We start from the raw sequence: 285,351 nt of genomic DNA, 5'->3' as shown, positions 1-285,351 counted from the left end.
AATGCTCTCTGCTCTGAAAGGACTTATATTTTCCTGGAAGTAAATAGGCAAGTGAGGCAGCTAGGAGGCACAGTGGATAGAGTGCTACAATACTCAGCATAGTATTTTGTATATAGTATTTAATAAATGCTTTATTCATTCACTAATTCCAGAAGTGTATGATGGCACTAGTTTTCAAGTGAGGAAGAATATCAATATCAAACACTGAGTAAGCCCCTACTATGTGCCAGACCCTGCACTAAGCTCTGAGGATACAAAAAGAGGTGAAAGACAGTCTCTGTCTTCAAGAAGCTTAGAATCTAATTGGGGAAGACAACATGCAAATAAATATATTCAAAGCAAGCTACATACAGGATAAATAGGAAATAATTTACAAAGTGAAGGCATTAGAATTAAGAGGGGCCGGGAAAGTCTTCTTGTAAAAAAAGGGATTTTAGTTGGGACATAAAGGAATTCAGGGAAGTCAACAAGCAGAACTGAAAAGGAAGAACATAACATGGGGGACAGAGAAAATGCCTGGAGGGGAGAGACTGAGGGGTCTTGTTCATGGAACAGCCAAGAAGAAGAACTGCCATAAGCCTCTGCATGAAGAAAGAGGTAATAGCATCTGAGGCTGCCTTACCTTCCCACTAGACTGCCACATGGCCATGAACCCATAGCTACCTCTGTTTCTTCTGTCTCTGTTGTGTTTACTCCTTCCTGATCTTAGATGAGGATGCTTATCTGAGGAAGATCAGACCAGGCCATTCCCTAGTAAACAATAAGAGGTCAGAACAATCATCAGACATATAGCAACTGGAGCCTATAGTAGAATTTGCTGGTAGCTCCAGCAGCCAATCCATCCCTGAGGAGTAACCTGCTTGACCTAGCCCAGCAGGGAAGCAACCTGGCAGCAGAGATGCTGTGCCCTGGAACTGAGGGAGCTACTCTTCCATTTGGCTAAGCCATACCTAGACGTGAACATTTAGGATCAGTCACTATAAGTCTGACCCCAGTCTCTCCAGAATCTCTTTTCCAATGGAAGACAGTGGGTTCCTGGCTTGGGAGGTATTTGTATTTCAGATCTTACTATATATCCTCAGTAAATATCATTTTGTAGAAGAAGAAGAAGAAGAAGAAGAAGAAGAAGAAGATGATGATGATGAAGAAGAAGATGAAGATGAAGAAGAAGAAGAAGAGAAAAAAACTAGTTGACATTAATTGATTTCCAATTATATCAAAGCAATATCAACTAGTTACAATGATATTGGGGCAATAATCACTGGTGATCGAAACTGGGGCAAAAGCCTGGATGGGGCTCACGAGAAACAGAATTGGAAAGGAACCATGCAACTCCTCAAGGTCACCCCTGTACCTCTGAAGAGGGGAGACAACAGTCTTGCTCTGGAGACACAGTCTGCTAGTTGGAATATGGGTTGGGAGAGAAGCCTCAGAAACAATATGTGACATAAATACAGGCTGAAGGATTCTTATTGCCTGGAGTCAATGAGGAGCCCTAAATTTACCTGAGCAAGTTAGAAACATAGTCTTCCCTATTGGACTGCAAGCCATGAATAATAAGTCAGGCACTATGTTTTAGCCAATCTACCTAAAGACAATTTATTAACTGTTTATTAAAACAAGAGGTGCTTCACGAGCATTGCGAATATTGAATATTCAATTACATTCCTAAAATCTCCAATTTATCTAGAGATCATCATATCTACCCACCACCTTTTTTTTTTAACAAAGGAGTAAGCCAAGGCCCAGAGAGTTCATGTGACTTGCCAGGGGTCACATCACAAAGGTGGCAAATATCAGAGCCATGACTCAAACACAGATTTTTCTGACTCTTTATCAAGGCTTTTTCCATTACATTGATTTTGGAGTCAAAGGACCTGGGATCAAATCCTACCTTTGATGAAGTGACTTCCTAAGTGACTTTATGCTAGACTTTAATTTCCGTAGGTCTGGGTATCTTCATCTGTAAAATGAGATTGTTGTTGTCCATCCTTCCTTCTCCAAGAGGACCAGTGACATCAGGAGGGTGATGTCTTGACTTGCAAGTGAGTTGAATTTAAGTGAGGTAGAGCTGTGCAAAGTCACCGGCCTCACTCTGTCCTCCAGGATTATGGGAGTCCAGTGGCAAGACATAGGTCAGTTTGACTGGTAGCGGCCCCAAATGTAGACGGAGAACTTGGCCTTTTTAAGCTAAGATCCTTCCCAGGTCTCAGTTTGACTGAGGCAACATGCATTCAAACTATTAAAGGCTAGGTGAGAATCGAAGCAAAAGATGGCCCAGTTTGCCTTCACAAAAGAATCAGTCTAGGAGGGAAAGATCCTCAAGGTTTCTAGCCAGAAGCGAAATAATTGCTATTTACACTTAGTCTGAGCCCTCAGAACCCAAACAATGAACAAGTGAAGCTTGGGCTGAGACCCATATAGGCCAATCAGTGAAAGTCAGAGTGATTTGGCTTTAAAGCATAGTCAAGTACCTTCATTTGAATCCCAATGGGCTTTATCAAACCCTGAATTTCCCAAGCTATATTTCAAGAAATCATAAATGAAAACTATATGAGGCAAAAGAGTTAATTGTCCCAGTTTTGTGAAAAAACAATGATAGAATAAATAAGAAGAGAAGAAAAACAATCTAGCCCTCAAACTCCAAGATATCTTGTGAAGTATAAAGCCATCAAAATTTATATTCCTTTGGACAGAGCACCCACATGTGGGTGTAAAATGAGAGGGTTGGACTTGATGGTTTCTGAGGTCCTTGCTTGATCCAGGATCCTATAGTACACGCGCGCGCGCGCACACGCACACACACACACACACACACACACACACATACACACACGTCCTTCTTTTAAAAATCCCAATATCTTTCACAACTGTCTTGTTGGCGTTCATTTAATAGTCATTACATCCACCAACACAGCCCTTACTGGTTTTTCACAATTAGTTCTTTGGAAAAAGTGAACAAACTAGTGCCTGAGAGCCCATGAGCCCCTCCCCACTCCCTTCTGCAGCCTGTGTGAAGCCCTTTGTCGCTCCTCGGGGCTCAGGGCCTCTGGAACGCTGCCGACTTAGGTCTTTCAGCAGCCTGCTCGCCCCGCTTTCAGGGGTCAGGGAGTGCGCTCCAGCTGCCATCCGTGCCAAGTGACAGATCTTTTCCCCAGAAAGGCACGGGTCATAAACAGGCTAAGTCACAGGTCTCTGGTTTTCAACCCCCTTTCTCCTCTCGCCATTAGTGACCGTGAGACATTCCATACTGCCAGCCTCTAGAAAATCCAAACAGAATTTTACTTAGGTAAGTGACATTCAAAGGGACCACACAGGGAAGAAGATTCCTCTAGAGTAGCCGTCTCAGAATCAGGATTTTAAATGTTTTGGTGAGTTTTTTTTTAAAGAATTAATGCCTTTTCCATGCTATGGGGACAGATACGTATACATAGAGATAATGATGATGATCATTCCTGTACCAATAATAATAACTAATAAATGTGTGTAGCATTTAAAGGTTTGCAAAGCACTTTACATTTTTTTTCAGCCTCACAACAATCTAATGAGGTAAATGCTGGTATTATCTCCTTTTCACATATGATTAAACTGAACTGGGGGAGATTGCCCAGGGTCACGCAGCTAGTAAATGTCTATAGAAAGATTCTAAGATGTCTTTGCTCCTCTTCTACATGGTCATCATACCAGATTGGGGGACCCAGGAGGCATCAGAGGAGGCATGAAGGGAAGGAACAGAAAATTCCAGAAATTATAGCCTGTTTGAACAGTTGAAGTCTTACCCATCAACATGGATTTATTAGGCACTTACTATGTGCTAGGCACTTTGTTGAGTACTGGGGATATCCAAAAAAAAAAGAAAGCAAAAAAAACCAACAGTCTCTGGCCCTCAAGGAACTTACAACCTAGTGGAGGAGTCCACACAGAAATAATTTGACTTTTATAAACTGAAAACAGAGTAGATGGAATGTAACCCTAGAAGGAGAGGCTCTGACAATTGGAAGGACCAGGGAAAGGTCTTTTGCCAAAGGTGGTGTTGGAGCTGAGTCTTGAAGGAAGCCAGGGAGGCAAAGTCACAGAGATGGAGAGTCATGTTAGAGAAACAGCCAGTAAGCCAGTGCCCCTGGATAGTGGCATTTCTGCATAAAAAGAATGGAAAGGTAGGAAGGGGCCTGGTGGCAAAGGGCTTTGGATGCCCAAAGAGCATTTTATATATATGGTCCTGGAGGTGATAGGGAACCACTGGAGTTTTTATTGAGTCATGACATTGAGTCTGACTTAATCTTACATGGAATTTTCTATTTTCTCTTTTCCCATGTCATGGTTTCATGTGTTGAGTAACCAGGAGAGAGGAGAAAGACAGCAAAGGTGAAGGAGGAAGACAGGAAGGTCATCCTAGCTGGTATTTGTTTCCCTAGTCTCAAGATCATTCAGATATAAACACTACACATCCATCAGATTTAGGTTGGTTTTAAGGAACATAGGTGGACAGTATAAGTCCACTCTCAAAAACATCTGTTAAAATAGTGTAATTGGGGCAGAGTGCCTCCAATACTTGTCTCAGAGCCAGAAGCTTCTGACACATATTGGCTGGGTGACCCTGGCAGGTAATTTAACCTCCCAGGGTTTAGGCAACTCCCAGGGACTAGAATTGACAGAGAAGGTGCCAACCTGAATTGATAGGGGGAATTTCTCTACCTGGGAATTTCTAACACCAATTAAATCCATCCCTTATTCTATCTAGTTCTTATCCCTAACAGACTACAATGCGACGGACGTATGTTCTGCCTGCTTCCTAAAGGCCTTACATGCCAGAAGCCACTCATGACAAGTTCCAGAGCCCCTGTACCAGGACGAAGGGATACGACTGAGGATGTGTCCATATTCATGAATCCTAAACACATGCCACCTGAACTTACAAATCACAACCTAGTTTTAGATCTTCACTGAGGATTTTTGTTTTGTTTTATTAGATTTGCAATTTCATCACTATAAGGAAGCCCTGCTGAGTCAGGACTTTAAGTCAGATATTTCTGATTGCAAGACCAGTTCACTACCCTGTGTACCACATTACCTTTCTCCACCGTGGATTTCACAGAACTATTCTGACCAGTCCAAAAAGTTCAGGGGAAATTTTTTAAATGCCCCCACAATGAAGATAGACATTGCAATATTCCCCAAGACAGGGGCTACCACTATGGAAAGCAGAATCTTTTTCCATCCTCTCTCATCCTTCCCTAAATCAATGGTTATGCGAGTGTCTGTCTAGGCCAGGTTTTGCCAGAGGACAGTAGTGCCTTCCTCTGCACTTCCAAAATCCAGACTTTCTCACAATCACTTCAAGCCAGTCCTCCCACATAGACAAGATTCTTTTTTAAAATACTCCATTCTTTTATTTGGCTCCATGCCTACCTTTTAAAAAATCTGTTTTATCAAACATTAAAAATAAATAATTCCACTGTTTATTTATCCAACTCTGGTTGCATATGGTGATTAGAGAATCAGGAGATGAGGAGAAAGAAGGGATAGTTTCAGCTAGCCCTTCCAAACCAGGTTTGAGATCATAGCATACTCTATGCCTCTTTTGGAAGACAAAGTGCTCTGCAAATTCTACCCCTCCCAGAGAGGGTCATAAATGCATTCTGGGGATGGCAGGCTGTGAGAACAAGAGTCCATCTGTTTCTCCAAACTCCTGCCAAGCAGAGACATGATGCGAGCATGTTGGAGGTTTTGCCAACCAGAGTGCTGGAGGATGGATCTTAAGTTTCAAGAATGTTGCAAAAGACTTTAGACATTAATTGAATTGCATTTGGCCTTTATCCAGGCAAACACTACTTAGTGCTTCAAGTCATTTCAAAACAATATATAAATTTTGACATAATCTAATGTTAATGCAGAGTTCAAAATAGAAAGGTACAATAATTATGCTTTTCCTGGACCTATCCTAGATTTTTGCTTCCAGGAAAAAAAAAAAAAGAAAATGTATATATCAAGCAACAGAATCTCAGAATTGGAAGGATCATTAAAGTCTAGTTTATCTCTTATCTGAAGAAGAATCCATGCTAAAGTATCTCCAACAAGTGATCATCTAACTTTTTCTTGAAGCCTTCCAGTGATGGGGAACTCATTACCTCCAGACTCTGCCCATTCCTCTTTCAGACAGCGGTCATGCTTATAGGAACTTTTTCAGGGCACAAAACCCAAACCTGCCTCTCTTCAACTTCCCTCAAAGAGGCAGGTTTTTTTTATTAAAAGTTAATCAGAAACAAATTTGTGTTGTTTTTTTTTTTTCAGTAAGAAAGGAGAGAAATGTATCTTTACTATTATGAAAACGTGAATAAAAGTAAGGCAGCCTTATACTAACAAGCGGTCTACATTCTTGGCCAAAAACAGGCCTCAAATCCATATGGCAAACCTCAGAATAGGGTAGAACTGCCAGCAGTCTTGAAGAGGAGTCTGAATGGTACTATGTGGGACATTTCCCACCCCCACCCCACTCAATTCAAAGAGAAAATGAGGAAATTGGTTAAGGCGTGTTACTGAAAAGAAAAATCACTGTGGGTCTTCATATTTAAATAACTAAACCACGGTTCAGGAACAAAAAAGGGGGGAGAGGGGTCGTCGGGAGCCTACTGGGCTCAGGTTCATTTGGTTTAAACGTCGGAATCTTTCTTTCAATCTGAAGGAATTTTCCATGACATAGAGAATGAAACAAACACCCAAGAGAGGGAAAGGGTGAAGAAGCTGGTGATCAGAGGCTGACAATTCGCATTCAAAACCTGTGAGACTTTTTAGAAGCCCTCATTGACTCTCTGTCTCAGGCATAGGAACAGGAAGAGAAAACCCTCCATGTAAGGAAGCTGAATTCACCTGCAACAGGTAAATCAAGTGATGGCAGAATGGGGCCATGTGAGGACCTCCAAAATTGTGAGGTTGGCCTGCTCAGCTACAGGGGCTGTTATCCAAGTGTTATCCTGAAGTCTCCAGTTAAAACACCGGGAACCGAGGATGTCAATCCTTAGTATCTTCCTCAAGGAAGATGAAGACAAAAAAGAGATTCTCGGTAGAGAGGTGCAGAACTATGGGAGTGGAATGTCACATGCACTGTCAAAGGAGGTCAATATGTCTGGGGTCCAGACTTGTTTTTCTTTATTGCAATAAAGCCAAGGTTCTTAACTTTTTTGTCTCATAGACCCATTTAAAAGTCTGGCAAAATATATAACCTGTATCAAATTGTTTACCATCTTAGGGAGGATATAGAGAGAAAGAAAATTTAGAACTCAAATTTTCTTTTAAATGAATGTTAAAAATTGTTTTTACATGTAATTGGGAAAAAATAAAATAGTATTTAAAAAAGAAATTTAAAATAAATAAATAAATAAAGCCTGGTGGAGCCTATAGGCCCCTTCTCAGGTCTATGTTTTTAAATGCATAAAATATACAACATTACATAGAAAACCAATTCCATTGAAACACAGGGCATCAAAATATTTTTTTAAGTTTATAGACCCCAGGTTAAGAAGCCCCTAACTCATGTTAGCAAATGGGTTGTACAGGGTGGTGATAAAGAAGAGTTATGTAGGGAGCTAGTAGGAGTATAAAACCAATAGGCATTAATAAAATGTTTTTATGGAAAATGAAACCCAGGTAGCAATCAGTGCTAGAAAACAAACACAAAACCTCTGAAGACTCAAAGTTTAATGGGTATTTCTATATACAATCATTCTGATTGCTCTTTTCTGATGCTTTTTCTCACCATCATGTGGAAATATGCCAAGGATAAGTCCAGTTCTACCAAGCTCTGCCCAGGTCAAACGACTTCAAGGCCAGGCTGAGCAAGCTTGAGGTCTCCCATCCAAAGATGGGTCTAATTCAATGTAACCACAGAATCTCTTTCAAATATGAAATTCTGTGATCCTCTGAAGAATATGGTTAAACAAAAACTACCTTAAAATACAGAGAAAGGCCAAATGGGAAAAAAAATGGAAAAGTGAATGCCCCCCAAATTCCTATTAAATATTTCTAATTTAGTTCATATGATGACATTAAAAACTTTTCTTATAATAATAAGGCCATTTAAGACATAAGTACTTTGTAGTTATAAAATATTTTATTTCCCCCCTCTATCACTCATGCAGTGACCACAGGCAATAATACATTTCAAGTATATAAAATAATTGAATTAAAAGTACTCATCTGGCAAGCACACACAGGAGAATGCTGTTTTATCCATGAAAAGCAAAGCAATAAATGGGACATTCAAAAAGGACGTCTTCCAAATACTTTGGATCCATCGAGAAGATGTTTGCTTCGTGTTGCTATGGCATTTGGACCAACAACACTGAATAAACCTGATTCTTTAAAATAATACTTTACCTTATCCTCTCCAACATCCGTTTTTTAAATTATGAAAGCTCCATATTCTGTCATTTTATTTCATAATTACATAATTTATTAATGAGGTGGGTATTTTCATTACAAAACTTACCTTGTTTTTTCTTGCAAGAGCCAAGGTTAACTGGAACTGACAGAGTTTTCCATACCCTTGTGTAGGAAAGGCTTCTTAAAGGCCAACAAACAAAAAATGTATTTTTATTTAAAATGATTAATGTTTAGTGAAAAGTTCAGAGACTGGGAAAAGAGAACACTAAAAACCAGTTACAAAAGCAATAGCTCAGCTCACTTTATTACTGGAAAAGTAATTTTAATAGTTAACCATCAGGGCTCCCTGGAAGCTGGAAAAGTGACTTGTTTTATTATATATTTAGTAAATGTCATGTACTTGTCTAGAAAAAGGGAGAATATTTTACACTTGGAGACTTCTGTGCAACAAATGTCTTCCCCCACCCCAGTTTGTAAAATATGTCTTGTGGAGCATGGGTCTCCCATGGGGAATGTGGTCCTGCCAAATCTCAAGTTTGACAAAAGGTCTAAAAAAGAGACAGAGGGATAAATGGATATAGACAGATTGATAGATAGATAGATAGATAAATGGATGGACAAACACATATATACACATATATAAACTGTGTGTGTGTGTGCATGATGGTATCTATTAATAAGCTCTCATATGTGGGGAACTTGTATTTGCCTAAGGCAAGAATTCTTAACCCAGAGACTATGAACTTTTTAAAAACAGATTTTGATAACTTTATTTCAGTGTAACTGGTTTCCTTTGTAATCCTATATATTTTTATGCACTTAAAAACATAAGTCTACGACGTAAAAAAAGATTAAGAACCTCTGGCTTCCTTGCAGTACCAGATCTCAAACTATACTACAAAACAGTCATCATTAAAATGATTTGGTACTAGTTAAAAAAGAATCAATCAATGGAATAAATTAGGAGTGCAGCACAACAGAAGCAAAAGAACATAGCAGCCTAGTGTTTGATAAACCCGATGACCCCAGCTACTGGGGTAAAATCCTACTATTTGACAAAAATTGCTGAGAAAACAAAGCAATTTGAAAGAAATTAGCTAGAGACCAATATCTCACACTGTAAGCCAAGACAAGTTTCAAAAGGACACATGACTTCTGCATAAAAGGTGACATCATAAGCACATTAGAGACACAAGGAAGAACCTTTCCATTCTATGAATAAGGAAAGAATTTGTGGCCAAATGGGCAGTGACATGGTGTATTGGATAAATTGCTGGCCCTGAACTCAGGAAGATCTGTCTTCCTGAGTTCAAATCTGGCCTCGGACACTTACTAAAGAGTTACTCACCTATTGGAGAATTGCTAAACAAACTATGGCATATGAATGTAATGGGATATTATTGTTCCATGAGAAATGATGACATGGAAAGTTTTAGAAGAAACTTGGAAGACCTTGAGTTGATACAAAGTAAAATGAGCAGAATGAGGAGAATGATTTATATGACAACAATATTATAAGGAAAAACAATTTTGAAACAGACTTTAAAAGTCTGACCAGCACAATGATAAACCATAATTCTAGAAGACGGAAGATGAGGAACCTTCTACCAGAGAAATACTGGACTTAAAATACAGAATGAGGCATCCATTTTGAAGGTAGCTAATGTGTATCTTTGTTTTGCTGGGCTATGAATATTTGTTATGAGAGCTTGGTTTTTTTTTCCTTTTTTTTATTCTTCCATTGTGGGAGCACTGGGAGAAATAATAAATGCTTGTAAAAATTATAAGTAAATGAATTATCAACGCTTTAAAAAAGGACAAATAGAAAAAAATAAAGAGATCGATGGCCTTTGTCTCCTTAAAAAAGAACAAAAAAAGAAAAGAAAAGAAGAAGAATGCCCAGTCTAAAGGAATGATTTGTGATGCATCTTTCTTGCTTGTAAGAAATCCAAATGGCACTGGATTATCAACCCCTCCCCTCACCCATCAACTCACATAGAAGTAAGCTTCTCCCATCTCTCTAAAGGGTCAAAGCCTCTTCCCAAATGTCTACCCATCCGGATCATTAATCCCACTGGACAAAGATTTTGTGGCTGCTTGATTCTTTCATTTATAGTCAGAACATCCATGATAACAGGAGAAAAAAGGAAAACCAATAAGAAGATAAACATTATAAATGAGCAGTGGCTGCTTTGAAGCCACCACCAGAGGTCAGACCTCTGTCTCTCTCTTTTTCCTCTAACTGATCATGAAGCAAGATGGCACCATGAGTGTGTGTCCTATCAGTTCCACCTCCCGATGTTCTTAGCCTCAGCTCACCAGGGTTCCAGAGGAGGACACAGAGAATTAGATGTCTAGAAGTCAGACACTCTGCAAGACCTTCCCCACTACATATCATTATAATTAACATGTATATAGCACCTACTCACAACAACCCTGAGAGATAGGTGCCTGTTCTACCATGAGTCTTGAGTAAGATGAAAAATCTTCTGGAGCATTCTGCCCAGACACCTCCAAAACCAAGTTTTAAAAGATGTCACCACATTGGTAAACTCTGAAGCAGAGTCTGTTCTCAATTTCCGGAATCTAACATCTCTGGGACAATTTTTCCTGGGCAGGAGTTTGAAGGCCAAAGATTATATCTGAAGCTATTTGGCTTTGTGAGAGAAGACCAAAAAAATGCTGATAGTGCTTACAAATAAGCTGATTCAATCTGAAAAGCATTATTAAGCCCCTACTGTGTGGCAGGCACTGTGATAAATGCTGGGAATATAAAAAAACATGGTCCTTAATCTCCAAGCACCTATATTCTTTGGCTCTTTGAAGTGTTAATGGAACCCCACTTCCAATAGTTTTCTCTCTGAGCCTGCTCTGACACTCAGTTCTTCATCCTCCACCCACTGCCCTAGCTGCTGTCTCACTCTGAAAGATGCCCCAAAAGCTCCTCATTCTGGAAGATCCCTCTGCCCCAGGGGCCACTTCCTTTGATTAGTCAGCTCTCCCTTGAACCTCCATTTTCAGGAAGGGTCCAGCTCCCAAGTTCACTCCTTCACTTCTCTCTGGCCTTATCACTCCTGCTGCTACCCTTCCCCCAACTTCTCAGCTTCCTTTTCTGTGTTGTCCTCCTTTATTAGAACATAAACTCAATGAGGGCAGAGACTGTCTCTTGTTTTGTTTCTATTTGTATTCCCAGTACTTATCACAGTACCCGGCATATAGTAGGGTATTAATACACATCTAATGACATGACCTATTACTGAACCTACAACAAACAAATCTGTCAGGGGTCAGTATTCTTGAGATCTTCTCAGTAGTGGAGCTAGAGTGAGACCTAGAAAATTGAACCCTTCAAAATAAGAGTTCAGGCAAATTTTATATAAATATATAATTTTGCTCAAGAAAAAGATTTTATGGGAATTATCATTACCTATACTATTAGGACACTAGCTCAATAGAAACATACAAATCTTATAAGGGAACTATTCAGTCATTTACATAGAAATCTATCAAAAAGGACTCCTATATCATAAAATGATTTTAAAAGGCATAATTATTCATAAAAATAGGATCTAAAATTTAAACAGGCTTATTCATCCAAGGTCCAACCAGATCTAATTATCTATACATGAAGCCACATGGGCTTCCCAATTCCTAACAGAGAAAGAAAAGACCACAAGAATGAAGCCAACCCTCATCTGCTCCATCCTACGGAAAGAAGAAGGAGAAAAGAGGAAGAATTTTTAAAAACCAGACCAAAGAGCCAGTTCAGAGCAGAGCCTCAAAGAGCTACTGCTACCTCATAGCCAACCAGAAGAGGAAAATGGAAAAGTCAGAGTAGCAGTAAAAGCCTTCTGCTCTCACTGCCAGCCAAAAAGAAAAAAAAGAGGAAAAGATAGACTTGCTCCACTTTTTCCATTGTTTTCATTTTCTTGGAAAAAAAAGAAAGAAAAATAAATTCAAGAGAAAGAATTCAGAAGGGCAGCCTGACATCTGACAAATTAGATAATATGTTCCCAACTCCATCCAGGCTGCTGTTCAGTATTCTCTACCAAAAAGAAGGCAATGTCCCAGACCACTCCACCTGACCCAAAGGCACCCTCCCCTGGGGAAGAATCAATGTGGACAAAGACCTTAACTGACCCATTCCTCAAGGATCTCTCTTTTCCAGCCCCATGGCTCACCAATCATCTCACAGGGAGTATTTGCAGGGGCCTCCCAGCCACCCCCCCACCCCAAGTATCCTTTGTTATCAGACCAATGGTTATGAAAGCCTTATCACAAATGCCCTTCTATAGTAGTGTGGTGATAATGTGATTAAAGATCTCCCTCCTCCCCTCCATTCAATAGGCATCGGGTGGGGCCAGTTAAGAGACTCCTGATTAGAGGCAGGCCTACACCTCTGTGATGCCAATCAGTGATTAAAGATTTTTCCCACACCCTTTTGCTAAGTAGATGCGAAGCCTCAGGCCCGAACTCTTTTGTTGATTAGTCATGAAGCCCTCAGTCCCTAAAAAGAGTATATACACCGAGGAGGTAGCCACTGAGAACTAAGAATTCAGAATCCAGCCCAATTTGGAGAAGTAAGAACTTCTAGACAACAGAGCTGCAGAAAAAGTGTGGAGCGGAGAGTGGAAACCAGGGAGCTGCAGAGAACTGAGTGGGGAGGAAACATAAGCAAGCAGGCAGTTAGGATTTGTGAGTGTTTATGGGGAGGCCCCAGCAGGGGGGAAGGTTTCAGGATGACTTGGTTCCTTGCTATAATGCTGTGTTATAATTTCCTTGTTGCTACATTGAGGTGGGCTTACTGGTTTTGGAATATAATTACTGCTATATCGAATTGGAGTTATTGGTCTTGGGGTTTGATCCTCTGGTGTCTAAATAAATATTATACTTCCTCTGCCTTCTACCTAGAGAGTTTTTTCATACTTTGCGATTCCGAACCATATAGGCATGTTCATGGTCATTCTCAAAGTCATGAATCTTGCCTTATTAATACAAGCAGATGGAGCCACCAGCAAACCAGACAAAAAGGTGTTCCTCAGGAGCTAGATCTAATGTGTATCCTGACTCTTACCCCTACTGACCACACTGCCTCTCCACAGGCCCCTTTCCACTACACAACGGATGCTCTCTAAATTTGTAGGAGGGGAAATCAATGGCTTAGAATTTTGGATTAGTTATTGTTGTTGGTATATTCATTATTCTATACACCAGTGATCCAATATTCCCTCCAATGATGCAGATCACAACCTAGCTTTACCTGCCTTTCCCTATTCAACTCAACCTTGATTTTTTAATTATAATTAATAATATATTTCTATTTTGTATATAATTATATTGTTTTAAATCATACTCACTATATGTAATACATATATAACAAACATTTATATAGTGATTAATATTGTCAAAGCAAAGGAAGTAAAAACATGAATACTTTCAGACTCTCTTAAAACTCTCCTCTCCACATATGTGTACGTGTATATACCAAAAAAAAAATTATGTGGACCCCTCCTTTCCACATTGTTTCATTGCTTCTCTTTTTCGATAGACACAGCACAAAGCCAAAAAAACTCTTTCTGTAGTATCCAGTTGTCAAAATTTGTTAATGGAACCACATAGGACATTTCCTTCTCTATCTTTGTTTTAGCCACTTTTTTCTTTTGCTTTATTAGTTGTCCAGCTCTTACACCCCTCTCCTACTATGTTTTCCCTACCCTTCCCCATTTCCTTACTCCTCCCCATTCTTCTCCTCCTCCCTTTCTTGGCTACCTTCATCAAGCTGGTTTCATCAGCCTTTCAAATCTCTCCTCTCCCATTTTCCTCCTCTAAGGTCCCACGTCTACAGAAAATGTAGACCCCCTAGCCCTATGTCACAAAATGGTATGAGTTAGGAAACACCAAGAGAAGGAGCAAAACTTAGGAAAAGTTTAGTTCCTAATGACTCAGAGTTCTTTTCTCACAAAGCTACAATCCAGACTTCTCCATCGTGCCCCAGGAAACGCTACATCCTGAAAGATCATTTCAGACAAGGAATTCACACCTCAAAAGCCCCCATGGCTCCTCCCTCTGATTGGAGAACTCCCCTGACAACTTTCATTTGAGGTGTACCCAGCCCAGCCACCCCTTAATTTCTCACTAGGCTACAATCTGGATTCCTCCACCATGTGGGAAGGGAGTCAAGGCTTGGACATATACTAAGGAATAGCAATCAGGAGTGCAGCTTGAAGATATTGTTTAAGAGAGTGGATAGATATAAATCTAGCCCTGTACCCTTTCTCTCTGAGGAGAGCAGAGTGCTCAAGCTGAACCCAACCTCCTGTTTTTTCTCTTGTGAAGAATCAAAGTCTCTTTTGGAGAAGGGTGGGGAAGGATACTGTAGAAATACTTATTCTTACCTCCCCATAAGCCACATCTAGGCAGACCTGTGTGGACACACATAACCTATATGGGCAATGTAACACACAGCACACCACACATAAAGACAAAGAATTTTCTCTGTATGTAACCTTCCTCCTAGTTTCCTTAGGACATAGAAAGACTTAAACCAGTAATGCATTGGATTAATTATTATTATCTGGTTTAATCTCAATACAACTTTTAGAGACTGGGTGGACGGAAGTACAAAACAGACTTAAAAGAAACAGATACATTTTGAAACTGATAGAAACTCTCCCATGAGGGACAGGGGTGAGAGAACATGTAGAATGTCACCATCATTGATCCTGCTAGGCTCTGAGAGGTCTACATCATTAGCAGGCTATAGTCCTTTCTGCAAGTCAGGGCATCAGGAGGATCAGTCAGAGCCGACAGCAGTGAGCACTGAACCCCCATCCCATAAGCTTCTCTCCCATCCACAGTCTCATTCTTTTCGCCTTAGTAGTCCAATGGTTGAAGTGGCTTGACTTGGGACCTTTGTCATCATGATTGAAATTGCTTGGGCAAGGAGGTAGGGGCACTGTGGCAGCCCCTTGATGTCCACACACCACCATGACTCCAATCTCTCATTCATTGAAGCAGCAGTCACTCTGGATCCTTCTTCGCCCATTCCTCAGCACACCTGTACACTTATCTTTTGTGAGATTCCACAATTTTGTGAGATTTCTCTTACCACTTCTTTTTTGGTTTTTTTTTGTTGTTTTTTTTTTAATTTGTTGTTATTGGGTCGTTTTCAGTCATGTCTGACTCTTCATAACCCCATTTGGGGTTTTCCTGGCAAAGATACTGAAATTATTTGCCATTTCCTTCTCCAGCTAATTTTATAGATGAGGAAACTGAGGCAAACATGGTTAAGTGACTTGCCCAGGGTCACGCAGCTAGTAAGTTTCTGAGGTCAGATTTGAACTCATGAAGATGAGTCTTTCTGACACCAGACCTGGCACTTTTTCTGCTGTGCCACCTAGCTTGCCCTTTCAGGATGAAGTTAAAGGGGATATTGTCTTTTCCCTGGTTGGTCACAGCCCTCCACGATCCAGAGATCAGGATACACTGATGATTTCTGCCCTCTCCTACAGGCATCCATCTCAACCGTACTCTTAAATCCTTAAATCTTTAAGTAAAAGGGGTTAACCATACATTATTTCACTAGAAGCTCACAACAACCCAGTGAGGCAGGGACTATTATTCCTCCTCTTTTTTACAACAAAACTCAGAAATTAAGGGGCTCGAACATAGTGCCATAGGAAGTGTCAGAGGCAGGATATGAGGCTAGGTCTTAATCACTCAAAGTTCAGCATGAAATCCACTGTACCATGGGGCCTTTTAAAGCTTTACCAGAGTTTCATCTCTAAGAGAATCAAAAACTAATGTACTACCAGGACCAAACTTTCATTTTCTGCTACACTGAATGCCTGTACTTGACTTAACATGATTTGCCCCTGAGGAGACCAACCCCACTTTGAGATTTTTGAGCTACTCAGTTGTTCAAATATTTGATTTTGGGTGGATGAGGGGCAAGAAGATCCAAAAAGCATTTCATTCAACTACTTTCCCCCCAATGTCTAAACATTTTAAAGGAAATTTAATCCAAGCTATTCCTTGTTCATTTCCACTTAAATCATTAAAATGTTATTTTCAAAAACTTGTTTGCTATCCAAGAGACTCTTTAGATTAGTTTCTTTGCTTAAAAATTCAAATTGGCCATAGACATGTGAGGTCTGGTGCCAAAAAGGTTCGAATTTGGCAGAGACATATGAGCCACCAAGTTGGATATCAGTTCAAAACATGAATGTCTATTCCATCTACCACTAAAGGGGTGGGTGTATACTCCCCCATCTCACTTAACCTTTAATGGTGGTGAAAGTTACCACTAAGGTTACCAGCAGGTTTTCAAAACAAACCCAGTATTCCGCAGTCACTCCGAGCTTCTGAAACAGACTTTAAAGCTGAAATCCTCTTAGATTTCACCTAATTTCATTATGACTCTTTCCCCATGCTATTGGCGGGGGTGGGGGGGTGGGGGGAGTGCATTTCACTGCTTTTCATTTCTAAAACTGTGGCATTTGTTGGTTTGATTTTTCCCCCATACCTCATATTTTTACAACCCTATCCCTCGGACCTCACACAGTACTTTGTAGGCACTTCTCACATACCCTTAATATTCAATATTTTGCATTGTGATATCTTGTATGAATCTCAGCCCCCTATTAGACTGGGAACTCCTTGAAGGCAGGAATCATATCTTATCTAAACTTTATAACTCCCTCAGTGCTCAGCACATAGTAGGTTCTTTAATAATTATCTCATAGGATTGTAGATTTAATGATAGAAGGTAAGAAAAACCAGCTGGTACAACAACCTCATTTTACAGATGAGGAAGCTGAGACCCAAGAAGGTGAAGAGATCCTTGTCCAAGATCATGTGGATAGCGTCAGAGATAGGATTGGAACCCAGATCCTCTAACTCTAGAGTCTATATTTTTTTACTGATGAATTATTAATTGATCAGTTTCCCAATCCTAAGCCAACCCCTTATATCTTTGTAGGGATATGGATCCCACTTGGGTGATCTTTTTATTGGGATGTAATTCCACCTTCTACTATTTCCTGAAAACCTGTCTACTCTCAACCAATAACTCCTGAGAGTTGGGTGATAGATTTCTGTGTACTTCTGGTACCATGGTACAATCCAGGTAAAAAATATATTTTCAAATGCCCCTGCTGTACCCCCAAAAAGCACAAGAACCACCATATAACATTGCTAAACAAAGACTATCTAAAGCACTCAGGACCATCTGTAGTCATCCTTGCCACTGGACCAAGATGGCTCCAGAGGAGGAAGTGAGGCTGGTGACTTTGCGCCCCCCCCCTCACTTAAATCCAATTCACTTACACGTAATGGCATCACCTCCCTGATATCATGGTCCTCTTCAAGAATGAAGAACAAATAACAGCAAAACAAAGCATTTCATGTTTTTCCTTAATGAGGAAGATATATGCGTGTGTGTTTATATATAATATACACATATACATATATATATTTCAATCTGTCAATGGTTCTATGAACTAATAGATGTGAGTATTTCTTGTATCATTAGAGAATCTGCCTCTCATCCATGCCTTCTTACCTTCTGCAATTTTCACCTGTGTCCTCCATAGATGTTCTAAGCAACTTACTGGATGCCTTCCTCTCTAGATCAGAGGTTCTTAACCTCGGATTCATAAAAGTAGGGTTTTTATATTTTTATTACTATTTCAATATAATTGGTTTTCTTTGTCGTTCTATGCATTTTATTTGATACATTTAAAAAACACATGATTCTGAAAAAGGGTCCCTAGACTTCACCAGAGTGATTGCCCAAGGGTTCCATAACAGACAAAAAGGTTAAAGACACCTGCTCCTGGGTCCGAGTGCATCACTCAACTGTCCTCCAATGCTTGCTGCCTGGCCAGCCCGCTTCGTTTTCTGATCCTATATTATCTCATTAATATTGTTTACTCCATTTTTTTGCATGGATCATCATTGGAAGTCTACTGTCAACCTCTTACTATTACTTATTTCATTGATTACAATTTTATTCTTTGAAGATTTTGGTATTTCAAATCACATGATCATGTAGCACCACTGGGAGAACATTTCTGTTGAAAAGATGAGGGTTTTCTCTTGTTTGTTTTAGCCAGGAAGCAGGTTGGTGTCATTGAAACACAGAGCAGTTCCCCAAATCCTATTAATCCAGCCCATTTCCCTTTATTCAATTCCGGACCTGACTCATAGTATTTCCGCTTTGAGTGCCATCCTGGAAACTCAATGGACTCAGCAGACCACACTGAGTGCTCTTGTCTGGACAATGGGCATTTTTCATCAATTTAGTTTTTGCTCTATGAATTGTTGGCTGATCAGCTAGGAACATAGTGGACACAGCACTAGACTTTTGAGATAGGAAAGCCTAAGTTCAAATCTTGCTTTGGATATGACTAGCCGTGCAACCCTGGGCATGTCACTTCACCTCTGTCAGCCTAGGTTTCTTCATCTGTAAAGTGGAAATAATAGTAGCACCTACCTCACCGCATTTTTGGAAGGATCACATCACGTAGTGATGCACTTTTCAAACCTTAAATATGATAAATAAATATATCACATAAATGCTATCTATTCTTATTATCATCCTCATCATTATTTCTTTTCAATTCTCATGGATCTCACCAAGTTCCTTTAATGTTCTGGAATTCAGCTTGATTAGTACAATGTTAGCTCCAAACAGGAAAATCTGGACAATCTCCCACCCATAGGGAATCCCTCTTCCATTGGGACCTTCAAGCACAGTTGACTAGAAAACGTGTTGGAATTGGAATCAGAGAAGTGAAGGTCAAATCCCCTACTGCCTACCTGCATGAAGTTGCACAAAGAGCCACTTTTTTGAGCTTCAGTTTCCTCATTGAAAAGGAGTGAGTTGGACCAGCTAGTGAGTATGTCAAGTGTCTGAGGTTGGATTTGAACTCAGGTCCTCCTGACTCCAGAGCCAGTGCTCTACTCACTGTGCCACCTAGCTGCCCCAAGAAGCTTACCTTCTAATAGGGGAAGAAAACACATTAAAAGGAACTAGAGTTGGGGAGGGAGGACAGAATGCACATGGTTGGCATGGTTTAGAAATGGCCAGAAAGTGGCATGGTGGCCTGGTTCCCAGGGTTCTGAAGCAGGACCTGAGTTTCAGTGGAAGGAGGATGAAGAGAATGGACAGAGTGCGGGTGACATGTTTCAGAAATAGCTGGGAAGTACAGTGATGACCTGATTCTGGTGAAATGAGATGAGGTGAAAGCTCACCTATCAGGGCAAAAGTTTTATAAAGATAAGAAAGCAAGCATACAAGGTAGATGGTAAAGTGATTCTCTTGGTCACTTCTGGGGGCAATAATATGAACTGTGATTCACCCTGTTCTTTTCTTCCCCAAAACAGGTAGCTAAGCGGTGCAGTGGATTGAGTGCTTGACTTAGAGTCAGAAAGACATGGGTTCTAATGCTGCCTCAGAGACTTACTAGCTGTAGAGCCCTGGGCAAGTTACTTCACTGCTATCTGACTCAGTTTCCTCCTCTGTAAAGAGGAGGTAATAATAGCAACTGCTTCACAGGATGGTTGTAAGGACTAAATGAAATAACATATAATGACCTTTGCAAATCTTAAAGCATTATATAAATGCTAGCTATTCTTATTTAAATAGTTCTTAAATACTTTCAAAATTGTGCCATAACCAGTATGGATTTACCCAGTGTAAATTTTAATCTAGTCCAACCATTTATCCCAATTTCAGTATCTTATCATTTTTTTTTTTTACTTTCCCATAAAAGTGGCTTAATGGATTGAGTGCCAGACTCGGAGTCAGGGAGACATGAGTTCTAGTCTTGTTTCAAACACTTTCTAGCCGTGTGACTGACAGATCTTGGACAAGATACTTAACCTCTCTTGACCTCAGTCTCCTTATCTGTCACACTACTGATAATAATAGCCCCTACCTTCCAGGGCATTGTGAAGATCAAATGGGATATTATGTGTAAAGTAAACAAAAATCCTTTACTTGAAGAAGTATGTAAATGTTAGGTATCATTATTAACACACTGGAGACTAAAGGATTGGGGTGTAAATTTGGCAGTTCCACTGCCACTGTTTTGCTCCATTTTCTGTCTATTTGTTGTCCCACCCACTTCATTTCTGAATGGTCTTGGGATAAAAGAGATCAGTTGAATCTTAGAGCCAAGTTGTCAGCAAACTCATTTTCACTTTCAGTGATTTTCACTCTTTCCTGAGGGTCTACTACTTATAACCAACACTCTCAACAGTGTTTTACAAATGAGGTTTTATCCTTATTGGTATTGTTCTTGGCTCACCATCTCTCCACTTGGCAAAGAGATCAAATGCTGGCCAAGGTGGTTTCTGGATTATTTGGGACTTTTTATGGTATTGCTCTCTGCGAATTAGGTTATTGTAAGAAATACAGAAATGAATTTTTACCTTTTTCCATTTCTCTCAAGAAGATCAGTATTGAAGTAGTTCAGTTCTTCAAATGGTACATCGATTCATTTGTCTTTGGACAATGATCTCTCTTACTGATAATCTAAAAATTATATGATTTTTAGCTTCTCCCTTTACAGCCATATACCAATCAATCAACAAAGACTTATTAACCACTTGTTAAGTGCAAGGCATTGTGCTATATACTAGGGATTTTTAAAAAGCAAAAACTATCCCTGCCCTCAAGAAGCTCACATTATAATGGAGAAACTACATATATATATGCACATATATATATACACATATATATATTCACATATAGTTATACTGTTTTATATATAGTCATATATGGTTATATATATATATATATATATATATATATAAAATAAAATTCCTCCACTGTAACGTGAGATAGATATATGTACTTGCATATACATAGTCGTATATGTGTATAAAAACACATATATATTAAAGTGTATGTATGTATATATGTACTTGCATATACATAGTCATATATAAGTGTGTGTGTGTATGTGTGTGTGTGTGTGTGTGTGTGTGTGTGTGCCTGTATATCTGCAGGTTTTATACAGACTAAGTGAAAAATTATCTCAGAGAGAGTCACTAAGTGTCATAGTCACTACAAGAGGCCATATAGGACTGTGAGTCTTTTTATTTTCTTTGTTTCAAGGGTTGTCATAGTTGTCTATGGTCAACCCACTGGTGATAACCCTTTCCATACCAACAAAGGTTGTTGGGTTTTCTGAATTTTTTTTCTATTAACAAGCATTTGCTTTTTCTCTCTCCTACATCTCCTTCTCCTCATTAAAAAAAAAAGAAGAAAAACAAAATCTTTTTTAAAAAAATAAATATGAATAGTCAAGCAATACTAATTCCCACACTAGCCAGGTCCAAAAATGTATGATTTATTCTACATCTTGAATCCATTCCCTCTCTGTCAGAAGGCGTCTTTGTTAGGTCCTCTGGCCATTGTGTTGATCAGAGTTCTTAAGCCTTTCCAAGTTGTCTGTATTTATAATATTGCAGTTATTACATGAATTGTTATCCTGGTTCTGCTCAATTCATTCTGCATTAGCTCATACAAGTCTTCCCAGATTTCTCTGAAATTATTCAAAATAAAAACAAAATTGATCCCCCCTTCCCACTCTTCAGCTACCTTTTGTACATTATCTTCCCCACCCATTCCCATTAGAATGTAACCTACTTGAAGGCAAGGACTGTCTTTCTTTTTTGATTCTATATGTATTTCCATTGTTTAGCACAATGCCTGGCATAAAATAATGCTCAATAAATACTTGCTTCCTCCTCCTTCCTGCCTTTGTTCCATCTGGGGAAACAGAAAAAGTCAAGAATCTCAAGGAAAATAGTGAGAAAAAGTAGGAAAGAAGAGGGCCTAATAGTATCAGATTTCAAATTTCACTACAAAGCAGTAATCATAAAATGATTTGGTACCAGTTTAAAAAAAGAGCTGACCAGTGAAACAAAGTAGTATGACACACAGAAGCAACCTTACTTAATAGCCTGATGTTTCATTAAAACTACAAGGTTGGTTTTGGAAAAGCACACTCAGAGTTCACCACGGCCGGACGTAAGACTTTCCCACACTGTAGAACCCACCAGTGCTCATGTTACCCTGGTGTACCATGATCAAACAACAGAGAAGGGCTTTTATAGAGGACTAAAAGAAAACACATTTAAAAATCCCTCTTAAGCCTGTGGATCAGGTTTATGTTTCTCCATGTCCCTCATAAGGATACTATAATTCACTAATCCACCAAGTAACTTTTTTTTGAACTATAGAAAGCTGTGACCTGTTTAACCAACCTCTCCCCTTCAATCCCCAATCCAAAAAGCTGCTTCTGAGACCAGTCAAGAGGAGAGAAATTAAAGAAACTATTTTCTTTTCAAAGAGAGTAGGAAAGATGTCATTGTTTTAAGATAAACAAGCAGATAATTGGGAAGGGCAGTTCAGATAAAGAGCAGATGGGAGAGTTCTCAGCACCAGGATGGGATTGGCACATGCCTGAACTTTCCTGTTGCTACTCTTAGAATTCAAGTTCTCAATGAGGAACCATTAAGAAAGAAAGAAACTATGTTGATTGGCTTTTAACGAATCCATATTTGGATCTTTAGAAAAATGGTGCCACATTCTGTCAGACACTGGATGGGATCAAAGAGATTTGTGATTCCACCGGTATAAGGAGATACTGCTGAGGAATTTAGTTTCACAGCCAATATGTGACCACTCTCTCTCCTGTGAGTTTTCTGTAATCCTGCTTTCTTTCTTCTGCTTAGATTTGCCTCCTATCTGTCGGAACACTCCTTCTCAGTCACCTTTGCTGGCTCTGCCTCCTGATTATGCCCATTGGTTAGCATCCTCCATTACTCTGTCCTGGGCCCCTTTCTCTTTTCCTTCTACATCACTTGGCTATCCCATGGATTCAATGACCAGTTTTACATAGGTCATTCTCAGATGTCTTTATTCAGCCCTGAGGTCTCCTGACCTTCATTCTTGCAGTCTTTTTGAATGCAAACTGGAAGACCAATGGACATCTCAAGTTTATCATGTCCAAAACAGAATTCATTGTCTTTCCCCAAAAATCCTCCCCCTTCCCCCTACTTCCCTATTACCACCATTCTTCTGGTCACTCAGGCCCCCCAGCATCACTCATACCCACTCCATATATCCAGTCTGCAGTCAAGTCTTGTCATCTCTACCTTCTCAATATTTTTGTGTCCCCTTCTCGCTTGCTCGTCTCTCCTATTAGAAGGTAAGCTTTTTGAGGCATGTAAGTTACAAAATGGTGGACTAGATATTTTCTCCAGTCCCCACTAACTTTGCAAAAAAAACTCAAAAGAAGAATTGTAAGCGAGAAAAAGATCAATTACAGCTGACTCCATAGAACAAGAAAGAGAGAACCCCAAGACGGTAACAACTTTGTGAATTAATACTGGAGAGTGCTAACCCTTAGCACATTCACTCAGCCCTATTTCCCCACCATCTTCCATACTTTGTGAGGAAGCACAAACCAGTCTGGAGGGTTTTATCTGGGACTCACACGGGGATTCTGGCCCTGCTACAGATAATCTGATGGCCCACCCCACATCATTGCCATCACCAGCAAACATTGCCTCTGTTCCAATAAATGAAAAGGAAGAAGGAATTGGAGAGGATTGTAGGATCAGGATTCTTTCTGTCTGGGGCATCTCCTAAATTAGAGAGCCTCAAGCCTTCAGAGATTTTGCCCAGAACACTCAGGCTGCCCTCTCTTAAATCTGTAAAAAGCAGCAAAAGCTGATTCATCCCAGCCACAGTAGGAAAGAATCTAACAGTCAGAGACAGAACTGAGACAAGAAAACATTATGAACAGTTGCACTGGACCTGAAGAAAAGGAGACTGAAATCTGGATGGGGTTGGTCCAATCTCTCTAGAAACTAATTAGGGCCAGAATCAAAACCAGTGAAAAGTCAATTTCCCAACATGGGAGGAGGTTGAAGCAGCTTTTCAGTCCATCTCAAGAGGCAACCCACTATCAAAGACCAAGAAGTAAAAAAGTGAATATAAGAGAAGATAAGGAGGAAAGGCCAAAATCACCAAAGATTTCAAGAGGCATAAAATCTGATTTAAAACCTAGGACAAAAGGAACTAAGAGGCACAGTGGATAGAGTGCTGGACCTGGAGTCAGGAAGACCTAAGTTCCAATTCAGCCTCAAATACTTACTAGTTATGTGACCCATGACAAGTCACTTGACACTGTTTGCCTCAGTTTCCTCGTCTGTAAATTGAGCTGGAGAAATGGCAAACCACTCCAGTATCTTTGCCAAGAAAACCCCAAATGGGGTCACAAAGAGTTGGACACTATTGAACAACAACAGCACAGAAGCAGAAAAATCAGCAGATATAGTACTATGATTGGAAGGAAGTATAAGTGCTAAATACTAAAAAAATTACAAAATCCTCTAAATATTACGTGAAGAAGGAAATTTAATCAATGCCTGATGAAACATAGGACTGTATGGAATCCCCAATAGGATAGAAAACAATAAAAAGATGTTGTAGCATGGTTAGAAAGAGAAACTTAAAAATAAATAAAAGAATTATGTGAAAAGACAACAAATGTCAAAACTTATAGCCTTCCTAGCAGAAGTAAGCAGCAGAACAGAAACATTTGAATCCACAATAATGAGTCTCTCCAAAGAAGTGAAAGAACAAGAGATTTGGACAACTAATATAGGAAGCAAAGTACAAACAGGGAGAAGGGGATAATATTCAAAAGAACATGGGATCTCTAGACAAGCAAAAGCCATTGACCTCAGAGAGAGACAGAGACAATTTAAGACTCATTGGTCTCCCAGAAGAAAAGGACAAATTTAAAAACTTAAATGTCGTAATAGATGAAATAATACAAGAAAACTGTCCAGGATTTCTATATGCATAAAACAAAGCACCAATTGAAAGAATCCAGAGATTGCTTTCAGAAAAAAAAAGCCCCACATTTAAATCTCCAAGACCATGGTGGTTAAATTTAACAAATATACTGACAAACAGTGAATTCTATAAAAAGCCAAGAAAAGAGCTTTCATTTGATAAGTCTTTATAAAGGAAAGGAAATTTAAAATGACTATTCTGCAACCACTAGAAACCATAAAAAGAAGGGAATATTATATTCCTAAAGCCAAAGTGGCATACCCTGAAAATATGAAACTAATCATCAGTGAAAATATGAATATTCAATGAAAGAGGCATTCCTGGGGGGTAGGGGGAAAACAGATCTGAGAAGAAAACAGATCTGAGAAGAATGTTTGACTTGCAAACATTCCCAAAAAATGGAAAGACAAGACAGGCAAATAAACAAATATGTACGTAGGTAGGTAAATAAATGAATGGCTGGATAGATAGATAATAGAGGAAGGAAGGGAGGGAGGAAGGAAGGAAGGAAAGATGGAAGGAGGGGAAGAAGGAAAGAAAGAAGGAAAAAGAAAAAAGAAAAACTTTAGTTGTGAGTTAAAAAAGGATCATCAAGAGATGTTTTAAGTACACAAGGAGATAAAGATATAAGAAAAATCTACAGAAATAGAAGTAACAGTGGAAGAAGATGCCTGAATTGTCATAGACTAAACCCAATAACCCCCTTCATACATGAGCAGTGTATTTTATAAGTCAAAATTGATCTATAAATGGGAAAAGGGAAAGAGGAGGATAAAGAAGAATTATGATGTGCCCTAATTGGGCCCATGCATAAGAAAATTAAGGGGGGAAATGTCTCTCAGGAAGAAAAGAGCCTATAGGAATTTGGGAGAAGTGGTAGAAAGTAGGAATTAAAATGAGACAGGGAGAGGGGGAAGGGAGAAGTGTCAAGTCAACTAGAGAAGCCTACTGATGAGCACTCCAGGAAGGAAGATGTGTATGTCAGCGATGGGACATAAGAACCTTGTGTGGTTTTAATCCGGAGGGAATTTGGTGCACAGGAAAACTACTTGCTCTGAGCGTTGTGCTTCCACAGATGACATCCTGCCTCAGTAAGAGGAAAGTTGTATCTCCTGGGGGCCAACCAACAACTGGGATGGTGGGAGTACATGGACCCATATATAAGATCCCACGGCAAATAGAAAGTAGACTGACTGTGAGCACGACAGTGGACAGAATTGGACCAGACTATGTGGGACACAGGCTAATTTCCATCTTGGGGCCGCACTCGTATCCTCATTACTTCACTCTTGAATCGATGCTCTTAAGAATAAGACACCAAAAAAGAGGGGTAGGGGCAATGGTGCAAGATCTTTGAAGGCAATAAGTAGATATTAGTTAGAAGAGGGAGGTCAGACACGCTGCTTCGGGTGATTTAATTCAAAGAGGAAAACAAAGGGCTTCAAGAAGGAATAAATAAGTACCTAGATTGTGAATCAAGGAATAAATATTCCAAATAAACAGAAAGAGACTTGATAAAGGGAACAAGGTAAAGAAACTCTTCTTAAAAAAAGTCATAGAAAAATTTTTTAAAACTAACAAACAAAAGAATTTGGAAGGGAGGAGGAGATTTTGAACTAATCACTTAAATGAGAGGTGAAAAATCAGGAGGAAAGAATGGAAGAATAAGAAATTAATCAATTAATTAAAGCTCCAAACTTAGGAAAAGGTTTGACAAATGGAAGATAGGGTTGAGGGGGGAAAAGAGACCATGTAGAAATAGGGTTGTAATAAAATAGATTAAACAAAACCAATCACAATCATGAGTGATATTGTAAAGCACTCCATAAACCTTCTAGGCTGTGTAAATGCCAGGTAATACTAGCACATATATGCTCAGACCTCTTAAAGTATATGATGCAAATTTCACTACCCTTTATATGCCCAGCCCAGTTCTTAATTCAACTCTCAAACATTGCTTTATACTCTATGTTAGGACCAGGGTTCTTCTGTTTCTCTGAATAGGGAATAACTTTCCCCACTTTCCATAACAGGGTTAGTTTTCTTTAAAAGGCAACAAAGCATCCCAGGATATGACTGGCCCCTCTTTTCTTGATACAACTTTCTGGTCACCTAAAGGTATAAAAAGTCCCACCCATGTGGAGCTAGGGTCCCTCCAATTTGGTGAATTTCTGAAGACTATATGAGTCACCACGTTCCTCACCCCATTCTTCCCTGCTGACCTGTCATATTTCCATGTGGAGAAGAGAGGGGCCTTGTTTTTAGAAGCCAAATGCCACTGTATAATTGGTGAATATCCTTGCTACGTTAGAGCATATTAACCTCCTTTGGTTAACTGCTCGATCACCCATGAGTGCCTCATTTGATCCCAACATCAATCCTGAAGGAGGATTGGCCCACCCCCAACACTCCCAGATACAAACTCAAAGTGGGGTGCCCTCAGTGTCTTCCCTGTCCTTTTGCTCAGACAGGGCTCCCTCCACTAAATGTTGGGCTTTCACTTTCTCAAAATTGCTATAAAACTATCTTCGGGTTTTTAAGCCAAACCTGGTCATTTAGCACTAAAAAAAAAAAATGATTTCCAGAATGTAATCTGCCACTCAAGGTCTCAGCCCAAAAATAACTTTACATTTATATACTCTGTGTATGCATAATGGAATTCACAGGAGCTTGGTACATCTCCCAAGGGACAGGGAATAAAATGAGACTAAGCTTAAAGCAAAGTGTTTGCGAAATAAACCTCCCCTTACCTTCACTCCTGATTCTGGACCTCCAACCTCTCAGGCCAAGGTTTTAAAACACCAGGTCAGTTTTCCATTACACACTTGAGCAAACACTTGACTGAAATCTACATCCATCCTGTCTCCAGCCATCAGAAGATCTGGCCTGAAGATTGGCTCTTCCACTTACACTCTCAGACAAAGTAACATCTGTGGGACCCTGGACAAGTTATAGGGTTGTGGAGCTAAAGCTGGAGGAGCCCTCAGAGCACAACCCCCTGTTTCATAGATGATATCACGGAGTGAGATAGTCATTAGCCCAAGGTAACACATTTATTTCATCTAAGCCCACAACCTGTTGTTTTGGCCAGAAACCCTGAGGGTCTTCCACTCCCAGACTGTTTTTTTTTTCATTCTTTGCTTTATTTCTTACCTAGCCTTAATCACTGAATGAGCGTTGCTTCAGTCAAACTGCTAAAGACCTTAGCTTAAAAAGGCCAAGGCCTCCCACTGCATCTGGGGCCATCACCAATCGTCTTGATCTATTTCTTGCCACTGGACCCAAATGGCTCCTGAGGAGAGAGTGAGCCCTCCCTCACTTAAATCCAATTGACTTCCAAGTCATGGCATCACCTCCCTGATGTCATGGTCCTCTTTGAGAACAAAGCACAGGCCCAAAGGGAGTCCTAGGGTGGCTCTCTTTGTACCAGGGAGGTGGGCGGATCCATAGACATGGATCAAGATTCATAGTGGCACGGTGGAAACTAAGGAAATCCTGTGAATTATTTTGTTGTTGCATAATCATAACTCTGTCCCTGCTTCTAACAGAGGGAGGCCACCCTGGGGGGCAGAGTGGTTAGCTGGAACCACTCTCTAGGGGTTTCCTCTACCTTTGTCTTAACACAGACACAAAAAGGAATGCTTCCCAAGAGATCATCATCTGGTGTTGGGAAAACCCCTGAATCTCTGTTTAAATGTGTGGCAACAGTAGCAGCCTTGTTTTATATCCACAGGTACCAAGTAAAACTTAAACATTCCAGAGATAGCATGATTGCCTGATCCCATTTTAACTATTTTTCTCTCTCTCTTAAAATAGGAGAGATTTGTCATGTTCATATTTTAAGGCCTCTAAATGCTGCTGTCCTGCAGCAATGCTGTCAAAGAGACTGATGCAGCAGATGGATAATCAAGCCTGGAGTCAGGAAGACCTGAGTTCAAATGCGGCCTCAAACATTTACTAGCTGTGTGACCCTGGGCAAGTCACTTAACTTCTGCCTGCTCAGTTTCCTCAATTATAAAATGGGGATAATAATAGCACCCACCTCGAAGGGTTGTTGTGAAGATCAGACGAGCTAATATTTGTAAAGCACAGCACCCAGTATCAGGTAGGCGCTTAATAAATGCTTATTCCTTCTTCAAAGTGCAAGTGTAACCATGCCACCTCCCTTTCCCCCACTCAGTGAGTTCCTGTGGCTCCCTATCACCTGCAGGATCAAATATAACATCCTCTGTGTGGCATTTGAAGTCCTTTGTAATCTAGTCCTGCCCCCCATACCTTTCTGGTCTTCTTATACCTTACTCCTCCATCTACACACTCTGTGATCAACGGCACTGGCCGCCTTGCTGATCCTAAAAAAGGACGCTCCCTCTCTCCACTCCAATGCCTTTCCCCGGCTATCTCCCATGCCTGGAATGTTCTCTTTCCTTATTCCCATCCATCCAAGCCCATTCCCACCCCTACTGAAAGGGCTTCCTTAAGGTACCGTTAAAAGCCCACCTCCTACAGGAAGCCTTTGCCAATCTCCCTTGTTTATACTTAGTTATTCACATGGTGTCTCCGCCATTAGATTGTTAGCTCAAGACCAAAGAATGTCTTATACAAGGATTTAACATAGTGCTTGGAATATCTTAGGCATTTAATAAGTGTTGACTGATTGATTAACTGGCAGATAACCTCTTGGGCTCCTGATAAGATACCAATGTTAGACAGTAAGCTCCTTGAGAGCAGGGAATGTCTTTCCCCTCTTTTGGTGTACGCTGCATTTAGCACAGTGCCTGGCACATAGCAGGCACTTAATAAATGTTGATTTGAGTGATTGATTGATAAATGGTCTTTTATCAGTCCACATACACGTATCAAACTATTCTGTTTGCACAATTCAAAACATTTCACTTTATGTCAATTTTTTCCTCAAAAGTGAAAACAAAATCAAACTGATGATTTCTTTTTGTGCATTGTGGATAGAGAGCCAGCCTCCAAGTCAGAAATACCTGGGTTCAAGCCCTGTCTCTGACATATACGATGTGACCCTGGGCAAGTCACTTATCTTGCCAGAGCCCCACACAATTCTGTAAGACTGTAAGTACTAATGAGTATTAATAAGTAGAGGGTACTTCCTTACCCTGAGTTCAGTAAATCAATGAAATCCTAAATCAGCAGGGAAAACAATAAAGAAAAAACCTTGAAAACTGAAAGGGTTGGAGTACCCTCTAGTGACAGACTCCATATGACAACCCTTTGTCTAGTTCAAGCTCAAGAGTCACGTTTGCTTCTAAAACAACTGAATCTCTGTTCTCTTTCAGTGTCTTTGTTACCTATGAAACCTCCCCAGACAAAGCTCCCAGCCCTCCAGACCCCATCCAATCACTAGAGGCCTCCTTGCTTCTTCTAGCCCAAAGCTGAAAGGAACATGCCTACTTTACAAAGAGTTTGTAGACTGAATCTGAAAGAAACCTTAACTATCATGCAAGGAAACTGAGACTCAGGGCATAGAAGAGACTTGTCTACAGTTGCAGTGCTAGTATTTGAACCCAGGTCCTCAGATTCCAAATGATCTTTGCAAACCAAGCTAAACATTGCACGCATTAAAACATCAAATAAATGTAAGTTCTTACTCTAGAAATACTAAGGAAGGCAGTTTTCATGGTGTGAAACCATCCCCTGATCCGTCACTTCATCCTAACAGAGCAGCCTCCCTGGAACCCACTCTGACTTGTTGTTTGGGCATTTTTTCAGTTATGTCTGACTCCCCGTGACTCCATTTGGGGTTTTCTTGGCCAAGACACTGGAGCGTCATTTCCTTCTACAATTCATTTTACAGATGAGGAAACTGAGGCATACAGAGTTAAGTGACTTACCCAGGGTCTCACAGCTAGTGTCTGAGTCCAGATTTGAACTCGGGAGTTTTCCTGACTCCAGGCCTGGCACTCTATCCACCGAGATACCTAGCTGCCCACTCTAACTTATCCATACATAAATAGATCTGTGATCTCATCTATTCAGATATTCCATCCAATGCAACAGCTCAAAATCCATCCATGCCTGCCCATCCCATGTAATTCTTGTCCTTTGTCCTCTGGTAATGCGTGATCAGTCGGGAGCTGGAGTGTCTCATGTGAAGAACAGCAAGAAGGCCAGTGCCATCAGATGACAGAAGATACAGAGGGGAGGGAGTTGTAAAAGGATTGCAAAAGTAAAAAGAGGTCAGGTTGTGAAAGGTATTAAATGCCTACAGAAGATTTTTGCATTTGATCCTGGAGGTAAAAGGGAGCCTGGGGCTTAACGACTAGGGAGGTTACACGGTTAGGTCTGTGCTTTAAGAAGATCACTGATCATTATTGAATAGCATTTGTAAAACCTGCTTGTTCCCTAATTGTACTCTCATCGAGGGTGCCTTTGATTCATGTACAGATGACGCTCACATAGATTTTTGTCTAGGTGGAAGCGTGGGCATATGGGTAAGTAGCTGTTGATTTTTCAGTTGCCTTTTTGCATTAAAGATTTTTTTCCCCATAACTTTGCTATCTTCCTCTCCTTCTGATAACTTGCATATCGATTCTTTAGTGCTCTAACGGTCGTTTCTCCTCTATCAAGAATCTCCTCTATACATGCTTAATACAGTCCAGTGGTTTTTCCCATCTTTACTCTCCATAGTGACAGTTCTACCTCCCCTATAAGCATAAGCATTGAGGGTCCTAGTATAGTAATTCCCCTGTCCTTGATAGATAAAACTATCTGTTACAGTCATCTTTACAGATCTTTTCCATTTTTTTTCAATCTGTCATAATCCTTAAATGTCCTTGGGATAATTTTGCTTAGTTGGGTATCTTGCCAAGTTTTCTCTAAAGTAGTTTTACCATCTACTGCTTCTCTCTGCTTTATGGGTTGATACTGCCCATAACTGTAGATCTTGTCATAATTTACAAATGAGTTTATACTCTAAATAACTTGTGTTTAGCTGGTATCTTTCTCTGCTTGGCAAGCATGTCAAATGTTCACTGATGCAGATGCCTTCTGGGATTCTGTGGTCTTCTCTTTGTGGCAATAAATATATACTGGTTAAATTTCTATGTAAAATTATTGAAGTTGTTGCTGGCATCATTTCTTTTGTCCCTTTCCCATTTCTCATTGTTGTTTAAGTAATTCAGGATTGAGTTGTTCCATTTGTACAGGATGTGTTTTTCTCATTTATTATTCTTTCTTTTTACTAACTCTGATCTCTGCCCTAATTTGGCAATCTAATTGTAAACAGATAGCAAGGACAATGTGGAAGAATTAGCAGTGTGTTTGATTAAAAGTATGAAAACTAAGTGAAATGAACAAGCATTCATTCATTTATTGAGATGGGGTGAAAAATTCATCTCAGCGACTAAGTACTTTGCAACAAGAGAAAATTAATCAAAATCTCTGAGGAAGGTCTTCATATCTGAATTAATTTTTCAAGGCACTCTGAAATTACAATGAAGGAATTCTAAGAACTTCCAGAAGAGCTCAGAAAAACAAATCAAACAATTAAGTGAATGAATGAAATAAGAACAGAAATTAGAGCTTTTAAGAATCATATAAATAAGTCAAACCAAGGACTAGAGAATTTAGAACAAAAGGCAGAGATACTCTCCATAAACAACAGATTCTCTGAAGAAGAAGAAGACGAAGAAGAAGAAGAAGAAGAAGAAGAAGAAGAAGAAGAAGAATAAGAAGAAGAAGAAGAATAAGAAGAAGAAGAAGGTGAAAGGAGCAAGACAGAAATTATATACAAAAGAAAAAATAATGGAATAAAATATTTAAAAACAAAACTGGAAGAATGTCTGAGAACTCTAAAAACCAGAGTGAGGAATTTAAAGACAGGTGTAAAAGGATACTATAAGACTTAAAGGCATTCCCAAAAATGTGAAAAAAAATATAATACAATAATATAACAACAATAAAAGTAAACCCAAGGAGCTCAGAATAGAACAGGGTTATGAGAGAGAGACCAGAAGCCGGGGGGAGCAACCTGGCTTCACCTTAGTAGAAGTGCCATGGAGGATGTATGGGAACGAGCTTCTCAAGGCCAACTTAGAAAATGTGGTACTGGAGCTTCCCCAGAACCTTCCAAAGATTCCAAAGATGCAACTCAACATGGAAGTACCTGTAGCCATAATGGCTTTTGTTTTCTTTGAATGGCTCAGCTTGCCTCATTGAGCCTCTGGACACTGTGGCTTGCTCTTCCGGGGCAGGAGGCCCGGGGAGCATGCCGGGAGGCAGACGGCTTCCTGTGTGGGGAGTCATGGGGCTGGCTGAGGGGAGGTGTTAGCTCCAGAACCTGGTCTACCCTAGGGGGAGGAGCCACTCAGGAACCAATCGGCCCTGGTCATTTGGGCGGAGCTTGATGATGTCAGAAACCCTATAAGAGGGGAGAGGACAGCTTGAAGATTCTTCCTCTCTTTCCTTTTCCGGTTGGAGCCAGAGGCAGTTACAACGACCGTTACAGAGGCAGTTACGACCGTTACATCGTCAGTTTCAGTTGCAGCTTCAGTTTCAGAAACAGACACAGCTGAGGCAGGAGCTGCCAGCAGCAGAGCTGATCTACGGGAGGAAGCTGAACAAAGACTTCAGTCCAGTGGGTAATCTTATTACCATCAAGGGGGAAACATGATTTTGCTTTACGCAATCATGTTTCTCTGTAGCCTCCTGGTTACTCTTTCAAGGCGTACCTATTGGGCCTGGAAGATTATGACCAACATATCAAAATGGGGCTTCTGGTTCATGGGTTGGTTACTGTGGAGCCTAAATAAATGTTTTGATTCTTCTGCCTTCTACTTTGAGAGTTTCTTCTATCCGGCGATTCCGAACCTTTCAGACATGTTTATGATCTTCTTTGAGATTATAAACTCGGCCCTCCTGATACATTTGGCGTCACGAACAGGATCGCTAGGTATAAGATCTCTATTTAGAAGCAGAACAATTCCAGAGGAAGAGATAAATATCCCAGGATGGGAGGATCCATTTTATTCCTCCCTAGCAAAAGAATTGGCTAAAAAAGCTGGACCCTGTGAAAACTGGGAACCAAGGCTACGGAGAGGAGATCCTAGGGATTTAGAAAAGTGTTTACGAGAAGTTGGGATTCAGTCAGGGGCATCACTATCTAGGCAAAGCTGGATAGTGTTATCAGCCTACCGGCTAGTATACGAAAGATTGAGATTAAGTGAAAGACATGGGGGCACTCCTACCCCACAGGAAGAAGGGAAATCTCAGATAGCAGAAGACCAAACTGACTCAAATGAGAACTTTTCTATTAATGTGGCTAAGAGCAACAGGAGACCAAAAAAGCCCAGAGTGCATTTCAACCCAGCCCAGAAAGAGCCGGCTGAGGCACAAAACACTACTGGGGTTCAGGATGTGCCTCACACAGAGAATAGGAGATGGTTAAATGATCAGACAAGGGCTCGACCCATACAAAGGAGGAAGACAGAAACCCGAGGTGAAGATTCAGTTACAAGGGAAATTCAGGAAGATTTCTCACCGCAAGAGGTCACAGATATTTTGAGTAGATTCAGCCAAAGAATAGGAGAACCATTGATATCTTGGATGGTAAGACTCAGTGATCAAGGGGCCGGTGGAATATCAGTAGATGGGACAGACTGCATGAGATTCATAGGTATCAGCCATGATCCTCTAGTTCAACAAGCTTTTAGGGAACATCATCAGCAAGGAGATGGTGATAGCAGGACTACTCTGTTGGCATTAGCCGCTGTGGGATGCAATAAGAGATATGATACTGATTCTATGTGGCCCACTGAGCACAGACCCTGGTATTCACTTAGAGATTGTATCATGAGACTAAAGGAGGAGGTAATGAAGACTGCCATTATGATAGGAACTGCAGACAAATATTACAATGATCCAATGGGACTGTCTCATAGGAATTTAATAATTAGGACAGCTCCCCCTGCTTATAAACAACTAATTTTGAATTTATTACTTGGAGAAGTAGGGAGCCGTCTTACAACAGTGATAAATAAGATTTTACAGTTATATGACTTAGGTGACTGGGGAAGGGATAGATCTCCTCGAGAGAGAAGGGTGAATAACCAGCAAACTTGGCGCCAAAGGAGAGTAACAAGGAAAGAAATGTTTACTACTTTATTGAGAGCAGGGGTAGGTTTTGAAATGATAGATGGAATTCCAACTAATGAATTATACAGAATGTATAGAGGACTTGATAACACGAGAAATAGGGAAATAAGAACTGCTCCTGCAAGCCTACAAGCCACTCAGACTGAAGGTGACCTTGTGTGATCAACGGATGAAAACTTGTACATTTGGGGAAAGGCTGGGAGGACAATCTTAGTCTATATCTAGGGTGGGATCCTCTTGGCTTCCTGATTATGTTCCTTTTGAAAAGAAACATTTCCCACCTGAGTTTGGCTCTGATGTTGGATCTTTGCATAACTAAAATCTCAACCAAACTTGAGATGATTTTATTTGAAGAATTATAGTCCATACTTGTCTATTCTTTTTGTCCTTTGTTTTGGCTAACCTTGTTGCTAGTTTTGTTTCCTTCAGGCTTAAGCACCCTGCACTTTCCGGTGACTGCCTAAGCATGTAGCATTCTTGGAATTCCTGCCAGCTCGTTAAAGAAATGACCTCTGGAATGGGACTTTTTGGGGGCAGGGCCATCTCTACATCCAATTTCAGCATGAAGAAGCTATGGAAAATGAGACCTTCACCCCTCACCCCAAGATTTTGAGCCCCAATCGTTCAAGGGGGGTGGAAATGATGATAGTGTTCTGTTTACTTATTTTGTGTTATCCTTGCTGTGTTGTTTTATTGTTATGATATTATTGATCCTATGTAATGGATACAAGGATTTAGGGGTGGACATTTGAATTATTAATAATTATTTTGGGGATGATTGATTGAAGAGATTATCTTGCTGGGACCTAGGGGTGGATCGCATTTGAATCGTTAAACCAATGTTTAGGAATGTCACCAAATGATATGTTTTGCTTTATAATGAATGATATGTTTTAGTTTCCTTTGTAATTGAATCACAATGTATGTTCTAGGATACATGGCTGATTAGATTATGTATCCTATAACAAGGGGTGGAATGTAGCCATAATGGCTTTTGTTTTCTTTGAATGGCTCAGCTTGCCTCATTGAGCCTCTGGACACTGTGGCTTGCTCTTCCGGGGCAGGAGGCCCGGGGAGCATGCCGGGAGGCAGACGGCTTCCTGTGTGGGGAGTCATGGGGCTGGCTGAGGGGAGGTGTTAGCTCCAGAACCTGGTCTACCCTAGGGGGAGGAGCCAACTCAGGAACCAATCGGCCCTGGTCATTTGGGCGGAGCTTGATGATGTCAGAAACCCTATAAGAGGGGAGAGGACAGCTTGAAGATTCTTCCTCTCTTTCCTTTTCCGGTTGGAGCCAGAGGCAGTTACAACGACCGTTACAGAGGCAGTTACGACCGTTACATCGTCAGTTTCAGTTGCAGCTTCAGTTTCAGAAACAGACACAGCTGAGGCAGGAGCTGCCAGCAGCAGAGCTGATCTACGGGAGGAAGCTGAACAAAGACTTCAGTCCAGTGGGTAATCTTATTACCATCAAGGGGGAAACATGATTTTGCTTTACGCAATCATGTTTCTCTGTAGCCTCCTGGTTACTCTTTCAAGGCGTACCTATTGGGCCTGGAAGATTATGACCAACATATCAAAATGGGGCTTCTGGTTCATGGGTTGGTTACTGTGGAGCCTAAATAAATGTTTTGATTCTTCTGCCTTCTACTTTGAGAGTTTCTTCTATCCGGCGATTCCGAACCTTTCAGACATGTTTATGATCTTCTTTGAGATTATAAACTCGGCCCTCCTGATACAGTACCTTAAGCTTCAAGATGATGAAATTATCCTTTTATTGACTGCTGACTTGGTAAAATTTTCAAAGTAAATGGCCTGTCCTCTGTGTTCTCTTTTCTTTCCATCTGTTGAGCATAGCAAGAGTTTTCAAGCTTCCCTATGGAGGGATGGAGGCAGGGCTGGTATCCTTCCTCCCAAAAAAACACATGGGAGCCAGATCATATGTGTGGGCTTGGGTGAGTCTAAGCCTGGGGGCTTTGGCTCCCATTCCTGCCTTATTTCTTTGCCTGATAATAAATAACTAAAAATCATCAATCAAATGACTAAGACAGAGACTGAGAGAGAAAAGGAAAGAGAAATACAGAAAGAGAGGAAGAGAGTGAGAGAAATTTCTGGTCTTAGAAGTCAACTTGTGAATTAGAATGGTCCTTCTTCAGTCAATAGAAGGGGGGCTCTCCTCTATATATCCCCTATAGAACTTCTTGGGGAAAAAGAAGAACACCAAGCAAGGAATGACCCCAAGCTTTGGTCTGCTTCAACAGAAGAACCTGGAACGAATTATTTGGACAGTGTAAAAGGTGTATTCATTGGTCCCACAAACTGAATGTATCCTGATGTTTCAAGTGTCAACATCCCAGAAGAATTTGAGAATGGTTATAAGTGCTACTTGTTTTAAGGGGTTTTTTCTGCCAATGAATGCTTGGAGGTCTTGCATGCACTAATGATTTCTTTTGTGCAATGAAATTAAATAGGTGTCTCATTTCTGATTCATATTGTCCATTGAGTACCTTTCAGCTCCTCCCATTGGAGAGATCTTAGGCATGAGCCAAACCTAAGCCTTAACTAATTCTCCCAGGTCTCCCAGGGGGTGAGGCAGTGCTCTAAAGAGCTAAAGAAACAATGGGACAAGAGACCTATTTTTTTAGATGGTCAGGCTCCCCAGGGACTGAACCCAGTCCAAACTGCATGGATCCAGAAAGGGTCCCTTTTGTGAAGAAAGAAAGGGTGCACAGCACTCCAGCTCCCTTGGCCCAGTGTGGTTCTGGTTACATCAGCAAAACAAACAGCAGGGACCAAGTGCTGACATAAAAGAGGAGCTAGAGTTTTATGTGCATATAACCCTTCGCCAGATGGCCTGCCAATCAGTGAGGATTGACAGAGAGACTGAGGATGTCAGAAGTACCTGTGGCAACTGAACAGACTGGACTATTGATATGGACTTCCTGCCACAAGTCTTTCCCCACTCCCATCCATCCTCCATTCAGCCATCAAACTGAGCTGCCCAAAGTGCAAATCTGACCGGATCACCCCTAATCAGTAAACTCCACTGGCTCCCTGTCACCTCCAGGATCAAATATAAAATCCTCTGTTTGAAGTTCAAAGCTCTTAATTACCCTCCCCACCCCTACCTTCCCAGTCTTCTTATTCCTTACATCTCCCCTATGCAGCCCCAGGAACTCTGCCTTCTAGTGACGCTGGCCTCCATCTCCCAAGTCCAGCATTTTCTCTGACTGTCCTCCTTGCCCAAAATGCCCTCCCTTTCCACTTTCTGGGTTCCCTGGATTCTTTTAATTCCCAACTAAAATCTCATCTTCAGGAAGCTTTTCCCAATCCCTCTTCAATCTATTGAATTCCCTCTACTGGTCATTTCCACTTCATCCTGAATAGAGCTTGTTTGGACACAGTTGTTTGCATGTTGTCTCCCTCCTTAGACTGTGAGCTTCTTGAGAACAGAGACTTTTATTGAGAACAGAGACTTCTACTTTTCTTTGTAACCCCAGTACTTAGCACACAGTTTAGCACATAGTAGGTTTTCTTCAAGTTGCTAAGTCTCTTTGGGCTCTGCAGTCTCTTCAGGAGCTTTCAGCTTCTAGTTTCAAGAGAGATAGATGATGTCAAACCCCACTTCAGGTTGCTGAAGGAAAAGCTACTAGAAAGAAGCTGAAATAAATAGAGCTGGCAGTCTCCACCATGTCCCAATTCCCAGTTTGCCACAATTCAGACTTCAAGGAACTTACCCTTGGGTGAGATCTGGGTCTCTCTCTGTCTCTGTCTCTGTCTCTCTTACTCTGCGTGTGTGTCTGTCTTCTTCTTTCTGTCTGTGTATGTCTATCTCTCTGTGTCTCTCTCTGTGTCTCTGTTTCTGTCTCTGTCTCTCTGTCTGTCTGTCTCTGTCTGTCTGCCTCCCTCTCTCTCTCTCTCTCCTCTCTCTCTCTCTCTCTCTCTCTCTGGCTCTTACCTAGCTTCCAATGGAAGAGCACTCTCACTCTGTATTGTCTGGTGTATATTCTGCTATATATACTTTCTCTGACTTCTATTTTGCTCCCAATTTGAATAGATGGATTTATTGGCAAAAAAAAGAAAAAAGAAATGTGTATTGCCTGACTAAAAGAAACAGTAACATGTGAACACTGAATTGATAACAGAGAAAGAGGAAGAGATTATCCACCTTGCTGAGCTACCCAAAGGAATAGAACTGGGGGGATGGAGTATGGGGATGCACCTTCCCCCAAAAAACTCCACAACTGAGTTGACAAGTTGTCAACATGACATGAACACTGGAGAGTGAAAACTAAGGAGATAACACATGTAAAGTGCTCACAAGACTGAAAGCATTGTATAAATGATAGCCATCATTATAACTGAGTACAACTGATATGCTTGTGAAATTTGAAGGATTAGAATCACTTCAATGCTTTGATTCTACCCTCTATCCAGGAAAGGGCTTAAAGTCCTGTTTCTCTGTTTCCCAGATAGGCCATGGAATGATCACTTCCACGCTCACCCTTTTAGCCCAGAGGGGACAGGGAGAGATAAATGGAGAGGAACAGATCCGCCCTCCCAGGCTATCAGCCCCAAAGCCCCCAGAACTTAGGCTTTGGTTTCCTTGACTGTCCCCTTTTCAATTCTGGTGCTATTCCAATTACAATATAAGAAGTTTTTAAAAAAATCAAAAGTTGATGGCTGCCAAAATCTTGGATTGTGTAGTTAATGATAGCAACAGAGAGAGCTTGAGAAAGGTTCTTTTGCCCTTGTGGAGAAGAGACATTTTATTTCCTCAGAGTGAGGGAAAGAGAAAGAGGGATAGACAGAGATGGAGACAAAGAGAGAGAGACAAAGAGAGAGAGACAGAGAGAGTATAAAAGTTTTGCCCTTCCTTTAAAGAGACAGGAGATCATATTCTTGATCAGTATGAGCTGAGATGGGGCAGCAAAGAAGACCCCTCAATCTTCACATGAGAAAAACAAATAAACATACATACATGCACACATATGTAAATAGAGCTGAAAACAAAGAAATAAAAATTTACACCATCCATTGGACCAGTAAGAGAGACCATTAAGGCCATATTTGTATTGTTGTTGTCATTTCATCCAGAACCAAGATTATTCAAGAGCCCCATCTCAAGTGGGAGGTGGCTACATTCTGTATTTGTATTTGTACATTCTATAGAAATTTCTACATATCATATGTTGTCAACCTTCAAAGTTCAGTCTAAGAAAGACAAACAGAATTAGGTTGTACACATCTTTGTTTTCTCTCAAAGCAGCGTGCATGCATATATGTGGAGCTGCAGTCAGAACTGAGCTTAGGGTTAGGCTGCACAGATTATAAACACAAAGAGAAACCGCAAAGTTGTGTGGGAATGTCTGTGTCATGGCCCAAACAGGTACCACCACTACGGGTTTGAATTTTCCCACCGTGTCATGGCCCAGTCAAGTGCTGCCACAGTCCCTTGGGTTCAGTTTCTATTTCCCAGGGAGAGGCCATTTCACAGAGATCATGAGATGCCTACACAGAACATGGAATAGGGAGAGGTTGAAAAGTCCCCAAGGTCTCAGAACTGTTGATAGGTACAGCTATCAATCACACTGATCGATTTTAAGACACATGTTAAAAAAACCCTGACTTATCGTACGCTCAGAGCATAGTTCCACAGGATACAAAAATCAGTGGGTCCCAAGCAGTCTTAAGCTAGGTTTTATTTAACTAAACAAGAGGCATCCGGTGGAATTTTACACATGGCAGAAGAGAAGGTAAAAATTTACACATTAAATAAAAAACAGCAGAAAGGAAAGATCTGCATCAGGTAAAATAATAAACTGATCAGTAAACACTGGAGAAATAGCTGAAATTTGTTGTTGTTCAGTCATTTCAGTCACGTCCAACTCTTTGTGCCTCCATTTAGGGTTTTCTTGGCAAAGATACTGGAGGGGTGTGCCATTTCCTTCTCCAGCTCATTTTACAGATCACGAAACTGAGGCAAACAAGGTTAAGTGAGCTGCCCAGGGTCACCCAGCTAGTAAGTGTTTGAGGCCAGAGGTAAACTCAGGAAGATGAGTCTTCCTGACTCTAGGCCAAGCACTCCATGTACTCTGCCGCCTAGCTCCCCTAGCAGGAATCTTAGACAAAACATTAAAACTGGAGCTAAGCTAGTTACCTGACATGCTCACGTTAACTAAATAGAGGTAATAAAGCTGAGCCAGATGTGCTCTTATCACTAACTAGTTAAAAGTCTGAGCTTAAGTTTGATGTCTCAGCTAAATTTTGCAGGCTTTAGCTGGTTATATGACCTGCCAGAAATTCTCTCATCACAATGCCTTTACAAAAACTGATGATGTGCTGGGGATAAAGGAATCGTAAACAAAAGTTAAAAAGCAGATATAATAAACACCTCATTTACAGACCGTAACTGAATAAAGTAAAGGAAATTTGAGCAGAAGATACATACCAAAATGAAACATAAGTAATAGAGTAATGACTAGCTATTGGGTCAAAGAATAAGTCATAGGAACAATAAATAATTATGTTAAACGTAAAGATAACAATGAAGCAACATACCAAAACTTTTGAAATACAAATGTAGCAGTCCTCTGATGAAATTCAATATCTTTGAAAACATGTTAGCAAAGTGGAAAGAGAGAGGATCAATGAACTACAAAGATTGGAACAAAAGCATGGAAAAAAAACAAATTAGCAACTTTCAAATGAGTATAAAAGAAGAAATCTTGGGAAATCAAAGGAAAAACACAAAAGTGAAAAGACTACAGAATTAATCAACAAAACTAAAAGCAATTTTCAAAAGGCTAGGAAAATCCGCAAAAATCTATTGTAACCAGATCCAAAAATAGAAGAGAATTAAATAAAAAATGAAATGGGTGAATTCTCAACAAATAGGAAATAAAATAACTATCAACTACTATAAAATGCTATGACAGCAAAACCGAGAATTCAAAGGAAATCAGAGAGTAGATACCAAAATCTAAAATATTCAGCTAACAGAATAAGAACTAGAAAGTTTAAGCAACCCAATCCCAGAAAAGGAAACCGAAAAAGCTATCATTGCCAAAAGGAGGTGAGAAGACCTGGACAAAATGAATTTACGAGGGAGTTCTATCAAACATTTAAAAACCAATTAAAACTTCTGCTACAAAAATTCTCAAAGACAGACAGAAATCACACTCTACCAAACTTCTTTTATGAGACAAATCTGGAACACACACACACACACACACACACACACATACACCAAGAAAGAGAACTTTAAACCAGTATGACTAATGAGTACCAAAAAAAGTTAAGGAAAATCTTACAAGGAGATTAAAGAAACATTGAGAAAATAATTCATTATGATCAAACTAGATTCATACCAGGAATGCAAGGATTGTTCCACATTAAGAAAACAATTACCATAATTAATCATATAAACAATAAAATTACAAGAACAACACATTTTAGAAAAAAATTCAACAAAATACAGCACTTGTATTAAAATTCCTAAAAACAAACAAAAAACAAAGACATGGAAAAATTCCCTCTTTTCAATAATCAAAAACACATTATTTAAAACCAAGAGCTACCATTGTTTACAGTGGAGAAACACTAGAAAATTTTCCAACTACAAGCAGAGGTAAAGCATAACTAGTTAACGTAATTTTAGAAATTTTAGCTGTGATAACAAGAAACAAAAATCAAATGAATAAACGTAGCAAAGAGATAAAATGATCCCGATTTGAAGACAATATAATGAGGACAATATACTTAGAAAACCCCAGTTAATCAATGAAGGAACTAATTGCTCTCAAAGCTATACCAGCCAGTCTAAGACTAAGCTCTGCTAAGTTCTACTCTGCTGTAAAAGCCCCTGTTTTACAAGGATCACACTAGCCAAGTATGGACTACCTAGTAATGAATTTTTTAGCCATGGCAAACCACAAAAATTTTACATAGTCTTCAGTCCTGTGTGGTCTCCATCTACTTCTGGGATGATATTGATAGAATGATTTCCAAAGGACTGATTATGGAAAATGCCATCCACATCCAGAGAAAGAACTATGGAGTCAGAATACAGGAGGAAGCAGACTATTTTCTTTTTTGTTTTGGTTTGGTTTGGTTTTTTTCTTGCTCATGGTTTCTCCCATTCATTATAATTCTTCAATGCAACATGACTAATGTGAAAATATGTTTAATGGGAATATATGTGTAGATCCTATATCAGATTGCATGCCATCTTGGGAAGGGAGGGCAGAAGTAGGGGAAGAAAATTTAAAACTTATGGAAGTGAAGGTTGGAAACTAAAAATAAATACATTTTTAAAAAAGAAACTATGAATGTGATAAATACAGAGAAGTATGGGAAATTCCACAAATGCAGAAAACATATACACAATGGTAAGAACACATAAAAAATCAAAAATGAAAGTAACAAAATTATAAAGATAAAGCATGACTGAAATGAAGAGATATGAGCGAATACTCCCAACCTACCACTTCATGGAGGGGGGAGGTCTACAGGTGTTACATATTGTATATATTTTCAAACTTTGTCGATGTATTGATCAGTTGGACTGATTCTCTCCCCCCTTTTTGGTGTGTCTTTGAAAAATACTATTGTTATTTGGGATGGCTCTATGGAATGGGAAAAGGAAGGGATTCTGGGCATAACTGTGATGATATAAAAATGACATCAATGAGGTAATACTTTAAAAAACAAGAAAAGAGTTGACAGTGACTTTTATCACACATCTAAAGGCAACAACAAAAATGAGACATTTGGTTATGGTGCATTGCAGTGCAAATTATGTGTTTACACAAAAGATAACCAATATCGGTTCTAAGGATGAAATTGTAGAGTCTGTGAAGAACCCTCCAAATTAAAACAACGCCCCTTCTAATACTTAGTGGCTGTACTAAAAAGGTAGGAAAAGGGGAGAATGGGGGAAAATATGTAGAAAAGCATGGTTCAGAAAGAATGAATGAGAGAGGCCAAAGACTTGCATATTACATATAGATCTCTCAGCTCCATCTCATAAACACTTTATTCAAGAAAGCAATTGATAAGCGCTAGACACAGTGACGCCATAAAGAATCAAGTAAGTTATAGTTAAATGGACTTATTAATAATGCAGGAGTCAATTGTCTTTGAATATTCAGACAAAGAACGTTTGCTAAGATCAGAATTAATTCTTCAAAAGAAAGAATAATAAAAAGATATCATATATAACTGAGCCAACTTAATTTTGAACTGTTTAAATAACTGACCATCAAAAAACAAGAAATTAACAACAAAAATGACATAGACTTTAAGTATAACAACTTTATCCAGAAGTTTAAGAGGGGCTAGATGGCAGAGTGAATAGAGCACTGGCCCTGAAGTCAGGAGGCCCTCAGTTCAAACCTGGTCTTAGATACTTACTAGCTGTGTGACCCTGAGAAAATCACTTAACCCTGTTTGCCTCAGTTTCCTCATCTGTAAAATGAGTTAGAGTAGGGAATGACAAACCACTCTAGTAACTTTGCCAAGAAAACCCCAAATGGGGTCACAAAAAGTCAGATATGACTAAAAAATGACTGAACAACAAGGAGTGCAGATATATCGTAAGTGGCCAGAGAGAATTCCATTGAGGGAGGTAATAAGTAAACTGTTCAGGGCCCTCCCTTGATGGTCAGCTTGTGACAGGTGGTAACATCAAGTCCTGTGAGGCTCACAAAGCCTGACCCACAGCAAGCAGGTGCAGGTGAAGATCAGGCATCGGGATAGGAGGCAGGAGCTGGCAGTCTGAGGTGGGTCTGATCTAGGAACAGCATCCCAAACACTAAAGAAGTTCCTGGAACAAAAACAGAGGACCAAGGCCTCAGGCCTGTATCCCAGGATGACACAAGACTCCCTGGGAACTCTCAGGGGCACAGATAGAGGCGGTAGGTTGGGGGCTGGATCCAGGGCTTGTTAAGGGTTCCCCTGGGAAGTCCCAAGGTTAAAGGCAGCAGCCACAGACGAGTGGATTAGATCAAGGTGCTGATGAAGCATTTCCTGAGTAAAAGAAATCCAACCAATTAATGCAATTCCTTCTGTCATATTTTTAAAATTCATTTAAGCATAGTGTTATTTGCACAAATTAGCAACTTGGAAATGGGTTGGAGAAATGTGCCATTGCAGTACTTTTAAGTATAAGGAGAGCAAAACATGGAGGGAGGCAATCCAAAAGCCACCAGCTCCACCTTGTGTACCCAGAGTTGATAAGTGAAGCTCCAGCATAATTTTATATGGTTTTACTGTTAATTGATAGGGACATGATGAGAGTTCAATGGAATTTTCTCCCCCAACCCAAACATCACGGCAACATGTCACAAACAGAGAACTAGTCACAGAGCCAAAAAGGCCTGGGTTCAAGTCTTGCCCCTGATACATATTGTTCATAAGATCCCTAGGCAAGTTACTTACCTCTCAGTGACCTACTTAAGACTTAAATTGAATATCAGATGCTGATCTGCAATAGTAGAGTAAGTTTCCTTAACTGGAAGCTCCCTGTACCAATAAAGTCACATCTAGACCCAAAAAAAAGGCAAATAATAGGCAGATCTGGGTAAAACTGAAACTGAAAGGGAAGCAAAATCACTCAAAGGGCTGATTTGACCATAAATAAGTCTCAGCATGCTGTCTAGGTGCAGCTGTGGGTCTCACTCGCAAAAGAGCAGAAATAGCCCTAAAGCTTTGGGAAATGCACAAATTGTCAACAATCCCTTGCAGCAAAGAGTCACCAGCATTCAGTAAAGAAACAGCAGTAGTAGCTCAGCAGACAGAAGTAGCTCAGTAGAAAAACCTATTTAAAAAAACAGACCTGCAGATTATATCAACTCTTTAGGGAAATAGTAAGTAAAGAGATGTTCCAGCTGGGACACAACCCTAGAAGCATGAGTTGTTTTCATGTTTTCCTCCTCCCATCACTGGTGTGACAATCTGGAAGTTTGTGACAATGTTATTTCTCTTGAAATTCTGTTTAATAAAATATTTATTATTTTAATTAATGCGTCCTTCTGATTTGATCTGGAAGAAAGAAGTTATGAGATGAGATCTTGTGAGCTATAGTTTTGGATAGAGGCTGACCCAAAGCATACCTGCTACTGAGATGTAGTTTTGGGGGGGCCAAAATTTGAGGGAGCTCTGGGCTAAACATACAAAAATGATTCAGTATGCCAATATTTTCTCAATGCTTTTCTTTCCACTTCTCAAGAGATGGTAAAATTCTGAAGTGGTATCAATCTCATCTCAATTCCCTGAGCATAGAAATATCTAAAGGTAGAGAGAATCTGATATCTCATTCACCTTCCATCTGCAAAATAATCATTCTGCCGCTTAACCTCCAAATGAAGATTTACATATTCAAACACATTCAACTCCAGTGACATTACACTCATGAAGAAACAGCTGCCCTCTCACTTGCTGGAACATTGACTTATAAAAGGACTAGAATAACAAATCATTAAGACATGTTTGAGAAAGAACGCTTGAATAACTACACTGACTGGGTTTCATGTGTCAGACTACTATCTCAACATTTATAAAGCCCCAAGGAGAAAATGACTGATGTTGCTTCTTGTTGAAAACCAGCTGGTGAATTTATGGACTTTCTGGTTTGAAAAAAAAAATGATGCTCTCTGAACAGGGAGGATAACAGTCTTTTTAGCAAGTAGATAATTAATAGAATTAATAGAAAATATGACTTTCCATTAATTTTATACTGGCCCAATGTCAAAATCACAGTCACACAAAAACTTCATTTTCCCCCTGTGTCTTCTTAAATCACAGAAAAAGTAATTAGATTGGAAAATTATGCAGACCTTATACTGTGTGTCGCTCAAGCATAGGAACCAATCTTCATAGACTCACAGAATTTTAGAATTGAAAGGGATATCAGCAACTATGTAGTCCAACCCAAAAGAAAACCCTGCTACAACAAATGGGACAAGAGGTCGTGCCGCCTGTTTGAAGGTCATTAGTAAGGAGTAATCCACCGCCTCCAAAAGCAACTCAACTTATGGAAAGCTCCAATTGTTAGGAAGTTTTCCGTGGCTGATGCCAAGCCCATTTGCATTTCTACCCATCATTGCCCATTCTTTTCTTTGAGGTAAAACAGAGCATAATAATCCCTCTTCCATATAACGAACGGCCCTTCTAATACTTTCCTCAAGTAATCAACTTTTCCCTGAATCTTCTCTTCTACAGGATTCTTCCCTAGTTCCTTCAGACTCATGTTTACATGATATGGACACGAAGCCTTCCACCATCCTGGTTGCCCTTCTTTAGAAGCTCCTCTTCTTATAAATATCCTTTAGAAGGACTTAGCTGTTCTCAGCAATACAACAATCCACGAAACTCTGAAGGACTTATGATGAAAAATGTATCCATTCCCAAAGAAAGAACTGATGGAGTCTGAATAGATTGAAACATATTTTTTTACTTTATTTTTCTTGAGCTTTTTTCCTATGTTTTCTTTCACAACATGACTATTATGGATATGTTTCGCATGACTACACGTGTGTAACCTATATTGAATTGCTTGCCTTCTAAATGGGGGTGGGGAGTGAGGAGAGGAAAGGAAAGAATTTGAAACTCAAAGTTTTAAAAATGAATGTTAAAAATTGTTTTTACATGTAACTAGGGGAAAATAAGATACTAAATAAAAGCTTAAAAAAATAAATAAATGTCTTTCATAAACTGAAATACCCAGTACTGAACATGATTCTGCAGCTGCAGGATGATGGAGAAACTAGACCTTCCTTATTCCTGGAAGCAGTGACCCTCTTAATGCACGCCAAGATCACACTTGCTTTTGGGTCTGCCACATCATCCTGACGACTTGTATTGATTTTGTAGTATACCAAATCTCCCAGGTGTTTTTCAGATAGCTATCTAACTATACCTCCACCATCCAACACTTGGGAAGCTAATTTTTTTAACTCAAGTGGAAGACTTTGCATCTATTCCAATTTAATTCCATCTCATTAGACATAGCCCAATGTCCCAGCCCAGTATCGTGTAGGTATCCTGGGAGATATATACAAGATGATACATGAGAGTTCAGGAAAAAAAAAAATTTAGAACCACTTCTATTCATTTTTGTCCCCCAAACAAGAAACTGCTTTTTCTTGTATTTAATACATGGATTGATACCATTGTACTTGCTGGGTCCATATTCCAGATGATTGTGTATTACATAGAGCATATATGGCATCCAGAGGGAAGAGGAAGTCCCATACTGTGGAGCTTTGGACAAGAACAACATTATTCATTCATTCCCTTTCAGAATATCATGATATATTGCAATTTGCACCTGCCCAATGAAATGGTCTTACAAATTTGTCTGGTTTTTCCTAAATTTACCATTTCAAAATGGAAATGTGGTTTTAAAAGATTTCTGCAAAGAAACTGCAGATTGAAAATAATACTGATAAGCCAAAGCAAACAACAGAAGAACTGCAAAGGTGATGTTGCAACAAGATAATTACAGAGATTACCACTACTGGTAGGAGCTTTCCAACAATTGCATTCCATAGCTTAAAAACAATATTGATGTAATCGAATCTGACAAGAAACTGCCTCTCTCCAAAAAAAGCACTTTTTTTCAAAATTATTTGAAACTTGAATTTGTAACCACTATCATTAATGACTCTTCCCCTACCTGTATATTGTGACTAAAATACCTAATAATGGTATGAAACTTTCTTGATTTGCAAGACATTAAGAGACAAAGTTTTTGTTATAGGAGATGATACATCAATAAAATACTGCAGGATTTGAACCCAGATAGGTCTTCTTGATTCCCAAAGCAGCACCTATATGAGCCATCCCACTTTCTGTCCAAAGGTCATTAGTAAGGAGTAATTCAGCCCCTCCAAAAGAGACTTGGCTTTTGGAAAGCCTCTCTTGCCCTAGGGTTGAGGGCAGGTGAGCATAAGGGGAGAATTCATGGAGGAAGCAGCATTTGCATTGGGGCTGGAAGGAAGAAAGGGACTTCAACAGAGAGAGTGCGGCCGTGAGGGTTGGGGAGAATAATATAGGTATAATAATATGAGTTTCCTCAGCTATGAAATGAGAAACCACTCCAGCACCTCTGCCAAGAAAACTCCAGATGGGTCACGGAGAGTCTGATAATAATGTAATAGCTACCTAACCAAGCGCAAGGATGTGGAAGAGGTCAAGAGGCCAAGGCTGGGGAATAGAGAAAGTAATCCACTTTGACTGCAGCAAAGAGTCAGTGAAGAGGATGTGCTATTGGAAAGGTACTGGAAAATCTGGAGGCAGGTGAGAGGGGCCAAGGAAGATTTTTGAGTAAAGTGGTGTCATGATCAGAGTCATGCATAGGTATGATTACTCAGGTAACAGTACCCTGGTTAATCTACTTTCATACATATGGCTACTATTTTTTATTTGCATATGAGTCAGCTAGGTGGCTCAGTGGATAGACAGCTCAGGAAGACCTGAGTTCAAATCTAGCCTCAGACACTTACTAGCTGTGTGACCCTGGACAAGTCACTAAGCTCTGCTTGCCTCAGTTTCCTCAATTATAAAATAGGGATAATAACAGCACCTACCTCCCAGAGTTGTTGTGAAGGTTAGATGAGATAATAATTGTAAAGTGCTTAACAGAGTGCCTGGCTCCATTCCTTTCCCTCTATATTTGCTTTCGTTAGGGTCTCTGTCTAGTAGTGGTATTTCTGGGACTATGTATATATGTGTGTGTATATATGTATATGTGTATGTATATGTATATGTGTGTATATGTGTGTATATGTGTATGTATATGTATATGTGTGTATCTATGTATGTGTATACATGTGTATATACGTGTGTATGTGTGTACATGTATGTATATGTATGTAAATGTATGTGTATATGTATGCATATGTGTGTATATGTGTGTGTACACTTATGTATGTATATATACATGTGTATTATACAATGTACTAACTGGAACATCCTAGGAACACCCTCATACAACTGATGACAGTGTCTGCAGCAGGAGCCAAGGAAAAACTGGACAAGAAATGAAGGCTCTAGAAAAAACTCAACGAGAAAAACCACACTATGCCTAAGGGAACTTTCTGAGTTTGCCATGAAGGGAAGAAAAGAACTTCCAGTTAACAGAAATTGTGAGTTATATCCTTCCCATATGTGCACAGAGCTAGATATCAGATGTCTAAGTAGTGACAGAGCCATCTTATCTGATGGCAACCCTCCTAGACCGTTGGTCCTGCTTCCAACCCTTCCTTCACAGCCATCATCCAAGAAACAACTCCTGTGGAGAAAGGCCCAGCCATCACCACCGACTGTCAACCATCTGCTTGCTATTCAAAGGGCAGGCAGGCCAGCCTAGCTGCAGCATCATGGTACCCTGAGGCTGGAGGCAGAATGTACCAGGAAATTCAACCCACCAAGACCACCACCTTGACCACCATGTCCCTTCAGACTCTGATGGAGAGAGCCCTGAACCTAAGGGCCCTATCAGCAGTTATGCTACCAGCCCGGTGCTTCTAGGCATCGTCCTGGGAAGCAGCCCCTAGTGAAATGCAACCCAGCCACTGCCCCGAGGGACTGCAGCCGCAGCTACTGAAGACCCAAAAAGGAAAAGACCTTGACACAATCATATGGTTCAACATCAGAAAGTGATGGAATTTCCTCAGTGTAAATGACATTAGAGAAGATCATCTGCTTTGCCGCTGTCCCCTCACTTAGAGATAAGAGCTCCCATATGTGTTGTGTCTCTCTTTAGAATGTAAGTCCTTTGAGAGCAGGAATTATATTACTTTTCTATTTGTTTCCAACACTTTGCATGTAGTGAATGCTTAATATAAATGCTTTATTCATCCATTCATCCATCTACCACAATTTTGGGAGGTGAGAGAAACTAGCTCCCATGTTGCAGATCCATCATTGCTCCTTCAAGTAAACACCAATAAAAGCAAATTCATTAGTAATACTTTTCGTGCTTGTTGAAGGCATAGGCCATAGCCTGACACCCACAGCACCCATCTTATTGTTGGGTGCCACTAGAACTGGTAGAATCAGTTTCACCTTAAGAGTAGCTGTTATATTCTGCCTACAGAAGGGTGAATTGCTTGTGATGAATTTGGCAAGTGAAAGAGAGTATCAGCTGTGTCTTTATCCTGTTGGGTCCTAGCCACCCCTCCATCTACTCTTAGGGTCTTTGTGGTCATTTCATTTTTTTTTCTTGAGGCTCTAGCTATAGGTATAATAGAATTACTTTCTTTTGGGTTTACTGTTTGTGCATTTCTTCATTGTATAAGGAATCTCCTTCATTTGTCTATATTTCTAGCCTCAGTTCCCAAGTTGGGACTTTCTGCAAGGGCAAGGCTCCACCCCCTCCTTCACTCTTAGATGGGGTAGACAAGGCCAATTTGGTCCTTGCCCCTCTACAGACTAGATATTGTTGCTGCTGCTGCTGCCAACATTCTGGATGGGGTGGGAAGGACCTGGCCCCACCTCTGTTTCTCTCCCATATTCTGTCTACATCATCTCCTGGTGTTGCAATGTGGATTCCGGGCTTCTCTCCCCTGTATCTCTCTCCTTCTCTTTGTGCAATAGTCAATAGGGTCTGGAGGCAGACCACCCCTGAGCCCCAAGGTGTGTACTCACTACCTGGGGCAGACTTCTCTTGGTCCTTTTGCACAGAAACTTATCAGGAGCTAGCTTTGTCCTTCAGCTGAGGATCCAACTAGCCAGGCCCTAAAGATCAGATGGGCTTCAGGTGCCCCGGCACATCCAGGCTCAGAGGACCTGCAAATTTTGTGCCATTTTCTGTGTGTTTGGACTGGATAGATGAGCTTTTCCTTTGGTTTTATTGATCATTGCTTCATCTGGTGTTCTTTTAGAATTTTGTTGGGATTTTTATTCAGGAAAGTTGGCTTGGCTTGGATTAGAGATCTTCTGTGTCATCATCTTAAATGGAATTTCTCAGACAACAGTGTTAAGAATGGATTCAAGAGAGAAAATACTAGAAACTCCAGGAAATACAGCTAGAAGGAAGGAAGGAAACAAACATTGAAGAAGCTTATGTGCCAGGCATTGTGCTAAGCACTTCACAAATATTACCTCATTGGATCCTCACAACAACCCTGAAAGTAGGTGTTATTATTATCCCCATTTTACAGCTGAGGAAACTGAGGCAGACAGAAATGAATCAACTTGCCCAGGGTTACAACTAGAAAGTATCTGAGGTTAGATTTGAAATCAGGTCTTCCTGACTCCTTGCCTAGAGTTCTATCCACTTCACCACCTAGCTGTATCTTGGCAGCCAATTGGAATTTTTAAATTAGAGGCTGAACAACTACTTGCCAGGGATCCTGTTGACAGAATTCATTCACTGGATGGAAAGATAGACTAGATGACCCTGACCCTTGTTCCAGCTCCAAGATTCTACAAAGAACATTTTCCTCTGATATAAGGGCTATTTGTTTTTTTATGCTTTCAAGGTAATTTAATGGCAGTTATGAAATAGCACGGAAACGCTTTTTTTTAATGACTCTTTTCCTCTTAGAGCCTTTTCCCGCCTTGGCTTTTAGATTTTCCATATGGAAAGCTTAGCTTTTACTCTACTTTCTTATTTGCAACCAATTATTAACACCAGCAGGAAATGATGCCCCTCAGTGTTTTCCATTTATTTAAAGAAGATTATATTATATAGTGGTACCTGTTTAAAACAGAGAACTCTGTTGAGTGAGGTATCATCAGTACCAATTATGCTAAATATCAATCTCCTCTTTGTAATGTTTCCAAATTTCAATAAATTCAATAAAGCCGAAAGCAATGATGGCATCCTCACTAGGGTGGTAAAATTACTAGTGCTGCCCATCACGTTTTTACTCTCTCTTGTTTTATAAATGCCAGGAAGAGTTTCTACTTCATTCTCCCCACTGTTTGTCTTCTGGAGTTTTTTGTTGTTGTGATATGGGCAGCTAGGTGGCGCAGTGGATAGAGTGCCCCAATTGGAGTCAGGAAGATATATATTCAAATCCTGCTTCAGACACTTATTAGCTGTGTGACCCTGGGCAAGTTATTCTTTGTTTCAGTTTCCTCTTCTATAAAATGAGCTGGAGAAGGAAATGAAAAACCACTTCAGTATTTTTGCCAAGAAAATCCCAAATAGGGTCATGAAGAGTCAGACAAGACTGAACCAAACAACAAAAACTGTCTTATCTCCCCTCCCTGCTCACTCTCTGATACAAGTACTAAGGAAAAGGAGAAGGAATAGGACCCTCCCAGACTTGAAAAGGAGAACCCAATACTCCTGTAGCTGCATGCATAGCCAGCATATATAGCTGCAGCCTGTACTGCTGCATAGATAGCCAGAGCAGAGCCTGCAGATTCTCTGGCACCCTTGGGTTCAAATTCCAGATCTTGGGAAACCACAGGCTGGGAGGAGAGAGAGTCTCTTTGCAGAAGTACAGAATCATAGACTTCAGAGTTAGCAAATTACTGTGAGGTACAGTAGAGCCAACGACAGATTGGAGCCAGAGGACCTGTCATTTCCTAGCTGTGGGACTTGGTGCACGTCACTTATGTGGCACTCTGTGGCTTAGTTTCCCCATCCATAAAATGAGAAGGTTGAACTAGATGACCCTAAAGCAAAGGGGCCTCTGGAGGAGAAAGCGAGGCTGGTGACCTTGCACAGCCTCCTTCACTCAAATCAAAGTCAACTGCCAGTCATGTCATCATTTCCCTGATGTCATAGTCCTCTTCGAAAACAAAGGACAAACACAACAACAAACTTAACAACTTTAATCAGCATTATTTACATTTTCTCCATCACTTTCTGCAGTCTAGGCAATCATCAAAGCAACAAATCAAGCCCTGATTTTTTGTAGCATTTGCCGATTTCTGATGTGCAAATGCTCACACTAAGAATTTAACAATCTGCTCTCTGGAGCTAGTTAGAGCTGGCTCCTGCACTGGTCTTTCCATTTATGAATCTGGTATCTGGAGGCCTAAGAATTCATCCAAAACTAGTCTAATCCCTTTTCACAACATCATACTTGAGACACTTATCTCTCCCTCCTCAAATTATCTTTTATTTACTTCTCTGTGTAAATAGTTTATCCTCTCAGTAGAAAGTAAACTCCTTGAAGGCAAGAACTGTTTTCCTTAAGCTGTAGAGATGAATGAAATCAAAGGTCCCATCCCTATCTTTGTCCTTGGTGCCTAACCTCATGCCTGGTCTAACTAACAATGTTGCCTTAGACAATCCCATTCAATCCAACAGTAATCATTTAGTGTATGTTCTGGTTGCTGCTGTTCAGCTGTGTTCAGTTTGGTGACCCCATAGAGCATAGCACACCAATGCTGTCCATTGGGTTTTCTTGGCAAAGATATTGGAGTAATTTGCCATTTCCTTCTCTAGTGAATTGATGCAAACAGAGGTGAAGTGATTTGCCCAGAGTGACGTAGCTAGTAAGTGTCTGAGGCTAGATTTGATCTTAGGTCTTCCTGACTCCAGGTCTGGCACTCAATCCATTGATCCCCCTTGCTGCCTTATTTAGGGCATACTATATACCAAAAACTGCATCCCTATAGCCAGAAGAGGACTTTGTGGACAGCGAAGCTGGGTGGGCGGTGTTGGGTCTTTTCTACCCACTCCTCACTTTTGGAAAATGGCTAAATCCTCCCATGCCAGAGACCATGCATTGTCTCTACTTCCCTCCTCACTAATCCCCAAGGACTGGGTTTGGTCAGAGCCCTCCCTTTGGACACAGCCTTTTCCTTTCTTTTATCTCCTCTCCCTTCTCTCCAGTCTGGAGGTGATAAAGTATGGAAAGTAATTGCCTAGCCCCAGGAACTTGCATTAGCTGTAGAATAACAAATGATTCAATTAGCCCAAGAAAAGAAAGGAAATGTTTAGCTTTAAATTCTCTTTGAGAGATTTCCCGAACTACTAAAAAAATAACAACATAGATCCTGAGTCCGCAGTTATGGATTCTCTAACTATCGGCCACAGACTGAAATCTCTGCCTATCTTAATTTCTGTGCAAATTTCACCTAATGAGTGTATCCTCCCCCCCCCCCCACTCCTACTGTATTCCATCTCCATACAAATATGTAATTCTCAGCTTTCATGGTCACCAATAGATTTCATATAAGGAAAAAGATTAAATTAGGAGAAAATGCAACTGAATTGGAGGGAAACAAATGATAATGAAAATCTGATAATGAATAAGTATGGATGGGGAGGAAGAAAGGAAAATCTTTCGGAAGTCTCCTCCCAGTCTTAAGAGAAGACAATTAATCACTGGCAAAAAGTAGTCTCCATTCCTTTTTTTCCCTGCAACGTAGAATCTGATTGTTAAAGCCAGCTGTGGTGGGAACAATACCTTAACCCCCCTAGCCCCACCACCACCACCATGGGGGCTAGCCTAATTTTTCCTTAAAAGGGACCGAAACCATCCTTAAAATTTAATTGGCTCAGGAGACTAATGGTTCAGGATGTTAACATCAGTTCCTGGATTTTCAAATACAAAAGAACACTGAAGAACCTAAGCTACTCTCTGATGCTTTGGCCGATGGACCACAATGGGCGTCTCAGAGGCAGGGGAGCTTCACTGAATTAATAGGCAAATGTCCTCAACTGCGTATCCTTATCAAATCACCTTCCCTTGCTACAGCTAAGTAAATCTATTTTTGTGAACTGCTGAATGACCTATGATTAATCTCATTTAGTTCTGATATTGAATATAAACTACCAGGGGACAGGCCCTGATTCAAGCTAAGCACAGTCTTCTACACTCACTGCATAGTCCTAGTCACCAAATCAATGTTCTTTGTCTTTCTCCAGCCACCCATATTACTCCTTCAACCAGTGCAAAATCTTTTTCTTGAGCTCATAGATTCCTACCCAGTCCAAGTCAAGTGTGATGCCCAGGATGAGAACAGATCTTGGTAAGACATTTTACTACAAGCCCCAAAATCCCTAGCCAGCTGCTGGATACCTTTTCCTTTGACTGTCAAAGAATTGCCCCCTTTGAAGCTGGGTTTATAAACAGATGCACAGTGTTTTCAGGGGTACCAAGCAAATCGATTAATTAGGCAAATCAATCGATCTCTTTGGTTGTTTCCTTATGAAGAGGCTGGGCTAGGTGAAGTGTTAAAAGGTTAAAAAATGACAAATCCAAGGCGAAAATTCAGGCCCCATTGTTCTTATTGTTGTGGGAATTTTTAATTTCCTTTTATTATTTGGGACTTAGTGCCATTCCTCCTCCAAATGTTGGTTAGTATTGACCTCACCTGAGTAAAACCTGCCCCATGGGATATGAAAATTCTCTTAAAGCCTTAAATATTCTTTAGATAAGAAGCCAGAGGGAGAACCTCAATTGTCCCTGCCTCCTTGATGACATATCAGTCTTCTGCCTCAATCAGCCTATTTGTGAATTCTCTAAATGTGGTTTAAGCTATAACTGTACTTAGTTTACCTGTAGAGTTTATTTGATGAAGTGTTTCCTTGAAGAATTTATTAGATTATAACCCCATTAACTAAGTTTGTTCAACTTTTCTGACGTTGAAGGAAGTGTGGGACTACAAGATCTGTCCTCTCTTTAATTTTTATGGCCTAAGAGGAACAAATAAGATTGTAATGTGTAAATGAATTATTTCTCTGTCATTCTGACATCATTTTGCCTATAAGAAGCCTTATCAAAATCCTCCTAATTGTTCAAGTTTAGTCCTGAACCTACGCTTGAATAGAATAATAAAACCTCCATAATTTCTGCATTGTGGTCAAAATATATTGAGCAGCAGCTACCCACAACATAAGGGCAGCTATGTGGCACAACGGATAGAGTCCAGGGCCTGAAGTCAGGAAGACCCATATTCCTGAGTTCAGCTCTGGCCCCAGACAATTACTAGCTATGTGACCCTGGGCAAGTCACTTAACCATGCTTGCCTTAGTATCCTCCTCTATAAAAGAAGGTGGAGAAGGAAATAGCAAACTATTCTAGCAACTTTGCCAAGAAAACCCCAAATGGGATCACGAAGAGTTGGACGTGACTAAAAAAATGACTGAACAACGACAAAAACCTACCAGATAAACTTAGAGAAGAGGTATTTCTCTCACAACACTGTGTAATCCATAATTTTTCTATTTGTTGTCCTGGCCTGCTTTTTAAAGAAGCCTGTTATAGGTATAAATGTACCAATAATAAATATACCAAATAATAAATATTTATTTGCTAGGTATAAGGTACTGCTCTAGGTACTAGAAATACAATGACAAGATGAGAAAGAGGCCTTGATCTTAAGGACTCATATTCCACTGGGAAGGCCCAGATGCAACATGTAAATAGACAAGGAAGTCTTAGATAACTTGAGAAGGGAGAAAGTATTGACAACTAGCACAATCACAAAAGGCTTCCAGAAAGAAGCAGCCCTCTTCACATTGGACGTGCCCAAGTCAGCTAATACGGCACCATCCTACTTCTGGGTGAAGACATCCTGTGTTCCCTGACCATGTAGATGGCCACAGTCACTTTTCATTGGCTTCACTGTCAGGATAAGCTGTGTGTTCAAAACTGTAAGACTGCTCCAGTCACACTCTTTTCATCCACTGTCCAGAAGGGTCTTGCTCACCAAGCATGGGCATCACGAGTCGACTTGGTAAAGGAGGCTCTACCTTTCCCTCCTCCCCACTTTTGTCCCGTGCTTAGGGGCTTAGGGTTCTGTTTTGGTCTGTTTCATTTATCCCATGTAGAGATGGTAGAATCCCCACTGGATCTGATTAAGAACGATGGTGGGGTTGGAGGCAGGATTCCAGATTGGATGTGTAGCCATCTCCCTCAGGGAGCCCTGAAGAGCCAGGGTGCAAAGATGCAGGGGGGCAGGGTGCTACCTCAGACTTGGAAGTTGGTGAAACTGTGCTATATAGGAACTGAGCTAAGCTGTGAATGGAATCCCCTTCCCTTCTTTAGAGACTGAAGTAGCATGGGGGACACTATGCCCTGCCAGGGTTTTTTGTGGGGGGGGGTGAGGTCTTTGTAAGCTTATCCTTGCTATAACTTTGGAGCAAATATTCCTTTGTAAAAGCTAATTAGACAGTTAAGTGGAATTGGGGTGCAGAGGACCCCTAAGATTGAGGGAATATTGTGGTGGCGGAGGGGGCTGGAACCAATGACAGAGAAAGAAAACACCCACTAAACCTCCTTAAGAGGACAGAACCATGGGGAGGAGTCAAATGCGACACACTTGGGCATCAGTAGTGGTGGGACCAAGGTAACCACTATTACAGTTACAATCCAGGCAGAAATCCGATACTAGGAGAATCCTGCTCAAAAATAGGACAGCTAGGTCATGCAGTGAGTAAGTACTGGCCCTGAAGTCAGGAGTACCTGAGTTCAAATCCAGCCTCAGACACATGACACACTTACTACCTGTGTGACCTTGGGCAGGTCACTTAACCCCAATTGCCCTGCCTTCCCCCCTCCAAAAAAAATTTAATTAAAAAATATCAATGCCTATTAGGGCAGTGGTGGCCTTTTTTTAAATCATGTACCCCATAGGGAAAACAATTTTGAGAACATACCCCTGATATGTGTATGTTTACTTATGTTTTAATTATAGAGTGTTCCAAAAATCTTAGCATAGTTTAAGCTTTAATAAGGAAGTAGTTAAATTATAACTATCTTGAGGAGCCAAGGTCAAGCTCAGAAAGGTGGGAAGTAGAGGGTAGCCAGTGGGAGGGGGAGAGGTTGGTAGCTTTCACAGCAGAGGGAGGGCACAGAGCAGCATAATGTCTGGGGGACAAAAGTAGCATGACTTTGGACTGGGAGGCAGGTGACCAAGAGAGGAAGGGAAGCATACAGATCTGTGTAGCAGGACAGAGGCCGCTAAATGGAGTTCAGCACACGTGGACTGCCCCTGGGGTGGCACTGTTATCCTCAGGCTATCCAGCTGGCGGGAAGGATGGCAAAGAGCCCACTGGAGCCTGGGTGGCAGTGGACTCGGCTCCCTTGGCTAGAGAGCCCAAGCCGCTAAAGGAGAAAAAAAGGGAGGAGTCATCTTCTCTTGATTCATTTCTCCCTTACCTCCTTCTAGATAGGATTCAAAGGAAACCCATTTCCTGATTTCTACCCCCTGCCCTTGCTGATGATCATTTGTAAGCCTGGGGTTTTTTTTTTTTTTTTGGTATAAATGAACTTGTTCCAATTATGTGACGACTTGTAGTTTCTCGTGGGGGATAGGAGGGGAGAAGGGACAAGGGTCCTGAGGAGTCTTTACGTTGCACAGAGTATATCAGCCAATATCCTCAAGGTCTGTCTTGGAAATCAAAGGATCCCAGAGAAAGCAGAACTTTAAAAGGAGTTCAAGGCCACTAACTTCCCCGTGACTGTTGTTCTCTGGTTTTTCAGTCATATTTGACTTTTCGTGACTCCATTGGGATTTTCTTGGCAGAGATACCAGAGTAGTTTGCCATTTCCTTCTCCAACTCATTTTACAGATGAGGAAACTGAGGCAAGCAGAGTTAAGTGGCTTATCAAGGGTCACACAACTAGTTAGTTTCCATGGCCCGATTTGAACTAAGGAAGGGGAGTCTTCCTGCACCACCTAACTGCCCTCCCCTGTAACTAAAAGATGGCTAAATGTCCATTATCAGTTACCTTGGGCAAAAAACTCGTGCCAGAGGCTACAGCTTAGGGAATAAGGGAAAAGGCGGCAGGGACCAGGAGGGAAGGTCCACCCTGGCTGACCACAGTAGGTAGAGGTAGGAACAATCTGTGAGGATCTTGGCCCCACCTCTTTTCTGGCAGACAAGAAGTGGCTGAGACCCCTAGCACTCCGTGGTGATTCTGGGTGTTGCATTGTTATGCAGGGGATAGAATTCTTGTGGGAGAAGGGAGAGCAGAATGGGGAGAACCTATACAATTCATACACTCGAGTTTCCTGGGTAGAGTCTCTGAGCCAAAAACATGAGAAAAATTGCACATTCTGCTGGAGTCTTTTGTGCCATGAAAGTCTACACAAGACCAACATCTTATTCTGCACTCATGAGTTTCCCCCTAGGTAACGCTTCCATGTTAATTCCTGGGATAGCAAACACATCATTTTCAAAGAATTAAAAATTAAAGGAGCTGTCATGTGCTGGGAATTTTCAGACTTCCTTTCAAACACTCTTAAAAATGGCTATAACTTGGTTTGTGGTAAATAAGGAAACCTTTTTTGGTGATGGCATTTATAACTGGCAGACTAGCTACAGACTGTTAAAAATAATTCCATTCTTCCTTCATTTCAAAATAAATCTCTGCCTGCCTTTCCAAGACTGACCTAACCCAGGATAAACAAAGGTTTCCTTCCTCTAACCTTAGCACAGTGTCTCAAGCATTTTTTTTAAAAAAATTATTTATTTTATTTTTAATTTATGGAATAAAACAAGCATTTCCATGATATAGCATAATTTTTAAAAGCTGGTTGTACATGAAACTGCAAAACTATTATGTACAACTTGCTATTCCTTTTAAATGTATAATAAAGTTATCATATAAATTTCTTTTTTCTTCCCCCCCAGAGATGACTACCATTAGACATAAATATGTATATATGTAAAATTATCCTGTACATACTTCTATTTATCAATTCTTTCTCACATTTTGTTTAGTCATTTTTCAATTGTGTCTGACTTTCTGTGATTGCATTTGGGGTTTTCTTGGCAGAGATACTGGAGTGGTTGGCCATTTTCTTCTCCAAATCATTTTACACATGAGGAAACTGAGACAAACAGGATTAAGTGACTTGCCCTGGGTCACACAGCTAGTAAATGTCTGAGGCTAGATTTGAACTCAGGAAGATGAGCCTTCCTGACTCCAGGCCCAACACTCTATCCACTGTGCCATCTAGCTGCCCCATCTCACATTTAGTGAGAAGATCATAATAATGCTTGTTGATTGATTGAATGAATAACCTTTTATTTGTTCACATGAGCTTTGTTATTTGGGGGTCCATGTTGATTTAAAGAACGTTTTTTAAAGTAACTACTACGGTCCAAGCACTGTGCTAGGCACCGGAAGTAAGAGAGGAGTGAAACGGAAGATAATCGCTTTCAGTCCTAGGTGCCTAATGCTGGAACGGAAAATTCTTTGTTCCGATGTGAAATGTAGAGAGGCAGAGAAACAGCTAATATAGGAGGGGCCAAATGACAGATCTGGAGAATAGTAATAAGGTCTCACTTCTATTATATAGAGCAAGCCTATGAGGTAAGTAATGCAAGTGTTTGTCATTTACGTCTTACAGATGAAGAAATTGAGACTCAGAGACATTGACTGACTTACCCAAAGCCAGCTAGGTGGCACAGTGAAGTCAGGAAGGCTTGAGTTCAAATGTGGTCTCAGACACTTCCTAGCTGTGTGACCCTGAGCAAGTCACTTCATCCTGTTTGCCTCAGTTTCCTCATTTGGAAAATGAGCTGGAGAAAGCAATGGCGAACCACTGCAGTACCTCTGCCAAGAAGACCCCAAACGCGGCAACGAAAGTTGGACCCAACTGAAAAATGACTGAACAACAACAAAACACGTATCAGAGTCAAAATCTGAATCCAGAGCTTTCTCTCCAAGTCCAACATCATTTGTACTTAGCTGACAGTGAGGTACGCTTCTCTCCCATCCACACGATCTCCTCCTACAAATTATTTTTCAAAAAGGGAGCCCAGTAACTACGCACTCTGATCCAACCTGTCCTTGTGAGATTCACAGAAAAAGGGAACCAACACTTTTACCGGAGCAGATATTAACCGATGTCTAGTACCCAGCCGGCTTCCCCATACCCTGAGTGACTCCATCACTGAACAGACAGATAGCCGGGCTTAGCTTGGAACCTCAGCTAGTTCTATAGCCACCTAGCTTTCCGATCTTCTCACACCTGACGTCCCACCACGTATTCTTCCAGTGACGCCAGCGTCTTGGCTGTTCCACACACAAGACCCTTCATCTCCTGACTCTGGGCTTTTTTTCCTAGCTATCCCCCAGTCCTGGAACGTTCTCCTTCCTCCGCTCTGACTACCAACCTCCCTGGCTTCCTTTAAGTCTCAACTAAAATCCCGCTTTCTACATCCTTCTTCCTTCCCTTTTCCGACCCTACTTAATTCTAGTGCCTTCCTTCTCTTAATTATTTCCTATTTATCTCGTATGTGGCTTGTTTTTTATACGTTCATTTACACGTTGTCTCCCCCTCCCCATTAGACTGTAAGCTCCTTGAAGGCAAAAACTGTCTTTTGCCTCCTTTTGTATCCCCAGCGCAGTACCTTTATTAGTGCCTAATAAATGTTGCTTGACTGACTCACTGACTGACTTGATCCAGGTGATAGCAACAGCTGCCTTTGGTAAGATGAGTGGGATTCCAGCCTGTGGCGCATTTCCTTCCCTCTTTCTTTAGGGTCCATTGTTGAGGAAACCAATGTGGATTTTGAGAAGTCTTCTCCCTCTCTTTGTTTTCTCTAACCCCTCAGACAAGCAGGGAGGAGGGAGGGAAAGGGGGATGTTGTAGCCTACTGTTCCAAATATTCGCTTGCACTTCCGTGTTATCTTGTATTACCATTAGCCCTAAACTGTTTGAGTGGCTGTCACTGAAGGGGTGAGTCCAGCCCGTGGGAAAGTCTGGGCTTGAACCGTGACTGGTCAAAGTTGTGTCTAAGGGCAATCAGTCAGTTATCAAGCCTTTATTAAGTGTTTACTATGAACCAGGCACTGTGCGAAGCGGTGGAGACACGAAAGAAGAGCAAAAACTGCCCCTGCACTCAGAGGTATGTGTTAATAACAATTGATGTGCAAGATATGTGTGAGGGGTGGGGAAGAAGGAGAAGAGAAAGAGGGAAGGAGGGAGAGAGACGGACAGAGACAGACAGAGAGACACAGACAGAGAGACACAGATACAGAGAGAGACAGAGACAGAGAGAGAGAAAAGAAAGAGAAGCGAGAGAGACCGAGAGACAGAGAGATAAAGACAGACAGAGACAAAGAGAGAGAGAGACAGAGAGAGACAGAGAGGGAGAAAGACAAAAAGACAGAGAGGGAGGAAGGGAGAGACAGTGACAGGAACAGAGAGAAGAAGGGAGGGAGCAAGAGATAGAGAAAGACAGAGACTAAGGCAGACAGAGACAAAGGCAGAGGGAGAGAGGAGAGAAGACAGGAGAGGGAGAAGGAGAAGGGGAGGGAAAGGGAGAGGGAGAGAGAGATATGGAGGAACCTGGCTCCAAAAAAGACTATTAGATGTTAAAGACAGAACTTTAAGCTTCCTTGGATTTAAGATAAGCTCTATATCCACTACTCCTCTATGATAAATTACATACTGTTAAACTGCATAATTAGCGATGCTAAGTATTTAAATTAGAAAAATTGTTATCTTTATCCCAACTTTTTTCTGTTATGTATCCTAACTTTTCTTACCCAACAAGCTACCTTCCACATCATATTCCGGCAGTCTTTGCCTCCTGGATGTTCCTCCACTCCTGCAGCCTCTCCCCAGTATTTAGTATAATACCCGGCACATAGTAAATGCTTGGTGACTCATCCATAGAAAAGAGCACAGAAGAAAGAACCAGTTGTTGAGACGGTCAAGACCACCATGGACCAGTTGATAGTGAACGTTTACCTTCCCCCTACCCCAAACTTTCAGACCAAGGACTGAAAGGCAGGGGCTCATAAAATAATGATTATTATAGAATCCCCTTTCCTGGGGTATGGGGAAGGGATAAGCTCAGAAGTAATATAAGACCCCATGAGGCTGTGGAAAGACTCAAACAGGGTGATATCAACATCCCAGAACCACATTGAACCAGTCACATGGAAAATGATGTTTTGAAGTTTGACATCTGAGTGTCTTTGTGACTCTGGAGACTCTGGAGCAAGCAAAAAGTTTTCCCTTTTTGTCTGTACCCCAATACTTAAAACAATATGTGGCACGTGGTAATTGCTTAATAAATGCTTCTTGGTTGACTGAATAGTGGAGAAATTACTATCAGGGAAGGGGTACCCAAGGTTCATTAGAATCCCCTTCCATGTAACCCCAATTTAATAGCCCACATAAATTTCATCGCAGTGTAAGGTCCTTGATCAATGTACCACTGGGAGCCAAATGAATGAAAGAAAACATTTTTCTTTCCTTGAAAAAAATTAACAAGGACCCTATTGGGCCATGGGGTCCTGCCTTCGCTAACCCTGGATTAGCACATTGCTAGAATAGTCTGCCACTGCCATGGAAACAGAGGGATACACATCCAAGAAACTACACCTCTCATGAGCTAAGTCAACCACCTCTCAGAAATGACTTCTTTTTCCAAAAGGATTATCTTCGAAGGGGCGTCTCTGGAGAGATGGTGAGTTGTGGCACATTTACTGTTTTCAGGTTTTGGTTATGTGTAGCCACAGGTAACGTTTCCCAGTCACCGTCATGCTTTCTCTTCCTTCCAATCCAACTTTTGAGATGCTAACGGAATGCATTGGGCACACAGCGATAAGCAAAAGACATTGAAAGATCAATACTCATGAGTCCCTTAAGAAAAATGAAGACTCTCGTCATCCCCTTCCCCAGCCCATTCTAAACACATGGAAAATCAAGTGCAGAATGGACTCTTCAGACACAAAGTTGGAAAAGAATAATGACTTAATGAAGGTCATGGAGATAGAAGGCTCAGAGCAAGTGATATTAACCAGCACTCAAGCTGAATGTGATTTTTAAATAAGGAAATTTGAAACTGTTGAGAGCCACATCAGATATAAAAATATCAACAGCTTAAGAGTGCCAGCCAGCATATAAAAATATGAGTACTTGCCTTCTTGGAAGAGTTTTATACGGTTTTCAATCTCCGCGCCCATAAGGACCCAGTTTATTTTATAAAGTCCATGAAGATATCTCAGAAGATGCTTACAATCCAAACCCATCTGATGATCATCTATGCTGCTCTTAGAGACTGAAAAAATGTTTACAAATGGTCATAAAACACATTTTCTTTGATTTTTCCAGACCGAAGAAGCCCAGAAATAAAAGCCAAGAGATGAAGTTTGCACAACTCTGAAAAAAAAATCTTTCCAAGTGAGAGTCTTGCTCTTATTCTGGGCCAAAATCAACCTGGTCTTTGAGGAATAAAAATGTAATGTATGCTCAGCCCTAAGGTTAAACACCTCTGGCAGGGTATAATGGAGGAGAAAGTGCAGACAGAGCAGATGTGGTTGTCAAGTTGGGTGGATAGAACTTATCTCTGGGTTCTGGGATTTGGTGTACTTAATACTGCATGTATTTAAGAGAAGCATCATATCTTTAAAAGTGGACCGTTTCCACTCACAGCATTTTTGGAAAAGGACTAAAGAAATTTATGGACAGCTATTGAGTTGACTTCATTCTCCTACATAAGCAAATTACAGACAAATAACATTGGCTTGAGATTAAAATTATTACTTGGACAATTTTAAACCTCCTTTAGAAAGCTAAACATTGGAACAGGCAAATTCATAAGATCATAGATTTATGGCTGGAAGAGATCTCAGAGCTTATCTGGTCCAACTCCTCCATTTTCCAGATAAAGAAACTGAGGCACTAGAGTTAAAGTAATTTGCCTGCAGTCAGAGGTCGTAAGTGGTTGGAGGCAGGATTCGAATTCAATTCTTGGACATCCAGCACCATACCCCAAATACTCTCCAGAACAATGTCAAGGAGTGTAGTCACTTCATGGCTGTGAAATTTTGTCATGTCTCTACTCAGACCTCATTTTGTAAGGGAATTGCGTCTTTCAAATGCTATCAGCATTGGAATAGCTTTATAAGCCTGTAGAATTAGATGTTTACCCTCTTATCGTATAAATCTAAAACCAAAGGAAAGACATTAATGGAAAGAGATCCCCTTACTGACCCACACCACAACTGTATTTAAATGAAGGAATTGGAAAGGTGAAGGCACATTTTAGTAATAATTCAGCCCAAAAGATCCAACTATATCACAGAGAGCTAAAGGCAGGGGTTTGTCGGAGAATGTTTAACAATCAGCTCTCCAGAAAAATAATGCATGCTAGACACTTTTAACTTTAACCTGTATTTATTAACATTTTCTCCACTACTTTTTTATAAATAGATAGCCAACAAAACAAAAAACCAAGCCCAAATTTGTAGCATTTGCAGATTTCCACACATTAAAATGCTCACATTGAAAATTTAACCATAGACTCTCCTGTATGAAATGGCTTCAGCACACACACCACAGAAAGATAAATAACCAGCAGGTGTTTCTGTGAAGAAACATGGGCTGAAATGATCTTTTTTTTTGTTTTTTTGTTTATTTCTCTCCCATCTGGACTCACTCTCCACACTTCTTTTCTGCCTCGTTACCAGCAAGCCCAGCTATCTTTTCCTCCTCTGACCTTCCCATTCTCCCTTTCCAGCTCCTCTTGCCCCATTAGAATGGCAGCTCTTTGAGGCTAGACACAGTCTTGTTTGGTTAGAACTGTATCCCCATGGGACGAGTTCAGTCACTGGTGCATTACAAGCACATAATAAAGGCTTCACTTATCTATGTCTGCCTATCTCTTTGTAACTCCAACTTCAGTCCTAGAGAATTACCTGGGCGCTAAGGGGTTAAGTGAATTGCTCATGGTCACACCTGTAGAATGTGTCCAACCCAGATCTTCCAGAACTGAAGCTCCGCCCTCTATCTGTTATGCTGAGCTCCCTCTACAAAGCATTATATAACTGTCTATAGTTATTACTATTACTATTATTAATTACCCTATTATTAACAGCTAAATATTTCAGTGCTAGAAGCCATGGCAATGAGCCATTCAAATCACGAGAGTACCGTTACTTAAGAGACGTAGGATCATCCAAGAGTCTTAGGTTTCATGAAAACACCCCAACTCTGTCCACACTGGGATTTTACAAAAATGTTCTCCTCTTATCTTTTCCCTTATTATTTTATTTAAAATATACATCCATAATAGGAATGCCTTACTATGTGCATGTAAGCTGTTCCCATTTGGAAGCACGTCTTGTGCTAGGATTACAAGGAGGGATGGTGGAGGGGAGGTGGAGATCCATTTAAAGAAGCATTAACTGCGAATGCTTTTTCTAGGGCCAAAGAGAACTTGAGGCTCCCGGTTCATGTCCAACTTGGCTTGCATGTAGGTACACTGTGCTAGCCTGGAAAGTAACCCTTGTCAATAAGAATGACACAGGAGGAAAGAGAAGGAGGAATAGGCATTTATCATGCATCTCCTATGTGCCAGGTACTATGCTAAGTGTTTTACAAAATTATCTCATTTTATCTTCACAACAACCCTGAAACGTGGGTGTTATTATGATTCCTCCATTTTAGAGAAGCAAAGTAATTTGTTCAAGATCACATAAGTGGTCGGTATCTGAGGCAGGTGGTGCACTGTATATAGCACCAGGCCTGGAGTCAGGAAAACTCGAATTCAAATCTGGTCTTAGACATTTACTAGCTGTGTGACCCTGGGCAAGTCACTTAACCTTGCTTGCCACAGTTTCCTCATCTGTAAAATGAGCTGGAGAAGGAAATGACAAACCTCTGGAGTATCTTTGCCAAGAGAACCCCAATGGGGCCACAAAGAGTCAGATGCAACTGAAATGACTTAACAACAACTTCCTGATTCTAGACTCAGCTCCCTATAGCACAGAAAGAACACTAGATTCAGAATCAAAGGGTTTTGGTCTGAATCCTGGCTCTGCCCCAGACAAATCATTTAACTTCTCTGGAACTTAGAAACATTGATGTTCTTTATCCATTTGACATTCTGGTTGTTTGTAAGGGCAACTTGGGTCACTTAGTGTCATAGACCAGAAAGACTTGAAGAGAGACCCAGAAGCAATCTAATCCAATTTTCTCCTTGTGCAGATAAGGACAGTAAGACCATTGAGGTCCCTCCCAACTCTCAGATCCTGTGATTTCCCTGGAGTGGTCTTAGAGTTCAGAAGACCTAAGTTCACATTCTACCTCTGACACTTACTGATTACATGATCATGGCTTACTGAATAACTCTGGACCTGTTTCCTCATCTGCAAAATGCAGGTAATAATACCTGTAGAAACTATTTCAAAGGTTTGTTGAGAAATTCAACTGAGATTATGGAAGTAAAGTACTTTGTAAACCTTAAACCAGTCCACATCTGGATGAAGTTACTATCTCTCTCTCATTTATTGAAACACAATCTCCTCTCTCACTTGATGAGACAACCTTTTTGGAGTCAGCCTGGAAAATGTTCATGATCACTTCATGAAACGATACTGATTAACTCTGTTGTTTCGGGTGCTGTGAAGGGATGCAAAAAAGAAGGGTAAGACAAGATCAGTGTTCTCAGGAATAAGTTAGAGGGACAAGACTAACACACATGGAACCATTTGGGAATGATACGAAACAATTAATTCCCAAGCACTGAACCATTTGTCATGGACACCATACAATAAGAATTCAGAAAAGGAAGACAGAAGTACCAGATCAGAGAAGTAGGGGAAATAACTTTGTAGAGAAATGAAACTTGAGCCGCATCCTAGACATCTAGAAAAGAGATGAGAAAGCCATTCTAATTGAGGGAACAACATGAGCAAAGAATTGGAGGCACGAAAAAGTTAGGCATGTAAGAAGGATGGTAACTAAACTACTTGGATGGGAATATAGAGTGAGTGGTATAAAATAAGGTTGAGAAGGCAGGATAGTGTCCAGTTGTGGAAAGCCTTGAATGCCAACGAAAGTAATTTGAACTCTTCTCAGTAGGCAAAAGGAACAACTAATGGAATTGGGGAAGAGTCACTTGATGAAATCTATCCTTAAAGGAAATACAACTTCCCTCTAGTCAAGTCAAGTTAGCAAGCATTTATTATGCACTTATTATGTGCTAAGTCCTGGGAATACAAATATAAGCAAAGAGAAAGTCCCTTACCTCAAGGAACTGACATTCTAATGAGAGAAGACAACACATAAAAGTAAACTAAAAAAGGAGAGGGGGAGAAAGAGGGAACGAAAGCCCTGGGGCATATAGAGAAAGTCTGGGAGGAGAGTTGGAATACTGCCAGAAGAGGAATGAAAACATGAGTGACCTCAGAGTTTCCTCAAAATGGAGGCTCTGAAAGGCACCAACCAATCAGGAAAAGCCCCATCAGGGCTAGAGGGTACTTCCAATGAATGAAGTCAAGGGCTGGAATGACCTTCCAAGATAAAGAGACTTCTGGGTCATTGTAGTCCCAGTAAGAGAGTCAGGAGCAGAGCCTGGAGAGGAAAGGATGGAGGAAGAAAGCCTCTAGGATGAAGGACAAATTGGAGGGGATTGAGGGGAAAAGTCAAAGGAGTAAGACCTGTTGGGGGGAGACAATCAGAATAGTCTAGGTAGATGGTAATAAAGGTCTTTATTAGAGTGGAGTCAGTGGGAACAGGAGGGGAAAGACACCAGAGATTCTACAAACACAGAACAGATAGAATTGACTGAATGTGAGAAGTAGGGGAAGATGCAAAGATTAGCCCAGCATTTGGAACATACGAGACTGGGTCAATAGTGGTGTCATTAACAAAAAGAGTAAAAGTCAGAGAAGGAGAATCAGGTCTTAGAGGAAAGAGAATAAACTGAGTTTGTATTGGAGGTATCAGTAGGACACCGAACAAAGCTGGCTATTCTGTAACCAACTGGAGGTGCAAGACTGAGTCCAAGCAAAGGGGTCAGAACAAAAAGAAGCAAACACCACAGAATCTGAGAGTAGGAGAGAATCTCAGTGGCCATTGAGTCTAAGCCATACAGAACAGAAATGGTCACTCTAACATATCCAACAAATGGTCATCTGGACTCTGTGAGGGGGAGCCTACCTCCTCTCAAAGCTGCTCATGCCACTTTGAAAAGCTATTTTTTAGGATAAGAAGTCAAGGACTCCTTTGTTACAAGGGACAATTCTCTGAGTGGTAAGGAAACTGGTACTGAAAAGTAAGGAAAAAATCATTTTTAAAAAAGAAAATATACCAATATAAGGTCAAGATGGGTACCTGATTTAGACATATATGGTGATACCATAAGCAAATTAGGGGAACATGGAATAGTCTATTTCTCAGATCTATGGATAAGGGAAGAGTTTACAACCAAACAAGAGATAGAGAGCATTATGGGATGTAAAATGGATAATTTTCATTACATTAATTTTAAAAATCTTGCACAAACAAAATCAATGCAACCAAGAATAGAAGGAAAGCAGAAAACTGGGGGAGATTTTATAGCAACTTTCTCTAATAAAGACCTCATGCTCCAAATATATAAAGAATTGAGTTAAAATTTATAAGAATATGAGTTATTCCCCAATTGATCAATGGCCAAAGAAAATGAACAGGCAGTGTACAGATGAAACAAAATTATCTATAGTCATATAAAAATTATCTAAATCACTATTGATTAAAAAATACAAATTAAAACAACTCTGAGGTACCACCTCGCACCTATCAGATTGGGACATTAATGCACTGGTGTACATTGTGAACTGATCCAACCATTCTGGAGAGCAATTTGGAACTACGTCCAAAGGATTATAAAACTGTGCATACCCGTTCACCCAACAATACCACTAGTAGGTCAGTAGCCCAAAGAGATTTTTTAAAAAAAGGAAAAGGACCTATATGTACAAAAATATTTATAGTGGCTCTTTTTTATGATGGCAAAGAATTGGAAATTGAAGGGCTACCCATCAATAGGGAAATGGCTGAACAAGTTGAGGTATATGATTGTGATGGAATACTATTGTGTTATAAGAAATTACAAGCAGGATTATTTCAGAAAAGCCTGAAAAGATTTATATGAACTGATGCAAAGTGAAGTGAGCAGAACCAGGAGACCATTGTACATAATAACAGCAATATTGTATGATGATTAACTGTGAGTGCCTTAGCTATTCTCAGCAATACAATAATCTAAGACAATTCCAAAGGACTAATGATGAAAAATGCTATCCACCTTCAAAGAAAGAATTGATGGCATCTGAATACAGATTGAAGCATACGATTTTTCACTTTATTTTTTTCATGTGGGTTTTTTTTGGTCTGTGTTTTCTTTCACAACATTACTAATACAGAAATAAGTTTTGCATAATTGCACACATATAACCTATATCAAATTGCTTACCACCTCAGGAAGGGCAAAAATAAAGGAGGAAAGGAGGGAATTTGAAACTGAAAATTTTAGAAAATGAATGTTAAAAATTGTTTTTACATGTAATTGGAAAAAATAAAATATTATTCAAAATAAAAAATAAAATGCTAACTAAAAAATATAAGGCAAAAAATTGCTTTTACATGTAATTGAAAAAAATTAAATTTTTTTTAGAAAGAAGGAGAAAGAAGTCAGTTGGATATCTTGATCAAAATGTCCTAGCATAGAAGTGATTATATACCTGGTTGTTTAAATAGAAACCAGAACTGATCCTCTATCTTCTTCTCCCCATCACACCTCCAATTCAATTCTTAATGGTTCTTGCCCCACTCAGTACTATCCCCCTTCATGGAGCCAAGGTTGGCTATCTTTCACTGCCTCACTGGCTGTGGGGGTCTTGGTCACATTGCTGATCATTCATCGTTTGTACCCTTAATAGAGGTAACAGTTGAAGCTGTAGTCGTGAATGATATTACTAAGGGAGAGACAATAGAGAAAGAAGGCTGAGGAAAATCACCTGAAAGAATTAGGATGAGGTAGAGAAACCATCAAAGGAGGAACTGGAGTGATTAGAGAAGTAGGAAGAAAATTAGGGGAGGCATCTTGGCAGCCAGATGGAAAAAGTGTTTTTAAAGATGGAATAGTCATTGGAAACGTGCATCTGAGAGGCCAAAGACAATGAGAACTGAACAAGAGCATCTGATTGAGTGATGAGGATGTCATCTTTGAGAAACCACATTTAATTGTACGATAGAGATAGGGACCAGACTGCAAGAAACTGAGGAAAGAATAAGTGGCCACAACATGTGAAGGAGAGGGGGGCAGTCTGATAAAGGCAAAACAATAAACAAGAAAAGGCTTATTATAACCTATGAAATGGTTCAGAAACATGAATGGGCTTGGATTTACCTAGTGCACCAATGTAAAACTTAAGAAGGACATCGTAGGTCCCCTCCTGCTCTATGAACCTCTAAATGAACACCCTCTTCTAAGGCCTGGAGACATGATCATGTCTACTCATCTCCTTTCCAGCTAGTTTTCTGAACACTGCAATCACTTAATGAGTCAAATAACAATATATAGTCTTACAGTCATTCCAGGTTTTCCCAATTATAGAGATCTATGCACTCCAGTTTTACAAACTATAGGAACATACAAAGAATATGAAATTATCCCAGATCTTCCACGGTGATGGAAGCAGAATGGTGAGAAAGAAGCAGAATGTGCCAAGACTCACAGTTTTTAGACTGTCTGTAAATGTGAAATATTTGTCTAACAACTGATGACTTGATATACTATTAGAGGAATGGAACCACATCAATGCTGAAATTCTCCCTATAAATGAAACCAGAAGTCATGAGGAAGTTTTAGCTAAATGGGAGGATGACTCACAAGTTCTCCTTGGAGAGGCAAATAAAGAAATTAAGTGGAATCGGTTTCATCAAGTGCCCAAAGGCAATAAGAAACATTATTTCAAAGGACATTTAGTCTTCTTGCCTTGCCATACTCCCGAGGAGCATAAGCGAAATAATAATACATTTCTCCAATCTTGCTTCCATTGTGTTACTATTTGGAGGGGGACTTTAGAATCATGTAGCCCAGCCATTTCGTTTTGCAGGGGCCCAACAAGGCCCCCAATAAGGGGCCCAATAAGCATGTGATTTATCCAAAATCCTATAGCTAGTAAGCATGTGATTAAGGATTTCAACCTAGTCTGGCTAACTCCAGTTAGCTATCCCTCTCTCCATTTATACTAAGTTCAGCCCTTGTTGCCCCATCCAGCACCTGGCACATGATTAAGCTCTTAATAAATTCTTGTTGACTGAGTATCTGAGAGCAAGTCTGAACTTCTTCTGCTGGATTTTCAATACTCTCCAAGACCTGGACCCACCTTCCTTAGCCAACTTCACTTTCACTAGTCCCAAATCATCCTTACCCTGAAGATACCGTGCTTGTGTCTTCATTCCCACTTCCATGTTACCTGGAAATACTCCCTTCTTCCAAATCCTCTAAAGTCAATCTGAATTTTTACTTCCTCTTTGAAACATTCTCTGAGGAAATCCAGGCAAAGTCATAGTGAGTCATTCATCCAGTCCATTTAGCCATAAGAAGACAGACAGGGAGGTTGGCAGATGTAGGGGACAGGACTGGGCCAAGAGCATGCTGCCCATGGAGCACTCCAGACCCTAGGGAAAGGTTTGCACCAGGGCAAAAGGATATCCCAGACCGATTCCAGGGTACTGCAAAGGGGACACAAGCAGACTGACAGCTTTCTTTCCCACTACCCAGGTCTGGGTCAGAGACCTAAAGAAGACTTAGAAGAGGACCTGAGCAGGGTACTGGCATTTCTAGAGATAGGGAGGCTCTGGAACATGTACTGAGAAAGGAGGAAGTTCAAAAGCAGCAGCAGCAGCATCCGCCACATCAATGTTGTGGCTCAGACCCAGGGATTAGATCAGGTTCTCACTTCTAGACAAGCCTGTAGAGGGATGATCAATGTGGGAATCCCACACCAAAGGGAAGTCTATAATACTATCACTGAGAAAACAGATCCTCCCAGCTGACTGATAAGGAATGAGTCTAGCAGCAGTCAACTTTTGCTCAGATACAAACCCAAGAAATTGCAGAGTTCTGACCAAGGGGGCAAAAAACCATATTTTGCTCTAGATCTGGGAAGATGGAAAGCTTGAAGATCCTCAGCCTATTCCTGAGATCTTGGAAGAACACAATACTCAAACACCCCAAGAAAGCCCCAGTAGGACGAATCTAGACCTTCCCTTTAGAAATGTGGCAGAGCCCAGCCCTAATATCAAGTTGAAAGTCAGGAAGTAGGCTAGAAGAATGGACAAACTAAAAGAGAACCCTCCATAAGGTGCATTACAGTGGAAAAGAAGCTCAAGACACAAACCCAGGAAAAGAGAATGATCCCAAAACATCTACAAGCAAAGCCTCAGGGAAATTGGGCACAAACAATTAAAATTCCTAAAAGAAATAAAGCAAGAGTTTTTAAAAGTTTAAAAAATGTTTTTATAAATTGAGTGACAGAACTTGAGGGAAAAATTGGAAAAGAAATGAGAGCTATGGAAGTAAAAATTAGAAAGGGAATCAACAGCTTAGCAGAAGAGACATAAAACTTTGCCCAAACAACAAACTTCTTGAAAATTAGAATGGACCAAATAGAAACCAAGACTTCATGAGGCAACAAGAAATATTAAAACAAAGTGGAAAAATAGGGGGAAAAAAGATAAAGTATCTCATAGCAAAAACAAATGACCTGAAAAACATATTAAGGAGAAAAAAATTTAAGAACCATTAGGCAATCTGAATGCCATGGGGGAAAAAATAAGCCTAGAGATCATATTTTAAAAAATCTTACAATAAATTGCCCAGAGTTCTTAGAACCAGAGGTCAAAGTGGAAATAGAAAGAATCCACTAGTCACCTCCTGAAAAAATTCTAAAGCGAAAACACCCAAGAATACTATAACCAAAATCCAGAATTTCCAGGTCAAAGAAAAAATACTACAAGCAACCAAAATAATAATAATGATAACACATGAACTGAGGAGTCACAGTCAGGATTACACACAGTTTAGCAGCCACCAATATAAAGGAGCAGAGAACTTGGAACACAATATTCCAGAAACCAAAGGATATGGACTTACAACCAAGAATGACTTACCCAGCAAAACTGAGTATAATGTTACAGGGGGAAAAAATGGATCTTTAATAAAATAGAGGGCTTCCAAGCATTCCTAATAAAAAGATCAGAGTTACTGAAAAACTTTGAAATACAAACACAGGAATGAAGAGAAACATCAAAAGGTACATACGAATGAGCAATAATAAAGGACTAATCAAGAATAAGCTGCTTACATTCAAATATGGGGAGAGGACATATGTGTCCCCTCTGCTCTCTATCATCATCAGAAGTCATAGAGGAAGTCCAGTTAAACTAGGCCTGGTAGTGATTCTGTTACATCTTGATTATCTTAAGAAAAGAACAGAAAGAGAAGGGACGAGGAAGGGAAAGGAAGGTTAAGTGAAATTATCTCACATGATCAGAGGGCATAAGTAGACATATATACAAAAAAGGGAAGGGGATGGGGGAGTGGCTGACACTTAGACCTTACTCTCATCTGAACTGGTCAAAAGAAGGAAGAATACATACACATACACTTGGGCGTTCATTTGTTTTCAGCTGTGTTCAATTCTCTGTGACCCACCCCATTTAGGGTTTTTTTGGCTAAGATACTGGAGTGGTTTGCCATTTACTTCCCTAGTTCATTTTACAGATGAGGAACTGAGGCAAACAGTGTTAAGTGACCCACCCAGGGTCACACAACTAGTAAGTATCTGAGGCCATATTTGAACTCTGAAAGATGAATCTCCCTGACTCTAGGCCCAACCTTCTATCCACTGTGCCACTTAGCTGCCCCTTCACATTTGGGTACAGAAATACATTTCACTCCACATGGGAAATGAAAAGCTAGAAGGGTAGAGGGGGAGTTAGATTAAGTGAAGGATTAATCCCAAGCAAAACAAATTCTAAGGATGTGTAAAAATATTTATAGCCCTTTTCAAGGTGTCAAAGAATGGGAATCTAAGAAATTGCATCTAGTAGTGCCTGGCACATAGTAAGTATTTAAAAATTTTTTGTTTAACTGGGAAGTCTCATATGAACTGAGGCAAAGCGAAGTGAGCAGAACCAGGAAAATAATTTACACAGTAATAGCAACATTGTAAAGATAATCAACTGTAAAAGTCTTAGTATCTCTGGTCACCACAATGACCCACCACAATTCCAAAAAACTCACAATGAAACATGCTATCTACCTCTGGAGGGAGAACTATGGACTCAGTGTAGATTGAAGCATATTTTTTTCCTCTTCCTCCTTCTCATTCTTTTTTTTCTGGAATATGTCTAATGCAGAAATTTGTTTCGTACAACTTCAAATTTGCGGTGGGTTTTATCTGTCTTGTCTTCTCAATGGGGAAGGAACAAAGGGAAGAAGAGAATTTAGAAATGAAAATAAAATTGAAAAATAAAAAATAAAGGTTTATTGATCAATTAATGATCAACTCCTTGATATCACTCGTGCCTTACTCTGAATCTCCATGCCAGGAAACAGTAATACATCATTTAACTGGCTCTCATTCTACTACGTAGGTCAGCTTTACCTTTGGGAGTCAACCAATTAATCAAGCATTCGTTGAGCAATTACTACGTGTCAAGCATTCTGCTAGGGGCCAGGGATACAAAGACAGGAAAAAAAAATCTCTGCTTTCAGAGAGCTTACAGTCTATCAGAGGAGACAACACTTACAGATGTAGAGAGATCGAAATACAGAATAAATACAAGATCCTTGCAGAATGAAAGCACTAGCAGTTGCAGAATTCAGGAAAAGGCTTCAAGTAGATGGTGCTTAAACCGCATCCTGAAAGAATCTAGAGATTCTAGGAGGCAGAGCTGAGGAAGAAATGCATTTTAGGCATGTAGGGATTCTGAGGCCAACTCAGAGAGATGGGAGGCAGAGAGCATTGTGTGAGGGACAAAAGAAAAACCAATTTGGCTAGATGTGAAAGTTTATGAAGGAGATTAATATGCAATAATGTTGAAAAGGAAAAAGAAGGGAAAGGAATAAGTAAGTGCCTCCTATGTGCCAGGCACTGTGCAAAGCACTTATTTTTTTCTCTTTTCTTAAATTTAATTTTTTTTAGTTTCAAATTCTCTTCCCCTCCCCTCTCACATTGAGATGGCAAGAAAAATAGAACCTATTATAAATATGTATAGTCATACAAAACAAAATTTTTCATTTTGTTGGGGTTTCCAATATGGCATTGAATGGCAGTAGGCAAATTATAAGGCAGACTCGGTAGATGAAACATCCAGAAGCTCTCTAGCTCAAATCCATTTTAATAAACCTACACAATGTTGTTTTATATGTATGTATGTGTACATACATACAAAAGAAAATCATTGTAATTTGAAAAAAAGGCTAATAAATGATCCTTTTTAAAATAAAAAATCAAGAGAGAATAGTGTCACAAAAACTCAGGGAGAATATTCAGGAGGAGAGCATAGTCATCAAAGTTAAATAGAACAGAGTGCTTGAGAAAGATGGAGATTGAGGAAAAAAAAAGACATCAGATTTTCCAGTTAAGAGATCATTGGTAACTTTGGAGAGAGCTGTTTCACTTGAATAATATGGTTGAAATACAGATTGCAAAGGACTGAGAAGTGAGTGAGAGGAGAGAAAATGAAGGTAATAAGATTTTAAAAGAAGTTTGGCTATGAATGGGAGAAGAGATACTGGACAATAACTTGAGATAATGAGAGGCTCTGATGAAGGTTGTTTAAGAATAGGGAAACTTGAGTTTCTTTTAAGACATCATGGAAGGAACCAGTAGGTAGAAAGAGATTAGAAAGAGAAAAAGGGTGAGATCAAGGACTCTTTACAAGAAGGGAGCGTCTCATTATAAGAGACTGGAGGAAAGGAGAAGAAAATGGTGGGCGATGTCAAGTGGCATGAAGAGAAAGGAAAATAGAGTGCTCACAGAGAATGGCCTCAATTCTTTCTGCAAAGGAAGAGGAGACGTCTTTAGCTGGAAAGGCAGGGGGAGGGGGAGTTGTGGGAGACATTAAGAAAGAAGAGACGATTTGGGGAAGGAGATCCTCTTTGGGGAAGGAGTTAGGCAATCAATTAGGAAGCAGTGATAGGATTGTTTACTTCAAGGAGGACCCAAGTGAGGTTAGAGGGGGAAAAATTGTAGTGAACCCAATCAGTTAAGTTCAATGGCTTATTCCAGCTCCATTCAGCAGCATATGAGTAGGAGAGGAAAAGGCAGATGGCGGAAGTAATAAAGGGTTGGATTTGGTAAGGGATGAGTGGTTATAGGACAAGAGGGAAAGGAATTCAAACACAGAGGAGCAAGGACAAGAATGAAGGAAAATAAAGTCAGAGCAGGTGTAATGGCCCAAGAAATTACTAAGAGGTAGAGTAACTGAAGGGTGAAGAAGGGGTTTAGGAGAGGCACAGCACAGGAGCAGATGGAACAATAGGAGGTTATGAACAAACAGAGGAACGTCAGAGGTTTTGATCATGGAAGTGGAACCCTTGAGAGTGAGAGCCAGAACTTTATGTGTGAAAAGCAGATCATGGAATCTGGGGAAACCAAGAGACTGGGAATTCAGGATGTTTGAAGGAGCACCAACATGAATCTCAAAGTCCCCTATTAGAAGGTCCAAGTGGGAGAGAAGGAAAAGACAGTGAGACAGGTACTGATCCCCTTGAGAAAGGAAAAGGAATGAGTAGGTGTCATTAGGCATTAGCCACCTTGATATGACTAAATGATAAACTTCAACAGAGGGAGCTTGGCAATGGCAAAAGGAGACTTTGTAAGTGGAAGTGGAGACCAAAGAATAACCTGACTCCTCCTGTCAGGTCAGTGCATGTGGGACACAGGAAGTCCAGCCATGGTGACCAAGGAGGCTAGATCTTCTGGAGAAGCTGAGTATCAATGATTGCAAGTCATTGGAAGAAATATGAATGGAAGCAGGCCAAAAGGAAAGAAATAGTTGGCAGACGGTATAGTTGTTGAATGAGAATTCCAAAGGGCACAATGGAAGGAATAGTTGGAATAAAATATAGGAGGAGAAGTGTTCATGAAGCTGAGGATTAGGGAATGGAAGGTTAGGGACAGGCTGCCAGTAATTAGGAAGGGAGGATAATAGGTGGTGAGACTTTGCTAGCATGGGTGGAAGATGAATTAGAATGCTTGAGGTCTTGGTAATTCTACCTTAGTGGGTCTCCAAGGGGCCAGAGGATTCTACTACTCCAGGGGAAAGGTAGGCTAAGAGGGTGAAATTATTTAAAAACAGGTAAGAGATTTCTCAGTGTAGCTGGATACTTGTGAGAGTTGGTTGTATAAGGTGAAAAGGAAAATCGACTATTTCTTCTTGGTTGGCCCCTGTCCTTGGAATGTGGGAATTGATGTTAGTATCTAGCTGTTCCCTTTCTCCTTCCACCAGCCATGACTCTCAGCTCTACCCCTTGCAGGAGAATCTTATGAGCATACATGAAAAGGAACTATGTGGACAGGTGACGTAAACAGTATGGTCACCATTCCCACCAGACAGCCATACTGCTATTTTAAGCACATTTTAGCCTACTAGAGAAAAGAAAAGATCCACATGATTTGGTCTTTCGCTGCTTTAGGGAAGTTTATAAAATATAACAACAAGATCTCATAGCTCCTGAGGCACAAATCAAGATAGAAACCCAACAATTTAAACAGGGAATCTGAAACTCTAACCCTTTCAATTCCTTTCTACTAACCCTGCCTCTTTTAGGCAGTCTTCTATTCACAAATAATGAAATACACAGAACAGAATGGTTATGGTCAATCAGATTTTATCTAGACAACATTAAAGCTAATTCAACAGAAATTATAGATGTAACTCTAAAGAATAGATAAGCTTTAAAATAGGAACTCACTCTCCCTGGGAGGGTGAAAAAGTGATGATGAGAAAAGCAGAAGTATCAGCACCATCTTTCTCAATAACTTCAACAGCCATCGTCTTTCTTTTCTCAGTACCAGGTGGCATCCACACGGTTTAACCCCTACCCCAGTCATGGGTGCAGCAGTGAGCAACCCTTCTCTTTCTCTCATCTCTGATTCGAATTGACCACCAGCATTTTCCTCCACTTTGTTTCCCCAGGTAAATTTTTATCTCTCATGAGAGCCTCTCAGTCCCTTTCAGGATGGGAAAAAACACCATCACTGTTCTTCTAAGTCACAACCTGCCTTGAGTCTATGGGTCCTGACACTCCAAAGAAATCCTTTCCAGCTAGCCAGAAGCACTTTATTCCACAGTGAGCATTATGCCCCATCAGAAAAAGGCATCAACATTTACATCAGCAAAATACTCTAGGGGAACAGGAGAAGAAAGGAGCTGTAGGCTGGAAGTTTCGTTCTTACCGATGGCAACTGCTAGCTTCACCCCAGTGTAGTCTACATTCCCTCCTTCCTGTGGTGATCTGGTCAAAACCAGGCTTTAGCTCCTACTTCCATACATCATTCTCATCTTTCCACTTCCACGGAAAGCTCCACAAAAGAATATTAGTTTCCATCTTGTGCCCCATTTGTCACAAGTGGCTAGAACATCACTCTGATACTCCACGACCTATGACACAGCAGGAAAACACCCCTGAAAGTTAAAAAGCAGTTTCTTCTTCCTCCTTTTTCCCTTGCTGCCTGCAAAAAAAAAAAAGTAAGAGTGGAAGCCTTTCCAATCAAAGAAAATGAAAACCCAATTATTTTTAAAACTGTATGCCTACATAAAACTGCCAGCTCACTCAAGTTTCTATGGTCTCTTGATGTTCCTCCTAGGGGTATCTTGGACCCAGGATACACCAACATACTTGTGAAATATGCCTCTCTGTATCCATTCTTCCTAGTTCTGTGCTGGAAGGACATGTTTGTAGAACAAATGTAGTCCCTTTTCTAAATGATAGCCCTTCAAATATTGGAAGACTAATGAGCACAGAGAAAGCAGTAATTTTGTCACTGGCAAGAATGTGGAATAAAAAGTCACCAGGTCTCCTTATTTTTCCAGTCTCTCAAAGTACAGCACCTGAGGAAAGTTTCTTAGATGAAGTAGAGACAAGGGGTATGACAAGAGTTGAAAGGAGTTTTGAGAAGAATTTTCTTATGATAACCCAAAGAATAGATTGAGTTTAAGGAGCCTGACCCAGAAATAGATTTCATAAGACATATTTAATCTAGGCCACAGGGCTTGTGTTGGCTTTTGCTAGCCAGATGAGTACAGTCATGGGTTTGAGTCACAAAAAAGAGCTAAAATACCTCCTGGGGTCAGTCAGTCAACATTCAGCAACACCCATTTATTAAGTACCTACTATGTGAGGGAATGGAGGGAACTGATGGGATTAGAATACTAAGTGGTAGTAGGAATTGAGTGAACCACACTGACTCCATCTTGTGACTCCATTCTGAAGTTAGCAAGTCTTAGTTCTGTCTTGTGAGAAACTTTATTCAATTGTAGAAATTGGGAGAAAACCTTATCGCATTGTTTGAACCCATCTCTGCATGACTGGGAAGCCTCTCCCTCTCCCTCACCTCTCCCTGCTGCTTAGAGACCCTTAACTAAGGACCTAGGTTATGCTGACCAGAAACCCAGCCAGATCCAAAGAGCAATGCAAGGAGTTTTCTCGAGCAACCCACATGTCTTATCTGAAAACTGGCCCTGTCCCAGTCAACCAGTTTTTATTGTTTCCTTGTTTCTCTGATCGTATACAGGCATTTGAGGGGACGGGGACACCTCTTTTTCTGATTTCAGGGAATTGTACCTGTCCACTCGCCCCTCCCAACTTGGTAAATCCCTAATCCTTCCTCCAATTAGAAATCAGATTACCTAATTTTGTATCCTGCTTAATTGTTTTTCTTTACTTAATTGGTCTTATTTGATTGTTTTTAATGTATAAAAAACTGTCTCCCCCCAGTATTAGGGTTCCAGTGCCAAAGCTGAGGAAGGCTCCTGTTCCCAATTTGTTATGCACTTGACATGCATTGCTTAATAAATTGATATACTCAGAAGAGCCAACCTTTGTTTTCTCAGTTGTTTCATCTTTTACCACCTACATATGTGCCAGACATTGTGCCAAGCACTGGGGTTAAGACAATACTCTGGGGGCAAAGATAATGCCCACCAACAAGGTCAGAATCTAATGGGGAGACAATATGCAAATAATTCTGTACGAATAGGATATAAACGGGATAAGGAAAAGATAATCCACAGAGGAAAAGGCACCAGAATTAAGGGAGATTAGGGAAGACTTCTTGTAGAAGAGGAGATTTTAGCTGGGACTTGAAGGAAGCCAGGCAATCCAAGAAGCAGAGACGAGAAGGTATAGGGGAAAGCTAGACAATTCCTAGAGTCCAGAGACAGAGGGTCTTATATAAGGAACGGCAAGGAAGCCAGTGTCACCGGATCTCAGCGCACATGGGGGTGAATAAGGTATAAGAAGACTGGAAAGATTATGAAGGGCTTTAAAAGTCAAAGAGAGAATTTTATGTTTGATCCTAGATGTAATGGGGACCTTCCACAGTTTATTGAACAGGCGGGTGATGTGGTCAGACTTGCATTTTGGGAAAATCAGTTCGACAGCTGAGTAGACAATGAACTTGAAGCAGAAAGACCAAGTAGAATAGTCTTAGTCAGAAGAGAGAACAGAGTATATACAAGAGCGGGTACCAAAGGTAAAATTGACAAGACTCGGCAATAGATTAGATATGAGGGTTCAGAAAGAGAAGTCAAGGATGGCACCTAGGTTGTAAGCCTGGGTTACTTGGAGGGTGGTAACACCTTCAACAGTAACACAGAAGTTTGGAAGAGGGGAGAGTTTGGGGGGAAAGATAATGAGCTCTGTCTTAGACAAGTTTAAAATATTTGAGATGCCTCCTTGTAGAGGAAGGACATCATGGCAACTTAAATTCAGCAAAATACCAGGAGGGAAGAGTAAAAGATCTGAGAGAGAAGCTCAGTGGTGATGCCAGCGGAGGACAATGCCATGGAGAACCACTGTGTGGCAGTACAGCAGAAGGAATAGCCTAGGAGTGGACAGAATCAGCTCTCAGCTCATCAACTTGCATCTGGATGAAATCACCAGAACATCAGATAACAGCAGCAGCAGGGGACGGAGGAGGGAGGCAAAGAAGCCCAAGTGGAAAAAATCAAAGGTGGAAAGAGATTTCAGCTGGGACCGAGCCCCAAAGTGCGAATTTTCCTGGCTACATGGGTTCCCCATACATCTGCCATCTCTCATACACGCATCCTGGCCACACGAGTCCTCTCCCATCATCAGAGGTCTGAGAAGCTATGGGAGAAAGTGACCCTGTACATAAAAGGGTGGATTTTCCTTGTCATTTACCATACTGTTTAATTACTTTCTGCTTTGAACTATGATGTTCTCTAGTTTTTATTGTGAAGGAAATATCAGTGATATCCAATGGTGATGCTATATATGAACGTTGCTGTCACTCTTGTAAAGGAATCTAGAAAAGCTTTCTTTTCCCTTTTATTCTTAGCCTTTCTATTAACAGCATATGGCATTTCAATGAAATTTAACAAGCATCGATTAACTGTCTATTATGCAGAAGTCACTGTACTAGACACTGGAGAAATGTGAAGATTAAAAGAGAATAGTTCCTGCCTCAAGGAGCTTACGTTTTATTGCAGGGTTACAACACATTGGCAGATAAACAAATATGAAATATATACAAAGTCACTACAAGAATGAGAAGGTGATAACAACTAGGGGGATCTGGTAGGAGTTGCCATTTGTGCTGAGCTTTGAAACAATGATGTAACATAGACTAAGGACAGGGACCAGACTTGGAAATTCAACAGGTTATGGAACTACTGGGTGAGGACACGCCCTCTTGCAATGCCAGTCAGTACCTTTTCTGCAATTTACAGTTTCAGAGAGCTGTGTAAAGCCCTTAAACAACTTGGCTAGGGTTGCACAACTAGTGTGTATCAGAGGTAGCACTTGAATCCAGGCCTCTCTGGCTTTAAGGCCAGTTCCCTGTTCCTCTTGAAAGAAATTTTCTTACCACCATCCAAAAACCAGACGGTTTAGAGAGCAAGAGTTAGAGACAAAAAATAGATTTCACAAGATAAATGTAATCTAAACTGCAGTGATTCAGCTGGCTTTTTCTGGCTGGATTACTGTGGTCATGGGGCTAACTCACAAAAAGAGCTAGATTAGCCTCCAACACACCTCCAACCTCCAAGGTTATGTAACATATACTTCCAACCAACCCCAGATACTTAAAGGACTCACAAATTAACCTATTGAAGTAGAGCACAATTAACATTTTCACCTGTTAATGGTCTATCTGTAATAACTCAGTTAGTGCTGCTGTTGATTGGCCTTTAGATTGGCCTTCTCAAAGGTAAAAATGGCCCTGATGGAATGATAAATGGCCTCCGGTGATCTCTAAGATTAATGCAATAGGGAAGAAGAAGCAGTTCAGACACAACAGAAGCATAGTTTAGTGAAGATATCACTGAACTGAGCATCAAAAGACTTTCTTCTCATTTGGCTGTGTAACCTCAGATATATAACATCTCCAAACTTCAGTCTCTTCATCTACAGAACTCTACAACTGGTCCCCACAGTCCCTCAGGTCCTTTCCAATATCGTAAGCAAATGCTAAAGCTTAAGAAGTCAGAATCCGAAGACCTGATGCCCATACCTCATTTGCAAATTGGGACCTAATTCCACCAACATTTATTAAGTGCCTTTTATATGCAGAGCAATGCACTAAATCCAAATTGCTTCCTGATTCTGGCAACTCAAGAGAGCAGAAAACCCCGGAGATTGTAGGATTCGCTCTCTCTGCAAAATAGCTGGGTTGTTTTGTTGAAGACTTCTCTCAGCAAAAATGCTTTCAAAGGGAGAGTGAAACTTGGTAGTGAAAGAAATGAAATTTTTAGCTGCTGCTCAAGCCTCATACTACTACACAGATGCTGTACTATAAAAAAAAGTCGAGGGCCTTTAATGTTTCCAATTAGTAAACTACTCCTTTTCATTGCTGTGGTTGCAGTGGATCTAGACACCAATAACTTTATAAATTTGGAGATAAGGAGATTTTAGGCACGCTCAGATGTTACCCACGTGCCTTCATAAATGTGAGAGACCAAAATTTTTTTAAAAAGACTATTCTTTGGAGACTCCAGCTTTCTTAAAGTGAAAAGCTCTAGATGAATCTGTCACCAGAAAAACATTATACCCTCGTACCAAACCCATGCCAAGGCAAGTAAGGTTCACTGCACTCAGATTCCATTGCATAGCTAGTCATTAGTGGCCCTAAAATGGAAAGCCAAATATTGGTGTTGAAAAAGAATTTAAAGTCCCAGGCGGCTGAGCTCAGATGGTAGAAACTAAAGGTCAAACCATACTTATTTTCTCTGTTTTCTTTCCACATTCAAAGGAAACACAGTTGTTCCAGGAGGAAAAGATAATCTGATTTCCCTTTCTGATGAAAACACCATTTTGTCTTTCCCTACTGTGCCTGCCCAGAAGAGGTCAAAAGTTGTCAGTTCGTCTGCCTAGAGAAATGTCTAATGAAGGGCAAAGCTAAGCCAACTGAGGGGCCCAGAGGATTCCTCTGAAACTAATGTGTAGTGCATCAAGCTAAGAAATTCTTATGTAAATATGCTTAGAAAAGTGGATAAATTGTTTATTATTTCACTACAAAGTTCATCTTCTAAAAAGCCTCAATTTAGGCAAATATTTCACCAGTCGGAGCATCCGTTGATTGTCTTAAAGCTAAGCCAGCACAATCTGCCTACTTCCAAATTCATTCTCTTCTCCCACAGTCATGCCCTATGACCTGAGAAAGATCACGTAACCTCCCTGGACCTCTGTCGTCTCATCCGAAAAACAGAGGGGGCAACAGCCCACCTCACCGGATTGTCATGAAGATCAAGGGAGATCACGTATGTAAAATGTCTGGTCAACTGGAAATAAAGAGGTAGCATTTATATAGAGGCTTGAAGCTTTTAAGTACTTTACAAATATAACTAATTTGCTCCTAACGACCCTGGGGGGGGGGGGTGCTACTCTTACCCCATTTTACACATGAGGAAACTGGAGTTAAGTGACTTGCCCAGGGTCACATGGCAAGTAAATATCTGAGGCCAGATTTGAACTTGGGTCTTCCAGACTCTACTCTCATTATTCTAACTACTGTACCAGCTAGCTGCCTACTACTACCTACTGCTGCTGCTGCTCCTCTTACTACTACTACTACCACCACTACTAAAACTATTCCCTCCTGCTGCTGTCAATGTTACTACTACTCCCACCTGCTACTCTTCCTACTTCTGCTGCTACTGCTGCATATATACATATATATATATATATATATATTGTATATATATATATTTGTGTAAAGAAAAAACATTGATGTATATATGTAAATTTATACATGTATAAATGTTTTCTCTTTACACAAAAATGCTTTTTCTACCCCTTTTGTCACTAAACCAAGACATTTATTTTAGAAAGAGCATACCTGGTGGCTGTGTATCATGGGTTTGCAAAGTTAACCAGCATAGATGGCACAGTGGATAGAGTGCTGGACCTGGAGTCAGGAAGACCAGAGTTAGATATGGCCTTAGACAGTTACGGGCTGTGTGTGACCCTGGGCAAGTCACTTAGCCCTGTTTGTCTCAGTTTCTTCATCTGTAAAATATGCTGCAGAAGGAAATGGCAGGCCACTGCAGTATCTTTGCCAAGACCCCCACACACACACACACAAAGGGGTCCTGAAGAGTTGGACATGACAAAAATGACTAAATAGCAACATGACTTACGGCTGCATATCATGAAGATGTCTTCTGAGTGGCTCAGTGGAAAGAACACTGGATTTTGGATCAGAAGGCCTGGATTGAAATCCTGTCTCTGTCACTTTGGGCAAATTGAATTACTTCTCTTGTCCTCAGTTTTATCATCTGTTTTAAACAAAAGGCGGGGTGGGGTGGCGATTGTGTTAGATGACCTCTAAATTCTTTCCCATATCTAAATTTATGATCCTATAAATTATAGATTCACAGTTTCCAATGAGAACGGTCACATAGAAAAGAAAAGAAAAACAAATAGTTGACCCAGAGAGAATGACCTGGTACAGAATATTATAGAGAATGAGGAGAAACAATGGAGTTCTTTCATTTCAATCCAGTGTAATGGACTCCAAAAGCATAAAAATCCCTCTCACTCTCATTTCTCTAGACACCGATTGCCAATATTTCTCAGGATACTTGAATTTAATTGTTTGGCATTTTTGAAGGTTCCAATTAGTTCCTTTTACATAAGATACTGTATGGTTTATACTCCAGTTCTCAATTGAACTTTCTCCACAACTTTCTTATCATTCTCTAAATGATTTATAATGCTTCTTTTTTTATTAATATATGTAACACTCGAGAGCCTTAAACAAAAGCTTCCCAGAAAGCATAGCCAAGCATGCCAATCCATCATTTTTTTCTTTTCTTTAAACTTTCTTTTTATTATCAATTTAACAAACAACAATAATATCTCAACATACAAAGAACAGAAAAGTATTACGTATGAAACTGTTAAATTCTGTTACAGATTTTATATGTATATCAAAATTCACATGATACTAACAAAACTGTTCTGCTTCTCAATGTCCCTTTCTGAAGTTCCTTCTGCTTTATTCTATGCATTTTTTTAATGTTTTAATGTCGTGAACCATTTAAACTCTGAAGATCTTTATCACAACTCTCACTTCCATTTATGAGTCAGATCTCCAGAGGTTGGCAACTTCTTTCCCAAAGGGAAACTACTAAGCGATCAGGGATAATTATCTAATGCTATTGGTTCAAGCCCCCAGCAAGGTGCTTCACTCCAAGATTATCAATTGAGTTAGTCAGTCAGCCTTAATCAGTTTTTAGAAAACAGTATTTACTAAGGGGGTACAGTGATAACGATTGGTACAAGACACCCCCTGCTCATACCTCCCCAAAAACCTGTAAATAACTCTCCTACAAATACACACTAAGTCCAGAGGAAAGTGTGCTTAACTTAAAAGTTATCACATATGGCAGAGTGATAATTTACACCTCCCAGTCCTGGAAGTCCTTTCCTTCCATTCATGAGAGTCTTGAGAAGTTCCCCTTAGTCATGATGTAGTTTCTTTACTGAGCTCCATGTAGAGCCATGAATCCTGTGTGTCCTTAGCTCCAGATGCAGACCCTGGTATCAGTTGATCCAAGGATCTATCTAGAATGCCAATGGGAGGATGCGAGCTGCAGCTGCTGAAGAGGATGATGCCAGAACAGTGATAAGAAGATTCTCTTGACCCTTTAAGATCCTCCTTTGGTCAAAGAGAAGATGGGAGGGGTGCAGTAAGAAGCCTTCTTCTCCCCCAGATAGCTCCTCCCCAGGAATGTACTGGAAAACCACATTTGCTTCAATGTCTCAAATGAATCCCTTCTTTTTTTTCATTTTGTCAATTGTATTTTTAAAGAAATGGTTCCATTTTTCTTCCACTTCCCTTATTTGATTTTAAAATCCTTCCTGAGATCTTCCAAGAAGGCTTTTGGGTCTTGATTACAATTCATATTCCCTTTTGAGGTTTCGGATGTGGGTGTACTGGCCACGTTGTCCTCTCCTGAATTTGTGTTTTCATCTTCCCTGTCACCAAGATATTTCTCTACAGTCACTGCTCTTCTTTGATTCTTCTTGCTCATGTTTGCCTTTTTTCTGGCTTTAAAATTTGATCTCTCCTTCTGGGAGCCCAGAGGTCACTGTCCCAGACTTCTTGTGCTGGGGGCTGGGGGCCTGGTTACTGGTTTTCTGCGCTGGGGCCTCATATGCTAGCAGCTGGAGGTTGTAGGGAGTCTGATTGTTTACCTGGTGCTGACCTGGAGCTAGTGGTGGTGGCTGGTGTGTGCCTGGTGTTGGAGCTTGCTGACTTCTCCACCCTGGGGCTCAGGATCTCCAGCTGGTCCGATGAAGTGGGGCTTGCCGCTGGCTTGCTGGGACACCTCCCCTCTTGTACTGGTCCCCTTCAGCCACAGCAAGAGGGACCTTTCCCATTAATCCCCATAGCCTCCTGAGCTAAAAGACTGCCTTATCCTGTTTTTCTGCTGACACCACTATTCCAGGATTTTTCTTGGGGCACTATTCTCTGGGTTTTGCAAAGTCTATAAGGGAGGGTGAGAGTCACTTACTGCTTACTCCACCATCTTTGCTCCCAGAAGTTTAAATAGGTGACTTTCAAACACTCAGTCTGTGGGCTCAGGAGTAGTTGCTACTGCTGCTGCTGCCACTGGTACAGGCCCTGCGAAGGACTCCATCTCTCTCACACCCAGCTCTGACAGACCCCCCCCTTCTGTGCTGAGAGGTCTGGGAATCACCACCCCTGCCAGTGATTCAGCCCACTGGGATCCGCTCCAGCCTTGCTATGGCTAAGTCTGCCCTGGTTCAGCCCAGGCGCTCTGTGCTCCTCTACTAGCCCAGTACAACAGATCCTTCCTGTCGACCTTCCAGGCTGTCTTGGGCTGGAAATCTGCCACACTCTGTCTCCTCATGGATTCCACCACTCTAGAATTTGTTCAGTCACTTTTAGAGGTGTTTGAAGGAGTTTGGGGGAGGCGGGTTCTTACTTTCACTCTAACCTTGGCTCTGTCCATGAATCCCTTGGTAATTAATAATTTAGGGCATAGCCAAGTATCTTCAGTCTATCCAAACTCAATTCTTTTTTTTTAATTTTTTCCCACTTAATAGTATTTTATTTTTTTCCAATTACATGTAAAGATAGTTTTCAACATTCACTTTTATAAGATTTTGCAAACTCAATTCTTATGCCAGGTAATTTTAGCACAGTGCCTGGCATATGATAAGCACTTAATAAATCTTGTTTTTCCTTCCTAGATCAGAGGCCTTTTAATATTTAATCGAGGGTCTGTTAGTAACTGTCGAATTGAGATACATTCTCACCCAATTAAGGTGTTAGGGCTAAAACGAGGTGAGATGATTTCAATCCCACAATTACACTGTTTTCTTTCTTTTCTTTTTTTTCTGAATTACCATCACTATGGATAGAGTGCCAGACCTGGAGTCACAAAGACTCATTTTCTTCAGTTCAAATCTAGCCTCAGACACTTAGTAGCTGTGTGACCCTGGGCAAGTGTGTTGGCAATTTCATCTTGCCCACCTGGCACACGATATTGCCTCAAAGTAATTATTTTAGAAGGTTCGGGCAAAGTGATTGGATCCATCTTGATTTTCCCCACTAAGACTGCATTAATGCCCATTTTCCTCACAGCAAATTGGTATTTCCCTTCGGGTAAATTTAAGGTCTGTATTAGGAGGGCAGAGTTTATAATCTCAAAGAGGATCATAAACATGTCTGAAACGTTCGGAACCGCCGGATATAAGAAACTCTCAAAGTAGAAGGCAGAAGAATCAAAACATTTATTTAGGCTCCACAGTAACCAACCCATGAACCAGCAACCCCATTTTGATATATTGATCAAAAGCTTCCAGGCCCAATAAGTACGCCTTGAAAGAGTAACCAGGAGGCTACAGAGAAGCATGATTGCGTAAAGCAAAATCATGTTTCCCCCTCTATGGTAATAAGATTACCCACTGGCCTGAAGTCTTTGTTCAGCTTTCTCCCGTAGGTCAGCTCTGCTACTGGCAGCTCCTGCTTCTGCTGTGTCTGTGGCTGTGGCTGTGACTGCAACTGTAACTGTCGCTGTAACTGTCGCTGTAACTGTCGCTGTAACTGTCGCTGTAACTGTCTCTGGCTCCAACCGGAAAAGGAAAAGAGGATCTTCAAGCTGTCCTCTCCCCTCTTATAGAGTTTTTGACATCATCAAGCACCGCCTGAACGACCAGGGCCGATTGGTTCTTGACTTGGCCCCTCCCCCTAGCGTAGCCGTTAACACCTCCCCTCAGTCAGCCCAATGACTCATCACACAGGAAGTTGTCTGCTTCCTGGAATGCTCCTTGGGCCTCCTGCCCCGGAAGAGCAAGCCACAGTGTCCAGAGGCTCAATGAGGTAAGCTGAGTCATTCAAAGAAAACAAAGGCCATTCTGGCTACACTCCACCCCTTGTTATAGGATACATAATCTAATCAGCCATGTATCCTAGAACATACATTGTGATCCAATTACAAAGGAAACTAAAACATATCATTCATTATAAAGCAAAACATATCATTTGGTGACATTCCTAAATATTGGTTTACGATTCAAATGTGATCCACCCCTAGGTCCCAGCAAGATAATCTCTTCAATCAATCATCCCCAAAATAATTATTAATAATTCAAATGTCCACCCCTAAATCCTTGTATCCATTACATAGGATCAATAATATCATAACAATAAAACAACACAGCAAGGATAACACAAAATAAGTAAACAGAACACTATCATCATTTCCACCCCCCTTGAACGATTGGGGCTCAAAATCTTGGGGTGAGGGGTGAAGGTCTCATTTTCCATAGCTTCTTCATGCTGAAATTGGATGTAGAGATGGCCCTGCCCCCAAAAAGTCCCATTCCAGAGGTCATTTCTTTAACAAGCTGGCAGGAATTCCAAGAATGCTACATGCTTTGGCAGTCACCGGAAAGTGCAGGGTGCTTAAGCCTGAAGGAAACAAAACTAGCAACAAGGTTAGCCAAAACAAAGGACAAAAAGAATAGACAAGTATGGACTATAATTCTTCAAATAAAATCATCTCAAGTTTGGTTGAGATTTCAGTTATGCAAAGATCCAACATCAGAGCCAAACTCAGGTGGGAAATGTTTCTTTTCAAAAGGAACATAATGAGGAAGCCAAGAGGATCCCACCCTAGATAGAGACTAAGATTGTCCTCCCATCCTTTCCCCAAATGTACAAGTTTTCATCCGTTAATCACACAAAGTTACCTTTCCTCTGAGTGGCTTATGGCATTTACCAGCATCAGCCATACCTGTGGAGTCTATGAATCTATTATTATAACCTATTCACGGTAAAATATATGGTTCAGGGGTACGATTTGGTAATTATTTTCCCCTGAATAGACAACTGTTACAGTGTTGTCCTTCCCATGGGCTATAACTTCTGCAGCCTTTGGAATATCATCTGGCTTCCGTTTTACCCATACCTTAGCTCCTGACTTTATTCTATCAATGGAGCAAGACCCTTTTGCCCCTCTAGTAGTTATTTTGGGAGGAGGGTCAGTTTTCACAAAGGGTATTTTTTCACAGGGGATAATAATGACTTGAACCATCCTATCATTTCTACAAAATTGTACAGGGTTTTTACCCATATTCTGGAGTGTCACAACAATTTCTTTTTGATAATTAGAATCTATCACTCCAGCCAATACATGTATTCCTTGAGCCGCTAATCCTGGTTTAGGTAATATCCGTCCAAGATGATTCTTGGGGATTCTCATACATACTCCAGTAGGGGTTTTTCTTATCTCTTTCCTATTTAACCTAAAATTCTCTATACAATGTAAATCATATCCTGCTGAACCAGGTGTTCCTGGACTTGGTAGTGGGACATCTTCCCTCACAGTCCAAAATTCAATGTTTTGGATCTCACATGTTTGCTGTTCTCTGATCTGCAGATTTGGGGTCATCATTCTGGCTAGAGGTGTACTCCCCCCTAAGGGCCTATTATTCAAATTACGTAAGGCAATAGACAAATTATCCTTCCAATGTCGATATGAATTATTTGAGCTTAATTTTCTCAGCTGTTCTTTCAACAATCCATTCATTCTTTCAATTAGCCCAGATGCTTGTGGGTAATATGGAATATGATATATCCATTCTATATTATTCAACACACAATATCTTTTCACTTCTTTGCCCTTGAAATGTGACCCATTGTCACTTTGAATCTGCATTGGGGTTCCATAATATAAACTTACAATATCTAGAGTTTTACAGGTGTTTCTCTGAGTTGCGTCTTTATAAGGACAAGCCACTAGTACACCTGAATAGGTGTCAACACACGTACATACATATTTACATCCTTTATCCTGGGGTAGTGGGCCAATATAATCTATCTGCCAAATTTGGGCTGGAACTTTTCCCCTTGCTATTTCTCCAGTAACTATCCTAGGAAGAGTTCGTTCTTTTTCTAATTGGCATATACAACACTCCTCTGTTATTTGTTTTAACAACGCATGAGAAATACTGATACCTCGATCCTGTGCCCATCGATGGGTGGCCTGGACCCCTAAATGGCCAGCAGTCTGGTGGACCCATCTTGCTAAGGCTGGGTCATCAGTTGGAGTCGGAGTAGGGACAATACATTCAGTAGCAATCTTTGCTAGTCGATCCGCATGTGCATTGTACTCACGTTCTGGTGTGGTCAGGGTTGCATGAGCATCAACATGAAAAACTGACAGATCTGTAACCAAAGACATGTCCCATATATTTTCCCATAACTCTTTACCCCAAACTTGTTTGCCATGAATCTCCCAATTCTGATTCCTCCATATAGGCATCCACGTAGCTAATCCATTAGCTACCGCCCACGAGTCAGTAAATATATGACACTGTCCTCCTTTCTCTGCTCTGATGGCCTGATGCACTGCCATCAGTTCAGCATATTGGCTACTTCCACCTATCCCAGAACTTTCCAGAGTTCTCCTTGTACAGGGGTTATAGGCTACTGCTTTCCAATGTCTCTTCTGTCCTAAATATTTTGCTGTCCCATCAGTAAACCAAGCATGTTTCTTCTGTTCTTCATTTAGTCCGTCATATCCATTATTCCATTTCACTAAGGATGGTACCATCTGTTGCTTAGATTCAAGGGGCTTTTCATTGCTCTCAGTATCAATGTTCGCCACAGATTCATGTAGAGCAGAAACTCCATTTTTGCCTGCTCTGGACCTATTCTGAATATACCACTTCCATTTGATTATGCTTGCCTCTTGTGCATGTCCAATTCTGTGAGAAGCTGGGGTACTCATTACCCAAGTCATAATTGGAATTCCAGGCCTTAATACCACTTCATGACTCAGAGTTAGTTGCTCAGTTTCTACTAAAGCCCAATATGCAGCTAACAGCTGCTTCTCAAAAGGTGTATATTGCACTCCAGATGAGGGCAGTTTCCTTGACCAAAAGCCTAAAGGTACACTTCGGCTTTGTTGTTTTTGCCACAGACTCCAATTTGCATAGTCATCTTGTACAGTCACTTGTAACTCCACTGGCCCATTTTGCATAGGCCATAAGTCTAGAGCTAATTGAATAGCAGCCTTTGCTTCCTCAAAAGCTCTACTTTGTTCAAGTCCCCAGTCAAATTCATATTTCTTTCTGGTGACTTTATACAAGGGTTTTAAAATCTGTCCCAAATGTGGGATGTGGTGTCTCCAATAACCAAACAGCCCTATGAACTTTTGGGCCTCTTTCTTATTGGTAGGGGTGGGAAAATCCTGGATTTTTTGTCGAGCTTGTGGGAGAATTTCTCGCAGTCCTCTATTCCACTGTATCCCCAAGAATTTTACAGTTTGAGCTGGCCCTTGAACCTTTGCGGGGTTGATTTCCCATCCTTTGCTTTTCATATGGTCAATTAATAATACTAAACTCTCCTCCACCTCCTTTATATTCTTTCCCTGTATCATGATGTCATCTATGTAATGTGTAAGCTGTACACCAGGTAACTTTAATTCATCCAAATGTTCAGCTACAATCCTGTGGCAAATAGTTGGGCTATGAATATATCCTTGCGGCAGGCGTGTAAATGTATACTGTCGGCCTTGCCAAGTAAAAGCAAACTGATTCCATTGCTTGGGGTCTATTGGGATTGTAAAGAAGGCATTGGCCAAATCAATAACTGCATACCAAGTCCCTTCACGTTTTTGTATTCTCTCTATTAAAGTAACCGTGTCTGGGACAGCAGCATACAAGGGAGGAGTCACTTTGTTCAGCTGTCTATAATCTACTGTCATCCTCCATGTTCCATCTGACTTTCGGACTGGCCAGACAGGGTTGTTCCATTGAGTAGTTGTAGGGACTAACACTCCTGCCTCAACACATTCTCTTATAGTGTTGGCAATTTCATCTTGCCCACCTGGCACACGATATTGCCTCAAAGTAATTATTTTAGAAGGTTCGGGCAAAGTGATTGGATCCATCTTGATTTTCCCCACTAAGACTGCATTAATGCCCATTTTCCTCACAGCAAATTGGTATTTCCCTTCGGGTAAATTTAAGGTCATACCCTTCAATATGTCTATTCCAATGATGTATTCGGGAATAGGCACAATAACCACACTATATTCTTTCTTGGGCAACTGTCCAATTTTCATCATTAATTTAACTTGCCTGGCTGATATTTCAGTCCCTCCTAGTCCTGTAATGGTAATAGGAGTTCCATGGCTGAACTTGTCTGGATTTCCATAAATAAGGGTGGCCTCGGCCCCAGTATCTATTAATGCCTCAGTTACCGTACTTGACCCATTTTTCCAATATATGGTCAAGTTAATGTGAGGTCTACAATCCAGCCTGTGTATTTCCTTAATTTGAACTGGGGCTCGGCCTGTTCCCTAGTATTCCCTTTCATATGATTCACTTGGGTTTGAAGGTTCAACATCTGTAGTATTTGCAGGAGCAGTTCTTATTTCCCTATCTCTCCTGTTATCAAGGCCTTTATCTCTGTACATTCTATATAATTCATTGGTTGGAATTCCATCTATCATTTCAAAACCTACCCCTGCTCTCAATAAAGCAGTAAACATTTCTTTCCTTGTTACTCTCCTTTGGCGCCAAGTTTGCTGGTTATTCACCCTTCTCTCTCGAGGAGATCTATCCCTTCCCCAGTCACCTAAGTCATGTAACTGTAAAATCTTATTTATCACTGTTGTAAGACGGCTCCCTACTTCTCCAAGTAATAAATTCAAAATTAGTTGTTTATAAGCAGGGGGAGCTGTCCTAATTATTAAATTCCTATGAGGCAGTCCCATTGGATCATTGTAATATTTGTCTGTAGTTCCTATCATAATGGCAGTCTTCATTACCTCCTCCTTTAGTCTCATGATACAATCTCTAAGTGAATACCAGGGTCTGTGCTCAGTGGGCCACATAGAATCAGTAGCATATCTCTTATTGCATCCCACAGCGGCTAATGCCAACAGAGTAGTCCTGCTATCACCATCTCCTTGCTGATGATGTTCCTTAAAAGCTTGTTGAACTAGAGGATCATGGCTGATACCTATGAATCTCATACAGTCTGTCCTATCTACTGATATTCCACTGGCCCCTTGATCACTGAGTCTTACCATCCAAGATATCAATGGTTCTCCTATTCTTTGGCTGAATCTACTCAAAATATCTGTGACCTCTTGTGGTGAGAAATCTTCCTGAATTTCCCTTGTAACTGAATCTTCACCTCGGGTTTCTGTCTTCCTCCTTTGTATGGGTCGAGCCCTTATCTGATCATTTAACCATCTCCTGTTCTCTGTGTGAGGGACATCCTGAACCCCAGTAGTGTTTTGTGCCTCAGCCCCTAACGTTGTCTCATTTTCCCCCCACTCACTTCCTCTGCCACCATGGCTAGGATGAAGCAGGCAGTCAGGCTGTTTCTGCGCTGGGTTGGAATGCACTCTTGGCTTATTTGGTCTCCTGTTGCTCCTAGCCACATTAATAGAAAAGTTCTCATTTGAGTCAGTTTGGTCTCCTGCTATCTGAGATTCCCCTTCTTGCTGTGGGGTAGGAGTGCCCCCATGTCTTTCACTTAATCTCAATCTTTCGTATACTAGCCGGTAGGCTGATAACACTATCCAGCTTTGCCTAGATAGTGATGCCCCTGACTGAATCCCAACTTCTTGTAAACACTTTTCCAAATCCCTAGGATCTCCTCTCCGTAGCCTTGGTTCCCAGTTTTCACAGGGTCCAGCTTTTTTAGCCAATTCTTTTGCTAGGGAGGAATAAAATGGATCCTCCCATCCTGGGATATTCATCTCTTCCTCTGAAATTGTTCTGCTTCTAAATAGAGATCTTATACCTAGCGATCCCATCCTCGTCGCCAAATGTATTAGGAGGGCAGAGTTTATAATCTCAAAGAGGATCATAAACATGTCTGAAAGGTTCGGAACCGCCGGATATAAGAAACTCTCAAAGTAGAAGACAGAAGAATCAAAACATATATTTAGGCTCCACAGTAACCAACCCATGAACCAGCAACCCCATTTTGATATATTGATCAAAAGCTTCCAGGCCCAATAAGTACGCCTTGAAAGAGTAACCAGGAGGCTACAGAGAAGCATGATTGCGTAAAGCAAAATCATGCTTCCCCCTCTATGATAAAAAGATTACCCACTGGCCTGAAGTCCTTGTTCAGCTTCCTCCCGTAGGTCAGCTCTGCCACTGGCAGCTCCTGCTTCAGCTGTAGCTGTAGCTGTAGCTGTAGCTGTAGTTGTGGCTGTGGCTGTAGCTGTAGTTGTGGCTGTGGCTGTAGCTGTAGTTGTGGCTGTGACTGTAGCTGTAGTTGTGGCTGTGGCTGTAGCTATAGCTGTAGCAGCCTCTGGCTCCAACGGAAGCTGTTTTTAACCATCCAGCTTCTGCGGGGGGGGGGGGGGGGGGGGGTGTAAGGTACGCCAAGGAAAGCACAGGTTCTTTCAATCTGCTTAAGCAAGGTGAAGGGGTTGACCGGGAAAGCACAGGTTCTTTCCATCAGCTTAAGCAAGGGAAGCAAGGTGAAGGGGCCGACAAGCTTACTCCAGTCCAACATACAAACAGCATTCAGTTCAGGGGAAAAAGCCAAACTAGTCAAGGGCACTTGTTGACTAAGTGCTAAGGAGCCCATTTTTGGTTGCCAACACAGCAAGTCACTTAACTCTCTTTGCCTCAGTTCTTCATCTTTAAAATGAACTGGAGAAGAAAATGTTAAACCTTTCAAGTATCTTTGCCAAGAAAACCCCAAATGGGGTCACGAAGAGGAGGACATGACTGAAAAGTCTCACCAATAACACTGTCTAATAAATCCCCATGTACACACATTTACAAACACACACCCTGACACAAAAGCCATCTCTTGTAACAAATAAGTCTGGTAAAGCAAAACAAATGAACACATTGGCCACATCTGTACATGTATGTCTTTTCATTACTTCTCTGCCAAGAGGGGAAAGCATGTTTGAAAAAAAGTGGGAATGAAGGGGGCCTATAAGTACCAGATCTCAAACTCTACCTGACAGCAGTGACCCAAACTATTTAGTAATATTTTAAAAATAGAAAAGCCAATCAATGGCAATTGATTGCCAATATTATGCAAACAAGACGGAGATTCTATTAAATTTAGTAACAGTGTCCAACAAGCCTGAAGACATCGGTTACTAGTGTTAGGATTGACTGCATATCTAACAAAAACTGCTAGGAAAACTAAAAAACAGTCCTGGAAATTAGGTCAAAATCAGTGTCTTGTAGCATACTCTACAAAAAGGTCCAAATAGATATATGACCTAAATATAAACAGTCAAATCATAAACAAATTAGAGGAAAAGAAGTGAATTCACTGAGAGTAAAGAGGCTTTTTTCACTCTCTCTCTTAAGATCCTTGACTTTTTGTTCCCCTAGATGAATTTTGTGATTATTTTGTGTAGTTCTATAAAAGAATATCTTGATAGTTTGATTAATCTGTAGTTTTGATAAATCTGTACAGATAATATTGTTGCTTTTATGACATTGGCATAGCCCAACCAAGAACAACTAAAGCCTCTCCATTTTTTAAGTATTCATGCACTTCTGTAAATAGTGTTTTCTAATTGTTTTCATATAATTTCTGTGTATGTGTGTGGCTTTGTAGATGGAAGCACAGATATTTCATACATTCTGTAGTTATTTTGAAAATAATTTCTCTTCCTGCTGGATTTTGTGGTAATATACAGGGTTTATTTTATATCCTGGATTTTACTGAAGACACCAATTTCTTCAATTCATTTTAGTTGAATCTCTGAGCTGCTCCAAGTAAACTATGATATCACTCCCAAACGTGATCTTTTTATTTCTTCTTTGCCTATGCCTATTTCTCAAGTTATTTTCTTGTTATTTCTAGATCTAGCTTTTCTAGAATTATGTCTAAGAATAATGATGACAGTGAACATTCTCCATTAGCTTTGACCATATTGGGAAAGGTTCTATCGTAGACAATATTACAGGTAATTTGAACAATGATGTTGGCTAAAATACTATTTTATGGAGAACTTTCAAAAGGCAAGCTCTCACATGGTGGTCAGAAAGCAATACAAAGACACTCTCAAGGTCTCTCTGAAAAACTTTGAGATCCATTGTGAGACATGGAAGACACTGGTACAGGACCCCCCAGCATGGTGTGCCCGCATCAAAGAAGAAGCTACGTTCTAAGAACAAAGCAAAATTCCAGTAGCTCAAAAGGAATGGGACATGCACAAATTTAGAGCCATCTCCACTCCAAATGTTCATAGGGACTGTTTGTGCCTGATCTATGGTGGAGCCTTCCAAGCTCATATTTGTCTGATCAGCCACAGTCAGACACACCGTACCTTTACCCTAACATGGTGATGTCATTTTGGTCCTCTTCAAGAATGAAGGACAACAATGAACAACCATTATAGGTAATTCAAGCTCTCGGTTTTAGAGAAATGCTGTTGTTCATCACGTTAAGCAAAGAACAAGTTGTTCCTGTTTTAATGTTAATTTATGTTAATGTTTTTAACCTAAATAGATGTATTTTATCAAAAGCTTTTTGGGCATCTATTAATATTTTTTGTTTGGTTATTAATTTGGACTATTATGTGTATGATTTTCCTGATAGCGAATGAACACTGCATTCCTGAAATAAATCTAGCCTGTTTGTAGTATAGAATCTTTTTAATATGTACCTATATTTCATTCAAAATTTTTGCATCAATATTCATTAGAAATATTGCCCTTTAGTTTTCTTTCCTTTTCTCTCTCTCTCTCTCTCTCTCTCTCTCTCTCTCTCTCTCTCTCTCTCTCTCTGGTTTAGGTACCAGAACCATGTATGTCTGATAGAAATTTGGAAGAATCTCTTCTTTCCATGTCTTTGCAAACAATGTTTGTAATATTAGAGTGAATTGTTCTTGAACTGTTAACTAGTATCCAATTGTAAATCCACTTGGTCTTAGTACTTTTTTCTTTGGGACTTCATTTATGGCTCATTTAATTTCTTTTTTTAGGTCAAGTTACTTAAAATCTCTACTGCTAGCTCTTAATCTGAGTTATTGGTATTTTGGGATGTGTTAATTTATTTTATTTATCTGTTTTTGGCACAAAATAGGGCAAAATAGTTTCTAATGATGTATATTTCCTTGTCAGCCATTATGAATTCTTCTTTTTCATTTTTTATTTTGACTATTTGATTTTAACCTTTTTTATCAAATTATAGTATATGTTTATCTTACTAAGCTTTTTAAAAAACTTTCCATTTTATTTGTGAATTCAGTGGTTTTAAAAATTGGATAACTTCTTTTTTGTTTTCAGAATTTCTATTGTTCTGTGATTGGAACTTTTGATTTGTAGCTTTTCTAATTTTTTAGTTGCATGCCGTTCATTGATCTGTCTTCTTGTCTTTTATTAAAGTGTTTAGATACATAATTTCCCTTAATAACTGTTTTGCATGCAGCCCAAAAGTTTTGGTATATTTCTCACTAATCTCATCAAGTCCCATGAGTGTAACTATCATTTTCATACAGTTGACTCCCAGATCAACATATCTAGTCCATCTTTCTCCTTTCTCTCTTATTTCAATCCTTCCATCCATTCTTGGGGTCCTTATGGTCAAGCTATCCTTTTTTCCTGAGGCTCTACTTGTACTTACAGTGGGGTTACTCTCATCCTCTAGGTTCACCACTTCAGCTTTTCTTCACCCAAGCGTTTGTCCAAGTTTGCTGTTTTCTTCTGTTTGCTCGTGTCTGCAGCCTCAATTCCTTCACCTCATCCCCACCTACTTGGACAGACAACTACTGTCTCTTTCGGTATCTCTGAAATTCCCATAGGCTTTTGGCCCTTATTTCACGCCTCCCAACCAGAACACCAGAGGCTTCTAGGCATCCTCTTGTTCAGTCGCGCACTGAATGGAGGAGCTTGCTGATGTTTCTCTTTTGTCTTAATTAATCTTTGCTTCATGCACTACCCATTTACTGGACTGCTTCTCAGGGGAGCTGGGCTTGGCTGAAATCTTTCACGTAGCCATATTTACCAGAAGTCCCTCCAGTCTTTTATTCTGATGAACCCTTAGTCTAGGGGATTAAGAAAAGAAACTTTATGAACCCAAGTCACCTCCTGGTATCCTAGTCCCCTTTGTAAAGCTAATCCTCCATCCCAGAATGCACTTCATCCCACTTCTGCCTCTTCGAATCTTCCTTCAAAAGCTTCCTTCAAAGCACAACTAAGGTATTATGTTCTGCACCAGACCTTCCCTAATACCCCCAGTTATTAGGACAGATTCCCTCTCATTGGATGTCTTTTATTTACTTCTCTGTATTTATATGGCATCTTCCCCAGCCCACAAGCAGAAAGTGAACTCCTTAGGGCAGAGAATCCTCAGTTCTTGCCTTTTATCCCCAGTGCCTCACACACAATGTAGTATACGCTTAATAAATGTTTGTTGAAATGGATCTTAAATTATTGAACCTATTAGTAAACAGTAAGGCCATAATTACAGTAGCATTTCCTGACTGAAACCACAAAAGTCTGACTCATATGTAGAATAAAAGAATTTAATTAAAACTTTACAGCACACTTTCATTTAGAAATGATGTTGTTTCTCATTGTGGGAACCACGGGTTTTGTGAAATGCTTGAGAATTACTTGAAACCCTAAACAAAACAGGCTTTTGCAGCACTTTTATTCTAGCAGCTTGTTCCCTAAGGCCATCTGGTCTAGATCAACTCATGATATAGCCTCATCTCTTAAGAATTTTCTATATTATTTATGCCTATTATAACATGACTTGTAATATGTTCTGAAAAAAATGTGACCACATCTGGGGGTCGTTTAACAAATATCAATAAACCATTTATGAATGGAACCTTTATTTGAGGTGTTTTCTGATTGGTTTGCTAAACCATGCCAGTTTCAGTTCTATAGCTACATACAACACCAGTAAAGTTTTCCATCCAAATTTTCCCCTTTTTTCCACAATCTTTATTTCTTTGGCAACAAGACCTTTTCATCATGAACACAGAGTATGCCTACCCTGGCAAAATAAATAAATAAAGTCAAGAGTTATCTCCACTTCTTTGGCTGATGTATTGCCATTGCCAGAAAAATAAATCACCGAACAACCTACTCTGTATTTAGAAAGTCTTCCTTCCTTGGAAAGCAGACATCATCTGTTGACAAGACCACACTGGAGGCTTTTCCAGCTTGTTGTACCTGGCAGAATTTGAACTCTATTAGGATAGAAAGAACCCAATGTCTCCTCTAGTCATCTGGGTAGGACTTTGTGAAGAATAATCCTTTTATTAAGGGGATTTGTTCTATGAAGTTTGGAGTCGGTCAAAGGGCCACACTTGAGGACCTAGATGGCCACATGTGGTCTCAAGGCCACAGGTTCCCCACCCCTGAAAAGTATGAACCACTCCAGCTAGGTGGGCAAGTAGGTGGCTCAATGGATAAAGCACTGGGCTTGGAGTCAGAAAGACTCATCTTCCTGAGCTCAAATCTGGACTCAGACATTTAACCATATTTGCCTCAGTTTCCTCATCTGTAAAATTCGATAGAGAAGGAAATGGCAAACCACTTCAGAGTCTCTGCCAAGAAACCCTAAAGGAAGTCAGGAAGAGTCAACTAAATAAACAAATGAACCCCTCCCCCAAAATAGGGCAACTATTTAGATAAAAAGAACTTTGGGCCAGGTTATTTAATTTGCCACAAAATTCTACTTCCTTTACCTATACAGGCATTGTTTCAGAGATTAGCACATGAAGATGTGTCCCTTAACCCATCCATAGGCATTTACATTCGGACGCTCTCATACTTTCTCCTGCTTAGCTCTGTAGAAACCGAATAAGGGTCTCAAATTTATAGGTAAGTTAAAATTTAAGAAAGACCCAATGCTGAGTTGAATTTAACAAGCCTCTAACGCTATTCTGCTGGTTGTTGCTCAAAGCTAACAGCTTGCATGGTAAAAACAGCAGGCACTACACGATATAAGAAGCTACTAGTGATTTCTGTTAGGCAGCCAGATCTGTTCAGACTTGCTCTCGTAACTTACTTTTATTGAAATCTTTGCAATGTGCTATATTCTTATCTCATCCTGCAGTCCTGGAAGTTGCATGTGACTCCCATGATCTAACATCACGATTCTATCCTGGACTTGTTACCCCTTTTTCTCAGCTACACACTCTGTTTCTGATTTCCAACTTAAATGAAAGTTTGTGGTCTAAGGTAATGACACAGAATTCTTTGGAGGTCCTTGGAAATGTATCTAAGCCCCAGATTTCTTGTGACATACTGGGATTCTTGGTTGATAGAAAAGATTTGTGTGTCCAGCAACCACCCTCCACCCAGATAATTGATGTAACTAATAAATATTGTTGCTCTCAGATCTGATCACTAAACAACACTGGAGTCATTCAGTTTATTTGCTTTGACAGTCCCTATTGAGCTCACTAAGATTTATCTCTCATTGGGATGTAGCCAGTTTTTCCAATCTGCTTTGTTGAGAAAAGAAAACATCCTAAGAATCACTAAAATACTGTATTTAAATTAAATAGATGGAGAGGCCACTAAGCCGAATAGACCTCAGTAGGAAATACCGAGAAGGCAGCGAGGTGGCTCAGTGGATGGAGAGCTGAGCCTGGAGTCTGGAAGACCTGAGTTCAAATGCATCCTCAGTTACTAGCTTTGTGACCCTAAGCAAGTCACTTATCCCTGTTTGCTTCAGTTTCCTCGTCTATAAAATGAGCTGGAGAAGGAAATGGCAAACCACTCCAGTATGTTTGCTGAGAAAACCCCAAATGGGGTCACAAAGAGGCAAATATGACTGAAATAACTTGACAACAAGAATACCAAAGACTGGCCTACTAATATGCTATGGAGACAGCTAGGATAGTTGTCCCAGGGGATAGAGCACTGAACCTGGAATCAGGAAGACCTGGGTTCAAATCTGGCCTCAGACACTGAGTGACCCTGTGCAAGTAAGTCGCTTAACCTCTGTCTGCCTCAGTTTCCTTGTCTATAAAATGGGGATCATAACATCACCCATCCCCCAGGGTTGTTATAAGAAGAAAATGAGATCATATTTGTAAAGTGCTTTGTAAACCTTAAATACATTCTGTCATTGTTATTGACAGAGCTATGAATTGGTCTGACCGTTCTAGAAAATAATTTGGAATTGTGGGGTTTTTTTAAAAATGACTAAAATGTATGTATCTTTTGACCTAGAAATCTTATTCCTACTCCAAGAAGGTTAAATATAGCAATTCTTCATTTACAGCAAAATTATTATACCAGCACTTTTTCTACTAACAAAGAACTAGAAAATGGGAGAAACTCACCAATCAGGGAATGGCAAAACAAACTGTGATCCATAAATGTAATGGAAGATTATTGTGTTACAAGACATGGTGACCATGAAGAATATTTATTATTATTAATATTTAATATTTCCCTCTCCAAGAAGTTGGAGCCATCCAGGTTAGAGTTTGCCTGGGATGTCATATCGAAAATAGGGACTACATTTGCATATCATAGCAATTATTTCAACAATCTTTAGAAATCTTACTTATTAAACATCCTAAGAATTCCCTGCCCCTGAAACCACCATCGAGAAAAGCAACACTTATAGAAAAGGTCCAGCTGTCCTAACCAGCTGTCACCCATGTAGCAGGTAAACCGGTCTTGCTAAAACAGCATGGCACCCTGAAGCAGAGAGAGGAAGTGGAATAGGCCAGAAGACTCAGACCACCACCAACACCACCTTGGCCACCATCTCCCCTCAGATTCTGATGGGAACAGCTTGGGATCCTGAACCCAAGAGCCCAGGGAATAACAGGGCTTAGGAATGGCAGTGCTCACCCAGGTCACTGGGCTTGCTTCTGGCCCATCTTTGAGGAAAGGGACCTTTCGTGGAAATATGACCTGGTAACTGCCTCTGCCTCTTTAGCAGTCACAGCTGCTGAAAACTTAGAAAAGAAAGTCTGCCTCACAGTCCTTAGAATTGTCCAATGATTCAGTGTCAGAAACGGTTAGGGTTAGAGTCAGAAAGTTGACGGTTTTGTCAATGGAAGTACCACTGGAAAAGACAGGTTCCCTTCTGCTTTGCTGCTGCATTTCAAGGGCCATGGGGCCTTTGTCTCTGATCTGCTACTGATATATTGTCTCCTTCTCTGTTAGAATGTGAGATCCTTGAAAGGAGAGATTGTGTTGCTTTTGTATGCGTATCTCCAGCCCTTAGCACAATGCTTTGTACTTAATAAGCATGGAATAAGTGCTTTTTATTCATTCAAGAAGAGAAGCATAAGCCTTTTTGTGGTGGCAAAAAATTGGAAATTAAGGGGAATGGCCATCAAGCAGGGAATGACTGAACAAGTTGTAGTATATGAATGTAACGGAATATTATTGAGCTATAAGAAATGATGAGCAGGCGGACTTCAGAAAAACCTGGAAGGACTTGTATGAACTGATGCTGAGCGAGGGGAGCAGAGGCAGGAGAACATTGTACGTAGTAAGAGCCACATTGGGCGATGATTAACTTTAATGGACTTAGCTCTTCTCAGCAATGCAAGGATCTAAGACAACTCCAAAAGACTCATAATGGAAAATGGACTGTGGAGTCTGAACGCAGAGCAAGGCACAGTATTTACTCTCTCTCTTTTTTTGTTTGTTTGTTTCTTCTTTCTCATGGTTTCACCCATTGGATCTCATTCTTCTTCACAACATGAGTAATGTGACAATAGGTTTAATATGAATGCAGAAGTAGAGCCCATATCAAATTACATGTCATCTTGGGGTGGGGGAGGGGAAAGATGGGGAGAAAATTTGGAACTCAAAATCTCATGGAAGTAAATGTTGAAAACTATCTTCGCATGTAATTGGAAAAAATAAAATACTAGTAAGTAGAGAAGAAGAAGAAGAAGAAGAAGAAGAAGAAGAAGAAGAAGAAGAAGAAGAAGAAGAAGAAGAAGAAGAAGAAGAAGAAGAAGAAGAAGAGGAGGAGGAGGAGGAGGAGGAGGAAGAGGAAGAGGAAGGAGGAAGGAGGGAGGAGGAGGAGGAGAAGGAGGAGGGAGGAGGAGAAGGGAGGAGAAGGAGGAGAGGGAGAAGGCAGAGGGAGAAGGAGGAGGAGGAGAAGGAGAAGAAGAAGAAGAAGAAGAAGAAGAAGAAGAAGAAGAAGAAGAAGAAGAAGAAGAAGAAGAAGAAGAAGAAGAAGAAGAAGAAGAAGAAGAGCAGAGGCAGAACAAGGACACAATGCAGCAATGGAAATGAAAAGAATGACCAAAAAACCCAAAATCCTGAATTATGATCACAAAGCTCAGTCCTAGTAAAAAGATTGTAAAATGTGCCTTCCTCTTTTTGTGGGATATTGCAATGTCACACTCAAATAATGTCTCATTGAATCTTGCTAAGTTTTTTTCCTCCTTTTTAAAAATTCATCGCTATAAGGAAGCCTTCTGGGGAGGGGAAAGATGTATTTGGAAACCCAGGTGGTATGAAAACAGAAACTAACAAAAAGTTATAAAGGAAAAATAGGAAATCCCCACAAAAGACATGACACTAGCAAACTAGATTAAAAGATACCATGAAATGTTTGAAAAGTGGTAGTTAAGGAGTGAGAAAAACCAGAGTTTGAATTACGTTTCTAGTACTAGTTTTGTGGTTATATTAAAGCACTTAGTGCAAGGCCTTGCATACAGTAGGCACTAAAAAAGTGCACATTCCTTTCCCCTTCCTCCACTATTGACAAGTCTCTGAGAGCATAACTCCTTATCTTTTAGATGAAGATAACTATACCTGAAGCATCAACACCATTGGGAGGGAGGGGAGTTGGTAACAATCAGATAAGGTCAAATTTGGGGAACTTTCCAGCACTGTATAAATAGCTCCAATTACATTCTGACCAAAACTGAATAATATGATTATTCAACCTAAAAGGCACAGGGGTAGGAGAATGCTTTAGAAATTAACAATACTTCCCATTTGTAAAATGTCTTAATCAATTGACCAATAAACATGTGTTGAGTGCCTACTATCACAGGCACTGTGCTCACCTGGAGCTCCAAGAAGCTAGATCACGCTCAGTGGCCACACCCCGGTAAAAAAAAAAATTCTGGGCAGATCAGCTAAATCAGTTTGATTTGTGCCTGAAACCCATCAACGAGTTAGGAGAATGTGTACCCTAAGCATGTAAAGACTTCCCTTGTCAGAATGGGTAGATGAGAACAATTTGTTCCAATGGCCACGGAGGCAGCTGAAGCAGGGGCTATGGAGCGCTTAGAGTTTGGTCAGACATCAAAGATGGCAAGGTCTTCTTCCACTGCATCCCGTCCTCCCAATTTGTGGCTTGCCACTGGTCTTCAATGACTGAGGAAAAGAAAGTGAGGCCGATGCTTTCCTAATATTAAAGATCACACTTATGAAAAAATTAGAAGAGAAACAGATTATATACATCTCACAACCATGCATAGGACATGTATTCTTAACCAAACAAGGAATAGAGGCAGTTATCAAAAAGAAAAATAGATAAATTTTGTTATATGAAACTAAAAAGCTTACACACAGACAAAATTAATGGAGCTAGGATAAGGAGGGAAATGGCCAAGTGGCAAAATATATATTTTTGTCAAATTTGTACAATTGAACAAATTGACAAACAAAAAATAAATACAAAAGCCATTTTGTATTGTAGGTAAGTGGTCAAATGATATGAACAGTTTTCAAAATAATTACAAACTACTAACAACTATATGAAAGAATGCTCCGAGTCACCCATAATAACAAAAACGTAAATCAAAATAACTGCTTTACCTCATATCTTGGCAAATTGACAGAGATGACAAAAGATGGGAATTATGGGAAGAAAAGTCCACCAGCGCATTCTTGGAGGAGCTATGAATCGCTACAACCATTTTGGAAAGTAAATTTGGAGTTATGTAAATAAAGTGATAAACACATCCTTACCCTTTGAATCAGAGATAGCAGTTCTAGGTTGATACCTCAAGGAGGTCATTGACCAGAAGAAAATCCCTAAAAATGCTATCCATATCCAGAGAAAGAACCAATACAGTCTGAATGCAGATTGAAGCACACTCTTTACACTTTCTTTAATTTTTTGGTTTGTTTCTTCTCTCACAACATAACTAATATGTTTTACATAATTGCATATATGGAGGGGAGGGAGGGAAGGAGAAAATTTGGGACTCAATTTTTTTAATGAATGTTAAAAAATGTCTTTATATGTAATTGGAAAAAATAAAATACTGTTTATTAAAAAGAAAGAAAGTCTCTATATGCAACAAAACATTTATAGCAGCACTTATTGTGATAGTAAAGAACTGGGGTGGGGATGGGGGAGTTGGTTGTTGTCCTTCATTCTCGAAGAGGATCAAAATGGCATTACTATGTTAGAGTCAAGTTTCAATCCATCCAACTGTGACTGATCAGACCAGTTGAGGAAACTGAGGCAAACAAAGTTAAGTGACTTGCCCAGGGTCACACAGCTAGTAAGTGTCTGAGATTAGATTTGAACTCATGTCTTGCTGACTCCAGGCGCAGAGCTCTAACCATATGTCATCAGCTGAAGAAACACTGGGAAAGCTTAAAATTCTTATTTTTTGGTACAGAAAACACGAAGGCCTAACATAAGTCTCACATTGACCCATCTAAACTACTGCCTCAGTCAATTTTTACTGTGGCCTTTAGGTAGGACAAGGCCTTCAAAGGCTGGAATAGATGAATGGAGAAGGTGGAGGCTTCCTAGGAAAAGGACCTACGTGGAACCACTGAGAAGTAACCTTCATCTGTTGGGTTTTTTAATCCATTCTCGGAGCTAAAGAATTCTTTCTGCTTTAGATCTAAAGACTTTTTTTCTTTCTAAAGCAAGTACAATTGTGAGGACTTGCTACTTTATGACATTATCAACAGTCTCACTCTACCAGGCACAACAGATGCAGAGAATTAAACAGTTTAGCTCCAAAAGACAATGGACTGGACCTCTTAAACTGCACTCTGCAGGTGCTTAATGACTGTTCAATAATACTTTGGGTATATATTTGGGATTTTTAAATATCAAAGTTTAACTTTTTTTAGTTTTAAAATTAGTAGCTGTTGTTACTCTGGCCTGACTTCATTTTTGAAGATAGAAGCCCCACGGAATGACCAGATTTTAGCGATCGTGAGTAGCCCAGTGGAATTCAGGTATAAATGTATTTGCATAAAATTAGTACTCATCTTTTCCACTCAAACAGTCCTCGTCCCGTGGTACAATAGTGCTCATCAACTAAATAGGTTTCATTTATAGGAACATCAAAAAATGTTTTTAATACTATAACTGTCATTGAAAATAATTGGCCCAGGGAACCTTTGAAGTAGCTTCCTGATTCCCTGCGTACAAAAAGGCCAGGGCTCTTCCTTCAAGCTTCTTGGACAGGCTGATCAGCACGGCTAACATAGAGGCAGGGAAGCTATGTCTGCCTGAATCAATGCTGTATCTTTGCTGAGCGTTCTTTCCGTGCTCTGGCTGAAGAAACCTCCTTTAGATAAGAATTTGATTGGTCACGAGTATCTCATTTCATTCCATTCTTTAGCCTGAATTACCAAACTGGCCTGAGTTAGACTTGACCTATCATGCATTGGGAAAGAGGAAAATGTGTGCTACCTGATAAATATTAATAAATTAATTCAGTGTGTTTCCGTCGACCTGCATGTCACAATCCAGGCAATATGCATTCTTCAGTGACTTGGTTTTTTGTTCTCCCGAAGTGCCTCCAATTCATAACTTCAATGTGCAGGCAAACATCCGAAGGGGCTAGGTAGTATCTGAATGAGGCATCAAAAGTTTGAAGAATGCCTACAGGTGAAATAGGGGAGAGGAATTCACAGACGGATCAATCTCTTCCAGGGGCAATTGTGCTGAGTGCTATGACGATGAGGACAACCAAAGGGTGGTGATGTGCCGTCCCTCCAACCCACCCTCAGCCACCACCCACAAACAATACCATCCCCATCACACACACCCTTCTCCTAGAACTATCTTCCCTCAGCACCTTGCCATTGCGACCTCACCCCACCAGAGAGAACTGTCCATACAACCTCTAGCCAGAGGACAGAGTCAGGATCAGGGGCAAGATGGAGCCTCTCCCACTAAATCCATCCCAGGTGCCATCATTTCCAGCTTTCAATGTCAATCGTCCATTCAGAAACATCCGCGACACATGAAACTGCTTCTCTACTCTCTCATCATCATCTTCAACTAGAGAAATCTTCTTCTCTACCAGAGCAGAGACTTTATAAGCTCTTTCAACTAACCATCCTGCTTAAAAGGGCATTTAGAAAGTGTTAGTTTTGATGTGAAGAGCAGAGAACTGCTAAACTCATCACACTAGCTCTCTCTGGACTACAGAGCCCATCCATCATTCACTGGGATGCTGTCCAATCAGAATGGAGGTCACACCAAACCACACAGTACCCCATCACCAGGGTAACAAAGCAGCTGCTTTTCCCTCTCAATCCAGATAGGACAGCAGAGAGCAACAGTCATGAAAAACCACCTTTTTCCAGCTCTAAATGGTGTTGAACGGTCATATATGTCACTGGAGCTCTTGGAATGAAATCCGTTCTCTCCCACCAATCAAAACTTACTCAGTTGAAACTTACTTCTCTTCCCTGTTCATTTCTTCCCTGAAGCCTCCTCCTCCCCTGATGTTAATGCTGCTGCTGATGATGATGCTGATTCTGTCTTCTTATGCTTTTCTCCTGCCATCCTCTTCAGTAGCTGAAATTAGAGTCTCCTTTTATTTAAAATCACAGCTCCCCAAAGTTCTCTTATCCAAGCAACAATCTCATTTTCAGTCATACCTTAAACATATATTTAAGATGAATGTTCAATCATACCTCAAATTCAAGATATGAATGAAAAAAATCTCCAATTGCTTATATGATTTCTCATTTTCGAAGTTTTACCTTCTTCCACACGCATATGCTAATGGGCTGATATACCATCATCCTCAGCAGCCCTGAAGTTCTCAGTACAGTCACCTCTCTCTTTGGTGCCTTCAAAACTGTTTTTTTCACATTCACGTTTCTCTAGTTTTTAGTTAGTAGGAAATCTTTCCCAGCCCCTTTATAGTATTAAATGATTCTCACGCAGATGAGATGTCATTCCATATAGTTAACAAAGCTATCTGAGACCAGAGGTCATTTTTCTCTCCCAAACTATCCAAATTCCCATCTGAAAGATGTGCTGCTTCAAACACACAACCAGTTCTGAATTCATCTATTATCCTCCAGTGCACATCTTTCCATCTTCACAAGAAGAGCCTGAGTCTTCTCCAAGCTCTAGCCCCTTGACTGGCAACATGGCTAAACGTACCAAGAAGGTCAGAATTGTTGGTAAATATGGAACACGTTATGGTGCATCCCTCAGAAAAATGGTGAAGAAAGTTGAAATTAGCCAGCATGCCAAGTATACCTGCTCCTTCTGTGGCAAGACCAAAATGAAGAGATAGGCTGTGGGTATCTGGCATTGTGGATCCTGTATGAAAACCATAGCTGGCAGTACATGGACCTACAATACCACCTCTGCAGTCACAGTCAAATCTGCCATCAGAAGACTGAAGAAATTGAAAGACCAGTAAAATCTCCTTATCAAATATCTGTAGCCCATAGTCCAACAATAAATGGGTTAATTTATGGAATAAAAATCACTTTGGTTCTTAATAGTCAAAAAAAAGAAGAGCCTGAAATATTTTGTGAAATGCTTTCCTACAATCTCAATATGGACAGCAAACCCCTCTCCTACCAGTTAGCAACCACCAAGCTGCCACACTATAGAGGTCCGGCCTTAGGTTGACCTTAAAGATCATAGTCTGAACCTGCTCCTCCAAGCTGTAAGGAAACTGAAGCATGTAAGGGTGCATTGATTTAGCCAAGACCATGCAGTTAGTAAAAAGCAGACCCAAGATTTGAGCATGATCCTCTGACCCCAAATCTAGCCCTCTTTGCCTTGCTCCTTGCTGCTTGCTGACTGGCCCATCATAAAGCTTCTCTTTAGAGCAGGGCCAGGACTGGCATTTTGGCCAAAACCTGTAGATTTCACTTTTGTACCATCTCTTATATGTGGCCCCTGGTGCAGGCCCTCCATACCTCATGCCTGGATTATTGAAATAGCTGCTGGGGGGGGGGGGCCTGCCTGCCTCAAGCCTCTCCCCACTACAATTCATTCTCTGTTTAACTGCTAAAGAGATTTTCCCAAAGCACAGATCCCATCATGGCACTCTCCTATTCAATAAATTCTAGTAGCTATTTATTGCATCCGATCAGATATAAGATGCTATGTTTGGCATTCAAAGCCCTTCATAAGCTGCCCCCTTCTACCTTTCCAGTTTTCTTACCCCTTATTCCCCACCACATACTCCATGATCCAATGGCACCAGCCTCCTGGCTGTTTCATCAACTCAGCTCTGGGGCATTTTTTTCTGGCTGTCTCCCATGCCTGGAATGCTCTCTCTTCTCTCCAACTACTGACCTCCCTCACTGCCTTCAGCAATAATCGTACCTTCTTCAGTAGGCCTTTTCCCATTCTCCTTAATTCTATTGCCTTCCCTCTGTTGAATATTTCCAATTTATCCTGCATTTCCCTTGTGCCTAGTTGCTTGCATGTTGTCTCCCACATTAGATCGCGTACTCCTTGAGAAAAAGGATTGTCTTTTGTCTTTATTTGTATCCCGAACACTTAGCATAATGCCTGATACGTAGTAGGCACTTAATGGATGTTTACTGACTAACCAAGCATCACTGCATCTAGCCAGCCTCTGTTTATGATACTCCACTTCTTCCCAATGGTGCCAAGGAGATTTAGGGAGGTGCTTGTAGGAAGAAGCTGGAAGCAACACGGAAGGGGAATTCAGGAGACAATCTGGCCTAGGGCCAAGAGCACTAAATATAAGGTCAGATGTTCTCTCTTCCAATTCATCATTTCAACAGGGCAGCAGATAGTGTGCTGGGCTTTGAGACTGGAAGACCTGAGTTTGAATCCTGCTTCAGACACTTCCTTAGCTGTGTCACCCTGGGCAAGTCATCTGCCTGAGCCTCTGGTCCCTCATCTGGAAAAGGAAAGGAGGGTAATGATAGAGCTTTTCTCCTGGGGTTATTGTGACAATGAAATGAGATAGTATTTGTAGAGTGTTATTTAAATGTTAGGGGGCAGCAATCAATAGAATGCCAGGCTGGGAGTCAGGAAGACTCATCTTCCCGAGTTCAAATCCAGCCTCAGACACTTACTAGCTGTGTGACCCTGGGCAAGTCACTTAACCCCGATTGCCTCAGTTTCTTCACGTGTAAAATGAGCTGGAGAAGGAAATGACAAACCACTCCAGTATCTTTGCCCAAGAAAATCCCAAATGACATCACAAAGAATCCAACACAACAGAAACAACCAAACATTATCATCATCAAAGCTAAAGGACTAGAAGTGCTGTCAGAGCACCTAAACTTCTACTCCCTGGGCCACAGCCTGACTGGCCTACCCTAGTTATGCTTTGGCTGCATTGGCAGAACTTGCAAACAGCCGCATCAGAACAGTCAGCTTCATCAGTCGTTGTTAGCCTACGTTTCCTGAATGAGCAGCCCTGCAAACACCAGACACCTCCAAATTCAGCAGCCTGGGGCAAAGCTCAGGTCGTGTAACCCAAGTTATACTTCTACCTTTCCTTACTTCATTTTCCTCTGATTTATGATTTGTTTGGTTTTTCTAGCGTGTTACTTGAAAAAACACACCCAGAAAGACTTATTCTCAGTCATTTCCCCAGAACAGGAAAGCCTCAGTTTTTGAAAATCAGCCCAGTATGTTCCCTCCTGGGTCAGAGATCAGGTCTGACCTCAACCCAAAGCTATGATGTGATGAGCACAGTGAAGCCTCCCCTCCCCTGGGTCCTTTCTTTGTCTCTTCATTCTGCCCTACTTTCTTCTGTCTTTGCCTCTGCCTGGATCAGGACAGAGCTAGGAAAGTCAGGTCAGCCAGAGGCTCTATTGTCCCAGAGTGGCTAAATATCCATTCTGCTTGAAGCCCTGCCAAATCAAACCGAGCTTTGAAGCACTGGTCTGTGGGCGAGGAGACATGAATATTTATGAGTTCAATTTGAGGGAAACTTGACTTACACACACACACACACACACACACACACACACACACACACACGTGACTTTTGAAAGTGTCTTTGCTGCCAGAATGGGAAGTTAAAACCTATGACCTCATAACTCTATGATTTGAGAATTATTATGAATCTATAGGGAAACAGTGAGTATAAGATCTAAAATTGCAGGGACCCCAAATGAAAAATGATCTAAAGGGTCTCCTTATCCCATGAGGAAAGAAATACATCTTCAATTCTTTGCTCTGCTTAGCAATTTTTAATCCTGGGGAGAGAGGAAAATGGAGACAAATGGTAGACTCTCTTTTTTTGTTTTCCCATGTTAAAGAATAAAGCCTTAATGAACCTGTCATTGTCCTTCAGCACATGCAACCCTCCTAAGTTCAGGGGTTAGTCTCACTGAATAGGCACCAGTAGTAATGTAAGGCTGTGAGAGCTGGACTACAAGGAAGGCTGAGTGCTGCAGAATCAAAGCTTTTGAATTGTGGTGCTGGGGAAGACTTTTGAGAGTCCCTCAGACAGCAAGGAGGTCCAATCGGTCAATACTTAAAGAAATTAATCCAGGCTGTTCACTGGAAGGTGAAATACTGAAGAAATACTTCGGCCACGTAATGAGAAGACAAGGACTCATTAGAAAAGACTGAAAGATTGAAGGCAAAAGGAAAAGGGGATGGTAGAGGATACGATGGATAAGTAGTGTCATGGAAACAATGAACATGAACTTGGACAGACTTCGAGTGATAGTGGAAGATAGAAGGGTCTCCTGAGCTATGGTCCTTGGGGTCATGAAAGAGTCAGGACAGAATAACTCAATAATGACAAACACTAATATGGCATCATGGAATCCAGCGACCTCTGATCACACCGTTGTAAAACTTACCTTCTCCAACGAGTAGCACTTTCATCAGAAAGGGGGCTGACGAAGCTCGTGAAGCTGCCTTTCTCCTCTGGAATCAAAATAGAAATTTCTCTGTTTGGCATTTAAAGTCTTTATCAACCTGGCTGCATGCTATCTTTCCATACTTATTATGTGTTAATCTCCTTCACTCATTCCACAGTCCTGCCAACTGGACTGATGTTCCTGATATTCATCACATACAACCTTCCATCTCCCAGCCCATACCCTTCCTTATCTGGCCTCCACCATGCCTGGAGTGTACTCCCTCCTCATGTCCACCACTTAACGGTCCCTCCTCTCCTAGAACATCCCCAGGCTGACCAAAGATTCCTCTTCTGGGAGGCACAAAAGGGAATCTATCCAAAAACAATAGCAAACATCCAGATGTTCATGTTCAGACCTCATTTTTTAACACCATTGTGACTTTGAAGCAACTTTCTGATGGACACTCTCAGCTTGATCCCCTCGTTCTTAGCTGAGGATTTGTCCCAAAGGCTCCTCTCTGGATCCCTTCAGGAATGATCATCATCTTCAAATCTCTCTCAGCATTGCTTTAGGAGGTTCCGGCTTATCTCAGGACCCTACACATCTGGCATTCTCAGCTGTGTTTTCTAGATGTATCAGCCCTCCAAACTACCTTCTTCCTGTGACAGGCACACCAAGCACATGGCCTTCAGTTCAGTGCTCCCAACTGCCCAGAGATAAAGTTATCTGGCATAGCAGAGGCACTTGGGTGGCACAGTGGATAGAGTGCGGCTCTTAGAATCAGCAAAACCTGAATTCAAATTCTGCCTGAGACACTCCCTGGTTGGAAAACCCTGGGCAAATTACTTAAGCAAGTGTACAGCGTAGTGCCTGGTGTATAGTAGGTGCTGTATAAATTCTCATTGCCTTCTTTCTCCTTTCCTCACCTAACTGCTCTGTGCATCAGTTTCCTTGTCTTTAAAATGGGGATATTAAAATGATTATAAATAATGATTATATCCTCTAATATTTTATTTTCTGTGTGAATATGAACTAAGTAAAAGATCTCTATATACTAAGGAGGCAGAGCATAATGAATCTAAAATCAGGGGTCCCCAGACCACACTTTGAGAACCACTGATCTAATCTACATTAAGCATTTGACAAATCTGAAAACACTATTAATCGATCAATTAACAAGAGTTTATTAAACATCTACTATGTGTCAAGCACTGTGCTAGGGTTCTATGGATGCAAAGCCAAAAATATGATGTCAAGGGGTTTGAATTTCATGGGTGCCCATAATAAAATATGGTGTAATTTGAGTGGGGAGGCCCTGCTATTGGGGGGGCTCAGGAAGAGCCTCTTGTAGGAGGGGGGCCTGAGGCCGGCAGAAAGCTAGAGATTCTGCAGGATGGAGAGCAGGAGAGAGCAGAGTCCAGGCATGCAGGACAGTGTCCAAAGGCCTGGAGACAGGCGGTAACTGTCACCTGGAAGGAGGAGCAAGTTGGCCAGTTTGTCTGGAATGGAGAGTGGGAGGGCACACTGGCTGGGGATGCTCCAAGAAGAGAGGGACTTTTTCACTTTTTGTACCTGCATCCCAGGGCATAGCACAATAGGTGAGTGTGTAATAAATGCTTACTGATTGAATCCTGGCACCTAGAGATGAGGAAAGGCCTCATGTAAAAGGTAACAGAGCTTTGGAGGAGAGTAGGGATGGTTAAGTGGTGGGGGTGAGAACACTCCAAGCATGGGGGAAGACAACTTAGGAACGCATATGGGATAGGTAAATTCTCCAGACGACTTCATGGACTAAAGGCAAGAAGGCGTCTACATGCATACACATGCATTTCATCCAGTGCTCCCCACGTGTCTGGATTTTAACAGGGAAGAAACTCCCTTTTACCAAGAACCCACATAGAGAGACAGAGAATGGAGGGCCATGAGTCACCCTGATCCTCAGCTCTTCTCCTGCCATGCCAGTAGGGTACTGGTAATCTGGGCACTGTCCATATGATAGAAAACAGGGCAAGCAAGCAGAGAGACCTCCCAATGGAGAGATGCGATCAGTTGGGCCAGAAAGAGCAGACTAGGACAGGGAGCTGATTCAGAGCCAGAAGGGAAACTACTGGAATCCAGTCCCCAGCACCCTGTCTTTTCCCTGCTCTTCTTACACTGTCCAGTAAAAGCTCAGTTCCCTTACTTGTCTAACTTTCCCTACAACTGAGGCCTGGGGAGGAAAATGAGATTTAAACCCACTCCCTTCCAGCTGCAGCCGCTGCAGCCTGCCAATGAAAACCTATGCCTTAACATGTTTATTTGCATGCCTAAACTATGTGAAATTATTGTTGAAGTGTATGTCCAGTTATAATGATGCATATCCAAGCCTCCAAGTTTGGGACTGGGTGAGGGAAAGTTAGCCCAAAAGGGAGAGGAGATTCTCAGCAAGCCAAGTGAGGACAGAACTTTTGAAATCATAGTAACCACTGACTGCTCACAAACTCTGAGAGAGACTTCACAAGGAAAAGAACCATCAAGAGGAGATCAATCAATATTGAAGTGACTACCGTGCACACAACGCACAGCCAATGTCCCATCTGGCTACAGATTCTAGGGATAACAGAGGGAATCCCTAAAGATTTATGAGCAGAGGAATAAAATGATCTGAGCTTTGCTTTGGTATCAACGTGAAGAATGGAAAGGAGAGGAGAGAAGCCAGGTGCAAGGAGACTATGGCAACAGTCCAGGTGAGAGGTGATGGGGACCTGAACTAAGAGAGTGCCCTATCTTAGTGGAGATGGAAGAGTAAACGTGAGTGGAGAGAAGGACTGGGCTATGAGAGAGGTTGTGGAAGTAGAATGGACAAAACTTAGCAACTGATTGGCTATGTGGGATGAAAGTGAGTTGAGTAGAAGATGACCATGAGGTAGCAAACCTTGGTGATTGAAAAGATGGCAGAAGTAGGGAAGTTAGGGAAAAGGGTGTAGTAGCGGAGTGAACATGATGAGTTCTGTTTTAGATGTATCGAGTCTGAAATTGTTAAAGGACATGTAGTTGGAAATGTCCATTAGATGGTTGGACGGGAGCTCAAAAGAGAGATCAGAACTGGATATATGAACCAGGGAATGATCAGGGTCATTGGCTGAGAACTGAGAGGAATCTTAGAGGCCATAAGAGTCTAAAAGCCCTCATTTGACACATGGGGAAACTGAGGCATGGAAAGGCTAAGTGGTTTGGTCAGAGCCCACACAGTCAATAGATGTATGAAGCAGGATTGAAACCCAGTCCAAGTCTAATACCCTATCATGGATGCCTCTCGAGTTATCTGTCATGTGAATCAGATGTTCATATGCAACTATGCAAATGCTAGTTTTTATTATTATTATTATTATAACAAAAATAAATAAAATGTTGCCCGAGGTTGGTGTTGAGTCATGCTTAACAAATTTGAGTTGGGCATATAGTATGCTTTCTCACCATGTGGTGAATAAAACTGTACCAAAGTCTGTATAATAAAGAATCTAAGGTGCCTTGTGCCCCTGAGGTCACAACCACAGAACAGTGCAGAGAAAGCTAACAAAGTTACCCAGAGTGACTTGATTCACCCCACTAGGTGGTTTCAAGCAAGACACCACCATCAGAAGGGTCAGCGATTCACCCACTTTACAAGTTCAGTCGCTGAGTTTTCTAATTATGGTGATTCAGAACAGCCATTTCTAATGAAAATTTTATCACCCCTTTGGTATTTGAGCTCTGAGTGAAATGAATGTACGTCTCACAAAATCAAATTCTAAGACATTGTAAAAATGGATAGTTTTTCAATTTCCCAGAACTTGAGTTTGGTGGTTTATTTTAATCAGGACATCAATCCGTCAAACACCTTTGGAATATGTTAATCCCACCTCCAGTTTTTTAACAATATACACTTTTCATAAAATGACTGCTTCTGGGCAAATGTAAAAAACTTTATACACCATATAAAAGTGAATTATTATTACTTTACACTAATAAAGCCTCTTACAAAATACTTGTCTTAAGTACAAAAGCACATATCTAAAACATGCAATATCTTCACAATAAAAACATCTTACTTTGGCCAAAAAAAAAGAGTTGAGAAATTCCTTCCCAATGGGAACCCATTTTTTTAAAACATGCATAACTTTCAACACCACCTCTATTTGTCAGTGACCAGCTCTTTAAAATATTCTGGACACCTGGGCTCTCTGCCTCCCGTTGTTATAGTCACACAGTCTTTTTCTGATACATTTTCTAATGTCACCATTTGGGCAGGGGAAGAACCAACAAGCATACTTATTTAGTATTCTGTGTATAACCTAGACTCCCCTCCACAGGGGCTCCTGAAAGCTCCACCTACAATCATGATTCAATTAGGATCCATCATTTACTCAAACTGATATGTATAAGCCCCCCATTTCCTTTTTAATTTTTTTCCTTTTTTGTTATTATGGTGCAAACTCTGGGATCACTATCCCAACTCATGCTCAAACAGGCAGATTGGGCTTCAGTGGGTTGGCTGGATACTACTTTCCTCAGAGTTATGAGAGTAATCCAGAGGGGTTAGAGGTACCCCCCCATTTGGTGTGTTTCCCCTGGTATGAATCCAACAGCTACCATGTTGCCAATATCAATTAACCAATTGACATAAATTAGCTTTTACAAAGAGATATTTACTAAGAAGCTATAGGAAGGAGTAACGTACAAAAAAGTCTACATCCTCAGAACTGGGGCACTCTCTCCCTCCTACATACCCACTCAGTCACGGGGAACAGTGGAATCAAATTTTAACTATCTGGAGGGGTGGGGGTGGGGAAAGTAATTCCTGGCTCTGGGAATCCTTTTCTCCCTTCAAGAACACTTACTAAGGTCACTTCTGGGCCTGAAATAGCTGATAAATTACAAGTCTCAGCTGGCAGGGTACAGATGTGTTGATTTACTTCTGATCCCAAGCTAGATAGAGCAGATGATCCCTCAGGGCTGGTTCCTCACCAGACGCAGACTGTTACCACCAGCTCCGGGTGCTGAGAGGACATTCGGTGGCTCTTGTGACCTTTTGAAGCTCACAAAGTCAAACCCCAATCTATTCTATCTGAGAGCCATTCACCTAAGATATAGAAAGTACAAAATCAAGAATTAGCCACGAGTTCATGACCTCATGGCAGCCAAGTGGTAAGGAGGGCACAATAACTCTCCCATCCAGCGATTTTTACCTCACTCACCATCAAGACATTCCAGACTTTTGCATGAATACTCAGCTCCAGCCAAGCAGACAATCGAAAGACTTGTTATCACCCCTACAGTACTCTGATAAAGCTATCATTTTTAATATACATATATATGCATACATACATACATATGTATATATATATATATACATATATAGGGAACCGAGTCAAATCTACAAGAAAAAGAGCCCTTCCTCAATTGATAAATGGTCATAATGAACAGGAAATTTTCAGAGGAAGAATTCCAATAGCCATACGAAAAAATTCTCTAAACCAGAGGAGTCAAATACACAGCAATATTGAGGGAAACCTGAACTCTGTGTGTGTGTATGTGTGTGTATGTGTGTGTGTGTGTGTGGATAGATAGATAGAAACACACGTGGTTTTCTAAGTCACTATGAAGATCACAGGAATCTCTAGGGTTTAGTGACTCCTGTTTCTATTTCAGTTTTACACCACTTTTCTAAATCACTTGGTAATTAAATAAATGTAAATTAAAACAACCGAGGTACCACTTCATATTCAGCAGATAGGCTAAGATGACAAGAAAGGGAAAAAGACAAATCCTGGAGGGGTTGTAGAAAAACAGGCACATGGATACATGGTTAGTGGAGCTGTGAATTGGTCCAAACATTTTGGAAAGCAATCAAAAAGTTATAAAACTGTGCATACACTTTAAACCAGCACATCTGGGTCTACACCCCCAACGAAATCAAAGAAACAGGTAAAGGGCCCATATGCACAAAAATATTTATAGTAACTCTTTCTGTGGAGGTGAAGAATTAGAAACTGAGGGGTTGTCCATCAATTAGGGAATGGCTGAACAAGCTAAGGTATACGACTATGTTGGAATATTATTGTGCTATAAGAAATTATGAAGAGGATGGTTTCAGAAAAAACCGGGAAAGACTCCAATGAACTGATGCAGAGTGAAGGGAGCAGAACTAGGAAAACGATCTATGCAATAACAGCAATACTGTCAAGCTAATCAGCTTTGAAAGACTTAGTAACTCTGACCAATGCAATGACCAACCACAACACCAAAGGATTCATGATGAAACATGTTATTCACCTCCAGATAGGGAACGAATGGATTCAGGAGACATGTAGATGCATTTTTTTCTTCTCTTTTCTTTCTTTTGTTGATATGACTAATTAGGGAATTGTTTACATGATTATATACATAAAAATGTAATTTGTTTTGCATGGTTATATAGTTTTAAATATATTTTGCACAAATATATAAATGTGTGTGGATATATATATATACATTTATATTTGTAATGAGTTTTGTTCTTCTTGCCTTCTCAGGGGTCGAGGGAAGGAGCTGAAAGGAAAAGAAAATTGATCTTTTTTAAAATAAAATATATGTCTTATTCTGCACCTAGAATCCAACATCTGCCTCTCTGCCCAGAGGTAGGAAGTATGATTCTTCATCAGTCTTCTGGAGTCGTGATTGCTCATGAATTCTTTCTTTTGCAATGTTGTAATTAGCACATAAATTGTTCTCCTGTTTCTGCTTACTTTGCTCTTTATCAGTTCATAAAAGTCCTCACAAGTTTCTCTGAATGTCTCTTTTGTCATCTCTTGCAGTGAAATAATACTTTATCACATTCATACGCATAATTTGTTCAGCAATTGATGGGTACCTACCATATTTTCATTCTTTGCTATGACAAAATATAAATATTTTGAACATATGGACCCTTTTCTTCTTTTTTATCTCTTTGGGATATAGGCCTAGTTATGCTCTTGCTGGAGTTTGGGGGCTGTAATTGCAAACTGCTTTCCAAAATGGTTGGACCACTCCACAGCCCAACCATTCTGCCAACAACGCATTAGTGTTCCTGAACTCCCACAAGCTCTCCAACAATTGCAATTCATTTTGCTTTGTTTTTCCCCTTTGGTAATCATTGCCAATTAAATGTGAGGCAGAAACTCCAAACCATTTTAATTTGCATTTCTCTTGGGATTTGTAGCTGTTGATAGTTTTCCTTTCTTCTTATGAGAACTGCCTGTTCCTATCTTTCAACCATTTATCTATTTTTATCAATTTTCTGTATATCTTGGATATCAGATCTTTATCAGAGAAATTTGCTGCAAAGATTCTTCCCAGTTGATTTTTTCCCTTCTGAACCTAACTACATTGATTCTGTTTGTTCAAAAACTTCTCTTTTTATATAATAAAAAGTTTCCATGTTATCTCTTATAATACTCTCTATTTCTTGCTTGGTCAAGAATTCTTCCTCCAATCCACAGTGTTCCCCAATCCAAGGTATCTCCTTCCTTGCTTCCCTAATCTATGGATGATGTGACCTTCTATAATATAAGGCATGAATTCATTTGGAGCTTATTGTAGTATATGGTAGGAGATGCTGGTCTAAACCTAACTTCTCAAGCCCCCATTTCCAATGAATTTCACCAGATCAGGCCAAATGACACAAGTTTTCAAAAACAATAATTTAATTAAAAAGAATTGCAAAATAAACTAAAATTTGACTTATTAGTCATTTTAATATGGTTTTTAATAGCTCACCTTTCTTCTTTTAATTAAAAAGAATTGCAAAGTAAATAGCAAGGAAGTATTTCCCCTAGGCCAAAGGAACACAATCTCAAACGCATCCCCACAGTAACAGTGGGAGAAGAGTCAGTCCCTCCTAGGGTAGAATAGCTCACATTTTTATAGTATTTTAAGGTTTACAGCTAACACTGCAGAGGATGCAACCCAGCTAGGTAACCCGTCCATCAACGCGTCCTCCCAGCTACCCATTGTGCCTCACTGCTGCTAAATGCCCCTCAATACTGGCCCATCATGCCACCAAATCTACCACTTTATGAGTGGGCTGATTCTCTGCTGAGCCTCTGCTGCCATCTGCTGGAGGACCTGCTCACCTGCTGGGTTCCACCTCAAAGGGATTATCAGTCCATTGAGAGTTCACCATCCTAGCACTTTCTATACTCTTTGTTTTGACCCCTTATAACAATCCTGTGAGGTGGGTGCTATCACTATTCCCATTTTACAGATGAAAACATGGAGACACAGAAAGGAAAGGTTCAAACACAGCACTCCATCCCAACTTTGACATTTCAATGATTTTGTGACTCAGGTCCATTGTGACACTCAACTACTAGAGGAAAATACCATTAAGTCATAGTCTTTCTTTCTTCTTTTCTTGCTTTCTTTTTTCTTCCTTTTTTCTTTCTTTAACTTTCATTCATTCTTTCTTTTTTCTTATAATAACCTTGTTCTCCCTCTATGAGAACACCCCTGGATCCCACCTGATATTTCAGTTAAAAAGAGTTTTTACTTTTTCAGTCTCCATCATTCCCCTGGCATCTGGCACCAGAGTCACAAAAATTACCATGGCATTTTACTTTAAAATAGAAGGGCAGGGTGGTGTTAAGACCTTTGCCCTTCTTTCCAGTAGTTACATCTAGGTGGCTACCCTCCTAACACATGGGAGAGATTTAAAAATAAAAGGTTCTTTAGGAATCATCTAGTTCAATATCTCTTCCTTCCCACCAATTTTACAAATGAGAAAACCAAGTCTGTGAGAGATGAAATAACCAGTCCAAGTTTTCATGGGTAGTGAGTATTTTTCATGATAAGCAAATACACAATAACAGTCTTTTAGCTCATGAGAAACAAAGCAAAATACAAAACTTTCCAAGAAAACCATAGAATGCATAAATGTATATTATTTTATTTTAGGATAGTGGGTTACATATTGTGTTAATAAGTATTAGCAGCCCAGATTATTTTTGCTTAGATTTTTTTTCTCCCCAAAGAATTTATCCCTTGAAGTCTTTCTTCAGAATTCCCTTTCAAATGTCACATCTGGGGAAAAAAGGGGAGTGGAATGTAAAGCTAGGAAGAATTCCTGGCAGAATGACACAATGTGCACAATTAGCTGTCATCTGTCTTTGCTCCAGTATCTACACTGACTAATAATTCTTAAGTAAATGTCTTTTACTGATGGAAATCCTCTCCCTAATCTCTCAGTAGCTTAATTTGGAAGCAGTCTTATTTCAGTGTCGTTTAGGACACATGAGCAAGGGTATAAACATCTCCAGTACTTCATCAGCAGGGCATGGAGGTGGTGCTAGGCTCCTCAAGGTTATTCCAGTGAAACACAAGCTTAGGGGGTGGAGGGGTCCAAAGGCTCAAACACATTAAGGGACATTCCTCCCGTCTAAGTCAGCTCCCCAAGGACAAACCCAGATAGGTTTGCTCTTCTCCAGGGATCACAAATTGGTAAATTTTCAGCCAGGGAGACCACCTACTCATTTTATAGAGGACATGTGATCCAAGTCAATGGAGGGAGTCCTTACACTGATGCAATCACCACTGGATGGATCATGGTAGTCTTGAAGTAGAGTCAGGCTAATGCAATCTCTACCACTCTGTAATAGTGTCATCTTTGACAAGCCACTCATCTCCGAACCACAATTTCCTCACCAGAGCTCCAGTGTATTCTATAGGGCGGTTCTTTGCATTTTTCTTCCTTAACCCAGAAACCCTTAACTGTTGCTAACACAACAAGAAAATGAGGAAGCTAGAGGAGAGAGTAGTGGATGATATCTACATAACATTTCAAGGTTTGCCAAGTGCTATGCATGGAGTCCTTCTGAATCTTACTACAACCCCATGAAGAAGGGGCCAGGTAACATTACCCTCATTTTACAGTAGGGCAGATACATAGGATGCAAGCAAATAATCGCCAAAAGCAAGAGAACATGCAAAGGTAGCAGGAACAACAGCTATTGAACTATATCCTAATAAGCATGTATGATCACTAGTATACATGCAAACACCAAAACGATGTATTGCTAACAGAGACAAGTAATTACATTACATGATATTATGTAAATATCAAAGTGAGTAAACTAAGTCATTCAATGTAGTGTTTAGTGGTCATTGGGTCTGTTAAAAATAATATTTTCATTATTTGTATTAGACAACTTTTTAGAGGATGGTTGCCCAGTAGAGAATCTTCTATAACAACGAAATGCCTTGTTTGACATAAGAAGTTTGTGTCATATATACTCTTGTAAAAATCCTCATGGAAGTTTCTAGAAATTTCTAGAACAGAAGTTCTCGAAATGTGATGGTGAAAGGAGGGATAGAATTTGGAACTCAAAATGTTTTTTTAATGTTTTAAAATTTGTTTTAAAGTGGAATTAGGAGGAGAATAAAATATTATATAATGGGGGAGAAGTGTGATGGGGAGTCTCTGGGGGTTCCTGAGACCATTTCAGGATGTCTGTGAAGTCAAAACTATTTTTATAATAATTCTAAGATTTTTTATTTCAAATACAGTAAAATATATGTATATATACATATATGTTTGCATATATATGTGTGTGTCTGTGTGTATGTATATATGTATGTGTGTAGATAGATAAATAGATATGGTAGATACACAAATGCATTTGATAGAAAGAAAGATAAATAGATAGACAGATGGATGGATAAATGGAGGGATAGATGGATAGAAAGACAGACAGACAGACAGAGACAGACAGAGTGTATTACCTACATCACTCTTTGGAGTGCTCAATAATTTTTAAGAGTATAAAGGGGTCCTGAGACCAAAAAGTTTGAGAACCACTATGCTAGAAATTACTTCATACTAGAGGGTTTTAAATTAAAGTTATGACTTAGGGAGAGAAAGTTGGTCAAACAGAAAAGAGAAACAAGTCAAAGTTACATTTTATGATGTTAAATCTTAATAGAATCTTACAGCTTCAAGAATTTCTAGGTTGATATAAAAAATCACAAAGATTTCAAATAATAGTTTTATGAGAACAAACTAAATCCTACCTTATCACGTTCATTAAAATGTCAGCGTCTTCTGATATCATCTGTACTCAAGCTATTTTGTTTTGATTACCAGAGAGCTGCATTTAAAACTTAGAGGCCTAGTAAGTTTCATGTTAAATGTTATTCACTCCTTAATTTCACTTATAAATCTAGTGCCAATATTTCACTTCCACACAAATAAGCATAAATAAAAAATAATAAAAAGAAGCATTAATTAATTAATTAATATGTGCCTCAATGCATGTCAATGTATCAACATGACACAAGGCATTCATTGCCCAGGTGAGCACAGGGGTTGTCACCCCCTTCATCCCCTACAACTACTTCTCCTGTTTCCCCTGCAGCATCCTAAGTCTTTCTGGGTGTGGCTCTTTTGTTGCTGAGCTTTCTGCCCCTGTATCTCAGCTGGTAGGTGGGATGGGCAGATAGTCATCTTCATCAGGTGTCTAGGTCTGCATTGCCCAACCTATGCTTGATGGAAGTATAGGCTTGCTACTATAAATAGGGTACCCAAGAGGGTGGTCAATATGCCAAATGCAGTGGGAAGGCCAAGAAGGATGAGGACTGAGAGAAGAACATTTGATTCACTAGTACCCATGGGAGGAACAGTTTCCGTTGACAGGCGATACTGGAAGCCAGCTTGCAAAGGGTTGAGGGGTGAAAAGAGAGGGAACAAGCTTAGACAGTTTTTTCTAGGAATTTGCTTAAGAGAAGAGACATATAGTACAATAACTTGAGAATATGGTGGTAGAGTTTAATGGAGGTTTGTTTGTTTTTTTTTAATTATGGAACAGACTTGCACATGTTTGAAGGCAACATGGCGGGGGTTAATATAGGCTAAAGTTAGAGATTAGAGGAAGATAGATGATGGAGAAGGCAATCCTTTGAAAAAGACAGGAGACTTAACCAAGTGAGAGAGAACAGGAGAATGCACAGCAAGTCAAGCCTGGAAGCTGGGAAAACCTGGATCTTGCTTCTAACACATCCTAGCGGTATGACCCCGAGCAGACATCACTTATCTCTCAGTATTCCTCTCAGAGGCAGCTCTTTAAAAATCTAAGTTCTAGGAGAGGTGCTGGCCTGTACTGGCAGAGGATTTGTTTGTTTGTTTGTTTTTAACCCAGGGATCAAAGAAATCACAGATCGCATCCCTACCTCTATTCTATCTATAAATAAATAAATAAATCACATCTTAAGATAGAAGATCTAGTTCCTCTGCAATATGTTTTAAATTCTAGAAAGGAAACTTTTTCAAATTAGTGCTTAAAACAAAGTATCAAAGGGATGCAAGCATATGAATGATATTTTTACATATTTGCTTGTAATAGTTTTAGTCGTAAATGAACATATTCAGCGAACATAGAAGAAACCTATAAAAGTCAGAAAAGGTACTAAGAAGGAAAATAGAAGTTTTCTTTATTCTGTGATCTTTTTCTAATCAGTCTAGTGACTTTGATTACCAAGTAACCTCCATGAATTTCAGCCCTGCAGAGGATGAAAATGAGAATTTTCTATTTTTTCTTCCCCAAGGATAAGTCGGGCAAAGAGGCATCATCACGAAGAACAAAAAATATATTTGAGGAGATCAGTGACTGCCCTCCAGTGTTCTAAACCAGAATTTAAAGGAAACAAAAATAACCCCTTTTGAGGCTTTGTCTTTAGGATTGTGTTTCCATCTGTGTGGTCTCCCCCTCTAGAATGCGAGCTCTTCCACGACCTCACCACTCTATCCGTATCCCCAGTACTTTGCACAGAGTGGGTGCTTAATAAATGCTTTAGTCACTCATTCATCCTACATATTTTAAAGATAAAGTCATTGTGAGCAAAGTGAAATAAACATATGTAAGACATTTACAGTATTACAGAACGGATTTAAAACAGCATGGTACAGCGGGAAAAGTTCAACCTCTGAAGGCAGAGCATCTCAGTTCGAATCCCACTATAGCATTTACTATCTGTAAAACCTCAGCAAATCACTTCACCCCTAAGAGCTTCCTTTTCCTCATCTGCAAACTCTAGAGCTGGGATTAAATCAAGGGTTCATAACCTGGCATCCACTGAGAGATTTCAGTGGATATGTAAATTTGGATGGGAAAAAAATACCTCCTTATTTTTTACTAACCTTTGCTTTCCCTGTAATCTTATAAATTTTGCTTTATGCATTTAAAATCATTATTCTGAAATGAGGTCTATAGACTTCACCAGAGAGTTATAAGGGGAAGAAAAAAACTAAGAATCCTTAGCATAAGTGATCTCTAGGTTTCCCCTCCTAACTCTAGAGATACTTCTTAGGGAATATAACCAGAAAACAATAGAATTATTCACTTTTCTTTAAAATATCTATGTAACAGACCATGTGTGTAACAGAAAACGGTAGAATTATTCATTTTTCTTTAAAATATGATCTACATGTATGTGTGTATAACATAAAATGGTATAATTACTCCGTTTTCTTTAAAAATATATCTACATATATGTGTGCATATGTGTAGTGAATAATTCTATTGTTTTCTGGTTATATTTTGGTTATGCACATATTGTATATATACATATATGTGTGTATATATATACATGAGCACTGGAGGTTATCTAAATTATTTCATATTATTAAAATGTTATCACGATAACATTACAAAAAACTTGAACCATAAATCTCAGTGGTATAATAGAGTCCTACTTTTATTATAAACTACCAATATGCCTATAACCTTTTATTATGCTAATAACATTTTCAGTTAATTTTTTAATGAGGGCTTGTGTAAGAAAGTTCAACATTAATATTAGCAGATTTCTACAAATGCTAAGGAAGGAAATAATAAACATAGTTAGGTACAAAATACCCTGGTGTGACAACACAGAATCATCACTGAGCCCTGAGAGAATAGACTAGAGTGTTAATCCTTTTCCTCTAAGAGGGCCTGTAGCTCACTTGATTCAGTTCTATAGAGTCTGGCACCAATGAAAGGGGTCAGGCTTTTTTCTTGATTGTAGGGTAGAGGTGATTCTTTACACCCCTTACCGCAGAAGCTATGGATGAATCATTTAAAGCTTTAGTTAGGTTTATATCTACAGTCTCCCCAAAGGGGAAGTAGAAAGATATTCAATGTACAAAATTTACCAGGTATAGGACAGCTATTTATTTTCTCCACACACAAAAAAAGACTTAAAATACAAAAGATTCACACACATATATTGACAAGCATGAAACTGTAACTTATTACTACTATTATATTCTTCTAGGAGGTTAATATTTAAAAACATCAAAACATGAGACATTTTGTGAGACTTCTGAGTCAACATTTCACCTTCACCTTAGCTCTTCACTGTCAGAACATCTCCTTCAAGGTCCAGTATCAGTGGATATAGTACCAGGGAACTTTACAAAATTGAAGGAACATCATCAATAGAGTCTGGAACCAATGGCCAAGAGCCTGGATACTCCCAACTCCCTTAAGGGTAACAGAGAATCCTGGAAAAGGTGTCCAATATAACATACCTAACTAGCCTTTAGGCAGTGGTGACCAAGATGATCGGTTGCACACATCACCAGCTGTCTATATACAAATAAAAAATTATAGGTAAGAAACAGGTGCTACTAGAAGGCAAATTTTACCTGCTGCATATCCCTGAGGTTTGGTGAAATGAGATTCATGATTGGAATATGGTTCAGTGAGAGTATACCTTACTCCAAAAGATAGGTAAGAGGTGGGAGTGATGATTTCCCCAGCAGGTTACTGAGGTAGAAATGATGCAGAGCTGGGTATGAGAAAAGTGATCATTTCTTCATCTTTGAACCTGTGATAGTGAAGACAAGGAAAGCTCGGCTGTCATCTGACATGCACCTGACATTATGGGAGAGCAGATTTCAAAGAGTTCAGGGCAAAGACGGTAGAATTCCAGGGCTTAAAATTCTGTAAGGTTGTCAGCCCTTAAAGAATGCAAAGTTATAAAGAATGAAATTCTGAAGACAAAGGAAAATCTCTCAACCCCACCCCCTCCTCAACTATTTCAGCTGGAGGAAGGGGTGGTGGGAGGTGCCCAATGAGACCAATGTATATGCAAAAAGAGCTAATAGTGCTTACTCTCTCAGGAAGCTGGAAAGGGAAGAAGGGAGGAAGAGAATTTGGAAATCAATTTTTTTTAAATTAATGTTGAAAATTGTTTTAGATGTAATTGGGGAAAAAATAAAATACTATTTTTAAAAGCTTATTGGCCAAATTAAATTGTATTTATTTTTTGAATATTTGTATTGATATGTTTTACATTATTTGCATTTCTCAGTGTACCCCTCCCCTTCCCCCCAGAGGTACATCCTTTGTTATGCAAAGAATTTAAAAGAGAAATTAAACTAGTCCAGCAAACCTAATCTGCCCCTAAAAAAAAGTCTGACAGCGTATTATTGAGTGTTCCATACCCACTTCTGCAGAGAGAGGGAGATATCTTCTAAGATCTCTCCTTCAGGACCAAGCTACATCATAATGTCAGTTTCAGGGTTTTTTATTGCTGTTTCTATTTGCATTTTCACTGTGTACATTTTTTCCTGGTTTTGCCAACCACTAATACAATTATTTGGCTATTGTCTCCCGCATTAGATTATGAGCTCCTTGAAAGCAGGGACTGAGGTTTGTTTGGTTTTTTTTTTCTTTTCCTTGTACCCTCAGCACTTCACACAATATCTGGTACAATAAATGCTTAGACTGACCAAAATAAATATTAATTTTAGTGATGGAAGTTCTTTAATGCAGCCATACTCTATTGCCTAGTACTACTTGTGACCCATGGGATTCATTTGCAAGATAGCTCACTGAATTTAGAAGTAAATTGTCTGATTCTAGAAGAAAGCAAAGCTAGCTGACCCACCCTGAGAGCTTGGCCTTCTTAGCACCATTCACTAGACTGCAAAAAAAGAAGAAAATCTGCATGTTGAAAAAGCATATGATTGGATTTGGTGATTGTAGGTCAGGGCCAATCTGGACAATATAAAAAGGAAATCAAATTGGTTTATTTTGTTTCCATAACATTGTCTCTATGTTAATCTTATAAAACCACTTCATAGGGGCAGCTAGGTGGCGCAGTGAGTAGAGCACTGGCCCTGAAGTCCAGAGGACCTGAGTTCAAATGCGGCCTCAGACACTTGACACACTTACTAGCTGTGTGACCTTGGGCAAGTCACTTAACCCCAATTGCCCTGCCTTAACCCCTCCAAAAAAAATACTTTATAGATATTTACATACACATTATGCGTGGAGATGCTAGACAGATGGATAGATAGATAAATGATATAAAAGATAGTGAGAAAGAAATGATAGATAGATGGATGGATAGATAGATATACAAAAAATCTGGGACTTCTTGGCTGTATGAAGCCCTTTCCATGAGAACTCCCTCCTCTAATGTAGATTACAACCCCATCTATGATTTAGTAGTTAAGTCCTTGGAAGCTGCTAGACATTAAGTGACTTACCTTCAGGCACACAACTAGTAAACGACAGAAGCAGGATTTGGACCTAGTTCTGCCTAACTTGAAGTCCATCGTTATGTCAATTCTAACATGTATTGTATATGTTTACAGAGACTTTCTGACCCCAAGGCTTACCTTCTATTACAACACACTGCATTGCGCATGGAGTCAGAAAGACCTCAGTTCACATCTTTCCTCTAACAAATACCAGCTGTGTGACCCTGGGAAATAATTTTACCTCTCCCGGCCCCAGGCAAATCTCTAAGACTATAATTTACAAATGAGTTGTCAATCCCTCAACTGATGTCCAAAGCAGATATTACATATAAAAATGTACATGTTTAAGAAAAGTAAGTAATCCAGGGCACGAGGACTGGGGGAAAACTTTAAATAAATATAAAGAATGGAGTTTAAAAAAAAAAACAGGTGAATCAAAATTGCTCCTACTCCTGTGTGACACCAGGTGGCGATCTTTTGCTTCTTGAAAAAGGTCTAAAGACTAGATAGAAAAATTATCTTCTCTGACCCTATTTCAGACTGGTTATTTCATAGTTTTTATGGTTTTTAGTAAGTTCCAATGATGTGCCTTCATGCCATGTGAGATACAATATAAAATTCTGTAAAAGGCTAGCTGCAAAGTCACTTAACCCTGTTTGCCTCAGTTTCCTCATCTGTCAAATGAGCTGGAGAAGGAAAAGGCAAATGGAGGTTTTCTTTGCCAAGAAAATCTCAAATAGGGTCACCAAGAGTCAAACACAACTGAAAAGAACTAAACAGCAACAACAAAAACTACTAAAAATGTAGGGAAATCATTAAAAAATACTTTTCTTTTAAAATGTCTATAAAAATCTTAATTGAGCTCTATGAGAACAGGGACTGTTTTTTGCTTTTCTTTGTGTAGTGTGGCCTTAGCACAGTTCCAGGCACAGGAAGGTGCTTAATAAATGCTATGTAATTGACAAAGGAAAGGAATGACCATTTCAACAAAATTACAAGTCCAATTTAGGATCTTAGAACTGGAAGTTCTGGGCTTTGCTCAAATTTGTCTCTGCTACACAGAAAGATTTAATGGGAGGAGGGATCTACACATTGGGAGATGATTCTGATATTTTTAGAAGCAAAAATACAAGTTACTGTGGGGAGAGGGGAAAGTACATTGGGAAATGATTCTAATGTTAAGAGGTAATAAATCAAATTTGGAATTTGGAATTTAGAGATTGCAAATTGGACATTGAAAAAATAAAGATGCTCCAAATGATTTGGCTAAATTTTTACCATATTAGTGTTGCACAGTGGATAGGGTACCAGACTGGAATTAGATCTGAGTTCAAATCCAGCCTCAGGTACTTATTAATTGTATTACCCTGGGTAAGTCACTTAACCTCCATTTGCCCCAGTTTCCTCATCTCTAACAGAGGGATGATAATAGCACCTACCTCCCAGGGTTGTTGTGAAGATCAAATTCGATAATTGTAAAGTATTTAGCACAGTGCCTGATACATTGTAAATGCTAAACAGGTATGCTTGACTTTACTGCATTTCACAGATATTCCATTTTTTACAAACTGAAGGTTCGTGGCAACCACGTGTTGAGTCTATCAATGCCATTTTTCCAACAGAATGTGCTCACATCGTGTCTCTGTGTCGCCTTTTGGTAATCCTTACAATATTTTAAACTTTCTCATTATTATTTATCTATTATGGTGATCTGTGATCAGAGATCTTTGATGTTATTATCATAATTCTTGTTTTGGGGTGCCTCAAACCCAAATGATCACCTACAAATTTAAGCATGAATTCTATGTCATCACTTAAGTCATTGATAAAAATATTGTGTGGTTGTTGTCCATTCTCGAAAAGGGCCAAAATGATACCACTATGTTAGAGTCAAGTTACAATGCATCCCGCTGTGTCTGATCAGACCAGTATGACCTCGGAATGCTCTACCACAGGTCGGGCACAAATACTCCATGTGAACATTTGGGGTGGATTCTCTAAATTTTTGCACCTCGTATTTCTTTTAAGCTGCTGCAATTCTGCTTGCTCATTGAGCACGGTGCCTTCTTTAATGAGGGCACACCATGGTGAGCAGTCCTGTGCCAGGGTCTCCCATGTCACACAATCAATTCCAAAGTTCTTAAGAGAGACCTTAAGAGTGTCTTTGTCTTGCTTTTTCTGACCACCATGTAGGTGCTTGCCCTGTACAAGTCCTTCATAAAATAGTCTTTTTGGCATGTCCTTTGATTTGTGCAAAAATTGGATGTAAGTGAAGCAGAGATGCACTAAGTCATAGGCCTCACTCTCTCTTCCAGAGTCATCAAAAGTCCAATCAAGACAAAGTCAAGATGACTGGCGGTGACTTAAGTTAAGTAGGACCAAGCAAAGGACATGGCCCAGTGACCTTCCCCCAAGGACTTCTGTTCTGTTTAAATATTAATCAATTTTTTTATCCATACTCTTTTTGTATAGTAAGATTATCAATGTCCCTAATTTAGGATCTTACCTACTGATCATTCAAAGGCAGAGTTGTGATTGGAGTCAAGCTTGATCCATAATGTAGTCATTCCAAAAGTACTGAGCACCTATTGTTTTTGGGAACTGTGTGGGCTACAAAAGGGTTTAAAGCATAGTGTCCACTTTCAAGAAGTTTTGAATCTTTGAATCAAGTTGGGAAGACAAGCTTCATAGGTGATGCAAGTCAGATTAGGGCATTGTACCCTTCACATGTGGGTAATTTCATTGCTGAAAGTGGCAGAATAAGAATATTTATGGAAAGAAAATGAAAAATTCACTTTTGAAACAACACTGTCTCAGATAGAACGTTGAGAAGAGACACAGAGTGTTCTGAGGACCAGGTGAAGAACAGCATCTCCTCAGATGAACATACTGAGAGGACCGGCTAAAGGCCAAAATCAGCGACCGACTGTTAACCCAGTGTTGACACATAGAGTGTAACTCTATTTGGAGTTTTGAAGTTTGTCACAGAAAAAAAGTACAACTCTAGTAATTGTTAGGGGACTATGGAAAGATCACATAGGGAGTTGGGTTCATCCATGACAGAAAAGTGGATTTCTTGAGTTTTATCAATGTGTCAGCCACGTAGATTACATGGATTCACATGGGTCTGTCTTGATGCATGAATAAATAGATATTTTTATAATCCTCTTCAACCACCATTCTCCCCTCCTGGAAGAAATCAATCTCCCCTGGAAAGGGGTACATGGAAGAAACTAGAGATATCTATTCACACCTCCCTGTTAGCCACATCTAGATAGACTCATGCGGACACATGTAACCTACATAGGCAAAATACACACACTTTGATTCATACTAGTAGGGGAGCAGGGATTGGGATCACAAGGCTGGTCACTCTGCTTTCAGGAGAGAGGCTCCCGAGAAGGCTAGAATAACATCTGTCTCCCCATTCACCGAATATTGTTAGTCTAGGGGAAATAAATTTTAGATCCAAGCAGAAATCCTGATTGCTATCCTTTAATGGGGAAGGAGGGCTCCAAGCTATGTATTCAATAGCTTGATGCCGTTCCCACCAAATACCAGTTACACAAAGACACATAGTAAGCAGCAAGTAAACTCTTTTATCCAAGCCAATAGGAAACAGGAGTCAGAGAAGTTATTCAGATTAGCATATACCAGACAACATACAGAGTGAATGAGGTTCTTCCTCTCCTTTGCTCAAACCACCTTGGAAGAATGAAAATTTACAGGCTTCTAGAAGTATCTCTGAAAACCCCTGAAGCTTGGGACTGTACACCTTCCACACTAAAGCAGAGTCCTACCTTGACAAAGAGCTAAAAAGTCAAGTAATTGACTAGGAAAATAAGCAAACAGTGTGGGGAAATCAGACTGTAGAATCTTACTTTGGTGACCAAGAAGATCAAAACATACAACCAGAAGAAGACAGCAAAGTCAAAGCTCCTACCTGCAAAGCCTCCAAGAAAAATGTGAATTGGTTGCAGGCCATGGAAGAGCTCAAAAAGGATTTTGAAAATCAAGGAAGAGAAATAGAGGAAAAATTGGAAAAAGAAATCAGAGTGATGCAAGAAAATCATGAAAAATGAGTCAACAGTTTGCTAAAGGAGACCCAAAAAATGCTGAAGAAAATAACACCTTAAAAAATAGACTAACTGAAATGGCAAAAGAGCTCCAAAAAGCCAATGAGGAGAAGAATGCTTTAAAAAGCAGAATTGGCCAAAAGAGGTCCAAAAGCTCACTGAAGAAAATAAATCCTTAAAAATTAGAATGGAGCAAATGGAAGCTAATGACTTTATGAGAAATTAAGAAATTATAAAACAAAACCAAAAGAATGAAAAAATAGAAGACAATGTGAAATATCTCATTGGAAAAAAACAACTGACCTGGAAAATAGATCCAGGAGAGATAATTTTAAAATTATTGGACTACCTGAAAGCCATGATCAAAAAAAAAAGCCTAGACATCATCTTTCAAGAAATTATCAAGGAAAACTGCCTGATATTCTAGAACCAGAGGATAAAATAGAAATTGAAAGAATCCACTGATCACCTCCTAAAATAGATCACAAAAGGAAAACTCCTAGGAATATTTGTGCCAAATTCCAGAGTTCCCAGGCCAAGAAGAAAATATTGCAAGCAGCCAGAAAGAAACAATTCAAGTATTGTGGAACCACAATCAGGATAACACAAGATTTAGAAAAACTTCTACATTAAAGGGTTGGAGGGCTTAAAATATGATATTCCAGAGGTCAAAGGAGCTAGGATTAAAACCAAGAATCACCTACCCAGCAAAACTGAGTATAATACTTTAGGAGGGAAAAAGACATTCAATGAAATAGAGGACTTCCAAAGATTCTTGATGAAAAGACCAGACCTGAATACAAAATTTGACTTTCAAATAAAAGACTCAAGAGAAACATGAAAAGGCAAACAGGAAAGAGAAATCATAAGCGACTTACTAAAGTTGAATTGTTTACATTCCTACATGGAAAGATGATATTTGTAACTCATGAGATCTTTCTTAGTATTAGGGTAGTTGTAGGGAATACAGGGGGCACAGGGTGAGTAGAATATGAAGGGATGATATCTAAAAAATAAAATTAAGGGGTGAGAGAAGAATGTACTGAGAGAAGGAGAAAGGAAGAGGTAGAATGGGGTAAATTATCTCACATAAAAAAGGAAGAAAAAGCCTTTACTGGTGGGAGGGAAGAAGGGGGAGGTGAGAGGGAATGAGTGAACCTTACTCTCATCAGATTTGGCTTAAGGAGGGAATAACATACACACTCAGTTGGGTATGGAAATCTATCTTGCCCTACAGGAAAATAGGGGGGAAGGGGATAAAGGGGGTGGATGATAGAAAGGAGGGCAAATGGAAGGAGGGGGTAGTCAGAAGCAAATACTTTTGAGGAGGGACAGGTTCAAAGGAGAGAATAGAATAAATGGGGGGCAGGATGGGATGGAGGGAAATCTAGTTAGTCTTCCACAACATGACCATTATGGAAGTGTTTTGCATGACTACACATGTGTAACCTATATCAAATTGCTTGCCTTCTCAATGAGGGTGGATGGGGAGAGAGGAAGGGAGACAATGTGGAACTCAAAGTTTTAAAAACCAATGTTAAAAATTGTTTTTACATTCAACTGGGAAATAAGATATATAGGCAATAGGGTATAGAAATCTATCTTGCCCTACAGGAAAATAGAAGGGAAGGGGATAAGAGAAGGGGGTGGGGCTGATAAATGGGAGGGCAGATGGTGGAAGGGGTAATCAAAATGCATGCCATCTTGGGGTGGGGGGGAAGAGATGAGGAGAAAATTTGGAACTTGAAATCTTGTGGAAGTGAATGTTGAAAACCAAAAATAAATTAATTAATAAATTTTTAAAAAGAAAAAAAGAAAACTCCAGAGAATTAGCAAAGAAACTAATTTAGACCATTGCTTCTATGAAGCAACAAGACACAAAATAAATCCACAGCATTTCTACACAACAATAACAACCCCAAGAAGTAAAAGAAAGGGAAATCCCCATTAAAAAGAATTACAAAGTGAATAAAATACCCAAGTCAGTTTACCAAAGCACTCTCAAAACACATAAATTCAGTTACAAAAATTATTTAAAGTAAGAAAGAGTAATTTAAGTAATCATAGAGATAATCATTGTTCATAACTGGGCCATGCCAATATAATAAAAATGAAGATATTGTCTAATTTTATATATTTAGTAATTATACTAATTAAACTAATAAAAGTACTTTATAGATTTATATGCCTAAAATGTCTATCATCTATGTCTAAAATTTATATATTTTAGACAAAATTAGATAAAATTCATTTGGAGGAATAAGAGATATAGAATGTCAAGGGAAATAACAAAAAGCATCTCCCAAGGCAGCCCATACAACTTTTAGGTAGCTCTCATGAGGAAGCTTCTCCTTATATGATAAGGGATGTGGGAGGGAAGGAGGGAGGGAGGGAAGGGTTACTGATCAAGGAACTTCTCAGGGTTATTGTGAAGCTCAAATGGGATAATATTTGTGAAGCACCATGCCTTGCACATAGTAGGCACTTAATAAATGCTTGTTTCCTTTCTTCCTTTCTTTCCTTTCTTCCATCCTTTTTCCTTTCTTCCTTCTATCTTTCATTCCTTCCTTTAATCTCCCTTTCCTTCCATCCATTATTCCATCCTGCCTTTCTTCCTTCCCTCCTTCCTTCTTCCTCCATAGGAGGCAAGCTTTTTTTCAGCTGCCAGAGAGATGATTCTCCATCTTTGACAGAGCTTCTCCATTCTCAAGACACTCCCTAGAGAGTGTCTTGAATTCAGAGCTAGCTGGGTAGCTTTATTAAGGCCACCAGGGATGGAACTTCAGTCAGCCAGTGGCCAACCATCCTAAAAGTCCATCACACTGATAGAGGAACTTCCCTGTACCTTCGCAAAGGAGCAAAAAAAAAGTGTAGACACTTAGCTCCACTTCTTTACAAGCTATGAATGGGACACTCCCCCTTCATCATCTTGCCATAACTCAGGGTCTGGGCCTAAACAAGCCCAGAAGACCAACACTCAATGTCTGAGAGGGGCAGAACCTTCACTCTTCATTACCTCCATTTTCTGGAGGGACTTCACTGACTAGGGATCTCCTGCCCACCTCCACCTTGGACACACTTATATCACCCTAAATCTGTCATCTTAGACTTCCTCCAGCTGTTCCTTGTTCTTCTTTACAAGTCCAAATTGTATCACCTTCAATTAAACAGAGCTATCACGTTTTCTCTTCTCCAGACTAACCTTGCCCCCTTTTTCAACTGATCCACCCCATGACCATGTACTTTGACATTCTAGTTGCTTCTTGGATGGATACCAGTTTTTCTATATCTTTCCTAAATGTGGCTCTCAGACCTGAACCTCAGCTATAAAATAAGCCTGGGAGGAGGGGGGTGGGGGCGGGGTTGTACCTGATGGCATCAAATGTTTCTTCCAGTCCTTAATCTATGAGCTCATGATTTATAAAATGTCCCATAACCTAAAATCTTTGGATGTTTCTTCACAAGGACCATTGTCTAACTCTGATTTCCATATTAGGTACTTGTGAATTTTTTTTAAATGCAAGTGCAAATTTTACATTTATCCTTCATCCCCTGTAGAATATTAAGCCATTATATCCTATCTATATATTCTCTGAACCCCTTGAAATCTGCTCTTTCATAACCTAAGATGCACTCCAAACTATCTCTCTTTACTTTTCAGCCACAAATTCTATAATTGAAGGGTAACTTTTCCATAAGGTTTTGGTAATGGCTCATTCCAGTTCATTCAGCAAGAAATACTTTTGGCAGAGTGAGATCCCCAGCAGATGTCTGGATAATTGAAGCCATCATACAATATCATGTACCTGTGCCAGGTTTTTAATCAGAACTTCTCATTTATTCTTGCTCAGGTGGTCTGGAACAAGCAGATGGTCTATACAATGCAAATGCATCTAATGAGGGTTTGTAAAATATACTTCCCCAGAGCCTTGCAAATCTAATCAAAAGGCCCTTAAATTAAAGAGGAGAGGGTTGGAGGGCATTAGCTCAGCAGATATCCCAGACAGAAACTGCAATGCACAAAGGGTAGGTTGGAGTACTCTGAGTATTCAGGGTAGAGATAGAAAAGAAAAGTAAAGAAAAAAGATAGCAACTTAAAAAAACCCATGGCCTCAGATATCTACACACAGATTATGAAGTACAGTATGGTTAATAAACACATCAAACTAGACAACCCAATCCAAGAAAGGAGAATTTTATTTCATAGAGTCTCACTGAGATTTGGTGGGATGAAGACCCATGACTAGAAATATGGTTCTGGAAGTTTATATCTTATTAAGAAGGAAAAGGATAAGTAAAAAAGGGATCGTCTAAAGAAATTTAGGGTCTAGAAAGGGAAAGCCTGTTTCCATTGGTGTAGAGCACTTATATAAAGATCAATGAAAGGGAAAAAAGCAGAAGCATCGTTGTGGGAGTAAACTGCTGTAATATCAATTAAGTTGGGACTTTCTTACTGTTTTAAAATGATTAATTGTGTCTCTGATTGAGTCTTACTAGGTGCTAAGCCCCAGGCCCAAACCCCTATCTATTAGGTGCTAGGCCTATGTGGGTGTGAATTGGTAACTAAGGTGGGGCTCCAGGTGGGGCAAATGAAGGGAGCTCTGATTATATCTTCCCTCCCAAGTAGGCCCAAAACCCGTAGCTATTAGGTGCTAAGTTGATATGGGCGGGAAGCCCTCAAGGTCCTAGGGGGAGGAGCTAACTCCAGAGCCAATAGTAAGAGCTTAAGTTCTGGTCGCTCAGATGATGTTTGATGATGGCTAAAGAGTGCATAAAAAGGGAAGACAGAGCTGTTTCCTTAGGGCTCTCACTCTTGGTGGCGGGCTGATGAGGAGACCCCTGGCAGGTGCAGAGCCCCCCAGCTTGTAAACCCAGATGTTGGGACTTTGTTAAACTCTGGTAACTACGCATTTGAATCAGACAAGGTCTGTGTGTTGATGTTTGTAATTTGTTTGTATTTGCTCTGAAGCTCAGGGTGCTGGCTTTCCCCCCTGAACTGAGTGAATGATATTTGTATACTGGATTAAAGTAAAATTATTAACCCCTTAACCTTGCTTTCTTTAGTAAAGCAGATCAAAAGAACCTGGGCTTGCAGAGTTCTGTGAGCTGGTTGTTGTTGGTTTTACACCCCCACAGCAGTTGCTGAAACAGCTACCAACTATCTAAACAGAAAGAAGAGACAAGGGCTTCAGGAAACAGATAACCAGCCTGGTGTGGCACTATGATACAGTAGTGCTGAGAGACTTCAATTATCAGGGCATTTGCTGAAGGGCTCTTCTTGCCAAAATCAAAGCAGTGAATAAATGCCTGACTTGCCCTAATGATAATCTCATCCTTCAAAAGTTGAAAAAAGTGATGCGGGGAACTGCCATTTTGGACCCAATTCTAACCAAAAAATCTGCTAAAATACCTGGAAGAGACATGGCTACACCATCTTGGAATTCCCAATAAAGGAGAGGAAAGCTGAGCATATTAGGGCATGAAGTGGGAATTTAAGAAGTGCCAATTTCAAAGGAATCAGAGAAAAGACAGGGCAGATTCCATGGTCTTAAACAAGGGAAGTGGACTGGAGAGGGAAGGGAAGTTCTGAAGAATAAATTTCTAAACAAACAAACAGAAAATTCCTAAAGGAGGGCAAAGTGAGTTGTCTAAAGAGATTAATGGAGACGCACAAGAAACTTGTCAACCCACCTAGTTTTTTTAAAACTTCTACGGAGGATATCTACAAGGGCAGATGAATTGGGATAAATACAAAACTTGGCACAGTCCTCTAAGAATAATGTCAGGAGATGTTAAATCTCAGACTGGACTAAAAAAAAAAAAAGAATGAACTGAGGCTGGCAGGGAATGCTAAGTATAGCACACACACACACACACACACAAAAAGAGGCATATTTATATAGCATAGGGAAAAAGAGAACCACCTGACCTTGATTTTGCTTCCTTTTTTTCTGCCAAGGAAAATGGAAAGGACCAAGCAAAAATTACTAATAAGGAGTTGAAACTCAAGATGAGCATAGATTTAATAAGGAAAACTAAGCCTAGACAGACTATATCCCAAGATACTGATATAATTTTTAAATAGGAAGAGCAGCCTAGGTAGGTGCACCTTATCTTACCCAGAACCAGACCAAACCATGCAGCCTGTACTCTGGCCACCCTCATCCCTTGCCATGAAAATTCAGATTCTGCCCTGGGACCCGAGCTCTGACAGGTGAGTTTTCTCCCTATACTGGTTGGAGCCAGGCTACCATCCCAACATACCACTTCCCAAACATGTGCAAACCAAGGGTACTGCCTTTCCCTGATCCTAGCTCCCTTTGGCCTAAGGGTTGTCTACCCTCATTAAAACTAGCTAGGTGTTGTGGTGGATAGATCACCAGCTCTGGAGTCAGGAGCACCTGAGTTCAAATCCAGCATCAGATACTTACCAGTTATGTGACCCTGAGCAAGTCACTTAACCCCGATTGCTTCCAAAAGAAAAAAACTACTCTTTGAGGGCCAAGATGGTATTCTCAGTGCTCAGCCCAGTGCCTGGCACATGGTAAACCCTTGCTAAATGCTTTTTTTCATTCATACATATATTTCTATAGAACTGGAAAAGGGCAAACGTATACTTATTTCAAAACAGGGGAGAGAGGAATCTGGAAACTACAGCCAAAATCATAAGTCTAATAGTAAAGAGATTAGCCCCTTGACAATGAGGTGACACTTCTCCAGTTCCCACAATCTCTTTGAGTGGGCCAGCAGTCACATCTCTTTCAGTCCCCAGGAATACAGGTTATCTATGTAAGGCCCTTGTCGGGCCCCTTCCCTGGGCTAGGGGCAATCATTTTCTTAAATCTCTTTTTAATGTTCTTGGATTCCATGCCAGCTTCAGCTCGGACTGGGTCTCAGCATTCCCGTCACTTCTTACAGGACTGTGCCACGCATTTGTGTCCTCTAATACACGGCCTCACTTCATCTTCCATACAGGAAAGAAATGGCACCCGTGATTTCATTGAGATAGGGAACTCCCAGATGGAGAGATTCCCTCCACAAGTGGAGGTCAGCATCTTCTCTGTAACTTAATAGTCTTAGAGAGCCTCAAACACAGAGAAGTTAAAACTGTCCAGGGTCCCACAGCCAGCGAATGTCAGAGATGGGACTTGAATCCATGTCCTTTTGACTTCGAGGCCAGCTCTGTACCCCCTTCTATATACGCTCCATGTACGCTCCTTCTATATATATCTACAACACAATTATGACTCATCCTCTGAATATATTTTGGAAATCTACGTTGGTTGGTAAGTTTCCTATGAACCCTATTAGTCTCTTTAGACAACACCCCCTTTTTTCTCTTCATTAAACACGTTTCTCTTTGGAGCTTCAGAATTTCTTCTTTAGAGTTTCACACGGTGCCTAGCTAGGCTTCACTTGTGTAATCTTACTCCACGACCCCAAAGAGACCAAAGAAAGAGGAAAAGGAGCTATGTGTCCCCCAAAACTTACAGCAGCTCTTTTCATAGTGTCTCCAAACTGGAAACTGAGAGAGTACCCGCCCTGTTGTAGAATGGCTGAACAAAGTAGGGCATATGAATGTAATGGGATAGTATTGTGCCATAAGAAATGATGGCATGGAGAGGTTCAGAGGAAACTGGGGAAAACTGTGATCTGCTAAGGAGAAAAGAGAAATTTATACAACGTTATAGAGAAAAACTACTTTGAAAGACTTGAGAATAAATTACTATTCTAGCTACCACTGATAATTATGCTTGAAGGTTTGCAAAATGTTTCACAAATATTATCTCACTTGACCCTTACAACAACTCTGGGGGGTAAGTGCTCTTATCCCCCAGCTTACAGATGAGGAAATTGAGGCAAACTGGAGCTATGTGACTTGCCCGGGGTCAAACAGCTAGCGAGTTTCTGAAGGAGGATTTGAGCTCAGATCTTCCTAACTGCATGTCCGCTGCTCTCTCCACTGAGCCGCCTAGTTGTGTCTAATCAGAGCTCTAATTTAGAACTCTGATCAATGAAATAACAAACCACCAAAGAGGAGTGAAGATGAAGGATGCCACCCACCTCCTGACAGATTGCTAAGGGACCAACAATGCAGAATGAGGAATATGTTTTTGGACATGGCCAGTGAGGGAATTTACTTTGCATGATTATGCATATTTATTATAGGGTGTTTTTCTCCTAATGGGGGTGGGAGGGAGTAAAGAGGACAAATACTTGTTAACTGGGAAAATAATAATAAAAAAATTAAATTTCTAAAAATCTTAAGTCATTTTTTCTGAATGCTTCAAAATCTATTCTTCTAAAACCTTGTATAACCTTGGATTCACTCCTTCCTCAGTCATTACCATGGAGATTTGGTGAGCCAAGGTGTCTGGGCAGACATTAATCAATATTCCCCAAGATTTTGTGGTTGTTTTTGACTGTAAATAAATTTCCAAGAAGAAGTGGAGGGGGCCATGTTCAAGAGACTGGGAGTCTGGACAGAACCTCAGCTGGGTCTCCATTCTAGGTTGCCCAACAGGGAATTAAATAACAGCCAGAGGCCTTGACCCAGCTAATAGACCAGGGCAGAAAATGTGGAGTCCAGTACAGATAAGAGCTGAGAACAGACTGGAGGAGGTAGGAGCAGAGCCAGCAGATTGTGGAGGGCCAATGACAACATATTCTTCTGTTCCCCAGGACCTTTCTTTCCCCACCCCACCCCCACCTCTGGGGCAGGGAAGCTGCCCTCCAAACTAAATAACTAATTCCAGTGGTTTTTTCCAATGTCAGTGGGTAAGAGAAGAGGAAGACCAGTTTTGTCTCTTCGTTCCTGCAGTTCCATTGCAGTTGGACATGGCCAATGTAAAAGTTTGTTTTATTCAACTACTCATGTTTGTTACAGGGGTTTCGCTTTTCTTGCTTTCTCAATCGTGGTAGAGAGGAGGTGGGAGAAAGGGAATATGGATCTTCATTTGAAAATAAAAGAGGAGTAGCTAGGTGGTGCAGTGGATAGAGAACCCTGGCCCTAGAGTTAGGAGGACCTGTGTTCAAATACAACATCAGACACTTGCTAGCTGTGTGCTCCCGGGCAAGTCATTTAACCCCAATTGCCTGAAAAGAAACATATTTTTTAAAAAGAGTATAACTCTTTGTCAGATTTAAGATCTGCTTCCTAAACCCTCTGATTTCCTCTTTCTGTCCAAGTGGTCTAGACCACAAGGACACTTGTCACTTCTGGTTTTGCTTCCATTGATGTACCCCAGAATATCTGGAGGAGCCCATGTACAAAGATAAGGAAATGGATGTTGGAATGCAATGCGTAAGGAACAACAAGAAAGCTAGTTTGGCCGGATCATAGAATGAGTAAATGGAGATGGTGTATAAAAAGCCTGGGAAGTTAGGTTGGCACTGGATAATGAAGACTGACAGCATTCATCTGTATAAGGATAGGCTGGCCATCTGCACAGAGACCTCCAGTCCCTCCACCTCCTAATTCTTTCCCAAGCCAACACCTCTGACCTGGCTACTGCGTCCTCCCTCCCCCATGTTGACGTGTTGGTGAACCAGTTCAACTCTACCCTTGTGTCCCTTGTCCCATCAGGCCTTCTTACCAAACCCCATCCTTGAGTTATTCCCTCTGTCTGCTGCCTTTACTTCTACTCATGCACTACTGAATAGAGCTAGAGGAAATCAGAAAACTATGGTGACTGGATCTGCTACAAATTTATGTTACACAATTTCAACTGGGCCCTCACTGAAGCAAGGCAATTCCCTTAGATCTCTTTAACTTACTCACCCCAGTTTTTCATCCCTCCTCAAGCTTGCCAGGGCAACCTTTCCCCCACAACCCCTCAGCTAAGGGTCTTGCCTCATACTTAACCTAAAAAATGAAGCTATTCACTGAAAACTCTCTCTTCTCCCCTCTTCAGCTCACTTCACCTGCCTGTCTTCCTCTTCTCTGTCCTTCTTCATCCCTGTCTCACATGAAGAAGCAGCCTTTCTCCTTACCAACGCAAACCCCACTTGGTGTACCTTTGATCGCAACCTTGATTCTATACTGCCTTCTTCAGCAGATTTCCTCCTCTGTTATCCCCTCTCTCACTAATCTTTAATCTCTCCCAACTACAGGCTGATTCCCTGTTGCCTACAAATACATCCATGTCTTTCCTACCTTTATAAAAAAACCTCATGTGATCCTAGCTACCTACCACACCACATCCCTCCTATACCTCCCTTTCATAGCTAAACCCTTGGAGCAAGCCATCTAATATTGGTGTCTTCACATCCTTTTGCTCTATTCTCTTCTTAACTCTCTGCAGTTGGGCTTCTGACTTCATCATTCCACTGCAATTGTCCTCTCAAAATCACCAGCGATGTCCTCATGGCCAAATCTAATGTCCTCTTCTCTATCTTCCTCCTTTATCCCTCTATTATCCTTGATGCTAGTTGAGCACCATCTCTTCCTGGATACTCTCTCCTCTCTAGGTTTGCACGACACTGATCTCTCCTGATTGTCCTCCTAGGTCAGGCTCATGACCTGTGTGTGTCTTTTAAACCTGTTGTGGGTCTTCCTCTCTTCCCCCAAGGCCCTATCTCCCTTGGTGATTTCATCAGCTCCCACGGGTTTGATTATCATGTGTATTCAGATGACACTTAGATCTCTTTATTCATCCCTACCCTCTCTTCTGACCTTATATACTGCATCTTGGACATCTCAAAGTGGATGTCCCTTAGATGTGTCAAATTCAACATCCAAAACAGAACTCATTTTGTCTCCTCCAAAAAATTCTCCTGTCTTCTGAACTTCTCTATTACCTCAAGGACATCATCATCCCCTCCTAGTCACCCAGGCTTACTTCAGTCATACTCTACTCTTCACTCATACTCACCTCCCACAGCCAATCTGTTTCCAAATCTTGTCAACTCTACCTCGAAAGCCTCCTTTATATACATGTCCCCTTCTCTTCACTCACACAACCGCCACCCTAGTTCAGGCTCTAATCTCCTCAAACCTGTTCTGTTGGAATAGCTTTGTGATTGGTCTCTCTGCTTCAAGTCTCTCCCCACTCCAATCCACGGTCCACTTAGCTGCCAAATGATCTCCTAAAGTGCAGATCTGACCATGTCACCTCCCCTCAATAGGCTCCAGTTACTTCCCATTACCTCCAGGATTAAATAAAAAGGTCTTTAAAGCTCCCACTGGAATTAGTTATGCTTAACTATGTATATTTGTTACAAGGTTAGTTTGTTTTTCTTTTTTCCCATGGCAGAGAGAGATGGAAGGGAGAGAAAACTGATTTTTGTTCATTGAAAAAAAATTAATTTAATTAAAAAATAAAATCATACAAATACTACCCCTAATTAAAGTTTCCAGATGCACTACTGGTATCATTCTAGTATCTATATGTAAAGCATTTGGAAATCCCAAGGGAAAACTCTAAGAAAACTGAATTATAGGATGCCATTTTTACTAAATTTCTAGCAAAATAGCAAAGCCTTAATTTTTTAAATTATTGAAAAAGCACAATGCTGTTTGAGGCTTTATTCTATCATCTTTAATAATCCTTTTCCTTTATCATGAAAGAAACATTCTCTCTCTCCCTAGAGGATGTTTTTAGATTTGGTAGATGTGTTAGTTATAGGGCCCAGTGTCCCTTCTGGGATCTGACATAAGTGGATTCCATCATCATAGCTCTGGTTAAGGCAGGGATACTGCGGCTCTGCCACTGGGCACCAAAATTTAAAGGGTGCACAAATTTAACATTGATTTCCTTTAGCAGAGCAGAAAGAAGTGAGGGGCCTGGAATTTCCATTGGAGATGTTGTTCTGCACAGGATTCTCCTTCAAAGACTCCCTGACCAGGCTTACCTAAACTCTGGCAAAAGAGCTGGAAAAAGAAGGCTTGGGTGGTGAGAAGCTGTGGGCAGAGCAGACTGTAGCCTCTCTCCCTCTCTGCTCCCCTACCCTCTGTAATGGCAAGCCAAGTGGGACTTTTTGCTGTTTCTTCTTTTGGAGTGCTTCTCAGAACTAAGGCAATCAAGTGCCTTTGATTGAGACTTGCCTTTGTTTGTAGGAAGGCCCACACCCTTTTGATAATTAGGTCATAAGAGGTGTGAAGCACTCTGGCCCTGAAAAAGGGTATATATACTCTGAGGTTAGCATTTTGTTAGGGGCTCACTCATTGGCAGAGTGTGGGTATGGAGACTGTGGGTAGCCATTAAGGAGCATTCCTGGTTTTGAAAACCCAGGTGTTGGTGCTTCTCTCTCTGGTAACTATGCATATATTGCTGTGGACAGACAGAAGTCCTGTCTGCTGATTTGTGTTATTTGCTTTGTTTATGTAATTTCTGCTTGTAACTTCTGTTTGTGTTTGCTCTGAAGTTCAGGGTGCTGACTTTTTCCACTGAACTAAGTGAATGATATATGTATGTTTAATTAAAGTGAGATTGTAAACCCCTTTAAGTTGCTTCCCTTAGAAAAGCAGATCAAAGAACCTGTGCTAGCAGCCCTCCTGTGTGCTGGTGTCATTGGCCTTACACCTCCAGAGCAGCTGCAAGCAACGTTGTTAGTATACCTTCCATGAAGAAATTCACCATTTCATCCCTTCCATGGGGTTTCCCCTTTCCTCTATCTTTTCCAAGTGAACCAGCCTCTCTTTTTCCTTCCCTTTGCAAACAGCAATGCTTCCTCTTGACAATAATAATAACTAACATTCATATAGCACATTAAGATTTGCAAAGAACTTTACAAATATTATCTCATTTGATCCTTACAACAGTCCTAGGACATAGGTCCTATTATTATCCCCATTTTACAGGTGAGGAAACTGAGGCACAATACATCTGAGGTCACATAGCTAGTCTGTTAGGTAGGATTTGAACTCAGGTCTTTCTGACTTCACATCCAACGTTCTGTCTACTCCATCCACTAGGCCACTTGGCTGCCTCAAGTTTGAACGTGCCTGGTGCCATCTTTCTTCCTAAGTGCTGTGTTAGAAAAAAAGCTTTCTTGACACTTCTTTTGTGCGTGATTCACCACATCGCATGGGAACTCCAATTCTGAGAGTCTAACTGCTAAGCCTCCATATTTACTAACAATTCCTCCCATTTGACTTACACTGTCTTAATTACTTATTTTATGTTCACATCATGAAGTATAAGTTAATAGGACCCCTCTTGGGGGTCAGTTTTATGCTGCTTTCCCATGGCTCTGTCCATGATATAAGTCTTCCTGTCTGGGGAAAAAGTCTTCCTGTCTGGCTAGAAAATTCCTGCACGGTTCAGGGTCAGAAGTGTCCATCCAATGAGCCAGAGTCCAGGATGAGGGACATGGAGCATGAAAGCCAGAAGTAGAAAGCAGTTTCTGGATCAGAAGTGGGAAACGAATCAAGATCGAGAGCAGAGTGCCAGCTCTGAGCCAAGTTATGTTCAGAGTCAGGTTGCAGAACTTTCACATAAGATAAGCGACAAGGCTCCAAGGACCAGAAAGACTTTGCTCATTTTGTCGTACTCATGTTCTACAGATGCATAGAGGGTCTGTCCCAGTCAGATACAGGACCAATCCCGAAGCAATGGATGGGTCTAAGGAAAGGCAGGCAGAGGGATAGAGCTTTTAATCGCTATAATCTTTGAAAAGGACTTAAAAACCAGTTTTAGAATCACAGATTTAAAGTTGGAAAGGACCTTAGAGACCAGCTAACCCAATCCTTCCTCCACTCCCATTTTAAGATGAGGAATCTAAGGTCCGGAGAGGTTAAGTAATATGTAGGAAACAGGATTGAATCCGGATCCTCTAAGGCGAGAGTCAATCAATGTATTTTCCATTGTACCACATTGCCTTTCCAAAGAGGTTGATTTAGGGCATTGTCATTTGAAGAATTTTGAAAAGGTATCAATTATTCCCCTTAAAAAAACTTTGAATTTTAAGAAATGTCAAGGAAATCTCATTATTACTTAGGAGTCAAAAAGTCCAAGTTATCCAAAATCATCTTGTATCTTTAGCTGTCTTGTTATTTATTATATTCATTTGGGGGTTTCTCTTGAGGTTTCCATATACAAAGTAAAGACAAGGTTGTGGAGGAGGTAGTAAGAAATGGGGGATCAGAAATGCTCTGCTAAGGAGGTGGTAGGTGCTCAATGCTGAGTTTGGAAGGAAGTTGGGATTTTAAGATGCTAAGGCACAAACAGGTCTTGTTCCATCAAAATTACAGTGAAAAAAACTGTAATGGCCCTTAGGAAGGTTCTCATTCCCCCTCCCCCTGAATTTCTTTTTCTTTAAACACCCATAAAAAGAACCTTTCCATATGTTCATACACACTCCTTTCATTTTACAGAAAAGGAAAGAGACGCTTAGGGGTCACAGCAGAGTGAGTCCTTTGTTGGGTACAACCACATCTCATTGGGTACTCTCTCTTTCCCACCCTCTAGACAATCCTGAAGTCCTCAAGTAGGAGGCACCTTCGCTGGCTTAGGGCAGCAGCTGGAACTCGGGCTCTCCAGCCACAGGCAGGCAGCCTCCTCCCCCTTGGCAGAGAGATGCTGTTAGGAGATGGACCTTGCACTAGGCGGCGGAAAAGGGCCACCCACCTCCCGAGGCCCTGGGGCTGCCAGGCGGTGGGCATGCCCCTTGGCGCAGCGGACCTGCAGCGCCCCGGGCAAACGTAGCCAAGGCCAAGGGAGCCGCAGGGACGAGCTCGGCCAGGGAGTGCTGCAACGCAACCGCTTCCACCTGCAGTCCCCCTTACCACCCACCCAACCCCAAGTCTTGCTGCGAGCCGGTTAGGAGAGTGGGCAGTGCTCCCTCTAGCAAAGCCAGAGCGGGAAAGGGAGGAGGACCTGGGAGCCTGCCCCAAAGCGCCCCAATCCCGCCGCACCCCAGGGGCAAGAAGGACTGAGAGAAAGCAGGGGGCGGCTCCGGCGGCCCCCCGCTTCGCTCATCGAGAAGAGTTTGCAGAGAAAGAAAAGCAGCCGCCCTTGGCTGTGCCTCCTTCGCCCTCTCTCCAACATGTTCCAAGTAGGGAAGTCCAGTATCATCCCCAAACCTGCCCCCCGCAACCTGGAGGACCTGGACTCGGTACAGAGCATCTTGATGCACAGGTTAGTGTCGGGGAAGGGGGGTAGGGGAGGTGGAGTGGCCCCCTCGGCGCGACGCTCAGGGGATGTAGACGTGAAATTGGCTGGCACAGTGCCGGCAGTGAAGTTGGCTATTCCTGGTTCTGCATGCAGGGCATGAGCTCTAGGATTTGCCTTCGTTGCATCCTCCCCCTCCATACCCCAGCAAGTGCCATAATGCCAGTTTCCACACCCTGCTTCCCAGCAGTCATCCTGATAATTCAGCACCCTAGAAGGAAACTGCCCAGTAACTTCAATTTTCCTCCAGAAATAAAAGCAACCCCTTCCACCCCCCCCCCAAAAAAGGATATGTTGTGATAGTGATTCAAAGAAATAACATTTTTGAAAATTATTTACGCTTGCTCTGAATCTACCCACGAAACACTCAAAGGACCACATTTAGAGGTTCATTAAATCGAAGGAGAACACAAACTTCCAGGCCCCTGGGGTGAGCCTGGCATCCCTGTGTTAACAGCACTGGGGCGTTTGCCCATCCCTGCTAAGAGCAAACTTAGGAACCTGGAGTTGCCACGGATTGGGGAACGTCTCCTGGCATATGAAGAATGCAACACCGTAGAATAGAGCTGCACAGAGTGTGCTTCTTCATCTTGGAACCAAATGAGAGGACCTGACCCCGAAGTCCTCCCGCTGGGCTCTTGAGCGCTAAGGAGGGTTGCTATCTGGCGGAGGAGGGGGCAGGAACTCCTTTGGGGCTCTGTCCTAAGTGGTTCTTGAGCACAGTGTGTAGGGAGGGGGAGTAGGTGCCCAAACAGATCTGCCTAAGGGTCTTTCCAGTTAGTTTATGGGAACCCTCTCATCTGTAAATATTTCAAGTGACCCTTTTAAGTCTTTGTGCAAAACCACATGGAAAGAACAGAGTTCTTGCCTTAGAAGTGTGATTGAAAGACCCAGTGTGCAAAACAGAAACAATCTCTCTCTCCACCATCCCTGCGAAACATGCAATTTGGCAGTTTTCTTCCAAAGAAGGGGCCCACTGTGCCCAATAAAATGCTGTCAGATGAGCCACCAAACAGCAATGGGGGCTCTGGAATTTCCTTGGCCTTTAATCAAAAAGACCCCCTCCTCCAGAACCCCAAATTACAGTGTGCATGTGAACATCCAGAAACATTTGACAGAAACTCGCAGCACAGCACAACTCTCATCAAGTAAGGGCTGTGTTAATTTGAATATTCCAAAGTCTTCATATTCACACACACACAAACACACACACACACCCGACAGAAATTCTTCATGGATCAAGGCATCCACTCTGATGATTAGCACAGAGAGGGTTTTACCCAAAGAACACCTCCCATTGAAGCCACGAGATAGAAATGAGTGGGCTTTGACTCCAGTAGTAAAGGTTTGTAATGGTGATTTCAGTGGCAGTATCAAGTAGCAGAATATTTCTGGGGGAAACCTGCCCAGCATCAGGCTGCAAAGCCACTTTATCTGAGTCATCAATAAATGCTCCCAGATGCTTTAGGGTCCCTTGGAACCTGAGACACTAAAATGTATTTTGTTGAGAAGCCTCAGGGCAACACGTGTTCTCTTGTTAATATTACATTTTAAAAACCAGTGCACTTGTACTGTATTCTTTTCTTTGGGGCATAAATCTGAACATATTTCATGTAGTTTCTTCTCTACTCTTTGAAAATTGGGACATGGTCAATGCCATCTCTTCAGGTTCCTCTACCATTTAATGGAGCAAAAACTTTAGAAAGAAAAATCCTGAATCTTTTTTTAAAGGTTAGAGGGCCCAGAAGCTAATCCAAACAGACTCATTTTCTTGGGAGTCAAAGTGCCCGATCCATTTTTTATATCACTTTTCCATCATTTTGTTATGTTTCTCTTTGAAAAGCCCATCATCGGCCCTCCACAGACTTTTTGGCAACTGCATTAAAAAGACCAACAGCCTCAAGCAATGGGGAATCACAGGCATAAGAAAACAGTAAAATAAACCTCTATTTTATTTCTTAATTTCCAAGAGTACAACTTCTGGGTGTTTATGTTTTAATTACTTGTGTATTTTCTCTTTGCTAGTATAGATTTCAAAATGCAAAGCAGTAAGTTGCTGAGCTTTGGAGAAAGTTGGTTGAGCCAAACCATAATTGAACCAAAGTCTCAAACTCTTTTCTGCATGAAGTATTAACTTCAAAAACATGTCTCTTCTAACATAACAATGGCAAGGCAGAAAACTCAGCAGAAATACTTTGGAAAAATGTTGGTCTAACTGTATCCCGACCATGTATTGTTGAGGAAGACACTGGGAAGCTTCAGTCCTATTTGCTCACCTAGTTTAATTTGAGACAAGTATTTATTATTCCATCATCTTAATTTAGGTGATTAAGCAAATTTTATTAGGATTTCTCAAGACATTGCAAGGATTCTTTTAAATATTGAAAAAAGTAATTAAGAGAGAAGAATCTTATTAAAGATTATTAGCGTGTTGTAATGGAAGAATACTACCCTTTGAGTACAGGTATTAGGCTTCAAAGCCTAGTTCTTCCATTTACTAGCTATGTGACCTTGGGAAATCTTTAAACTGAACCTGTTTCTCCACTTGTAAAAAATATTGCCGTATATGTTATAATGTGTTTAAACAAAAAAAAATCACAGAATGCATGTTTGTTCTGGCACACAACCAAATCTTTATAAGTATTCAAAACTGCTTGGTAACCAGGCACATTCTACTAAGTGATAGAAATAAGGCTTCAACTCTACATATTACTTCCTTCAAAATAGCTCAAATCCCACCTCCTTTGAGAGGCCTTTCCCAGTTCCCTCCCCCATCTCTCCACCGCCATCACTGCTGTTGCTTTGTCTCTGGAATGGCCTCTGTTTAGCCTGTATGCATCTGGTACATCCATAGGTATTTGCATGTTATCTCCCCCTTTAGACTGCGAGCTCCTTGTGTTTTTGCCTTTTTCTTTGGTACCCTTACACTTAATACCTTCTACCATGACAAGTTCAAGGTAAATATGCCATTTTGAATATGGGATCTTGCTCTTTATTTTTAAAAAAAAAACCTGTAATTCCTGCAAATTCATGTTCTCTAATCTCAACTAGGCTCTCACTGCTGCATGGCAGTCCTTTTATTAATCTCTCCTTGAGTCTCCATCTCAGTCTCCATAACGGTTATTTCAAATCTTCTCTTCTTTCTTCAAGCCACCAGCTCCCCTGTATCACCACTCCTCTTTTCCTTTACAAGTTCATCATCCATTTCCACCCCCCCAAATCCCATGCCAATTGTGGGTTCCCACCAAGAGTCTCAGAGACAGCTAAGTGGCTCAGTGGATAGAAGTCTGGGCCAGGAGTCAGGAAACCCTAAGTTCAAATCCAACCTCGGATACTTACTAGCTGTGTGACCCTAGGCAAGTCACTTAGCCTCTGTTGGTCTTAATCCACTGGAGAAGGAAATGGCAAACTACTCCAGTACCTTTGCCCAGAAAACCCCATGGACAGTATGGCCCATGGAGTCACAAAGAGTTGGACACAACTTAACAACAACCTAAGACTCTGTCCTAGACCCTCTTCCTTTCTCTCTATACATCGTTCCTTTTCAGACTTCACCTTTTTGCAGATAGATGGATAAAGCATTTATTAAATGTATATTAACTCCTCACTGTACTAGTTTACTGGGAAAGTATGAGACAGAGAGAAACAAAGATAGAGAGACCGAGAGACAAATACAGAGAGATACAAAGAGTGAGAAAGACAGAGATACAGAGACAGAGAGCAGCTAGGTGGTGCAGTGAGTACAGCACCAGCCCTGGAGTCAGGAGAACCTGAGTTCAAATCCGATCTCAGATGCTTGATACACTTACTAGCTGTGTGACCTTGGACAAGTCACTTAACCCTAATTGCCCTGCCTTCCCCCCTCAAAAAAAAAAGAAAAGAAAATAGAAAGAGAAACAGAAAGAGTTCCTAATCTCAGAGAATTTACAATCACATAGGTGAGACAACTTCCAAATCTTTTTAGCTCCTAATCCCTCTCTCTAGGACGCCAGTCCTTCATCTCCAACTGCCTGCTGGACATCTCCAAGTGAATGTCTTGCTTTTTGTTTTCCTTTTTCAAAGTAATCTTCCTAATGGACAAGTGTGATCACTTCTTGAATAGTTCTCCCTTATCTACAGTATAAAACACAGACTCCTCACTCCGGCATCCAAGATGCACCAATTGGCTTTTTTCCTTTTCATACTCTTCATCTTCTGTTTTCCAATCGAATTGGAGTATAATCTATTCTTCACTCTCATTTTCTCCTTTCCCTCCTCTTTTTACTTGTGAGTATTATCCTATCCAAGGAGGCTGGGGCACTAGCCCATACCCTTTCCATAAGGGATCCCTCTGCTCTGGATCCAGGCACCCGTTTCCTGCCAGATTCAATCCCACCAGAGCTCCCCAGGGAACTTACATTCAATTGGTGGGGAGGGGAAGATATAACACGTACACAGATGAGGTCTGTGAGTTACAGAGGCAAATGGGGAAATTCAGGGGAAAAAGTGTTCTATGAGTGAGAAGGGAGAGAAAACTTTCAGGTTAGAGGGGCAAGGAGGGTGAGATTAGGAAAGGCTGAGATAATGCTGAACGACTGCTGTTTGTCCTTCATTCTTGAAGAGAACCATGACGTCAGGGAAGTGATGCCATGACCTGCAAGTGAATTGGATTTAAGTGAGGGAGGCTGTGGAAAGTCACCAGCCTCATTTTCTCCTCCAGAGCCATCTGGGTCCAGTGGCAAGCTATAGATCAAGACAACTGGAGATGGCCCAGGATACAGTGGGGGACCTTGGCCTTTTCAAGCTAAGGTACTGAACAATAAATATGAGAAGTAACACGGGAATGAGAGAATGATTATTTTTCTCTTATATTTGAAAACTAATTATTGAATTGAGACCAAGGTTTTTTCCGTGTTCTACTCTTTCACCCAGAGGCCAACCAGTGTGGGAGATTTTGGGCAAAGACTTACACAGGCTAATATCTAATTAAAGACAGTAAAAGAAATTCTAAGTTTAGAAGAACTGATGGATTCCTGCTCTTTGTGTTTACTCAGACAGATCTGGGAAAATGTGGATTCTCCCTTTTGTTAGACAAGTGATATGGAAATTGATAAGTCTCTTTGACCAAGAATTGGGTGATCCAAGCCACAAACCCCCAAAACACTCATTAGAATGAGCCCACATCTCATTATAGTATTCATTCTCTTATTAACTGTTAACTAATCAGACATTGCCACCCTCAGGAATGCCCTTCCAAGGGCATATTAGTGTTGAGTGGGTTCCATGAGGGGCTTCTGACATTCAAGAGCTCCAGTGACCACTATTATTAATAAAATGCCAGCATTATTAGTAAAATGACTAATTGCCTAGAAACTGTCTCATGAACTCTTTAAACAGCATAGGAATGACCTGGGTGAATGTGCAGAGACAGGAGATGGAAGGCCAAGTTCAGGAAATATGGCTTGGGCATAGAATAGGTGAAAAGAAGTAATGTACATTAAGGATAGATAGACGGGCAGAGTCCAAACTGTAAAGTCAGACCAAAGGAGTCTGTCCTTGGCTTTGTTCTTTGGCTTAAATATCAGAGCAGAGAATTTGCCTTTTTTCCTAGAAGCAATAAAAAGCCCCTGGAGGTGTCTGAGCCAAGGAGTGACAAGGTTAGACCAGTGGGCCTTAGGAAAATAATTTTACCAGCAACTGAATAGAGAAGACTGTGTAGGCTGGGTGACTAATGAAGAGTTTCTCAACTGGCAAAGAGTAATGAGGACCTGAAGGAGGATGTGTAAATGGAGAGAGGGGAGCAGACAAAATAGATTTAGAGGTAGAAGCAACAAGATTTAGCAACTGGTTAGAGGTCAGGGGTGAAAGAAAGGGAAGAGTTGAGGAAGGAGTGTTTGTTGAATAACCTGCCACAACAACAATTCATCTTTTCGGTTGCCGTTTTAAAGCTCCGTGTACTTTTGTTTTCAAGAATATCATCCAAGTGTAAGTTAGACCTCATAACTTCCTAATAGGGAAAGTCTGTGCAAAACTAACACCCAAGTGGCTCCTGCAGTCTTCAGAGCCCAGGAAAAGGAAGGTGTTCTCTGAATCCGGGGAGAGCAGACTTCAGTGCAGAGGGGACCCCCTGCAAGATTTCCTTTGTTGGACCAGATCGTAAATGTACACCAACTGAAAATGCATGTAACCCCACATTTAGAGGGCAACATCTGGGAATTTGGTCATCTACGAAAGTATATTTTGCAGAAAACTGAAGCTCACCTCCCCACCCCACTTAAGGCTCTCATTCTTAAAAAAAAAAAAGTGGTTTTAATAGCTTTGGGGAAAATCTTCCTTCTTAGAAGACATGAAATAGAATGTAACTTTTTCTTGATGACTGAGAGTTCTCATTACAGTCATTTAATAAGCATTTATTAAGTGCCTATTATATGCCAGGCATCTCTGCTAAGAGCTAGAGATATCAAGGGAGTGTATGTCTGTGTGTGTATACATACGCATATATGTGTGTATATGTATATTATATATAAGTATTTATTAAGTGCCTACTATGTACCAGATACTGTGCTAAGTCCCAGCATATATGTATACACACATATAAATTAGTATTATATTACTTTCATATTTGCAAAGCATTTTATCTCATTTACATTATCTTATTTAGTCCTCATAACAACCTTAAGAGGTACCCATAGCAAGAATGCCCTGGGCTCACTATCCCACAGCCAGGGGCTATATCTTCTCCTCAAGATGCTAGGGGTACTCCTGAGAAGTTGGGTGGCATTACCTAATGCTTTTGGCTCAAGCCCCCATTCCAGATGCTTTCCTACCACTGTTAGCCATCAGTGACTAGCATCTCATTTTCATTGAATTAACCGATTCCATCAATTAAAATCAATCTCCTTTTACGAAGGGATAGTTACCTTGAAGATGTAGCAAAAACAGAAGTATAAACATTCCCCCCCCAACACCCCAAGCTAAGTGTGAGCTTAGTTTCTTTGTAGCTTTGACCCTACCAAGTTCACGTCCAAAAACATCATTACCAGATAAGTCACAGCTACTGCTGGACCGCATCCTGATCTGTTTGTGCTCCTTGGGGCATGGATGCTGGGCTGGCAGCAAAACTTAGCCTGAACTCACTCACCTGGATTTCCCAGGCTCCTGGACAGTCTGCTTTCCTGAATTTTAGAAACTCAAAAGGTTGTGGCCTCCAGATTAATCTCGGTTCAACTATGGTCAATCAAAGAGGTTGCCCTTCCCTGTGTGGTTAGCAAACTAGAACCAGTTACAGAATGTCTACACCTACTCCAAAGTCTCTCTAAGATACTTCCATCAATCTCCTGAAAGCAGGTTCATTAACCTTTTGCACCTGAAGAAATGCATCAGGTGAGCAGGCTAGAGCACACTGATGCATTATTGGCTAATTCCCCATTATGTATGTATGGGGCAATCCTGTGGGGTAGGGGGCCATTAACCCAATTTTATAGATGAAGATACTGAAGGTCAGAGGGATTAGGTAATTTGCCTAATTAGCTAATAAGAAATTAACAAAAAAAGAATTGTTGTAAGGAATGATTCTTTGGCTAGGGAGGAGGGGAACAATACAGGGGAAAATTTAGGAAATGTAAAAGAAAAAAATATACATATATATGTATATATATTTAAACAGATGTAAAAAAAGAGTTTTCCCCTTCTATTTTGCTCCTTCTAAGTGACTTTGGACTGGTTAACCAGATAAGGAAAATTTTTAGGATTGTGTATACGAGAGTAAATTAGATTCTCTGAATGAGGGCCTGGGGGATCTGATTTGAGTGACATATCCTAGCTTTGTTGTCCTGTCCATATTTCTGGCTGTTCAAAGGCCTTTTTGCATATTTCTGGGCTGTTCGTTTTATTTCAGATAATTAAAACTGCTAAATAAGTGAGGCATTCACTACAGACCTTTTTTTAAATAGATAATTAACTGGAAGGAAATGATTGCTATGTTGTTCTTCATGATCCTAATTTTAAAAATTTTTTTAATTTTAATTTAACTTAAAATTTTTAAATTTTTAAAAAATTCCATGGGATAAGACCCCAATCCTTTTTTTGTTGTTCAGTTGTTTTTCAGTCATGTCCAACTGTCCGTGGCCTCATTTGGGGTTTTCTTGGCAGGGATACTGGAGTAGTTTGCCATGTCCTGTTCTAGCTTATTTTACAGATGAGGAAACTGAGGCAAACAGGGCAAAGTGACTTGCCCAGGGCCACACAGTCAGTAAGTGTCTAAAGTCATATTAATTAGTTCCTGAGAGACGTTAATAATATGCATTTTTATATCCTTTTTATTATAAAATGAAAATTACCTCTTGTAACCCTAGTATTACTAATTTATTGTTGCTAGTCTCTCTTAGTACAGGGGAAGGACTCTTTAGACTTACTAAAGATAGTAAATATTTAATTGTGCTTATCTGGTGTATTTTATGTCAGAATTGTATTGTTTGCCTAATTTAGATTGTAATCCATGGAAGTAAGGAACTTAAGTTTCAGTGAGTTCCACCCAGCACATCACTGGGCCTCTGAAGATGAGGCAGATACTTTTTATGTCATGGAAAATGGAAGATGAGCTTTGCTCAGTATAAATCTTTTAGACCCTTTTCTACTTGCTAACTGTACAGAGGTGAATAATCCTTAAAGAAAAACACAAGAGAAAATGTATTTTTTATTTAAAGCATTTAAATACATTTTTACTTTTCCTTCTTTTTAATGACTCATCAATATTGTTTTCTTAATTTTAATTTAATTTAATTAATTTTATTTTTCTTCTTTTTAAGGACTCATAAATATTAAGTTAGCTTGAGCATTATCCCTATAGTAGGAAGCCTTATTAGCTAATTCTTCATAATGAAAAAAATTAAGAATAATCAATTTCTTGTGAAGTTTTTTTCTTTCATGACACACTTGTGTAAAAAGGTCCAGTAAGGCCTTTTCCATCACTTTGCAAACTAACCAATGGAAATGGCTTACCAATATTGAACTCCAGGAGAGTTGACATAATGGATGGAAATATCTGATATAAAGGACTAGGTCTTATAAGAACTCTTCCATGTATTATCCCTTGCTTTTATGGGCTATAGAATTGTTGTTGTTGCTTATCCTTAGTTCCTGAAGAGGACCAATGACATCAGAAAGGTGATGTCTATACTTGCAAGTGAGTTGGATTTAAGTGAGGCAGGGCTGGGCGAAGTCACCAGCCCCACTCTCTCCTCTGGAGCCATCTTGGCAAGATATAGATCAGCACAACTGGAGATGGCCCCAGATCAAAAACAAAAAGAGTGAATGCACAACCTCAAAGATGAAATTAAAAGCGATTATTCGGAGTTATTCTGCCCAGTTCGGAGAAATATTTACAAAAACATAAACTGCCCAGATTAACAGAAGGGTGATAGAAAACAAATATGAGCACCATATACAAGAGGGGAATATCTTTATGTATCTTTATTAAATTTCTAATTTCTAAAATATTTTCTTGAAAGGTTCTTTAAGCAGAGGGAAGACTTGTTTGAAATATTTGCTGTTACAAAGGAGGTCTTGAATAACTTAGCTATTATGCTTATAAGTAGAGAATATAGTTATGTTTACCCTATTCAACCCCCTTATGTTATAGATGAGCAAACTGAGACCCAGAGAATTTGGGTGACTTGTCCAAGGTCACACATTTTAGAAAGGAGGTCAATAAGAAAGAGAACATTCAGAGGAAGGTAACCAAGAATGTCTTTGTCTTCAAATGATAGATGTGAAGGAGGCACTTATCATTATCTTTAAGGAACATTCCCAAAGTCATACAAATAAGTAGTAGGATCTGAACTCAGGCCCTCTGGTTCCAAATCCAGTGCCCTTTTGAATTTTTTTCAGTTAATAAGTATGTATTTTCTTTCTCTCCCAACTCCCCTCTCCCTGGATGATAAAAAAAAAAACCCTTGCAACCATTTTACATAGTTAGGCAAAATGAATTTCCCTTATTCGCCACATCCAAAAATGTATGGCTTATTCTGCATCTTGAATCAATCACCTCTCTTTCTAGAGGTGGATAATAGGCTTCATCATTAGCATTCTGGAATCATGGTTGGCCACTACATTTGTAAGACTTCTTAAGTCTTTCAAAGATGTTTGTCTTTATGGTATTGTTCCTATAACGTACTTTGTTGTCCTGGTTCTGCTCACTTCATACAAGTCTTCTGAGGTTTCTCTGAAATTGTCTCCATCCTTGCTTATAGTACGATAATATCCCATTACATTCACATGCCACAGTTTGCTCAGCCATTTCCCAAAGGATGGGATCCAGTACCATGCAGAGTTCTTCTTGAGATATTATTTGAACCCATGTGAGTCCCCTGAAGTGGTAGTACACATCAGATTTGATTAGTCTTGGGTGTTTCTCCAACTCACCTGGATTCATATATTGGAAAGACAGCAGAACTCTCTAATGTTAATGTTAATGACAGCAGGTAGACAGCAAACACCACTACTCATCTCTCCTCTGACACTTACTGAACAATCTTTCTTCTATCAATTACTTGTATGGTTCACATCTTCCTTCCTTGGAACATAAGCAACTTAATCCTCTTCAACGCACCCAGCACCCTCTTCTACCAAAAGAGCTCCCGACTCATGCTATAACTCCCTGTGTTCAACGTCTTTTCTTCTCTTTTGTCTCTTGCTATATATTGCATGCTCAATATCTTCAGAACCCTTTTTTTATTTTTTATTACCTCAAAGCCATGTTAAAGGAACACTTAAGCCTCCCTGATAGGGGAGGGGAAGAAAACTCCTGTTTAACTACTTCTCTAGGCCAAGCTGTCTAGACTACAAGCCATGGAAAAAAGACAAACATTATGCTTTCTCTGTAGATGACTACAAAATTCCCCTTGCCCTCCAAACTTGCAAGATGAGATCCTCTATCCTCAGGCTTCTATCATTTTTATTGGTAGTTCTCATGGCCACAAGGGACCTAAAGTCCAAAAGCAAGCTTATGCTTGAAGTCTTTCCATCTTGGTAGAGCCAGAGCTTACATCTCTTGTGACCCTAAGGTCACCTCCATACCACCATGAAACATTGGAAGAGAACTGTTTTGACAGATTATTTATTAGTTAATAAATAAGTGAATGAATGAATGAACAATGGCTAAAAAGTTAAGTAAATAAATATGAAAATGAATGAATGGATAGATGAATGAAAAGAAAGAAAGGGAAGGGAAAGGAAGGAAGCAAGGAGGGAGGGAAAGAAAGCAGGAAGGAAAGCAGGAAGGAAGAAGAGGAAGGAGAGAGATAAGGAAGAGAAAGAATGATAGAAAAAGAAGGGAAGGAAAGTGAGAAGGAAAAGAAAGAATGAATAAAAGGAAAAAATACATTAGCAACCTGGCAATATTGTAGAGGTAACATATGATTTCTTTTAGTTATGAAAGATCTTCCAAGTCACCAAAGACTAACATTAAGCCAGATTTTAGCAGTGGACCAATACAGATTTCTGTTTCGCCTCTTCATTCTTTCTTTTGTATTTTATGTTCATTCATGCATTCATTCACCAAACATTTATTAAGCACCATTTTGTATAGATTACTGTGCTGGGTATTATGGGAAATAAAAAGTTTATAAAATAACTAGACCCTGCCCTCATGGAACTCATAAGGTTAGCAGAAGGATAAAATACAAATACGAAGATCAAGGATTATTTTGTATTGCATTGTATTGTATTGCTCTTAGCATCAGAGAACTGTAAAGCAAAGTGCTATGTGGAAAGATCATTATTGACCAGAAATAATCAGGGAAGGATTAGGGGAAGAGATATCCCTTGAGTTGATCTTTAAAGGATAGGTGTCTGCCACTTAAGTCACCGATGAAAGTGTTAAGCAGTCCCTTGGCCTAGGTCTCTAAACTACCTTCCATTTCTAAATCTATGATCTGGCATCTTAGAGGTCAGTTTCTGTAAAGCTATGAATGGGAGGTACAGCCAAGATGGTGGCTGGAAAGCAGGGACTCGCTTAAGCTCTCCTCCAAATCCCTCCAAACACCTGTAAAAAATGGCTCTGAACAAATTCTAGATCTACAGAACCCACAAGAAAACAGAGGAAAACAAGTCTCTAGCCTAAGACAGCCTGGATGGTTGCTGGGAAGGGTCTATCACACCCGTACTGGCAGGCCTCAGGGCCATGAATCACTGAGCTGTGGCAGTTACCAAACTTCTCAACCCATAAATGCCAAAGACAACGGAGCAGGTCAATGGGGAAACTGCTGGATCTGGGTGAGAGAAGTGTGTAGTCCAGCCTTAGCCCCGGGGGTGTCGGGCAGCAGCAGAAAGCTCTGGTGGCTGCTTCCAGAATTTCAGCGTCAGCTCCTTCTGGAGTCCCTGGCCCACACGGTGGGAGGAATTAAGTGGCAGATCAGAGCAGGAGTGCAAGGAGTGCTTTGCTGATGCAGAGGCAGGGTTCTGTTGCTTTTCCCTGTTTGGATCTGGGTTATGGTCGTGGTTGGCAGTTCTTGGGGGAAGAGGAGCACTGGTTTGGCAGAGATTGCAGTGACTGTGGAGAGGGAGGCTTCCTGGTAGCTACATGGCATAAAGGAGTGCTTGCACTCACAGACCAGAGCACAGGCCAGGAGAGGAGTATCATATCACCTCAGAATAGAAATAGCTCTGAAAACAGCAGTGCAAGGCCCCTGAAGCTTGGAACAAAGCACTCTCCACTCTGTAAGCAGTCATACCCTGACAAAAAGCTCAAGGGTCAAGTAGTTGGCTGGAAACATCAACAAGCAATGTAAAAGGACTCAGACTATAGAATCTTTTTTGGTGACCAAGAAGATCAAAACATACAGCCAGAAGAAGTCAACAAAATCAAAGAGCCTACATAAAAAGCCTCCAAGAAAAATATGAATTGGTCTCAGGCCATGGAAGAGCTCAAAAAGGATTTGGAAAATCAAGTAAAGGAAGTAGAGGAAAAATTGGGAAGAGAAATGAGGGTGATGCAAGAAAATCACAAAAAACAAGTCAACAACTTGCTAAAGGAGACCCAAAAAATACTGAAGAAAATAACACCTTAAAAAATAGACTAACCCAAATGGCAAAAGACCTCCAAAAAGCCAATGAGGAGAAGAATGCTTTGAAAGGCAGAATTAACCAAATGGAAAAGGAGGTACAAAATACCATGAAGAAAATACTACCTTAAAAATTAGAATGGAGCAAGTGGAAGCTAATGACTTTATGAGAAATCAAGAAATTATAAAACAGAACCAAAAGAATGAAAAAATGGAAGACAAGTGAAATATCTCATTGGAAAAACCACTGACCTGGAGAATAGATCTAGGAGAGATAATTTAAAAGTTATTGGACTACCTGGAAACATGATCAAAAAAAAAGCCAAGACATCATCTTTCAAGAAATTATCAAGGAAAACTGTCTTGATATTCTAGAGCCAGAGGGCAAAATAGAAATTGAAAGAATCCACCAATCACCTCCTGAAAAAGATCCCAAAAAGAAAACTCCTAGGAATATTGTTGCCAAATTCCAGAGCTCCCAGATCAAGGAGAAAATACTGCAAGCAGCCAGAAACAAACAATTTGAGTATTGTGGAAACACAATCAGAATAACGCTAGATCTAGCAGCTTCCACATTAAGGGATCAAAGGACTTGGAATATGATATTCTGGAAGTTAAAGGAGCTAGGATTAAGAATCACCAAGAGTCACCTACCCAGCAAAACTGAATATAATACTCCAGGGCAAAATATGGATTTTCAATAAAATAGAGGACTTTCAAGCTTTCTCAGTGAAAAGACCAGAGCTGAATAGAAAATCTGACTTTCAAATACAAGAATCAAAAGAAGCATGAAAAGGTAAACAGGAAAGAGAAATCATAAGGGACTTACTAAAGTTGAACCATTTTGTTTACATTCCTACATGGAAAGATGATATTTGTAACTCATGAGATCTTTCTCAATATTAGGGTAGTTGAAGGGAATATACATATATATAGACAGAGGGTACAGGATGAGTTGAATATGAAGGGATGATATCTAAAAAAAATAAAGGGGTGAGAGAGGAATATATTGGGAGGAGATAGGCAGAGATAGAACAGGGTAAATTATCTCAAATAAAAGTGGCAAAGAAGGCAGTTATAATGGAAGGGAAGAGGGGGAAGGTGAAAGGGAATGAGTGAATCTTGCTCTCATCAAGATTTGACTTAAGGAGGGAATAACATACACAGTCAATTGGGCATCTTACCCCACAGGAAAGTAGGGAGAAAGGGATAAGAGAGGGGGGATGATAGAAGGGAGGGCAGATTGGGGGAGGAGGTAGTCAAAAGCAAACACTTTTGAAAAGGGAGAGAGTCAAGAGAAAAAAATTGAATAAAGGGGGACAGGATAGGATGGAAGTAAATATAGTTAGTCTTTCACAATATGACTGTTATGGAAGTGTTTGGCATAATGATACATGTGTGGCCTATGTTGAATTGCTTGCCTTCTCAAGGAGAGTGGGTGGGGAGGGAGGAAGGAAGGGAGAGAATTTGGAACTCAAAGTTCTAAAAACGAATGCTCAAAAAAAAAGTTTTTACACGCAACTGGGAAATAAGATATGCAGGCAATGGGATATGGAAATCTATCTTGCCCTAGAAAGTAAGGGGAAAGGGGTTGGGGGGAGTGGGGTGACAGAAGAGAGGGCAGACTGGGGAAAGGGGCAATCAGAATATATGCCATCTTGGGGTGGGGGAGGGTAGAAATGGGGAGAAAATTTGTAACTCAAAATCTTGTGTCCCTGTTTCCCAGCCACCATCTTGGCTCCACCCCCACCCCCATTTTCTGTTTCTAACCCCAGTGCCTAGAATAGTATCTGGCACACAGTAGGTGCTCAATAAATGTTTATTGCTTGATTGGGGAAGGAGGAGGTTGTTTCTCCACTATTTTATACACTATGATTTTAAATTCCCTCTGGGAGATAACAGGCTGCTCTTATCGAGCAGTTTTGAGGTGTCTGTTTTAGAAGCAAAACACACATAAAATTGGATTGACCTTTACAAGTGCCTGCGTGTACGTCTGTGGATAGAATTGTCTGTCACCAACTAAGCCAGCAATTTCTTTCGCTGTGGTCTCTGAGTGCTGCTCAAACACCCACCTCCTGCCAGGAAAATAAAGAATGGCTTTCCTTGACCCATAGGGAGTGTCTTCTTTGCTGCTGGGACACAACAGGGCACCTCACTTTCATTCGCATATCTAGAGTACTCTGAGATCTACAAAGCACCTTCCTCTGCAATTCTGAGAGCTTAACCAGTGTATTTATTATTCTTTCCATTTTGTAGATGAGAAAACTGAGGCTCAGAAAGGCTTAAGTGACTTGTCTATTCAGCTAGAGGTCAGCCCCTTCCTCTCGCTTTGTTCAAATGACCTCCAGGCAGGTTGGAAGGGATGAGGACAAAGAGGGTGCCACCTTGGGATGCCTGAACAGAGAAAGGAAACAGAGTCAATGACTGAATCTTAGAAGTCAAGAGCTGAAAGTGTCCTCAAGTATCATCCAATCCAAGAGCTCTTAACCTGGGCTTTTAAATATTGTTCATTGTATTTGAATCTAATTGGTTTCCTTTATCCTACGTATTTTTATGAATTTAAGAACCCAATTTTGAGAAGGGGTCCATAGGTTTCCCTGGGCTGCCAAAGGGGTCCATGGCATCCCAAAGCCTAAGAATCCCTGATTCTGTTCACCTGCGGGACCTGGGCAGGACTGTAGCCAATTATTATTAGGTAGTGTGGCAATTAGAGACTCTGAACTCTGGCCAAGTCACTTCTCTTTTCTGAGCCTTGTCTTTCTAATCTGTAAAATGGGAGAGTTGAAATAGAGAATCCCAAAGCTTTGGGGAATTTAAGAGGTTATTTAATGCAGTTCTTACCCATTGAAAACCTCTCTAATGGCCATCCCATAGTGACTCACTCTCCCCTGAAGCTGCTCATTCTGTTCTGGAATAGGTGTTAGAATTTTTTTTCACTCAATTATTTCTTTCCTTTTTGAACAGTGTAAGGCAATGGGGGAAAAAACATTTAGCATCACCATCATCAATAGTTAGCCTTTATATAGCACCAGGGGCATTGAGGTGGCATGGTGTACAGAGCACCAGGCCTGGTATCAGGAGGACTTGAGATCAAATCCAGCCTCACATTCTAGCTGTGTGATCCTGGGCAAGTCACTTATCCTTGTTTGCCTCAGTTTCCTCATCAGTCAAATGAGCTAGAGAAGGAAATGACAAACCACTCCAGTATCTTTTGTGATCAGCTCTCCTAAACACCCATCAAAATAATCCCCACAATCCACTTTAGGAAATTAGAGGACATTAGTCTTTGAATGGTCGTTTGCCTTGAAAAATCAGGAAATGAAGCTGAGGATTTCAGTGTAATGAATGGGGCAAAGTCTTTAGGTGGAGGTATAAACTTAATGTTCATTGAATCATTCACTCCATAGAAAAACCCTTTGAGTATAACCAATGTGGGAAAATTTTCAGTATGAGGTTATCATTTATTTCACACTGGAAAGAAATCCTTTGAATGTGATGAGTGCAGGAAGGTCTTTTGTGACAAATGTCACTTTATTGTACATCAGAGTATCCTGCAGAGAAATTCTTTGAGTTTATTGAATTTAGCACAGTCTTCAGGTGGAAGAGTGAGCTTAATCAGCACAAGAACCCAGACCCTTTAAATGTAATCACTTTGAGAAGTCTTCTACTAGAAAGACCAGTGGCTTTACTCAAATTATGACTTGTCACTAGTGACCTTAGGTAGGTCACAATGTCTCTAGGCCTCCTTTACTCATCTGTAAAATGAAAGAGTTGGGCTAGATGACCTTTGAGCGCCCTTCCAATTCATCATAGATGGCGGCAGGAAATGTGTGCTTACTTGTGGCCTGAGAGGGAGACTCAAGGGCCTTGTTTCCTGAACGCCACCCTTTCTAGGCACCTGGAGCTGCAGGCCCCAGAGCTGAGACTCCAGGGGAGCAGAGCTGAGGCAGCTTCCTGTTTGTCCCAGGGCAGGGGTTCTAATTCACTCTGAAACACCACAGCAGTGCCCAAGGCAAGGCCTTCTGCTGAGCTGGGAAGCTGCAAGTTCCCCACCCCTGGTCCAGACCAAAGCCAACCCCTAGCGCCACGTGCCCAGCAGAGCACGTAGCCCGTTGAGGGAGCAGTATGAGGAAAGCAGGAGAAACAGGAACCCCTCAGTGTCCAGGGAGTCACAAGCATCCCCGACATGTGCGGACTCTTCTGTCTCTGTATACCCATCAGCTAGCACTGGGCATAGCACAGAGTAAGTGCCTAATAGTGACTGCTGAATTGGAGGGGCAAGTCCATGTCATAAAGTACTATAAGGAAAGCTGGCATTCTGTGAGGTGTCAGAGATGTGAGCGATTCTCCTTGAGGATGAAGACGGATTTGTCCACGGTTCTTTCTACTGTTCCAACACACTCTGCCTGCTCTGTGCAGCTCATACACCCGGGAGCTCTGGGGCTCACTGACCATGGGCCCCGGATCAGACCCGACGGTCTTGGAGGACCCTTTCAAGCCCAAACCGGCAGATCACTGCCATAAGCCCCATTCTTTCTCAAGACGCGCGAAGAATGGCAGGAAGCAAAGGGCAGAGGACGAGGGAGAGATGACCAGCATCCGCGGGGGCCGCTCGGTCTTGTTTTTCCCTCATTTTACAGATGAGGAAACTAAGGCACGGCCAGGTGAAGGGACTTGCCCTAGGTCGCACGGTTGTAAGGAGCAGTCAGAAAATGAATCTAGATCTCTGCTGGCTTCCAATTTTGCCTCTTCAACTACTCCCTTCTTCCTCTTCTCTCTTCTCTTCCCCTCTCCCTTAGCTTCTCTTTCGTCCCCTTCCTTCCCCTCCCCCCTTCCATACAGCCCTCCCTCCTGTCCCCTCTTTCACTCCAGAGCCTGGACGCTTCCCCGTTTCCTAGGCGACCGCAGCAGCAGCCAATAGACACAACTGGTTGGGCTCACGTGGTCCGAGGCCCCGCCCTCAGCCCAAGTTCTTGGCCTGGGTTCCCAGACATGTCGGGCGGGAGCATCTCCGGGGCCCGGCCTGGAGGGCTGCACTGGCAGGCCCCTCCGTTGCCCGCGGGGAGAACGGAGGACGAGGCTGGGGCGGCCGCGGCCCAGCTGGGGGGCGCCCCCACCCCGCAGGAGGGGGAGGCCGAGAGCTGGGAGAGCGGCGACGGCGGAAGCCGAAGCTCGTCGTACTTCTCCGGCAGTGGCAGTGACGACGAGTAAGAGTCGCGAAGAGGGACATTTCCGTGCGTCTGCTGCGCGCCCTAAGGAGGACCACGTGATGGGGGCGGGACGGGTAGACGGGGAGGCGGGGGGGGGAGCGGGGTGGGAGCGCGGGGCCGGGAGAGTGAGCGGGACCTGCCAAGCCTTGCTCCTTGGGCGGCGGTTCATCCAGCCTCGGCCGTGGGTGGTCTGGGAGGGGGAGGAGCCCACATCCAGCCCATTTGACATCTGAGCAAACTGAGGTCGAGTGAAGTGACTCCCGAAGGTCGTGCAGGGAGGGTCTGGTCAACATTCGAACTCAGGTCCTCCACCTCCCAAGCCAACCCCCCTTCCACATTCTATACCTCCCTCGAGATGCAGTCGTGTTTACTGTAGTGGGCGTTGACAGCCGACCCCTACCCTGGAATCGCAAAGATTTAAATGTCAGTAATTTCTTAATCCATGATTGCGGTCAGTCCTGCATTGAGCAAGTGCGCATGTGCGCGGTTCCCCAGCAAGACACAAAGTTTCCAACGCAGGATCCAAGGTTTAGACCTGGAAGAGTCCCCGTGACGCTTAGGCCACGCCCCCTGGGAGCTCCGTCCAATGGGAGGCAGCCACTGTCGTGCATAAATAGAATATCAACATCATGGAGTCCTTTGTAATGTGCATGGGGGGGTGAGACAAACTTTGTAGGTGTGTTCCTGGCCTTCACCGTGCTCACGCTCTTGTAGGGAGGTAAGGAAGCTATTCTGGACAAAATTGCAAACAGCATTGTGGGATAAGTTATTGGAAGGACATAAACTAAAGGACTCTTTTGAGGGGCAGGACTTTACAGAAAAATGAATTTTAAAATCTCAAAAGAATCTAGTGCAGCCCATACAGCCCAGCCTCCATAGCTTGGTCACCCCACCCCTTTCATTTCCTAGGTGAATTCAGTAGATAAATGTGACGTCCTGCTTGCTCAAGAGGACATCCAAGTAACTTCCTAGATACAAGATGAGGGAGGGAGGGATGGATAAAGACAATTCTTCTGAAAGAGTTTGGGGGTGAAGTTAATGGTTTATATGCTCAATAAGTTGGTAAGGTGATGTGTCACCCTAAAAGTCAAATGCAAATTTGGGCTGCATTAAATAGGGCAGTGCTTCCAGGAGTAGAGAGGTGGTGGTCCCACTGTCCTCTGCCCTGGTCAGGCTTCCTCTCTATTCCTGGAGGCCACGATTCAGGAAGGGCTTTGATCAATTGAAGAGTGTCAGAAGAGGGCAGCCAGAATGGGAAGGGCCTGTAGGCTGTGATGTGAATATCAATTGAAAGAACTGGGAAGAGGTCAGCCTGGTGAAGAGTGCAAGCTAGCTGTCTTCAGTTATTTGAAGGGCTGCCATGTGGTGAAGAAGGAATTAGACTCACTTCTTTAGGTCTTAGAGGGCAGAACCACGAGCAGAGGGTGACGTTCCACAGAGGCCAATTTAGTCCTGAAGCCAGGAAAAGCTTCCTGACAATTAGAGTGGCCCCAGAGTGGAATGGACTGCCCAGGAAAGTAGTGAGTTCCCCCTGCTAGGAAGTCTTCAGGCAGTGGCTGGAAACACTTAGGGATGGGAAGTTTCGTATTAGTACAGTGACGTCAGGGTCAGGAGGACCTGGATTCAGATCCTGCCTCTGATTTATTGATCCAGTGTGACCCTGGCCAAGTCCCTTACCCTCGAATCGTTCCAGGCATTCCTCTAAGTTGACGAATTGCAGATCTGTACCGGCAGTGTGAGTGTCCTTACTGAGTCCTTTTACCAGTGAAATCACAGGGCCTGTTTAAAACACTTCTTGAGATAATGCCCTTTTTGTGGCTTTTTTTCACGCACTGATTGGCTTGGGGCTTTTTATTCTGAGTGCTTGCATAAAGAAGGCATTAACTAAATGCTTGTTGTGTTGACTTGAGTATTAAATTGTTTTAAATTTTATGGCAGTCGATTTAACAATCGTTTTAATTTTTAAATTAACAATTGAAATTTGGGCTATGGTTTCTGTCTGTCATGTCTTCTAATGGCTGTAGGATCAGAGATCATAGAGTTGAAGCCAGAAGGGTCTTCAGAAGATCCTCCTCTTGTCCAAAGCCCCCACTTTACATCTGAGGAGTCTGATGCCTATAGGACACTTGCCAATGGCCATATGGGGAATAAGGAACAAAAGCAGTATTTGAACCCAGGTCCTCTGGCTCCACTCTATCACACTGGGGCCTTTTAAAACTCTCACCTCTAGAAAACAAGTATGAGGGAGTAGGTGATACCTGACCATTGAGCCGGCCCTCCTCTTGCTTTTATCACGGTACCAGCTGTCACTAAGGCCCAGAAATTCCAATTACTGTCATTTGCAGCCTCAGCCAAGTGGCCTTACATTGTGGCTTACTAGCTTTGTGGACAGAGGTGGTCCAGTTCTGACACCTTGCCCAGATTTCTCAAGCCACTGGTACTGTCTGCATCCCAGGTGATAGGCATGTCTATAGAATTTCTTAGAATATCCTTTTCTCATCTTTTTTCATCGTTGCTAGTTGGCAAGGTGCAACATGAAACCAAGTTTTAATTGTGCAAATATATTTCTCTTCTTATCAGTGACTGGAAATGGGTTCTCATGTAGTCATTTATAGTTTGAAATTCTTCTTTTGAAACTTATTCACAGCCTTTGATCACTTATCTATTGGGGAATGGCTCTTGATTTTGTAAATTTGTGTGAATTCCCATTATTTTGGACGTCAGATTTTTCTTGGTGATACTGATAAAAATATTTTCTCCCCTCTACCATTTCACTAGTAATTTAGTCTTCGATTTCATCATGCAAGCAATTTCCAGTTTTATGTAGTCAGAATCATCTTTCTATCTTTTCTAATTTCCTCAATCCTTGTTTGGATAAAAATTCTTCCCCTGGTCCTAATAGTGAAAGGTTCAGGGTCTAAGCCTAATCTCTACCCAACTGCTTTCCGGTTTTCCAACAGTTCCTATCAAGAAAGGAGTTTTGCCCCCAGGAATTTAGGCTCTTTGGTTTGCCAAAGCACTGGATGACCATTCTGATAGATTCAGTTTCTGACTTTTCTAGTCTGCGCTACAAATCTACGTTTTAATCAGGCACATGAAATATGGATGACGACTGCTCAATAATATCGCTGGACTCTTCCACTTCTTAAAGGTCCAAATCAAGCCATGTTTTTGTTTCTTTATTGCAAACTAAGTGGAAGAGTGGTCGAATCAGTTTTCCCCTCCACTTTTAAGAACACAGGAACTGTGCCTTTCTATATTTTTGGGTACTCCCCACAGAGACAAGCATAAAGTTAATAAACAATTTTAAATTATTTTAAGATGAGCCTAGAATACCTTTATTCTGCCTGTCAGTGTTTCTTCATTGACATCTGGATTAAAGTTCAGATGACTGAGTCTGTTGATGTTATGATTAGTTCTCAAAGCTTTTGATGGGTAGATGGGCATGTGAGGGCTAGGTCACTAAACATCCATGTCAAATTCATAGAATAACAAACTAACCCAGTGTGTAACAGCATTAACAATAAATCCTGACATTTATATGCTGTTTTAAGGGTTGCAAAGCAGACATTACATTTGATCAGATCTGATCCTTAGAACAACCTTGTGAATTAGGGGCCATGATTATCTCCATTTTACAGATGAAGAAACCAAAGCTGAGAAGGGCTACGTCTGTAGCCACAAAGCTAATGTCTGAGACGGTAATCTAACTTGGTTTTTCTGACTCCACATCCAGCACTCTACCCAGGGAGCAGAAATGGTCAGCATCAAAGCCGAAGGCATGGGTAGAAGAGGTTTGCAATTCATAGTACTTTGTGATCTGAGGGAAATAATTAACAGGATTTTAACATCTAGAATGAGGGATGTCAGCAGAGAAATACATGAGTGACAAAGAGGATGTCAAGCAGTCAGTTAATTAGCAAGCCGTTATTAAGCACCTACTGTATGCTAGGCACTAAGGGATACAAAGACAAAAAATGAAACCATTCCTGCTTTCAAGGAGCCTCTAATCCATCAGGGGAGACAACAGATACACATATAAGTATGTACAAGATAAATACATACAGTGTAAAAACAAGATGGAGGGCAGTTGTAGAAGGGGGGATGAGGAAAGGCTTCATCATGAAGAAAGTGGGACATACTAGGAGATGGGAGGTGAGGAGGAAGTGCATTCCAGGCATCAGGGACATCCAGTGCAGAACCCTGGAGATGAGAGATGAACTGCTCTGTGTGAATAGTACAGAAGAGTCCAGTCTGGTTGGATTATTCATTAAGGGAGATAATGTCTAATGAGGCTGGAAAGATAGATTGAGATCCGGTTATACAGGGCTTTAAAAACAAAGGGATTTATATTTTATGTTAGAGGCAATGGTGAGCCACTAGGGCTTATTGAGTAGGGGACTGTCAGTAGGATCTTCACTTAAGGTGAAGATGAAGGTGAAGGATGGATTGGAGGGGGGAGAGACCTTAGACAGGAAGAGCATTGCAGTTGTCTAGGTGTGAGCCAGTGAGTGCCTGAACCAAGATGGTGCCTATGTAAGTAGAAAGAAGGGTAGGTTAGCAAAGGTGCTGTGAAGGTAGAGATGCCAAGATTTGGCAACTGATTGGAGTGAGGGAAAGTGAGGAGTTGAGAGCCTAGAAAAGTAGGATGGTTCCTGCAGAAGAGAGATGTTTGAGAGAGGGAAAGAAAGGAAGGTCTGTTTTGTCCATGTTGACATGGAACATCCATTTGGAAATGTCCTATAGGCAATTGATGACATGGGCCTGGAGCTCAGATTTAGGATGGATATGTGAACCCATAAGTCATCTGCATACTAATTAAAACCTAGGGAACTGATGAAGTCACTGAGAGGGAAGAGGACAAGAGCCTTGGATAATATTTATGTTAGGGGGTTTTGTCAGGGAGGCTTCTTGGGACTGTGCCACAAAGTGAAGAACTGTTGGGAGGCATAGATAATTGTATTAGGAATATATCTCTATTCGTATGTAGAGAGAGCCAACAGCAGAGTCTCCCTGATTAAGATGGAATAGGCTTTTTTATATAAAAAGAAATAAGTAGAATCATGAGCGGTAAAAAGCTACTGGTTAAAAATAGCTATACATCATGAAATTGCTAGCTCTGTAAAAATGTGTTGGGTAAGCAGAATCTGCCTGGGGCATTTATGGGTCACTCTGGGCGTCCCTTTGAGTTTTAGTGGTGCAGCAAAGACAGAGCGACCTCTAACTATGAGTGAGCTATGGTAAGCCAGCCAAGGAAACAGAGAAGGTGGGAGTGCTCAGACAGGTAGGAGAGCCAGGAGAGAAAAAGGCCCTAAAAACCCAGAAAAGCAGGAGTATCTGGGAGGAGACAGGTCAGCAGAGAGCTCAAGAAAGATTGGGACTGAGAAAAAGACCTGGATTTGGTCATCAAGAGAGTATCCTTGAGCCCAGTGATCTTAGAAAGGCATGGAAAGACTTACACAAAGTGGTGAAGAGGGAAATGAGCAGAACCAAGAGAACATTGTATACAGTAACAGCAATATTGTGTTAAGAACAGCTGAGTGACTAGGCCATTTTGACTATTATAAATACACAAATTAAAAATGAAGGACATATGAAGAAAGATGCTGTCTGCATCCAGAGAAAAAGCTGATAAATAGAAGTATGGATAGGATAATTTCATACACACACACACACACACACACCCTTATTTGTGTCTAATGGTAGCCATCTTTAAGACAGGGTAGAAGGGAAGAAAAAAGAGGGGGAAGAAATTTACATGAAAATTTTATATTTAAAAGGAATAGCAAGTTGTACACAATAGATTTGCAATTTCATGTTCAGTCACCTTTTTATTATACTATGCTATGGAAATGCTTGTTTTATTCCATAAATTAAAAACAAGATAATTTTTTTTAATGAGATTTTTACAGTTATCAGAGATCGGCTCTGGAGAGAGTAGTTTGAAAAGAATTGGAAACCAGAATTCAAAGATTTTGGAGTGAATGAAAAGAGAAGTAGAGGAAACAAGTGTAGACAGCTAGGATTTTGACTGAGAAAGGGAGGGAAATGAACAATAACTTGAGGGGACGGTTGGGCCTAGTGAAGGCTTTTTTTTAAGGGTGAAACTGACTTGGGAATGTTTGAAGGCCGTAGAGAAGGATCCCATAGAGGGGAAAGATTGAAGATGGGGAGGGGTGTGATTGAGGGGAAAATCTACTAAAGAAGGAGAAGACAGGGTTGAAGGCACATACAGAGATGTTGACCTTGGCAAGAAGAAGTCTTTGTCAAAGACAAAAATCACAGAGAGTCATGTTTGCAGCCCAGTTCAGGATGGGAAAACAGAGAGAGGTCTGCAGACTCTGGGGACTGGGGTTGAGCCTAGACAGGTTTCACAGAGCAGGAAGAAGCTAGGCGCTAGTTCAAAAAGTGTCAACTTAGACCGCCTTTCTGTGACCCACTCCCCAGTTTCAGATCACAAATCCAGGGTAGACATAGAAGGGGATCCATGTCTCAGGGCAGTGGTCCAGGGTCCGAGTCAGTGTGATGAGAAGGAAGAAAATGCACAACCAAGCAACAGTTGTGTGGTTCAGACCCCAAGAGCATCTTCAGTGCTAGCCCCCAGCTCAGTCCAAAGCCCACAGTGGACTAACCAGGGCAGGAATCCCAAAACAGAGGGAAGTCTACGCTGCGGGATACACCAGGATAACTGATTATATTCTAACGTGCAGAGTGGATTCATGTATCCCTCAGAATCCATCGTCATCGAGGGTCATAGAGGAAATCTAATGAGACAGATGGCCAAGGAAGGGGTTTATTACGTTTTGATGATCTTAAAAGCAGAGAGGAAAGGGTAGAAGAAGGATGGGAGAAATTCTCTCACATGGTCCAAGTATACAAGAAATCTGTCAGTACGAGGAGAGAGCGAGGCAGGCAGCCACCACTTGGACCTCACTCTCCTCTGAGCTAGTCAAGAGGGGAAAATACATTTAGCTGGATACAGAAATACATTTTCCTCAACAGGAAAAGAAGAGAGAGAGAGGAGAAAATAAAAAGCAGAATACAGTAAGCAAAGTATTATTCCTAAGCTGAGCAAACTCTAACCAAAGTATAAAAATATTTGTAGGAAATTTTATAGAAATATAGAAAATATTTATAGAAAAATATTTAGAATTGGAAAAATATACAAAAATATTTGTAGAAAAAAACTTGTGGCAAAGACCAAGAAACTGAGGGGGTGCCCACCAGTTGGGAAGGGTTTGGGTTAAGGAGGTTGGTAATAAGGGATAGGTAAGTGGGGATGGGAACAGAGAATGGGATTTGAATGATCATAGTCTGGGGTCACTGAGGTGGGGACTTAAGAGGCGCCGAGGCAGGGAGTGTTTGGGGAGGGAGATTCTTAACCCTTGAGGAATGACTTCAGGAATGACATTAAAAGTGTCAATAGAAGTCCGTTTCTTTGTTACTATGTATTACCATCTTCCTGTGGTTCTCTAATTTTCTTTTTTTTAATTAAATTTTATTTTGTATTCAAAGATCCTTCTCTCCCTCCCACCTGCTTTCCCCTACATTGAGAAAAAAGAAAAAAGAAAACCCCTGTTATCAACATGTATAGTCAAGCAAAACACCTAAGTGCTTTAGACCAGGGCGGTGCTAGTCCTGGTGTGTTCTGCCATGGTCAGATCATATCTAACTGGTTCAGTGGCTAACAGAACACTGGACTTGGAGTCCTCACACACTTACTAGCTGTGTGACTCTGGGCAAGTCCCTTCACTGCTGTCAGCCTCAGTTCCCTCATCTGGAAAATGGGGATAATAGACCCTCCCTCCCAGGGTCGTTTAAAGGGTCCAGTGAGAGAATATTTGTAAAACACTTTGCAAACCTTGACCCACTATATGAATGCTAGCTACTTTATAATGTTGTGTTTGGTTCTGTCCTCAGCATTTTAGGGAGGACATTGATGAACGGAACCATGTCCAAAGAATGTCAGCCAGGGTGGTGAATGGCCTCAAGATCATGTTGGGCCAGCTTTGGAAAGAGAAGCGCTGGGAGGGTAGGATATTGGTCTTCAGGCTCTTATGGAGAAGAAGGGTTAGGTTTGTTTTGCCTGGCCCAGGAGGGCAGAACTATAAGAAATGAATAGAAGCTGCAGAGTAGCAAATTTAGGCTTAATATAAAGAGAAAATTCACGAATAATCAGAGCTGCCCCAAGGCTGGATGAGCCCTCCCTCCCCCCATGGTGGGGAGTAGGTTTGCCTTCCTGGAAGGGGTCCCATCCCAGGCTAGAGGAATTCTTGTCCAGGTGTTGTCGAGGGGATTGTGGTCAGTATAGGCTAGCCTGACAGTCACTGAGCCTCCCCCTCCTCCTGCTGAGATTCTGTGGCTGCAGATTTGTTGGTGGTGACAAGGGGAAATGGCAAGGATTCTTTGGCCTTGGAAGGTTCAAACCTAGCATTCTGACTGCGTGGAAGAAACTGGTCTCTTGACAACTGCACCGATCTGTGGTTGGCAAATACAGCTAATCTGCTTCTCTCATTTCTTTGACAGTTTTGTTGTTTTTTTTTTTTTTTTAATTTAGACTTTTCCGTTTGTGCTTGAGTAGAATCGCTAACGGCTGATGCAGAAAGTAGCTATATTTTCTGTTTGGTTGAATGATCAGAATACAAATCACACCATTTTGTGCCCGCCTATTATTGCTCATGTCTCTGAAAGGACTCTGCCTGGATGATTTTACCATATCAAGTTATTATTAAAGGGAAAGCAGTTTGTAAATTTTGCTTTGGGTGGACTGATTTCATCTTAAATTGATGCTGAATCGGTCTTTTGTCCTGTATTTCTAGAAGTTGTTTTTTCATTGCTTCACTTCTCAGAAAGATTTTTTGATTCACACGACGGATTAGGAAATGTGTGGTTTACTGTCTTCCTACCATCATCTATGAGAGTGTCTAACAAATTATAGGTCTCATTCTCGTGAATGCAGACTGGCTCATAGAAGCATAGATTTAAAGTTGGAAGGGATGTTGGAAGGCGTCTAGCCCAACCACTGCATTTCATGGACAAGGAGACTGGAGTTCAGAGAGGATTTACATAATGGAATGTTTTTTAAGGTTCTCAGAGCACGTTACGTGTGTCATCTCATTGGATCCTCACAAGGAACTTGGTAAGGTAGATGAGGAAACTGAGGCTGACACAGGACTCTATCTCAGGTCTTCAGATTCAAAGCCATCTCTTAATGTTGTTCATAGGGTTCATGACTGGTCCTTGCTTTGTGTGCCTTGAATAAGCATCACACCAAACTGAGAGTATGGCCACATAGTATAAGGGAGACATGGATCCAAATGAATGTTTGGTGTCCAAAGGAAGAGACCGCCTTACTTTCATGTTGCCGTTTGTCCTTCATTCTTGAAGAGGACCAGGACATTAGGAAGATGATGCCATGGCTTACTTGCAAGTGAACTGGATTCCAGTGAGACGGGGCTGTGCAAGGGGACCAGCCTCACTCTCTCCTCTGGAGCCATCTGCTCCACTGGCCAGGTGTCGATCAGGGTGAAAGGAGGAAAGAAGGAAATAGCACTTATATATAATTTAAGAGAGCTAATTTACGGCTCTTTAAATAGTGTCTACTATGTGCCAGGCACTGTGCTAAGAGCTTTACAAATATTATCTCATTTGAGCCTCCCAACAACCCTCTGCTGTAATTATCCCCATTTTACAGTTGAGGAAACTGAGGCAGATAGGTTAAGTCACATAGCCAGTCAATGTCTGAGGCAGAATTTGAACTCAAGTCCTTCTGACTCCAGGCCCAGTGCCCTGTATACTGTGACAGCAGCTGCCTCTGGATGGATGGATAGAGACGCTTATTCGTCTCTGGTTCATTGAAATGGCTGAGTACCAAGACACTGAAAAAGACCACTTGACATCCTAGAAGGGGGTGTTTCTCTCCCTCTGTGGTTCCTCACAGAACTTTCCATGGGGGATTCTAGGTATGTTCACAATAAATTTGAACTCCGGGGGACAGTGGAATCATAAAGCCTGAAAAAGGTGTTTGCCTTATTCTTGGATGCTCTCCAGGTATAATCTTTTCCTCTTTTTCACAGCGACCTTGAGGCTGAGTGGTCAGACAGTGTGCAGAAATACGGGGAGCTCTTTTATCTTGAGCTGAGTGACAGTGAAGAAGAAAGTCTCCTTCCAGAAGCACCAGCTGTGAACCACGTCAGGTTCAGTGAAAATGAAATCATCTTTGATGAGGATTATCTCAGAGAAGGAAGAAAATATGAACCCAGACTCAAGAAGTTTTCCAAAATTTTGAAAAGTCGAAGACTTTTGCCAAAACGTTACAATAAAAAAACCAGCAATGGACCAGTATCCATCCTAAAGCACCAGTCTACTCAGAAAATGGGCATCGTCCTTCAGCAGCGGTACAAGGACGTGTCTGTCTTTGTAAACCCCAAAAATGCAACAGTCATGAAAGCAAAAGAACATCTTAAGCTTCTGGAAGTGTTGCTGGGGATTATTCACCAGTCTAAATGGAGGAGAAGAGCTGAAGGCACCAACAAAGCGAAACTCGTGGTACACGGCTTACTTCCAGGAGGCCCAGCCATGAAGAGCGGACAAGTGTTGATCGGTAAGTATCCCTCTCTGTAGATGTCCAGCAGATTGGCCACACTAGAGCTCCTGGGCAACATGCATGAATGCTTCTGTGAGCTAGGATCAGGAAGCCCTGGGGGAAGAGATGGTTAGCAGTCCAGGGAATCAACCCCCAGCAAGCCTGGGCCCTGGTTTCTGAAATAAAAACACAGAAATAAGCAACTGGGGTTGCATGGCAGAGAGAGTATACGTGTGCGAGTGACATATGTTTCCATGCTTCAGTATTTCAAAAGATGTGTGGCTTCACTCACACTTCTGCCAGCGTTAAACTCAAACCCCTCCATATCCTAATACACTGATCTTCAGAAGCTGTAGTTTCCAAAATTTTTGTCATCTGCTTTAAATATCTCCCTGAACTCAACTAAGGCTGGTCCTCAGACAGCTACAAAGGGTCTGTTACCATTCAGGGAGCCAAGGGTCAAGCTTCTCCAGGAAAGAATCCAGGGTCACCACACCATGGTGAGGCATGGCATTGGGCATCAGGTACCCTACACAGGAATGGGTACATGTATGTATGTATATATGTATGCATTGTATATATGTATGCATAGTCATGCCTGTGTGTACATATATGTATATGTGTGTGTGGATTATATAGGCCTATTTCCGTGTGATTTGTCACACAGGGAACCATTTAACTAGGAATGCAGTTCTCCATGTCTGGAGATGCCATAATCTTAGCCTGGATGTAGCTACCACCATAGCAAGCCAAGCCCACTAATAGACAGGAAAAGTTTAAGGTTTACCCAGTACCAGATGATAGAAAATGTATAGTTTGTGAGTAGAAATCCTTCTAAATTAGACATCCACCCTTGAGAGAACACTGAGTTCTTGGAGTGGTTTTATGCGCCCTACAGCGGCAGTGTCATCCCTAGGTTGGCTTTCAGAATGTTCATCTTGGAGGAAAAAACCCTGCCAATCACAAAGTCAAAGAAAGAATCCATGGGTTCTTCTAAGGGCGTATGATGGTCATCTTTTTGCCTTGCTTGATGGACTGAGTCCAGCAGAAGCCACGTTGCCCATGTGAAGTTGACAGAGGCCTTTTCCAGATGATTGAGTCAAGACAGTGAGGAGTTTTGCAGGTTGACTTGGCCTCAGAGGTGGGGGGAAGGAAACCTGACGTTTAAAAGTGCTTAGCACATTTGCCATGGTTTCTGGCTTTTGTTTCCTTTCTACGTGCTTCCGTGAAGTTCCTTCTGACGGATACTGCCGTGGGTTAAGAACGGAAACTATGTGGACCATATTTGTATGTTGGCCTTCTCCTGTGTAAGGTTGGACTTCTACCGTGGGTCATCTTTGTGATTAAATTTTCTAAACAGTTCCCCAGCCTGTCAGCTAACAGAGTATTCATTAATCTGCTTATCTTTCCAACTTTCTTTAACGTTTTCATTTCTTTTCTAGTTCTTTCCTCTATAAGAAGAGGTCTAAGTCTTCATTTCCTCTGGGCCTTCTTATTGACCCTGAGGCTGGGCTTTTCTTCTTCCTTGAGGGCTCGCTTACAGGGGTTTTGCAGTCATTCTCATCTTTGGGGTCTGTGTCTTGGATATCTATCGGCTCTTTTTCATAGGAGCCTTTTCTTATTTTCTCCTTCCAGCCTTATACCTTTGTGTTGGAGCTGGGAACTCTGCCATCCTAGAGAGAACTCCATGGTCTTCTGTCGTTTGGGTCTGTGTTGTCTCAGGTTCTGCTGCTAAGTTCTGTGGGCATCAAGTCCCTCCTCAGGCATCAGTGGGGTGGTGCTGCGAACGTGGTCTGATGTTGGAGACAGCACAATCGCTGTTCTTTTTCTTTCCAGGAGGTCTAAGCAACAGGACTGTAGGCTTGCTCTAGGTAGAACTCCAGGAGAAAGTCTTATGCCATACCCAGGCTGCACAGAGTAGGGGCTCAATATATGTATGTTGTGTAAATGAATGAATTTGTCATTCAGTCATATCCAACTCTTTGTGACCCTATTTGGGGTTTTCTTGGCAAAGATACTACAGTGGTTTGCCATTTTCTTCTCCAGCTCATTTTACAGATGAGGAAACTGAGGCAAACAGGGCTAAGTGACTTGTCTAGGGTCACACAGCTCACATCTGAGGCCATATTTGAACTCAGGTCTTCCTGAGTCTTAGCCCAGTGCCCTATCCACTGGGCTGCCTAGCCACCCCAGATGGATGAATAGAGAGAGACAAATTTTTATGGCACAAGACTGTACCTGACCGTGTGTGACCTTGGACAAGCCCTTTGTTGTGACTCACTTCTTCCCTGCAAAGCTGAGCTCTGGTCCTTCCTGTCCTTTCCTTATTCTCATAAAGCTGAGGTGAAGATTAGAGTAAAAGCTAAATTTAATGGGTGACTGTGAGGTCACCCCGGAGTGCCAAGAAAACAGTGCCAAGTGTGAGGGATTATTTTTAAAAGTCACCTGATTGTTTTGGCTGCTCCCAGCCTCTTAGCCAGTCTATAATTCTGTTAATTTGATTTCTCCTTCATCTTATCTCAGACTTGTATATGCACAGTCATAGTCATGACCTAATTTATGTTCCCTTGATTGGGTGCACATGTACCTACTCCCTGCACTGCTTTGTGAGCTCCCTAGGGACAGAAACCCTGGTGCAATTGTCTTTTAGTCAATCAACAAGCATTTTTGAAGTGCCTGCCATGTACCAGGCACTGTGCTAAGCATTGAGAATACGAGTACAAAGAATGAAACAATCCCTGCACACCGACAGGGAGACCACAGGTACACGTGACAGAGTCAATGTAACGTGAACAAACACAGATCCATAGGAAGGAGTTATGAAATACAAAGCGATTAACAAGGAGTTGGAGTGATTCATACAGAAGGTTGTAAGGGGGCAGACTGTCCTGTCCTAATTATGCCAATTGTTGGGTGGCAGACCCTTTGAGAGAATACTGAGATGCCAGAGAAAGAGGGGCTCATACCAGCTTGGTCATTAATAGGTTTTATTAGGGTTAATTGGGATTTTAAAGGGAGTTTTGTCACAAGAGGCCAGTCGTCCTGGGCGGCAGCAGGACAAAGTAACATCGTGGATTCCCTCACCAACCCCAGGCCAGGCCGGGTATTATACAGACACAGAACAAAGAAGGCCAAGTGCCAGGATGGCCCAGAGTGCCATGAGGCCACAAAGTTATGCAACTTTTTCAAGGAGTTTTTCTGAGAAAGGGAAAAAAGATAGCTTGAGGGAATTGAGATGAGCTGGGGCTCATGGAGGTTTTGGGGGGAGCATGGGGGTGGGGAGCATGTTTGAAGGCATTGGGGAAGGAGCCAATCAACGGGGGAGATGGAAGATTAGGGATTGGGGGTGACCGAGGGGACAGTCTGCTGGGGATGACAGGAGGACATGGAGAAGTGTTAGGTGCTGGCCTTGGTGGGAAGGGCCACCTGATTGTTTTATAGAGCAAGAGATGATGTCAAGGGGTTTCCAGATGAAAAGAACAGAAGAGGGAGCTCGATGCCTATCACAAGGATTACCACATGGAAGACAAGAAGTATCTGTCAAATGAGTGAATATAAGAATTTGTTTTTAGAATTGATATTAAACAGTATCCTGCTAAAGTTTTGTGGACACAGAAGTAGAGAAATAATGTTTTGAACAGTGGCTAGATCGGCATATCTTTTAATTGAATGACGGCACAAAGCCTACCTTGTGGCTTGAATAGAACGCCTGGTTGTTCCTGCCAGTGGCTTTCTCACCTTGTCAGCAGCCCTCAGGCTCTGTCTGTATCTCTACAGTCAGGTCGCTGTCACTCCATGAGGCAGGGGGGCAGGGCTCTGCTAATATTTGTGGAGAAAGTTATTGAACAAGGAGCAGGCAGCCTCTTGAAATGATCTGAACACCTGACAGCCTGCTTCCTCAGACAGTTTTTGTCTGGCTTTTCTGGCGTTCCTTGAAGACATTTATTGGGGGCAAGTGTGGAAATGAAAATAAAGAAGGATTTTTTGGGGGCACATCTAAAGAGTTTCTACAAAAAAAATTATCTCGGAATATAGGCACAATATACAGTGATTTAAAATTCATTTCATGTTGTTGCTTTTAAAATGCTCCCATCTGTTGTTTCATTAGTATAGGGGACTGACAGTGCGGAAACCCCCTTCACCAATGTGGATCAGCAGCTCTTCTGTTGTTCAGTGCCATATTTAATGGAAAACGTACACATGCCCACACATATATCGAGGAAATTTCCCAGATCTTTCTTCTGTCATAGCATGGGATTCCACATATGAGGTTTGGAGAGATAGTAGAGCTGGATAAGTAAGGAGATGATGGTTGAATCCAGGGAAGCTGATGAGATCACCAAGTGACTTAGAATAGAGAGAGAAGAGAAGGGGGCCCAGGAGAACCCTGAGGGCACGTACAGTTAGAGAGCATGATCTAGAGGAGGATCCAGCCAAGGAGGCAGAGAAGGCGAGGTCAGACAGGGAGGAGAAGAACAAGGAGAGAAAGAAGAGAGATCCAGGAGAAGATGGTGACTATCAGCGTCAGGCTGTAGAGAGGTCAAGAAGGATGAGGAATGAGAAGAAGCCGTTCGATTTGGCGATGAAGAGATCATTGGTGACTTTGGAGAGAGCAGAAGGTCAGAAGCCAGACGGCAGAGAGTTTAGAAGTGAGACGAGGGAAGCGGAAGCAGCTTTCTCAAGAAATTTAGCCACAAAAGAGAGGAGAGAAGTGAGGTGATAGTGGGAATGGATGAGTCACGTGAAGAGTTACCGAGGATGAAGAAGACACAAGCATATTTGTAGGCAATAAGGAAGCATCCCTGGACAAGCAGGGATTGAAGATAAGTGATGGGGGTGGGAGGTGACAGAGGGAACAATCTGCTGCAAAGACAGGATGGAATGGAATCACTCGTTCACATAGAAGGGTTTGCCTTGGCAAAGAGAAGGGCCGTTTCACCATATGAGACAGGTAAGAAGGCAAGTGGCAGAGGCGTCTGAGCGGTGGGAGATGAGGAAGAGGGGAGGAGAGAGAGCTCTCGGCCAATGGCCTCCATTTTTTTGTGAAATATGAGGCAAGTTTCTCTGTTAAGATGGTTTAGGGAGGGGGATCCATGGGAGGTCGGAGGAGGGATGAGAAGTGGCCAGGTGGCACAGTACAAAAATGCACCAAGCCTGGAATCAAAAAGACTTATGTTCCAGAATTCAAATCTGACCCCAGATACTTACTAACTGTGTGACACTGGACAAGTCACTTAACCCTGTTTGCCTCAATTTCCTCATCTACAATGAGCTGGGGAAGGAAATAGCAAACCACTCTGCTATCTTTGCCAAGAAAACCCCAAATGGTGTCACCAAGAGTCAGACACGACTCAAAAACAGTTGTTCAATGACAACGGGAGGGTTTGGAAGAGCTGCTGTGGAGAGTGGGAGAATGCGTTGATAACGGAAGTATAATAGGATTTTGCCTAGCAGCAGGAAGGGTCCAGTGAAGACTGTGTAACACAGATTTGTAGTGGATCCGGTCAGGATGGTTTTTTTATTTTTCTCCAGCTTTCTTCAGCAGTACATGTGTAGAAGCAAAGCCAGTGTATGATGGGAGTGATCCAAGGCTGAAGCTTGGCAAGGGAAAATTGGTGATCCAATGAGGGAACAAGGGACTCAGGAGAAGGGGACAGTCTGGAGTTAAATTGGTTCCCCAGGGGGTCAAGATGAGGAAGTAAGGGGAGTGTAGCCAGTGCAGAAGAGATGTCCTGGGAAAGCACTGAGGCCTGGGGGGCCATGGGGAGCCTGGTGAGGATAAAGAGCAGGGCTTGGAGGGGGAAGAGGTGGAATGACATAGACTGGCATCAGATAAGGAATTCAAGGTTTGTGAGTGTGGAATCGGTGCATTTGAGGGTGATGGCTAGATGTCGGCTCTGACCATCTTTGTGGGTGGCTGAGGTGGGGCAGAGGAGGAGGTCATGGGAAATGAGAAAATGGTGCTGGCCTGGGAGTCACTGAACTTCTCTGTTATACATCAAATGAGGAGCGTTGAACTAAAATATTTCCAAGGTCCTTTCCAGCCTTAAAGTCCTCTGGTTCTGTGGCTTTCCTGACTTCCTTTCACATTCTTGTTTTTAGGTGACACCCTTGCCGCTGTAAACGATGTGGATGTGACCTCAGAGAACATAGAGAGAGTTTTATCTTGCATTCCAGGCCCTATGCAGGTACCATGCTTCTCTCCATTGTCTTACTCTGCATGTTTAACATATAATAAATTCTGTGATTGGATTTTTACTTTTAAAGCTATCTCTTAAAGATGTAATAACACCAAAAAGCCCAACATAGTCTGTTTACATTCTGGCCTTTTGAGTTTGGGAAGTTTTAAAATTTTAGATTTGAATAACATGATTCCCTTTTTATTAGCAGTGGGCATCATTTCTACAAATAGAACTCTTCTTTAGTAAAGTGACAACCGGGAAATACATTACGATTGCACGTGGGTCTTGTTAAAGTCATGAAAAATCGAGTCATAGAAACTGTGTTTTTTAGCTGGCATTAGACAGGCACTCTTTTCTGACATCATAAAATCTCTATAATCATATAAGTTATGTTAGCCTATGGCTGGGGATTTTTTCACTTAATTACTCTTTTCTTAAGCCTTCTATCACAGTTTAGCCTCACTCTTGAGGATTTTGTGTAGGTAGTTTTCATACCTTGTACAGCGTCGGAATGGCAGTGTTTCCAATTTCTTGAGCTTCAGTTTTTACCCCAGAGATGACCTTATTTAGGTCACCAAATACATTTTGATGGGGTTGCTGTCCCTTGTCCTGATGACATTACTGTAACCAAGACCTAAAAGCGCTTAGCTGGCCCTTCTTTGTAGGAGTGCCTGATGTTGGTTGGATGTGAGGAAGACGTTTAGTTTGAACTGGTTAGGAGACTAAATCCTCCTTCCAAACACTTTGGAGTGCTACAGAGGTTGATATTTGAGACAATAAGTGATAATCAAAACTGATTTCTTGTCATACAGTTGTTTTTCAGTCATGTCCTTCTTCATGACCCCATTTGGGGTTTTCTTGGCAAAGATAGGAGTGGTTTGCCATTGCCTTCTCCAGCTCATTCTACAGGTGAGGAAACAGAAGCAGGCAGGGGGCAGTGATCCACCCTGGGTCACTCAGCTAGGCAGTGTCTAAGGTCAGATTTGATCTCAGGTCCTCCTGACTCCAGGCCTGGTGCTCTATCTGCACTGTGCCACCTTGTTGTCAATCATAACTGACTATTGTGCTTTAAAATTTGAAGAATAAATTGCCTAGTGTTTTCTCATTTGAGCTGCACAAAAACCTGTGAGGCTGACACCCCAGGTGCTACTATTTCATTTTTTTATGGATCAGTAAACTAAGGCTACCTGACTAGCCCAGGGTCACACAGCCAGTAAGTGTCCAGGGCAGGACTCAAGCCCAGGTCTTCCTAACTCCAAGGATAGCACTCTATCTACTTTGTTCTACTTACAGAGTAATGTATTGTCATTTTTTTTAATGTGAAACCATGAATATTATGTACAACATCTTTTGAATATACAATATGTGTGTGTATGTGTGTGTGTGTATTCTGCATCACTTTTAAATCCAATATACATGTCTGTGTTTTCCACCAGGCTTCCTTCTGTGTCTTCCTGTGCATTTTAAAAATATTTCGGTGTCCCTCTTTTATTCCTTGCCCTTTTTTGCAACACTGATGTTAGCTTGCCCCCTCAATAAAAAGTGAAAAACACAATCTTTGTAGCAAATAAGTATAATCAAGCAAAACCGACAAATATATTTGCTAGACATACCCAACTATATCTCTCATTCTGCATCTTGAAGCTGTGACCTCTTATTAGGAGACAGAGAGTGCGCTTCATCATCAGTCCTCTGGATTCCTGGTTGGTCATTGCATTGGTCAAAGTGCTTAAGTCTTTCAGAGTTGTTGGTTATTAATGGTTATTAATTGCTGTTTTTATATAAATTGTTCTTCTGGTTCTGCTCACTTCACTATGCAAGTTTTTTGTTCTGAAACCATCCCTCTGATAATTTCTTATGTCACAATAATATTCCATTACATTCATAGACCGTAACTGGTTTGGCCATTCTCCAGTTGATGGGCTTCCCCTGGGCTTCTGGCTCTTTGCCAATATAAAAAGAACTGCTTTCAATATTTTTATACATGTAAGATCTTTTTCTTTTTCTTTTTTTTTTAATTTCTTTATTTATTTTTAGTTTACCACACACGGTTCTACATAGTTTTGAGTTCCAGATTTTCTCCCCTCCCTCCCCAAGATGGCATGGAATCTCATATAACTGTCATGTATAACTTTGCATTGAATTAATTTATGCTTTGATCTAAGCACAAGCATAGTAGTGGTATTGATGAATCAAAGGATATGCCCAATTTAGCGACCCTTTGAGTATCATTTCCAAATCCTTTCCACAATGGCCAGACCAAAATCACAGCTCCACCAACAGTGCCCCAATGTGCCTGTCTTCCTGCAGCCCCTCCAACAACTGGATGCCTATAAATCTTACTTGGAAAAGCCTTCTCAAATATGAGCCTCGAAATCTTTCTTGTCTAGTCTTTGGAGAAGTGTTTGCTTTTCATGGTGCCCTTCTCCTTTCTTCTGTTAGGTCCACATTCTCTTTAGTTCTCACTAGAATTTTATAGCTGAAAATAAAGCCAGTAGGCATACCCTTCCCAACCACTGGCCAGCAGTTACTCAGGAAACGAGCAATAGGTGTTGGGGTGGGTGGAGAGAATTCTCTTGCCCTAACTAAACTACCATAGTTACTTGTTTTGTAACCAGAGATCACCTGTATCCTTTCTTAAAAGCAAATACCCTAGCTTTTAGTAGCTGTGTTTCCCCAATATAAGTCCCCATCTTTGAAACACCAGTATTCTCCTGGTAATGCTATGTGGCTACTGATCATGGGGCACTGTGATCTTGCAGGAACCAAAGCTGCCTGTTACCCAAAGAGCAGTGGAAAACCATATGATTCCTGCGTGTGTAAGTGATAATGGTGGTGACGATGATGATGATGATGACGATGACAACAGACATACTTATAGCTCTTTAAAGTTTGTAGAGTGGAATACTATGAGGAAACCTTCACATGTTGATCTGGAAATAGCTAAATGTCATGGTATCATAGGGTCTAGGGCTGGCAGGGACCTTTGAGAACAGATTCTAAGAATAAGATAATGTGTGTGCGTGGCTTTGCAGAATTTAAGGTGGTGATACAGCCCCTCCCTTCACAAAGGAGGCAGCTGAACCCCAGAGATGGGAACTGACTTGCACAACATCACCCAGGCTGAGCCAGGATTGAAACCCAAGGCTTCTGACTCTTAAATCTCTATCATCTTGCAACTTATACCTAAATAGGAAAATGTATAATAAAGTCTCCTGAGTGTTGTTATAATCAAACAAAAACAAACTCTAGGGAGACAAGGCTATGTAATGGAAAGAACGCTGGACTCTCTCAGGAGTCAGAAGACCTGTCTTTCATCCTGGTCTTGTCCTTGGCCACCTATGAACTTGGGCGATTCATTTCAACAAATATTTATTAAGGGCTGTGAAAACACTGGGCTGAGCTCTGGGAAAGATAGAGAGTTTAGACAAGGTGAGATTCCTGTGCTCTTGGACAGTATGTGACCCATATACAGGAAACTATATTAAAAGATATACCTGATTGCATGAGGGATGCATGCAAATAGCCATGTGACATCAGAGAACAGAGATCATTTATCAGTTAGGAAGATCAGTGAGGCCTGCATTCATGGAGGAGAAAGTGGTGTTTGTAAATAATAAGCAAAAAAAATGGATCAGGAAGATGGCATTCCAGACTTATGGAAGAGAGTGAGTCAATGCACAATGGTGTGAATGTACAGGCCATTTATGTCAGGTGATAGCAAAGAGTCCAGGTTTTCTGAATCATGTGGTACATCAGGGGATTAAGAACCATGAGAAAAGGGTGGAAAGACAGTATGATATACACTTGTTGGGGCATTGATGTTTTGCCAAGGAATTTGAACTTTATTAGGAAGCCTAGCAAGGAGATAGGACAGAGAGTGTGGGGTCCACTCTGTTTCTTGCCACTCCAAAAAAAATGGTTATAAATTTTTGGTACATAGGAGTCCTTTTCCTTTTTCTTTAATCTCCTGTGTGTAAGGTGGATTTTTGTTATTCTTTTTAAGATACTAGCTCCCAGGACTCATGGCCGTAACAATCTCTAGTTCCAAGTCTCATGGTTTGTAAATGTTTCTACCACACTTGCACAGTGTTATATGATGATAAATAATATAAAATTTGAGTTCAGATGGTAAATACCTTCTGTGATAGTGCAGTGGGATACAATAATGAGTGAGTATAAACTTGTGAGGCTATTGCTAGCAAAGTACCTTCTTAGTCTGTTGCCCTGTAAATCAAATGGGCACTGGTCAGTGAGTGGGGAATATGACAGTGTAATGCCGTTGTGCCTTGATGGGCCCCCATCAAGGCTTAGGGTTTTGGATAATACGTAGAGGAATGCATATACCTGTCTCAACTGGCCCCCATTGAGGCTTAGGGGATCTGTAGGAGTTGATGCTCCCATTATCAGCAACCCCTTGGGAGAAGACTAGACTAGAATAAAGCTAGCTTATTTAATCCCTTATTATGACTCTGTTCCTGTCTCCCTGTCTGCCCACATCAAGAGTGAACCTGTGCTAGAACACCTGCTAGCAGCCCTCTGTGTCTCCACCTGTCTTATACTTGCCATAGTCGATGTTACCTGTGTGTTCACCTGTCTAAAATCTCCTTAGGTTAGTCCTGGCAGTGATATATCTGAGGCAGAGTGTGCACAGTTGAATGACTTGGGAGTACAGGTCCAGATTGCTTTCCAGAAGGCTTGGACCAATTCACAGCTCCACCATGTTATTCATGTGCCAGTTTTTCCACAGCTCTTCCAAGAATTGTCATTTTCTTCCTTCCTTCCTCCCTTCCTTCCTTCCTTCCTTCCTTTCTTTTTTGCCAATTTTGCTATGAATGAGGTGGGCTCTCAGAGTTATTTTAATTTGCCTTTTTCTAATTGTTAGTGATTTGGAGTATTTTTCATATGGGGAATGGCTCTTGTTCTTATATATATCTAAATAAGTTCCTTATATAACTTGGATATTAGACCTTTTTCAGAAAAACTTGCTGTAAAGATTTTTTTCCCAGTTAACTGGGTCCCTTTTATTTTAATTGTGTCAGTTTTGTTTGGGAAAAAACTTTTTGACTTTATGTCATCAGATGGTCCATTTTATCCTTCAGAGATCTTCTCTATCCCTTGTGTGGTCATGAACTCTTCCCCTAGCCATGGTTGCATTAGGTATCAAACAGTACTAGATAAGTAAAGTAAGTTGAATGGTATTGTCATTTTTATCATGTTAGCCCAGCCCAACCATGACAATGAATATCTCTCCAATTATTCACATCTGTCTTTATTTCTTTAAGGAGTGTTTTGTAATTCTATTCATAGAGTTCCCCTTGTGTGCCTTGGTAGGTGGACTTCTACCTGTATGTTTACTTTATACGTTCTGTAGTTTTCTGTTTCCTCTGGCTGGATTTTATTGGTCATGTGTAGGAAGGCTGATGATTTGTGTGGGTTCATTTTACATCCTGCTACTTAGCTGAAATGATTTTTTTTCAAATTAATTTAGTTAATTTTCTACGGTTCCCTAAGCCCCCACTCCAGCTGCCTGTGTTGTGACTTTGGGGGGACTCATAACCTTAGGGAAGAGGGAGGAGATGGTGTGATGGCCCCCTCACACCAGCCATGAGTGGGGCCTGGCCACATCATAGTAAGAAATCATGAATATGAGGAATTCAGAGAAGGGAGATTTCTAGGGGCTGACACAGAAAGCCACAGAACAGAAGAGCATCTAGAGTGACTTCACAATGTAAATGAAGGGATTGCCACACCCTGAGATACTGAAAACCCAGCGATGGTCTCAGAGAGCAGGTATTGGGACACTCCTCCCTCCTCAGGCAGAAAGGCTCTGTCTGGTGCGGCCTTTGTGACTTTGTTTCACTGTCTTTCTTTGGGACCAGGGAGGGTTCGATCTGGGCTTGGGAGAAGCAATGCAGACAAAAGGCCTCTGTAAAATGGACTTTTCAAAAGTGACTGCCATGACCCCAAAGTTCATGTGCGTAGGTTTGGGGGTTACAGGGCTCTTTATAAATGCATGCTCCCTAAGCAAGTACTTGCCAGCCAAGACCCATCCATCCTTTCACTTCCATCGCCCTGAACTATAGCCCAAGCTTTCTCAGGGATCATGAACCTGAAGAGACAGAAACCCCAGAACCTAATTGTGCTGAAAATTGTCACAGGCTAGAGTGTTTCTGCTCATGTATGTGGCCTTAAAGGGACAGCATACACAATGACTAAAATGATTTTAAAGGTGTTAATAAAGTCAGTCTCAAGAGGCAACAAAACCCTGGGCAAATACTATATGTTCCATCAGGCCAAAATGAAAGGAGACAATCCTCCTTTCCGGCAAAAATCAGTCAGCTGTTTCAGAGGTTTGGAAAAAAGCCGGTGAGCTTTAGAGGCATAAAACCAACTTGATAGTCTCCTTGGCATGGAGATTTAGAGCTGAAAGGAATCTCAGAGATCAACTCATCCAACCCTCTCGTTTTACAGATGAGGAAACTGAGACCCAAGGAGGCCCAGTGACTGACCCAGGTCATACAAGTAGAAGAGAAAGAGTAGGGTCTTGAGCAAAGGACCCCTGACTCCAGGCCTAGCTTTTTTTATGTGTGTGTGTGTATATGTATATGTATGTATGTGTATTATATATAGATGTGTATGTATGTATACAGAGATATATGTATATGTACTTACATTGATATACATATATTTGCCACTTGCTGACTCATTTTTTTAAATAGCTTTCATTAGTATTACTGTTTTATTCACTGTAATTATGCTTGAAATCAATTCAATGATTTCTTTTTACTTGTAGCTCTACATATAACCAACCACCCAAACCACCAGCCTGAAGTGTAAGCATTCTTGGGTTGCTGAACCAGTTTTGGCCAAGCCAGAAGGGCAGGGACTAAGAACAATTCTTTCAAAACTCTTCATCTGGGTTCTGTGGTGTTTTGGGTCAGTTGGTATTAGATGGATGAGGAGGAATTACAGAATCAGAGATTCAGAGCGAGGAGGGACCTTTAGAGATATTCTGGTCCAATCTCCTGACTTTACAGAGGAAGACCAGCCCAAGGTCACACGGGGGTTAGTAGTGAAGCGAACCTCTGAACCTAGTTCCCCAGCTCCAAGTCAGGTCTCTTTGTACCCCACCACGCAACTAAGGGAAAAAAATGCTCTTTTGCAGCAGAGAGGAAGTTGAGTGGTTTGTGAAGGCTGCTATTAAAATTAATTTACAATTCATCAACAGGTTGTTATTCCATAGGGATAGCAAACAGGCCTGGGATTTAAGGTTAGAGCAGCCACATGGGATAGATTCACTTTAAAAAATCGTTGCTTTGCTTTGGGTCTTTTGTTTTTGTTTTTGTCATTAATCTCCAAATCCAGGTTCTTTGTGCTTGTCTCCATTTGGTGAGCCCCTCCCCATCTAAACCCCTCACCAAAAGCTTTACCAGACACACCTTTTCTCATTCTTTCCCCCCTTGTATTGTAGTTCTACCCCCTACCTTGCCTTGCTTAGCTTTCCTTCATAGTCCCTGCATACCCAGTATAGATTGGAGTCAAGGACCTTACCCTGGGGTTTCTGTGACCCATTTAGTCACAGATCTTCCCCAGGCCAGTGGAAGCCCTCTGGTCTGTTTCCATGTCTTTTATTCCCATGGGTGCTATCAATGCCTTACATATCATTTCTCCTCTTTAGAGTTTCCACCCCTAGAATCAGCCTTTGCCAGATCCCTGTTTCAAGACAGGATTCACCCTACTTTACCACCAACCTTCCCATGTCCCCCCAATGTAATTTTGAACCTGAAAGACTGAGCAAAGAAACTGGGACAGACCGGGGAATTCCAAGTTCTGGTATCACTGGTACTGTGACCCCTTTTTACCACTGAACCCCAGAGCTATTGCCCCAGGTGGCCTTTTCCGCTTTCTCCTTCCTACTGTAACCATGCTAACCCTGAGCTCTTAAGAAAATCTACTTGCCCTCCTTACTCTCCATATTTAGGGTATTGCCCTTTTTTCCATTTTACTTTAATTTTTTCATTCTTTCCCTAAGAAACACCAAACAAAATGAGCATTTTAACATATGCTGTGCCACAGAAGGAAAGGATTGTACGTAAAATTGCAGATCTCTATGATGTAGATCCTGTTTTTCTCCTTAGATTCATAATACATTCAACATGCAACTTTTCAAGACATTCTGCTTGTCTGTGATTCCTTCTGGCCTTCCTTCTGTTCTCTGCTCGTTTTCGGGGGTGAGGGGGTGGGTTGGAGTCTGTCCCAAATCCCCTTTCCCTCCCACCTCCCTGCCAACATTAAAAAAAAAAGAAACACAAGATCCTCATAACAAGTGCAAATGGTCAAACAAGAGAAATCCCTCCCTTGGTCATGTCTGAAAATGTACGTCGAATTCTGCATCTTGAGTCTGTCGCTTCCTCTTGTCAGGAGGTGGATGGCATCGGTCCTCCGGAGCCCTTGTTAGCCATTGCACCAAGCAGAGTTTTAAGTCTTTCAGAGTTGTTTGTTGTTTTTGTATGAATTGTTCCCTTCGTTCTGCTCACTCCACTCTGCATCAGTTCAACCCAGGCTTCTCTGAAACCACCATCCCTTTCATCATTTCTCTTGATACGCTGTTATGTTCATGGATTTAATTGGATAGATTATTAGAGAGATTTAATTTGTTCAGTCAAAGAGATTAAAGGTACTCCTTTAATTTGTGACTCTTTGCCACTACAGAAAGAACTGCCATGAATATTTTTGTACGTTTGGATCATTTTCCTCTTCTTTGATTTCTTTGGGGTTGTTGCCATTTTTGATCTACTTTGCTCCTTCCTACCAGTGTGACCTTCAGCAGGCTAATTTTTTTTTCCTCTGGGCCTCAGTTTCCTCATCCGTAAAATGGAATTTTAAACTAGAAGATCTCAGACATCACGCGTACATCTCTGATTTTAAACTGAAATAAGTAGACAAGGTTCTGATCTTGGAAAGAGTGTGGGACTGTAAATCACAAGATGTAGGTTGCAGACCTGGCCCTGTCCTTTCCTTGTGTATCTGAGAGCGTTAGTTTTCTCCTTTGTATAAAGTGAATAAGAACAGCTCTGCCTGCTCATGAGCCTATATTGGGCACGTTGTAAAAATAAAACACTTTCATGAAAAAGCATTTATTAGGCACTTACAGTGTACCAGGCATGGGTACAAATACAAGCCAACAGTCCCAGCCCCCAAGGAGGAGGATCAGAGGATGACCACATAGAGGGGATGCATAAAGCAGTGGCTGGACCAGTCAGAAGCCAGGGTCCCAGGGAGGGAGCTCAAGTTCTGGCTCTGAGTAGAAGCAGGACCACAGGGAGCGGCCAACATGGGGCTTTTATTTGGTTATTATTTTTTATTTGAAATTGCTTTAAAAGCTTTCTGAAAGCCAAAGGCTGCATCTCAAAGCTGAGCCAGATGTGAAGGAGCTCGGGAGATCTCCAGAGAAATGCAGACCCACCTCCCAACATCTTCTGCAGCTCCCGATGCCCTGCCCAGCTCTCCTTCTCAGTCCAGCTGGACACCAATCACTGCTAAGATTGACCCACCTCTTCCTCGCTTTGTATGGAGGCATAATGATGAGTTGAGACTCAGCTTTTTCCTTTCTCTCCCTTGTCTTTAGAACCCAAAAACAAGGCCTGACCGTAGAACAGCCGTTAAACTAAGTTCAGGTCAGCTCTAAATAGTGATAATCACTTAATCTCTTGAAATGTCTAGCATTGAGTGTGACCCTCCATGAGCACTAGTGCTAGGGGAAGAAAATCCCTAAAATCTTCCCTTATGAGGTCTGGGTGATGAATAAAAATTAACATGTTCGTCATGAGTATTTTGCCACAAGGCTTCTGGAATTGTGGCTGATCATTATGATCACAGTCACTAAGTCTTTCAAAGTTTTAATGAAAGTATAGTCTGTTTCATGATTCCCACATATTTTAATAGAAATCTGTTCTTTTGTTTTTTTATAAAACTACTGAATTACATATAACTTATTAGGATAGGGACTGGATCCATGGTTTCACTCACATAATTAGCTCCCAGGTAATGACACCCCCCGTTACTTTTATTCTCCCACCATTTACCAATGGCAGGTCTTAAAAGGATGCCTGGAGCACGGAACGATGTTCATTAGAAGTTTTTATCCCTAAATGATTTGTTCGGTTTTTTAAATAAACCTGGAAATTGAACAAAAATAGAATCAAAAAGCTGGTTGGGAGCTTAAAGATCATTTGGCCCAACCTCCTGATTTGACAAATGGGGAAACTAAGGCCCCCAGAAATCAAGGGAGTTGCCCAGAGTTATTCAGAGGGTTATGTAGGAGAGCTGGATTCAGACAAAAATCTAGTGTTAGCCTTTGTTAGGCCATGTGCTTAGATAAGCAGATCTTCAGATTTAGAGTAGATAGACTCCTTTTACTTTGTAGTCAAGAACCATACTAAGTAATGGAGAATTGTGGGTCCATGGGTCCTTTCAAGAACAGAAAATTTCTCTATTTTGGCCTCCTAGATGATCAATTATATGCGCTCCATGTGTATTACATAAACATATTATGCATGTCTGTATTATATACTATATGTTCATAGAAACAACAGCTTCTTAAAAAACAAAACACTCTTTTAGGTGAAACTGACATTTGAAATTGCAAACTCTGGGCAAAAAGAAGCCGTTCAGCCCAAGCAGAAGAAAGCCCAGACAACGTCTAGTGACTTAGTCAGACTGCTTTGGGGTGAAGAGGTCCAGGATCTTCAGCAGAATCTCCAAAGCACCCCTCACATCATCATGTATCTGACCCTCCAGCTGGACTCTGAGGCCTCGAAGGAAGAGGTAGGTGTTCTGGAGCAGGTACCGGGGGAAAAATAATAAAGTGTCCAAGGGGCTGTAAGTTAGTAATCCCTGGAAATAAATTCACTTTTTTTAAATCACTTTCAGTGATCTGTACCTGTAGGAAGAGGTAGAGAACTGTATCAGAACTCTGTTTTCTTAATTTCATAAACAACCTTCATAGTCCGCTGGGTGTCTCATTGGAGTCTAACTTTAGTGACCTCCTGCATGGAAGAGCTAGGGCCTGAGCCCAGAGCCCCAAAGAGGAACTCCTTTTAGAAGAAATAAATTATCTGCCTGTATATTCTCGCTTGGAGAGAATAGTTGGATTTGTTTTCCTAGCTGATAATACATAGGGCGAAAAGTAGCACACAGCCTGTGAAAACTAGAAAACGTACCCATTGGGGGACATATAATAAATGAGAATTAGGGAACATAGAGTCTATATGAATTTTCTAATCTAAATTTCATGGTTAATTTAATGTTGATGATCTCTCCTTCATCTTCTTAATAAACGATGGTTAGATTGATTACTTATCTCTCTTTCAGTGAGCCTTAATACCAAAAGGTCAGAGATATTGTAAATAATTGATAGATATTTTAAAACCCCAAAGTATAGGAGAGCTCTTAATTCCTAAGAACAATAATGAAATTTAATTGCTTAGGCTCCAAGGTATCTTCATTTCTAGGTAAATAATTAGGTAGTTCTTAGTTGCAATTGTCTTAAGGGTAACATGAATTTTACTGTGTTCTTACTCTAGGTTCAGTTGCCTAGGCAGGCTTTTAACATGTAACATCTCACGTCATTACTTCAAGGAACCACAATTTCATTGGTGTAGGGGTCGTTACCAACTCATCACAGCTCCTCTGTGCCTTGGGAGATGATAGAATGAGTTACTGTGACCAAAATAATTCATCACCTGGTTGCCGACCCTAGTAGTAAATCTCTCTGAACTTAGCTAGAGTAGTCCTCGAATAACAGTCCATGCCTGAGCCTTTGTGCAAATGGGTGTTCCACTTGCATAGCCTTCAAAAACCCTGGGTCCCCTCCAGCCGTGGTGAGGCATCAAAGGGGAATCTAGAGTCCTAACTTACCAATATGGCAGAATAAAGACATCAAGTGCCAACCCTATCTGCTTAGAGCATTAACTAATAAAAATAAATTCCATCCTTCCAGTTAATTGATTTGCTTATAGTTTACTAAGTAATAATATCGATTTTATAACTACTGAACAAATATCACAGATTTTATTTTTTCTTTGAAAGGCTGGAATGGTCCAATTTGAGTTCAGTGACACCTCTTTGCTTCTGCCAAATTGAGAAGCTGAGAGAGTAACTAATAAATGTCTCTTTGCCAGAAGTCCTGGGTCGATCAGAGGCAAGGGCTTCTTTTTGTCTGTTTTTTGTATCAAGATGAGGTTAATTGCTGAAATGATAAAGGAGGGATTTGTTCATGCTTGCTTTTCTACTGGTTTTTTGTGTTCTGGGAATGAGAGGGCCTCAAGACCTAAGGTCCTTAGTTCTATCATTGTAAGACACAAGGCAAACACTCACTTTCTAGCTGGGGTTGGCAAGCACAGCCTTAAACCTTCTGGCTCATTGGTAGGTAAAATGTGACTGAGATCTTTTGTCATCTTTGAATGTCTTTCCATGGGAAAGTCTATGGATGTTTCTCAGAGGAACAGCATGAAGATTTCTATTTGGAAATCAAGAAAAGACACTTCTTGGCCCTGTCACAACAGCAAAGTTTAGTAGAGGCACATTTTCATTGTTGAGATTGGCGAATGTGGAAAATCCACTAATTGTCGCTCTGCTAACAAGCGCTTCAAAACCCAGCTAATTAAATTGGCTAAGACCTAAAAGCTATAGAACTTGCCAAGTCTTTTAATAAGGAGACTTTTAATACATTTGAAAGAAGGAATTCTCCTAAAGGTTTCTGTTACCTTTGCTAAGCTTCGGCATGACTTATTTACTAAAGAATAGAACAGGGCCATTTTGGTTACTAACTAAAATTTTCATAATATTTTTGCCTTTTTAGCTTGGGATGTTTTGACCACTGGTCTACAGCAGGTGTTCCCCAGTGCTAAGTTGAGGAGGAGGTAGCTTTCCCGTTCTATTGGTTTTTAGCATTTCGGATAATGGTGGCATATCCTTCTTTCTCACTCAAGTTTTAGATGGGTGGCATTCCTTCCTCAAAAAAGCATCTCACTTAAGCTGATTTATAATTCTCCTGGTTTAAATTCTAGAAGCATTCCAAGAAATTGTTTATGAAGCAGGACTTGGTTATGTGCATCCAAAATATAGCACATTGTAAGAATACTTAATACATGTTAAAAACAAATGTTTCAAATATGTTATTATCTTTATAAATATGTAAGAGCTGGCGTTCCATGCACACAATGACATCTAGTTATTTGCAGTACGTAGAGACCAAACCAAGAAATAGAAAGCCAGTGGAGACCAAAGGAAATTGTGTGACTCTTTCAAAAGCTTATTTTGCTGTTTAATTATGAACAGCATGATCACTTTTTTGTGGATTTAATAATGTTATTTAAGCTTCAGGTAGATATGTGATGGGGTGGTTGGAGAACAGGCCTCAGAGCCAGAAAGACCTAGGCTCAGTCCTCCCTTGGGCGCACACTATCAGTGGGACCCTGGGCAGTGACTTTACCCCTTATGTTGGCAATCAAAATGGACTCTTAGCACTCAGTTCAACCAAGTGCCCTTGAGGAGTTTGGCCTTTGTTTCCTTGATTAGATTGGGAGTCCTTGGTGACCTCCTTGCCTCAGGGGAGGGCCTAGTTTACATGGGTTTGAGTGACATGTTTGTGACATCAGAGGCTTTTAGACCTCTTTGTGACGATTTTAGGTCATGTGGGTGAGTCGCATGTGTGACTCACCCTTGACCCTGAAAAAGATATAAAACCAGGGGTTGGCTTTCTCTTTCTCGGAGCTCTTTGCCACAGGAGGAGTGGCGTGTGACTCTGGGCCGGCCGCTATCAAGCTCCCCGGCTCGTGAGCTCATAGGTTGATGCTTTTTGGTAACTATGAATTGTGATTTGGTCTGTTTCTAATGTATCTTTGTATTTGCTCTGAGGTTCAGGGTGCTGGCTTTTTCCCCTGAACTAAGTGAATGATGTCTGTATGCTGGATTAAAGTAAAATTGTTAACCCCTTAACGTTGCTTTCCTTAGCAAAGCAGATCAAAAGAACCTATGCCGGCAGCGTTCTTGTGGTTGGGCCTGTGTTGGTTTTTCACCCCCACAGCAGCTGCTAGCCGGATTGTTGAAACACTCCTCAAGGCTCTGGATGGCTCTCAAAGACTAGAGTTATAAAGAAGGAACCTGCTTTGGTAGGGGAAGTTTCCTCATCTAGGAGTTCCTTGTAGCTAGAAAATCTCAGATCCAGTCCCTATAGTTCTAAACATGAAGGGAAAATGTCTGTCCCAGAATGAATTTTCCACGGGGTTCTGAAAGGGTTTTATTTTATTTTCCTCATTTATAGCTATCATCATGATACTCTCCAGGTATCCCCACTCCCTCAGCCAGATGCAACTGAATCAATAAATGTGTGGTTTGTTGTCCTTTGGCTTCTGAAACACGTAACGTGCCGTGTCCCAGCACAATATCAGCGCTTTCACTGGTGATGAGAATAAGGACGACTCAGATTCTGTGTCATTCAGTTAGTACAGATATGATGACGCAGAGCGTGAACCACTTGGTTTCTGTCTTTTCATCCCCTGGCACCATACTTGGCACATGGTAGACTCTTAATCAGCAATTATTGAAATGAATTATCCCCATTTTGCAGACAAAGAAACTGAGACTTTCAAAAGTTTCGTGACTTGTCCATTGTCACACCTAGTTAAGTGTTCGAGGAGGGATTTTGAACCTAGTTCTCCAGTCTGGGTCTATTGATACAGTGACATATTTGTGGTGTGCCTAAACTTCTCACGTATAGCAGCTGGGTGGTGCAGTGGTTAGAGCACTGGGCCTGGAGTCAGGAAGCCTTGAGTTCAAGTTTGACCTCAGAATGATTTCTAAGAGTTATATATGAAGATCCAAGCTGTTACCAGGGGTTCCAGCACCTGGGGCAAAAGTATTTGAGCTCTAGGAGAAGGGTGGCGTGCAGGGTATGACTGTTCCTCTCTATGGTTGTGGCATGTTAGAGATTGAGATGTGAAAGCTGAGGATGAAGACCTAGGAGGCAAGGCTGTTTAGAGGGCTCTGAGGTGTGAGGGGAGGAGAGAAGTCTGTGAGCCCACCAGCTGCTTATTGGAGAAGAAGGAGAGGAGAGTGGGTCCCACGGTGGCTCCTCGGATGAATACAATAGGGTGGAGCAGACTTAAAGAGTGGTGGCTGAGTGAAGGTAGCAATGGAAGGGTCTGCAATGGCACTGGGGACACCTGTATGTCAAGGGTGTGACAGCCTTTGAAAGAGTGCCAGGAGATATGGGCTCTTTCAGAGAAGAGGTGGCTTTCCATGAGCCCCAAAAGATAGAAGGAATGTGAAAGGAAGAAATCTAAAATCCTCAAATCATAGATTAAATCTGGAAGACAAACCCTAGAGGGCATCTAGCCGATGACAAGTGAAGAGCCTAAGACCCCGAAAGGTCTCACAGGTCAGAGAACCGACAGAGCAAATATTGGGTCCTATTACAATAAATCTGACAGTTTTCCAGATTTTTATACTACAGCTGAGTGAAGTTCTTCACGGGGTACGCCAGAAAGGGAGAGCAGAGGAGGATGGAGGGTAGAGACAGCGAGGGCTAAGTTTACTATGGGAGGGAGGGAGAAAGGCCAGGTGATAGGAGTCATATCACCTTTGGTATTGATCTCAGCGGTGGGGAGAGGGGGTGCGGCATGGCGGTGAGAGGACTGGGGGTGTATATCACGCTGTCATGTTGAGAGGAAGGCCACAGGACTCTGGGCTACAGGAAACCTACCACCTGGTTAAGGAGTGAGCCACTCAGGGGTTAGCATTGGGAGTAGGAGGTAGAAAGCATGCCCCTCGATACATCTGCTTCTGGGACAAATCCCTGACTGCCTGGGGTTAGTTTCAGCTCTATGAGAATGCGTGTAGAAACAAACAAAAGTAAAAATTTGGTTAAGAATGTTTCTAGACTTGAAAAAGAGTTAGAAGTTTAATTTGAATTCTTCCCATAGAGTATCACTAATTAGTATACATGTCTTCATCATAATGTGGTTTTGTTGCCTTTAGCTTAATTTGCAAGTGGATTTTTTTTTGTATGTTAGAAATACTTAAAGGATGTGTGATTTCATCGTGTGGATATTTCCCTCCCACTGGTACTGATCTCAACCGTTCCATAACTCAGTAGTGTTCGTGAGGAATTGCTGTGGCCCAAAACATCATTACCCTGCAACCAACCTGCCAGTGACGCTCTCCTGAGGTGACCAAGTTGGTTCTCAGACCGCCCCCCACCACCACCACATACACACACACATCACCAGGTCATCCATTCTCAAGATCTTTCAGATTAGATACCTGTCCTAGCCTTTAAGAGCCCAGGTGTTGAATGAAACATACTAGAAAACAAAGATTGAATTTCCAAGTCTGAATCTCAGTTTGATGTGAAGAAAAACAGTTACTGGCATTAAATAACAGTTGGGCTGTTCTGTATGGGACTATTAAAATTATGAAGTTTTCAAGTTGAAAATACTGGCTTAGCAAGTTTGAGTATCACTGATTATGTCTTTAATTCTTGTCAATTAAACAGCAAGAAATTCTTTACCATTACCCAATGTCTGAAGCATCTCAGAAACTTAAAAGTGTAAGAGGAATATTTCTAACCCTCTGTGACATGCTGGAAAATGTAGCTGGGACACATGTTACCAGGTAATAACCAATTTTATTTAACTGTAATTTTTTTCTGCATTGCACATTGTCTTTCTTAGTGTTGATCAGAGAAAAATGCCAATAAAGGAACAATCACATTAGCAAACATACCCGCAAATGTCTTTTCATTCAAGGAGCTTTCACAGATAAAGCCTTTTTAAAACTAGGATCGTAGGTTTTATAACCAAAAGGAACATCTTCATTTTGCAGCGAAAAAACTGAAGGTGATTTGTCAAATTTAAACCCAGGTCTAGCATTTTCTCCACTATTTCCAGTTCCTTTAAATCCTGGATTTTTCAGATTCCTCACATTAGGATCATAGGACTTAGCATTTATCAGGACCTACAAGGTCACCTGATCCAATCTCCTCATTTTAGACCTAAAGAATTTAAATGATTTGACAGAATTCACATAGGTAATAAATCTCAAAAGTGAGATTCAAACCCAAGCTCTCAGACTCCAGATGCAAGACTTTCTACTTACTGCACACACTGGCTCTTCACACCTCCTGGACACCTGTGCCAGCACACCCAGCAAACCACTCTGAACTAGCCAGTCCTTCCTCTGCCTTGTTGATATTCTTAAAGTACAGGTCTGCCATCCTTCCTCTTCAGAAGCTCCCATGATTCCTGTTGCCTGTAGGATAACATACAACTCCTCTGCTAGGTCTTAGGAGGGTTCTGGAAGCCCACCTCCTGGCATTCATGAGCAGAAAGGTGTGTGTTCCTGGACAGGAGTCTGCTGTGTCACAGGTGTGAATTGGGAACAAGCCTGACCTTCAATGGAATATTATTGCTCCTTAAGAAGTGATGAAAGGAGAGGTTCAGAGAAACCAAAAGACTCGTATGAACTGATGCAGCGAAGTGAACAAAATCAAAATAGTTTGTACAGGGAATACAATAGTATAAATTTTCATTTTATTTTTTAATTAAGAAGCTTTTCTTTTCTTTCTCTCCAATTCCACCCATTTAAAAAAAAATCCTTGTAATCTATACATAGTGAAACAAAACAAATTCCTAACTTGTATTCCAAAATGTATGTCTCATTTTGCATATTGAATCCATCATCTCTCTGAATGACTAAAATGTTGTAAGAAATCAGATCATTTCAGTTACCAAATATGATCCCAGAAGACTGGCAATGTAATCATACTTTCCGCCTCTTATCAGAGAGATAATGGCCCAGCGGTGGCAGAATGAGCCATACATCTTCAAGCATGACTAATATATCTATTTGTATTCCTTGATTATACTTTTATTTTTTTACAAGGAAGGGCATCTGGGGACAGAAGGTGGGGAGGTAGTAGTTAATGATTGGGGAAGTGAGAGTAAAGATGGTGATGCCAAAAAAAAAAAGAAGGAAAATAATAGCACTGAAACCTTTTTAAACCACTGAAGAAAGTAGTAGGAAGTCCAGAAGGGAACACAGACAAACAAGAAGTGCAGCATTGTTATTGCCTTGTTAAATGTAACATATAATTTTCTGGGGACAGCCAGGTGGCACAGTGGATAGAATGTTGGGTCTGAAGTCAGGAAAACTTGAGTTCAAATCTGTCCTCAGACTCCTATTAGCTGTGTGACATGGGGCAAGTCACTTAACCCTGTGTGCCTCGGTTTCCTCATCTGTAAAATGGGAATGATAGTAGCACCAGGGTTGTTGTAAGGATCAAATGAAATAATAGTTGTAAAGCATTTAGCACATAGTAAGTGCAATATGTTATCTATTATTATTATTATTAAAAGTTGTCCATCATAGAGGCACATTATTTCATATAGGAGCTTCTTTTTCCATTATTTTCTTAAATATGAAAATGTTTACACTTGTTGATGGTTTTCAGGTTCATAATAAAATAGAAAACTTAATTTTAATTATATTGACCCCAAGTGTTTGAAATATTGTGGGAATATTAGGTCATTGCCTGGGAAACATAACTTGGGCATTATTCTGTGGCTCCTCATCTCTATGTGGGGGCCACTGCCTCTTGCTCTCATTAGGAACAGAAATCATTTTTAAATTGTCTATGTCATTCTTTAGAACCTAGAAAAAGTGTTAATATTAGTCTTATTTTAAGTTCTTGGTCTGGCCATCTCCATGTCGTCATCCTCATGTCTCCCACTGGAATCCTGGCTCTGCCCCTAGAAAGCCAGGCTCCAGTAGGGGAAATTTTGATTTTTCTTCCCAGACCCAGGCCTCCCTACTACTTCTTAGGTACCCCTGATCCCTGCCACTGCATGGCGTACATTCCCTTTGCCCTTTCTAGTCCCCTTGTGTGTTGTCTTACCACATTGAAACATAAGTCCCCAGAGGGCAGAAATTGTCTTGCTTGAGTATATTTGGCTCAGTGCTCGGCATTGTGCCTGCCCTTAAGAAATGCTTATTCTCACTACCTACCTTCCCTTCAAGCCCATCTCTCCTTTTCAGAGCCACTAAAAACTTTCCACACCAAGAGCCTTTATTCTCATCTCATAGTAACTTATCAAGCCCTTGAAGCTCCCTCATATCTCAACTGAAACAATTCACTCCAAGCTTAGGTCACTAATGATTTCTGGTGCTGGGCTGGTGTTTAGTAAATGCTTAATTGAATTGAATCTTAATAAGTGGAAAAACGTGCAGTATAAGCACCTGAGTGCCAGGCCTTGTGCTGGGCACTGAGGATGCAAGACAAAAGTTAAATAATCTCTGCCCTTGAGGAGCTTAAGGGAAAGAGCAAATTGTACACCAGTAAGTAAATATGAAGTCTATAGAAGTATGGTAAAGTCATGTCAGAGTCAACAAGAAAATCTCAGTAACTGGGAGGAGTCAGGAAGGGGCTCATGAAGGAGGTTTCAAAGCAAGGCTGAGGGTCCTTGCGTTAGGGGGAGGAGGGTATAATACACATTCCAGACATGAAGTAACCCTTATGCAGTGTCCTGTAGGTAGGAGATAGTGTATCATTTATGTGGGGATCAGGGACAGGGTGGCAGGGTGGTCTTTGATGTTCCCTTTTCTGGGGCCCACATCTTCTTCAGTGTTGTGAGAAAACAGTTGTTGAGGGTTCTGACACTGCAGTGGCTTATTTGCCTATGACATGCTGGAGAGCTTGTCCTTTGCTCCCTGGCATCACTTGGTAAGAAGAAGAAGGTGTGCAGAAAATATACTTTGTTTTCTTTGTTGCCAATTTGCTGCTGAGATGAAGAGAAGCAGGAAAGACAGAATACACTTTTCTCCATTGTGCCTGTTGTGGCTAAGACGTGGAAGAGAAGAATCCTGCCAAAGGAGCAGAATTAGAGAAGCCTTTCCCACTATCAAGATGAGGGTTGCTGCCTTTCCTTAAAAGTTCATAACATTGTTTCAGCTGAAGGCATCATCTAAGTCTGAAGCTAGCAGTGATGGGCTTAGAGTTGCTGTCCAGGAGAAAGCCCAGCTGAGAAGTGGAACAGCATGAAAGCAGAGCATCAGAGAAGCCTCAGACCAGCAGATCAATGCATCCAGCTAGAATGCCATGTGTGGCAAAGCGTTATAGTCCAGCACAGCACGAATCATCTCCCCCCAACCTCTCCCATTAGAATGTAAGCTCATTGCAATTATGTATTATTTCATTCTTTGTGCTTGTATCTCTAGTGTTCTGTCAACAAGAAGTGCTTAATCAATCCTTGGTAACTAACTGATCGATTGATCTCAGCTTAGCAGCAGAAGCATTTGTTTGCACAGAAGCTAGTTTCCTCAAGGAACTTTTATGGACAGTTCCTTTGATGATATCAAAGTCTATAGTTCCAAAGTTGTGAGTTGTCCTGGCCACATGTATGACTTACTACCCTAGGACTTTTAAGTATAATGACCACTCTCACCATGGACACACTACACATTGGAGCGGGAATGTGACTCAGGTTTATTGGTAGAATGTTATATAAATATTATGTGTTATTTGGTTGTTTTTTGTTTACTGTTGTTTTTGCTGTTAATTAAGTATTAGTAAGAGTTCTATTCATGGGAACTAGACTGGTGGGGGCTCATAAACTACCATGTTAGGAGGAATAGTTACCCACAAAGTTTAACCCTAGGACCTTGAAAGTATTGAGTATAGCAGCCATCCTCTTTCTATGAAAGCCTCAACTTGCCAGCACGGCGACATGTCAGAGGGAAGTTAGCAACAGAGTGAGTTCCTATGGGGTGGGGGGAGGAAGAGCCTACAACCACTACATTGTGGGGTTGGCTCTTAGCTGGTTCCACATACAGCAAACATCTAGCAGGCCAGGATGACTAGAACTGAGAGTGTACAAAGGGAAATCATGAAATGAGACTGGAGAAGATAAGTGAAACTAGAATGAAATAGGATTTGCATACCAGATTTTGTATTTCATCCTTGACTCGGTTTGGAGCCACCAAATTTTTGTGGAGGGAGAGAGAAGGGTTCAGCTCTGTGTTTTGGCAGCTGGATGGAGGAGAAATTGGAGAAGAGAGAGGCCGGAGACAGGGAGACAGCAACCACAAAGCTATTGCAGGTGTCCCTGCAAGAGGTTCTGAGAGTCTGAACAAGGCTACATATGAGCTGAGAAAATTGAACAGATGAGAGATGCCAGGGAGCTACCATAGACAAAACTTGTAGGTGATGGTCATTAGGGGAAGAGGGGAGAGGAAGAGCCAAGGAGGCCTCCGAGGCTTTGAACAGCAATACCATCAGTACCAAAATGTGACCATACACTGCAGAGCCCGAGTATCCAAAAACCAGACGTTACAGATAGGCCATGTTATTCATTAATTCCAGATTACATTAAAACACACACCCATCTGTCTGCAATCATTGCCTTTTCTTGGCTTCAGTTTCCAAAAATCCAAAATAAGGGAGTACATCTCTAAAGTCCCTGCTAGCTGGGGATCCTATGGACCTTAATCCAATATTCTGCACCCAGGAGAGGTTCAGCAAATATGATCTGATATTCCTGTTGAGTTGTGAGGTTAATTATATCATGCATTATTTATTTATTTCTGAGCAAGAGCATTAAAACATTTTAATATTGTTAACTGATCTGAAAGCTCTTTATATCGAAATGCTTTGTGTAAATACTTAACAGAAAACTTCCATTGTGCAATTTTATTCGGCATTAACATGTTCTTAGCCACTGTCTGGTATTAAAATATATTTCTGAAAAAATTTACGACATGTTTTACGTACATTTTTTATTCATGTATAACATCTCACCTCTCTATCTCACAGTCATATTTCAGGGATTCTGCTCATTAAGCATTTAATCCACAAAACACACCATATGTAATATTATATGAGCAAGACCACCCGTTTGTTGTTTCAGAATCTTTACGAATACACTGACCTTCTGACTTGATTTTTCTAGCTCATCACTTTCTTTAAATGAAAAACTAGTACATGTGGCTTACTGGAAGGAAGATGACAAATTGTTGTTAATTGGACTTCCTGCTGAAGAGTAAGTTGAATGTTTTTTTTTTCTCTTATGCTTTGAAATCAGTCATAAAATACACTTTTCATAAGGTACATTTTATTTAAAATATTCTGTTTTTTAATCTAAAGCTAAACTACTTGGTGTTCGTAGGTATTGTACATATAGCAGAGAGGCAATGAGATTGCATTTGGTTTTGTTAGAATATACTCGGTATACCCCTAGTAAGCAAATCCATATCTTAGTCATTAAGCCTGTCAAGATTTGCCTCTTCAAAGATGACCGAATTTCAAAGATTTGCCCAGCAGCAACCAGGATCCCTACTAATACTTTTGTCAGACATTATTTGTTGTGTGAATTCAGCATCTCACATGTCCTAGTTCCACTGTATATTCTCCTCCAATTATTTCCTCTTTAAATTATCTTCTACATCTAAGAGTAAAGTGCAGAGGCCGTATCGTGTTATATTGGCCTTCAACATCTTCCAAAGATAAAGACTCTCTTTGACTCTGGACTGGCTCGTCCAGATCTGTATCAACAGCAACAACATCGTGAATCATAACATCATCTCGTCCCAACTTGCAAATCGAGAATATTTCTTAATATTTGGGGATGTGCCCTCTTTGTGCTTAACTAACCTATTTTGTATTTCTCTGATATAATTTGCAATGGCACTGAAAATAGGAAGCCAGAGGAGTGGGAATATTGAGTGGGTTTTGGTTAGTGAAACTGTGAAGAAGCAAAGTGCTTTTTAGTGAGATTGTGGATTCAGAGAGAACTGAATGAAACCCAGAATGAGTTGGTCCAGAGTGAATGGACTAGGGTAAATAGCCTATATCATCTCTGAATAAATAACAGAAAAGAACTGATCTCACCTGCATTATCAAAACTAGATTAAGAAATATAGCAATCATCACTTTGGTCAAGCCTTTCTCACCTGGATGCTTGGTAGAGTAGAACATTTACCTGTCAACTGGATTCTCTAAAACTATATTACTCTCATAAAGTCCTCACTTCCGTGTGTCTCTGATCATCCTCCAGAAGATGAGAGGTGATAAGGTTTCTAAGGCTGGGCCTCTAGAGGGAGCTTAAGATGACCATTAGCAAGGCTAAACCCACTTCTCTGGGATTACTCACAGATTACTCACATTAACCACGGCAAAGAGCAAAAAGGAGTGGTCCTCCAGCTTAGGCACATAAAGATTCTGATCCCCCAAGAACCTAAGGGTTTGAAAGACAAAATTAGGCCTAGACCTGTGAGAGAAGGAAAAGGGGCATAGGGAAGGGAGTGTAGGATGAACTAGCAAGAAGAAGGCTCCAAGGACTGGCCCTGTAAACAGAGGAAGGGAATACTGGAGCATTTCCTGCTCCGTGTGCCCCCTCTTGGCAACATAGCATCAGAGAAATTCTATCTCAGGGTCAAGAAACATTTTTCTGGAAGGGGCCAGATAGCAAATATTGTAGGCTTCGTGGGCCAAGAGGCAAAATTGATTGTGTTGGATAATTACTTATAGAACAAAGGAAAAAATGTCCACACTTTTTTTTACTGGTAAAATTAAAATATAACAATTATTGAGTGCATTTTTTGGTAATGCAAGTCAATTAATGAGAAGAGTGGAATTCTTTTCTTGGTGACATTTTGATTAATCGGGGGTGAAAGTTAGTGTTCCCAGTCATCAAAATGGATTGCAAATGTCCTGTTAATACCGATCTGTCGTTACATTTTATGTATTTCATCTTTGAAAATGACTTTTCATACAGATAGGTACTTTCAAATACTGATATCAGTCCGAAAGCATATGATTTTAATTGAGTGTATTCATCACTTAGAAAAGGCATTTAGAAAATTCTAGTAGATTCTTCTTTTGATATTTTCCTTAGGCAAAAGTTCCCCAACTGCACAGCTAAGTAAATGAATTTTCAAATATGGACATTTCTTTTGCACTTGTATTGAGTTCTGAAAAATGCTGCTGGAACTGTAGTTTGAGCTCAAAAACTAGATGCACTATAAATTTGTGTGGGAATGGAGGTCTCACTTCCCGTTTTTACTTTTGACAATACGGGAAGTATATAAAGCACCTTGACATTACTCATAATTGAAATAACATTAGTTGTCATTGTACTGATTTTTACCGCAGTATGTTTCACATGTAAGCATGATTTGCTTTGTAATTTTAGATTGAATTCATTAAGAAACATCAGGTCTTCAGCAAAAGCTAGTGTCCAAATCCATTCATTGTTGGATAGTAGTGAGTGAGAGTGGCTCTTCTCATTCAGAAAAACTCAAATTTCAATCCTCAGCTCAAAAAATTATAATGAAAGTTTTTTTTTCCTCTTCTTGTTTTGATATGATGGGTATGCACTGGTAGTAAAAAATTAATAATAATAAAATATCAGGTACGGTATAGCACTGAAAATGCTATTGAGTATATAACGGCCACACTGCCATTTGTGGTGCACTGAGAAGCTGTAGAAAGTAATAAAGGCAACACCCATGGTCTCTGTCGCCATTGTAGCATAAAAATAGGCATGGAGAACACATAAACTGTGTTTACCCAGCTGTGTTCCAACAACTTTTTTGTGTAAAAAGCATTCTTAGTTTCCTGGCTATCCAAAAACAGGAAGTGGGACCAATTTGACCTATGAGCCATAGTTTGCCAACTCCTGCTCTAGCCAAATAGATAAGCAATCTTTATCACTAAATGGTGTTCTCCATCTTATGAAGAACATCCTCTCCACCTCACCCCCAGATTTACTGGCTTGAACCATCCGGAAGGACATCCAGAAGCAAATCCGAATCAGCCAGCTGCTGATTAAGAACCTGGTGGAGAAGAGGGGGCTTTTCTCTAGGGGTTCCCCCATCCCATCACAGATATGAGGTCCGATGTGACGTAGTACACCTGGATCATACATTAGTTCTAGGCTTCCTCTGCCATCCTACTCCATGCCTATCCCAGCGGCACTAGGACTTGATTTCTGGCCCAAGTACCATACAGGAACCCAGAACTCTCATTTATCCTAGAATTAATTAATGAGACATTGGGGAGGGGGCGAAACATCTCCAATTGTCCTGGTCTATATCTGGCTACTGGACCCGGATGACTCCAGAGGAGAAGGTGAGGCTGGTGACCTTGCACAGCCCTCCCATACTTAAATCCACTTCACTTGAAAGTCATGGCATCATCTTCCTCACACCATGGTCCTCTTCAAGAACAAAGGAGGAACACAACAACAACAATAAGACATCCCTTATTAAAACAATATTAAAATAAAATTTAAAACAGGCACCATCTATAATGACACTACTTAGCACTAGATTAAAATAATGCTCGTCCATTATCAAAAATTTAAATCTATTTTGCCTTCTTTTGATGTCAGAATTTTGCTATTTTACCAGTGTGGTTGTGAATTAATAGATATTGTTTGCTTTTCTAGGGTTCCTCTTCCTCAGCTGAGAAACATGATAGAAGATGTTGCCCAAACCTTAAAGTTTATGTATGGTTCTTTAAACAGGTAAATATTTTATGTGTTGAATAATTAATTTGTGACATTTTTACCAAATCACTCTATGCCCTTGAGAGGCGGCAAGGTAAATAAATATTGGAGATAACACTAGAATTATATTACCAACCTTCCTTGTTTCTACCCATGGTTGAATCATTTCTACTCCCACCCCTCATACCCAAATTGTTATTATTATCAACATCCACCTTCACTAACCTGGGGAAAACCTCACCTCTATTCTTAATTTCTAAAAAGAAAAAAAAAGGTTAAAAATATTCCTTTACTCTAGAGGAGGGAGGGATCTTTTTGGTGTCATGGACCTCTTTGGCAGTCTAGTGAAGCCCATGGACCTCTTCTTGGAATATGGTTGTAAATGCACAAAATAAAAGATAGGATCACAAACGAAACTGATTATATTGAAATACAGTTATCAAAAAAGTTTTTTTTTTTTAATTTCATGGTCCCCAGGTTACTAGACTGCCCTTACCCTCTGACTCAGGGATACCACTATACACCCAAAGAAATCAAAGAAAGAGGAAAAGGTCCTCTATGTAGCGAGGCAGCTGGTGTCTCAGTGGAGAGACCACTGGAGTTGGGAAATCCTGTGTTCAAATTCAAGCTTCAGACACTAGCTGAGTGACTCGGGACAAGTCACTTAACCTTTGTTTGCCCAAGTCTCCTCACCTGTAATGGGGTTTAATAACAGCACCTACCTTGCAGGGTTATTGCAAGGATCAAATGAGATCATTATTATAAAGCACTTAGCCCAGAGCCTGGCACATACTAGGCACTTAAGAAATGCTTATTCTGGGGCAGCTAGGTGACTCGGTAACTAGGTAGAACTCCAGCCCTGGAATCAGGAGGACCTGAGTTCAAATCCAGCCTCAGACACTTGACGCACTTACTAGCTGTGTGACCTTGGGCAAGTCACTTAACCCCAGTTGCCCTGCCTTTCCCTCTATAAAAAGATTTTTTTAAAGAAATCCTTATTCCTTCCCTCCATCCTACTTTTCAGCATCAAGCATTTTTAGACCCATGAATACAAAAGAAAGACATTACCGACCCATGTGTCTACATCCTTTGGCTGTGACATAATTGTAGCCTTCATGATGTCAGCCTCCTTCCAAGAGAATTTTATACTGGCCTTTTAGAAGGGGTGCAGTGGAGAGTACATGTATTCCATCCCCAGCAGTCAGGAAAGACCAAGGGTAGTGTGTATGGTAGGGGAAATTCAAGTGCCAGACTACAGCTGATGACTTCAGTGTCACGTGACAGATGGTGTTGTCCTGACTGCACGCTCACATATCTGCAGAGCATTCTGTGAGGCTGAGAACATCGCTCGCTTGGATCATTTTTTCAACTTGTTTTTCCAAAGAGCAATTCAGCCTGAAAAGCTTTACTCCAGGACCAGCACTCAGCCCTGCGATGCCTCCAGCTCCCTGTTCGTGGACACTCTGCCCGGCGTTCAATGGCTCACACTTCCACAAGAAACCCAGGTAACCTCGGGCTCCCCAAGTCATCGTGAATGGCTTTCTTGGCAGGTCCATCTTCTCTCCTCAGTCAGTTATGGCTTTGGAGGGAAAACGAGTCAGTCAGCCAGGGAGCATTTCTTAAGCACCTTCTCTGCTGGACACTGAGCTGGGTGCTGGGGATATTAGTTCAAGGAAAGAAGCTGATATTCCATCAGGGAAGAGGAGTGAATGAATAAAAAGCAACATCCGTTGAAGAAAGAAAGAAATACTGCTTTTATAAAGAGAAGCCAGCTCTGGCTTTATCATTCTAGGTTGCCATTTAGACTTTTTAAAATGGGGGAGTATTTCTGTTCATGCAGAATACTTTGGGGGGAGCAAAGCACCCAGGAGTTTTGGGTTTTATGATATATTGTGCTGTTAGATTAGGCTTAAACAGGAAAGAAGATAGCCCAAGGCGGAAGGTCTGTATTTAATTACAAACATAGCTAAGAAGCAGGAAATGAAACAGGATGTGCTTTGCTTGGTTTAAGATGTTCGATGCAAGGCTTTGCCATCACCCCATTCTAATCTATGGGGTTTGTTAATGGCCTTCCTCCTAAAGGGGGAAGTTTGCTGGTGTCCATCCAAGTGATAGATACCTTACGTGACTCGGACCTTGTTCTTCCACCCCCAGATGATCAGAGTGAGGTAGGACCAATAACAGCAGGCCCAGGCACCTTAGTCTTGGCACTTTGCCATAAAGTCTGTCCCTCCTGAAGACAGTCACCATTCTGTGACCCTGGGTCTGGGTGAAAGCCCCCACCCTGAAACTCAGAGCTCAGTTCTGCTCTTCATAGACTGCAGCCTCATTTGTTTGAGTCAATGCCTATGTACCCTCTACAAGTAGGGCCTCTCAGTGCCAGGCTAACTTGTGATGACAGACTTTGCTTGAATTTAACAAATTCATTTCAGAGTTTTGTCTTTATACGTTTTCCTGGTGTTTCCCTACAAGAGGATGTAACTTTTCCTACTTTGAAGGCCAGGTATCAACAGGGCCACGCATTGGGAATACCTTTATCATGGAACTCATACGTACAAGACACCCTGGCTCTGTCTCTAGCAAAAATTACAGACTATGCGCAGAACTGTATCAGCTGCCAAGGGGAGACAGAAATGTAAGAAATGAGCCTTGTCCTCTAGAAGCTTCCAGGCCTGGTGAGGGAGGCAAGATAATCCACCAAAACCATATGGTAGCCTGGTGGTGCTGTAGATGGACCCCTGGACCTGGGACTCAGTCTGTATGACCCAGTGGGCCTCAGCTTCCTCAGCTCTAAGATGACTGGATGGCCACTAAGGTCGCTTCCAGCTCCCATCCTTTTACTAATTGTCTCCCCTGTGATCAGCAAAGTGCCTGGAGCATCACGGGGGCTTAATAAATGTTTATTGGCAGTCATATGACAAAGTCTTCAGTTGTGTGGCAGACTGTCGAGTACAAAAGGGAGAGGAATAAGCAAGCATAGCCATTTATTTTTTAAAGAGTGACTCTTACTTACCTTCTGACAGGACGTCCTGAAATTCCCCACAAAGAAGTTAAAAGCTGAAGGACAGGAGCACACCTGCCCCTCATTTTAATTTATTTATTTTTTCACTCAGCTGTTCTACAGGGCTTTTTATGTCTTCCGTTTTCTCCTTCTGGCTATGTTCTGGATAGCAGGGGTGTACTGGCTCTGCATCACCCTATTTAAAAAGAGCGGTTCTGGATAAGTGCTTGTGTTCATGTGGTATCTGGGCCAGATGACCTGCGGCCTAACTTCTAGACCTGTTACTCTCACAGGATGAGTGGGACATGGACACTTTTCATCAGTCACTTAGAGGTTTTACTTTGATTTGTTTTTTGATTGGTTTTTATGTTGATTTATTGATTTTATTTTTCTTAGGATACACTGGAGTAGGTAGGAGAAGAAATATTAACATCACATATTTTCTTAAAGTGTATTGGGACCAACCAGAGAAATATTTGGAGCGTTAAGTTTCATAATTCAGCAGTAGGGGCTGCACACCACCAGTCAGCATCTGAAGCTGGGAATCTCCTTCACAAAACACACACATGAAACTATAGTCTTTGTTAGATGGTGAAAAATGTGAGTCATCCATGAGTGTGGACACGTTAAGAGGCATGACTGATGTTTCAGAAGGTTCTGTCATCTTGGCCAACGTTGCATTTCCCTCAGCCCTGTAGGGAATGCCTTGGCTTTTTTTAAAAAAAGAAGTGTTGCCTCCCAACGAGCAGCACATTTGTCAGCCAACCTCAATCCCAGCCTCTCGGCCAGTTTAAATTTATGTAACAAAAATAAAACTCCTCCTGAGCTCTCCTCACACTTTGGATACCTCTGAGAATGAGTCAGACGCTCTGGGACATTTCTATAGCAACAAAAGCTAAATCCTACATGACGGCAGAGTTCCCAGTGGCTTAGTTGGATAGTCATCCTGTGCCAGATCCTGGGGGGCTTCATTCTCTTCTTCATCCATTCAGGCAGCATGGCTTTTGTACAAAACACTGTGCTGGAGGGTCAGGCAAGGAGAAAGTTGGTATTTTATCCCAAAAAATCTAAACTGTGGAGAACTACATGGAAATTTTAAAAATTGTTGTATGGCCTTTGAGGATATTCAGATTGAATCATTGTTTGCTCTTAAGGACATTAAGAACATTAAATTTTAAATATTAGATGTTTAAAAAATAGGCTTATTTAGAATTCCAGGAGCAATTGCTCCATGAGCAGGTTACACTGCTTTGCATTGGAAACAGGTTGAAACCTCTTTCTCCTAATTGTTGTTTTATTGATGGTGCCTGTATTTTACAGACTACCCAGTAATTGTTTTGTAGTTGCAAAAAGGAAAAGGGTGTAGTATTTCTTAAGTAATAGAGAGGGAGAAATACCAATTCATTCTTTTCTTAGATGGAAATCGACATGGCGTTAAATGATTTGGAGGCGGCCGACTTTGCAGAACTGGTGAGAGAAAAAACATTTTAGACACACCTTAATGCTGATGACTGATTTGTTGGGATTTTTAATTTTTTGTTATATTTTTTCCAATTAATGAAAACCCACCTTTTCTTCCTCTCACTTCCCCCACCCCCATTGAAAAAGAAAGAAAAACAAAGCCCTTATAACAAATACATATATACATATGTATGTATATAAATATTTATATTTTAAAGCAAAACAAATTCCCACTTTGACTCTATCCTATATATGTATATATGTCTATATATGCAAACATGGTCATATATACGTGTGTGTGTATGTGTGTGTGTGTGTACTCTGAATCCCCACCTCTCTGCTAAGAGGTGGAATTTATGTTTTATCTTGGGTCCTCTGGAATCATAGTTGGTCTCTGCATTAATCTTAAGTCTTTCAAAGTTGTTTATCTTTACAAGACTGTTGTTACTGTATAAGTTGTTTTCCTGGTTCTGCCTACTTCCCTCTATATCAGTTCACACAAGTCTTCCCAGGTTCCCCTGAAGCCAACCCCTTTATCATCTCTGTCATATTCAGAGGGAGGACAATGAGTCTCTTCTTGACTCCAGGCCCGACATCTGTTCTGTCCTTTGGCCATTTATCAGTTGGAGAAAGCCTCTTTTTCTTAAGAATTTGGCTCTCTTGTTTGGAAATTAGACCTTTAGAAGAGAAATGTCCTCCAAAGATTTTTTTTCCCATCTTGATGACTGACTTTGAAATAGTGTTTGGTGCTTGATGCCTTCCTCCTCCTGGGCAGGCCTGGACAGAGTCAAGGTCTGATGCCTTCCAAGGGGTGGGTGGGCTTTGGGAAGTGCCAGTGGAGTCTCTGCAGCAGGGGCGGGGTGGGTGGCTCCCTTCAGGCCCAGGGCCCAAGCTCCCAGCCTGCCTGCTAGGGCATGAAGACTGGCAGGGGCAGACTTGCTGAGGAGCACCAGGAGAATGAGAGTTCAGGGTTAATCCATAAGGGTTTTTCTTGTCCCGGCTAACAGTTATCTAGCACTCCTTACTTGGCCTCTCAGTGGATCCTCACAACAACACTACGAGATAGGGAGGTCATCCTCCTATCTTCATTTTACAGCTCTCATAAGTGACTGAGGCAGAATTTGAACCCAGGTCTTCTGTCTCCAAAACCATCTCTCCACAGCTCCCAGATGAGCTCTGAGGCAATCACAGGCATCTCGTGGGATAGTTCAGTCTTACGTGAACATCGAGACACCTCCATAGTTTTAAGATGGCTTTCTTAAATAGCCATCTAACAAAGGGACCTTCCCCTTTCCCTCTCACGTTGATTAAGTACTTAGGAAAGGTTGTACAGTGGTTAGAGCGCTGGGCCTGGAACTAGGAGGACTTGAATTCAAATACAGTTGATGTCCCCTCACACAGCCCAGCCTCCCAGTTCCTCAGACCCCTCAAGCCCCATGCCATCCTCCTCCATTCCACATTCATCCACGTATGGGGATGGCTGACCTTCCTCTGTCAGGCCATCATCCCTCTCCAGGCCTCCCTCCTTCTGAATTTATTCTTCTCCCTTATTGTGGGTGTCCTCAGTCTCTCCACCCTTCAGTCTTCACCCTATATCTACCCAGTTCAGCTCTTAAACTGTCCTATAATCTCAAACCCCATACCCCCTCACCTCATTACCATGCATCCCTTGCTAAATCCCAGCCCTGGCTTGTACCTTCCACCCACCTCCTCTGCTCCCTCTCCAGCATTAAATGCCTACTGTGTGCTAAGCCCTGGGGTAACCTTACCAAGGCCAGAGCTGTCTCTGCACTATATTGAGGCATCATCGTAAGATCCAAGAAGAGACGAAGAAGCACCAAGAATTTTAAATGGATTGTAATGACATGTTGTCTTGTTTTCAGTCGGAAGATTACTACGACATGAGGCGTCTGTACACGATCCTGGGCTGTTCTCTATTTTATAGGGTAAGAAAACTGCTGGATTAAAACCTGAACTTTTTTGTAACTGTCTAAGCCCAAAATAACCTTTACCAAAATGAATCATATTGGTAAATTATTATATCCTTTTCGTTTAATAGAGGTGCACTTTCAGCAAAACAAAGTACTTGTATCTATGCACATCGAAATATTCGTCAATGGTTTGTATTTTTTCTTATTCTCAAAAAGCAGAACTAAGTAGAGGAGGAGAAAGGTCCATGATTTGAAAGAGCTGAATATGTGTGACATTTCTCTTCTGTGCAGAAGTATGCCTTGAACTTGCATCTTTCAGTGTGATAGGATGTGCTGTTATTACTCATTATTTTGTCTTAAAATTGAAAAAATTCATTATATCAAAATAAAATAGCGATATTCTTTTAAAAATCAAATTACGGTATAATTAAGGTGTATTTAGAGGCACAGTGCACAAAGCTCAGGCCTGGAGGCGGGAAGACATGAGTTCAAATCTGGCTTCACCCACTCACTAGCAGTATGACCACGGGCAAGCCACTTAACCCTGTTTACCTCAGTTTCCTCATCTGTAAAATGAGCTGAAGAAGGAAATGGCAAACCACTCCGGTGTCTTTGCCAAGAAAACCCCACAGAGTTGGACACGACTGAACAACAAGTAAGGCATATTTAGTTTGTAACTTTGTTAGATTTTCCTAATAATTTGTTTTCCTAGAGGCAGCTTGGTTTTAGCCAGAGTAAGTAAGTAGTCTTTCAGTCCAAAGAGCCTCCCACACTTAGTGCTTGTGTGATTATGGGCAATCTGCTCTGTCCATCTGAGCCTCAGCTGCGTCATCTGTAGAATGGTACACTACCTGCCATAAGACAATATACAAATATGAGTTGTTTTTTTAATTCTCTGCTGAGGCCTGCTAGGTGGGAGAGAGTCTTCAGGCACATACCTGACCTTGTGTTGGATTCTGGAGAAATAACATACCTTTTTAATGTAGTATTAATAATCATAACAGCCAGCGTTTACATCTCCCTTTAAGGTCCTGAACCAAATGGCAGCCCTATGAGGTAAAGGTGCAGATGTTACCGGTCTCATCTTGCAGATGAGGAAACTGAGTTTGAGGGAGATTAAATGATTTGGCCTGAGTCACCATAGGAAGCAAGATTAAACAAGCCTCCAACCTCCCTGAACGCCGTGCAGCAGGGATGGAAGGGAGTGCAGCTCCTGCCCCAAGGCCCCACAGCTCTGCTAGTTCTCAGGTCACTGGAAGGAGATTGGACGGCTAGGAAATCTCCAGAGAGTGGAGCTTTTTCCAGAAAATAGCCTAAGAAACTTTGAGGCACCTTATTCCCATTCTGTCAAATTACTTCATGTAGGTGTTTGACCCAGAACTTCTACCTAGAGAAGTCTGATTGCCCAGGGGCCATTGGTCTCCTCTGTCCCAGAGTTCCTTAGGATGCCAAGCTTAGAACTCTCCCCATGTCCTGCTTATAATTAATAAATAAAATGTTCCCTTGATAGCTCCTGTTCTGAATAGAACATGAGACTCGTTTCTGTGACAGACACCCAGCTAGGCAGCATCCAAGGCAGCCCCAGCACTCCATCCACTGTGCCACAGGGATCCCCATTTATTTGTCTTATAAAAGAAATGTGAAGTTCTTTTTTGAAATCTCTGTTCATGGCATCCTCCCCCCAGCCCTCCTCCTCCTTTTCCAGCCTCAGAATCTCAGGGCCATTTTTCTTCCCTCTTCAGGTCCCAGACATGATTATTTCCGCCTTCCTAGCATCCATCCTCTCCTTCCCATTCCCGACACTGGTGCCCAGCTCTGGGCCCCTTCACCTGGACTGTGGTCTCCCAGGCCTCCTTCCTACGCGCCATCGGTGGCATCGGCACAGCTCCAGAGCCTGCCAGCCCCCTTGTGCTGTTGTTCAGTCATATCCGACTCCATGACCCCATTTGGGGTTTTCTTGGCAAAGACACTGAATGAGGAAACTGAGGCAAACAGGACTGAGTGACTTGCCCAGGGTCACACAGCTAGCAAGTGTCTGACGTCAGATTTGAACTCAGGTCCTCCTGACTCCAGGTCCGGTGGTCTATCCCCCACCAAATGAAACCTGAAGTCCTTGTCATGGCATTCAAGGCCCTCTACTACTTGGCCACAAACTACCTATCCAAATTTCTGTCCTGTGATCTTCCTCTGTTCCAGCCAAAATGGAATCACTGCTTTTCCCTGAAACACCATGGTTCCTTCACCTATAGTCCTTCTCTTCCAGTTCTGCCTTTCAAAATGTTATCCTCCCCTCGGTACAGTGGAGATGTCCCCTCCCCCTGCCCATCCAGTACTTTGTGTATGTCCATCCTAGTTACTGATTATCTGTGTACGCCTCATCTGCCCTTGCCCACTGAGGGCTCCTCGAGGGCACCCATCAGGTTTTGTTCACGTAGGCATGAACATGCTGCCGTGTTCGGCCTTTAACATAAGTTGTGAGTCCTCCAGGGGCTCAGTTCTTTAAAAAGGGATTGAATTCTGTTGCCTCCGACCTAGGAAGCAGCTGGAGAGACGTCGTTTGAGGTGACTTTCCCCTCTGTGCTTCCTTCCCTTCCAAGGGTTATTTGATTTGCAGCCACTTGCCCAAGGATGACCTGATAGACATTGCTGTGTATTGTCGGCATTACTGCCTGCTCCCGTTGGTCTCAGAACAAAGGATCGGTCACTTGGTCATATGGAGAGAAGTGTTCCCGCGGCACCACCTTCAGCCCCCTTCTGAACCAGATTCGCAAGTCTTCCAGGAGCCTGGGGGAAGATATTTTTTATTAATCGTTGGTTTGGTAAGTTGTGTCTCTAGTCATTCTTAGAATCACCTCCTGCATCCCCTCCCTTTATCTGACTTTCCGAACCGATTTTTAAGCAAAAAGGGAAATGCAGATTATTCATCAAACCAAAGGCTCAGGATTGAAAAACATGGTGGCTAAGCCCCTTCCTTTGAATAATAAGGAAGCCTGGTGAAATTGAGGGGCAGACACTTCAGGATTCCTTTAGGAGTCTCCTCCTGACTATGCCAGGTTCAGGCACTGTTTTCTCTTTGGGTAGTGGAGACAGGTGTGGCAAGGGGGAAGGTGGGGGAGCAGAAAAAGGGGGGCTGCCACCAAAAAGTAAGGAATTCAGAAAATGGTCAAAGGGGTGCAGAATTCTGGATAGATTTGTGTGGAGTTCCCGGGTTCTTAACCTGGGGCCTATAAATTTGGTTAGGAAAAAAAAATACATCTTGATTTTCACTAACTTCTGATTGAAAGTTAACATTTTCTAAAATTATTTTTCTAAAACATGAGTCTGAGAAAGGGTCCATAGGCCTTCACCAGGCTGCCACAGAGGTGAAGAACCCCTGGCCTCAAGAATTCTGGGGTGATCACAGACCTTAGGTTCATCTGGTCCAACCTCCTCATTGTACCAGTAAGGAAACCCCAGAGGCATGTGACTTTCTCAAGGTCACATAGGCGATGAATTGCAGAACCAGGATGGGAACCCAGCTCTTTGGGTCCCAAGCCCACAGGCTTTTATCCCTGCACCATGTTGTCTTGCTGGGTGACCAGCAGCGCTGTTGGGGCAGGTTGGCTTAGTTCTGGTTGGAACCTAAGGTACTTAGTGTGGTCTAGAAGGGAAAGGGAAGAAAAGCGATTATTATTCACATGAATAGGACACGTTTATAGCCATGGGCCTGTTGTATCCAGCAGAGTGAACTAGCCAGAAAAGCAAGTTCAGGGAGCTATAGCCTTAGCTCAGCCACGTAAAGTGACAACAATAATAATTAATAATAACAGCTACTTTGGATTGGAAAGGGAGGAAGGGGCCAGGTTATGGAAATACCTCTAACTACCTGAAAAGCATTTTATAATTTCATTCTGGAGATAAATAGGCCCAGATGATCTCTGTCTTCAGGTATTACAAGTAATGGCAGATTCATTGACTAAGACTGGATATTTGAAATATGGTTGTTGCAGGATTAAAAGTGTCTAGGTTATCTTGATATGCAAAAAAGGGAAAGAAAATAGAGTCGGAAAACTAGAAGCCAGTGAACTTGACCTCTGTTCCTGGGACAGTTCTAGAATGGTTTGTTGAAGAGGTGAGGTGATTGGGATCCTTCTTTGGCAGGATTACTAAAGTAGTAGATGAGAACACTGGATAGAGTGAGCCTAGAGCTTGCTTTAGCAAAGCTCCTTCTGTTCTGGAGAAGATGAAGAGTCACCATCATTAATGGCTGAATGTCAACATGGCTGGAGGTCTCCAGTGGATCTTGACGTTTTCATCAGTGACTTGGATGAAGCCATTGATGACCCCTCGTCCAGTTAAGATGACCCAAGCTAAGGGGTATGGCTAACAGGCTGGATGATAAAGTCAGGATCCACGCAGACCTCAGCAGGTTAGAGCAGAGGGGTCAAATGCACAGCCCACAACACATCCGAGCGCAGCCCAAAGTGTAGACCCTCTCCGATTTTAATGCGTCAATGGATTCATCAAAAAGGCCTCTGTAAATGTAAGTGATTTGCTAAGTCAGTATGCGGCCAGCAAGGATCCTCATCTACATAGTAATGGCCCCCATTTCTTCTCGAGTTTGACACTCCTGGGGTAGAGTGCTGGGCAGAATCAATCCATCACTCATTAAGCATTTATTAAGTGCCTTCTATGTGTCATACCCTGCGCTGAGCACTAGACCTGATCCAATTAAATTCAGTAGGGATACATGCAGTGTCTTCACTAGTGTACAAAAGACCAGCTCCCATTTAAGTGCAAGAGATGGCTAGAGAGCAGTGCGGCCAGAAAGTCTGGGGTGTTTTAGCAGAGGGTGAACCCACAGTCACGTGTGGCCACCGAAAAGTTAATGTAGGCTCAGGCTGCAGTAAGAAGTAGGGAGGTGAAGACCCCTCGGTCAGGCCTCTTCTGGAGCCTTGTGTTCTGTTGTAGGTACCCTGGCTTAGGAAGATAATTGAGAACTTCCTATATGTGTGGTCTACCCTGTTAAAATGGAAGTTCTTGAAAGCAAGGGCTTTCTTCTTTTCAGGGACAGTGCTTTGTACGCATTAAGTCTTAATAAATTCATTCATTCATCAGCTCTGAAAAGCATACAGAGGATGCCAGCTAGGCGGGGAAAGGGCCTTGAGTCCCTGTCATAGGAGAAGCCTTTGAAGGAACTAGGGACATTTAGACTGGAAAAGGAAAGACTCAGGGCAGATGGGAGGACCAATGTCTTCAAGTATCTGAAAGACTGGCAGGTGAAGAGGAATTAGCCTTAATTTGCTCAGCCCCAGAAGGCAGAACTGACAGTTTCATAGTTGGAGAGTTTAGATTCAACAGTGGTCAGGGAAAACTTTGTAATAATGGGAGCTATCCTAGAGGGACTCCTCCCCTGAATGGCCTCCAAAGGGAGGCTGGATGACCATGGGTCAAGTCTGTTAGAGTAAGGATTGGGGGGAGAGGGCTAGGAGTTGGATTAAGTGGCCACTAAGGATTCTGCCAACCCTAAAATTCTCTCATTCTGTGACAAATGTTTCAAAAGGCCAGTCCCGTGGAATGAATCTAAGAAACTGAAATATAATGGAGAAGAATGTAGATGCCAAAGCATCAGCTTCCCGAGGACAGAATAGGGGAGGTATGTGTGGCTAGACAGTAACTCAGGTAAAAAAGATGGGAAGTTCTGTGAGCCTGAAGGGGAGCCTGGAGAACCCAGTCCTGCCCTGAGAGGAGCTATGTCCAGAACAGGAAGATGGGCACCTGCTGACCCCATGGGCAGTGCTCTCCTCAGTTCTTGTGATCCATTAGAACATGACCAGGATGGCCAGAGGAAAGCCTACAGACAATGCCCCAGGAGGGACCAATAGCTGGCAAACTAGATGGTATCTGAGACTGTTTCCAGCTCCAAGATTATGTGATACGTTAGATAACACTACTCTATTAAAGAGATTTTTCCAGTACTCCTTCACACTCTAGTATAACTTGCCTCAATAACTATTTTTCTTTTACAGAAGCATTATTTGCTGTGTGTGCTGCTAGAGGCTGGAGGATGCGCATCCAAAGCTGTTGGGCACCCAGGACCCGACTGCATCTATGTGGACCAGGCCAAAGCCACTCTCCTGCAGCTGGAGGGAGTAGAGGCCAGCCTCAGTGAGAGACTGGCCTCTCCTTCAAACCCTTGTTTGTCTTGTGCAGACTGGTTCCTTCCCTCATCCCGAGATAAACTCGAAAGCTTGACCTCCTCCCCTCTCCTCACCAAGCTCCAACACACGTCTAGGGCCATCACCTCTCCTTCCAGCCGAAGGAGGCTGTTCATTGACTACTCTCTAAAGACACGTAAGCTCAGTCCTTCCAGAGGCAGTGGGGGCTCGGAAAATGGTGCTGAAGGTCCTGGGGAAGGCAGTAGCCCCAGTCCGCACCTGACCCTGGATCCACTCCACAAGCAGGGAGCCAAGGAAGCTCAGAGTCCTGGAGCTCCACAAGCCAGCAGTGCCTTGCTCAAGGTACGTGTGTTCAGTCTAGGCTTTCCATTCCCCGCTGGGCTTCCCTTTCCAGGGGCAACAGAGCACACTGTATTTGAGCTGGGTGGTTGTTGTAGTTTTTCACCATAATTAACAAACCAGTGATTCATAACTCAGATATCTTTTTAGCAAGAAAGGTTAACAATTCCGAGGGCCAAGGTGGTCCAGGAGTGGTGATCCTTGGCTGGACCTTGTATTCCTTGATCTGTTCAGACTTTTTCTGGCAGCCCTACATTGTGAATCAGGCAAGGAGAGGGTTGGGTCAGGCTGTCCGGACAGAAAAATCCAGAACAGAGCCGATCCTTCAGACTTATGCCTCAGTCGAGGCAAGCATGGGTATGGAACTCTGCCATATACCCAGAACTGACCCACCCTAGGTGCATTGTCAAGGCTAATTTCTAAAGAACCGACAGGGCCAGATAAAACCTGCAATGACTCACTATGAGAAAGGTGCCAGCAGGATTTGGTTCCCATGGACATAGCCCAGCCATAAGAGGCTCTTTATCACCTGTGCTCTGCCTGAAATCTTTCCATTGTGGAAACGCTTTTCCACATTTGTGTTTGTCTTAACCTTCCAAACCAGAGTCACCTCCACACTGTGAGGAGGTTAATGGAAGAATGAAAAAAGGGAGGACAGCAAAAGTTGAGGCCTTAGGCACTAGAGGAAGGTCTAGAAATGAGAGCCTGCTGGGCTGTCTGCTGTACAAGGATGGATGCAGAGACGTTGTAGTTGGGGCACAGGAACAGCATCAGAAAACCATGCACAATAAGCATAAAGTGAATGTGAACGTTCTCACCAAATCCCAGAGTACCAGAGTAAGGAGGCATCTTTAGATGCCTGGACTCCGACTCTCTGAGTTGGGAAGGTCATCTGGCCTTAAGGCCACTGGATTCCTCTACCATTTTTCCAAAGAGTAAAGTAGGGTTAGGACAAATAATACACTTAACTCTGGAATCCTTTAATGTCATCATTCCCCCCACCACCACCCCTCCTGGTGGACTCCTTCACATTAGTAATAAACTTGTGGAAGTCATCCTAAAAGCTAGTACTGGAAGAAAATCTAATGGGTTCAAAGAGGGTTTGGACAGATTCATGAGTTACAAAGCCTTGTGGCTCCTAAGAAAAGCTACAGCCAACCTTTAAGGTTAACTTTAGAAAACTAGCCATGCCTCAAAGGACTCATGATGGAAAATGCCATCCACATCCAGAGAAAGAACTATGGAGTCCGAATGCAGAGTGAAGCAGACTGTTTTCTCTTTTGTTTTGTTTTCTTTCTCATGGTTTCTCCCATTTGTTCTAATTCTTCTATGCAACATGACTAATGTGAAAATGTGTTTAATAGGAATGTATGTGTATAGCCCATATCGTATTGCATGCCATCTTGGGGAGGGATTGGGGAGGGATGGGGGGAAAATTTAAAACTTATGGAAATGAATGTTGAAAACTGAAAATAAATAAATAAATTATTTTTTTTAAAACAGCCATGCCTTCCCACAGCTCAGTACCTGGGCCTGCCCCATGGTTTCTTACTTAGCAATGGAATACTGAGCCAAATGTATCATGGATATCTGACTCTACATAAAGTCCACTTTAGTTGTTTTACCTTAGAATAAAGTGAGGCACCTAATTTAAAATTGTAATCTTTAAAAAAAAAAAAAAACCTCCTTCAGTTTCAAATACCTGTCAAAAATTAGCAAGCGTTTCTGTTCTGTATGACTATAATACGTTGTCTTTGTGATTCTCAGTGCTGTCTGATTCTGTTCAAGAGAGGAACCAACTAGATCTGGGGATATTGTTTGTTTTCCAGGCCACCAAAAAGAAAACTGCTCTTCCAAATGCTTTTCATTTAGGAAGGTTGAAAAAGGACCTTTCAGAAAAAGAAATGGAACTGTTTGGTGCCACAAAGTAAGAGACATGTTTAATATTCTTCTTCATCCAGCTTTTAGCTTTCTTTTGAGTGAGAAAATTCCTGAGAAAGTAGAATTCAGAAAGATATCTAGCTTTTCTAAGTATTTAAAATTATGTTATGATTGGTAATACAAAATAATGTGATCTTTAAGAAACAGTTTATTGTTTCCAACCACAAGCATATTGTCTTATCAATAATACTTATTCATTCATTCCACAAACACACATTAAGCACTTGCCAAGTATGTGCCCCTTCACTGCATGAAGTGCTGGGGATACAAAATGGTCCTTGCCTTCAGTAAGCGTGTAATACTCTATTGTGTTGTAAGCAAAAATACACATGCAAAATGCATCCAGAGTAAATGCAGAATATTTGTGAGGAGGGCACTGCCAGTTGTGGGAATCGGGATGGGCTTCCTCGGGTGGCCCTCGAGCTGAGGCCAGAGCGGGAGGGGAAGAGGATCAGATACAGGGGGCCATTTGTGCAGAGGCCTAGAGAGGGTGTGTCATGGACCAGGAATATCAAATAGTCCAATAGGGCAGAATGGAAGAGTACAAGGAGAAGCTTACGAGCCCTAAGTCTTCATGGAGCTGATTATAAAGGAGCTTAAAAACCAAAGAGAAGAGTGTGTATTTATTCAGAGAGGCAATGAGGAGCACTTGAAGGGACAGGGACAAAACAAGCCCTGGAAGGGATCAGTTTAGCCAGGGACAGGGGCTGCATACCCTGTAGGGGAGGCTGAGGCTGCCAAGTCTCTTGATCTTGGGAGTTCTGAGCCGCTGCAGTGCAGGAGTGGGCTGATCAGGCGTCCACACTAAGTTTGGCATTAATAGGACAAGCCCTCAGGACGTTCTTTTAAAAAAATCAATTTAGAGGGATGGAAACAGGGTAAGACCTAGAGGAGATACCCAGAGATTCCTCAGTGCTTTGCTCTGTGCTTGGGGTAGCAAAACTCCAGGTTTTTGTTTCTATCAGGAAAGGCTGTGGCCCAGCCCAGAGGAGGGATCAGTGGCAGGTACCCACTCTACCACATTCTGACCTCATGCCCAGCCCAGAGAAACTAGCCCTGTTGGACCTTCCTCTTAATGCACCACCTGCCCCACTCCAATCAGATGACCAAGGCCCAGGTCTGCCTTTTTCCCTGAAGCCCCCACTGTGCAGACTGTTAACAATCATTTATCTCATAGTTCCAATAAAGATGGCGACCTAAAAAGCTATGGAACAATCCAGCTAGATTTCACACACACACGCACACACGACACGCACACGCACACATACACACATGCACGCAAGTGCACGTGCCTTCCATCAAGACCAGAACTGTACTAAAAGACGTCCAGAAGAGAAAGGAGATTGAGAAAGGGAGGTGCACCAGGGAAGCTAGTACAAACCTCAGTACACGGACCTGTAGCCTACAAGCGCTAAGAAAGTGCATAAAGGAAAGATATGAATAGACAAAATAAAACACCAAACACAATGAAGAAATAATATGAGCGGGGAGAAGCCTAAGAGGTAAGCCCAAACAAAGATCGTAGTTTTACAGCAAGCCAAGCCACAGAGGGAAAAATGGCTTAGCCTCACTGACTACAGGAATGCTTAGAAAAAATGAAGCAAGAGATCAGAAAGGAAATAAGAGCTCTGGAGGAAAAAATTAAAAGTAATAAAGAACTTAGAACAAAAGATGCAAATCTAAGCAATGAACTCCCTGAAAATTAGAATGGAGCTGGCTGAGCTTACTGACTCCAGAGGACAGAAGAAAATGTAAGCTTTCTATTATCAAAAACTCACCTGGAAAACAGGTCAAGGAAAAGTAATTTAAGAACAATCAGACTTCCTGAAAGTCATGACCAAACAAGAAACCTAGATACCGTATTTCAGGAAATCATAAAAGGAAAAAGCCTAACACTATTAGAATCAGAGGGCAAATTGACAAATAGAAGAAAAAACAATCCTGGAAGAAACCACAAACTGAAAATACTTAGGAAATATCATAACCAAAATCCAGAGCTTCTAGATCAAAGAGAAAATACTGAAAGCAGCCTTAAAGAAGAGCTCAAATACCACCAAACCACAGTCAGGATCACACTCTGTGTGTACGTACACAGAACATGCACATATATACATATATTACACTTATGTTTACTTATTGTTTCTTCAAGTACACATATGTATACATATGCTTACTTATATCTTTACTTGTTTCCTCCGATAGAATTTAAATATCTTAAAAGTAAAGACTTTTTTTTGTCTAGTATTTCAGACTCTAACACAGTACATGGCATGTTGTTGGTACTTAGTCAAATGCTTACTGGTTTTTTTCTTCTTATAGATATTGTAGTCTTATAGATACTAGAGGAAAATATGGCTTAAGTAAGTCTTTAATTAGCAACCGTGTTAGGAAAAAAGTATTTAACCCAGTTGTATTGTTTGATTGAAAGATTAAATCATGGTTAAATGAGTTGAAATGACACCATTACGATTTCCTCTGATATAGACTAAGCTTTAGTCTCTTGCATGATTAAAATGACCTGATAATTTGAACGACGTCAATTACAGGGGAAGAGAGAATTAACTGAATAGTTCAAAGAAATTCACTTGTTTCCTCTTTTTTTATTTTCCAAGGTTGACATCTGGCACTGAGAACACACTTTTTCACTATGTTGCCTTAGAAACAGTGCAAGGAATCTTTGTTACTCCAACTCATGAAGAGGTGGCACAGCTCAGTGGTTCTATCCACCCTCAACTAATAAAGAATTTCCATCGCTGCTGTCTCTCTATTCGTACAATCTTCCAGCAGTCCTTGAAGTGTGAGGTATGTTAATGCTTGTTTGTGGCTGTGGTGAACCTTTGGTTCTTACCGTTCACAGTATTCTCCCTAGCAAAATACTCCAGGACCAGGGATCACTCCTCCTCTCCTTGCCCCTCCTCCCTTTCCCCTTCCCCCACTTTCACTACCAAATTCTTTGAAAAAGTGGTATAGGTACCATCTGACTTCCATCCTCGTTACTGGACAGAAAGTGCTCTCTTGAGACTATCGGGGATCCCCTAATTATGAAGTCCATTCGTTTTTTAATCATTCTCCATTGTCCTTCTGTATAAAAGAAGACTAGAAATGGAATCATATTACTAAATAGTGAAAGGCAATTGAAGAGAAAATGAACCTGCAAATGGGCTAAGCCAAGACAAATTAAACCAAGAACATTTGTAGGTAAGACAAAAAGTGGACCCCAAACAGACCCGAAATGGAACAGATCTGCTGAAATTTTGATAGCAAATTTTGATCATTTGTAGCAATGCTATGTATGTGGACCTATTCCCTTCAGTAGCTGAGGAAGGTCAACAGGTCAACAAACATTTGATTGAGTCAGGCACTGTGCTAAGTGCTAGAAATAGAAACACAAGGAGAAAGACAGCCAACCCCTGCCTTCAAGGGGCTTTCCTAGAGAGCTGCAGGTGGGGGGGGGGGGCAGGAAGAGATGAAGGTGCTCTGCTGGAAGGTATGGTGAGAAAGTCCAGGAAAATCAAGCATGTAGCCTGGGGAGGCACCAGAAAGTGACATTCTGGCAGAAAGAGCAGGAACCTAACCCCACGGCAGAAGCAGCTCTAGCTGGAGGCAAGGCCATTTTAAAGGCACTGGGGAATCGGTTCTCAACATACCACAAAAGGAAGATGTTACAAGAATGAAAAAAATCATAAATGGTACTTTTACCCAAAAATGCAGTGGAGAAGAATTCAGCAACCTCCATTGCATGTGCTTTTTTTTCTTATTTCTATAAAATCTTAAATGTGTGGAAGCCTGCCTGCCCCCATTATACTTTCATATACTTTATACTCATAAATGTGACTAAGATGTACCTGCGTGTTCCTGAGAAAGATGTATAGAGAGTGTAAGAGCCAGGCAGGTTCATTGGCTGATTTTAGAATGATATTAGACTGGACAGAACAAAGTGCAACCTTGAAGATTCTCTCCCAACAAAATATTTCCCATACATATGTTTTACATATATATATGTATATGTACATATACACATGCATACATACATACAGGGCTCAAGTGACAGATGGGACCACAGATCACTTTTCTTCAGCGATCACCTGAGTACTCACAGGCAAGCCAGCGCTAAAGGTATTTGCCATTGTCATTGAGGTATCTGAGGTAATATCCAAACAAACAAAAGGATTGCCTATTAATGTCGAGGATATTTAGTACTTTTATTCAAGGTTTTTAACCCAAAGTCCACAAAGCCCTGTGAACTTGGACAAGAAAAAAATTACATCTTTATTTCAATATAATTCATTTCCTTTGTAATTTTATATATTTTATTTTCTTCATTAAAAAAAATCCTGCGAAGGGATCCCTGGGTTTCTCCAGACTACCAAAGGATTCCACCATACAAACAAAATTAAGAATCCTTGTATTTTTCTAAGATGTCATTGTATAAATTGTACTGAGCCCTGACCCTATGAAGCTTTTTCTACAGCGATGCCAAAAAGATTGGTGTAACCATCTAAGGTTCACTAAGAACAAAGGGGATTAAAAAGACAGTTCACCAAGCAATAGTCCAACACATTAGTCCATCAGTCTACATCTTATGACAGGCACTGCAGCTGGGAACTAAATTGAGTCCAGAAATAAGTAGAAGAAGGAGTAGTGGTGTATTGGTAAATGTTTAATAACCAGCTCTCCAAAGGAGAAAATATGTGCATGATGCACTTCTAAGTTTAATCAGCACCATTAACATATTTTCCATCACTAGACAAGATTTGTGTTGTTGTTGTTCAGTTGTGTCTGACTCTTTGTGACCCCATTTGGAGTTTTCCTGGCAAAGATACTGAAGCGGTTTACCATTTCCTTCTCCAGCTCCTTTTACAGATGAGGAAACTGAGGCAGACAGGGTTAAGTAACTTGCCCAGAGTCACACAGCTAGGAAGCGTCTGAAGCCAGATTTGAGGAAGATGAGTCTTCCTGACTCTAGTCCCAGCACTCTCTCCACTGCTGCTCTAATTTGTAGCTCTATCTGATTTCCAAGGTGTAAATGCTCACAGTAAAAATTTAACAATTATTCAAGCCAGCTCCAGCTACTCCTGAGAAAGAGATAGGGAAGGTGATGCTTAGAAAATGGTATAATGCCTTAAGGGATCCTGGATAAGATACTGCAAAAATAAACAGAAAAAAAAACCCTCATCTCTTAGCAGTTATCTTTGTGGATAATTCCATATCCTCCCATTGGTGTCACCTGGCTAGGAATTATGGACAGACAGTCACTATACACCTGACTTCCAAACGGTGACACCAGTGGCAGGCTGAAGGGATGTTTCCCGGGGAATCAATAAAACAGGCGTCCTCCTGGGCACGCTCCTGGAAGAATCAAAAATGTGCAATAGGATAAGTTGTGTAAAATAAATACGTTTGTTGTCAAGAATGTGCCTGATCCAGAAGTGGGGGGAGCCCCTGACCAACGGGGAGGCTCCAGCCAGCCAGAGAGATTGCCTGCTTGTTGGGTGGGAGGGTGGGATTTTTTTTTAAAGCCACCTTTTCACAGGATCATCAGAGGCTTTCGAGCTATAAGTGACCTCAGAAGTCATATACGTCAGCCCCTTCATTTCACTCTGAGAGCCAGGAAGGGAAAGACTTTAGACTCACCTAAGACCACAAAGTTAGTAAATAACAGAGCAAAGGTTCAAATTAAAATCCTCTGAAGCCAAGTCCACATTGAAGCTCGGGTCTCTCGTGGCTCTGGATGTGAGCAGTTTCTAGGCCATCTCTGCAACTAGAGAGTTGTTTACAGTACTATTAAATGACAAAGAGTTAAGCCAAGAAAAGACATCTGAGCTTCCAAAGGATAGAGAGCCAAAGGTTCTTTTGTGACTGCACAAACAATAAATCTGGTCTCCCAAGAAGGAAAGTTAAACCTATGTGCAACTCTGTGTGTGTGTGCGTGTGTGTGTGTGTGTGTGTGTGTGTGTCAGCTAGTGAGTTCCTTGGCTCCCCTGAGACACTTCCCTTTAGGTAAGGCAGTGTGGTCCTAATTCCCAGATCCTAGAAATTAAGGACACCCTACCACTAAGCTTGATTTTGATGCTAAATCATTGTGTGATTTAGACAAGGCAATTAATATTCCTGGGCATCAGTGTCCTCATCCCTAACCTCCCTTACAATTCTAAAATGATATTATTCATATGTACTATTTCTTTTTAGCAAGAGTGTAATAAATATTTAAACAAATACTCTAAGGTTCAGTGCATAGAATTTCAATGTTTGTTACAGAAACACTTTGTTGGGCTTTAGGGTTTTTTGTTTCCTGTTTTAAATTCTGAACTTAAATATTTCAGACAGAGTATACAGACAGAACACAAAAGAGGACTCTCTATGAAACTAAATCTCCATTTTGTGCCTCTTGCTTTTTTAAAAAGTAGATAATAAATTCCACACGTTAGCCTCAAACCTCTGCTGCTCATCTGTACTTCCTTCTGAATTTCCTTTGGTTCGCCTCTGTGTATTCTTTCATTGGACCTCTTTTTTTTACATCACTATCACTGCAAACCCCATCCCTGACTCCTCCCCAATTAAAAACCAAGAGAAATGAAAGAAGAATTAAAAAAAAAACCCTTGTGGCACATGAGCATAGACTAGCAAAAAGAATACACAAAGTGGCAACATCCAAAAGCGTCTGCCCCTTTCTGCTAAGACATGGGTAACATAAAGTTCCATCATCGGGCCTCTGGAGAGAAGGTTCCTTTGATCAGAGACGTCAAGGTGTTCAAATGTTTTCTTTATCTTGTTTTCCTTCTATAGATTTATTCTCCTTGTTCTACTCACTTCATTTTTCATCAGTTCCTATCACGTAGGATTCTCTGAAATTGTCTACTTCATCCTTTCTTACGGAACAGTGATATTCCATTCATAAACCAGAGTTTGCTCAGCTATTCCCCAGTTCTTGAAAAGGTAATCTAAGGTTCCTCCCTTAGATCCTGGTTCCTTCCTGGAATGAGATTCTTTTAGGAAAAAGAAATTTGTTCTGACCATGACTATTCCCTCCCTGGTTTTATCCTCCCTTTTAATCATCACCCTGTCCTCCATGCCCCCTACATATATTTTCCTGCTGCACTTTGTCTGTTTCTACACTAGACTTTGTGTGTGGGTACTTGTGTGTCTGTTCAGCCACTTCAGATAAGAGTGAGGTCTCTGATTCACAATTCTCCATCCCAATTATGAGAAGCAGACAAGTTCCACCCCCTTCTTCCCTCTGTCTATGCTAGTGTATTCCTCCCTTTACTGTCTCTTCTTCAAACCCTCCCCCAGACCTCTGTTTCCTATATTTAACTCCCTCAATACAATTTGGAGACATGAAGGTTATGACAGGACACTTTTTTCTTCTCTCTCCCCTCCTCCTCATTAGAATGTTAGCACCACATCATCACGCATCTCCTTGCAGTTACTCAAATAAATTGATCCTTCCCAGTTTCCATGGACTCTTGTGTTTGGATTTCAAAGTGCCTATTCAGAGCTCGTTTCTTCATCAGGGAAGTTTGAAAGTGAACTCTATTGCATTAAAAATCACTTTTCTATCTGTAAGGTTTTATCCTTAGCTTTGCAGGCTAACTTAGTTTTCATTCTAAGCCTATCACTTTTTTTTCTTTTTATTTTCAGTTCCAAATTCTTTTCCTCCTTCTACCCCCTTCCCCGCCCATTGAAAAGGCAAAAAATATAATACCCGTTATACATATGAAGTCATGCAAAACATATTTCCACATTAGCCATATTGCAACAACAACAAAAAAAAAGCAAGAAAAAGTAGGGGGAAAAATAAGTCTATCACTTTTGCCTTTCCAAAATCTCTTTTAGTTTTTACCAAAAGCTCCTAAATTTTTTATGACCCTAATTATAGTTACTTGGTATTAGAACTACTTATTTCGGGATGCCGTGCACGGGCAGATAATTTGCTTTTTATGAATAAATGCTTCTCCCATTAACTTATAGAAGAAGAAGACCCTTAAGGTTGAAGGCAATTCAGAGTCGACTCATGCTACGTCCTCCCTCAGTCCTGTGAAAGAACATGGTGTGTTATTTGAATGTTCCCCTGAAAACTGGACAGATCAGAAGAAACCACCTCCGGTCATGGCTTACTGGGTTGTAGGGTAAGTGGAAACAGCGTCCTAGAAAAATGATTTGGAAACTGGTTTGGATTGCTTTAGAGAGGCACATGCATTGGAACAAAGGAAACTCTCGGCCCATGTTTACCATAGTGGCATAAACCCCAACTGGAGAGGCAGAGTAAATAGAGAGCCAGATTCAAAGTCGAGAAGGAAGGGAAGGGGGCTGTATGACCCTGGGAAAATGAGTCTCTAGACTGGCCAGAGAATGCGCTGCCAAATTTTGGTAGAAAGAGATTCCCCCCACCCCGGCGTTCCCTATATCAGAGTGCCAGGTGTCGCTCTTGATCCTGGCACCCCCCTCTTGGTGGTAGGGAAACCAGTAAAGATTTTTGAGCAAGGACATAACACAGAGATTCTGTGTGAAGATGAATGTGAGGGTCCTCTATGGGAGAGAGATGGGGAGGGAGAAAAACTGGAGGCAGGAGGACCCTAGGAAGTTGTTCCCATAGACCAGAAGGGAGGTAATTGGAATAGGCAGGAGAGGCTTCTTGGATTAGAGTCACACAGTCATCTGCCCCCACCCCTCTTTGAGAGGGAGGCAGAACTGAGGCCTCCAAACAGAGACAAGGACATTTGATGGAAGTGATGTGGGTTAAGTGGTTCAGGGACTGCTCAAAGACTGAAGTACAGGAGAGGGTCATCTGGAATGAATTCACAGACTCAAGCATTCTTCAAGTTAAGTTGGCAAAGGTTTATTGTAACACCACTATGGCGGGCAGAGCTCCTTAGGGAACTTGCAATCTAACAAGAATGATGGTAAAGCTCACTCGTGAGTAATTGCGAGGCATAGTGTCCTTAGGCTGGGGAGAGATGTGATCTTGGAAGTGGGATCCAAGCACAGGCACCCGAGCACCCCATCAGAAGGAGTTATGGTTTTAAAGACCTACATCCAAACCCAGCCTCAGTGGCCCCAGACCAGTCCCTCAGGGCTTTCAAGGCCTTGCCCTCCTCCGGAAATGGGACCAGAAGAGCCCTGAGCTCTGAATCAGTGACTGAGCCCTTTGTTACAAGTAGAGTGATTAAAGTCCTGGTGGTCTTTAAAGAAATCCAAACCAAATTTTAACCTTCCTCCTACCATCAAACTGACAACAAACTGACCCGTATTATTGAACTTGACTGATAGTACATAGTTAAGGCCAGGAACACAGCCCTAAGTGAGGGAGTGTCAAGCATCCTCCCTAATTAACATGATGAAGCTTGGAGGGGGCAGCTCAGTACTGTCATTTTTATCACAAGTGAAATCATGCTAGGTGTTTAATGCTTTAAGGAAAACCAAGGAGCTTAGTAATGAATGTCAATAAAAATGGATCTTTTGCCCTCCAGAGTGATGCAGAGAATTGAGCCAATATAAAAATTTGGGAATTGTCCCAAGAAAGTATTCTGGCCCCTGCCCCTTCCTCTCCTTGTACAGTGGCTTCTTGAGCTGTGGTAAATCCTTCAAAGCACAAGCTGAGTTGAGTGAAAAGGAAGTCAGAGTATCCTGCCAAAGCTAGCATGGGCTTCTGTTTCCTCACAGGAGACTCTTCTTAGAACCCAAGCCTCAAGAACTCTACGTGTGTTTTCATGATTCAGTCACTGAAATTGCCATCGAACTGGCATTTAAATTGTCCTTTGGCTTGGCCACGTGATTCACCTTCCTTGTCATCCAGCGACACCGTGGAGCACCCATCATTAGATACACTGAAACCCACTCTGAGATGACAGCTCTCTTTAATGTGTCCTGGAAGCAGCATCAAATCGTCCCACAAGTCACTGACCATTCTCAGTAAATGTATCATACCCTTCTTGGTCTGGCAGGACTCTGGAAAGGATATTTTATGTGTATAGGAAGATGGAGTTGTTAATTTATTGTCATTATATTGTATGTATCTTGCTAAATGTGTTGGTTTGTTGTATATTTTGAAATAATGTGCACAGAGTTTAATATCAAATTGCCTTCAGGAAGAACATATCATGGAAAATATCCCAAATCATAGTGTATTTGCTTTGGGTCTAATATTGATAGGAAGTGTGCAGGACCAGGAGCCAGGTGGCCTGTGTTCTGGTCCTGATTTTGCCACCAGCAGTAATAGGCTCCCAACAAGAGACACTACGACACTGTTATCATAAGAGTAAATCACGAGATTGAGTTAAATGGATTCTAATGTGCCTTCCAGCTAGAGTTCTATGCCTCTGTTTTCCCATCATCTTGAATATTGGTCATTTCCATCCAGTCTTCTTCCTGATGGAAGCATTGAAACCTCAGCAGCTCAGATCTCCTTTTTCCTGCAATCAGGAAATGGTCAGAATGAAATCCGTGTAGCACTCCCTCTTCAGGCATTGGGCCTAAAGAACCAGCTGATCAGGAGCAGGAGTTTTTCTTTTTCCTGAGCTATAATATAGATGTTTTTTACACAATCCTGTTTTTACACAATTGACACATTCCTAAAGAGCCAATCAGCTTTTTGAAAACCAAATTCTTTATTGCATGCAATCTGATTCCCATTTATAGGAAGCCTTTGGTGAATCCCACTGGTAAAGTTAACCCCATTGGTAAAAATCCTCAATCCTTGATTGATTTGTCTTGCAAGTTTGCACTTGGGTTTTCTTTAATTAAATTTAATTTAATTTTCTTTAGTAGAAAAGAGTATTAAGAAGTCTTGAGTCTAGGAGAATTTCCCCCAAATGAGACAGTGTGGGGCAATGATGGGGCCTGGCAAAGGTGGCAGCCCTCTGAGGCCATGTGGCCTGTGTGTGGCCTCCTTGGGGCTCAGGGAGGGCCTCCAGGTGTGTTTCTAAATAGCCTGGGACTGGAGCAGGGCTAACAGGACGCCCACGCTGGATTCTGTATCTCCAGCAGCCCCAGCTCACCCTGCTCCTCTTCTGGAACCTCCAATCATGGGATTTTATAACTGGAAGTAAAGCTCAGAGATTATCCAATTTATTCATGTATTCAGATGATTTCATGTATGTCACATATTGTATTTGTAGCCTTAGAACCTGGCATATAGTAGAAACTTAATACATGCTTGTCACTGGGTTGACTGAGGAAGACTGATCCCCGGTAGAGGGTTAAGTAAGTTGTCCGAGGCCACTAGCTGGTAAATGTCAGGGTCAGGGTTCTTCCTTCAGAGGGATGCATCGTCTGCAACGTGCTGTGTGCCACGGAGACACAGGTCAGAGCCAGGCAGAGTCCTCCCCTCTTTCTCCAGAGCTTAGAGCATAGATAGATGGATTTCACAGGGCTTATTGAATTAATGACAGCATTGGGCCAAGGGAAAGCGTCATGTAGAGGAGAGCCCTGGGCTTGGAGACAGAAGAGATCTGTCTGAATTATACACACTGACAAACACACACCCTCTTGATTGCTCCATATAACCGTGGGCAATATCACTTTGAGCTGTTTCCTCTTCTCTAAAACTGGGGTTAACGACCCCTTTGCTATTTACCTCCCTGAATAGTCATGAACATCCATGAACATCGAGTGAAATCATGTTTGTAAAAGGTGTGCCCTGCCTCTGCCTCTCTAAAGAAAGGTCAACAATTATAATCATTCTCATTGTATCTTTGAGAATACTTTTTAAAAAAAAATGTATTTAATGAAATTTTGTTCTTTACAATGGCTTTTGGAAACAGAAAGAAAAAAAGTATCCCCATTTATATCCAGCTGCAGACCAGCATGTGAGGACAGTTGTTAAAAACACAGCCAGCATCATTTCGGTTTTTGATTCCCAAGTGGTCAGTGAAAGAAGTTCTCTCTGAGCATCCCTGCATTGAAGAGGGCTGTCTCTATTTACCCCTGAAACCAGAACCTTTGACAGACACAGCCAGACTGCAGCTCTGACTGACCCGGCAGTTTATTCAAGGGTGAAAAGGGTCAATTTGGCAGTGTACACTCTAGCTGAAAAAAGAGACACATAGTTCCTTGGGACAATGTGAAAAACGTTCTCAGACTAAGATATTACATGTCCCAGCAAGTCCTTGGACCTCCAAGGAGGTGACTGCATATAAATGCGCTGCAGAACGTTCTTTTTTTAACCCGCAGCTTTATGTGTCACGTACTGCTGAGCACAGATCAGGATTTTTCCATCCAAGAATCACAATTACTTTACAGCTTTACCCCATGTCTCTGAGCTGCTCCCTGGAAAGTGATCAGCCTTGAACTGTGCCGGTCCTTGCCTTTCATTTGGCTTTGGAAAGACTGATAAATATGTAGGAGCCTGGAAATGAGCCCAGCATCAGTGTTTTTCCATCCTCTAGAACAAGAAGAGGAATGTGGCCAAGCTTATAAGTTGGTACCATGGCTTTGGCAATTCCAGAAGGCACAGGTGTGGTTAATCACTTGTTTGTCACTGATGTAAGGGTCTTTGGTTCGTGGACCCTGGAGTCAGGCCAACTGGTTCTTGAATTTCTTGTGTCACCAAAAGATGTGAACAAGTGATGGATTGTTTCTCTTTTATCTTTAGTACCTACAAATGATGTGGAATGTAACCATCAGGTAAACTTTTTAAAAATAAGAAATGTTAACAGTTTTGATATTTTCATGTATATTTAATAGAAAAGTGGCATTTTGAAGAAATTACTATAAATTGTTACCTCTAAAATATGGCTTTCTGTGTGTGAAATAATTTAATTTTGCATAGCTCTATTTCTCTAACCTGTATGAAAAGCTATTTTTATATTTTCTCAGTTGTTTTTAATAAAGATAAGCTGAAGATTTGTTCACCAAAAAATGTGCTGGCTTGAATTTCATTTTATGCCTTCTTAATCAAAATGCTTCCTTAATCAAAAAGTTTCTTTCTCTACAGCTTTTTTTTTTTTTTACAGTTTGCAAGGCAACAGTTTGATCGCATTTTTAGAAACAACAGAAACTAACTGATCTGAAGCTATAAAGTGACAGCCAGATAGCTCAATGGATAGGGCACTGGGCCTGGACACAGGAAGACGTGAGTTCAAATGTGGCCTCAGACATGCAGTAGCTGTGGAACCCCTGCGCAAGTTGCTTCACCGCTGTCTGCCTCAGTTTACCCAACTGTAAAATCAGGATAATATTGCTCCTGACTCCCAGGGGTATTATGAGGATCAAATGAGATATTTGTAAAAGCATTTTGCAAACCTTAGAGCACAATAAATAAATAGTTAACTTTCTGTATTTCTAAATAAACTATATAGGCTTTAATGCTTTTTAATCTTTTCGTTCCCCGCCCCATGTTTTTAGTGGGCACTGTCTGCTGAAATGAGATATGTCTCCTAGTTCTAATGCCTGTTCTGGGTTTATAATTCACCTGACATGTATTTATACAAATAAGGCACTAAGGGGAAGTGGTGTCAAATACATATAGAAACTGGGGGCCGCCAAGCATTACTTAAGGATCCCTATGGTGGCGTATTGACTTAGAAAAGCACATAGTAATATTATCTATGTCCCATTGTATTTTTTTTACTCATCTTGTCAAATATTTCCCAATTACATTTTAATGTGGTTCTGATCGCACTGGGGAGCAGTATGGACCACAGGTCCAGTGTTTGACACTGCTGCTCTGACCATTCTCTAAGACTGGAAGTTGGAAAATGCTCCTCATTGTACTCTCACCTAAACCTCCCCATTCCAGTGAAATCAGGACTGGACCAAAAAAGGAGTGGAGGGGGAAGGACTGAAGGGAGCAGGGAAGAAATGACAGAAGACCGTATTGCTATTAAGAGTTGGGAGTTAATTGCTATTAAATTAATTGCTATTAAGAGCATGTTCATTTTTTCTCACAATTGTCACATCAGGTAAAGTGTTGTTAGCAATTGCTAATCCTCTTTCCCTAAGAAAAACACGGCTACCCCAGTGGCTACTTGCAGTAAACAACATGGCACCAGCCATCCATGGTTGATAGAGAGCAAAGGAAAATAAAGCAAAAAACTTAGTATAAAAGAGCCTCTAGTAATTACACCTTTTTATTTGAGAGAGTGAGAGAGAGAGAGAGAGAGAGAGAGAGAGAGAGAGAGAGAGAGAGATGGGCTTCAGCAACAGGCTGAACTGTCAGCACAGGAAACCCATAACCTTTAGGAAGTCTGGGATGTCAAAAAGAAGGTACCATACATGCTCAAGTACTAAAAAAAAAAAAAACTGTGCCATCAAAAGAAAGTATATGGGAACCTTAGGAGAGAAGAGAGTTAAAACAGGCATCATAGGTTGTGCAGGGGTTGGAGGTTGGGCCTGAAGTCAGGAAGACCTGAGTTCAAATCCAGCCTCAGATACTAGCCTTGGAACCCTGGACAAGTGACTTAACCTCTGCCTCAGTTTCCTCAACTGTAAAATGAAGATCTTAATAGCTCCTACCTAGGGGTTTTTTGAGGATGAAAAGAGATCATATTAATAAAGTGCTTTGCAAATACTGAAGCTTTATGTAAATGTTAGCTGTTGCTGTTGTTGTTAAGTTTAGGAAAATAGGACTTCGGGGCATACTTACGCTAAGGTGGAGTGGACTCCAGGTCCTAAAAGGGATCTGGACAACACTCTTGCTACCCTAAAGATTTCCTCCCTAAAGCCCTGTTCTCCCCCACTTTCTTGCTCTAAGATAAAAGGATTTACGACAATACATAAGACCTTGTGGCTCATCAGATCGGACTTCATTTTATGTCTCAGGATCAGAGATTGAGAGCTAGAAGTTCTTATTAAGCGCCTACCATGCTCACAGCTCAGTAGATTCAAAGGTGGGAAGGAAGAATCCCTGTCTTACAAACGCTACAAAAAGTGAGTTTACAGCTTGGAATCTCAGAACTCTGACTTCTTTCTCACTCTCCACATTCCCACTGACATTAATTCTCCAGCTTCAATAATTTCTTATCATTTTCCTCCTCTCTGATCAATTGGTTGGGAAGGTCGAATTAATTAATTAATTTATGAGCATTTATTAAGCACCTGCTATGTGTTGAGCACCGTGCTAAATTTACAAATAGCAAAGACAGCCCCTATCCTCAGAGAGTTTACTTACATTCTAACAGGGGAAGATAAAACACTTAAGAGAAGAATATTTTGGTTTGCAAAGGCATAGGGACAGTGAGCAGAAAGCTTCTCCCCAGTCAAGTATCCCCAATTCCTTAAACCAGCCCTTGGACTGCCCATTTTGAAGACCTGGACATGTTCCGGCTTATACTATCCTTTCTAAAATGGCACCTACAAGTGAAAAAGATTTCAGAAGAATGTTTCTTTTTAAAACATCATTGCTTAAAGTGTATTTCGGTTCTTAGTTATTAGCTAAGCCCCCCGCAGCGACAGTAGAACACACGCAAACTAGCCCGAATGCTCCCAGAAGTAGGCTGTGTTCTGTCTTAGTCTTTTTCCCATCCTCCACAGCTTCTAGAAGCATCTCAAACAGAGGAGGTACCAATAAAGCTTTTTAAAATTTAATCACAAAAGGGCAATTTGGGGAAAACAGTACAATTAGGGAACAAGGCACAGCCATCCTCATTTTTACTTTTTTAGTTTTTAGAGGTGCCACATTTTTTGCACTCATCTATTTCAATTCTTTTTATCCTTTAAGATTTGTTTTTAATATAAGTAAAATGGAAGTAGATATTTTACAGCATTGGGGTGGGGTGCCAAAAAGGGAAATGTTGTCCTTTTTTGGGAGAAAGTCTGTCATTTCCCCCAAAACACTTGATACTTTCCAATGACTTTTTCAATGATTACAGTCTATAATGTTACAGTAAGAGTTTTTTGTTTATTAAAAATAACTCAGTTCCAGGCTCCCTGGTCAAAATAATGGTGAGGATGATGATGATGATAACTAATGACGTAACTTTATTTAGCACTTTTATATTTACGAAAAGCTTTTCCCTAGCAACTAGCATAATGCCTTTGTATGTTTTTTCTCCTTCTTGTACTCAGTTGTTGTTTAGTCATTTTTCAGTTATGAGGAAACTGAGACAGACAGGGTAAAGTGACTTGCCATGGGTCACACAGCTAGTAAGTGTCTGAGGCTGGATTTGAACTCAGGAAGATGCGTCTTCCTGACTTCAGGCCCAGCACTCTATCCACTGTACCACCCAGCTACCCCTCTTGCCATCTGTGTCTCAGCCAAATTGTCTTATTCGTAATTCCACATGCACACTATTCATGTCTAAGTAGTTTTGTATAAATAATCCCCCAACTATGGAATATACTTCCTCCTCATCTCTGAATTTTAGAATCCCTAGCTTCCTTCAAATGTCACCTCCCTCACAAGACCTTCCCAGATTACCCCAGGTGCTAGTATACTTTCCCTCAAAATTAGTTCAGTTTTACACACACACACACACACACACACACACACACACGCAAGCGCGCACACACACACGCACACAAGAATAGAAGAAAAATTAAACCCATCACAAACACACGTAGTCAATCAAAACAACTTTCCACATTGGTCATGCCAAAAAAAATTTTGTTTCATTCTGCATCTCTGGAGTTCTTTACCTTTCTATCAACAGGAGGTAAGTAGCATGTTTTATCATTAGTCCTATGGAATCGTAGTTGGTCATTATGCTGACAGGAATTTAGCACAGTAATATTCCCCCACATTTATATACCATAACTTGTTCATTGATTCCTCAATTTATGGAAGATTCTCACTCTTTGCCACCTCAAAAAGAGCTATAAATATTTTTATAAATTCTTAGTTTGCTTAGAATTAATTCTCAAAAATCTCCCCTCCCGGACTTCTGGGGGCAGAGCCAAGATGGCAGCTGGAAAGCAGTGAGCTCCCCGCCGAGTCCCTCCAAAAACCTATAAAAAAAATGGTTCTGAACCAATTCTAGAACTGCAGAACCCACAAAACTGCAGAGGGAAGCAGGGCTCCAGCCCAGGAAAGCCTGGATGGTCTCTGGGTGAGGTCTATCCCACACGGAGCTGGGAGCAGGGAGCAGAGCAGAGCCCAGCATGAGCTGCTCGGGCCAACCAGACCAGGAGCCGGGCGGAGCGGGCCCTAGCGCCCTGAATCAGTGAGCGGCAGCAGTTGCCAGACTTCTCAACCCACAAACACCAAAGACAGCGGAGAAGGTTAGTGGGAAAGCTGCAGGAGTGGAAGAGTTCACAGTTCAGCCACCACCCCTGGGGCAGCGGAGGTGGGGCAGCTACAGCTGCTGTTGCTTCTGGCCCCAGGCCCACCTGGTGGGAGGAATTAAGTGGCGGATCACAGCAGGAGTGCACAGCCTGCTGAAGATCTAAGCCCAGTCCAGGTTGGGGGTTCTTGGGGAAGGAGGAGTGCTGGTGTGGCAGAGCTGGCACATCCCCCCCAAACGTGGAACATAGAACTCTTTAGTCTACAAGCAGTCATACCCCGCTGAAAAACTCAAGGGTCAAGTTAGCTGGTTGGGAATATGGCCAGGCAGCGAAAACGCACCCAGATTCGGTCTCAGACTTTGCATTCTTTCTTTGGTGACAAAGAAAACCAAAACATACAGCCTAAAGAAGTGAACAAAGTGCAAGAGCCTACACCAAAAGCCTCCAAGAAAAACATGAACTGGTCCCAGGCCATGGAAGAGTTCAAAAAGGATTTGGAAAAGCAAGTTAGAGAAGTAGAGGAAAAATTGGGAAGAGAAATGAGAATGATGAGAAAAAACCATGAAAAACAAGTCAATGACTTGCTAAAGGAGACCAAAAAAAATGCTGAAAAATACACTGAAGAAAACAACACCTTAAAAAACAGACTAACTCAAATGGCAAAAGAGCTCCAAAAAGCCAACGAGGAGAAGAATGCCTTGAAAGGCAGAATTAGCCAAATGGAAAAGGAGATCCGAAAGACCACTGAAGAAAATACTACTTTAAAAATGAGATTTGAGCAAGTGGAAGCTAGTGACTTTATGAGAAATCAAGATAGTATAAAACAGAGCCAAAGGAATGAAGAAATGGAAGACAATGTAAAATATCTCATTGGAAAAATCTGGAAAATAGATCCAGGAGAGATAATTTAAAAATTATTGTACTACCTGAAAGCCATGATCAAAAAAAGACCCCAGATATCATCTTTCAGGAAATTATCAAGGAGAACTGCCCTGATATTCTAGAGCCAGAGGGCAAAATAGAAATTGAAAGAATCCACCAATCGCCTCCTCAAGTAGATCCCAAAAAGAAATCTCCTAGGAATATTGTTGCCAAATTCCAGAGCCCCCAGATCAAGGAGAAAATACTTCAAGCAGCCAGAAAGAAACAATTTGAGTATTGTGGAAACCCAATCACAATAACCCAAGATCTGGCAGCTTCTACATTAAGAGATCGAAGGGCTTGGAATACGATATTCCGGAGGTCAATGGAGCTAGGATTAAAACCTAGAATCACCTACCCAGCAAAACTGAGTATCATGCTCCAAGGCAAAATATGGACTTTCAATAAAATAGAGGACTTTCAAGCTTTCTCAGTGAAAAGACCAGAGCTGAATAGAAAATTTGACTTTCAAACACAAGAATCAAGAGAAGCATGAAAAGGTAAACAAGAAAGAGAAATCATAAAGGACTTACTAAAGTTTAACTGTTTTGTTTACATTCTTACATAGAAAGATCATGTGTATGATTCGTGAGACTTCAATATCATAGTAGCTGAAAGGAATATGCATATATATATATATATGTTTATATATATATATGTGAATGTGCATGTATGTATATATGTGTGTGTATATATATATAAAGAGAGAGAGAGAGAGTGGACACAGGGTGAGTTGAAAATGAAGGGAAGATATCTAAAAGAAATAAAATCAAATTAAGGGATGAGAGAGGAATATATTGAGAGAGGGAAATAGGGAGAGACAATGGGGTGGATTATCTCGCATAAAGGTGGCAAGAGGAAGCAGTTCTGTGGGAGGAGGGGAGAGGGCAGGTGAGGGGGGAATGAGTGAATCTTGCTCTCATCAAATTTGGCTTGAGGAGGGAATACCATACATACCCAATTGGGTATCTTACCCCACAGGAAAGAAGAGGGAAGAAGATTAAAAAAAGGGGGGCGAAGATGGAGGGGAGGGCAAATGGGGGTGGAGGTAATCAAAAACAAACACTTTGGAAAGGGGACAGGGTCAAGGGAGAAAATTCAATAAAGGGGGATGGGTTGGGAAGGAGCAAAATATAGTCTTTCACAACATGAGTATTGTGGAAGGGTTATACATAATGATACACATGTGGCCTATGTTGAATTGCTTGACTTCATAGGGAGGGTGGATGGGAAAGGAAGAGGGGAGAGAATTCGGAACTCAAAGTTTTAAAGACAGATGTTCAAAAACAAAAAAAAAAAGTTTTTGCATGCAACTAGAAAATAAGATACACAGGCAATGGGGCGTAGAAATTTATCTTGCCCTACAAGAAAGGAAGGGAAAAGGGAATGGGAGGGGAGTGGGGTGACAGAAGGGAGGGCTGAATGGGGAACAGGGCAACCAGAATATACGTCATCTTGGAGTGGGGGGAGGGTAGAAATGGGGAGAAAATCTGTAATTCAAACTCTTGTGAAAATCGATGCTGAAAACTAAATATGTTAAATAAATAAATAAATTTAAAAAAAAAAAACAATATAATATGCTGCCTAAAAATAAATATCTTAGCATTTTGAGAGAAAAAAAAATCTCCCCTCCCTCTAGTATCCTCTCCCCCATTCTCCTTTCCTTTTTTTCCCTTGTTGAGTGAAATGTCTATCTGTCCCCAAATGTGTGTGTCTATTCTTTCTTCATTTGGTCAGTTCAGATGAGGTCGAAGTTTTGGTTACTCCCTTCACCCCCTTCTCCTCATTTGTATAGACGTCTACTTTCACACCCTGATTATGTGAGATGGTTTTCCCCAACCTTCCTTTTCCTTCTCCAGGGTGTTCTCTTCCCTTTTATTTCCGTTCTTCTCTTAAGATTATCAAGACATAACAGAACCACTTCCACGCCTTATCTAATTGGACTCCCTCAGTGGACCCTCATAATGGCAGGATTCAAAGGGTATGTATTTGCATCTTCTCCCCATACCAGAATGTAAGCAGTTTATCCTTGTTTATTCTCTTTGTCATTGTTCATTCATATGTACCTTTTTATGTTTCTCTTCACTACTGTGTTTGAACTTCAAAATTTCTAGACATTTTTGTTCTTTTTATCAGGAATGTTCAGAATCCCCCTATTTCATTAAAGATCCATTTTTTCCCTTGTAGGATTATACTCAGTTTTGCTGGGCAAGTTATTCTTGGCTGTAATAGCCTTTGCCTTTTGGAACATCAAATTCCAAGCTCTCTGCTTCTTTCTAGTGTTGGCTGTTAAATCATGTGTGATCTTGACTGTGGCTGCTCAGAACTTTAATTCTTTCTTTCTGGCTACTTTACAGTATTTTTTCCTTGACCTGGGAGCTCTGGATTTGGGCTATTATGTTCCTCAAGTTTTCATTTTGTGGCTTCTTTCAGGAAGTGACTGATTAATTCTTTCTATTTTCACTTTGCCTGCTTGTTTTAAGAGTTCTAGGCAGTTTTTTTTTAAATTTCTCAAAATAGGATGTCTAGGTCCTTTTTTTGGTCACAATGTTCAGATAGTTGAGTGATTCTTAAATTTTTTTTCACCTCAATTTGTTGTCCAGGTCATTTGTTTTTGCTATCAGATACATTTATTTTCTGAAGCAAACAAAAGAAAAGTAGGAAGAGTGGCATTGTTTTATGTGTTTTTGCAAATCTCTATTTAATGTCTGGCACAGTAGAAGCCTGTTAGATCTTATATCTGCTTCTGCGTCTAATTTGCTGCAGTATGTTGTTTTGGATAAAGTATTTAAAAAAAACAGTCTCACACAGATACATAGTTAGAAAGGGGAAGAATATGTTAATAGACAAATAAGATCCTAGTATTTTTATGTAAATAGATTTTACCTTGAAGACACCCTGAAAGTGTGTTGACACTTAGACCACACTTTAAGAACTGATGAGGTAGAGGACAACTATTTATTTCTTCTACCACACACAAAAAAATTCTTAAATCCAAAGGACATATTAGCATATACTTCCCACACAATACAGTATTCTCTCAGGAGGTAGAGACAGTTTTATAGGACTGCTGAATAGATATGGCACACTCACCTTGGATCCATACTGTCTGAGCAGCTCACCAAGTCAAGATCGCCTGGCATGGGCTTCAGCTGCAATATCCTCCTCGGCAACACTCATTTTCTCTGAGAAGTCACTGCAGAAATGACTTCCTGCATAGCAACTAACCTCTTAAACTCACAAAGTTTCATACTGAAGGGGTTAGAAATAGTCATTTCATATAAGATCAAAAGCCATTTCCCAACAGATAAGTAGCCAACATATGAACAAACATTTCTCAAAAGAGTGGCAAACTACTAACAAATGTAAACCAAGGCCAACGGAATTTAGATCTCTTTCCCCCAAAGGGGAAGATCACCAGAAAACACAAAGGCCAGTTCTCAAGATTAAAATTACTCTTTTCCCTAAAAGGGAAGAAAATCAGAGGAATAAGATGCCTGTGAAATTAAAGGTTTTTATTAAGCAGGGCCTGTAAGAGGCTGTAGGAGATTGCAATATATGAAAGAATTATTTCTGCCTCTCCGACCTAATTTTGTCTATAAAAAGCCTCCCTCGAATCCTAATCTTTGTTCAGGGTTATTTTTCCAGCCCCTGAATCTGTGCTTAAGCATAAAACCCAGGTTTTTTCCTCTATAATCTCTGCTTCGGGGTAGGTTTAGTTGAGCAGCAATAATGATACAGGACCTCTGAAAGGAGCTATTTCTCGCCTGGCACCTTCAGTGTATTGCTGCTGCTGAGGGTGAGAAGGGAGGGAAAGCTTCCCCCCCCTGTCCTCCCATGCCCTGGCAGTCCTGGGGGTGGTTGGGATGGGCTGCCTAGGAGGCAGAGCAGCCCTGATTCCCTGGGAGTTCAGGCTCCCGGCTGGAATCCGCTCGCTCTGCAGCTGGGAGAAGGATGCTGGACCACTGCACAGGAAGGATGCTCCGCGCGATCCCTGCATCCCGCTCTGCACACCTGGTGCTCCCGGGGCGCAGAGGCACGACTGCGCTCTTGAAGGCAGCTTCCTCTGCGCTGTTGGGCCTGGCTCTCCCCGCTTTGACCCCTCACACATTTGGGGTTCACACCTGGGATCTCTCGGGTGCACGCAATGAGTGCCTGAGACTACAGAAAGGCGCCCTTGCTACCCACGGAGTTCAATCATTTTGTTGGTGGTTTTGTTATACCAAGAGCGAGTGAGACACACCACAGAGCATAAGTTTTAAATGGAAAATTTATTAGCCAGCAGTGGCCATGTGGGGGTTCCACCCAAATCAGAATGACCAGGAGTTTGGGGTGGAGAAGTCAAATTTATACAACAGATCAAGGTGCAGCAGTTAATTATCTCTTGAAACTTACATATGTTATTTCAGCAGGCTTGGCAAGCCTTTATTATCTCACCTCCATGATCATGATACATGAAGAGGAACCTCCTAAGTAGACAGCAAGTACAGCACATCAGGCAGCTGACAAAGTGTCAACTGAATTACAACCCAGGATCTCTCCGTCCAATTTGTCGTTTACATCCCACAACATAGGATAAGAATAAGGAATAGAAGAGAACGGCTGGGGCTGAGGCCTTCCTCCTTCAAGGCCACAGGCAGACGCTCCAGCTGGCTTTGTGGACACAAGATAGAGACAGTCTCTCAGCCAGCTCGCTCAGCAAACAAACAGAGGTCACTAGCATCAGGCCCCTCCCCTGGCCAGCCAGTCAATACTCCGCAGACCGGTCACGGGGCCAAGGACACCTGCTTAACCTCGAATGGCAGGAACCCCTATTAGTCAGGGGCTGGGGCAGGGTTTGTTTTTTTTTTAGCAATAGCTGGCTGCTCAGGTATCACAGGTTGGACTTAAGAAAGTGTAACTGCCGGTGTGTGCTTGGGGTAAGTGCGGGGAGGGGGGAGGTTGTTAAATATTTACCACCGGCGCTTTAGAAGCCCTTCAGGTTTTCCCCTACCCCTTGTCAAAAAAAGGGCTGGACTGCCTCTTTGTTCCTAAGAATCGACACCCCCCGACCCCGCCATGGCACCTCCCGCCCCCCGCATGCCTGCACGCCTCAGTCGCACCTGCGCAGGGCCTCCTGCACGGGCCCAGCTCGAGCCGTCCTCGCGCAGAAAAAGATAACACGCCCACGGGTACCATCCCGCCTGCGCTGAATAGGCCGCCGGGTCATGCGTGCAGAGCGGCCAGCCACGTGGCTCCGCGACGCCTGAGCGAGGCGAGCGGTTGGAGAGGACTGCGCGGCGGCGCGTCCAGACTGCATTGTGCGTCTGCGCGGCTCTCTCTCGCCGCAGCGTGCGCCTCCCCGCCCGAACGAAGCCCCGGCAGAGGCCGTTTTCCTCCTCTCCTCCACAGCCCGGCTCGCCCCAAAGCCCCGGATCTCCCCCGAGCCATGGTGGCCAAGCGCAAGGGCCAAGGCGAGCCCGAGAAGCAGAAACTGCTGGACCTGGCATCCTTCGGCAGGGACCTCCTGGTGGGCGGCGTCGCGGCCGCCGTGTCCAAGACGGCCGTGGCGCCCATCGAGCGAGTGAAGCTGCTACTGCAGGTGCAGGCGTCGTCCAAGCAGATCAGCCCCGAGGCGCAGTACAAGGGCATCATGGACTGCCTCGTGCGCATCCCGCGGGAGCAGGGTACGGCCCGGGGCGGGGGAGGGGCACCGCGGGAGGGAGGTGGGGAGGGGGCCGGAGACGGGGCCAGCCTCGGTGTCCTTGTCAATTTCCATTGGTTCTGCTTACATTATCGTGCATCTTCTCGTGGTCGCGTGGTTGTGTTTCTCTGAATTTCTCACATTTGTCATCTCTCGTGATCCCGCAGGTTCCTCCGGTTGGGCACCTACCTCAGTCCCCCTTTTTTACCGCTACACGCTATATATCTCTATTTAATCTCTACATACATGAAATCTCTTTTTCTATATATGCGTATATGTGTGTACATATATATATATAATCTATATATACATAAAATCTCTTTTTACATACGTGTGTATTTGTGTATATCTCCCTATCTCTCTATGTATCTATGTAATCTCTATGCATAAATCTCTTTATATGTGTGTATATGTATATGTGTGTGTATCTTCCTGTCTCTATATGTATCTACATATAATCTCTATATACCTAAAATATATTTTTATGTGTATGTGTAGGTATATATGTGTATGTGTATATCTCCGTATCTATGTATCTGTATATAATCTCTGTATGCATAAATCTTTATATATGTGTGTGTGTATCTTCCTACCTCTCTTAATGTATATCTATATATACTCTCTATATACATAAAATCTCTTTTTATATGTATGCATATATGTGTATATCTCCCTATCTCTCTGTATCTATATATAATCTCTATATGCATAAATCTATATGTGTGTGTGTATCTCCCTCTCTATATATGTATCTACAGAAAATCTCTGTATACATAAAATCTCTTTTTATGTCTTGTGATCCTTGAGGCAGAGGGTAGGAAGTTCAGTGAATTCTTGGCAATAAAAGTGGATAAATACAAATACATGCAAAGTAGTTAAAAACTAGGTAATTTGGGAGAAAGAGCAGTAGCAGCCCATTGAATGTTTCATCTGGAAGAGACCACCTGGATAATCTAGCCCAAGCCCAGGAATGGGGAGCAAGCTTGGGGTCCTAGGGACCTATACTTTCTGAGGGCCGCAGGGTGGCTCAGGATAGAGCGCTGGGCCTGGAGTTAGGAAGATCTGAGTTTAAATCGAGCCTTAAATCCGAGCTTGGTGACCCTGGGCCAGTCACTCGACCCCATTCACATCAGTTTCCTCGTCTGTAAAGTGAGCTGGAGAAGCACTCCAGTATCTCTGCCAAGAAAACCCCTTGGATTTTGTCCATGTCACGTAAGAATCAGACACAACCAAACAACAGCAGATACGTAAATAAAAAGGTACTTGTATTTGAAAGGTAGCCAGAGAGGGAAAGGCCCTGCATGGAAGAGGGGGAGGGCACCCAGAAAGGCCTTTGGCAGAAGGTGTGCATTGAGCCGAGCCTTGAAGTCAGGGCTTCTGAGAGGCCAAGGTGAGGAGGGAGAGCCTTGCAGGCCTGGGGGACATTCAGGGCAAAGGCTTATAAACTGGAGATGGATCATTGAATGTGACGATCAGCAAGAAGGCTGGTGTTATTATGTCAGAAAGTACATGGAGGGAGTCAGGTAAGCCTGGCAAGGGAGGGAGGGTCCGGTTTGTGAAGACGTAGCAATGCTACATAGAAGACTTTATATCTGATGGTAAAAGTTCTAAGGAGTCTGGAGTTTATCGAGTAAAGGGGTGATGCATCTCAACTCTTGAGGAAGATCACATTGGCAGCTGAGTGGAGGAGAGTTTGGAGGGGTATCCAAGGCAGAATTTGAACTCAGGTCTTCAAGACTAAAAGTTCTGCGTTCTGCTTACTTTGCTACCTCACTGCCTGACTGAGGTTTTGAACCCAAGTGACTAACGGAGGAGGGTGATGCCCTGGACAGTGTTTGGAAGAGAGGTGGTTTGCAGGGAGAGATGATGAGTTGTGCTTTGGACATTGTGAGCTTCAGATGACTCCAGGAACATACAGCTCGAAATGTCCAATGAGGGGTTGTTGATTCGGGCCTGGAGCTCAGGATTGGGACCACCTATCTTCTGATAGGAGATGATCATTGACCCTGTAGGAGCTGACAGAAGAGTGTAAAGAGAAGGGGGCCCAGACAAGAGTGTCCTGAGTGGCCATGAGATGAATGAAGAGGGAGGAGGAGGAAGAGAATTGATCAGAGGGATCCCAGAGCAATCATAGCCCCGGGAAGCGGAGAGGAGAAGGTGGTTATCTGGATCCCATGCTGCCGAGAGAGGGTGAGAGGGACTAGGACAGAGAAGAGGCCTGTACGCTCGTCCATTAAGGGGACATTGAGGAGGTCAGAAGGCTTATTAAGTGGATGTACACCGATCATAGATGACTTTTTCAAGGCGTTTACCTGAGAAGCGAAGCATGATAGAATCCTCATAAGGGTTTTTAGAGGAAGGAGGAGACCACTGTGTTTGTAGGTAGCAGGTCAGTAACCAGCAGAAAAATAGGGAGGGAGTGAAAATTCCAGAGATGGCAGGGGCAGTCTGCTGGAGAAGACAGGAGGGGCTGGGATGTAGGGTTCTTGGTGAATGGCCTTAATTTTCCCAGTAAAGTATGAGATTAAGTGAGGTTCTCAGTTAAGAATGTGGGTGCGGATAGGAAGCTTGAGGAGAAAAGAGGAGGTTTGTAGTAAGTGGTAGGTGCAGAAAGTGTAAGCACAAGTCTGCAATCCAGGTCTTCCAAATAGAAAGCTAGAAGGTCCAACCCCCCTCCTTTGTAAGTAAGCGAAGGCCCAGAGCTAGATAGACTGGGCGGGGTGGTGACTTGCCCAGGTTCACACAGTGACAAAGCAAGGATTCAAACCCAGATCCTCAGATTCTAAACCAAGTACTTTTTTTCTTAAAGGGTCCTTCAAAGCCTCTAGACCAACCCCTTCATTTCACAGAGATAGATACAAAAAAGTATGCGGTGTGGTGTATTGGAAAGACAACCTGAGAGCTGCTTAATTTTATTAGGCTTCCTTTTCCTTGTGTGAAAAATAAGGTGGTTAGATTAAATAGGCTGTAAGGCCACAGTTCTTAATCTGGGGTCAGTAAACTTGTTCTTTTAATATTGTATTAATAATATTTCAATATATTTTGTCTCCTGTGTATTGTATGCAAATAAAAGGTTTTTTTCTGTTGTTTATTATTTTTATTTTCCCCAGCCACCTTTGAGTAGTTAAATAAACAAAACCCTCCATACAGATCTTAACAATCTAAGCAAAACAAATTCCCCCATTAGCCATGTCCAAAAATGTATGATTTGTCACAAGTTTTAAGTTCATCACTTGTTGAGACGCGTTTCATTTTCATTCTTTGGACTTTTGTTTCATCATTGCATTAATCAGAGTTCTAAAGACTTTCAAAGGTGTTTTTTCTTTAATGTTGTTCTTACCCAAATTGTTCTCTTACTTCTGCTGTCTTTGCTCCGCATCAGCTTATAAAGGTTTTCCCAGTTCCCTATGAATTGTCCATTTCATTTATTTCCTATGACATAATAATATCCCATTATATTCACATACCACAGTTAGGTTAGCAGTCAGGGGTGGAGAACCTGTGGCCTTCTTGGTCCTTGGGTGTGGCCTTTTGACTGAGTCTAAGTTTTACAGAACAAATCTTTTATTAAGGGGATTTGTTCTGTGAAGTTTGGATTCAGTCAGAGGGCCACACTTGAGGACCCAGAGGGCCACATGTGGCCTCGAGGCCACAGGCTCCCCATCCCTTTTAGCACTTCTCCAACAGAGGACACACTTTCCTGGTTTTCAATTTTTGGTTGCTACAGAAAGAGCTGCTTTAATTTTTTTTTTTTTTGGTACAGATGACCCTTTTCCTTTCTTTCATTGCTTTAGTAGTGGTACAGCTTGGTCACAGGGTATGGTAATTTCTGGTTGAGAGGTGTTTTCGCAGCGGTTTTTGTCAGAGTGAGTCCTTCCTTCGTTGACTGGGGTGTTTGGATTTGTTAACACAATGCTACTGTGTGTGCCTGTGTAGGTTGTGCACCTGATCTGTTCCATGGATCAGCCTGGTTTGTTCTTTGTTTTACTAGCACCAAATTATTTTAATGATGACTGCTTTTTAGTATGATTTGAGACTAATACTAATAAATAATGACTAGGACTAATAGAGACCTACTTCCTTCCCACTATTTTTCATTATTTCCTTTGAGATTCTAGACATTTTGTTCCTCCATGTCAGTTTGATAGTTGGGTTTTCTACATCTCTAAGGTACTGATCTGGGAGTTTGATCGTCACAGCACTGAGTAAATTCATTTTGGTATTATCGTCATTTTTATTATGTTGGCTACCCACAAGGAATTAATGTTTCTCCAATTGTTTAAGTCCATTTTTATTTCTACAAATAAAGTTTTATACTTAGATATAGTTCCTCAGTAAATCTGGGTCTATACTCCCAAATATTTTATGGCTTCAGTAGTTTGGTTGATTTTCCAGGAGAATGCTGATAATTTATGTAGATTCATCTTATATCCTGCAACTTTGCTCTGGTTATTAATTATTTTAATTAATTTTAGTTGACTCCTGGATTCTTTAAGCACACTATCATATGTATCATCTGCAAAGTGATTGTTTTGTTTCCTCCTTGCCTCTGTGTATTGCTTTCATTTCCTTTTGTTGTCTTATTGCTACAGCTGGCATTTCTAGCACTGCGTTAAACAGAATGTGATGATCTTAACAGAAACACCCCTCGCTTTTCTCCATTACACATGTTTGTGATTGGATTCAGATAAATATTATTTACAACATAAAGGAAAGGCTCCTTTATTCCTATAATTTCGAGAGTTTTTCAAGGAAAGTTTTTCAAGTGTTGGATTTTATCAGAATTCTTTTCAGCAACTCTTCATATCATGGTTTCTATGGGTTATATTAAAATGGTTTATCTATTTGTAGTTATATTTATGATGAATCTATTCTATATTCCTGGTATACAACCATCCTAGTCATAGTGTATAATCTTTCTAATACATCGTTGTAGAATACTTGCTAATAGTTTATCTAAAATATGTGCATTTAATTGGGCAAAATAGTTCCTAATAGTGGCTTTTATTTTAACTTCATTGGTTGTGAATTCATCTTTTTTCATATTTGATACTGGTAATTTGATTTTCTTTCTTTTTTTAAAGTCAAATTAGCCAATGGTTTATCTCTCTTAATTTATTTTTCCCAACAGCTTCTAGTTTTATTTTTTAGTTCGGTGAGTTTTTTAAACTTTCAGTGTTGTTAATCTCTCCTTTGATTTGTCAAGATTTCAATTTTAATGTTTAATTAGGAGCTTTTAATTTGTTGGGGGGAAGGGTTAGCTATAAAAGCCAACCTTAAGTTGCATGTCCAGTTTGTTAATTTTCTCTTTCTGTCTTTTATTTGATGTAAGCATTTAGAGAAACAAAATTTCCCCTAAGTACTGCTTTGGCTGTATCCCACAAATTTTGGTATATTGTCTCATCGTTATATCTTCAGTGAAATTATTGATTATTTCTATGATTTGTTCTTTGACTCACCCATTCTTTAAGATTAAGTTATTTAGTTTTCACTTAGTTTTTCATCTATGCTTCAAAGGCCCTTTATTCAATGTAATTTTATTGAATCCTGGTTAGAAGATGCATGTAATATTTCTGCTTTTCTATGTTTATGAGATTGTTGTGCCTTAACACATGGTCAATTTTAGTGAAGGTTTCATAATAGCTAAGAAATAGTTATTCTCCTTTTTATTCCCATACAGTAATTACTGTAGATCCATGCTCAATTTTTTTTAAAGTTTTTTCAAGCCCTTAACATCTTTCATGTTTATCTTTTGGTTAGATTTGTCCAAGTCTGAAAAGAGTATGGTCTCCCAGTGTTATAGTTTTACTATTTATTCCACAATTTTATTAGCCTGTCCTTTAATTATTTAATTTATATACCATATATTTTCCATGCACATTATATATAAAATACAGTTTGTTTTATGCACTGAAAAATTTTATTCTGCAAAGGGGGTCTATATATTCTGAAAAAGGCCTCTATAAAGTTGCCAAAGGGACCTATGGACCCTCCTCCTCCCCCCACCAAAAAAAACAACAACTACCTGCTCTAAGGTTTGTTTGGGGGTTTTTTGTAATTCTAGAATTTTATGGTTCTGTCAGAAAGATTAAATAATCTTCTGCATTTATCTGATAACTATAAGTAAGTGAGGGAATTTTCTCCATGTTTGAAAATTCTCTCTTTGAATATAGTCTTTGTTTTTATTGTTATTATTTAAACCATTTTGGATGGAAACTTTCTAAAATGTGATACGCTTCCTTAATCACAGTTTGTGAATATGTAACCTTTTCTGGATGACCAAGAGCCATTCTTAAGAACATAATATCCCACCCTTTCTTCATTGTCTCTGCTCTGTCTTGTTGCTTTAAATGTCCTTCTCTAGTAGCCACTCCCCAGGTGGTGATTTGCTGCTGTTTGCTTTTCAGTAACTGCACAAATTAGAACTGTGTGTAAAGCCAAAGTAATATGGCTCTGAGATGGAGAACCTGAGTGACTGCTTTGAGTAAAAGGCATGACCCTTGGATGCATTTTCTGTCACCTGTTTTAGCTATTCACAGCCCATTTTCTTTCTGTATTTTAAGCACTGTTCTGGGATGGCTAATTAAAACTGCTGCATAAAGAGCCTATGATTTAGATTCCCAAATATTTTATACATCTATAGTTATTGTAAGTGGAATTTCTCTATCACTTCCTGCTGAGTTTTGCTGATAACATACAAAAATGCTGATTATTTATGTGGATTTATTTTATATCCTACAACTTTACTGAAATTGTTTCAATCAATGTTTTAGTTGACTCTAGGATTTTCTAAGTAAACCATCAAATCAACTGCAAAAGTTATAGTCTGGTTTCCTCTTTGCCTTCGTGTATTTTCAATTTTTTTTCTTATTGCAATAGCTAATAGATTAGCAATATGTCAAACAGTAGTGGTACAAATAGACATCCTTGTTTAACTCTGATCTTGCTGGAAAAACCTCTGATTTATCCCCATCACATGAAATGCTAGTACTTAGATTATATAATGCTAGTTCTTAGATTTTTTGGAGGGTAAATTTATTATATCCTCTGTTAATTTCATCATCATAATAATCCCTAGTATCCCTCTTCCTACCCCTGCCAGAAAGCTATCTCCATGCTTCCCTGTATCCATCACATATTATTTCTTATACCACAATAATATTCCATTAAATTCATACCACAGTTTGTTTAGCCATTCCCTAATTGACAAGCATGTACTTTGTTTCCAATTCTTAGTTATTTTGGAGTATATGGGAATTTTCTTCTTATCAATGGCTCTGGTTCAAAGGGTATGGATATTTTAGTCACTTTATTGGCTTAATTCCAAATTGCTTTCCAAAATGGCTTTACTATTATTTCTCAGCTCTACAGTGTATTAGTGTGCCTGTCATTCCACAACCCCTCCAACATTGACTATTGTCATTTTTTCTTATTATTTTTGCCAGTTTGGAGGGTTTGTTGGAAAACCTCAGGGTTGTTTTGTTTTCCATTTCTCCTATTAATAGGGATTTGGAGCATTTTTTCATATGATTGTGAATACTTTTCAGTCCTTTTGAACACTGTTAATATCCTTTGACCACTTTTCCATTGGGGAATAACTATTAATCTCATATATGTGTGTGCATATACCATGTATATGTGCATATATATATATATACACATATGTGCATATAGAAATTGTATGTCCTAAATACCAAACCTTTATCAGAGAAATTTGATACAAAGCTTTTTTTTCCTCTTCAACCACTTCCCTTTTTATCCTAGGTGCATTAATTTTGTCTATGTAGAAGCTTTTTGGTTTCAAATACTCAGTTATCTAATTACTACCTCTATCTCTTGTTTGGTTAAGAATACATCTCCTACCCATAGCAGTGAGAGATTTATCACCTGCTTATCTTCTCATTTTTTATGTAGTATAATCTTTAAAGGTCATGTATCCATTCACAGTGGATTGTGGGATATGATGTAAGATGTTGGTCCAAGCCCAGTTTCTGCCAGACTGCTCTCCAGTTTTCCCAGCAGTTTTTATCAGAGATTTTTTCTTAGACAGTTTGTTTTCTACTTTATCAAATGCTGGGTTACTGAGTTCTATTATTTCTGAGTCTCCTTTGTCTAGTCTGTTTCATTGACCTGTCTATTCTTTAACCAATATCAGATGGTTTTGATGACCTTTGCTTAGTAATATAGTTCAAGGTCTAGAAGTGCTGCTCACACGACCCTTTGTCCTAACTTCTTTTCATCAACATTCTAGCTCTCTTGTTTTTCCAAATGAATTTTGTTATCATTTCATGAAGTTCTGTAAAACGTCCCCGTACTAATTTGATTGGTGTGCTGGTACTTTGTTTTAGGCGGATTAAGGAGGTCCCTTTATTATATTTTCCCACTTTTTTGGTTATAACAAATGTTTATAATTTGACGGATGCTTTTTCTGCACCTTCTGGCATAATCGTAGGATTTTGGTTATTAGGGGAATAGAATATGTATTTATTAAGCCCTACTATGTGTCAGGCCTTTTGTGCGAAGCATTTTTTACAAATATTATGTCATTTGCTCCTTACAGCAACTCTGAGTGGTGAATGTTGTTGTTATTCCCATTTTGCAGTTTAGGAAGTTGAAGCAGACAGAAGCTAAATGACTTGCCCATGAGCCTTCAACTTTCAAGTGCTGAGGCCACATTTAAACACAGGACTAACAAATGACTCCAGGCCCAATGCTTTATCCAGCAGACCACTATCAATATACCATTATTAATATGGCCAATTGTGTCTATAGTTTCCTAATATTGAACCAACCCTGCATTCCTGGTGAAAAATACGACCGGGTCATGGCACTTATCTTTTTATATCTTGCTGTAGCCTCTTTGCTAATGTTTTATTTAACATTTTTTTTGCCAGTGCTCATTAGGGATTTTGGCAACAATGGTCAGTAGCAGGGATTGGGCAGTTAGATGGCACAGTAGATAGAGTGCCAAGCTTGGAGTCAAATCAAGAAGACTTAAGTCCAAATCCAACCTCGGACACATACTAGCTATGTGACCCTGGGCAAGCCACTTCACCTGTTTGCTGCAGTTTCCTCATCTGTACAATGAGCTGGAGAAGGAAATGGCAAACCACGGCAATATCTCTGCCAAGAAAACCCCAAATGGGATCACAAAGATTCAGATATGACTGAACAACAACAGAGCAGGGGTTGGGACACTAGCACCTGGAGGATAGTTCTGACCTGCTGCCTGTTTTTGTGCAGCCCACAAGCTAAGAATGATTTTTAATTGTTTTAATGATTGGGAGGAAAATCATGTTTGAAAGGAATAGTAAGTTGTACATAAGGGAACTGTAATTTCAAGTGTAATCCTCAATTTTTCTCTTCCACTTTATCAAAATGCTTGTTTTATTTCTTAAGTTCAGAATAAAGTAATTTTCTTTAAAAAAAGGTTTTAAGAAATCAAAAGAAGGTTTCATGACATGTGAAAATTACATAAATTGAAATTTCAGTGGCCATAAATAAAGTTTTACTGGAAGACAGCCATGCTCATTAATTTACAGATTGTCTGTGGCTGTTTTCAAGCTACAACAGAAGTCAAGTACTTGGATTCAGTGCTTTAAAAGCATAGTGATGCAGTTTTAAAACTCCACAGTGCCATGCATGAAGATGCCTTGCAAAATTTTATTATTTTTTTGTTAGTAGTACATGCCCATCATGTCAAAACAAGAAAAGAAGAGGGGAAAAACGTTTTATTATAATTTTTTGAGGTGATAGCCAAGACTGAATTTTTCTGAATGAGAAGAGCCCCTCTCTACCACTGTTACTAAATACTGATTGATCACTGGAAGATGAGTCTTCCTGACTCCAGGTCCTGTAGGCTGTCCATCTAACTGCCCACAATGTTTATCATTTTCCCAAGTTCTGTATCACTGGTATAAATCAATCCTGGTCATAGGGTATAATATCTCTTTAGTTTGTTTTTATATAGCCTCTTTACAAATTTTTGATTAATTTTGTGTTGATACTCATTAGAGATACCAGTCTGTGGGTTTCTTTGTCTCATGTCTTCCTGGTTCAGGAATTATTACTAAATCTATATGCTAGAGAGAGTTTGGTAGGACCTCTTCTTAAGTGTGCAAACAATTTATATAATTATGGAATTATTCTTTATTATTATTCTATTCTTTTTCTTATCTATTCTTCTATGAATTATTCTATTATTATTTGATATGATATATTTGTTGATACACCTTGGTTCTGGTAGTTTTTTCCTTTGGGAGGGGCTTCCTTATGAATTTTTCAATTTTTGTTGCCATTTGGGTTGTATAAATTCCTTATCACTTTGTTCTGGTAATCTAGGTATTTTATATTTTATAAATATTCGTCCATTTTGTTGAAGTTAACAGTGTATAATTGGCAGTATAGTTTGTAACAATTTTCCTTGTTTTATCTTAATTTGTCATGACTTTCATTTTTGATGTTAACATTTTAATATCAAATTTTATCTAATTTATATTATCATTAAAAGAAACAGCTCATAGTTTGATAAATGCTTTGATTTTTAAATTTTCTATTTTCTTGCTTGGGGATTTTTTAAAATGCTTTTGCTTTTTAAAATTTTTAAATTCCATACCCTATTCATTGATTTGTTCTTTCTCTCCTTTTGTGATGAACCTACTTAGAGATATAAATTTTTCCCTATTTAACATTTGACTTTGACTTTCTCCCAAAAGTTTTGGTATATGTGTCATCTCATTGTTGTCATTTTCTCTAATTATCTGTTGTTGCTAATTTTTTTGTTCTTTGACCCATTGTTTTGGAGTTTTATTTATTTATTTTCTAACTTATGGAATAAAACAAGCATTCCTATAACATAGTATAATAAAAAAGATGATTGCACATGGAACTGAAAATCTATTATGTATAATTTGCTTTTCCTTTTAGATATATAATAAAGCTTTCATGTAAATTACTTTTATTCTTCCACATACACACAGAGATATCTACCATTAGATATAAATATGTGTAGGGGGATGTGTGTGTGTGTGTATGTGTGTAAAATCATTCTACACATACTTCTCTTTATCACTTCTTTCTCTGAATGCAGATAGCACGTTCCTTCATATGTCCTTTGTAGTTAATTTAGGTATTTATAATGGTCAAAATGACTTATTCGCTCAAAGTTGTTCTTAAAATAATATTGCTATTACTGTATATAGCATTGTCATGGTTCTGCTCATTTCACTCTTCATTGTTTGTGCAAGTCCTTCCATGTCTTCCTAAAGTTATTGAACTCATTATTTCTCATAGCATAATAGTATTATATCGCGATCACATACTGCAATTTGGTCAGCCATTCCCCAATTGTTGGGCGTCCCCGCAGTTTCCAGTTCTTTTCCACCACAAAGAGAGCTGCTATAAATATTATATAGGTTCTTTTCCTCTTTGCCTAATCATCTCTAGGAATAGACCTAGTAGCAGATTAAATTATCTGTGTTTTTATTGATTCTGTGCTTATATTTCAGAGTTTCTACTCTTCTTTGCTCTTTAGGAATGCTTGAAAGAAGATAATCTCTGCTTCTTACAATTAATTTTTTTTTCTTCTGTAGGATTACATTTGTTTTTGTAAGTTGTTGCTGGAGTATTTCCTTCCAGTGGATACTGGTAAGGTGCTCCTTTAGTATTTATTAATTGACTTGAAAATTCTGGATCTTAGCTGTGACCTCCTGGGTGTTTTCAGTTTGATACTCTTTTCAGCAGATTCTTTCTCTTCTCACGCAGCCCTCTGATTCTAATCAATCCAGTCAGTTGCCTTTAATGATTTCTTGAACTATGGTGTCCAAGGTTTTTGTTTGGTAAAGCATTTCAGGGAGCCTGATGACTCTTAAATTTTCTTTCCTCGACCTGTTTTTCAGTTCATTTGTTTTTGTTTGTAGATAACTTAGAGTTTATTCTAAGTTGTAGGGTTTTTTTCAGTTTTTGGATTTTGTGCAAATATTTCTTGTTGTTTCGTGGAGTCATTAAGTTCTTTTTAAAACGTTCTGTTTTTCAAGGTGTTTACTACATTGATAAGTTTTTCTGCCTTCCTTCCTAAGCTATTTCTTTTCTAAGCTTCTTTCCATTTTTCTTCTTGAACTCTTAATTTTACTTATAATTGAATTTCTTTCTTTTTTCCAACAGTTTTTGTAGTCCTTGGAACCAAGCCTTTTTTGGTCTCCTGTGAGACTTGGCTTAGACTTAGTGTGGCGATACTCTTTTCTTGGTTTCCCTCTTGGCTTTCTCTTGGTCCATATTGCATTTGGTTTCAGCCTTAAATCTTGGTTTGGCGCTTTGTACTTGAACTGCTCTCGCCCTCTTGGCTGGGGTGGGTACTGCCCTTAGTCTTCGGGCCCTCATTTCTCATATGGAGGGGCTGACTGGCCCTTAGTCCGAAGCTCCTCTTGCTGAGGGTCCACTACAGCAAGGTCCACAGAGGTTTCCGGCCTCTACTGCCGTGCCCCCTCCCTCCACTGCCCCTCAAGTACTGACTTGGCACTGGGTCTTGCTATGGCTCCCAGTGCCTCTGAAAAGTGTCCAGCTTTGTGTCTCTGCAGTGCTAGGGGGCTGGGATCTGCCTTCCTCTCCCCCATTACTAGAGCTCCAGCTCCTTTGTGAGCATCATGTTGAGAGCACTGGATGCTTTGTGGGAGCGCTCTTTGCCCACCGCCTCTGGCGGGGCCTCTGGAGGACTCGGAGTGCACCTGAGCTGCTCCTCCTCTCTCTGCCTGTCTTTCTGTGCAGCTCTGGATTGGATGGAGGAGCCTCCTTGTATTGCTTTTCAGTTGTCTTTATCATTGGTCTTTCTGGGCTAGGTACATTTCACATATTTGCTGCTCCCTCTCCCCCTCTTACTGAGAAAGCAAGAAAAATAGAGGCCTTATACAAGGATTCTTCATTACTTTCTTCTGTGTCTCCCACTCCCCCCCACACACACACACACACAAACCAAGTTGTTTCCCCCTTTTCTTGGTTGGTGCAGATTTTGGTATCACATCTCTTATTCTTTTACTATATCCAGGCCATATTTTTTAAATAAGAATACTTACAAAGAGAAAGAGCCTGTATATTCAGAAATTATATTATACTCTGGTTCTCTAATTAGAAGTACCTATAGAAAGTTATGCCCAGCCTAATTGGGTCTAATTAGAACTCAGCTTGTTAATCTGTCTCCCTGAGGCTTTCTCAATTGATCCTAGGACCCACACACTATCCTTTCCTATCTAGAGGTCCATTCTGGTGTGTTCCCTCATGATTCCCAAATGAGCGTGTAGTTTTAGGGTGTTAGTAGCATTGCTTTGACTGACTTGGCCACTTAGAAGCTATGGGAGTTTGGATCCGTTCGGCAGTAAACATTTATTAAGCACCTACTATGTACCAGACAGTCTCCTGAGCCCTGGGAATACAAAGAAAGACAAAAGGCCATCCCTCATTTTAAGGAGCTCACAGTCTAATGGGGAAAATAGGGAAAACGGGCAGCAGACAACTGTGTGCAAATCAGAGAGGGGGAAGGCACTAGAATTAAGAGGAGTTGGGAAAGGCCAGGAGGTAGAGGGGGTGTCGTTTGTGGAATGGCCGGGAGGCCTGTCACTGGGTCAGGAGCAAAGTGTAAAAAGACTGGAAAGGGGGTGAGGACCAGGTTATGATGGGCTTCCCCCAATTCCTCATCCAGAATATGAGTGAGTTGTACCAATTCTCTAAAGCCCCTTCTATCTCTTAAAATCCTGTGACCCTCTGAAAATGAGACTGTGTATTTCTGTATCAGAACACCACTATTGGAATTAATGCCCAGAACTTTGCTTAGTCCTTCACTGAAGGATGCCCATCTTCTCCAGGGTGTTTTCCCCTCCCATCTCCTCTGGGCCAGTGCTTAGATCATGAGCTTGAGCCCTTGACCTACCTACCAGGTAGCTAGAAATATCCATTTTGCAGAATCACTTCCCTTTGGTCAGGGCAGGAAACATTAGGGCCGAAGAAAGAAGCTTTTCACTGGCAGTTGAATGCCTCCTGGCTTCCTTCAATTCCTAGAAAAAAAGTGTCTACAGGGCCTAGTGCAGTGCCCGGTATGTATAGGCTTAATAAATGTTGATTGACTGACTCTGGAAAGGCCCATGAATCAGCTGCTCACCTGCCCTTCCAGGGACTTCCCAGACCAAAGTATGACCCCGGGCATCCTTCCCCTTCTGAGCAGTTCTGTGGAACGCTGGTCCTCATCTCCCCTCTGCTGGCCTACGCTGAGTTCTTGCTAAGTGCTTTCATATGTGGACTGACTCGAAGGGACTAATCAGGAAGGGTTGTATCATCTCAGAATATTTCCTAGAGGGATTTTGTTTTTCTGTTCTGTTTTTTGTTTTCTTTTGTTTGTAAGTTGGAGAGACGATACAGCAGTAGGGTTGCCAAAAAGAAAATAAGCTGAATGGACATTCACGATTTCATGTCGACTTTTCTGTTCTGCTTTGTATATGGGAATGGTCACTTTTATCTGGTGTTTTAAGGAAGAATACAGACAAGTCTGGGGAGACTTCTCTTACTCACTGTGAAGTAAGCAGAACCAGGAACAGAGCATACACAGAGACTACAGCCACATAAGCACAAAAAATACCAATAAAAAGAAAACCCCCAACTGAATGCTGTGAAATGATAATGCCCAAGCTTGGCCCCTGAGCAGAGATGAGGAAGAACTGCCCTTCCCTCTTAGAAGGCTGCAGGCCCTCGGTGTGGCACACTGCCTGATTACTCTTACTGGCCTTTTAAGGGGGACCCTGTGGGAGGAGGGTCAGAGGAGAGGTGTATCTTGGGAGACAAGGGTGAGATGAAACTGATATAAAAACAAAAAATATCAATAACCATTAAAAATTTTTAAATTAAAAAAAAAGGGAAGAGTTTCCTTTCCCACTTCCTTCTCTTCCAAGTGGGAAATGGGACAAAAGCCATTATATATGATCAGCGCGATTCTCAACATATTCAGTTTACCTTAGTGTTCAGTTTCAAAGTTTAGTTCCTTTCCTCACATACTTCTCTGATAACTTGCAGAATATTGAAGTACTTTTATGCCATGGCCCCCTTCCAGTTCACATACTACCGAATAATGGATGTGTTGGTTTTATACACACACACATGCACTCACACCCCTCTATGGGAATTGCAAGTGGTGGTTCAGCATTGGGTGTGGAAGAAGCCTTGGTTCAGATGACTGCACTGTCCACAAGCTTACAGACTTTTTGGATTTTTCAATATAATTGAACAATAGATATATTTTTAATTTTTGTTTTAGAATTGCTCAGAATTACATTTGAGCTATCCATGTAGAACACTCTCAAGACTTTGGGATTAATGATATAAATTTATAATTAGAATAATTTCTCTTCCAAGGTTTTTTCAGTTTCTGGCGTGGCAATTTGGCAAATGTCATTCGATATTTCCCAACACAAGCTCTGAACTTCGCTTTTCGGGACAAATACAAGCAGATTTTCATGTCAGGAGTTAACAAAGATAAACAGGTAATTCTCTTTTAGTATCCCTAACATTCTTTAAACTATTTCATATGTTCGTTAGATGTGAGACTTCGCTTAGGAGACAATGCTCAAATCTGAAAAGGCAAGGTTTGCCTCCAATCACATTCCTCTTGTTTTTATGTGCTATTCATATAATAAGCACGATGTGCCAGTGCAGTACGGTGAATAGACAGCCAGCCTCAGCACCAGGAAGACCTGGGTTCAAGTCCGGTCTCTGACACAGACTAGCTATGTGGCCCTGGACAAGTCACTTAACCTCTGAGTGCTCTCTAGTAAGAATGATGGCTAGTTTTTCTAGACCACTTGGAGGTTTACAAAGCAGCCTCCATATTTTATCTCATTTGGTCCTCAACCACAAATCTATATCACCATTTACAGATGAGGAAACAGGCCAAGAGCATGACTGAGGCAAGATTTGAATTCAGCTCTTCCTTACTCCAAGATCAGCACTCTCCCCTTTATCTGGTGGCAGAAGGAATTGTCTCATCTGTAAATGTTCTCGGGTGGGGAACCTGTGGCCTCAGAGATTCAAGTGGCCCTCTGGGTCCTCAAGTGGGGCCCTTTGACTGAATACAAAACAAACCACTTAATAAGAGGATTTTTTCTTTAAAGCTTGGACTCAGTGAAAAGGCCACACTCAAGGCTGCAGGTTCCCCACCCCAGCTCTAGATCAAGAAATCACCAGTCCAGTCTCCTATCCCTAGCTCTGTTACATACAATAGCTAGCATTTATTATATCTTCTTAATGTTAAACCAACATTTATGTGTATAATATTTCAAATCTTCAGAGTCTCCTAACATAACTCTAATAGTTCGTGGATTTTTAAAACCTAAATGCAATTCTCTTATAGTTAAAATATTTAAATAAAAATTGAGTAGATTTATTTTAGATTATGTAAAAAAGTTATTTTTAAAACTCTTTATGAGTAATAGAGGTTTCCCTATTCTTCCATCCCAGTTACTGTAACTAACTAACATGATGCTCTTCACCCTGGCAGCCCTATCAGGTGGGAATGCCTCTTTGAGTTAATATCACAGGATTTGGATGCATAAAACCATCCTGATTTTTGATTTTTAAATTTTCAAAGAAAAGTTGTTAGGACCAAGAAGCCACATTTTGTCATGCTGCACATGGCATTATATATAAACTTTCATATTATAGATCACCCTAGTGTTCTTTCAGGTCTTGAATGTATTACACATAATTATCTCAGAATATTAAAGCTAATGAGAATTACTACAGGGGAAAATATATTAAAATCTTTCAGATTTGCCTAGTGAAAAGGAGAGGTTATAAATAGTAGATGGAAGTTGGGACAGTGAACCTATGAAGCATATGGTTTGAAACATCGATATCGTCGATTTAGATCTGGAAGAGAAACCTCAGAGGTCTTCTCTAGTCCATCCTCCAATTTTACAGAAGAAGGAACCGAGGCATAGAGTTAGGTGGGTTCCCTAGGGTAGGTCATTTGTCCAAGGCCACTTGGAAGGAAGTGGCCAAGCCAACCTGTGAGCCAAGGCCCTCTTATGACTTCACATTGAGCACGCATCCATCCCTCTGGCCAGGTAACCACCCTTAGCTAAAAATCTACTAATGTCCAGATTTGGGAATGTTAAAGTAATAGGTGTGTGGAAAGTATTTCTTGGAGACAGAACTTGGTTTTGATTTACATAAGGACGTGTATGGCAATTTAGATCGTGTAGTGGATTGAGCACAGGACCTTGGAGTCAGGAGGGACTGGAGTCAGATCCTGCCTCAAACATACTACCTTTGTAAAATTGAAGTTAATATATGAAAAAAGCTTTGCAAACTGGTAGAAGCATTGTGTAAAAATTTTAATTATGATTTATAGTGTCGTTAGCATACATCTGGAAATAAGGGAAGTCTAAACTCCAATACCAATTTCTTTACTCCTCAGGAAATGAGTCATGGGAATGTTGTAAAGACCAACGGAGATAAGATAAAGCTCTTGAGAAATTCTATTATGTTATCATTATTATTATATTGTTTATTATCTAATATAATAATATGTTAATATCATTTGTGTGAAAAATTAAAATTGTTAAACTTGGTTGTTTGTCTTATCTACTTTGTTTTTATTAATCCACATTTAACAGTTTTCTCATAATGCTTGTTTTAATTTCTTATCATTAATATATATTTCAGTTCTGGAGGTGGTTTTTGGCTAATCTGGCTTCAGGTGGAGCTGCTGGGGCAACATCCCTGTGTGTAGTCTATCCACTAGATTTTGCCCGAACTCGATTAGGGGTTGATATTGGAAAAGGTAAGGCATTTTGGAAGACTGCAGTAGTTCTGTGGTGGGGGGGGAGAGAGGGAGGGAGGGAGGGTGAGTTATATAGGCAATGCAATAGAGGTACAGTGTCATGTATTTCCTTGACATGTCTCTTCCCAACCTTTTATTTAACTGATTTCCCTTAAGTTAGTATGCCACTATGTAACTTACTGGCTTTTGTTGTTGTTGTTGTTAAAAAATCCATTCACTATGAACCACAAAGATCAACAAAGGTACCATTTTGCCAGGCCTAACGTTCTTTTGATGTTCCAGCCCTGTCTGGTAAGGCCAGTTGCCATGTGAAAAGCAATCCATTTATTTATTAGGGAATGGAATTAGTGGAGGCCAAATCTACTTAGATGATATTTTCCGACATTAATTTAGTTGAGTTTAATGTGACATACATACATAGGCACACACATACAAATACATTTAATGGAAAAGTCAAATGTATCATGAGTAGAATTACAATCATATTCCAATTGACCTAACATTTAGTAATTAGAAATACCTATTATGAAAATTTTCAATTTTTAGCATCAAAAAACTAAAGTGATTTTGTGGACATCTTAAAAATACTCTGAATTTACAGCATATTAAGCCATAAATCCTTATTCAAATTTCGTTTCCTCTATTTTGACTTGCAAATATTACATGACTACATAAATGAATTTGTCAATTGTCCATACCCAAGGACACAGTAGTTTTTAATTTTGACCTAAAATAAATGTGTGGATAAATTTTGTTAAGCTATTCTTTAAAATAATAAACATTAAGACATATTAAAGAGAGTTGAACTTATTTTAATATGTTCTTTGTTTAGTAAGAAGGTTTGTAAATTATATCCCCTCTGTAACGTAAGACTGGTATTTGGGTAAAGGTCTAATTTGTGTTTTGACAACTAACTATTTTACGCCAAGTTTTGCTATAAATATTTGTTTGGGAAGTAGAGGTCCTTACCTTTTAAAATAGTAGAACTGATATAGAAATGAGCTACACAAATTCTATTGAAATTTGTAAGAAATAAAAATGTAACCCACTACATATCCCTTTTTAGGGTCTTGCAATTCTCTGCTTCTGCAAGCTGGTTGTACTTGTGGTTTTATTTGTAATAATCCATTCTGTGTTTATTAATAGAGTGATTTTTATATGCCAAGTATCTCCAACTTAATGGAAAAAATAGCTTTGCTAAGTGTAAGAGAAGCATTTGGTGCTTCATCTGAAATTCAAATACCACTTACTTGCATGTGGTACCATCTGTTGGTCACTGGCCTTGGAGTCGGAGTCCTCTTCTGGCTTTGATTACTTGGGTGACCTTGGGCAAGTCACTTACCCTTGATGATACCACCACCCAAATCCTAGTTTCCTTATGTGCAAAATGAGGAAGTTAGATAGTGTTAGAGAACAGGGTAATTTTTTATTACTCCTGTCTAGCACCTTAATTTAGGTTATATTTTATTACTTATTAACATTTTAGATAAAAATAATTTAAATGTACTAATCCTTTCATTTTCTTTATTAAATTGCTTGTTAAGTTGCAGTTCAAAATTCAAGATGTGGACTTTTACATCATAAATTAAGTATTAAAAAGCCATTTGGTTAATTCTCATTATAAGTTCTGTGTTGCTGAATAGTAAATGATATGCTTCATTGTAGGTCCTGAAGAGCGGCAGTTCAAAGGTTTAGGAGACTGCCTCGTCAAGATCGCCAAATCCGATGGTGTCACCGGTTTGTACCGAGGGTTTGGTGTTTCTGTGCAGGGCATCATCGTGTATCGAGCCTCTTATTTTGGATGTTATGACACAGTTAAGGTAATTTTCTCATTTTGTTCCTCTAATAACTTCATTTTTTTTAAGATGACCTAAACTTTAGAACTTTCGTTAGGTATGCATAGTCAGAATAACAGTATCTATTTCAGTGAGACAAAGCAGAATGTTCTAAATCAGAGGTGACAGAACTCCTGAGACAGGCCCAAACCGGATGAAATGTAATTTGGAAATGTTTAACAAAAAAGAGAGAGAGAGAGAAAATACAGTATATCGTAGGTTCTTGTTCTGCTGTTTGCCTTTCCTAACTTTATCTCAAAGGCTTGTAGACAAGTCAGTCCGTATCAGGAGAGATCAAGCGTAGAGGAAGCTGCTTGTAATAAAGTTTTTCCTCCCATTATATCTCTGTGTTTAATTTGTTCACAATATCCTCTTTTTGCATAGTTAAAATTAGCTGGTTTGTCCTTTATGTGGTTTGAACCTACTTATTAGGCTTCTAGTGCACTCTGCTAAGCTGGGAGCCTATTTTTTATTAGTAGTAATTATTATTTCCTTTCTTAATAACAATGAAGTGTGCAAACAAAAAAGCTTTGCAAAGCACTTTACAAAGAGCATTTCATTTTATCCTCATGAGAACCTTAGGCAGTAAATGCTATTGTGACTCCCATTTTGCAGATGAACAAATTGAAACAAACAGGTTAAGTGACTTGCCCAGGGTCCCACAACTCATCAGTGTCTGAGGCTGGATTTGCTCTCAGTCCTCCTGCCTCCAGGCCCCAGGCTGTGGGCACAGTGGCACCCCCAGCAGCCTCTTCCCCTCAGTTCAGTGGAAGTTACAGGATCTGGCCTCCACTGTGTGCACAGTCCTCCTTTGTACCAGCCCAATAGCTTTGCTTCTTATGATAGTGACGGCAGCAGCTGCCTGAACACTGACCACTCTGCTTCCTCTGGCTCCAAGTGCCATTAAAGCTGCAAGTAAACTCAGGGCCACTCTCCACAGGCACCCACTGCCGCCTGCCGGCATCAGCTGGTTTTCAGCACCTCCTACCCCATAATAAGGTGCTTGTGAATCACCTGGGCCTCCAAGCGCCTGTTGTTTTCCCTCTTGGTTTATAAGGTTCACAGTGTCAGCAGTTTGGGTGAGGAGGGCTTCTTTTTACCTTTGTATTTTATAAGATTTGTCCTTTGACATGCAATTTAGGATATTTCAGAAATTAAACCATCGCTGACTATAACCTCCTTTCCTCATTAGGGCTTATTACCAAATCCAAAGGACGTCCCATTCCTTGTGTCATTTTTCATCGCTCAGGTGGTGACTACCTGCTCTGGAATACTGTCCTACCCCTTTGACACAGTCAGGAGACGTATGATGATGCAGGTATTTGACTTTATTTTTGTTGTTGTCATGAATTTAGATTAAACAGATGAGATGTTCTTAAAAGTTGTAAACACTTCAGTAGTCATGTAGGCTTGACTAAGGCCAGTCTCCTGGCAGTTTGGTCCTAAACTGAAACAAAACCAGGCATTTATAGTCTCTCAGTGGATTCAAGGGTGCTTCATCCAAGACTAAGCGAACAGAAGCAGACTCTGATCTCGTAAACCTCCTGCTAACTCACACTTAGATATTATTTTAAGATTTACAAGGTGCTCGACTCCAACAGCCCTCTGATGTAGGGAAGGCAAACATTATTTTCCTCACATTATTGATGATGGCCCTGAGGCTCTGGCCAAGTGACTCACCTGTGGTTACAGAATGTGACCTGAATCTGGGTCCTTTGATGCCAAAACCAGGGCACCATATTTGGAAGAAGCAGAATTGCAGATGACCCAAATGTGTGACACGTGGTGGCCATAGGTAATCAGCAGTGACTCAGGTGTGAGAAGTGGGGTAAAAGATGGCATTCGGGACAAGGCCGATCATAAAAGACAGCGGGCTGGACATGTAGTGAGAAAGACAGCTGGGATCCTGCGGTAGTGCTCTGCTGTATTAAAAAAATGTGAGGAAGGCCTCTGTGGAATTTGTGGAACATTGATGTGAAGACGAACAAAAAGTCCCAGAATGAGAAGGCAGGAGTTGTGGTCTGCATGGAAATGTCCACTTTACTGGTCACAAAGTGACCAAGATAGAAACGGGTGGCCCCTCTCTCTGCTGGACCAAACGTGCTCAGAGGCAGAGACAAGCTGAGTAGCTAGAAATGGGGTGCGTGAGGCCGTGAGGGCCTGGAAGAATGGCGGCGGGGATGGGGAAGAAGTAGTATCAGCAACACAAAAGGCTTGGTGGGCTTGGCTATGTACCAGACAGAGGGGAGAAGGTGGAGCCACCTTGGGTTTGAGCTGGTGATGACAAGAAGAGCCTCCCTGAGGGCGAGAGAAGAGCTAGAGAGAGCCTCAGTGTGGAAGTCTCTGGGCTCCTGGGTCCAGGGACTACATCCTCCACTTCTTTTCACCAAGCTGGGCTAACTGCTGGGAATACAAAGATCAATCAATGAAAAGCCCTGCCCTCAGGGGGCTTTCAGTCTAAGGAGCAACATATACCCATGTAAATAGCAAGAACCTAGATTTAGAGCTGGAAGGACCTTAGAAGTCATCTGGTCCCAGTCCTGGGCAAGTCGCAGAGCTGAGATTTGAACCCAGGTTCTCTGACTCCAAAGCTACCACTCTTTCCATCTTTCTGTTTAACGTAATAATATAATAATTGACATTTATATAGCACTTGGGGTTTGCAGAGAACCTGGCATGCATGATCTTACTTGAGCCTAATAACCCTGTGAGAGAGTTCGAAAGGTATTCTGATGGTGATCTTACAGATGAAGAAACAGGCTCAGGGGTCACACAGCTAGCAAATGCTGGGTTTACATTTTGATTTATATTACTGACAGTTCTCATGTTAGGTTATGCAGATTCAACTTATGTAAAGAATTCTGGAAGAAATCCACATTCCAAAAAGTATCTCCATTAATATTACCATACAGTACTATGCTTCTCCCCCCACTCCACCCGCCCTCCTATCCCTCCAGCGGAGAGCAAGAGGTCACCCAGGGCTGAATGAGGGGCTTGACTTGAGAGAAGAGACCTTTGCCCCACTCTACCCATCTCTGAGGCCCCTGCGTGCTTCTCCTCCTGTTCTCACTTCCCTGTCCCCGGCCCCCTCTCTCCATCAGTGGGCTATTCCCTTCCACCTCTCTGTCTTCCCCACATCTGCAGGCAAATTCACATTACGTAAAAGTAAAAATCGCTTTATGTGGATGTCTATGGACAGTCCATTCCACTTATATAAAGCAATAACTGTCTGTGTTTACATGATTTACATTCAGGTCTTTTTGATACCACACTGTTTAGAAGTTGATTCAGTGACTGAGAGCAGCTGGAGCAGACTGAAAGGGGGAATGTGAGGAAGGGAGGATTGAGGTCAGCTGGGAAGGCTCAGGAAAGGCTTCATGGACTTGGAAGGAAGGAAGGACCTGTGTGAGTGGGGAATTCCTTCTGGAACTGGGGGATACCACGTGGCCTGTCCAGGAAGGGTGGACAAGGTCAAGGAGGAGTGAGTGCAGTGCAGAGTGAATGAAAGAGGGGAGCGTGAAAGTCATCTGGGGGAAGAAGTTGGACCCAGGCTTTAGAGGATCTGGAAGGCGAGGCCAAGGAATGTGTATTTATTCAGTAAATAGTGGGGAGCCATTCAGGGCTTTTGAGCAAAGGCATAACTGGGCCAGATTTGTGCGTTTAGAAGACAGCATTGGAGGAAAGGCCAAAGGAAGATGCAGGGAGACCACCTAAGGAGGCTGGCTGTTCATACAGTCCAGATGAGAGCCTGGGAACTAGGGATGCAGTAGGTGAATGAGAAAGATACAGAGAAAGGCGAGGAGTGAGGAGACCGGAGAGGAAATGGATAAAACATAAGCTTTGAGCCTAGGTGACTGGCGAAACGATGCTACCAAAAGGGTGGAAACGTGGAGGGGGAGCACCCAGCACATGGACGTCGTCGCTGTTGTTATGTCATCTCTGATTCTCTGTGGCCCCACTTGAGGTTTTCCTGGCAAAGATACTGCGGTGGTTTGCCATTTCCTTCTCCAACTCATTTTACAGATGAGGAAACTGAGGCAAACAGGGTGAAGTGATTTGCTCAGGGTCACACAGCTAGTAAGTAGTTGAAGCCAGATCTGAATTCAAAAAATGAGTCTTCCCGACTTCAGGCCCAGCTATCTATCTACACTGAGCCACCAAGCTGTTCCCACTTCCTTTTTGGTATTTTGAAATCTTCACAATGGGGAGAAACAGATACATCTGGGGTGTTTCCAGTGCTGTAGAGTCCTGGTCCACCTAAAAGTTAAGGCACAGAGTATTGAAATGCCTGTTTCAGACCAGCCCTGCTGTCACAAGAGCAGCAGGATGAATTCAAGTTGTGATTATAATTTCCTTTGCCCTGCTTGTTTCCTCCAAGGCTGGGATAACCAGGCCTTTGTCTCGAGGGCCTGAAACTCTGCAGAAGGAGAGAAGGGCATGCAGGAGAGAAGAGTTGCCGATCCCCATTTAGGTTACAATTGCCTGTGGGTAAGCAGCTTAGTTAAATGATATTTCAGGGAAAAATACATATTAGTTTCTTTTAACATGACTGAAAACCAAATAATTCTTGTAACAATTACTTATTGCTACATAGATAATATCTGAAGACAAGACTTTAACTTCTACCAAGAAAATGCTGACTGGTGTTTGTTTTGCTGCAGAGTGGCGAGGCCGAGCGCCAGTACAGTGGGACCATAGACTGCTTCTTGAAGATCTACAGACAGGAAGGCCCATCAGCTTTCTTCCGAGGAGCCTTCTCCAATGTCCTGAGAGGCACAGGCGGTGCCTTGGTGCTGGTCTTGTATGATAAAATCAAAGCGATGTTAAATATCGAGGCCGGAGGCGGTTCATCAGAGTAATTGGCGCTGAGTCCTGAGCTTCCTTGCTCGATGCACACATTGCTGAGCTATCATCAGTACACATACACATCAGTATTTTCTTCGATTACTAATTCTGTAATAAAGCTCTGGCTGTTTTCAAGGATTTAAATACTGTCAGTCAGATAGTTATGTGCTTCTTTACTCTCTCAGGAAACATTTTGCATTTTTTCCACCACTAGTACATACTGTTTCTATCAGTATAAAAAAATCTTATTTTTACTATAAAAAATAAAAATATACATTTAAAACCTGATCCGTGAAATTATTTTTCTTTCAAATTTGCTGTTCTTTTAATATAACCTTCACAGTCATCTAAAATCATATCCAATGATTAAACATCTCTTTAAAAGTTCATCCAGCAGCGTCATCATTTAGCTCTGTTTGTGCAAACTTTCTTTAGTGGCATCTCTCCTGGAACATTTCATTTATTACCATGTATCATAAACCTTAATAGAGCACCAGGAGTTTATCTATCAAGTGTCATAGAAATATGAGAAATACTTCGAAGGCAAACTACTCATAATCTTGTGGCTTCAGAACTTCTAAGCCTCATCTCCCAGCCTGTCACCTTTAGATGTCTTGTTGCTATGATGTGGAACACATCTGGGGGCAGTGCGTTTCTGAACTCTATTTACGGACTGACAATAAAAGTTTAAAACAATTAGAAATCATTTTCTGATTTGCTAACGTTACAAAAAGCTGTAAGGCAGCATAACGTGTAGTAAAAAGAAAAGACCGAAGAGCTGTGTGGCCTTAGACTGATCCCTTTACCTCCCAAGGGCTCATTTCCTTCATCTCCAAAATTGGGAGGTTGGATTAGATTAACTATGACAGGGGTGGGGAACCTGCAGCCTCGAGGCCACATGTGGCCCTCTGGGCCCTCAAGTGCAGCCCTTTGACTGAATCCGAACTTCACAGAACAAATCCCCTTAATAAAAGGATTTGTTCTGTAAAACTTGGACTCAGTCAAAAGGCCATATGTGGCCTTGAGGCCACAGGTTCCCCAGCCCTGATCTATGAGGCTGAGGAAATGTTTGATTACGGGGAAGAGCTTGAAACAAGAAACAACATGGACAAATGAGACCCTTCAGGGATTGTATCAGTGATCCAGAGGGAGTGCACAGCGAAGTGATTGCTCCAGATTTGCAGTAAAGTCTTATAGGTACTGAAATGCCAAGGTACAGGAAAATGCATTAAAGCCATGAATGGGCAGAAGTGTGGAAGATGAGTTTTGCTGTGAACAAGTGCAAAGTCATATGAGCAGAGAGAAACTGCAAAATAACGTTTAGGCTCCGAGCTAAAAGCCAGAAAAAGGTCAGGGAGGGGTCACTGTAGATGTCATTCCACCGCCCCCCCACAGATGAGGAAAACAAAGGGATTTCCTGGAAGTCATGTAAGTATGCCATAGTAAGCCACAGATTTTGTTGTTGGTCCTTTGTTCATTCTTGAGCACTTGCTCTATAACTTGCAAGAGAATTGGATTTAAGTGAGGCAGAGCTGCGTGAAGTCGTCCTCACTCTTCCAGTGAACAGAGTCCAGTGGCAAGACTGGCAATGGCAGAGGATGCGCCTTTCTTAATTTTTTTATTTAATATTTTTAGTTTTGGAAAGTGAGTTAGTCTATTTTTTAAGGTGTTATTTTCTTCGGTATATTTTGGGTCTCCTTTAGCAAGTTGTTGACTTGTTTTTCATGATTTTCTTGCACCACTCTCATTTCTGTTCCTGATTTTTCCTCTACTTTTCTAATTTGCTTTTCTAAATCCTTTTTGGGCTCTTCCATGGCCTGAGACCAATTCATATTTTTCTTGGAGGCTTTTTGATGTAGGCTCTTTGACTTTGTGGACTTCTTCTGGCTGTATGTTTTGATCTTCTTTGTCACCAAAAAAAAAAAAGATTCTATTGTCTGAGTCCTTTTTTTTCCACTGCCTGTTCATGTTCCCAGCCAACTACTTGACTCTTGAGCTTTTTGTCAGGGTATGACTGCTTGTGGAGTAGAGAGTATTTTGTCCCAAGGTTTAGAGGCTGTGCTGCTGTTACCAGGGCTACTTCTACTCTACATTCACCACAAGCTCTGCCACACCAGTGCTCCTCCTCCCCCAAGAACTGCCAACCAGGATTGCAACCCAGATCCAAGCAGGGCAAAGTGAGCCCTGCACTTCTGCTCTGGTCTGCTGCTTGATTCCTCCCACTGTGTGAGCCCGGGACTCCAGAAGCAGTTGACGCTGGAGCTCTGAAAGCAGCCACAGGAGCTTTCCGCTGCTGCTGCTGCCGCCTCCACCACCACCCCCAGGGCTAGGGCCGGACCACTTTCTAACCCGATTCAGCAGTTTTCCCACTGACCTGCTCCGTGGTCTTTGGCATTTGTGGGTTGAGAAGTCTGGTAACTGCTACAGCTCAGTGATTCCTGGCCCTAAGGCCTGCTCTGCCCACTTAACTCCCAGTCAGTCTGTCCTGGCACAGCCTATGCTGGGCTGCCCTCCACTCCCAGCATGGAGTGATAGACCCTTCTCAGTGACCATCTAGGCTATCCTGGGCTGGAGACCTGCTTCCCTCTGCTATTTTGTGGGTTCCGCAGCTCCAGAATTTGTTCAGAACCATTTTTACAGGTGTTTGGAGGGATTTGGGGGAGAGCTTAAGCAAGTCCCTGCTTTCCAACCAACATCTTGGCTCCCAGGATGTGCCTTTCTTAATTAAAATCTTTTCCAGGTCTCATTTGGTCTGAGGCAACATCTATTCAATGACTAAGAGCTAAGTAGAAATCGAGACAAAAGATAACCTTGTTGAACTAACCTTTAAAAGTTTTAGGTGAAAGAAATTCACTTTTGCCCCGGACATTTTTTCCTAAGATTTTTATACATGTATAATAGAGATTTCTTGACATTTTAAGCATTTGTCCAATTGGCAATGGCTGCCAAGGAAGTCATGCTACCAGAAGGGCAGAACAAGGTCAGAGCAGGGAACTATTAGGTCAGAACCTACCAAGACAGGGAAATCTGAAGGGGCAGTCACCATGAAAACATTGCTGTATTTGTATATTTATCATGGCTAGGGACTGGGCCTGTGGTTTCACTGAGATCAGGAATCTCCAAAGGAGGAGACTGCCAATGTGTGAGAACAGAGCAAGCAGCAGTGCCTTGCTCAGGGTCTCTCCTATGTATCAGGGAACATCTTGAGCCAAGGCCTTCCTGTCTTCAAGGCCATCTCCACCCACGATACCATGCTGCGTCTCTGTTCATAGAGATGTCTGTTGGGAAGCACTCAAAGAAAGATCCCAGAAACAGAAGTAGGGCTGTGTCCATGAAGAGCCTCGGGGAAGTTGGGTGGGCAGGACTTGTCTGTGTCTTCTCGTAGTTATCTTCCCACCATTCCTCTGCCTGGCTACATCTGACCTCTGCTTACCGGCACTCAGGGGCTTACCTGTGGAACATGCTTGATGCCTGATTGCAGCCTCATTTTCAACTACTTTTCTCTTAAAGAATTTCGCATTCACACACTTACACTTTAAAGTATTCATCCATGCTTCTATTCCAATCTTGTTCCTCCTTCATTCAGTAAAATAAAACTAATGTGACAGAATTGATTAATCCATTGATAATCAAATCTAGCTCCTATGTAGAACAGAGCTGCCCCTCTTCTTGAGTCATAGTGGCAGAAGCTTCCATCTTGACATCCTCCCTTTTGGAGATCTGGGTAATTGATAGAATCCTGCCCAGCAATTGGAGGTGCTATTTAGAACCCTAAAAAAAGGGAAGGCCTAGTGGAGGAAGGAGGTGAGCAGTAGTGGAGAAAACCTAATACAAAACAGATCAATTCAATCCGAGGTGTTTCCATAGCTATCTGAAGAGGGTCTTTGTGTGGAGGTTTGGAATGTGGGACCTCAGTGTTACTTAGCAGAGGGTTTCAATCAACTGGAGGCAGTCAGTGCTCCATAGCTGGAAAGAGTTGAAACAAGGCAGAGGTTTCAGTATAACCCTGCCAAACCTATCACACTCTGGAGGGCTGAACAGTGGGAATAAGAAAGTGGAAGGGACGGGGATGGTGATGAGAGGTTCTTACACACCTGCTGGAAGAAAGGGAGCCTTTTTAGAGTGGTTACTAGAGGGAAAAGCCCTAAGATAGTAATGACATAGAATAGTAAACCCTCAACAGGGTATTGTAACAAAGGCATGAGGACTCGCTGTGTCTCTGGAAGAGAGAGGATGGTGGCCTCGAGGGTGGGAAGGACGCTCCTGATTTTCTGTGGCCTGTGAAGCAAGCACTTTCTTTGTCTCTCACTGTAATAAAATGCCTGAGTGTTTGTAAAGGGAGCTCTCTGGAGGAGGAGCCGGAATGGAAGTTTACCAATGCCACCTAGGCAGGAATAACAAGCCAGATGATATATGAAGGCTCCAAAGCATACATGGGCCATTCCTGTTAGGAGGGAGCCTCTGACCCAAGAGTTACAATTACACTATACAGTAGCAGTTCTGAAACTGGGGTGTATAAACTTAGTTTTTTAAAAAATATTTTAATAAACATCAATATATTTGCTTTCCTTATTAATCCTGTGTTTTATGCATTCAAAAACATTATCCTGAGAAGAGATCCATAGATTTCACTGGACTGCCAATGGGTGTCCATCCAGTCCATAAAAAATATTTTTTAAAAAATCCACTCCTATCTAGTCACACTTCTTTATAGATAGATTGATATAGATTCTACCACTGCAGTTCAGAATCAGTTCATGACCTGTGACTTGCCTATATCCTTCCATGAATCCTCCAAAGGCCTTTCCTCTCTACCCATAATGTTGCGCCCCTTCCTTCTCTAGTCCCTTTAAGGTTTTCATGGGCATCCTAAAAACTGCACAAGACCTTATGTAGTTTATATTTCAAATGTGTTTTACGCACATTATCTCCTTTGAACCTCAGCATCCTATGACCTAAGTGGCAAGTAGCTGCTTTAAAAATTCACAGCTGTTTATTTTCAAGAGGAACCCAGCTCTCCTGCCAACGTGGGTCTTCTGAAAGTGCCTCCTGCTTTGTGGAACAGGTGCATCGTTGGGAGGCTGGCTACAAACCGGAGAGCATGGTCTTCACAAGGGACCCAGGCCTGAGCTCTGCCCGGTTTATCTTGCTTCTCTGGGGCTCATTTTCATAATCCGTAGAAAGGGCTTTCAGGTCTCCTCAAGCTCTGAGTCAGCGATTCTATAATCCCCCTCATCTTCCATTTTTAAATGGGCAGGGGGGTTCCCAAGGAACTCTTCTTATAACATATTAAAGGTAGATGGTTGAATAAGGAACCTTTATCGTTCATCCTTCTATTCCCCCTCAAAAAAAAAGGTCCCTTATTTCTGACTCTTGGTTATTTTATGAGTTCCCTTGGGTCTAGACAGATAAAGCATTTATTAAACACTTATTGTGTGCCAGTGTGCCAAGTGTTAGAAATATAAATACAAGCAAGACAGTCCCTGCCCTCAATGAGCTTATATTCTGATGAAGGGAGACAACATAAAGGGGTGCTGGAAAAGTTTGAGGGGAGGAAGTTAGGATGATACAAGTATACTGAGCTCCTTCCCAAGTAAAAGACCCCACCTGAGTGTGGCTATCATAAGGCACAAGTTCTTTACCTGGGGTTTGTGAACTTGTTTGGATTTTTAAAAAATATTCTTGATAGGTCTTCGATATAATTAGTTTCCTTTGTAATCCTATTTATGCATTTAAAAACATTCCAAGAAGAGGTCCCTAGGATTCACCAGACTGCCAAAGGGGCCCATTAGACAGAAGACAAGATTAAGACACCTTTGGCACGTGGCCAACTAGTCTTCTCCCACTGTTGTGGTCCTATGGGACGTTAAAACAGCTTGAGTTTGGGAAGAACCTCAGCTCTTGACCATAACTCTCCCCCGAAGGAAGCCTGTTGAGCTATGTTTTAGGATGCCAATAGGTGTCCTGGCTGTTGTGATGCTGACATTCTTTAACTTCTTAAGTACAGAGAAAGCTCTCATCTCATTCATGCAGCAAGCCTAAGAATGTTCGATGGGAACTGAACATGCTAGGCACTTCAGATTATGACAATAAACAGGACCATTTTTCCCTAAAGGAGCTCGGTGTCTACTTTTTCGCGTTTGTTTTGAGGGGGAGGCTTTTTTGGCCGAGATGTATGACATCACTGTAGGGGGCACCTTGTGTGGAAACTCTCAGCCACTCCTCTGTGACTTATAGGCCCACTTGCCAGGTACTCTGAATTAAGTCATCCACTCAGTCACACAGTGCCATCCTGCTCATCCAGAGTCTCGTGGGAATGAGGAAATATGTGGAAAAATAACTAGTGTACAAAATGACATCTGTCCCTGGTCACCTCTCCCTTGGACGTGTGGCTATGTGGTGCATGTCCGTAGGGGTCTGTCTCAATCTGCCTTGCAGGAAATCATGAATAGATATCTCTAGAGTCTCCTTCCCTCATCCTTCTTCAAGGGAGGCTTTGATTCCTGCCAGGAGGAGCACAGATTGGGGCCAGAGGCCAGCCACTTTGCTCTCTTAAGAGAAAGGAGGTACTGAGATAGAATTACATCCATCTGCTCCCTTAAATATCATTAGTTAGGGAAATAAATTTTAGATTCAAGCTGCCCTCTTGATCACTGTCACTTAAGGGGGAAAACTATATATCTGAGGCTTAACTCCCTTCCCTCCAAATAAATGCCAGCTTCACAGTCAGCACACAGCAAATCGAAAATCCATTCACCATATAAACAGAAGTCAGAAAAGGCATCCAGATGATAATATATGTCAGGAGCTCTCCTGAGAGAGCAAGACATCTCAGCCCGAGCAAGAGAGAGCCTCCGATTGGAGGGGGGCAGGAGAGGTTCCTGCAGGCTCTAGAACAGCAGACTAGGGAAATGTTCAAGCTGCCGGCTCTGCTACACATTGGCTTCTTCTAACAGTCTGTCTTTGCCTTCAGGAACATGAAGAGAGTCTGGAACTACATGCCTTCTGTCTTGAAGCTGGAAGCCAGAAGATCAGGATCTCTCTTCTCTCAAGCTCTCAGTGAGCATTGAAAGATCAATCTCTGTCAATGAGGCAAAGTCCTGTGCAAATGGGCTTTGAGCGCAGTTTACAGAAGGTATTCCTCCCTCCTCATAGCACCTTGTGCTTTTGTTACATATGCATCGTGTTGTTATTATTAAACATTTTAATAATTGCATTCTGTAATTGTAATAAAAGTATTTGGATACCCCATCTCTCCTGCTAGACTAGAAGCCCCCTAAAGGCAGGGACACTTTTTACTTCCTCAGTGCCTTGCACATGGAATCATAGATTTATAATGAGAAGAGTCCTCCGAGGTCATGGGCTTCAACCTCTGTATTTTGCAAGTGAAGAAACCAGAGCTCGGAGGGGTGGTGACTTGCCCAAGATTCTGTAGCTGGTTAGTGACAGACTGACCCAGAATCTGAGCCCTAAATCTATTGAACATATGGACAATGTATGATGAGAAACAGTCTCATTTACCTTAGTACCTTACTTACCCCATGGGCGCTAGCATGCAGTACATGCTCAATTAAATGTTTGCTGAGTGGGAATTGATTCAAATACATCCTGGCTGAGCCCCAGTGGTAATCAGCTCCCTTTTTGTGTCAGGGGAGCATTAGAACAACTTGGGAGGAGGGGCAGGGAGAAAGGGGGAGGAGGGGGCTAAAATCCTGGAATTAGGACACTGAAAGTCGGTCACAGCTACATTCAAAGGGCAGGCAACAGGAGTACTGATTGTGCGGTGGCTGAGAGGGCTTTCTAGGGAAGCTACGGACTTTCCCCCACATCAGTGTACCAGGCACAGTATTTAAAGGAGATCTCCACTGAGAGGGACACTTTGGCATCCTACATGAGCTAGGATTAAGATGGTGAGTCACATTCCTGCGTCACTTCTCACCAGGATAGAGCATTCGGATCAGCCATTCAGCAGGCATGCCTTAAGCTTTTACTGTATATTAAGCAGGGTGTTAAACACTTAGGATACAAAAAAAAAAGCAAAAAAAAAAAATAGGGAGGTCTCTGTCTTCAAGGACCTTACATGCTAATGAAGGAGATAACATGTATATCAATTAATAAGTACAAGATCGGTGGCAGATGGCCTTAGTGGAGAAGGGTGCAGTAGTTGGGAGAAGCAGGAGAGGCCTCCCATAGGTGAGGGATCTTGAGTTGGGTCTTAAAGAGAGCCAGAATAAATCACTGTTGATTAGAGAAGTGCAAATTAAAACAACTCTGAAGAACCACTTCACACCTATCAGACTATGACAGAAAAGGAAAATGATAAATTTTGGAGAAGATGTGGGAAAATTGAGACACTAATGCACCGTTGGTGGAGTTGTGAACTGATCCAACCATTCTGGAGGACAATTTGGTACTATGCCCAAAGGGCTATAAAAATGTGCATACCCTTTGACCCAGCAACACCACTTCTAGGGCTGTATCCTAAAGAGATCATTAAAAATGGGAAAAGGACCCACATGTACAAAAATAACCCTTTTTGTGGCAGCAAAGAGTTGGAAATTGAGGGGATGTCCATCAGTTGTGGAATGGCTGAACAAGTTGTGGTATATGAATGTAATAGAATACTGTTGTGCTCTGAGAAATGATGAGCAGGCAGATTTCAGAAAAACCTGGAAAGGCTTACATGAACTGATGCTGAGTGAAGTGAGCAGAACCAGGAGAACATTGTCCGTAACCGCAGCAACATTGTGCAATAATTAACTATGATAGACTTAGCTCTTCTCAGAAATACAATGATCCAAGACAATTCCAAAAAGCTTGTGATGGAAAATGCTGTCCACATCCAGAGAAGAAAATTTGGAGTCTGAATGCGGAGCAAAGCAGACTATTTTCACCTTTTTTTTCTTGTGGTTTTTCCCTTTTGTTCTGATTCTTCTTTCACAACATATCTAATGTGGAAATATGTTTAATATGATTGTACATGTAAAAAAGTTAATATTGAGTTACTGACGTGAGAAAAAAATTAAAAGATAAAAAGAGCCAGAGTTTTAAGAGGGGGTGGGGAGAGAGAGCATTCTAGGAACAGGAGCAACAGCCAGTGCAAAGACCCTCATCTTGCCTTGGGATTCCTGGTAGGAAAGGAAATAACAATGTTTGACGATTGATTAATGAGACACATGAAGTGGGCAGAAGAGCTGAGGTAGGATGAGCTGGGGTGAAGAGTGTCATGGGCCCGGTCGGGGGAGTGACGCTGGATTTGGAGGACACATAATGTTTGGGACATGAGATCCTCAGGTCATTGAAAAAGACTTATGTGCCTTGGGGTCCAAATTCTTCCTTTTACAAACCGGGAAGGTGAAGTGGTTTGCCCAAGGCACCAAGCATCTGAGACAGGATTTGAACTCAGGTCTTCTGTCATGTTGGATTTGTGATGCCTATAGGAAATCTGGTTCAATACTCAGTTGATGGTCTAGGACTCAAGAAAGAGACTAGGGCTGGATATGTACATCTGGGAATTGTTAGTAGAGAGAAGCTAATGAACCCATGAGAACAGATGAAGTCATCAGGTGTAATGACTCCACTAACCTCCAAGCCCCATAAATGAAGAAGTTCTGGGGCTGAGAAAACAAAAACGCCCTAAGTCACCCTGTCCGAGTAAGACCGGAAATGAGGGCCCAATGCCACTGGGCCAGCTTGGAGAGTTTAAATATCAACTAGCCGTCAATTCCCCAGGAGTCTTCCCTCCCCGGACTAGCATGAATCAGCACCAATCCCCAGCTCCCTTCCCCTAATGCCTGGTCCTGCTAGACCCAGGCAAGAACCTTAGAAAAACCTGCCAGACTCGCCTGACTGGTTAGGGCGCCCTCACACTGCAGGGCTCCCGCAGGGCGTACTCGATTTCAACCATGCCCCAGCCCTGTTGTTTGCACCACCCTACCTGACTGCCCTTGATCATTGTAAGTGTGCCTCTCGATACAGCTGGCTGGATCTACTGTCTTTCATGTGTGCTCCAGGTACCCTAGCACTGCATTTTACAGACTTCCCAAGTCTGCATTAAGACAGGTAGCACCATAAGCAGGATCCCAAAGTCAGGAAGGAAGCTTACTCTGAAGGGATGGCTTATTGCTTGAGCACATGACTGGCTGGTTTCTGTGTCTGCCTTAGAGTGGGAATGCTTCCCTAGCCTGAACTGGGCCTGAGAATCCCTGAGTCTGGGAAGGGCAGTTTTGCTGACCTCTGTGCTGTTTCAAAAGCTGTTGTCACAGGGCTCTGCCAGCTGGTAGGGAGATGGAAGGCAGGGAGCCAGGGAGAGATAATCTCACCTTATGAGTCTATTCTTAATGGTCCCTTGGGTTGCAAGCACTAGAAGGCAACGGATGTTTCGCTCACATATCTGTGATTCCAGGGGCTCATTGTCCAGACCTTGCCTCTTGTCCACTTCTCTTCTTTCTCCCAAAAGTCTCTCGGCCAATCAGGAGTCACGTCTCCTTATACATACAAAGTAGCACAGAGTTGTCCTTCGAGGAACCACAGAGACTATGAAAGACTTGAGGGTGGGGAGGACAATGAGGGTGATCTGCTAGGGAGGACACTAGGGGATAGGGATCAGGGGTACATCAAGGGATCGGCCATGTTAAGCAAGTGGACCACTTATCATCGGAAGAGTGGACTAATGTCAAAGGATA

The 285,351-nt window shown here is 41.3% G+C and overlaps 3 protein-coding genes and 1 pseudogene across 3 annotated transcripts; all 4 read left to right on the top strand.

Annotated features, from left to right (window-relative positions):
* The first annotated feature begins 33,754 nt into the window (after positions 1–33,754).
* LOC118853055 lies at positions 33,755–37,029 on the top strand. Its single transcript, XM_036762914.1, has 2 exons — positions 33,755–35,541; positions 35,738–37,029. Exons 1-2 carry the CDS (start codon positions 33,899–33,901, stop codon positions 35,853–35,855), a joined length of 1,761 nt encoding a protein of 586 aa, XP_036618809.1. The 5' UTR covers positions 33,755–33,898; the 3' UTR covers positions 35,856–37,029.
* Positions 37,030–111,619: 74,590 nt separating this feature from the next.
* On the top strand, positions 111,620–111,898 carry LOC118854226 (annotated as a pseudogene).
* Positions 111,899–150,899: 39,001 nt separating this feature from the next.
* INTU (inturned planar cell polarity protein) lies at positions 150,900–239,242 on the top strand. The gene is made up of 16 exons (XM_036764688.1): positions 150,900–150,955; positions 179,315–179,841; positions 185,926–186,011; positions 196,632–196,835; positions 202,567–202,685; positions 208,016–208,105; positions 211,514–211,591; positions 212,895–213,078; positions 215,991–216,044; positions 217,919–217,981; positions 220,564–220,785; positions 223,975–224,466; positions 226,293–226,390; positions 229,017–229,206; positions 234,376–234,533; positions 236,068–239,242. The coding sequence occupies exons 1-16, from the start codon at positions 150,948–150,950 to the stop codon at positions 236,177–236,179; spliced, it is 2,685 nt and encodes an 894-aa protein (XP_036620583.1). The 5' UTR covers positions 150,900–150,947; the 3' UTR covers positions 236,180–239,242.
* A 10,671-nt stretch (positions 239,243–249,913) lies between these two features.
* On the top strand, positions 249,914–274,784 carry SLC25A31 (solute carrier family 25 member 31). Its single transcript, XM_036763679.1, has 6 exons — positions 249,914–250,151; positions 265,559–265,686; positions 267,869–267,986; positions 269,652–269,806; positions 271,014–271,139; positions 274,483–274,784. Exons 1-6 carry the CDS (start codon positions 249,914–249,916, stop codon positions 274,678–274,680), a joined length of 963 nt encoding a protein of 320 aa, XP_036619574.1. The 3' UTR covers positions 274,681–274,784.
* The last annotated feature ends 10,567 nt before the right edge of the window (positions 274,785–285,351 follow it).

This window comes from Trichosurus vulpecula, chromosome 6, assembly GCF_011100635.1.
Source record: "Trichosurus vulpecula isolate mTriVul1 chromosome 6, mTriVul1.pri, whole genome shotgun sequence".
In the NCBI taxonomy this organism is placed as follows: domain Eukaryota; kingdom Metazoa; phylum Chordata; class Mammalia; order Diprotodontia; family Phalangeridae; genus Trichosurus; species Trichosurus vulpecula.
Note: the sequence above shows the minus strand (reverse complement) of the source record. Positions and strands in the feature narration are given on the sequence as shown.

Coding starts and splice junctions, on each gene's coding strand:
- LOC118853055 (XM_036762914.1), top strand. CDS start 33,899: ATGATTTTGCTTTACGCAATCATGTTTCTCTGTAGCCTCCTGGTTACT. Junction 35,542..35,737: donor CAGACTGAAGGTGACCTTGT/GTGATCAACGGA, acceptor TTTTATTTGAAG/AATTATAGTCCATACTTGTC.
- INTU (XM_036764688.1), top strand. Junction 216,045..217,918: donor CGGCCGACTTTGCAGAACTG/GTGAGAGAAAAA, acceptor TCTTGTTTTCAG/TCGGAAGATTACTACGACAT. Junction 226,391..229,016: donor GAACTGTTTGGTGCCACAAA/GTAAGAGACATG, acceptor TTATTTTCCAAG/GTTGACATCTGGCACTGAGA.
- SLC25A31 (XM_036763679.1), top strand. CDS start 249,914: ATGGTGGCCAAGCGCAAGGGCCAAGGCGAGCCCGAGAAGCAGAAACTG. Junction 265,687..267,868: donor GAGTTAACAAAGATAAACAG/GTAATTCTCTTT, acceptor TATATATTTCAG/TTCTGGAGGTGGTTTTTGGC. Junction 267,987..269,651: donor AGGGGTTGATATTGGAAAAG/GTAAGGCATTTT, acceptor GCTTCATTGTAG/GTCCTGAAGAGCGGCAGTTC.